Source organism: Mesoplodon bidens (genome assembly GCF_964165515.1).
Source record: "Mesoplodon bidens genome assembly, chromosome: 16".
Taxonomy (NCBI): domain Eukaryota; kingdom Metazoa; phylum Chordata; class Mammalia; order Artiodactyla; family Ziphiidae; genus Mesoplodon; species Mesoplodon bidens.
In genome coordinates, this window is record NC_138173.1 from 63,003,252 (window position 1) to 63,291,609 (window position 288,358).

Consider the following 288,358-nt stretch of genomic DNA (forward strand, 5'->3'; position numbering starts at 1 on the left):
CTGTCAAAACTCAGAAATTAACATTGGTACAATAGTATATACTAAACTACAGACTTGATTTGGTTTTCACCCATTTTCCTCTCATGTTCTCCTGTTCCAGGACCCTGTCCAGGATACCACGTTGCATTTATTTCGTCATCACTGCCGCCTTGGTCTTCACCGATCTGTGACAGTTTCTCAGTCTTTCATGACCATGACACTGAAGAGCACTAGTTGTTGATACGGTAGGATGTCCCTCAACATGGGTTGTCTGGTGTTTTATCATGATTAAACTTGAGGTTGTGCTTTATCAGGAAGGATGTAGCACAGCGGGCGTGTGCCCTTCCACGCTATATTATATCATGGGGTACATAATGGTAATAGGCATTATTGGTGATGTTCCTTCATCCACTTATCTGTTCCATTCCTATAATTTTGCTTTTCCCAGAATGTCAGACACATGGTGGAATTGTACAATTTGTAGCCTTTGAGTCTAGCCTCTTTTGCATAGCAAAATGCATTTTAAATTCATACATGTACGAATCAATAGCTCTGTTTCTATTGCTGAGTATTTAATTGTATGGATGTATCAAGGTTTGTTTATCATTTAACATTCACGTTCAGGTTTTAATACAAACAATTCATTTTGCTTGGGTAAATACCGACGAGTGGGATTGCTGAGTCACTGGTAAGTGTGTATTTAACTTTATAAAAACTGCCAAACTGTCTTCCAAAGTGAGTGACTGTGCCATTTTGCATTCCCACCAGCAATGAATGAGGGTTCTCACTGCAAAGGCATCTCATTGTAGTTGAAATAACTAATTTTCCCAGTGAAAAATGATGTTGGGCATCTTTTCATGTGCTTATTTGCCATTCATATATCTTCTTTGGTGAAGTATCTGTTCGGATTTGTTGCTCATATTTTAAAAACTAGGTGTTAACTGAGTTTTAAGAGTTCAGTAAGTATTTGAGTACAAGTCTTTTATCATATACGTGTTTTGCAGATATTTTTTTCCCAGTCTAGCTTGTCTTTTCATTCTCTTAATAGTGTCTTTTAAAGTAAAGAACAAAAGTTTTTCATTTTGACAATGTCTGGTTTCTTGGTTTTGGGTTTTTTTTTTTTTTTAATGGATTGTGCTTTTGATGCTGTTATCAAAAAACTCATCACCAGGTCTTCCCTGGTAGCGCAGTGGTTGAGAGTCCGCCTGCCGATGCAGGGGACGCAGGTTTGTGCCCCGGTCCGGGAGGATCCCACATGCCGCGGGGCGGCTGGGACCTGTGAACCATGGCCGCTGGGCCTAAGCGTCCAGAGCCTGTGCTCTGCAGTGGGAGAGGCCGCAGCGGTGAGGGGCCACGTACCACAAAAAAAACAACTCATCACCAAACCCAAGGTGCAGAGTTTTCATTTTCTTCTGAAAGTTTCATAGTTTTATGTTTAGGTCTTTGACCCATTTGAGCTAATTTTAATATGCGGTATGAGATATTTTAATATGCAGTATGAGATACATGTTTATATTTCCTTCACTGAATTGCCATTACACCTTTGTCAAAAATCAGTTGATGATCCTTTAGAGACAAAGTAGATCAGTAGTTGCCTGGGGTGGAAATGGGGGAGGGTGATTGCAAATGGGTATGAGGCATCTTCTTGGAGTGCTGGAAATGTAAAATTGGATTGAGGTGATTGATGTTGTGCAACTCTTAAGTTTACCCAAAAAAAATTGCATTGTACACTTAAATCAAGTAAATTTTATCATATGTAAATTATACTTCAATGGGGAGGGGGAAGGGTAAGCTGTGACAAAGCGAAAGAGAGGCATGGACATATATACACTACCAAACGTAAGGTAGATAGCTAGTGGGAAGCAGCCGCAGAGCACAGGGAGATCAGCTCGGTGCTTTGTGACCACCTGGAGGGGTGGGAGGGAGGGAGATGCATGGGGGAAGGGATGTGGGAACAGATGTATATGTATGACTGATTCACTGTGTTATAAAGCAGAAACTAATAAAAAAAAATAAAGTGGTTTGAAAAAATCAATTGGCATTTTTTTGTGTGGGTCTATTTCTGGGCTCTCAGTTCTGTTTCATTGATCAATGTGTCTGTCCTTTTAATACCATGCTGAAATTGGATACTGTTAGTCATCCAACTTTGTTGTTTTTAGAATTGATTTTGGCCCTTTTAGTTCCTTTGCCTTTCCATATAAATTTTAGAAACAGCTTTTCAGCATCTACACACAAGCCTGCAAAGATTTTAATCAAAATTTTATTGAATCTATAGATCAAATGGAGGAGGATTAATATCCTAACAAATATCTCTCCATTTATTTATAACTTCTTTGATTTTTGTTGTCACTGTTTTGCAGGTTTCTTTTTTTTTCTTTTTTGAAAGGTTTTGAACTACAAATTAAATTTCTTTAATAGCTCTATTCCTATTAGCTATTTCTTCTTGAGTGGGATTTGGTAGTTTGTATCTTTCAAGGAATTGGTCTGTCTCCTCTAGATTACTGAGTTTATGGGCATTTATTTTTCATAGTGTACTCCTACTGTCCTTTTATTTAGTGGGATTAGAATAGGAAGATAAAAAGATGAAGTGAGATAAATCCCAAAGAGAAAGTGGCTAAGAATGATCCAGAACAGAGGAAAGATGGGAATCCAGAGATACAGGAATCCAGTGCATAGTATGTATCAATAATGTTCATCAGTAATGAACTCAGAAAACAATTCAATTACATCATCAAAGTACTTGGAGAAAATGACTGTTGACCTAACAATTATGAATCTGGCAAAACTATTTTTCAGGAACAAATGTGAAAAAGACATTTTCAAATATAAAAAACCAAGTTTATCATTAGACCTCAAAAAAAACCCTCAAAGAAGTGTTTCCACAAGGGATGTCTGTAATATGAGAAGGAATGCTGAGCAAAGATGTTGATTAATCCTAAACTTCTTTTCTGAATGAAAATAATATGATATTTAATTTGGGAAAGTAAAGAAATAGGGCTAAAATCCTAAAAAATAAAGTCATGTGAGTCAGGAGAAGATTACATAGAGTTAAAGCACTCTAAGCTCATATTGTTCAGAGGGTGAATAATATTCTTTCATATGTACATTCAGTCAGTACTAATTGTACATTTACTATCATGTCTACTGTGGTAGACATACTATTTTAGTAAAGGGGTGGATCAGTGAATAAGACAAACTCTGGTCTTCATGGAGTTTACATTCTAGTTAGTGGAGACAGTAAGCAAAGTAAGTAAATTGTATAGCAGGTTAGAAGGTGATAATTGCTATGGGGAAAAAAATGGTGAGAAGGATGGGAACCACTAGGAATTGGAATTACACTTCATCAGTAGCTGGCCAGAGAAGACCTCAATGACATTTAAGCAGAGACTTAAAGAGAACGTGGGCCATGTAGACATCTGGGGAAGAGTATTCCAGGGAGAGGAAACAGTATGCAAAGGCTCACAGGTAGAAGCAGGCCTGGCATGTCCAAGGAACTTCAAGATTTGATGAGACTGGGGTAAAGGGAGCTGGGGTAAATTGTGTTGGATAGATAATGGTGGCAGTCTGCTTTGAAATGGTTTGTTGATTTTGTATGTTTTGCTCATGAGAAAAAAGTGTGAATGGCTTTCATTTTCCAAGCAGGCATCTGCTGAATCCCAGACAGGACGGTCAAGTCAAAACAGACCTTTAGGCCATTCCTGCCCTCCGTCTTTTGAACACCATTGAAAATCCAGAATGCCGGGGCTTCCCTGGTGGCGCAGTGGTTGAGGGTCCGCCTGCCGATGCAGGGGACGCGGGTTCGTGACCCGGTCCGGGAGGACCCCACATGCCGCGGAGCAGCTGGGCCCGTGAGCCATGGCCGCTGAGCCTGTGCGTCCGGAGCCTGTGCTCCACAACGGGAGAGGCCACAACAGTGAGAGGCCCGCGTACCGCAAAAAAAAAAATAAATAAATAAAATCCAGAATGCCAAAAGGGCACAGCTGCAGGATTAAACTTAACTTCATCTCTTAGTGTTTTTATTGCTGGTGTTTAAAAAATCACCATCCAGGTCCCTGGAGTGTTGGCATTAGGACTCAGGCAAAGCTCAGAAGTTGTGTTGAAAGCTCAAGAGTCCAGACTGCTGAGGACCTGAGTTGTTTCAGTAGCTTCTATTAATATTTGTTTGCAGGCTTTTCTCCTCCGGTGGGTGGCAGTATTTCTCTTTTGAATCCTCCTTTCTCTGAAGGAATTAACTTGCATGAGGACAGCACAGAGTAAGCACCTCTTCACCCATCACCCCCAGTCCTGTTAACTGTGGGTTGAGTTTGTTTGGAAAACTACTCGGAGAACTGGAGGACTTACTCCTCCAGGTTGATTATGAATAAATTTCCAGGGGAAAGTGTCTCACTGCAGGAGCGTCTGACTCAGCCCGGGCGTTACAGAGTGAGAACAGAAGGCTGGATTTGGGGCTTAGAGACAACAGTCAGCATGGTGGTGGCAGGGGTGTTACTGAGCCTCAAAGATGAACACTTACTCCATCATTTTAAAAATTCATTTAATAAAATGTTTCAGATGTATTTGATTTCTGTTGCTATGTATTAATTACCAAAAATGTAGTGGCTTAAAACAGCATCCATTTATTTATCCCCCCTTTTGGGGGTCTGCAGTCCTAGCATGGCGTGGCTGGGTTCTCTGCTCAAGAGTCCCAGGTGCAGAGTCAGGGTGGCAGGAATCCTTCTCTGGGGCTCCGGGCCTCCACTAAGCTCACACAGTTATGGCAGGATTCAGATCCTTGCCCTCCCTGTTTCCTTGACCATCTGCCTGCCGTCTGGAGCTACTTTCAGTGCCTGCTTTCCCAGACACAGTCCCCTTCTAGCTCTAAAGCCCTGGGGAATCTTCCCTGTGTTGAATCCTTCTCACCCTGTGACTCTCTGACTTCCCTGTCTGACCTCCAGACCGGATTGAAAGGTTCCTGTGCTTAAGTCAGGCCCCAAATCTCCTTATTTTACCTTAACTGCATCTGCAAAAAAATGTAAGCAGATAAGGTAGAGGGTCCCCAGAGAAGGAGAAACAGGCATGGCTTTCTTGACATGAGAAGCCATTTTTGGCCTAAGCCATTTTGTGATCTAAGCCTGGCCACAATGCTTATCCTTGAACAGGTGTCAGTAATAATGATCTTAAGAGAACAAAAGGGCAAACTTATCAGGCAAGAGAAGTAACAATAGCAAAGATAATAATATAACAGTGGTGAAGACTCCCAGTTCTGTTTCACTAGTAAAGATTAGCCTGAAGCCTCAACCACCAGAACTGGAACCTAAGGGATGATGTTGACCTTTTCTAACCCTCCTGACTTCAGTCAACTACAGCTTGGACTCTGTCCATCGCCCAAGCCCATTCATGAATATGCTCGTACCTTTAGCTTAAAATGTTCCCAATTTTGCTACTCTAGGAGACACTGCTTTGAGAAAGATTCTCGGTGTTTTCCTTACTTGCTGCAAATGATAAGTCCTTTCTTCTTTTGCTCTCTGGCTTGGTTGTGTCCTTTGGCTTGACACCAAGAGGCAAACCCAGTTTTCAGGTAACATTTCGACCTGCCCTGACAGTGGGCTGAGCCTACTACGGGGCTGAGGATACATTTAGGGAGAGAGACATCGGTACTTGGGGTGGGAAGGCAGCACAGTTCACAGGAGCTGAGGCTGCAGGTGGCCTTAGGGTCGGCCAAGGGAATATCACTGGTGCTTGTGACACTGGGTTTGTCTGGGGAAAAGTGTGCTGTGATTTTCACTTGGCGCTTGCACAGGGCCCCCTGGTTGGGAGCTTCGTGAGAGGGAGTGTCCTGGGCTATGTCTACAAGTTGGCTGTCTTCTTGGTCTGCCCTGGATTAAACCAAGTCATGCTTGGAGCAGCAGACCCTGTCCACAACGCATGGTCTGCCCTTCTGGTGGTCCCCTTTCTTTGCCAATGTGTTCATGGAGGCACTTGGGGAAGGGATCTTGGCATGAGTTAGCCCCTACTTCAACCCAAGGGAGTCGATCATGACTGATCTAAATTGGTTTGATCATGTCATCTCTGTCCTTTAACTGGTCTAAGAGTGGCCATGTGATCCAGTTCTGGCTGATGAAATATTAGGGAAGGTCTGCTGGGGAGGGCACCCCTCCCGAAGGACAGACAAAGCCTTGTGAGTGAGAAGATTTTTGTCCCTCCCCTTCTTCCTACCTGGAACTTGGATGTAATGTCTGGAGGTGCAGCAGCCTTCTTACGACTGTGAGTGTCAAGCATACAACAAAAACTAACAAGTAAGGATGGTAGTGCAGAACATAGAGCCAGAATCACTGGTATTATCCTTAAGCAGCTGAACCAATGTCAGCAACTTCTGGATTCTGTGTTATGTGACAAAAATTACCCCCATTTAAGTCATTCTGAATTAGATTGTTATTTGCAGTGGAAGTATTTTTTTAAAGTACAGATTAGGAAATAAAGAATTATAGCACATAAACTCTTAAAATTAAAAAAATTAAAACTTATTTTAACTTAGGTCCATCATTATTTAATTACTATAATCTAATTTAAAATATATATAATTTTAAATTATACTTGTAATTAATTATGTTAATATAGTTTAATATAAATTAAACGTATTATTCATTATTCAAGGAAATCGTCCAACCCATTACCTATTTCATACCTAGACATCAGCCTCTGGTAGAGCATTTCCAGTTCTTGGACATGGCTCTGGCTAAGTTACATTTCGAAAATCTGACAGCAGAAGCGCTATGTGGTGGGCACGAGTAGAAAACATGAGCTGAGCACTTACTATGTATAAGACGTGCGGGCAGCTCTGCAGGCATTATCTCATTTCATCCTCATGATGATCATACAGAATCAACAGTACCATGATTATCTCTATTTTGCAGGAGGCACACCCAAGTTCAGGAGTGCTACATACAGAAAGTAAGAGGTGAAGCTGGGCAATATGATATCTGTGCTCCAGGAAGAGGCCAGACCGTCTCAGGGTCCATTCTGTGACTGAAGGTCTTGTAGGAGTTTGAATAGAGAGGAGTGGTGAGAATTGAGTCATCTTATGCAAAACTCAAAGACTGGGCCAGAGCAGGCAGGACCATAGTCACAGGGTGAACGTGGTCAGTTTTCTACACAACAGCATCATTTGTCATACTGTTGATTTGAATTTTACAGATATGTTGTATTTAATTTGTATACATGTTGGCTATAAAACTCTATGAGGTTTAGAGGCATAAGAATTCGCTGCCCACATATTTAAATAACATTCTACTAAAAAATCGTTTTCATGAACAATAAGAGTCTGAAAGGCTTTCCTTTTGAAAGGGAATGTGGACGTGAATTACTAAGTGTGAGAAATGAGCTAGCGTGGCGGGGGTGGGAGGAACGTGTTAGGGAAAGGAAGAGCCAATGAAAAGCTTCAAAATAAGGGGGAACGTACATTGTTCAGAGGTCAGCCAGCGACTCGGTCAGCATTCAGTCACGGATTTTAGAGCATTCCCTCTCTGGTTCTCTTCTGGGGAATTCTTCCCTCCCTTTCCAGCAGCTTTTGTTGTTCTGAATCCTATCCTCTGATTCTCCAGTAAATATGTGGGTTTTTAAAATGGTAGCTGTGCTTTGTAGAACTTAATTGGGGCATGTCTTCAATTAAAAAGCCATGAAAATTCATCCAGTGCTTTCCCTTCTCCTAAATTTCAACCTCTCTCCACCTTCAGCCAGTTTTGGGTCACTTAGCAGTGCTCCAAGGCAGTTTCTTTCTTTCTTTTTTTTTTTTTAATTTTTATTTGTTACCTTGTTACCAAATACCTGGTTTCATTGTTTAGATACAACTGAAGTGGGTATAGTCACGATTGTTCTCTTACACTAGCCTTATTTTATGATTTTTAATATCTGAATTATTCTCCACAGACCTAGATTATCCATCAAGCATTGATTTACAATGTTTTGTTAGTTTCTGCTGTACAGCAAAGTGAATCAGCAAAATGAATACATGTATCAACTCTTTTTTTAGATCCTTTCCCCATATGGGTCATTACAGAGTATGGTGTAGAGTTCCTGTGCTGTACAGTAGGTTCTTATTTGTTATCTATTTTATGTATAGTGTGAGCAGATTGTTCTTTGAGCTCTTGGTAGGTAAGCGTGATCTCACTCATTCTAACATTGTGTAGAGTCTCACTGAGGGTCTCACTCATGATTGGTAGTCAAAATATATGTGTTGAGTTGATTTGAACACCATAGAGTGTAGTGAAAGCAAACAAGAGGATAAGCCCTGTCTCTGAAAAGGGAATATATGAAATCAGAAGTATGAGTCTCTTGGAGAAGGGAATCGCATTTAATTACAGGGAAAACGAAGTAAATCACTTGGATCTATAAGTATTTTGTTTCTTGAGGTTCTATGTTTTATGTTCTTTCTCTGGACTTTTGAGATCACTGAAGGGACCCAGGAGGGCTACAAAAAGAACATACCTTATAAATTAATCAGATTGAGACAAAGTTCTTGTAATTAAACTCAACCATGGCCTTTTTTTTTTTAAATCATTTTTCTCCTTTATGTTTCCTGACATTTTCTATAAAGAGATAAAGATTCTCTTGTCAAATTGTTTTTTTTTCAGAGTCCATCTCTTATCCCTCTGAAATGTAAACTTCTATGCTTAATGGATAATCTAGGTCTGTGGAGAATAATTCAGATAATAAAACTCGTAAAACAAGGCTAGTGTAAGAGAACAATCGTGACTATATTCTACCCGTTGTCAATCACTTCAGTTGCATCTAAACCATGAAACCGGGCATTTGGTAACAAGGTAACAATAATGGACTAGTTTTCTTTTTTTACATTTTTTTTTCTGTTTAGAGTTAAGTCATTTGTTTTTTGTGCTTAATAAAACCTCTGGTCTTCAAGAGAGTTATTTATAATTGCTGCCTCATCCTGCAGAAGTTTTCAACAAATTTAATTTATATGAAAGTGTTTTGGACAGTTTCTAAGTTTAAACATATTGCCAGTCGTCATTCATCTACAGTACTCAAAACATGCTGATTTTGTATTTGTCTGGATTCTGTCATAGGAGCTACAAGAAAGAAAATTTAAAAATCTGATGCTTGTGGTTCAACCATAGAAGGGGCTGACTGGACCGATATAAAACAGCCAGTGAAAAAGAAAGTTAGGCATTTAGTGTTTTTCTAAGCCTCATAAAGAATACAAAGCAGCAATACCAATACAGACTCAGGTTGTCCTGGTGATGATTTTGACAATTTTTTCAAATCTAAAACATAGAGAAGCCTAAGGACTGCTTCACAAGACACATGATCCAAGGACTCCAGGCTCTCTGAGGCAGTAACATTTATGTTTAGGGATTTTGGTTCAGGTGAGACACGTCTTGTTTCTGTTTGCACCACTGTCCCTGAATCTCCATGTGTTCACCCACTGGAAACCTGTCCTTTTGAGGTTTTTTTTTTTAATGGAGTTTTCATTACACAAGCATGGTTGATTAAATCCTTGCTCATTGGTGGTTAAATGCAATCTCCAGCCCCTCTTCCCTCCCAGGAGGTGTGAGGAGACTGAAAGTTCTCTAATGGCATGAATGCTTCCCCTGGCCACCAGCCCCCATCCTTAGGTGACCTAGAGGCTTTCCCAAAATTACCTCATTACAATAACAAAAGACCATGATCACTCTCATCACTTAGAAAATTCCAAGGATTTTAGGAGCTCTGTGCCAGAAAATGACTTGATCAGAATGAAGAAAGAACAGAGATAAGAATCTATAAAAGGCACCAGTTGTGCCTTAGTCCTCCTGCTTTCACATTTTTGTTTGTATTTTTATAAAAGCCCTGTTATTCTTTTCACCAAATTTAAACCAGGACCCAGGACCGTTTCTACCAGAAGACGAAATTTTACTCCCCACACATTTCTCTCCTCCTATTCTTCTTGGCAAATTCTAGAAGTAGGTTTGCCAGATTGAGCAAATAAAAATACAAGGTGTCCAGTTAGGTTTGATTTTAAATAGATAACAATTTTTTGGTAAAAGTATATGTTCCATTTATCTGAAACTCAGACATCATGTTATCCTATCCAATAAACTTTTTCTTTGCTGGCAGTGAATGACCTGATCTTGTTTGGGAATCTACCCTTTCTTAGGTGGATTTACTTCAGAAGTCAATCCTGATTGGTCTAAGTGAACCATAGTAGTTCCATTCTCCTCCACAGAGACTGGTTTAAACATGGTATATGGTTCAATTCTTGACAGTGTGATTTGAGAACAAATCTACTGGTGTAGAGATTCTGGGAAAGGCTTCTTTGCTAGTTGAATAAAACACATAAGAAGAGCTGGCCTCTCTCATTCCTCTGGATTTTGTCCTAAGTGTGACACCTGCAACCGTGGCAGCCATCTTGAGACCATGAGGGCAGCTAGAGTGTGGGACAAAGCTAACTTTTTGAAGACGGCAGAGCAGAGAATTGGGAAGAACGTGGATCTCTAATGATGTCACTGATCCACTGAATTGGTTAAGCCTGAAGATACCTGACCTTGGAACTTCTTACTTGATGAGAGAAAATTTCCTTACTGGGAGTTCCCCAGTGGTCTAGGGGTTAGGTTTCGGCACTTTCAGTGGCCCGGGTTTAATCCCTGGTGGTTGGGGAACGGAGATCCCGAAAGCTGCATGGTACAACCAAAAAAAAAAAAAATTCCTATTGCTTCAGGCTTTTTTTTTTTTTTTTTTTTTTTGGAGTACGCGGGCCTCTCACTGTTGTGGCCTCTCCCGTTGCGGAGCACAGGCTCCGGACGCTCAGGCTCAGCAGCCGTGGCTCACGGGCCCAGCCGCTCCGCGGCATGTGGGATCTTCCCGGACCGGGGCACGAGCCTGTGTCCCCTGCATCGGCAGGCGTACTCTCAACCACTGCGCCACCAGGGAAGCCCGCTTAAGGCATTTTGATTTAAGTTTTCTATTACATGTAACCCAAAGCACCCTAAATGGTAAATTATTTATTAGATCAGAAAACTGAAGCTCAAATAGGTGAGAAAAGTTATCCAATGTCTCCAAACAAGGAATTACTGGGGTTAAATTTGCCCACAGGGCTGTCCGACTTCTCTCTGTTATACCAATTCAACCATTTCTTTATAGTTTGACTTTGGACAAATTCTACCACTTCTCTGAACTTTGACTTCCTTGCCTGTAAAGTAGGGATGTACCTCTTCCCTCACCATGATGCATTAAAGATGTAAAGAAATAGTGTAAACAGAAAGGTCTGCCTGAAGATGCCTAGTAAATTTCCTCCTTTCTTGCCCGGTTTGTGCTTTTATTCTTAGGAATATTCCTTTACTCCTTACTGTAAGAGGAGATGAATAGTCTTCTCATTTTAAAAAGGGCTGGCATAATTTAAGGACTTATAAAAAATAAGTAAACTTTCCCATTCCATGGAACTACTTAGACCCTTGAGTGTCTCACTCTTCATCGGACTTAATGAAGCTCATCAACTCAGTGAGTTCTTCAGACTATGGGGATCACTCACAAATATGTCCACATGCTGAGCGTTTCCTTCCATCTTGTTACAGTTTTTCAGTCCAGCCATCACTCATCTCTAGTTTTCACACTGGATGACAATCACAGTGGGAAACAGCACCCACCAGCAGCCTAGTTGTAATGGTCCTCAGAACCAGATATATACATTTTTTTAAACAACAAAAATTTATTCTCATCATCCTGGAGGCCAGAAGTTGTAAATCAAGGTATCGTCAGGGCCATGGTCCATGCAGAGATTCTAGGGGAGAATCCTTCCTTGCCTTTTACTGTTTCGGGCGGCTCCAAGAGGTTCCTTGGCCGTAGCTGCATCACTGCAATCTGTGCCTCCATCTTCACGTGGCCTTCACCTCTGTGTGTCTCTCCCCTGTGTGTTTCCTGTAAGGACACTTGTCAGAACCATACTTTCTAAAAACAGAGGCTGGGACATCAGTTTTGAAGGTACTGGCTAAGTGACCTTGGACAGGTTGCTTAATCATTCTGAGCTTCAGTTTCCTTATCAAGAAAATGGGAATAATAAGACTTAACCTCACAGATTGACGCAAGGGTTACACAAGGTGAAGTGAGAGCTTCTGATGCCTAGAAAGTGAACAGAGCATTGTCACTTTCAGTAAGTCCTGCCAAACGTACACAGCTCGACATTGTGTCAATATCACCTCTGCAGCAGCAGCGTCAACAACCTATTCCTTTTTACAAAAAAAAAAAAAAAAAAATTCATAAAGAAGGGTTTTAGCTTTTCAGTCACACATCATTTCTCTTTAGAGATTGAGCAGTAATCAAATTTCCAGACCTTGTGTGTCCTGCAGGGGCATGAATAGGTCACAACTCAAACAGATCCTCCAGCAGCTTGCTGGCCCCTCACCAGCATCTCCAGTTTGAATAAAAACAGGAAAACCTCTGGGACTCTCCAAAAGCCCATCTTTGGCATTTGAGTTAACTCGAAACCTGGGCACGATTATATTCCCTCTGACGTAGCCCTCTAAATTAACTTACCCCAGTTGAGATCACTCAATCCATTTCAAAGGTTAAGAAAAAAGGACAAAATAAATTGTTTTCCTAGAATCGATATAAAATGTGCTTCTGGGGGCTCCCCTGGTGGCTCAGTGTTTGAGCGTCCGCCTGCCGATGCAGGGGACACGGGTTCGTGACCCGGTCCGGGAAGATCCCACATGCCACGGAGCGGCTGGGCCCGTGAGCCATGGCCGCTGAGCCTGCGCGTCCGGAGCCTGTGCTCCGCAATGGGAGAGGCCACAACAGTGAGAGGCCCGCGTACCGCAAAACAACAACAAAAACAAACAAAAAAATGTGCTTCTAATGAGACGTTACAGAAGATAGACTAAAAGAATCCTGGCTAGTAACTCAGTCTAGATTCTCTTACCCCTAAATCATTGCTCCAGCTGGGCTGTATTTATAGAATAGCCCCTCAACCCTTCCCTCTCTCTGCCCTCTTTATGAAATCAGAAGACTCAAATACAGTGTGTGTGTGTGTGATCTAAAATAAACATACGCCAAACCCCAGGAAACTCTCTTGCACTCTTTCTGAACTACTGCCCACCTCCAGAGGTAACTAGTATTCTGACCTCTATTACTTTACCTTTGTGTGTCTTTGAACTTCACATACATGGGATCATGCAGTTTGTACTCTTTTGTATTTGGTTTCTTTTGCTCATCAATATGTTTGTTAGAAATGATCCACATTTTTGCTTGTAGTCATGGTTTTTGTTTTTGTTTTGTTTTTTTAAATAGAATTGATTAGTGGTTTTAAGCTCACAGCAAAATTGAGTAGCTGGTACAGAGGAGCCCCATATACCCCCTGCCCCCCTCCCACCCCACGTAGCTTCCCCCATTATCCACATCCCCCCCACCCCAGACCGGTATTTTGTTACAATTGTCATGTAGCACAATGGTTTTCAATCAGGGCAGTACTGTTCTCTTAGGGACCACGCAGATGGAAAAGTGTGGTGCCGTCTTATTTGTGACAATCCCTGGCTCACTACTGGGCAGGCAGTGGGCAGGGGCCACGAGAGAACAACTAGCTCAAACTGTTCATTTTACAGGGAAGTTAAAGCCCAGGCGGAAAGAGGCTTGTCTGAGGTCACACAGGATGACCTGGGACAGGACACTGGCCCCAGGGTCCTCACTTCTCCAACACAAGATGCAGCAGTTAAGAGCGCGGGTTCTGGAGTCAGATAACCTGGGTTCAAATCCAGAGTACAATGTGTTCTGTTTGTGTGACACTGTGCTAATTACTCATCTAATCTTCCGTTTCTTCATCTGTAAAATGGGAATAAGCTTAGTATTTGCCTTGTAGAGTAGTTTTTTGAGGATAAAAATGAAGTAATTTACCAGCAGAGTGCTCACAACAGCACTGGTACAAGGGGAATGCTCCTTAAATGTCGGGTGTTACTATTTCTCACAATATTTGTGTGTGGTTGTTTCTGTGAAGATGGCTAATACTTTCCTTTTAAAAAAAATAGTTTTAGGGCTTCCCTGGTGGCGCAGTGGTTGAGAGTCCGCCTGCCGATGCAGGGGACACGGGTTCGTGCCCTGGTCTGGGAAGATCCCACATGCCGCAGAGCGGCTGGGCCCGTGAGCCATGGCCGGTGAGCCTGTGCGTCCGGAGCCAGTGCTCCGTAACAGGAGAGGCCACAACAGTGAGAGGCCTGCGTAGAGCAAAAAAAAAAAAAAAGTTTTAACGAGTATAATGTATTTATTAAAAAGCTCACATATCATAAGTGTGCAGATTAATGAATTTCTGCCAACTGCACCGATCCTCATAACCAGCATCCTGATTAATATATGGGACATCGCCAGTACCCACGCAGCCCTTTCTGCTCCCTGCTTGTCACGACTCCCCACAGAGTAAACCATGATTCTAACAGCATAGATTCTTTTACGCCCATTTCATACTTTATATAACAGAATCACATAACGTGTACTTTTTATGTGTCTGGCTTCATTCACTCCACGTTATATGTGTGAGTTCCATCCCTCCCTCTTTCCCCTCCCCCGTCCCTCTCTCTTTGTTGATTGGAAAGGGATAAAGTGCCAGCCCAGGGGGAAAATATATGGTTGGGTAACTTAATAGGAATCTTTAAAAAGGAAAATATGCTACTTAGATTAATTAATGGGATTTGGTGAACTTTGCTGCCTTATTAAAATCCTGACACGGAAGAATCCCAAGTGTGGTAAGAAGAGCCAATTAGTGATTTGGGCTTTGAGGAAGGGATACAAGAAAGAGAGTAATGATAAATAAAAATGTACTTAGCATCTATTCCCGGGCAATGAGTCAAAGCAGCCGTTGCTAGCTGAGATATCTGTTCAGCAGAGCCCTTTCTAGAATTTGTCTCCCAGTGATTTTATTTATCATAACTGATGTTCATTTCTTTATGTAATGAAAACACGTTCTAAGTACAAGATGTTTTCCATTCCCAGAAAAATGATCTGTGCTGCCTGCAAACATTTTGTGAGGTGGCCCCAAGTCAGCCCACTACTTCTTTCCCCAAGCACACCACCCTGCAGACTTGTTGGCATATTTGTGCAATAAATAAGTAAAAGTCTGTTGACTTGATGTTCATCTTTATTTTTATACTCCCGTAGGAGTCATAGTCTGCTTAATTGTAGGATATAGAGGTAATCATTTTTCTCTATCTTTCACCAGAGTTGCAAAACAAATTCTGAGCTAATGGTTCCACGAGGCAGGAAGTCACCAGAGAGTTGCCAGGCATTTCAAGAGAGGTGTAATAGGAAGAAATAAAGAGAATAGCCCTACAGAGAGATTCATAAGTGATTTAATCAACACTTCATACAGGGAGGGAGAGTTGCCAGCTGTTACCTGCCAGGTGAGCCTGAGTGATGCAGTTACAATTAGATCCAATTTATGGCAGAGTTGGGGATTGCTTCTAGGTGGGATTGAATGGAGTTCAGTGTGACTAAGATAGAGTAATAGGGGAGAATATTTTTCCTAAAGAAACAGTGAAGGAAGTTGCTGTTGGAGAAGGTCTGAAAGTAGAAAAAGCAAAGGTTTGGACAAGTTTCTTCTTTACTTTTACAAGAATGAATTTATTTTATTGTCAGTAGAGTTAGACATTTTTAGAATTCTTACTAATTGCCTATATAGGATCTCCCTTGTTTCCTGTACACACACCCATGGCTTTAACCATCACCTGTATCTATATATCCAGATATTGGTTGGGCATCTCCATCAGGATGTCCTGCCATCATCTCGCAGGTAGTTAAGTCCAAAGGTGAGCTCACCATTTCTATCCCTTTTCTCTCAAATCCATTTCGCGCTGTATTATTTGACTTGATAAATGGCACTCCCCAGTCCCTCAAGCTCAAGCTCCACACCTGGAAGTCAACTCACTCTCCGTTCTCTCTTTCTTCTCACTTATTGTTGACAAATCTTGCAATTCTACCTTCTAAATACCTCTTAAGTCCAACCCTTCATCCTTTCAATTCTCATTACCACTAGAGAATTTTGATTCCTTTCTATTTCTTAACCAATAGTCTTCCAAGTAAACATCTGGTCTCCAGTCTCCCTTCTCATCAATCTACCCTGAACACTGATGTCATAACAAAGAATATCAAAAGCATATCTGAGTCTAACAATGTATAGAGAAAATTATACACAATGACAAAGTGGCATTTATTCTGGGTATGCACAACTGCTTCATGAATCAAACATCAGTCTGTGTAATCCACCACATCAACAGGCTGAAGAAGAAAAACCATATGATCCTACCAAACTGATGCCAAAAAAAAAAAAAAAGAATTTGACAAAATCTAACCTCAATTCATGACAAAAACTAAGAATAGAGGGGAACATCCTCAGCTTGATATGGAACATCTACAAAAACCCTACAGTTAACTTCATCCTTAATGGTGAGAGACTGGACACTTCGCCTTAAGCCTGGCAGCAAGGCAAGGAATGTCCTCGCTCATGACTCCTGTTCAACACTACTGCAAAGCCTAGCTAGTGGAGGACAAGAAAAAAAAACATAAAAAGTATACTGTTCGGAAAGTTTTACTTCCAGTAAAATGCAGAACTATAAAGTTTCTAGAAGAAAAATCTATGTGACTTTGGCTTTGGTGATGAGTTTTTAGATATGACAAAAAAGGTGTGATATGTAAAAGAAAAATTGTTAACTGTTGAAATCATTTTCAGACCACCTTCCCTGACCCCAAGATGCTCTTCTTCATTCCTTGAAGATTTGGGTCCTGGCTCACCATCACTCTCTCCATCCCTGCTTCTCATAAGGCCTGATGATTTCACCATCCACATGGACGATTCTGCAGCATCCGACCTCTCAGGCTCCTGCCCTTTTCTCTTCCAATGATCTTGTCCTCTGCTCTACCTCAACATCCCATTCCCAGGGTCATATCCTGATTGTATCAATATCCATAATTGCATCCTCTCTGTATCTTACTCCATTCTGAAGGCTCTACCTTCAGAATGTATCCAGAAGCTAATCATGTTCCCCACCTCTGTCACTGCCATTCTGACCCAAGCCACTATTGTCACCTGTCTTAGTAGGTCTCACTGCTGTCCCCCCATGTTCTCCTCTATAATCTCGTCTCCATTCAGAATCCAGAGTGATTCTTGAAAAAGGTAGGTCAAATCATGTCTCTCTGCTTCTCAAAGTCCTCCAGTGGCTATTTCACTCAAAGTAAAAGCCAAAAATATTCAGTGTTCTACAAGACCCTCCATAGTCCAGCCCCATCAGCTCTCTGGCTCCAAATCAAGCCCCCTTTCCCTGTCTCTATGCCAACGACACTCCCCTCCTTGATCCTGCTGAATATACCAAGTAAGCGCCCACCTCTGGGCCTTTGCACATGCTGTTTCATCTTTCCAAATTATCTTCATTGCTATTTCCTAGATTTCTGTATGGCTTGCTTCCTCTCTTCCTCAGGTTTATTTATTTATTTATTTATTTATTTATTTATTTTTAATTTTTTTAGCACACAATTTTATTTGTGTAAGTACAGAATTACATATATATATATACACACACATATATATGTGTGTATATATATATATATATTTTATTTTTTGGGGGGCCATGCTGTGCATCATGTGGGATCTTAGTTCCCCAACCAGGGATTGAACCTGTGCCCCCTACAATGGAAGTGGGGAGTCTTAACCACTGGACCACCAAGGAGGTCCCAGGTTTATTTAAATATCACCTTTTCAGGACTTGCCTGGTGGCACAGTGGTTAAGAATCTGCCTACCAATGCGGGGGACCTGGGTTCGAACCCTGGTCTAGGGAGATCCCACATGCCACAGAGTAACTACTGAGCCTGCCCTCTAGAGCCCGCAAGCCTCAACTACTGAGCCTGCGTGCCACAACTACTGAAGCCTGCGCACCTAGAGCCTGTGCTCTGCAACAAGAGAAGCCACCACAATGGGAAGCCTGTGCACTGCAGTGAAGAGTAGCCCCTGCCCACAACTAGAGAAAGCCCACGTGCAGCAATGAAGACCCAATGCAGCCAAAACTCAATCAATCAATAAAAATAGAGTGTATAAATATTATTTTTTCAGATAGTCTTTCCTTAACCAACTTACGGAAAATAGCGATCCCTTCTACACTTCCACTCCATCACTCTCTATTCCCTTTACACTGATTTTTTTTTCCATAGCGCTTATCAGCAGATATAGGGATGTGGGTTTTTAAAATTTTTTTAAATTAAAATATAGTTGATGTACAGTATTGTGTTAGTTTCAGGTGTACAGCAAAGTGATTCAGTTATATATATTTATATATATATGTATTTTAAAGATTATTTTCCATTATAGGTTATTATAATAACCTTGTAAGATGTTGAATATATCTTGTGCTGTACAGTAAATCCTTGTTGCTTCTCTATTTTTTTTTTTTTTTTTTTTTTTTTTTTTTTTTTTTTTTGTGGTAAGCGGGCCTCTCACTGTTGTGGCCTCTCCCGTTGCGGAGCACAGGCTCCGGATGCGCAGGCTCAGCAGCCATGGCTCACGGGCCCAGCCGCTCCGCGGCATATGGGATCCTCCCGGACCGGGGCACGAACCCGTATCCCCTGCATCGGCAGGCGGACTCCCAACCACTGCGCCACCAGGGAGGCCCCCGCTTCTCTATTTTATGTAGAGGTCATTAATGGCAGTGACAGAGGTGGGGAACGTGATTAGCTTCTGGACACATTCTGAAGGTAGAGCCTGCAGAATGGAATAAGACACAGAGGGGATGCAATTATGGATCCTGATACAATCAGGATATGACCTTGGGGATGGGATGCTGAGGTAGAGCAGAGGACAAGATCATTGGAAGAGAAAAGGGCAGGAGCCTGAGAGGTCGGATGCTGCAGAATCGTCCATGTGGATGGTGAAATCATCAGGCCTTATGAGAAGCAGGGATGGAGAGAGTGATGGTGAGCCAGGACCCAAATCTTCAATTAATCCCAAGCTCCTAATTTATCCCTCCCCCACCTTCCCCTTTGGTAACCATAAGTTTGTTTTCTGTGTCTGTGTGTCTGTTCTGTTTTGTATATAGATTTATTTGTATTATTTTTTAGATTCCACATATAAGTGATATCATATAATATTTGTCTTTCTCTGTCTGACTTACTTCACTTAGTATGATATTCTCTAGATCTATCCATGTTGCTGCAAACAGCAGTATTCTTTTTTATGCCTGAGTTATATTCCGTATTATATATATATATTCCATATATATACATATATATATATACATATATATATATATATATATATATACATAATCACATTTTCTTAAGCCAATCGCTGCTGATGGGCACTTGGGTTGTTTCCATTTCTTGGCTATTGTAAATAGTGCTGCTGTGAACATTGAGGCACATGTATCTTTTTGAATTAGAGTTTTTGTCTTTTCGGATATGTACCCAGGAGTTGTATATACCCAGGGTCATATGGTAGCTCTGTTTTTAGTTCTTTAAGGAACCTCCATACTGTTTGCAATAGTGGCTTAAGTATGTGTTTTTGATATTTCTTCCCCAACCAGAATATAAGCTGCACGAGGGCAGGGACTTTGTCTTTTTGTTCACTGATTTACTTTGTCTTTTTGTTCACTGATTTAGCCTTAGAATCTAGAAGAGTCCTTGCTAATGTTTGTATGGACGAAAGTTCTGTGTATCCTTTAGGACTCAGATTACATGTCACTTTCTGGGGAATATTTAACCAACCCTACATCCCCTAGGACCTTAGGATAGGTTGGCCATTCCTTGCTCTCTGCTCCCAAGTGCCCTATGCTCAGGGCTTTGTAACAGCATATTGGTCTTCCTGTCCCAGCCCCTCCCAACCCGCCCCCCCAGTACTGATTTGTAAGACTTTCTTAAGTACGGACCAATTCTTCCTTCTCCTGCTCATAGCCCTGGTACCTACCACAACACTTGGCACATAGAAATGCTGACTGAGGGACAAAGTGATGTAATTTATGTGAAAGCACTTGACGTACACTCACCCAAGAGTCATGCTTTCACGTAATTTTTAATTATAGTTGATTTATTGGACTTGTCTGGAATTGCTAGCCTTCTTTTTGTTCACTGCCATGAGTTTATCCAACCTCTGTCTATTTAGCATATTTTTCCATATCTCAGTTCCTCTGTGCTCCCAAAATAGCAATATAATTTTCTCTGATTGATGCTGTTTCTCTGTATAAAATGGTGAAGGTCCTGGGTTCACACACCTGAGTTCTCTGGCTCAGGTGGGTTTCAGAAGGACTCTTGAGGGTTCAATTCAGCTGGATGTGCTTGGTATCAGATGAGATGAAGTGGGGAGAAATAGCAAAGCACTTTGGAATGGCAGGCATGATAAGGGCCATTGTCATGCTGCTGCTGTGACAGGCAGTTTCTAGACCTGCCTGTTCTGTGAGTGGGCTCACTGGTAGCCTCATCTTGTTCCAGCCTAAATTGCTCAGGATTTGAATTAGCATTTTCATAAGATTGTTCCAATGACAGAAAACTCTATCACATATTATGCAAAACATCCTCTAGCATATACATGTGAAAAAAGCCTCCTATGACTTTGTTTTCTTTACCTGTCCCTGCAAAGAAAATGAAATTACTATCTGTAGTAAGATTGATTCTTTCCTAAAAAAGTTGTTACCATTATGAAAAAGAATTACCAGACATAATAGAGGCGGACAAACTATTATTATTATTATTGTTGTTTTGCTTAAGCACATTTATCATGATAAGTATAAGAGAGAGAGAGCGAGCTCTGCATAAATCTTTTTGGTATTGTAAAGAATCTATCTAATGCTCTAATTGTTTTAACCTATTTTATTATTTTTTTAAAAAAATAAAGTGGAGGGTGTCCTTAAAGAAATCAGGTTTAGGATTGTTGACCTGTCTTGTGTCAGTTTCCCAGAGAGAGCAAGTCTTAGAATTAAAAACAGCTGGGATGTGACAAAGAGAGAGAGAGAGAGGCATGGACATATATACACTACCAAACATAGTGGGAAGCAGCCGCATAGCACAGGGAGATCAGCTCAGTGCTTTGTGACCGCCTGGAGGGGTGGGATAGGGAGGGTGGGAGGGAGGGAGACGCAAGAGGGAAGGGATATGGGAACATATGTATATGTATAACTGATTCACTTTGTTATAAAGCAGAAACTGATAAAAAAAAAAAGAAATTTTCCTAAAAAAAAAAAAGATAATAAAATAAAAAATAAAAACAGCTGGGAGAATGGGGTGTGGGGATATGGTAACATTATATGTTCCAGAAGGGGAAAGATGAAAGACAGGAAGAAGCTGGCTGTGCTGAAGACTGCTGGGAATTAGAGCAGGGGAACTTAGGGGACCCACTGGTAGCATTTTGCTCCCAAATGTGCTTTTTAACTCTTTAATGGCCAAGCATAGCTGGAGTTCCTAGAGTCAAAGTCATAAGGAGAACCTGGAGCAGTCTTTGGATGGGAATAAGTTAAATACAGGACAATCGAGCAAGACCTGGATTTCATCATTATGGCCCGAGCTTCTACCCACCACCTCCCAGAGAGCCACCATCCTCCCCTGCAATGTTTCCTGACTTCTTTTATGTATTTATTTATTTGGTTGCACCAGGTCTTAGTTGCGGCAGGCGGGCTCCTTAGCTGTGGCACGTGGGCTCCTTAGTTGTGGCATGCGTGCGGGATCTAGTTCCCCAATCGAACCCAAGCCCCTTGCACTGGGAGCGCGGACTCTTGTCCACTGCACCACCAGGGAAGTCCCAATGTTTCCTGACTTCTGTCCTTGGGACAGAGATCCTGGGAGAGGCAGGAAGTAGAAGCCACGTCTCAGGACCCCACCCTGAGTGCTTAATTCCAGGCCCTGCCCGCACTACCTACATGACTGTAAGTTTCTTCATCCATCAGGCTTATTCTGGGGATAAACAAGTTAATATTTGTGAAACATTTATTTATTTATTTATTTATTTTTTAATTTTTTTAATTAGTTTCTGCTTTATAACAAAGTGAATCAGTCATACATATACATCTGTTCCCACATCCCTTCCCTCATGCATCTCCCTCCCTCCCACCCTCCCCATCCCACCCCTCCAGGCGGTCACAAAGCACCGAGCTGATCTCCCTGTGCTCTGTGGCTGCTTCCCACTATCTATCTACCTTACGTTTGGTAGTGTATATATGTCCATGCCTCTCTTTCGCTTTGTCACAGCTTACCCTTCCCCCTCCCCATATCCTCAAGTCCATTCTCAAGTAGGTCTCTGTCTTTATTCCTGTTTTGCCCCTAGGTCCTTCATGACTTTTTTTTTTTTTAAATTCCGTATATATGTGTTAGCATACGGTATTTGTCTTTCTCTTTCTGACTTACTTCACTCTGTATGACAGACTCTAGGTCTATCCACCTCATTACAAATAGCTCAGTTTCGTTTCTTTTTATGGCTGAGTAATATTCCATTGTATATATGTGCCACATCTTCTTTATCCATTCATCCGATGATGGACACTTAGGTTGTTTCCAGCTCCGGGCTATTGTGAATAGAGCTGCAATGAACATTTTGGTACATGTCTCTTTTGGAATTATGGTTTTCTCAGGGTATATGCCTAGTAGTGGGATTGCTGGGTCACATGGTAGTTCTATTTTTAGTTTTTTAAGGAACCTCCATACTGTTCTCCATAGTGGCTGTACCAATTCACATTCCCACCAGCAGTGCAAGAGTGTTCCCTTTTTTCCACACCCTCTCCAGCATTTATTGTTTCTAGATTTCTTGATGATGGCCATTCTGACTGGTGTGAGATGATATCTCATTGTAGTTTTGATTTGCATTTCTCTAATGATTAATGATGTTGAGCATTCTTTCATGTGTTTGTTGGCAGTCTGTATATCTTCTTTGGAGAAATGCCTATTTAAGTCTTCTGCCCATTTTTGGATTGGGTTGTTTGTTTTTTTGTTATTGAGCTGCATGAGCTGTTTATAAATTTTGGAGATTAATCCTTTGTCAGTTGCTTCATTTGCAAATATTTTCTCCCATTCTGAGGGTTGTCTTTTGGTCTTCTTTATGGTTTCCTTTGCTGTGCAAAAGCTTTGAAGTTTCATTAGGTCCCATTTGTTTATCTTTGTTTTTATTTCCATTTCTCTAGGAGGTGGGTCCAAAAGGATCTTGCTGTGATTTATGTCATAGAGTGTTCTACCTATGTTTTCCTCTAAGAGTTTGATAGTTTCTGGCCTTACATTTAAGTCTTTAATCCATTTTGAGCTTATTTTTGTGTATGGTGTTAGGGAATGATCTAATCTCAAACTTTTACATGTCCCTGTCCAGTTTTCCCAGCACCACTTATTGAAGAGGCTGTCCTTTCTCCACTGTACATTCCTGCCTCCTTTATCAAAGATAAGTTGGCCATATGTGCGTGGGTTTAACTCTGGGCTTTCTATCCTGATCCACTGATCTATCTTTCTGTTTTTATGCCAGTACCACACTGTCTTGATTACTGTAGCTTTGTAGTATAGTCTGAAGTCAGGGAGCCTGATTCCTCCAGCTCCGTTTTTCGTTCTCAAGATTGCTTTGGCTATTCGGGGTCTTTTGTTTTTCCAAACAAATTTTGAAATTTTTTGTTCTAGTTCTGTGAAAAATGCCAGTGGTAGTTTGATAGGGATTGCATTGAATCTGTAGATTGCTTTGGGTAGTAGAGTCATTTTCACAATATTGATTCTTCCAATCCAGGAGCATGGTATATCTCTCCATCTATTTGTATCATCTTTAATTTCTTTCATCAGTGTCTTATAATTTTCTGCATACAGGTCTTTTGTCTCCTTAGGTAGGTTTATTCCTAGATATTTTATTCTTTTTGTTGCAATGGTAAATGGGAGTGTTTTCTTGATTTCATTTTCAGATTTTTCATCATTAGTGTACAGGAATGCCAGAGATTTCTGTACATTAATTTTGTATCCTGCTACTTTACCAAATTCATTGATTAGCTCTAGTAGTTTTTCGGTAGCATCTTTAGGATTCTCTATGTATAGTATCATGTCATCTGCAAACAGTGACAGCTTTACTTCTTCTTTTCCAATTTGGATTCCTTTTATTTCCTTTTCTTCTCTGATTGCTGTGGCTAAAACTTCCAAAACTAGGTTGAATAAGAGTGGTGAGAGTGGGCAGCCTTGTCTTGTTCCTGATCTTAGTGGAAATGGTTTCAGTTTTTCACCATTGAGGACAATGTTGGCTGTGGGTTTGTCATATATGGCCTTTATGATGTTGAGGAAAGTTCCCTCTATGCCTACTTTCTGCAGGGTTTTTATCATAAATGGGTGTTGAATTTTGTCGAAAGCTTTCTCTGCATCTATTGAGATGATCATATGGTTTTTCTCCTTCAACTTGTTAATATGGTGTATCACATTGATTGATTTCCGTATATTGAAGAATCCTTGCATTCCTGGAATAAACCCCACTTGATCATGGTGTATGATCCTTTTAATGTGCTGTTGGATTCTGTTTGCTAGTATTTTGTTGAGGATTTTTGCATCTATGTTCATCAGTGATATTGGCCTGTAGTTTTCTTTCTTTGTGACATCGTTGCCTGGTTTTGGTATCAAGGTGATGGTGGCCTCGTAGAATGAGTTTGGGAGTGTTCCTTCCTCTGATATTGTTTGGAAGAGTTTGAGAAGGATGGGTGTTAGCTCTTCTCTAAATGTTTGATAGAATTCGCCTGTGAAGCCATCTGGTCCTGGGCTTTTGTTTGATGGAAGATTTTTAATCACAGTTTCAATTTCAGTGCTTGTGATTGGTCTATTCATATTTTCTATTTCTTCCTGAGTCAGTCTTGGCAGGTTGTGCATTTCTAAGAATTTGTCCATCTCTTCCAGGTTGTCCATTTTATGGGCATAGAGTTGCTTGTAGTAATCTCTCATGATCTTTTGTATTTCTGCAGTGTCAGTTGTTACTTCTCCTTTTTCATTTCTAATTCTATTGATTTGAGTCTTCTCCCTTCTTTTCTTGATGAGTCTGGCTAATGGTTTATCAATTTTGTTTATCTTCTCAAAGAACCAGCTTTTAGTTTTATTGATCTTTGCTATCATTTCCTTCATTTCTTTTTCATTTATTTCTGATCTGATTTTTATGATTTCTTTCCTTCTGCTAACTTTGGGGTGTTTTTGTTCTTCTTTCTCTAATTGCTTTAGGTGCAAGGTTAGGTTGTTTATTCGAGATGTTTCCTGTTTCTTAAGGTGGGATTGTATTGCTATAAACTTCCCTCTTAGAACTGCTTTTGCTGCATCCCATAGGTTTTGGGTCGTCGTGTCTCCATTGTCATTTGTTTCTAGGTATTTTTTAATTTCCTCTTTGATTTCTTCAGTGATCACTTCGTTATTAAGTAGTGTATTGTTTAGCCTCCATGTGTTTGTATTTTTTACAGCTCTTTTCCTGTAATTGATATCTAGTCTCATAGCATTGTGGTCAGAAAAGACACTTGATACAATTTCAATTTTCTTAAATTTACCAAGGCTTGATTTGTGACCCAAGATATGATCTATCCTGGAGAATGTTCCATGAGCACTTGAGAAAAATGTGTATTCTGTTGTTTTTGGATGGAATGTCCTATAAATATCAATTAAGTCCATCTTGTTTAATGTATCATTTAAAGCTTGTGTTTCCTTATTTATTTTCATTTTGGAAGATCTGTCCATTGGTGAAAGTGGGGTGTTAAAGTCCCCTACTATGATTGTGTTACTGTCGATTTCTCCTTTTATGGCTGTTAGTATTTGCCTTATGTATTGAGGTGCTCCTATGTTGGGTGCATAAATATTTACAATTGTTATATCTTCTTCTTGGATTGATCCCTTGATCATTATGTAGTGTCCTTCTTTGTCTCTTCTAGTAGTCTTTATTTTAAAGTCTATTTTGTCTGATATGAGAATTGCTACTCCAGCTTTCTTTTGGTTTCCATTTGCATGGAATATCTTTTTCCATCCCCTTACTTTCAGTCTGTATGTGTCTCTAGGTCTGAAGTGGGTCTCTTGTAGACAGCATATATATGGGTCTTGTTTTTGTATCCATTCAGCCAATCTGTGTCTTTTGGTGGGAGCATTTAGTCCATTTACATTTAAGGTAATTATCGATATGTATGTTCCTATTCCCATTTTCTTAATTGTTTTGGGTTCGTTATTGTAGGTCTTTTCCTTCTGTTGTGTTTCTTGCCTAGAGAAGTTCCTTTAGCATTTGTTGTAAAGCTGGTTTGGTGGTGCTGAACTCTCTCAGCTTTTGCTTGTCTGTAAACGTTTTAATTTCTCCATCAAATCTCAATGAGATCCTTGCTGGGTAGAGTAATCTTGGTTGCAGGTTTTTCTCCTTCATCACTTTAAGTATGTCCTGCCACTCCCTTCTGGCTTGTAGAGTTTCTGCTGAGAGATCAGCTGTTATCCTGATGGGGATTCCCTTGTGTGTTATTTGTTGTTTTTGCCTTGCTGCTTTTAATATGATTTCTTTGTGTTTAATTTTTGACAGTTTGATTAATATGTGTCTTGGCGTATTTCTCCTTGGATTTATTCTGTATGGGACTCTCTGTGCTTCCTGGACTTGATTAACTATTTCCTTTCCCATATTAGGGAAGTTTTCAACTATAATCTCTTCAAATATTTTCTCAGTCCCTTTCTTTTTCTCTTCTTCTTCTGGAACCCCTATAATTCGAATGTTGGTGCGTTTAATGTTGTCCCAGAGGTCTCTGAGACTGTCCTCTGTTCTTTTCATTCTTTTTTCTTTATTTTGCTCTGCAGCAGTTATTTCCACTATTTTATCTTCCACCTCACTTATCCGTTCTTCTGCCTCAGTTATTCTGCTATTGATCCCATCTAGAGTATTTTTTATTTCATGTATTGTGTTTTTAATCGATGCTTGATTCATCTTTAGTTCTTCTAGGTCCTTGTTAACTGTTTCTTGCATTTTGTCTATTCTATTTCCAAGATTTTGGATCTGGGAAATAGAATCTTGGATCATCTTTACCATCATTATTCTGAATTCTTTTTCAGGTAGACTGCCTATTACCTCTTCATTTGTTAGGTCTGGTGGGTTTTTATCTTGCTCCTTCTCCTGCTGTGTGTTTTTCTGTCTTCTCATTTTGCTTATGTTACTGTGTTTGGGGTCTCCTTTTTGCAGGCTGCAGGTTCGTAGTTCCCATTGTTTTTGGTGTCTGTCCCCAGTGGCTAAGGTTGGTTTAGTGGGTTGTGTAGGCTTCCTGGTGGAAGGTACTAGTGCCTGTGTTCTGGTGAATGAGGCTGGATCTTGTCTTTCTGGTGGGCAGGTCCACGTCTGGTGGCGTGTTTTGGGGTGTCTGCGTACTTTTTATGATTTTAGGCCACCTCTCTGCTAATGGGTGGCGTTGTGTTTCTGTCTTGCTAGTTGTTTGGCATAGGGTGTCCAGCACTGTAGCTTGCTGGTCGTTGAGTGAAGCTGGGTGCTGGTGTTGAGATGGAGATCTCTGCAAGATTTTCGCCGTTTGATATTATGTGGAGCTGGGAGGTCTCTTGTGGACCAGTGTCCTGAAGTTGGCTCTCCCACCTCAGAGGCACAGCACTGACTCCTGGCTCCTCAATTTGGGATGATTTGTTGTCTATTCATGTATTCCACAGATGCAGGGTACATCAAGTTGATTGTGGAGCTTTAATCCGCTGCTTCTGAGGCTGCTGGGAGAGGTTTCCCTTTCTCTTCTTTGTTCTCACAGCTCCTGGGTCTCAGCTTTGGATTTGGCCCCTCCTCTGCGTGTAGGTCGCCGGAGGGCGTCTGTTCTTCGCTCAGACAGGACAGGATTAAAGAGCAGCCTCTTCAGGGACTCTGGCTCACTCAGGCCGGGCGGGAGGGAGGGGCACGGAGTGCGGGGCGAGCCTGCAGCAGCAGAGGTCGGCGTGACGTTGCACCAGCCCGAGGCGTGCCGTGCGTTCTCCCAGGGAAGCCGCCCCTGGATCCCGGGACCCCGGCAGTGGCGGGCTGCACAGGCTCCCGGAAGGGCGGTGTGGACAGTGACCTGTGCTCGCACACAGGTTTCTTGGCGGCGGCAGCAGCAGCCCCAGCGTCCCACGCCCGTCACTGGGCTCCGCGCTTTCAGTCGTGACTCGCGCCCGTCTGTGGAGCCCCTTTAAGCAGCGCTCTTAATCCCCTCTCCTCGCGCACCAGGAAGCCAAGAGGGAAGAAAAAGTCTCTTGCCTCTTCGGCAGCTCCAGAGTTTTCCCGGACTCCCTGCCGGCTAGCTGTGGCACATTAGCCCCCTTCAGGCTGAGTTCTCGCCGCCAGCCCCAGTCCTTTCCCTGCGCTCTGACCGAAGCCCGAGCCTCAGCTTCCAGCGCCGCCCGCCCTGGCGGGCGAGCAGACAAGCCTCTCGGGCGGGTGAGTGCCGCTCGGCACCGATCCTCTGTGCGTGAATCTCTCCGCTTTGCCCTACCCAGGTATGTGGGGAGTTTCTTGCCTTTTGGGAGGTCTGGGGTCTTCTGCCAGCATTCAGTAGGTGTTCTGTAGGAGTTGTTCCACGTGTAGCTGTATTTCTGGTGTATCCGTGGGGAGGAAGGTGATCTCCGCGTCTTACTCTTCCGCCATCTTACCCGGAAGTCCTGTGAAACATTTAGAATAGTGCTTGGCGCATAGCAAGAACTATGTGTATGTTAAATCAATTACTTTTTTTTTTTTGCTTTGTCCAAATACTTTTTTCCTATTTCTTTCCTATAAACGTTTACATGTAACTGTATCTGTTGTAAAAGGAAACTTTATGTTACTAATGAAAATGGAAAATGTGTTTTTAAAAAGAAAGTAACTAAAAATAAAAATGAGGAAAACAAAACAATGTTGTTAAATTCTAGCTATATTGTGTGCCCTGTGTCAGGCTCTGAGCTTGAGGCCTCCTTCTCTCTGTTAAAAAGTGAGATTTGTTGAGGCTTGGTCATTAAAGATACAATAGCACCAAAATGAGACTTTCCCTTTGTTGTAATCACAAGGATCAAGGGAGAAAGAGAGTTATAATAATTTTATTATAAGTTTCAATAATATATAATCTCACCTAAAATAATCTCAGGACCACCAGGGAAACACACACACACACACTCTCTCTCTCTCTCTCTGTCTCTCTCTCTCAAATATGTATTTGGAAAAATGGAGGTTTAACCTCATTTCTTTCCTGCGTTGGCCGCTTGTAAATTGCTTCATGGTTCCCAGCTCTGCGGGAAGCACATATTGTTGGTTGTCACTTGGGTTTCCCGGCTGCTCGCCCTCATTGGATGCTGCTTCTCCTCCGTGGGGGCCAGTGGAAGTTAAAGGCTGCTGTGGGGCAGGCTGTACTTCTCTTTATTATGCTGTCCTACCCATCACTACGTTGCCACCAAGACCAGGGGTATATCAGACTCTGCTGAAGCATATGTGAGTCTGACCTGGGTCCTTTGGCTGTCAAGGACAGCCCTGACACAACTGGTGAAAGTTCAATATGGCCTAAGGATTAGGTCATGGTAATTCCCTTTCTATCTGTCTTTTCTGTATGTCTTATACATATTAACTCATTTTCTTTTCACAACAACCCCATGAGTTAGTAAATATTAATTTACAGATAAGGCAGCTGAGGCTCAGAGAGGTTAAGTAACTTGCCCAAGATCATACAGCTAGTAGGTAGCAGAGCTGGGATTGTCCAGATTCTGGACTCTGGGATTTTCTCACTGCACTGTACTGCCTCTCAATAAACAAACAAACAATAAACAAACAAATAAGTACGTCGTGGATCAGAGACGGACCTATGCTAACGAAGAAGACCAAAGCTGGGCAGGCAGGGGGCTGGCTTTTGATTGAAATGAGGTGGTCAGGGACAACCTCACTGAGCAAGTGAGGATTTGAACAGAGGCCCGATGGGGCTGAGGGAGGAGCCTTGAAAAATCATTCATTTCACTCCTGAAATCAATCTTAGAAAAATTAACAGGATGTATTAGCTCTGGTCTTGCCCATTGCTCAGCTCAATGTAGTAATTTATGCAGGATCAAATTTACAAAGAGGGCTTCCCTGGTGGCGCAGTGGTTGAGAGTCCGCCTGCCGATGCAGGGGACACGGGTTCGTGCCCCTATCCCGGAAGATCCCACATGCCGCGCAGCGGCTGGGCCCGCGAGCCATGGCCGCGGAGCCTGTGTGTCCGGAGCCTGTGCTCCGCAACGGGAGAGGCCACAGCAGTGAGAGGCCCGCGTACAGCAAAAAAAAAAAAAAAAAAAAAAAAAAAAAAAAATTTACAAAGAACTTTATTGATGTTTGGTGCTGGGAAATAGACATGAGAAGATCAGAACAAACAGGATGAGAATAAGGATAGATTCTTAGTCTTCTCGATGCCTGGTTCAAAGTGAGGGCGGGATTACACCACACACAGTGCAGGCTCCTGGGGGTGCAGTTCACAGAGTAAGGGTTCCAGGGCCAAACAGAAAGCTGGGACGAAGTGAGAGAGTGGCATGGACGTATATACACTACCAAATGTAAAATAGATAGCTAGTGGGAAGCAGCTGCATAGCACAGGGAGAATAGCTCGGTGCTTTGTGACCACCTAGAGGGGTGGGATAGGGAGGGAGGGAGGGAGACGCAAGAGGGAGGAGATATGGGGATATATGTATACATATAGCTGATTCACTTTGTTATAAAGCAGAAACTAACACACCATTGTAAAGCAATTATGCTCCAATAAAGATGTTAAAAAAAAAAAAGGGGCTTGTTCTGGAAGCAGCAGCTCTAGAAAGAGCAAGTGCTGTCCTGGGAAGGGGGAGGCAAGGGGTGTGGGCACTGAGCATCATCCTAGGTGGTGGCAAATGAGTGAAGCCAGCCAGGGGTACCACGGAGAGCTGGGGGGCTGTGGGTAAAAAAGGGGAGCACGCTCAGCTCAAAGGCCTCAGAGTCCAGTTCTAACAACATACTCTCACCTTTGTGTGTTATTCCTTCCAAGTAGGATTTTAAGTCCTTTGCGAAGCAAAGGTACTTAGGTGTTGTATATGCTGCTAATTTGAACATCTGAGAAAGTCTGGCTTCTTTCTTACTTCTGCTCTGCAGAAAGGTAAAATCAAGCCGAACACATGGAATGTTTTTTTCATTATTGTGGTTACGTATTGTGTTATTCATGAGAACTCTGAAACTGTGCTGATTTGACTCTTCTGCAAGGAATCTGCCTTTCTGCTTTGAACCTGGAAAGATTTTTGGAAGGACGTGTCCTGGTAGTGGTTTGTAACTTTTCTTTTTTGCCTGAACAGTCACGAGTCTCTCATTTTTAAATTTCTATTTTGTTTCTTTTATCTTGATGTCTTTCCCTCCTTCCCCATTTTGCCTTTGAATACTGCTCTGATTTGTTTTTCCTTTTTAAAGACATAAATTATATTCATGGTTCTCACTGTGTAAAACAGTATCTGTATTAGGTAGAAAAGAATGGCTTTAAACACCATCTATCTGCTGATGACGAAATTTCAAGTTTATGTCTCCAATCCCAGCCATTCCCTGAGCTCTGGGGTCAAGAGAAGTTGGAAATCTTAAATGTTGTCAATGAGTTAGATAAGACAACAACCACGGTAACATCATGTGATCCAAACCTATCGGAATCTAGTCTGCAGAGGATGATTTATATAAAGATGTAGAGGGAGGAAGACGCGAGCCATGCTTGGGGGAAAAAGCACTGCTGGAAAGTATGTGGATGTGAGTGGTTGCAAGTCGGGGGCAATAAGGAACAGAGCTGGGTAGGGCTGTATCTCCCAAGACCTGAATATACTTGTAGGAGTTCAGATCTTATCCTGGGCTGTGGGGAGCCTGTGATTATGGAGATGGTTTGTTGAAAACTCTGTTTTATAAAGACTTATTTGGTTGCTTATGGAGGAAGGAATGGAAAAGGCTGTTGAGTTGAGGACAGGGGATGAGTTAGGAGGATGCTGCAGAGATCCAGGGTGAGAACTAATGAGGGTCTGAACCTAGACTGAAGGGGACTGGTGAGATATATGAACGGTCAAAAAAATATTCATGATTGGCTAAAAATAAAGGTTGCTTTCTATTTCTTCAGAGGTTGATTTAGGAAACTGAGGTCTAAGTCACAGACAGACCACTAACTAGTTTTGTGGCCCAAGGCCAATCATTCCTCTTAAACTTTAGCTTTCCTTCTGTCAAGTGGTGACAATGATAACTGTTCTGTCAACTCGGGATGCTGCAGCCATCGAGAGAAGCAGAGACCATGAAAGAGCAGCCACCACTACGAAGGACTATATCCATAGGAGTCATTTTCTGGGGGGTGTGGTGGTTAGCATGCTAATTTTATTTGAAACGAGGACAGCAAGTATGGACCATGTTGGAAAGGACAAGCTTTCTATAGAAGCAATTTTTATTGGTGTTATTGTAGCCAGCTCTGGGATTCTGCATCAGTTAGGACTTTAAAAACATAAGGAGACATGAAAAATTATTATTAAAAAAAGACAACTTTTTTTTTTTTTTTTAGATTTATGTGAAACAATAGCTGCATCTGGAGAGGAAAAATTTACTCTGTTGCTGTGAGCAGTGACAATCATGGCACACACAGTGTGGTTTACAGCCACTTCTAAGTAAAATGGACCCACCCACCACCCTAGCTGAGGGCTCAATCCAAGGCAGCCACATGTGACACCTCAAGCCATGTCTGACTCAGCAGCAGCAGATTCACCTGCTGATCAGTGGTCTAAGATGTGCTCTCATGTCAAAAAGACTCTTCCAAATGGGAATAATGGTAATTAGTTGAGCCAGGGATGTAATTTCTGTAGGGAATTTGAGGAAGTAAAGAGTAAAGCATCCGGTCTATGGCATGAGGACAATGGGATAGATGAGTAACATGGCAGACCACTAGGGAGAAGATGGTATGGTGGTAGAGGGAATATGGTAAGATGGTAGGATGGAAGAACGCTATAGGGAGAAGATCCAGGACCTTTGGCATCCAGCATTGCTGGCGTGGCTTTAGGTCAGAAACCACTCTTCAGTTGCATCCTCCACAAGGCCACGTCAGCTTTCATTACCTTGTTCAGTATAATTTCATTCAGTGGGAATACTTAAAATAATCTTCACCCTTCGCCTGAGTTAGCCAAGTCTCTTGAAACCAAAAGACTATATAAAAACACTACCCCCTGGACTTCCCTGGTGGCACAGTTGTTGAGAGTCCGCCTGCCGATGCAGGGGACACGGGTTCGTGCCCCGGCCCAGGAAGATCCCACATGCCGTGGAGCGGCTGTGCCCATGAGCCATGGCCGCTGAGCCTGTGCATCCGGAGCCTGTGCTCCGTAACGGGAGAGGCCATAACAGTGAGAGGCCCGCGTACTGCAAAAAAAAAAAAACAACCACCGAACAAAAAAAACACTACCCCTATTCACCTGAACTGAGAATAATCTTTTTTGAGGTGCTTGAGTTTAAAACAGAGGTCATCTAAAATTTGCTTAAGTGGTTAAGTGAGATGGCATATGACTGGATAGACTCAGGAGTTTAGCTTAAACATTAGAAAAATACTACATTTCAAATTCCTCATTTATAGAAGGGCCATTGCTTTAAAAAAGGAAGATATCTTAAGACTAGTCAAGTCAATGACGGTGAGGACAAAGTTGAATTAATTCATGAAGTTGATGGTGGAGTGGAATAATCCTGGACTTTAGAGTCAGAAGCCTTAACTCAAAGTCCAGGCCCTGTGACTTCCTGGTTGGGTGGGCATTGAGGTAAATCGCTCAGCCATGCAGGACCCTAGGTGTTGAAAAATGGAGGTGTGATGGTGATGGTGATGGTGACAACGATGATGATGATGATGGTGGTAGCCCAGGAGTCCATGGGATAATGTATGTGAAATACCTTATAAACAAAACTAATCTATATTGTTTGCTATTATTAAGAAACTAAAGGGACTTCCCTGGTGGTCTAGTGGTAAAGAATCCGCCTTACAATGCAGGGGACACAGGTTCGATCCCTGATCAGGGAACTAAAATCCCATATTCCGTGGGGCAACTAAGCCCATGTGCCACAACAACTGAGCTCATGCACCTCAACTAGAGAGCCTGCGTGCCACAAACTATGGAGACCGCATGCTCTGGAACCCACGTGCCACAGCTACAGAGCCCACATGCCCTGGAGCCTGTGGGCCACAACTAGAGAGAGAAAACCCACACGCCACAACTAGAGAGTAGCCCGTGCACCACAACGAAGAGCCTGCGTGCCGCAATGAAAGATCCCGCAAGCCTCGACGAAGATCCTGCATGCTGCAACTAAGACCTGACGCAGCCAAAAATAAATTAAAAAAAAAAGAAATTAAAGTGTCAAAAATTAAAATGTTTAAGGTGAAAAATTTTAAAAGCAATAGCAATTATACACAGGAGAAGGAAATTGACTAGTTTCAGACAAATCACTAGTGAAGAGTTAATATTCCTATTTGACGTCACATGACAGTGGAATGTTTTGGGGACTTAACTTTTTTAAAGAAAGGTGATACTATTAATAATGATGATGATGACAATCAGAATGTTGCTAATAATCGTCACAGCAGCCGCCACTTACTGAGCATCTCCAGTGACCCAGGCACAGTGTAGTATTTGATATTCACTCTTGAATCCTCCAATGGCCATGTTTATTCTCCCTACTTTACCCATGAGAAAACCAAGGTCCAGAAAGATTACAAAGCTTGATCAGAGTAGAACAGCTTGGGATTCAAACCCAGGTCTTTTTGGCTCTTCATTCTGTGCCCATTTCCTGTTGACCTGATTAGCTCTTCCTAGGATGCTGAAACAGAGGGACTGCAATGATCCTTGCAGATTGGCCACTCTAGGCCCTTCTTTTGAGAGAAAAGGAATCTGAGGTCCAGAGCCATGAAGTGGCCTGCCCAAGGGCACACAGCTAGTTACTGTTGAGATCAAATTCTCAAACTCAGGGCTCCGACTCTCAAAGCAGTAGCCTGTCTTCTATATTAGGCTGCATCTCTGGTATGCAGCTATTTTGAATTTCCATGCAATCCTGCAAATAGGCTATTGGTTTCATTCCAGAAAATTACAGGGCAAATTTAGCCTTCCCAAGGGAACAGCTGGCATGTGTGCTGTGCTGTGATGTCTGGAATTGCCCCACACCCTGCGTTTATGGTGGTTTGCCTCTGGCTTCTCTTGGAAGCAGAAAGCTGTGGCATAGAGTAAACAAATAAGGGAGTTCACTGAAAATCAACCCCTCGATTCTTGTGTATTAGCCACTTCTGGCATGAATGTCACATGGTACCACACCTGGATGGGAGCAGAGATAACACATTAATATGCTCACAACAGTCAGCTTTTATGGAGTTCTCATCACATACTAAGGTCTTTTAATTCTCACAATTAAGCTACAAGTTAGTGGATTAAACCGATTTAACAGATGAGGAAATTGAGACCCAGGGACGTTAAGAAACTTGTCAGTGTTAAAAAAAAAGAAGCTTAATGTGTGCTGGAGTCAGGCTGTAGCCTTCATGCCAAAGCTGACACCTGTAACCATCACACGTACCTGCGCTGTACTTAGAGCGTTCTGCACCCATGGGGATGCTGGGTGGTTAGGAAACAAAGGCAAAGTTTTGCTTTCACGAAATTGATAGTTTCACATGGGACACACATGTGTACAAGCATAATTAATTTGAACACTTGTTATCTCAGAGAGAGCTTTGACTTTTTCTGCTGGGCACTCTTTGATGAGATTTCTGGGAATCATCTTAAATTTTTTTAACGTGGCTGTACAGTGAATTTTTATCCCCATTTTACAGATGAGAAAACAGACTGAGAGGTGAAGCAAATGACCAAACTTTCCGTAGTTAATAAGTATTAGGGTCTTGATTCAGTCCAGGCTTGTAGTTACTATGTTCAAGTTTAAAAAAAACATTCAAATGCTATGGAAATCCAAAAGGAGAAGCCTATGGAGTTGAAAGCCTATTATACTAAACACTTAGAACTGACTGATGAATTTCCCTGCCAACCTCAGTGATCTGGAAGGGCAGTGCAGTGCATGGTTTTGGAGGCAGTGTGTTGTAATCAAAATAGGAAGAGGATGGGCATCAGAGCTCTGGGTTTGAGACCACTCTCTTCCTCCAAGTTCAACGGCCATGAACTTGGCGGCCGTTGTAACTTGGCTGTTGTTAAGCCAAGAACACCTTGGCTCTTTCTTCTGTGTCTTGCTTGCTGTCATGGAAAGGAGCTCATAAACCTGGTTTATCTTATTTTATTTTATTTATTTTTAAATTTTTATTTATTTGTTTGTTTTTTGGCTGTATTGGGTCTTCGTTGCTGCACGTGGGCTTTCTCTAGTTGCAGCAAGCAGGGGCTACTCTTCCTTGATGTGCGCAGGCTTCTCATTGCTGTAGCTTCTCTTGTCACGGAGCATAGCCTCTAGGCACGCAGGCTTCAATAGTTGTGGCTCGCAGGCTCCGTAGTTGTGGTTCACGGGCTGTAGAGTGCAGTCTCAGTAGTTGTGGTGCATGGGCTTAGTTTTTCCGCGGCATGTGGGACCTTCCCGGACCAGGGCTCAAACCCGTGTCCCCTGAATTGGCAGGTGGATTCTTAACCACTGCACCACCAGGGAAGTCCCTAAATTAATTTTTAAAAATATATTCAGTTGCACTAGCCACACTTCAAATGCTCAATAGTCACATGGGTTAGTGGCTACCATGTTGATCAGTGTTGATAATAAAATATTTCATCACTGAAGAAATAGCCCTTTTCTAGAAGAACTGAGTGATTTTTTTTTTTTTTTTTTGGCCTTGCTACACAGCTTATGGGATTTTAGTTCCCTGACGAGGGATCGAACCCGGGCCTTCAGCAGTGAGAGCACAGAGTCCTAACTGCTGGACCCCCGGAGAATTCCCTGAGTGATCTTTAAAAAAAAAAAATATATATATATATATATATATATATATATATATATATATATATATATATATATATATATATATATATTCATTTATTTGGTTGCACCAGGTCTTAGTTTCAGCAGGCGGGCTCCTTAGTTGTGACATGTGAACTCTTAGTTGTGGCATGCATGTGGGATCTAGTTCCCTAACCAGGGATTGAACCTGGGCCTCCTGCATTGGGAGTGTGGAGTCTTATTATCCACCGTGTCACCAGAGAAGTCCCCCTGAGTGATCTTAATAGCATGTTTTCCTTGAGATGAGGTGGTTTTATCACATAATTCTTAGAAGAATATGAGTTTGAGGCTTGAAGGCATTTAGCTTTTGATTCTGTCATTGAAGGGAATTAAGACACATGCCACTGGGTGGGAGTGGTTAAGAAGCCTGACAGATGGGTCCGCTCTTCGTGGGACAGTTTCCTTTTGCACCTTTGATTATACTGGGTAACATGTTGCTCAAGAACAGCCATGCGCATCAATGAGTGTTGATTCAGCCACACCCCCAATAGTCTCACCCACCAGATGACTCTGAAACTTAGAAACCTGTGCCCAGGAGCTGGATAAAGCCAGACACCAGGACTTTGCCAATTCCTCGCCCAGAGGAGCCACCAAGAAGAGGAAGAATGGAGAAACCATCCAAAGCCAAGTAACATATTTCCTTCTCCTAAAGTGAAGACTTCTGGGTGTGGCCAGAGCCAAAGGGCTGGGAGCTGGGGGTGAGGGTTTCTCTTCAAAAAACCCTTAAAGGTTAGCTAAGACTTAAGGCTTAGGAGGCAAAGGTCATGGGCCAGGTGGGACATTTGGGCCTGATAATGCACTTCAAGGACACATTTTTCCCATCTGATGAGAAAATATATAATTTTCATTGTGGAAAATCTGAAAATATAGAAGTCATGAGGATTTTAAAAATCACTCACAGTATCACTGGAGATAACCATTGTTAACATTTTGAACATTAAAAAATTTCCTTTAATTTTTTCAACTGGACTACAAAGGGTTAATATTAAATGCTGTTATTTTTGGAAAGCAGGACCTTTCCTTATGTAATTTCACTATCCTGTAAAGCCACCTTAAGCCTGTGGTTTCTTTTCTCCCGCTGGCCTTCTCCTCCTGCCTCAAAATCTCTTCTCTCAGTTCGTGAATAAGAGGTGGTGTCTTTTTAGTCCTATGGTCTCATTTTTGGACTTGCCAGGGGAGCTTTGCTGGGGCTCAGTCTGCACCCCTGTGGCCACAAGGGCCTTGGGGGAGATAGTCGTGTGTTCAGAACACACGACTTGGCTCTTCATTTTGCTTGAGGCTGGTTAAAAGGGATCTAAGGACATTTGTATCTTTTCATCTACAAAGCAACTTGGTAGAATTACACAGGCAGCCCTCAGCTCTGCTTGGGGACGGGATTGGGGTAACAGTACATGATTGGGCTCCTGAATCATTTTTGAAAACTCAATCATTTATTAAATATATCTGCTATGAGTACAGCACCTTACCAGGCACTGGGTCCACAAAAATGGATCACCCAGATTCTTCTCTCAAAGCACTTAAGACAAGTGATATTGATGAATAACAAAATAGATGACTATGATTTGGGTGTTGTGAGATTATGATAGGGGTAGACGCCCGGGTGGGAAGAGAAATTTCATCCATTTTGGAGGATCAAGGAAGGCTTCTTGGAAAAAGGGCATCTAAGCTGAGAAGTGGAGGGTGAATGGTAAACAACATTCTTGAATGTGGTAGTGGAGGTGAAGGTGAGAGAGAATATTCCAGGTAGAAGGCACAGCACAAGTAAAGGCTGGGAGGTAAGAAAGCATGATGTCTTTGGGAATGACAAGCTCAGTTAAGTATATATGATGTCCATTCTGTGTATTTTGCTGGTAAATGCTTGGACAATGATGTTTGCTTCCGGACTGGCTTGTGTTAATCTCTGATGGCACATTTTCCTTCCTTCCCAAGCGTAACTGCCACTGTTTCTAAAGAAGACTTGGGTCAAGGCCACCTTCCTCAGGCAGCCTTCCTAGATTTCCTCTGGTGGAAAGAAACTCTCTCCTCTGAAACCCCATAGTGCTCTTATCCTCTCTAAACTTTCCATTTATACAACAGCTACTTCCAATGTCTCTCTTGCTGCCTTCCTGGACTCTGAACAGATTGAGGTCAGGGACAGTCTGTCTTCCAGAATCTTACCTGGTGCCTAGAACAAAGCTGCACTTACACAGCACGTGTGTGTCCAGGGAGAACTGGGTTCATGGTGAGGACTGGTCTTCTGTGCTGCTGTCTTGTATTTTTTGAGATTTTAGCTCATCCTCTCCCACATTGTAATCATTCTTTCCCTCCCAGTGCCTGCCCTTATCCCCTGGCATGGTCAGGCTCAGGATAATTTTCAGGAGAGGTTAATGGCATTCGATTTCATTTATGCATGCAGATTGGATGTGTCAGGGTGAAGGTTTTAAGTGGCATTATAAATAGTGCCTGGGGTAAGGTCTGTGCTGTGAGTGGAGAGAGAGCAGAGCTTCTCACGTGGGGACCAACACTTCAGTGTTGCGGAGGGTTTTGGGCAGGGCTTCTATCCAACTGTTATGTGCTTGTATGGCTGCATTCATTGGTAAAATAATGAAATTGTTCCACACCAGTGGCTGACTAGCTCCACACCAGTGGCTGAGTGGGCTCCTGTCTTGAGCCCACTGAATGTCCTTCTGACACCCAGGACCACCTACATCCAGCAATCAATGGGTAATGCCTGACATGGCAGGAGGTCTTCAGGAACCAGTGTCATTGTGACAGGTCAATACCCATGCCACCGATATTTTGACTATCACCCCTGATTATCAAGTATATGTCTGTCAGTGATAGTGAAGAGTTTCCTCCCAAAGAAAACAGGTCTGGTGGGTGCATTTTGATAAAAGAGGGCTGATTAAGAAACCATATACAAGAATGATTCCAACCCCTGAGTTAATCATTTACTAACTGTATCACCCTAGGCATGTTGCTTCACTTCTGCTTCTCTGTTTTCTTGTCTGTCAAAGAGGGAAAAGAATTCACTCCTTTAGTATTCATCCATCCATCCATCCATCGACCCATTTGTCCAACCAACAAGCAACTGTGCCATCGCCAGCCTGGAAATGTTGCCTAGCAGTGGCTGGACAGACATTTAGGGAATTTAGTTTGGGGAATAGTCACAAATCTAGTTTTGAAGGTCAAATGAGACATTGAAGGCAAAAGCCTTTCAAAACTGTGCAGGATTTCACTGATGCTGGGGTCCTCGCCACATCAATAGCAGCATTACTACCGTGGTGTTTACTCAGGGAACGGACTAGGGCATTTTGGTGCAATATAACATCAGGAAGGCCCTTCAGCTCTTTATTTATTCACGCCATTTGTATAATCCTGCTGGTGCCGGAAGGACTATGAGTCACTTTCCATTTAACTAGTGTTTGGTAAGAGCCTTCTTGTTCCAGATACTATTTTTTTTTTCCAAAACGAAAAGAGCTTTACAAGTTTTGCTGATTGTAAACATAATACACAGCCTTTATTAAAATGTAAAACAACACAGAAAAATGTATAAAGATGAAAGTAAAATTAACCCAAATCCTACTCCCAGAGATTAATACTCATCTTTTTTGATGAAAATTTTTTTAGGCATCTTTCTATGGTTATATACATTTTTAAAAACATAGACTACATTGTATTACACATGCTGTTCTGTAACCTACTTTTCCTCTGAATATTATCAACATACACTGAAAATTCTATTATCTGGTGGGTGATTGAAAAGAAGTGTTTAATAATAAAAAGCACTGAGATTTTTATGGTTTCTTTCATCACGTCATGCCAGGATTCTGTGAGAGTTGAATTCCTTTCTTGCATTTTCTCCGTGAACTAATCAAGTATGTGCTTAGGTCTTGTATGGTGGTTCTTTTTCAATTCAATAAATACATATTGCACTGCCATTGTCAATGACTACATGGTATTCCACAGTATATACAAAATACATTTATTTAATTAGTCCCTAGCTGAGTTATTTGAGTTATTTCCCATTTTTGGCTAATGTAATCATTCCATAATAAACACCCTTGGGTATTCAACTTTGCCCATTTGTAAAGTTGTACGAGCACCTCATCAGGATAAATTTCTAGCAGTGAGAATCTGGCTGAGGTCAAAGGTTTTTAAAATTTAATTCGTATTGGTATCAGTGGCTATTATGGGACAAGAGAAGTTGTGGAAGCTTGAGGCTTAGCTGGGGTGATGGGACTTAAAACTCATGGCACAATCATAGAACAGTGCAGAAAGTGTTTAGTAAACAGCCGAAGAGTGAATGCTTTTAGGTGAAATGGTCACTGAGTGTTGGAAGCAGTTTCAGAGAAAGTGGGAGAAGTGACCTCGCTTCAGAGTCTTTAAAAATAGCTGGACCTTCATCTCTGAGGCTACCTCTTAGAGAGCCCTGCTTAAAGGCAGAGGGAGGAATAGATTCTTTTTGGTTCAACAAATACTTTGTGAGCACCCCTTCAGTGCCAGGCATGGGACAAGGCCAGGGCATCAGGGGGTTGTCAATCCGTGGGGGACGCATGGTGGCCCACAAGAGTTGCAACTCAGAGTGGATGTGCTCTGGCCAGTCCTCGCACCCGTCTGTGACTCTGCTGCTTCCTGTAAATTGGTGGCCACACTGTCTAGCCCCTGGGGGTTGTAGTCCACACCAAAACTGGGGATTCTGAGAGTAATGCTGTGCTGTCATGGAGAACGAAGACTAGACTGATTCTGTGGCTCCCAGAGTTGGGAGGAGAGGTGGTGGCATGGCGCCTCATTCACAGCGAGTCTGGGCCATCTCGTAGCAGGGCTGCTGTTGGGTAGAGGATATTCAAGCTTTGTACAGGAAGATACACTGATTGACCTTTGGGGTTTCTTCATACTCTGGGACTTCGTGATTTCATAGTAAAGTTTTGGGCAAGGTAATATTCACTCATTTACTCATTCAACAAACTCAAATGCCAGGTACTCTTCTAGGTATTGGAGACAAAAGATCAGGCTAGGTGTCTGCCACTAAGGGACTGTACTCTTAAAAATTAAAAAAATTTAAAAATTGTGACAGAAAAAGCATAGTATAAGATTTACCATCGTAACCGTTCTTAAGAGTGTTTACTGGTGTTAAGTATATGCACATTGTTGTGCAACAGACCTCCAGAACTCTTTCGTCTTTTGAAACAAACTCTGTACCATTAAACACCAGCTCCCCATTTCCCCCTCCCCCCACCATGATAACCACCATTCTGAGTTTGACTACTTTTTTTTTTTTTTTCCGGTACGCGGGCCTCTCACTGTTGTGGCCTCTTCCGTTGCGGAGCACAGGCTCCGGATGTGCAGGCTCAGCGGCCATGGCTCACGGGCCCAGCCGCTCCGCAGCATGTGGGATCTTCCCGGACCGGGGCACGAACCCATGTCCCCTGCATCGGCAGGCGGACTCTCAACCACTGCGCCACCAGGGAAGCCCAGGTGCCATTCTTATTAGTCTTGGTTTTAGCAATTTGAGAAGGGCCTCCAAAGACCGAGACGGGAGGTCCTGTCTCAATCTACCTTTGTGAGGAGGCGTGGATTGGGCTTCCTCCTGGAGGCTGGTGTGGGAAACGTTTCTCAGCTGGTGGCTGAGCAAGGCCAACACCTGGCCCCCAGCCCACTGTGGTTCTGTTGTTCTCGCCCTGCTGGTCACTCCCACTGAGGCTCCGGAGACCTTGCTGGCATTTTTTGCATCTTTTCTTAAGTCCTATGAGGAAAGTGATTTGTTAATGGGCATTTCTGAATCTGGGGGTTCATGAACCTCCTGGCAGTCTGCCCTCCTGTATAACCAGTCTTGTGTACCAAAAGCCTCACCAAAACTTTGCAGGGTCACTGGGTGAGTTTTATCCCAGCCTGGCCTCCTTCCTAAGAAAGAGGCTTGTAGGAAATCATTCCCAAGAATCAGCTCCCTTTTCATCCACTTCCTCTTCATGTGATTGAGGAGGGGTGTTTGCTGAAGGTCTGACTTGCAGTTGGCGTGTCTGGACTTCTCTTGGTTCCATTAGCATTCCCTTGCTGTGTACACACCTGGATGAGAAAGTAAATCTTCTTGGGTTACAAAGACAAAAGGCAGTTTGTAGAGCAGGATTCCAGTTAAGAACCCCTTACAAATCCTTTTGCCAACTGTCAAACCCACTGTGAGAGGCCACCATAGAAAAGGCCTGTCTGGGGAGCTGCAGAGACTTTTTTTCAAGGAAGAAATTGAACAGAACCTGGGAAGGTTCTTTCCATCCGCAAATTTCAAATGGCCTCCCCAACAATTCATTGTGTGCTATCAAATATTACTGTCTCTGTCTCCCCTTGGAGATTCTTATAATCCCAGCAGACCAGGGACTTAACACGCTAAGTATGGGCAGTTGTGAAGAGGAGGGTAGTGAACTGTTTCCCAGTTATAGACACAAGGCACATACAGCTGGGGAATAAGCAGTGATTTTAGGGGATACAGGGACAGGTTTTAGCCTCCACTGATGATTCTTAGTGATAATTAGCAATTACTCTAGGGATGGTAAAATGATGGTCTAAAATCTTATTTTCCTTTATTACCTCTGAGTATAAAAAGAGGTTTCCCCTCTCTCTTCCTCTCCCAACACTTCCCCCTTTTCAGTATCAATATGGGTTTTTGGATTATTATTTAATGTGTTATAATCCCTTCCTTTGGTTATTGATTTTGATACTCAAATTGTTCCATATTTTGCCAGAGGGAGCCCCTTCAGGTTGGCTCCTGTGTCCTTTCAACATGTCCCCACAGGTTTTTGAGCATTTCCTTACTCTCTGGAATAAGACTTTCCAGGTTATATCTAACCTCTTACGATTAAAGTGTTAGAAAAAGCAGGAAGGTGAAAATCTTTTCCCAACTTCAGCACTGGCAAACACATCCCAGAACTTTGGCAAAAAAAACAGCACGTTCTGGACTGGACTTAACTGATCACTGAAGCTCTAGAAATGGGTCATGGGAAAGTCACTGTTGTCTGGGAGAGGCTGTGGGGTGCAGACATAGATAATCTATCAGAGCTTCAAAACCTTCTGTATAACATTAATTGGATGCCTACACTGGATGGGATGCTGAGGGCAACAAAAGTGAAATAGATCTTGTCTCTGTCCTTTAACAGCTTTCAGGACGCTTGGGAAGAAATCAAGGGTGGTGGTAACCGTTCTCAAATGCACTTTCAATCTATCAGAAGTTTACAGTTACATGGAATCAAAGCCATCCCCTTTTCATTGTACAACAATAGTAGAAAGAGGATTGCCTGTTTCTCCTGGATCTTTTACAACATGATAGTACTTTCCAGAAAGAGACTTGCCCTGTAGATGGTTTTGGTGATGATTCCCCTGTGCTGTGCTGTATAAGTGTGATTTGGGGTTTTTGTTGTTGTTGCACAGAACAAAATAACATGTAAGTTACCTCCAATAACGCAACTTGTCCTATGGATACGTTGAATATGGGATAGTGAAGCAGTGAAGTGTGGAAGTTAAGAGCAAAAGTGTCAGAGACAAGAATTGGCTCTGCTACCTGCAGGATGGTTGATCCTGGGCAAATCAACTTAAGCTCTCTGGGTAGCTGTTTCCTTATCTGTAAACTAGGGAACAATAGTAGATACTTTACAGAGTCGTTTTGAGGATGAAATGGGCTAAGAATATAAAAGTGTTTGCCACCGTTCCTGGCATATCATTAATGCTCGCATTATAATTGCCATTATTATTATTATTACCATTATCATTATTATTACATGTGGAATTGATTCCAGCAGGCAGCCTTGTGGACCAGCAGAAACGTAGGCAAACCGCCCCCTCTTAGGGACGGAAGCATTGCTCAGGAACTGGTATGCTGTTCAGAGTTCACATCAGCCCCTAGACATCAGGCTTCCTTTGGCCATTTATTGCTCCATCATTATGCAGAGTCAGCTACTCCGTCTGCTTTGACTGATCGGCGCTACCGTGAACTACTTCCTCTCTTCTCCTTCTCCACCAGGGGACTTCTGCTGACTCATCGCTTTTGGAATCCTGCTGCTATTTCTCATTTCCTTGGTGGGTGATCAAAAGCAATTAGCTGGTTTACCCTTTCCTTCTTGCCAAGAACATCTTTCCATTACTGTACATCTCAGGGAGGGAGAAGAAGGAACACCAGTGGAATTCAAGAAAACTGAATCCCATGTAGACTCATTTTAGGTCTCTTGTCCCTTAAGTGACCCTAGTTTGCCCTTTCAGATGACTCTCAGCTAACTGTTTACACAGGGAACACCTCCTTGGTACATAGAAATGCCTTTTCCCACTAAGCTTCAAATGTGCTTAGCTTCTGCATCTCTGGGAAGTTTACAGAAAAGCTGTAGCCCAATTTGTATCAGTGGATTTATTCCCTTTTCATTCAATTGTTGAATCATGAAGGAGAGTTAGGTACAACCACTGACTTTCAACATTGAGGAGAAACATTTTAATATCAATTAAAGCAACAGAGTAATGCCCGTAATAATAGGTCCAGTATTAGACCTATAGACGATTTAGAATCCACTGTTTACGTTTCCTATCTTATTCAGTTCACCTGTCTCTTAAAGATGACACCTATTTTAAATAATCAAAATCAAACCATTTGCTAAAAATAGGAGCAAAGCTTTAATGTAAAGGATAATTAATTTCCTATTCTTCCAGGGAAGATGACATTGAGGGTTGCCTGGGTCCCTTGCTTTTTCAGTCTGCTTTTGGCAGTATTATTGCACATCCATTTGGGTATAGCAAGAGAAGGGAATATCAAACCATCCTTCTGAGGTTTTTTAGCAAGGCTGAGGAAAGGATAGGTGTCCACTTGTTGGAGGGTGTCTCCTTGTTAGCAGGATTTCTCAGATTGTGATCTGCGTTCCAGTCTGCCCGTCTCCAATTCAGGGGAACTGAATTAAAAAGTTGTTGCTGTCAAATCAGGTTGGGAGCCACTCGATTCTGTGGTACTTTCATGCTTTTGAGGAGTCTTATTTCATGTAAGCATACTGTTGAATCTAAGAAGCCCTGTAAAACGGGGGTAACTCCAGCATTTTCCAAATATATTTCAAAATGGAATCTCTTTATCTGTGGAAGGTCCACTTGTGAATGATAAAGTCTGGATTTAGAGTTCTGTTGGGGTGGTACCTCCAAAGAGCAGATTCCAAGATGGGATTGACGTGCTCAAGATTTATTTGGGGAAACACGTGGGAAGGACACAGAGGAAGGAGTAGGAGAAAGCAGAGAGTCTTCAGACCACGATGCGAATCTGACCCGTGATGGAGAGCAGGAAGGAAGGGAAACTGGGTAGGAAGATTCTTCTAAAACAGTTTCCTCCAGGTCAAGAGGGAGCCTTGTGGCCTAAGTTATCCGTGAGAGGTGTCCCATGTCTTGCAGGATTAGTTCACTTGCTGTGGTTAGTCATTTGTTGGGAGCAGCCCATGGGCAGCATGGCCTCGTGTGACACAGTAGTGAATCGAGAGTTATAGGAGCTGGAGCGGTCAGTCAACTATGCTTCATGCAGCCAGAGATCCGAGTGGCACTTTTTTTTTTTTTTCGGTACGTGGGCCTCTCACTGCTGTGGCCTCTCCCGTTGCGGAGCACAGGCTCCAGACGCGCAGGCTCAGTGGCCATGGCTCACGGGCCCAGCCGCTCCGCGGCACGTGGGATCCTCCCGGACTGGGGCATGAACCCGTGTCCCCTGCATCGGCAAGCGGACTCCCAACCACTGTGCCACTAGGGAAGCCCTGAGTGGCACTTTTTCATGACTGCCACAATTTCTAGCTTTGGCCCTTTTTTAGCCATGCAGACTTGAGTAAGTCATTCCAGGTTCTGGAACCTAAATGGTTAATCTACCAAGTAGCAGGGAAACCTTTCTATGTCACATAGCTGCCGTGACACATAGGGGTACATGAAAGTTGTTGTAACCTACAAAGCATTCTAGAAATAGGAACGAATATTATGATGGAGTGACTGAAGCCTTTTAAAGTGTATTAGCGGCTAGAAAGCCATCGTGCCCCTTGACCACATCACACTGTCTTTTCTCTCATTGCTCTGAACTTCCCACAGGCCCACTGCAGTGCTGGGCATCTAATAGGTAATGACTAAGTGTTTGTTGAATCATGATAACAACTGTTGTGAGTTTTCCAAAGAAACACTCCATGACTAAGACGGTATGTGGGATAAAGATTGTAGACGCTGAAATTTATTCCCTCTGGCAGAGGCCACATGGCAGGAGGCAAAGCAGGGGGGAGGGTGGAGGATGATTTCTGCTGATGTGATCTGCACTTGTATCTGGAATGGACATAGCAGCTTCGTGCAAAGGGTTATTACTCTTCCCAGAGTGCAGAAGGTTGGAGGAGAGTTTCATAACCTTCTTGCTTTGCAATATAGTCTCTCTTTTGAGAATTTCTAAAATAATTCTGAAGCTAACTGAATTGTTAAGACAATTCCCAATCTGCATTCTAGATAATTGTACAGCAACACTCCTCTGAAGTTCATTTTCCAGAGCTGTATATCAGTTACCCTATTGGCCCCTTTGAGTTTTACCAACTCATCCTTTCCCCCTTTTGGAGAAGTATCAGTTGGGGCTAAAATGGTTCAGGGGCAAGCACAGGAAAGAGGGTAAGTGGAGTAGCAGGGATGATGTGTGACTGGGTAATTTCTTAAAGAGTTGACTGTCGCTCATCTACTTGGTTCTACTTTCCTGAGAGGTGGCAGTTTTGTCTATTCCTTCTTTGTACATTTCTTTGCACCAGCTCAGCATTTTGTTCAATTAATGTTTGTGCAGGGTGCACAATTACTGCTGGGTGCAGGGAAGACAGTGGGGAATCAACTAGAGAGAGTTCTACTCTAATGGAACTTTTGGTCTAATGGACACTCGTGAAAAAAATCATGTAAAAATAAAATGACAAACTATGATAAGTGATGAAAAGAAAAAGCACAGGGAATGTGAGGACCTGCTGAGCCTGTGGGAGGGGGAGGGGGCGGGGGAGCTTCAAGGAAGGCCTTGTGATGTTTTTTATTTTATTTTATTTTATACAGCAGGTTCTTATTAGTCATCAATTTTATACACAACAGCGTCCTTGTGATGTTAAGTGACATCTTTCTAAGGGATGGGATGGAGTTAATGGGGCAAAGAGGTGTGGGAGGGCATATGGATTCTAGGCACAGAGGCGAGCATGTGCAAAGGCCCCGAGGGAAGGGCACATGCCAGTCACGTTGCTGAAGGAAGGTGGTGTGGTCGGAGCAGAGAAATAAGGCTGCGGGGTTGTGCATTTGGCTTTTCCCTATGATGAGCAATCAGCAGACATTTATGATTGAATGTGTACTGTGCATCCAGATGACTTCTGTTGTTATGATGTGTACTTGTATGTGAGCCAGACATAGCAGCCACATGGTAAGGCTGTCATTCTGCAAACAGGAGAAATAAACTTAAATCCTAGGAGGAGGGATTTGAGCTTTAGCTAGAGAACACTTGGGGCCTCCTGGGGCTGTTGAGCTCAGAAAAGAGTTGCCACAGGATCTTCTTTTGTGAAGAACAGATCAGACAAGGGGAGGAGGTTTGGTTCCCTTGAACGGCTCAGGAATCAGGAGACAAGGTTCCAGCTCTGACGGTTCCATGATTGGCTATGTGACCTCAGACCACATCATCTTTTTAGTCATCATTTTCCCCTTTTGTAACGTGTAAGGTTGGGGCTCAGTAATCTCTGACATCTTTGCTTCTGATTGGGGTCAAATCTACGATGACCAAAAACGGGAGGTGGGATGCTTCAGGAAGCCTGTGCCCCATCTGTGAACCCCTGAGCCAAGGCCCATTTCTCTGGAGACAATGAGGACTCAGTTGCGGATGCTGAACGAGGCTGCCTTGTGAGCTACTCTGTAAGCTGCTCAGTCCTCACTTGCAAAGCCTTCTCTCCACCCCCCTGCCTTCCTGCCTTGCTGTCCTGCCCCTTGGAGGCTCTTACACCACTGCCTGGCCCACAGGCGTCCACTTCCCATTCTTCCCCATGAAGGGCTCAGTGGAATGCACCCACTTTCTTTCCTTTCCTGTGGTGCCATTAAGAAGTGCAAGAGGAGGACTTCCCTGGTGGCGCAGCGGTTAAGAATCCACCTGCCAATGCAGGGGACACGGGTTCGATCCCTGGTCCGGGAAGATCCCACATGCCGCGGAGCAACTAAGCCCGCAAGTCACAACTACTGAGCCCACGTGCCACAACTACTGAAGCCCACGCACCTAGAGCCTGTGCTCCGCAGCAAGAAAAGCCACCGCAATGAGAAGCCCGCGCACCTCAACGAAGAGTAGCCCCTGCTCGCCGCCACTAGAGAAAGCCCGCACGCAGCAACGAAGACCCAACACAGCCAAAATTAATTAATTTTTAAAAAAAGTGCAAGAGGAAGTAACAAATGGCAGTGGATCAGTCCTTGGTGCTGCCATACAAATGACCACAAACTGGGAGGCTTAGAACAACAGAAATGTATCCTCTCCCAGTTCTGGAGGCCAGAAGTCTGAAACCAAGGTGCTGAGAGGACTATGCTCCCTCTGAAGGCTCTGGGAGACAATCCTTCCTTGCCTCTTCCAGCTTCTGGTGGCTCCAGGCATTTCTTGACTTGTGGTCACATCATTCTGACCTCTGCCTCTGTCTTCACATGGCCTTCTCTGTGTGTCTTCTTTTCTGTTTCTTGTAAGAACACTTGTCTTTGGGTTTAACACCCCCTCATGTAATCCAGAATGATCTCATCTTGAGATCTTTAACGTAATTACATTTGCAAAGACTCTTTTTTGCAAATAAGGGCACATTCACAGTTCTCAGAATGTGTATATTTTGGGCAGCCACCATTCAACCCACTCCAGGCAATGACTTCTGAAGCATCTGATCCACCAAAAAGCCTTCTTTTTATTTGTCTCCTTTCTAAACTTGACGTCTTTGAAATAACCTCAGACCACAAGTCCCAATGAAATGCCACAGAGAGCAGGCTGGAGGGCCTGAGAGCACAGGCTCTGAGGGCAGGTGGCCTTGGTTCAAATCCCAGCACTTACCAGCCCTTCTGTGGCTCAGTTTCACCATCTGTACATTGGGCACAATGATAGTGCCTACCTCTGAGGGCTGTTGTGGGACTTAAATAGGGTAATACTTGTAAAAGTATGTAGAACTGGCCCCAAGTAAAGTGAAAACATATTCATTATTGCAAATGAGTAGAGGATGGTGAAAATAATTAAAAATCCACCTTTGATGGCTGGATGGTGGCTAGAAAGTATCCAGGGCTTTGGCACCGTCTGGAGCTGGGGTTTCTTTGCGCCTTGACCTACCTGTGGCTACCTGAGTTGGAATAAAACACCCTGGAGGCCCCTCCTCTCAGGATCTGCTCTGAGCTGCTGTGTTTGCAGATCAGTCTTGGGCTCTGGATTTCAAACAGAGATAGGGAGCTGCCGGGCAGACACAGCAGAAAGGGCATTTCCTGGGAGACACCTGGCCCTTTGGAGGAGACAGCCTTGTGCCTGAGACCCTCTCCATTCTAGAGGGGAGACTTTCTCCTCCCAAAGACCAGTGCTGGACGCTGCACCTCCTACCCTGCTGACCTGCCTTGAGGCCAAGAAGTTAGTTGTCGTGAGTATTTCTGGACAAGGTCAGGAGCCTTCACTGGTCAAGGTGAGACTGGTTGCTCTTTGTCTTATGACTGAGCTGGACTCTGTTGCTGTCTAGGCTGCTGGGAGCCCTTGGGGATGCTGCTCTTCTGTTTGCTCTTAGAGACCTGGGTCATGATGAGTGAGGTTGCAGAGTGCAAAGAGGCTGGGCTTCAGCAACGGATGCTGTGTGGCTGTAGTCAAGTTTCCAAACCTCTCTGAACTGTGGTGTTTACCATCTGGGAAGTGAGGATTGCCCAGTACCTGACTCTGGTTAGGTGCTTGAAAAATTGTGGCTCTGATTGGTATTTGGGAGGTGGTGTGGAGTGGAGGTTGGATAGAGTTTTGTTGCAGCTTAGAGCTGTGGGATCTTAGGCAGGTTACTTAACCTCCTAGGCTTTAATTTTCCCATTTGTAAAAGAGCTTGAACCTTTCCATCAGATGGTTATTGGGATGATTAGATGAAAAAAGATGTATGCAGGACCTTAAGCCAATGCCTTGCTTATCCTACCTGCTTAATGAACAGCAGTTATTGATTGCCCCAGAGCACTTTAAATAATGATACTAAATAATAAAATGGATGGCTCTATAGAACAAATTTTCCATCCCAGCATGGTCTAGGAGGAAGAGCATTCAGCTGGCTGTGAGGAGACCGGGCTCTGTCCCCAGCTTGGCCGATTTGTAGCTGGGTGACTTTGAGCAAGTTGCTTTTGCTTTTAACAGTTGTGAAATTTCTTTCATTTGGCTTTTTTAACTATCCAGAGGAAAGTGATTAGATGATCATATTCAACCCCTTGGAGCATTTTCTGTAATGCACAGGGGGTCTGAAGTAGAGCTCTATGGAAGGAAAAAGTCCATTTTTGAATGAACGGGATTCGAGGTGTGTCTGTTATCAGAGTTCCCCCGGCCTGGGTTTGGAGAGGGAGGGCTGTGGAGGTCCATGCTTGCTGAGGTCTTAGCATTTCTGGAGGGTGAACACAGGATAAATGGGCACCCAGAAGTCCCAGCAGTTTCAATAAACAGGTATATGATCTTGATTTGGTCCCTAGTTTCTTTCTGGGTCTCAGTTTCCCTACTGGCCAAACGAGTAGGTTAGTCTTGATGAGTGGTTTTCAAACTTTACAACTTAATATATAAAACAGATAGAAATGGAACCCCTCAGATTGAAGGGATGAGGGAGTGTTCCCGGTGAATTTGAGGTCCTTGATGTCTCATCTCAGAAAGAATTTAGTGAGAGACAAAGTGATAGGTAAGAAGTGGACTTATTTAGAGAGAAAGACACTCCTCAGACAAGAGTGTGGGCCATCTCAGAAGGTGAGAGGCAAGATAGGGGGCTACTCATCACTCCAGGCTATGAGGCAAGGGCTGGCTTGACAGCTGAGAGTTTTATTTATTTTATCAAACAAATACCTCTTGCATACCTACTACATAGGTAGGCATAGCACTCACATGCACCCCACACATTGCCTAATGAGGTGGAAAGACATACACACAAGTGATTCAGGAGGGGATGACCTGCTTTACCAGCTTAGGTTACAAATAAGTCACATTGTCTTTTATCATTCAAAGTCATTGCTTAAGCAAGTTAGAAGAGTGGTCAGCTTTGCCTTCCTACTCTTAAGTTTCCCTGGAAGCATAAAGTGCAGTTTTGCTTTTAAATATTAAACAAAGAGGTAAGATCAGTCTATTCACAGTCACAGATTTTACTCCCATCACTCCGAATTGTATCCCTATTGAAAAGGAGTCCTTCTTTGGTAAAGGACGTCCCAAGGCTTCCTGAGGCTGTAACACCCTGGTTTTTACTTGGATGCTTGCTCATTTCAGACCAAGGCCATTGAGTTCGGAGGGGCTTCCAGCCTCAGCCATGCCCTGGACCAGCACCGGCCTTCCCCATGACTCTCTAGTCTTGGTATTGGGCCCCGGTCAACAATCTAGATCCTTTTACCCTCAGGATGAACACCCCTGTCTCACAATCCCCACCACCCTGGGGTTCTTTGTCTCCTTTCCAGCCTGTGAACCTCAGTCAGAGACAACCATAGACCCTCAGAATATTTCTAATAACATTGGACCTCAAAAGGGTCTCCCTCCCTTTCCTGCAGGTAACTCCCCAGGTCCCATGCAGATTTGCCTGTTCCTCCCAAGCAGCCTCTGAAATCTAAGTACACAAGAGCATGTGGAGGCAGAGTGTTGGTCGAGACACAAAAAAGAGGGACTTCCCTGGAGGTCCTGTGGTTAGGACTCCACGCTTCCACCACAGGGGGCACGGGTTCGATCCCTGGTTGGGGAACTAAGATTTCGCATGCCACATGGCGTGGCCAAAATTAAAACCCCCCAAAACAAGACACAAAAAACAGCCTCATCCCCTGAGACCTCTGATCTTATAGCTACAGAACTAAGAGGCACTGGTCAAGCCATGCATCCTAAAAGAGAATCTACTGGGTGGGGGGTGGGGGGCTTGCTGAGCCCATCTACTCAGAGAAGCAACTGGCAAAATATAACTGGCAGTTTAGTAATGATTCACTTGGCTGAGTACCCAGTCACGAGGACGAGGGAGTGGTCCAAGGCGTGAATATCGTGTGGGATTGTCCAGAGGAGAAGATCAAGTGGCCTTCCTATTGCTCTCAGGACAAAATCGGAGTCCCTTCCCCATGGCTTGAGTTCCTGCGTGATCTGCTTCCTGCCCACCTCTCTGGCCCCTTCTCTCTCCTGTCCTTTCCTTCACTCTACTCCGGGCTTGCAGGGAGGGGCACTTTTTTTTTTTTTTTTTTTTTTGCAGTACACGGCCTCTCACTGTTGTGGCCTCTCCTGTTGTGGAGCGCAGGTTCAGCGGCCATGGCTCACGGGCCCAGCCGCTCCGCGGCATGTGGGATCTTCCCGGACCGAGTCACGAACCCGTGTCCCCTGCATCGGCAGGTGGACTCTCAACCACTGCGCCACCAGGGAAGCCCGGAGGGGCCCTTTTTAACACCACATCCATGTTTGCCTCCAGGCCTTCAGACTTGCTGCTCTCTCCTCCCTCCTTGAACTCTGACAGTGTGGAAAGAGATGCTTTAAAAAGAGATGCTTTAAGGGCTTCCCTGGTGGCGCAGTGGTTGAGAGTCCACCTGCTGATGCAGGGGACACGGGTTCGTGCCCCGGTCCGGGAGGATCCCACATGCCGCAGAGTGGCTGAGCCCGTGAGCCATGGCTGCTGAGCCTGGGCGTCCAGAGCCTGTGCTCCGCAATGGGAGAGGCCACAACAGTGAGAGGCCCGCGTACTGCAAAAAAAAAAAAAAAAAAAAAGAGATGCTTTAAATGTGGACAGGAGAGCGGAATTGCTGAAGGCTCACGTGGACCTCCTGCCTGAGCGTAGGCTACGTGGCTGATACCTTCTCGAACAGAGCCGAGTGCCATTTGGAACACTGCCAACCCCAAGGCTCACAAAAGCCCCTTTCAAGCCTGTCACTCACTGCTGCTCCAAGGCTCGCTGTCCCTCTCCATCCCACTGTCAGCCTTTTGCTGAAGAAACTTCCTCTGGTTTATCCTCCTACAACTTCAGGTGGAATGCTGAAACAGAGCTTCCTGTCGGCTGAGTGTCCAACATCCAAACAAAGTTACACCTGAACCTCTAGATACTTTGAAAAGTACTGTGACTGAAATAGCTGGGTGGTTGGAAGGTGGTGGATTCCTCATCCTCAGAGATACTCAAGGAGTATAGTAGGTTGAAGATAATGGGGTTGGGTGTAAAGGAATTTAAACATCAGATCAAGAGATGGATGACTTTTAAGAGCCCTTCTAGCTCTGAGTTGCTGTGAATTTCCAGAAGATTAGGCAGAGTGCATGGATTTTTATGATGTGGTGTATCTTGTCCTGTTTTAGAATCTCGGAGAAACCGGACAGATATAGAAGAAACCACCCACTGGATTAGGGCATCTACTGCAGCCAGAGGGGTTATTTTCTCAGATCTGACTTTGTATCTCTTGATTGGAGGCTTGTTGGGATATGTTAGTTCCAGGAAAGACCTTTAAGGAAGGTCTTATATTATGAAAATAGAGAGAAGGGCTTGGAGCACTGGTTTGCAAATGGTAAATAAAAGAGAAGGTTTTGTCTGGTTTACAGAAAGGATACTATCGAATGCAGGCGTGAGATGCTACTCTGAGGAATACAGAGCTGAGAACCAGTCACAGGGACCGAAACAGAGATTGACCACGAGCCACAGCTAAAGAAGGGGGACCTCCCTGACCCTCCTCCTCCTTGTCTAGGTGTGCAGTGCAGATTCCTGGAGGCGCCTCTGTGTATACTGTTCTCCTTGCCTGGCCTGCCCAGTCTGAACCCTGCTTGTATTCACTGTTTACCACAACCTTGGGCAAGTGGCCTGTCTCAGTCAGTTCAGGCTGCTAGAACAATAATACCATAGACTGGATGGTTTAAACAATAAACATTCATTTCTCACAGTTTCGAAAGCTGGAAAGTCCAAGAACAAGGCACTGGAAGACCTGTTGTCCATGAGGGCTTGCTTTCTGACTTGTAGACAGCTGCCTTCTCACTGTGTCCTCATGTGGCCGAGACAGAGAGAGAGAAAGAGAGAGAGAGAGAGAGAGAGAGAGAGAGAGAGAGAGAGAACTCCGGTCCCTTCATCCTCATATAAGGGCAAAAATCCCATCACTCAGGCTCCATATCCATAACCTTATCCAAACCTGATTACCTCCCAAAGGCCCCACCTCCAAATACCATCACACTGGGGATAGGGCTTCAACATATGGACTTGGACATTCAATCCATAGCATGGCCTAATCACTCCCTGTCAGTTTCTCCTCTTGAAACTGAGACTAATCTCCTCTAAAGGTTGTTGTAGTCATTCAATGAATTATCACACGTGAAGGAATCTGACACCTACTAGGTGTTCAATACACATTCACCTTCTTACTCATTTCTTCTCTACTTCCTGGATCTTAGTCCTTTTTTTAAGGCCAAACTAGAGTGTCACCTCTTCCGGATGCCTTCCTTGACTCTTGGCCCATTTAAGTCATTCTTCCCTGCATTCTCCAGAAGCACTTGGTACCTACCCATGATAGCACTGCTTGTACTGTACTTAACAACAATGCAGGCATCTGCATTTCCAACCGTACTATGAGTGCCTCTAAGGCTAAGGACCCTGTTGGATTTATCTTTGTACACCAGGGCCTAGCACAGTGCTTGGGCCACAAAGAGGCTTCATATCATTTTGTTGAATCACCCCCTAAGGGACTGGTGGTAGAGAAAGAACCAACCAATAAAAGATGTTCAGACATGATAAAGAGAAAGAAAAAAGAGGATACATTCAAAAAGGGAGTGATTTTCAGAAATGGATGGAGACCAAGACTGGGTGACAGCCAAAAGTGATATACCATTTCACAGAGTACAAATGGTTTATCAGGTACTAGCATGAATAATTTCTTCTTTCTCCCCAGCTCCAAGGTGAGTGTTAGGATAAGGCTTAGCAACTGACATTTGAGATTGTTCTCTTCTCTGATTATGCGGAGGGCCTGGAGTGAGATAAGGTTCATGGACAAATGTGTGATGACTTTGGGATGAGCTGTCCCCTGGGCTGGAGTACAGAGTTCGGGAGGTCAAGTGCTAGATTGGTGGGCTGAGCCTATAGTGTGGAGAGCACAAAGGGACATTCATAGAATGTCAATCCTATTTTTTTCATTTAATTAACATGTGAAGGATACAGCACTTTAAGGTTTACAGACAGAATGTTGTATCTTTTATCTCATTTGGTCTTCATGACAGCCCTCTAAGAGAGGCACAACTTATCCTCCATTTTACAAATGAACAAACTGAGGTGCAGAAAGGTTAAGGATTTGCTCAGGGTTACATAATTAGCAGGTGGCTGAGCTGATACTTAAAGCCAGGACTTTGGATCTGAAAATCTACGCTTTTAAAAAGTGAAGCGTAGTGGGAAGCAGCCACATAACACAGGGAGATCAGCTCGGTGATTTGTGACCACCTAGAGGGGTGGGATAGGGACGGTGGGAGGGGGATGCAAGAGGGAAGAGATATGGGGATATATGTATATGTATAGCTGATTCACTTTGTCATACAGCAGAAACTAACACACCATTGTAAAGCAATTATACTCCAATAAAAAATACAAAATAAAAAATAAAATGGCATAGAACAAGTCAGGAAGAGAGGTCTCACCAGAAATCAACCCTGATATCACCTTGATCTTGGACTTCAAGTCTCCAGAAGCATAAGAAAATAAATTTCTGTTATATTAAAAAATAAAAAAAGTGAAGCGTTTTGTAGAAGCATGAGATATACACATAAAATACACACACAAATTATGAATATATGACTGAAAAATTTTCACAAGTGGGTGGAGGAAATAATAATCTCTATTACATTGGAGAGGTTTTGTATCTTTCCAATATTGCATTTTCCCATCCATGAGCATGGAATATCCCTTCATTAATCTTATTTTGTAATTTCTAGTGTAGAGGTCTTGCTCATATTTCTTAGATTCATTCCTAGGTTTTTAAATTTTTTGATGCTATTATGATATATTTTATTTACTATTTTAGTTAATACTTTGTTTTTGGTATAGAAAGGTACAATTGATTTTTGTATACTGACCTTGTTTCTAGATGATCTACTAAATTCACTTATTAATTCAACTAATCAAACTTTATTGAACTGTTACGGGAGGGCCTCAAGTACCGTGTTGAATAGAAGGGCTGATAGCAAACATCTTTGTATCATTTTTTTTTTTAATCCTAGGGGCAGCCTTTTAATATTTACCATTGATAAGATATTAACTCTAGGGTTTAGGTAGATATTCTTTATCATATTAAGGAAGTTCACTGACCTTCTAGTTTCTAGATAGCTTCAGAATGGAGACTAGTTTGCAGGATGGGGAAAGAATGGAAGCAGAAAGACCAGTTAGAGTAGAGTAGGAGCCGTGTGGATGCAAGGAGGGAATGCAGGGGAGAGATGTCCCGGGTTCTCTACTTCCTCAATGGTTCTTACTAGGAAACTGCTCGTCTCATAAAAGTTTCAAAAGAGAAAAGAACACTAAAAGGTGCCAGGGTTCTCTTTCTCTGGGTGTCCCAAATGGTGCTGTTTATTATTAGATGTTTTGTGATAAAGATGTGGTCAAATTCATTTAGAAAAATCTGAGTACTGCACCTCCCTCTTGGAGAGTCATAATGAATGTCAGCATATTAAAGGCTCTAAGAATCCTACAGCAAATTATTTAATTTAATAATTAAATTATTAACAACACCAAAAAATAAGGTTCAGAAGGAATCGTATAGATCCTCTCTACCTATTGTGGAGTTGAATGATTCTCACTTATAACAAAATTTTATATGTCAGTATATTGGTGTTCCTGAGGTTATAACTATATCCTTCTCTTTCCCCATGGAGAAACAGACTTATGCATCAAATTGGGATCAACATATCACCTTTATTGCTGGCAAAGGTAGATTGGAGGAAGCTGTACGGATCGGAGTCCAGATTGATTTTCATATACTTTGCTGTAAATCAGATGGGCTTGCTCACACAGCTGCAGGGAGAAGAAACCCTGCTCAGTGACTTACTTCCACTTGGCAGTTGGAGCAGAAAGTAGAATACAAATGTTCTGTGGGAAGGTGGACCCAAAGAAGGGAAGACCACATGGGAATAGGAGTCTTGGACGTTAACCCTACCCGAGAGTCATGTTAACCCATGGACGCCATATCCAGTGGATGTCTTTTCATTCTGCCAAAAGATAATCAAGGAATATATGGGGAAAGGAAGTTTTGGAGAGTAAACAAAAACAGAAAGCCTATAAAGCGTGGAAGTTTGAAGACCCATTTATGCTGGGACACAGGGAGAGAGTGCTGCTTGTTCCAAATAAGTCTATTTCTGGCTTAGAGGTTGATCCTCTTATCTTTAGGAGAACAGAGACCAGGGCTCTGAGTAGCCTGGATATAAAGAGGATGAAATAAGAGAAATGAACATTTTCTTAGGGACCCAGGAAAGAGAAAGTTTGGGGCTGGGGGATCCAGCAGCCCTAACTATCCTGAGTCAATGACATGACCTGCCGATATTTGTTTCTCTATTTTCTTGCTTTCCAGCCAACCTGGTCATGTGCTGATCTCAGCTCTAGAGGAGGAGAAGCAGGAGAGGATGGAGGCCAGTGGCCACAGGTTGAAAAGTCTCCTCCAACCCTTGGGGGATGGCATCAGTAGTGGGCACTTTTGGTGTGCTGCAGGATGGGTGAGATGCATGCGAGGCAAAAGTCTCCATTTTCCTGGAACAGTCCTACAGCAGCACCCTCCTACCACCTTGCCCTTGAATTTTTGGATGGATCTCTGAATGGCTGTCAGAGGCTGGCTTCACCTGGGCTGGCTCTATACGATGTGACTCCACCCTTGTCTCAGAAAAACCACAGGAAGTGGGATTCATTAGCATCCTTGGAGGTGCATTTCCTAGACTCTTGCAGGTGAAATATCAAGGTTTTCGGTGACAGTCTTTGAGTTGGTGATATTTGAATCTCATTATCATGACTGATGGGGCTGGAATGTACAAAAGAGGACCTACCAGAGAAACATCCATTTACCTCAATGAGGTGGGAGAGTCCATATTACAGTAGGCAAGAATGAAGTGGTTCCCACAAGACTGGGGGTCAGTACTCCGTCTACTCAGGTCATTGCCTGGGATGCTTTGGACCCAATAGAGGACTGATCCTTCTCTCTTAAACTGAAGGACTCAGTTCCATCAAGACTGAGCTGATCCCATGCAGAATTAGAGAAGGCAGGCCAATTCCATGGGCTAATTGCTGGGATGAGGGTTGAGTGGAAGAGGGGTTGAAGTTGGACAATAAAATTCATCCAGCCTACCCAAATATATTCACCAATAACTCTGAATTTCCTAAATTTTATTGTTCCTCTGGTTAAAAAATTATCTTTGAACTTCCTTTAAAAAATATGAACCTTGGGCTTCCTTGGTGGCGCAGTGGTTGAGCGTCTGCCTGTCGATGCAGGGGACACAGGTTCGTGCCCCGGTCCGGGAAGATCCCACATGCCGCGGAGCAGCTAGGCCCGTGAGCCATGGCCACTGGGCCTGCGCGTCCGGAGCCTGTGCTCCCCAACGGGAGAAGCCACAACAGTGAAAGGACCGCGTACCGCAAAAAAAAAAAAAAAAAAAGAACCTTGTCTTTGAGAACACAGCTCATTGGCACTGACTACTTAGCCACAGGGGTTTGCAACCCTGCTGCACTTTAGAATCACCTGGGCAACTTAAAAAACTACTGAAGCTCGGCCCCAGTGCTGACCAATGAAATCAGACTCTCTGGGATGGGATCTGGCCATAGTGTGGGAGATAGTTTTAGAATGCTCCCTCAGATGTATCTGATGTACAGCCAAAGTTGACCATCATTGCCCTAAGTAAATAGGATATGATCAGGAGAGCAGTAAGGGGAAGATCACGGGCAGAGAGGAAAAAATGTTTCGGAGTCTTGACAAGGCAAGATGTCACATAGATTCATATTTTAACAATCTTCTGTCAAAGCCCACATTATGGCTGTTTCTATGTTTGCTGGTTTGTCTTTAATAAATATATGCCAGTCCTAGAAGTAAGATGAGTACACAGATAGCATATACCCAAGAAGGTATTTCCTAGCAGGCAATGGGAAATTTACCGAAGGCTCTCTGGATAACCTCAAAATGGTGATAAAGCTTGATTTTGTTTTGTTTTTTAAGATAGACTTGATCACCTGCAAATCCATTCTTCTGATAAAGGAATTTTATTAAATATAATATATTTTTTAAAGTTTTAAAGAGTTCCCGTATAAAGAAATTCACAAATCAAAGTGGTTGGGTTTTTTTAATATAAATTTATTTTATTCATCTATCTATTTTGGCTGCGTTGGGTCTTTGTTGCTGCGTGCGGGCTTTCTCTAGTTGTGGTGAGCAGGGGCTACTCTTTGTTGCAGCGCACGGGCTTCTCATTGCGGTGGCTTCTCCTGTGGCGGAGCACGGGCTCTAGGCGCGTGGGCTCAGTAGTTGTGGCTCACGGGCTCTAGAGCGCAGGCTCAGTAGTTGTGGCGCACGGGCTTAGTTGCTCCGCAACATGTGGGATCTTCCTGGACTGGGGCTCGAACCTGTGTCCCCTGCATTGGCAGGTGGATTCTTAACCACTGTGCCACCAGCGAAGCCCCTAAGTGTTATTTTTTTCCACACTGGATGTTATGAGTGGATCTGGAGGGTGAGGTGCAGAGGTGACATGAGTCTTCTTATCTGGGATGGAGAGTAGCAGGGGCCGGTACTGGTCACACCCATTGATGCAATTAACTTAGTGTCTGGCCTCTTGGCCTGAGCTGCTTCTCTTCTGCACTGAAGGTAGAAACGGTGATTCCAGAAGGGGAATCTGGTGACACGAGTGGAAAACCACAAGGTGACCATGGTCGCGAGCGATTTCCTGATCTCGGCTCCCCTGAGCCGTGGACATGACAGTAAAGTTGCTATTTGTAGAGCTTAGAGCGGTTCAGCATGAGGGTTCAGTGAGGTGACATACACAGTATCCCAGCGAGAAAAGCACTGTTAACTGTACCACCACTTCCTGCCGAAGAGCAGCCTGGAGCTCCGAGAATTCCTGTGGCCAGCTGCACTGACATAGTTAGAACGTGTCATAGAAGAGACCCAAACTCCAGTTGCCGGGCTCCCCCTTCTGTGTGCCAGGCTGGCTGCCTCCCTGGCAATGCAAGCCCTGGGCTCAACGGGGAGCAACGCCACCTTGAACAGATGTGTGGAAGCAAGTTAAACACGCGCACCGTTTAATGCTCTCGCTGTTTGGATGTAGATATCGGAGTCGTGGTAGCTTTCACCCTGAGGAGACCAAGGTGGTATGGGGGTTGCTGTGTGTCTCTTGAGTTATGTTGCGGTGGCCCTGGGAGGAGATTCAGTAGACGCTAAACTGGAGAGTTCCACCCTTTATTTTTAAAATTTTTTTTATTTTTTATTTATTATTATTATTATTTTTTTTTGCGGTACGCGGGCCTCTCACTGTTGTGGCCTCTCCCGCTGCGGAGCACAGGCTCCGGACGTGCAGGCTCAGAGGCCATGGCTCACAGGCCCAGCCGCTCCGCGGCATGTGGGATCCTCCCGGACCGGGGCACGAACCCGTGTCCCCTGCATCTGCAGGCGGACTCTCAACCACTGCGCCACCAGGGAAGCCCCATCCTTTTTTTGAAGGGGGGCAGGAGGTTCCCATGCCGGAATCCTCGGCAAACTGGAGAGGGGGGCCGGTATGATGGCAACTGCCTTGAAGACTTACCAGGTAAGTCTTCCTGCTTTACTGGTTGATCCCAAAATATTGGCTGGAAACCCTGACAAACTCTTGTTTGTAAAAGTGGATAATAATAACATCCTCCTCGTGGTACGTGGTGGGGATCCTAGGAGCTTATGTATGTAACATGGTATTCTTGGTACCTGGTGAGTGTCAAAGCATGTTTAAAAACTTCAAAACTCACTCGGGAATATTGTAGCATGTTTTCTTGTCATCAACATTGTAATACTTTATAGCATGTTTTACATTGTATAAGCATTGTTTCCTTTTTCAACATCACCCTGTGGATTTGATAAGAAATATTGTGTCATGTGAGAATGAAACATGTTCATCTGATTTAAGCATCCAGCCCCAAATTCTAGAGCTAACAGGTGGATTCAAGCAGGGCCCTGAGCTGAGTCTTGTGTCTCCAATTTACCCTGGGCTGCGCAATCTGCCAGTGGCAAGATCTTTCAGGGCTGGCGAGCTGTGCCCTCTCTCTACTGTGGATGTCACGGGGCTGAGGAGAAGGAATCAATTTTCATCAAGAAACCTTTTCACGCTGGGAGTCATGCTGGGAGTGCCCTTGATAACTGACTCAGGGTTTCAGGCAAACAACCTTGGGTGTTTGTGAAACAACACATCAATCCACCCCAGAGGGCAGAGCTGGTTGCAAATTCTTTGGGCCTTACTGGAAGGTTTCTGGCTTCCTCTGTAGGGGGTCTGAGCTGTGTCTAGAGCAGACCTCCTGAGAACTGGTTCTTCTCCCAAATCAATTAAAAATCTCTGAAGGTGGTTCCGGACATTGGTATATTTTGAACTCCTTAGGTGGGTTTAATGGACAGCAGGGTTAGGAGCTCTTGGTTTTGGAGGGGCAGGGGTGCCTGACCCTGAGAGGTGACACATCTCTCCCTCCTCCCGTGCTCACAACAGTAGCCTGTGGCATGCTCCATGCCTCAGTCACTGCCCTGTGGGAGGGCTCGGAATGCTGAGGCCATCCGTGATGAACTGTCAGCTTCCTAAAGGAGTGTTAAGTCTCCCTCCGGTAGCTACTGTCATTTATTGGTAGCGACTTCCTGTTTCCAGATGGAAGTTACTCAGTCTTCTCAAGTACTCTGTCGAGCCTGCTTGCCAATTTCCCAGGAACATCGGATTCTGCCTCTGTGAAATGATCACGGCAGGGAGCCCTTGGGGACCACAGTGGCAATTCAGGGTCTGGACGGGACTGGCCTTGGAGACTCTGCATGGTAACTCTCCTTTGAAAACAGGAAAGCAAAAACTATTATTGGAAATTTCCTTTCAGAAATTTCAGAAAAAAAGGGAATTTGAGATTTCTGGAAGACTTAGAAGCATGTTCTTATCACAGCTTTGCTTTGTCCTAGGCACTTTGCTTACTTACCTCATTATATTCTTACAACAATCCTGTAAAGTATGTACTGTGTCATTTATCTCCATTGTACTCAGGGGAAACTGGCTCAGAGAAGTGCTGTGACTTACCCAATCCAACCATGTCTGGGTGGTTCTAGAACCCATTCTTTCCATCATTCTACTGTATTTCAGGATCTCAAAGGACCCCCGGAGTCCCCTAGGCCAGTGCCCCCTGCTTTTGATGTGTGTCCTCTCTACAACATCTTTTACCAGTGGCCCTGAGGTCTCTGCTTGCACATCTCCAGGAACTGGGAACTCACTTCCACCCAGTGCAGTGCATTCCACTGTTCAGGTAGCCCCAATGAGGAGGGCTCCTTAATTCCTTATCTGGGTCAAGGCAGGACATGAAAAGAATAACTAAACAAATAAGGAAATAAATAAGTAAGTGAATGGAGGGGACATGTGTCTCCTAGTAGCTTCCTCTCATTAGTTCTAACCTTATCCCTTCAAATAATAACAAGAATAGCTAACATTTATTGAGCAACTAGTATGTTCCAGGTACTGGGCTAAATGCTTTACATTTGTTATCTCATTTACACATGAGGACCCTGGAGTTTTGAGAGGTTACGTGACCTGTTCAAGGTTGCAAAGATGGTGCTGGGATTAGCACCCAGGCAGTCTGGCTGTGGAGGCCCTGATCTTGGCCACTGCAGTCCACCCACCCTTGAGTCCTAAATATGTAGCAAAATGGAAAACTCCAGTGGCTCTGCCACTGTCCTCACATTATGCTCCCTGAGAGGGTCCGAGCCTTTGCTGCTCTCGTCTCCCTTCTCCTCCATTCCGTCCCTGTTCCTCTTCTTCCCGTCTCCAAAGGCCACCCCATCAGCCTGCCTGACTCAAAGTCAGGACTTTTTCTGACCTTCCATCCTTCCGCCCAGCTCCAGAAAGGGATGCTCTCAGCAGGCTGGCGGAGGGTCAGGATACTCCTGGTGTCAGTTAGAAACAACAGACTGGGCCCCTTCCCAGGGCTGAGAGGGAGGCCCCCAAACAGCTTCCTGTTCATGGCTCATAATCACAATAATAATAATAGCTGACATTCTGGGCATATACTACATGTCAGCTGAGCTGTGCACTTGTGGAATGACCTTAGTAAATCCCAGAGCCTCTTGACCTTAGAAATGGCCTGGGGCTCAGCTGTGGAGAGGGTGTTCATTCTGCTCAGGTGACCCAGTGGTTAGAGCTTGGGCTCTAAAATCAGACAGGCCTGGTTCCAGGGGTAGCTCTGACACTTAAGAGCTGTGTGACCCTGGAAACTTTACTCACCCTCTCTGGGCCTTGGCCCCTCATCTGTAAGATGGATAGGAGAGGGTTTCTGTGATGATTAAATGATATGATTTGTTTTGAGTGCCTGGCACAGCTGAGTAAAGAGAAATGGAGAACAGAACAGCTAGTGTTATTAGTATTTGTATTATGCCTAATTTAAGTGTGGTTCTAGGTGGACCTCATGATTTCTGTTTAGGAGGGGTTTTGTGGTTTCTGTAAGAGTCTGGAGAGCATGTTGGATCATCCTGATGCTTGTCTTTTGATGCCCATCCTGGGTGGTTGAGGAGGATGGTCGGCTTCCAGAAGAAGAGCTCAATGTGTGTGTGTGTGTGTGTGTGTGTGTGTGTGTGTATTTTCTCTTAACATGTCTGAATGAGTCAAAGCTATTATCACTGTATTTTTTAGTTTTTCTTCTTTTTTTCAGAAAGGAGATGTTTGGGCTGAAGAAGAAGAAGAAGAAAGCAGAGAAGGGGTTAATCCTAGCCAACAAGGGTGCCCAAGGTGAGTCTTTTGAGGGGTGGGGAGGGACCACCACCCTGGGGCCTGCAGGTCTCCAGGGTTGACCCCTCCTTGGCTGAGAATGGGATTCATTCTCCGAGGAGTGAGGTGGGAACTGTGCTGCCTTCTGGGTCTTCAGACCCTGCCAACCCCAAGTGTGGGCCCAAAGTGATCCCCCCCACCACCGTGCCACTGGTCATCTGGTCTCCTGGCCACACAAGGGTGGGTGGACACCTGCTGGACCCCGGAAGGATTCCCCCCAAGGAGGCAGTGACAGGGTTCAAGCTCCCATTTCTGTTCTGATTTGCTCTGTGGCCCAGGATAAGTCACCCAGCAGCTCCAAGTCCCAGCTTCTCCCTTTGTTAAGCGGGCATGACGTGGGCTACTGAGCTGACCGCGTGGTCATGGGGAGAAGCAAGTGAGATTTTGAAAATGAGAGGGAGGGTAGCAGCTGCTCTGGGGGAGGCTTTACATAGACTGTCTCACTTAACCCCTCCGTCGTCCTACCAGAAGGTGTGGCTATCCCAGTTTCACAAATGAGGTTACAGAGATGCAGAGAGAGTAAGTAAAGTGTGGAAAAGACCAGCTGCAGAATTGCAGGGCTCAGTGAAAAATGAAAATGCAAAGCCATTGTTAAGAACTTATTAAGAACATCTGGATGGTGACTGCAGAGCATTAGGCCAAGGGCAATGAGTTCCTTCTGATCACAGGACCCTACAGGGCTGCACAGACCCATGAAGGCAGCCTTGAGGATGGGAGATGCAGAGCCAGGAAGCAGTGGCATTGGGATATATTGATAAATCCGGGCTCTCAGACTTTCTGCGCTTAGAATGGGCAATTCCTTCTCCAGGAGAGCAAAGCTCCAAGTTACAGTGTGACTTGTGCCAGTGGAGGCCAGGCCCCGTATCAGGGAGACACTCGTGTATTGAATCAAATATGATCAACTGATTCCAATGGACAGGTCTGGGGTGGTGTCTGGAAACTTATGTTGGGTGGTCCTGACAGCAACTGGTTCAAGGCTAGCTTTCTGGACCATTTCTAAACCAAAATGGAACAGTGAGTCTGCTTTATTTTCACCCCTCTCGTCTCCTTGGAGGGGTGGGTCCTTCATCCTTCACCCTGCAGGTGCCCTGTAGCCTGTCCTCCATCCACTCCTCACCCTCAGGGAAAACCTAATCTTACGATGGGAAAATACAGAGACTCATTCACATTAAAGTGTTGATAGTAATGATTAAGTCATTCTTGGATGGGACAGGAGAGGCATTACAGTTTAGGTGGAGACAAGGCTGAAAGCTTAATAGAAGTACTTGTCTATTCACTCAAGTTGAAGGTACCAGGGATTGGGTAGAAAAGACTCTGGGATCTTTCCTGGTGTCCTTGAAATTATGACCCTGCAGTAGGTCCTGGAGACACAAGGTTGAATAAGACACAGTTCCTTCCTTCAAGGACCTTATGAAAAATAGTATCTATGACACATTGAATAAGCCCCTGCTGTTTTTTACTTTACATACATCATTCATGACTCTGAAATGTAGTTTCCTTTGCCCCTGTTTTATAAGAGGTTCAGAGAAGATAAGTGTTTGCTCAAAGTCACGCAACCAGGGCTTCTCCGGTGGTGCAGTGGTTGAGAGTCCGCCTGCCGATGCAGAGGATACGGGTTCGTGCCCCAGTCTGGGAAGATCCCACATGCCGCGGAGCGGCTGGGCCCGTGAGCCGTGGCTGCTGAGCCTGCGCGTCTGGAGCCTGTGCTCCGCAATGGGAGAGGCCACAGCAGTGAGAGGCCTGCGTACCGCAAAAAAAAATAAATTAAAAAAAAAAAAAAAGTCACACAACCAATAGGTGCAGAAGCTGGCTCCTGAGGCTGCGTCAGTCTTACACCAGAGCCCAGGCTCTCCTACCCCATGGGTCAGCCTCCAGTTAGGAGCCCTTACTGACTGCGCAGCGGAGAAAGAACAAGCTGGTGGAGATTTAGGGCAGCCGACCACAGCGTTTCAGAGGAGCTGGCTCCCCGGGGCTCATTTTAATTAGAGTCTTCAGCCCACAGAGCAAACAGGGCGGAGAGGAGTCAGGCCCCTCCTAAAAGGAAACAGCATCCATCCCGCTGGCCAGGGGCTGACCCTGTGGGAGACGGCGAAAACAAGGTCTACAGAACTTAGTGCAAACTGGTCTTTCCTTCTTGGCCTGACTGGGGAAGTTAGGACTTTTCTGGGTGAAATGTTTAGAGATTCTCAAAGTCCGTGGCTCTTACATCTGTGTATTTTGAGACATAATGGCTATGCCTTAATTTCATAAAATTCCAATGACCCTGACCCATCCATTAATTAGCTACCCAGCAAGTAGTTGTTGGGTACCTCTCATGATCATCATTCATTCATTTATTTAACAAATATTAATAGAATGTCTGCTGAGCGTAGGGTCCTGTGCTCGGTTCTGGGTATGTAGTGGTGACATTGGATAGTTTAGAGGGAAGACAGCCCTGTGGAGGATTCTTCCGTTTGCCCCTCCAGATCTATTTTCCACCCTTGTCCACCTGTTCTCTGTCCCAGGAGGCTGACCTCTAGGGATGCACAACCCAGGTCCCTTCCCCAAGGGGGTGCCCCAGCAGGAGGTCTGGGGGAGGAAGGAGTGTGAGGTCAGGACCCAGTGGCTGGATGTGTCCCTCAACTGGAGGATGGGTGCCCCTCGTCCTAGGAAAGCCGACTAGACCCGACTTCCTCTCCTTCCACGTTCTGGTAACTGTTCTCTCTCCTCATGTTGGGGGCCTCCACATGGTGTCAGCTTGGCTGCCATAGCCAAAGATAGCTGTACGACCCTTTGTGGTTCTCCTACACCCACGCCTTTGTAAAAAGTCCTCAAGTCATCCTGCTCTGGATGGGCCATCTGTTATCCATGGGGACCCTGATGCAGTAACTGCATTACAAGTGGAGAAAAGTGCTGTAAAGAAAATAGACAATGTGCTTACATGGAGACTATTGGGGGATCTCTTTTAGTGTGGTCTGGGAGGGGCTCCCAGAGCAGGGGGGTAATAGTTAAGTTACAGCATCGAGGGTGAGCCCCCGAGGGGTGGGCAGGCAGAGCAGCTCAGGTGGAGGGCTGCCTGTGAAGAAAGACTCCAAGCAGGAGAGAGCTTGTTAGAAGGGATGGAAGTCACCTGTGTGACCAGAAAGCACTGAGGGTAGGGCCGGGGGGCAGGTAGGCCAGGAGGAGGAGACGGCAGTCAGGTAGGACAGGGAATTAGAGTTGCGTGTGGACTTTGGATTTATTCTAAGTGCAGTGGAAAGCTATGGAGGGTTTTCAAAAGAGAAACATGATTTTTTTTTTTTTTTAAAGAAGGTTGCAGTGGAGCTCCTTGGTGAGTAGATCGGAGAGAACAGAATGAATGAATCAATCAATGAATGAGTTAGCTATGGATGACGCTTTAGCTGACTGCCCTCCTGCCTGCAGGCCAGTCTCACCCTCCAGCACGTAAACCCCTAGAGGGAGGGGTCCACGTTTTGTTAATTCCTCCGTCCTGAACATCTAACCTAGCCCAGTTTCTGGCATGTATAAGGTACCTAAGGATGTTCACTGTAAACCTGATTCTCTAACAGTTGCTTCTCATTTTTTTAAAAAAATTTATTTTATTTTTGGCTGTGTTGGGTCTTCGTTTCTGTGCGAAGGCTTTCTCTAGTTGTGGCGAGCAGGGGCCACTCTTCACTGCAGGACGCGGGCCTCTCACTATCGCGGCCTCTCTTGTTGCGGAGCACAGGCTTCAGACGCGCAGGCTCAGTAATTGTGGCTCACGGGCCCAGTTGCTCCGTGGCATCTGGGATCTTCCCAGACCAGGGCTCGAACCCGTGTCCCCTGCATTGGCAGGCAGACTCTCAACCACTGCGCCACCAGGGAAGCCCTGCTCCTCATTCTTGAGGGCCTTGTGGTCAAGGCTGGGAGCAAGGCTTCAGTTCCTCTTCATGCTTCAGGGCGTGCAGTCAGGCACTGGCATTCTTTCTGGGCTCTTTGCAAGCTGGCCTTTTCTTTTGTTTCCCGAGTGAGAGAAGGGTCAGAGCAGGCTGCACGCATTCAGTCATCCTTTCTGTGACTACTGAACACCTATGAGCCCCATGTCCACGAGCTCCTGTGGCATCATGGGCTGCGTTATTCCACCTGTCTTCTGACTCGGTTCTGTTTAGCTTGGTTCACTGATAAATATCAGAGAACCAAAAGATATCAAAGCTGGAAGGGGTTTAGAGCTTATTAAATTGACAAGTTTACCAGTTGAGTCCCATGGATCCCAGGGTTCTAAGAAATGGCTTTAGGGGTGCCCGAAGAGGGTGGTGGTGAGGTTGGCAGGAGGTCCCCAGCCCTGCATTCCACATACTTGTGTCAGCACACTTGTGTTGTATATTGAAGTTCAGTATAAAATTAGATTTATGAAAAGAGATTAGGATCTGATCTCTTTGGGGAACATTATTCAACCTATGACACCTTGCTACTCAAAACTAGCCCTCAGACAGCCAAAATGGCCTCACCTGGGACCTTGCTTTTAGAAATGCAGGATCTTGGGCCCCACCCCAGACCTACTGAATCAGAATCTGCATTTTAACAGCTTCTCAGGTGATTCACACTACATTTTGCTAATGAGGTTTAGAGGGAATAAATTAGTTGTGTAAAGTCAGTGTGACAAGGTCATGACTTGAAACCATATCTTTAAATTCATAATCCATAATTCCAAATACCAGGCATACAAATCTACTCCTCTCTTTTTTTTTTTTTTTTTCCGGTACGCGGGCCTCTCACTGCTGTGGCCTCTCCCGTTGCGGAGCACAGGCTCCGGATGCGCAGGCTCAGTGGCCATGGCTCACGGGCCCAGCCGCTCCGCGGCATGTGGGATCCTCCCGGACCGGGGCACGAACCCGTGCCCCCTGCATCGGCAGGCGGACTCTCAACCACTGCGCCACCAGGGAAGCCCCTTCTCTCTCTTTTATGGAAACAGAAGATACATAGTGTGTGTCTGGCTTTTCTGCCAATAAGATGTTAAGGTCCATGCGGTCAAGGACTGTCTTTGACCAGTCCTTGCATGCCTTACGGTGGTGACTGGCGTAGCCTGGACACAGAGTTGAGGCTCATATTGCCACGGTGTGTCATATTTAATAGATCTGTCCCTTTTGTTTGCTTTTCTAGATGGTCAAGGTGAAGCAGAAGCACCACAGGAGGGGCTTTCTCACCAGGAAGGCCTGGGAGGAGATCTGATTTCTGACGATGCTTCCATCTCTCCTGTCCCCTCAGATCCTCCAAAGAGAAGGTACAGTATTGATACAGGCAATCAGCACACATTTGCTAGCACCTCCCCTCTGCCAGGTACTCCTGCAGGCTCTGGGAGAACAGAGAGTAACACCTAGTCACCGTCTGCAGGAGCTGAAGGTCTGAGGCAGGAAGACTGAGGGTTTTGTCTCCTCTACTTTCTCTATGGCAGTGCTGGCCAGGGTCCCGGCTCTACCAACGTCTAGTCTTAAATTTCCTGAGTTAAGGTATTCATGTCCCTCATTGCTCAGGAATGACAGCAGCAACAGGAGACAGAACCAGGTGCTGTCCCTCACCTGCTCTTTAATTCATCAAGATGCTAGATGTCTTGGCTTTGTGTTTGTCCCAAATGAGAAAGTGGTTCTTATACTACCCAACAAAAAGTCAGAACAAGCTGGCCTTCTGCATGCAATTTGTTGTATCAGTTAGCTATAGGTGTGTAACAAATAACCCCTAAGCTCAGTGGCTTAATATAAGCACTTATCATTGTTCATGAGTCTGTGGGTTAGTGTGGGTAGTTTTACTGGTTCCAGATAGTCACAGGTATATGACTGATGTGTCTGTTGTCATTTGGCAGTTCTGCTGATTTTAGTTTGACTGTTGGTTGCTGGTGGGGTGGTCCAGTATTGCTTTACCTGGGACCACTGGCCTCTCCTCCATACAGTATTAGATCCTCCAGCAGGCTATTCCAAGCTTATTCCAATGGTGGTGATGGCAGGGTTCCAGGAGAGAAAGTGGAAGTACACAAGATCTCTTGAGCCCAGGCTTGGAATTGGCAAAAGTCATTTCTGCTGCATTCTGTCGGCCAGTGCAAGTCACAAGTCTAGCCCATGTCACAGCAAGAGGAGATTACGAGTTACAGGGTAAAAGTCCTGGATACAAGGAAGCCATTAACTGGGGCTATCAATACTTTCAGTCTACCATATTTGTTTATGTCAATTTCTTACTAATGATAATTCCTCATGCCATCCCTTCCTTTTCCACTCAGAGCTGTTATTATCAGTAGGGCAAATTAGTGCTTCCTTGTGTGGCACATCCTGAGGTGGTATTACTGGGCTGTGACAGGATGGTACACAGTGTATGTATGTAAGGGGAGGGGGGCAGGGGGCGGGAGACAGACGGAAATCAGAAAAGGTGATAGCTCAGAGCTTGACCCTTAAAAGAAGGTGTGAAGTTTGTACACTCATACTCACTGCAGTGTCTCCTTCCCCCTATACGGCACCATGACAACTACCACCCCCAAACCCCAAAATCAGGACTTCAGTTATTTTTTAATATCCTTTAATGGATCCTTTGCCATTTATTCCACTAAGATAATAGCATAGAATTAGTGGAGGAAGGCAAGAGAAAGAGAAGGAAGAAGTACTAGCCTTTTTCTTTCTCCTGGCCAGTGCATCCTCCATCAATTAAAATTCCACCCACCTACCAATGTTCAATTCAAATCTGACCTCTGTAGTGATGTCTTTGTTGCTTACTTCGGCTCTCACAAATTTCTCTCTTCTCTGAAGTTCTATCACATTTTTTTCTACGACATGTCTTACACTTAATAGTTCTCCCTTTATCTGCTTTGGTCCTCTCTCCCTTGGATAGCTTGCTAGCTCTGCAAGGACCAAAATGATGGCTTGTTCATGTTTGTTTTTCCTCTGAGACTAGCACAGAGCTTTCACATGGTAAATGCTCAGTACAGGTTTGCCATTTTATTGATGAACAGATACCCTTTGATATCTACCCTTTCCTACATGCAATATTTCTTTTAATCCTAAAAGCAACCCTATGTGGTAGAAATTATTATTTCTATTTTTAGATGAAGAAATTAAGGCTAATAGCACAAAATTGGGGAAAACAAATATTCTAATTCAGATCGGCCTGACTCCAAAGCCTTGAGACTTTTACTAGTTTCCTCTGTTCTCTACTGGACTCAATTATAATCAGCAGAAATGGAATGAAGTCAAATGCAGCGGTATTGCTAGAAGGCAAGAGAATAAAATTCAATAGGAACTCAAGCTCAGTTTACATCCCACCCATTGCTGCTTCTGTGGCAACAGGGATTCTTCACCTCTTTATGTTATTATCCAATTTCTAGATGCCCAGGTGTTGCACATCTGTTTTCAATTACTCATGACAGTCCAGATCAATGAAATCCCCTGGAATGTGAAACCTCGCTGAGATGATGACATCTTGGTCAGTCTTTGCAATTTTCTTTTTTACCAATTTTCTTTTTTTTTTCAAAAGCAATCACGAAACTCAGAATTGCTACATTTACCAGACAGAAATGGCAAACTGGTCCTCTGGATAGGATCAGACAGCAGGTTAGGGAGATCCTTATTTAGACCCAGCTCTGCCACTGATTTGCTGAGGCATCTCAGTTTCTCATTCTGTGTAATAAAAAATAAATGATACTGATAATCATGCTCACAATAAGAATTGACATGTGGTCTTGCCAGGGACTGGGTTAAACCTTTCTATGGCTTACATCTTTTACTTGTAGCAATCGCTGCTTGTGGTAAGGGCTATTATTAGTGCCCTTTTTTTTTTTTTTTTTTTTTGCGGTACGCGGGCCTCTCTCTACCGCGGCCTCTCCCGTTGCGGAGCACAGGCTCCGGACGCGCAGGCTCAGCGACCATGGCTCACGGGCCCAGCCGCTCCGCGGCATGTGGGATCTTCCCGGACCGGGGCACGAACCCGTGTCCCCTGCATCGGCAGGCGGACTCTCAACCACGGCGCCACCAGGGAAGCCCCTAGTGCCATTTTTTAGGATGGGAAAACTGAGTCATAGAGAGGTTAAGTCATGTGTCCATCTATACTTATCTCCTCCAGAGATGGAGAGAGAATATGTGATATAAATAAAAGCATGTGGAAATACCTGGGAAAATATTATCACAGCTTATGGATCTAAGGTAGGTTCTTACTTAATGAAACAAATATGTTAAACTTTCTTTCAATAGATCAAAACTGTTGACTAAGATCCACGATGGGGAGGTCAGATCCCAAAATTACCAAGTAAGTGATGAGCTCTTCCTACCAAGCCTCCCCCAGCTCTTCTTGTGTGAATGAACAGTCAGACCCAGAGTGTGTACATGCTGCTTTGTGTTGTAGATTGCCATAAACATCACTGAGGCCCACCAGCTGGTGGGTGAGAACATCAACCCAGTTGTGATCATTGAAATTGGGGATGAGAAGAAGCAAAGCACAGTGAAGGAAGGAACCAACAGCCCATTTTACAATGAAGTAAGTCACAGAGGTCCCCAGCTTCCTCTCCACCAGCACACTCTTCACCACCACTCTGCAGCATTCTTCAGTCAAATAGAAAAGCCGACGCAGAGCCACCTTACAAAATTTAACAGACAGTGGAAAGGAGAGGCAAGGAATTCCTCCTGATATTGAATTCATTGCTGTGTTTTCAATAGATCCATTTTCTTATTTCTTTAAAAAAATATTTACTGGAGTATAACTGACTTACAATATCATATTAGTTTTAGGTGTACAACATAGTAATGCAATTTTTTAATACATTATGAAATGATCACCGCAGTAAGTCTGATTACCATCTGTCACCATACAAAGTTATTACAATATTATTGACTATATTTTCTGTGCTGTGCTTTACATCCCTGTGACTTATTTACTTTATAGCTGGTAGTTTATACCTCTTAGTCCCCTTCACCTATTTCACACATCCCCCCAACACCCCTGCCCTCTGGCAAACACCAATTTGTTCTTTGTATTTGTGAGTCTGTTTCTGTTTTGTACGTTGTTCCTTTGTTTTGTTTTTTAGATTCCACATATAAGTGAAATCATATGGTATTTCTCTTTCTCCATCTGACTTATTTCACTTAGCATACTACCCACCAGTTCCACCCATGCTATCGCAAATGGCAAGATTTCAGTATTTTCTATGATTGAGAAATATTCTATTGTGTATATGTACCCCATTTTCTTTATCCATTCATCTGTTGATGGACACTTAGGTTGCTTCCATATCTTGGCTATTGTAAATAATGCTGCAATGAACATAGGGATGCATATACATTTTCAAATTAGTGTATTTGTTTTATTCAGATACTCAGAAGTAGAATTGCTGGATCCTATGGTAGTTCTGTTTTTAATTTTTTAAGGAACCTCCATACTGTTTTCCATAGTGCTTGTACCAATTTCTTATAAACTCATCTTCATCTGTCATAAGCTCTGAGCTTATATCCAATAACTGTGCTGGTTAGGGAGAAGATATACATTCTTTTGCATAGCAGAAACATTGAAAATTTAATTATTAATTTTGAAATAGGCAAGCTGTGTTGGAAGGTACAACGGTGGTATTTTTCTAAGCAGCGCAAAAATTGTAAAGGAAAGCATCAAAGAGAGACACAAAGCTTCTAAATTTATACACACTAAATTCTTGTTTTTAAATAAAAAGATTCAACAGTTTTTAAAAATGGTCAGAGATACAGAGTTTAAAATGATATATGTGAAAATATATATGATATATGTGTTTCCCCCTGATCTTTGATCTCTATCTAATCCCTTAGTGCCCCTCCCTGGAGACAGCCATTCTCCCCAGGCATTTGTGTATCCCTTGCAGAGATATTCGAGGCCTGCATAAGAATACAAACAGATACTGTAGCCAAATGGTAGCATTCTATACACACTGTCCTGGACCTCGGTCTTTTCACAAAACAATGTATCTTGGAGATTAGTCTGTATCTAGACATATAGTTCAGGGCTTGCCTGGTGGTGCAGTGGTTGAGAATCCTCCTGCCAATGCAGGGGACACAGGTTCGAGCCCTGGTTCGGGAAGATCCCACATGCTGCGGAGCAACTAAGCCCGTGTGCCACAGCTACTAAGCCTGTGCTCTAGAGACCACGAGCCACAACTACTGAAGCCTGCATGCCTAGAGCCCGTGTTCCACAATAAGAGAAGCCACCACAATGAAAAGCCCATGCACCACAACGAAGAGAAGCCCCCGCTCGCTGCAACTAGAGGAAGCCCATGGGCAGCAACAAAGACCCAACACAGCCAAAAAAAAAAAAAAAAGTAAATAAATAAATTTATATATATATATATATATATATATATATATATATATATATATATAAAAGACATATAGTTCAATCTCATTTTTCCTTCTTTGCTGTAGAGTTTTCTATTGCATTGATATATTATAATTTACTACACCGATCTCTCATTGATGGATATTAAAATTTTTTTCAGCCTTTGGATACTACTTATAATGATATTTAAATGGCATAACTAGGGTGAAGAGTATATGCATTTAAAATTGGATATGAGCACATTGCCCTCCAAAAAGGTAACAATTTGTACTCCAACTAACAGTGTGCAAGAGTACTTGTTCAACCCGAGGCACTTCAACACCATGAATTGTCAAAAAATGCAGTAAACTCTTAATTAATTTTTTTTTTTTTTTTTTTTTTTTGCGGTGCACGGGCCTCTCACTGTTGTGGCCTCTCCCATTCCAGAGCACAGGCTCCGGACGCGCAGGCTCAGCGGCCATGGCTCACAGGCCCAGCCGCTCCGTGGCATGTGGGATCCTCCCGGACCGGGGCACGAACCCGTGTTCCCTGCATAGGCAGGCGGACTCTCAACCACTGCGCCACCAGGGAAGCCCTTTAATTAATTTTTTAATGAGAGTGGTAATTGAAAAGGCAGGCAGAGAGAGTATGCATAATAAAATATATAGAAAATTCCCCAATCAACTTTGAGCTGTTAACTCCTTTCCTCTTTATCATTTTCGCCTCTGAGACTTTTACGATGTGTTTAAGTGACAGTTTTCTCCTTTCTGTTCTATGCTTCACCTCCATAACATCTTTCGGCCTGAATGTGATATGAAATAACGTGCATGAAAATGCTTTAAAACTGCAAAGCTCTACAGATTTGTTGACGATTATATTAATGTTTGCTTTGTGCATACAAGTCCTGGATCTAAATGACATTCAACTAGGCTAAGTGTAATCATTGGGAAATCAAGTAAAAAACAAAGAAGTGGAATTAAGAATCTTTGTTACAGATTTGGACTCTAATTTTTCAAGCCCAAAGGTCATCAGATGTTGAAGGAACCAGTTAGTAGAGGCTGGGGAATATTTACCAGCTACAAAAATGTGTGTGGGTTCAGAGGTCCAGGGAACATATGTGAGGCAGCTAAATCTGAAATACTGTATGTGAAACTCAGTGGAAGGCAATAAACATTAGAACTAATTTATTGGTCCAAAGGAACCCCCGCATCTCATACACTAGAGAATGAAGAACTTCATGCAAGTGTTTTGGACATAAAAGAAATTCTGAACACCGAAGCTCTTAAAAAGTTTGAATATATATATGAAAAAACTTCCTGAAATGTAATACATAGTTTCCTGTTCTCTTAAACAGGAGACACTGAACATAACGTAACTTTTCATTGATATTGAAGAACGGCCATTTTGAACGTCTCTTATTATGGTATATGATGACATCTTTCAGCTTTCACGTTTTGGTTTTTCTGTGTTGCCTTTAACAGCAGGCTGTTAGTGATCACTTCTCCCTTTCCTACTGCTGTCATTTTCGTCTTTAATGTCCTTGTGTCATTCCTCCATCTTGCAGCTCAAACACAAAACAATCCATGAGACAACTTCCTACCAGCCTCCCCCAACCCTATCAGTCCTCAAAACACACAACCCACAGCAAAGCACTACACCAGTTTTCTACATGAGGAGCCTCCTACCTCACATTTGGGAGGCACTAAATAAAGTTCCAATGGTGAAACATCTAGCACTTGAATTCCTTTTATAGTAACTTCAGGAGAACTCAGCTTTGGCCCCCAGCCCAGCGATAACTAGCTATATGACTCCAGACATGTCTTTTAAATTCTTTCATCTCCAGTCTCTTTAACTGTAGAATATGGAGAGCAGTCTATATATTTTCTTCAACTCTAGAATTCAATTGCTTTCCTCAAATTAGAAATCTCCCTTATGCATAATTTCTTTTCATTCTTTCCCTGGTCAGTCTTGGGAATTTCACAGGGATGTTTGAAGCTGAAAAATCCTGAGAAAATCAGATTTTAATCAAGTTCACTCCAAATTAAAACCACACTGTAATATACTTTCACTCATCATTATATATAGGCAACAGATAAATAGATAGATAGGTAGATAGATAGATAGATAAATGTAAAAGAATTGAAAGTTCAAGGGTTGGCAAGGGAATGGCTATTTTCATATGCTGCCAGTGGGAATGTAAAATGGCTTAGCTCCTTTGGAAAAAAGTTTTATGCTAGCTACTAAAAATTTACAGGCACACAAGCCATGACCCAACAATTCCAATTCTCATGTCCATTTTAGAGGAAAACTTACAAATATGTTGTATAAAGATGTAATTGGTGATACTTTCTTTTTCTATTTGAAAAAAAATGAAAACAAATTAAATGACTTTCAGTAGGGGAGGGCCAATCAATTGATGATACAGTTATGTCATTGACAACTTTGCAGCAATTTGTTAGAAAAATGCAGATCTAAATCTATTCCAAGAACAGAGTTCTTACATGCAAGCCAGGAATTTATGGTCAGAATGAACTTTATGTTTTCCAGTACTTTGTCTTCGACTTCATTGGGCCCCAGTTGCATCTTTTTGACAAGATCATCAAAATCTCAGTAAGTATATCATTGCTGGTGGGGGTGAGGGGAGGTGGAAGAGATTCTAGGCTTTGGGAACTCTCTAGGGCAGCTCAGTTGTTTAGGAATGAATAGATTCAGGAGTGTGAGTGTGGGTTGTTGAGCTTGAAACCAACAGAATAGAACTTGAAATAATCAGTGCAGAGGCATCTGGGAAGGAAAACAGACTCAAGAAAGGTTCTATACTTGCTGGAAGCAAGTTGTAAGCTACCATCAAGCCATTGTGTAGCTGACTAATGTGGGAATGTGAAATATATATGTGAAGTATAAATGACATCTTAATAGATTGGCATTTTGAGTTGATTTCTTTCTTTTTATCAAGCAAATGTTAGTATTTCTCTCTTGGGGTGATAGCCACACTAATAATAATTAGTCACAACCCCCATTCCCCTCCTATTTGGTAATAAATAGAGAAATAGGAACAAGAAGCAGGAAGCAACCCAATATATCCATAATGCTGAGCCGGAAAATGTGATTCGGAGCAAGTGGTTGCCATTTGGAGTCTTAATAGTTGTCTCTGAGTGTAAACATCAGGACCTGCCCACGGCGGGTCGGGTCTGCTACAAAGAGCCTTCCTCAGCCCTGCGGGTGATTTCCTGTCTCCACAGATCAAGTCTGAGGAGTAGAGATGGAGAGAGCTTCCTGGTCCACACAGGTGCCTTACTAGCTTGGCCCACCCTGTAGAGGGCAGGAATGAGAAGGAAAGTGCCCGTGTTGAAGCCGTATTAGTCCAAATGAGGGTAGGGCAGGCCAACCAGGATCACTGCCAACTTCACATCACACCACTCAGTAAAGGAACAGAGAGCTGTGGATGGCTCATTGCATCCATCTCACCAGTCTGAGAAATCTCTGCTTCTCCCATGAAGCGCACAGTGGGGGTGTGTATGCCTTAGTGTGGTGGGGATGGGCAGGGGGGTTGAAGAGTAGGTGCTCTCTCCCCAATAAATTCTGAAAGAACAGAATTCCTACTGTATGTGACAACGTAAGATGTGTGGAGAATGAGGAAATGTTTTGAACAGTGACACCAACCCTGAGCAGAGTTATGAAGATGGCAAAACTTGTCTTGAAGACTTCCTTACCTATCATTATCACCCACTCAATCTCTATTATATAAATTATACTATATTATACTACATTACATTATATGTATGCATATTATATATAAGTCGTACATTAAGGCTTAGGTAATAGTGGAATCATGATATTCTCTTTCCCGGGGGTACTTGAAGAATGTGACTCTTGAGGAATAAAAAGTCACTAGGACCCAAACATTCTTCACACATGAATTTCAGGCGTGATGACAGGTGGTGAGAAGATATTTCAGGACCTGGAACATTGCCCAGGATGTCTCATTGCATCACGCAGGCAACCACCTGTTTGTGGGATTGGCTTTATAACAGGCTCCTAGGGAACTGTCTAGAGTGCAGATGAATAGTTAATAGCTAGGGTTCTTTTTTAATTAATTACTTTTTGGCTGCATTGGGTCTTTGTTGCTGCGTGTGGGCTTTCTCTAGTTGCAGCGAGCGGTGGCTACTCTTCGTTGAGGTGAGGAGCTTCTCACTGTGGTGGCTTCTCTTGCTGCGGAGCACAGGCTCTAGGTGCGTGTGCTTCGGTAGTTGTGGCACGTGGGCTCAGTAGTTGTGGCTCGCGGGCTCTGGAGTGCAGGCTCAGTAGCTGTGGAATATGGGATTAGTTGCTCTGCGGCATGTGGGATCTTCCTGGACCAGGGATGGAATCCACGTCCCCTGCATTGGCAGGAGGATTCTTAACCACTGCGCCACCAGGGAAGTCCAATAGCTAGGTTTTATATGGCATCATAGACAAGGGTCATGACTCGCTGCGGGGCAAGTGGATTTTTAGCAGAGGATCAAAGCTGGTATTGCCTATCTCTGTTCTCCTCACTTGGAAGAAAAGAATACTTTGGTCTCCCTAAAAGACACTTGGGGATAGAGACTGAAGATTTTAAAGGGAAAACTACCCTTGAAAAGGGAGTGTTTAATATGTTTTCTGTTAGTCCATGAACCAAAAGTTAGCATGTCCAGAAAAAATTCCATGTGAGAGAAGTGGGCCAGTGCTGTAAGCAAATGCTGTTGGGACAGCCAGGCTGTAGCAGACCCTGGTGGTGCCAAAGACCACCTTCCCTTGACAGTGGCCCCAGGCATGCAGGGCCCCCTTCTCTCTGTGTGTGAGATGCCCTTGTCCTTGTAACCTAATGCTTGACCACACCAGCATTGCCTGGTGCTCACACTGGGTGGATGATTTGAGGAGGCCTCCTGTTATTTAAAAATCCGTCTGGGGCTTCCCTGGTGGCTCAGTGGTTGAGAGTCCACCTGCCGATGCAGGGGACACGGGTTTGTGCCCCGGTCCGGGAAGATCCCACATGCTGCGGAGTGGCTGGGCCTGTGAGCCATGGCCGCTGAGCCTACGCGTCCGGAGCCTGTGCTCCACAACAGGAGTGGCCACAACAGTGAGAGGCCCGCGTACCGCACAAAATAAATAAATAAATAAATAAATAAATAAATATCCGTCTGGGGCTCTGGCTCATTATGCCCACAGGGACCAAGAAGCCTTTGATCTGAGAAGAGAGCTTGAGTAAAGCTCGTGTTCTTGCTCAGGGCTTTGGGAAGCTGCAGTAGCAGCTCTAAGCATGAGGGGTTTGAGGTGAGTTTTGTGCCTGTGGACTTAAATAGCTCCTCAACTGAAGCCAAACTGTCCTTACTTCCCCTTTGTTCTCTAACACCCTTGCAAACTTTGGACAAGGGAGGAAGAGCGGGAAGGGAGCTGGGAAGGGCTCTCATTTTCTTCATTTTTGGAAATCAATTGAATGTGTTGTTTCTTACTGCCTCTTTCAAAAGGATCTGTTCAGAAGCTATGAAACTCTCTCACTCATCCATCATTCAATTAGTCAATCACTCATTAACTCACTGAACGTGTATTGAGTGTTTATTACGAACAAGGCCATGTGGTGGGTAGAAGAAGGTAGGCAACTGTACTTGAATCAAGGAACGCATAGAATCTTACAGTTACAAGGAAGCCTCAGAGACCATCTAGTCCAACTTCCAGCTGGCGTAGGAATCCCTCTCCACCACCTCCATGACACATGACATGGGGTTCTTGGGCACTACTTGATTATATCCAGAGATGGGGAGGTCACTACTTCTAGAGTAGCCCATTCCATTGCTGGGAAGTTCTGTTATAAAAATTGCCTTTATAGTGAGCTGAAATCTCTCTTCCTGTAGCTTGGGAACCACACAGGGATCCTACTCCCTCTTCTAGATGGCAGTATTTTCAAGTGTTGAAGACACTTGAGTTACCATTGCTCTTCTTCCACACTCTCAGTTTTCTCTTTTCTGGGTTAAAAATTAAACTACTGGGGGTTTCCCTGGTGGCACAGTGGTTGAGAGTCCGCCTGCCGATGCAGGGGACACAGGTTCGTGCACCGGTCCGGGAAGATCCCACATGCCGCGGAGCGGCTGGGCCCATGAGCCATGGCCGCTGAGCCTGTGCATCTGGAGCCTGTGCTCCGCAACGGGAGAGGCCTCAACAGTGAGAGGCCCGCGTACCACAAAAAAAAAAAAAAAAAAAGTTAAACTACTCCTGATTCTTCAGCAATTTTTCATGCAGTGTGACTTCTGGACTCAGGCCCAGCTCTGCCAGCTTCCTTTAGAACTTCCTAATCTTAATGGTATTAACATAAAAATGTGCTGCTGTAACCAGCCAGGCACGCTGCTGACTTCTAATCAGACAAAATATTGAGGACGACAGCCTCCTTTGTTCTGACTATTGTACATGTCCAAAACTTCTCAAGGCAATAAGCATGAGTTCTCTGAGAAAGTTGTGAGCAAAGTGTTGTGGGATTTTAGGAGAGAAAGGGAATACTTTCATCTGCAGAGGATCAGGGAGGGCTGCTCAGAGGAGGCAACATTTGCTCTAGGCATTTAAAGATGGATAACATTTCAAAAGGCAGAGATGGGTTTGAAGAGTGGGCTGCCCTAGAGTTCATTTTGGCTACAAACAAACAAACAAACAAACAAGCAAAAAACACGTTTTAGGCAGTGAGATTTGATAGGTGTCCTTCAATAGAAAATTAGCTAAAATCCTGCTAGGAGATGAGGTACAGCTGCAATACTTTGGACGCCCTGTACAGCCAGCCCTGAGGTTTGATAACCAAATGTCACTGTGCTCCAGATAAGTGTGAAGGCCAGACAAGGTTCAAGGCCTAGAATCCGCTTTGAATGGGTTTGTCATGAACCCATTTCACAGATTTATCCTCAAAGAGAAATCTAGTGTTGTCGGACTCACCACTCCATCTCTCTCCAGGTCTTTCACCACAAGCTGATAGGAGGTGTATTGATCGGCTCCTTCAAAGTGGACCTGGGGACTGTGTACAACCAACCTGGTGAGAAAGCATTGCCTCCCAATCTCTCTCTGTTACTCTTCTCTTACTGTGACACCTGAAGGTCAGTTAGTTTATGCGTTCTTCCATGTATCCATTTATTCAATAACACTGAGCACCAGTTTTACAAAGTGGAGCAAGACATGGCTCTTTTACTCAAAGTTCACAATCTAATGATACAAATATCTTATATGTTCATACATCTGAGCAGTTAAAAATTTTTTTTTCACAAATTCTGTCCAATTTACTGCTGCGAGACACAAGAAGGAAAGTTGGAAGGGTGTAGAAGTTAAGAATATGGACTCTGGGGCCAGATTGCCTGGCTTCAAATTCCACTCTACTCTTTCCTAGCTGTGCAACCTTGGGTAATAACTTGACTTCTCTGTGCTGCCGTTTCCTCATCTGTAAAAATGGGGATAAAATAGCACCTCCTTTATAGGGTTGTTGGAGGATTAAGTGAATATATACGTAAGTGAATATATGCATAAGAATGTATACATAAGCACTTTATAGGATCTAGCACAGAATAATGACTGTGACGTGCCATACGTGGGTTTGCTGTAATTATTATTATTAACCCTGATTTGTCAGAGGAGCTAGGTAGTTTGTCCAAGGTCAAGAGCTAATAAGTAACAGAACCAACAGCACACATAGACCTTCTCATGAAAGGCCCCTTCTCTTCAACAGTGATTCCAACTCACATGACCCCAAGGGGGCCAGGCAGTGAGCATCGCTGAGTGCAGTGGGCTGGGTTTAATGCAGTCAGGGGTGACAGAGGCTATGGGAAATGGGGGGCGGGGCTCACAACCCCTGTGGAAGGAGTAGCATCTACTCAACTCCTTACCACCTACAGTCGTGTGGAAATGTGGGCTCCGTGTGGCCAGATCTAACAGTCTTTAAAAAGATAAGCCTGAAGTCTAGATTTTGTAAGAGTTTTGAAGTTTGGGCTCACCGTGTAGGTCAAACAAAAAGATCCATGAGCAGCGTTTATGGCCTGTGAAATCATGTGTGGCTTCTACACTGCATTAAGGTCCTCCTCTCCGGTCAAAGCTAGACTGCCGTCCAGGCAATTTCCACTACATTGAAGGCTTCCCAACCCCCTGTGGCAGTTTGGAGAAAAAGATGGAGACGTGGGTAGGAAGAGAGAGAGGCAGCACGAGACTTGGAAATAACTGTGATGAGCTGGCCCCTCCTGGGGAGTAAAGGGTGGGGAGGCTTCGGGTAGGAAGAGAACTGGATGGAGCGTCGGGGTGCATCCGTGCAGGATATCTGAGCTGTCAGGACGTTTTGCAGGTCATCAGTTCTCCGACAAGTGGGCCCTGCTAATGGACCCCGGCAACATCAGGACTGGCACGAAAGGGTACCTGAGGTGTGACATCAGCGTGACTGGGAAAGGAGATGTCTTAAAGAGCCATCCCAAAGCCTCTGATGCCAAGGAGCACATAGAAAAGTGAGACAGGTCCATCGAGGACCATGCGAGAGAAATGATACGTCCCAGTTTCCATGTCTCTTTCTTCTCTCTTTCCTTACGGGTTCATGAGAACTTCCAAGTTCAAGGCCTGTCCAGTGGGGATTCTGCTCTGTCAGAGGCACCACGTTGTGTCTTATCAAAGGCATCACTGTCCTTTGGGAGGTCAGCTTCTAGGACAAGAACAGCCTGTCTTCCTATAATAACCCATAAGAGATAAACTATTCCTAAGCCTATCCTATTGCTCTGAATTTAGTTGATTTTTCTTTGAAGGAAGAATAATTTCAGCCACTAGCTTGTAAAATGGGAAGACTTTATGCACCTCTCTTAAGTGTTTATTCTTTAATTCCAGGACCTGAACGAGTTTGCATTCACTCTATTTTTGTTGTTGTTGTTGTTGTTGCGGTACGTGGGCCTCTCACTCTTGTGGCCTCTCCCGTTGCGGAGCACAGGCTCCAGACGTGCAGGCTCAGCGGCCATGGCTCACGGGCCCAGCCGCTCCGTGGCACGTGGGATCTTCCCGGACCGGGGCACGAACCCGTGTCCCCTGCATTGGCAGGCGGACTCTCAACCACTGCGCCACCAGGGAAGCCCGCTCTATTTTTTTTAAATTAATTTTTATTGGAGTACTGCATTCACTCTATTCACACCTTGTGCTGTCATTTACACTAGAAAGCAAACTCATTTTAGCGATGAATCCTATTTTTTCAGATTTTTCTCCTGTATCAGAATTCTTCTTTCTGCCTCCAAATTGCCTCTACCTTTTCTCTACTCTTTCAAGTGAGAAAGCTTTTTTATGTCTTATTTTTGTCCCCCCCAAGGAACCTTTTGATCCCACAAGGGTTTCCATCAGAGAGACCCTGGGCCAGATTCTACGTGAGACTCTACAAAGCTGAAGGGTTGCCCAAAATGAACTCCAGCATCATGGCGAACATCACCAAATCATTTGTGGGTGACAGTAAGGACCTCGTGGATCCCTTTGTGGAGGTCTCCTTTGCTGGGCAGACGGTGAGGAAGGGTCATCACCAATCCTGGCAGACCTGGACTGGAATCCTGCTCTTTACCCAGGACACTGCTGGTCAAATGACATTAAGTTAAAATCTAAATTAGGAAGTGCCCAGAGAGAGGAAGCTTGTCACAAAAAGGCTTTACATCACATGGCAGGAAAGTAGTGGAGGGTCACCCACTCCCTCACCATTGGAGCTCGTGGAGAGAAGTGAGGGGAGGATGGCAGTTCAGCACCCAGGCAGGCAGGCCTCCTTCCTCACCTCTGGCTGCTTCTCTGAGCTGTTGCCCAGTACCCGGTCCCCAGAGGATTACCACCTCCCTTTCAATCTGCTCTACAATCTACCCAGCTAGTCCTTGTCCTGCGTAAGCCTGGACATCCCTGTTCCCAGCTGTTCCCTGCTCAAGAGCCATTGGAAGTGCTAGGGCCTGGGCACATGGTCAGAGCTTAATCCTGGTTGGCCGGACTTGGAAGCTTCAGCTGACACACATATTGTTTCCACCTGGCCCCTCCCCTTGGCAGGGTGAACCTTGGACTATTTCTATCTTGGACCCCATTGACATATATAGGACATATATAACCCCCATATAGGACACCACCTCCATTGTATGACGAGGAAACTGAGGTCCAGACTAGGGACGGGATTTGCACCAGGTCCAACTTTTATAAAACATGAAGTCAGGCTCTAACTATATCTGCTGCAATCCTGGAGATGTATGCCACTCCTTCATACACAGGTGTCAAGTTCACCCCAACCCAGTGGATGATGAGAACTTCCTGAGGGCAGGACCTGTGACAACTCACCTTTGTCCCAGATGCCCAGCACAGTGTCTGGCACAGAATAGGACACCAGTAATGTTCATGGGGTGTAACTGATTTCCATGGGTGTTGGTGGAATCAGGTTCATTATTTTTGACAACTCACTTTATATTTCCAGCTGGTGTAAAGAGTTTTCTTTAGTCGGTCAAGGGCCCCTTTCATTTCCTTCTGTGGCTCACATTTTCCTGGCTTTGTTTTTTAGGGGCGAACCACAGTGCAGAAGAACTGTGCCAATCCTGTGTGGCACGAACAGGTGGTTTTCAAGGAAATGTTCCCTCCCTTGTGTCGGAGGGTGAAAATCCAGGTATGGGATGAAGGCAGCATGAATAATATAGTGCTGGCAACCCACTTCATCGACTTGAAGAAAATCTCCAATGAACAGGATGGAGATAAAGGTAAGGGCCTCACGTGTCTGACTTGGAGATAGGGTCTCCAAATGATTGATTTAGAGCCTTCATCTTCAAAAAGAGAGGGTTGGAGCAGGCAATGTCTTAGGCACCTTCCATCCTCTGTGTGGCCTGTAGCTTGGGTTGGTTCAGGGTGGTGAACAGAGCCAGACTCTGGGAACCACGAGGCTTGTTCCCTGTCCCACATCTCCCAGGAACATTGCTGTGTGTCCTTGAGGAAGTCACTCCCTCTCTCTGGGCCTTAGGTTTCTTAATTGAAAAATGAAGAGTTTAGATTAGATAAGAGGTTGGCAAACTGTGATCCATGGACCAAATCTGGACTACCACGTATTTTTGTATGGCTCACAAGCTAAGAATGGTTTTTACATGTTTATTTATTTCTTTTTAAAAATTTAATTAATTAATTAATTTTTACTTTTGGCTGCGTTGGGTCTTTGTTGCTGGTCACGGTCTTTCTCTGGTTGCGGCGAGCAGAGGTTACTCTTCGTTGTGGTGCATGGGCTTCTCATTGCGGTGGCTTCTCTTGCTGTGGAGCACGGGCTCTAGGCGTGCGGGCTTCAGTAGTTGTGACACGTGGGCTCAGTAGTTGTGGTTCGCGGGCTCTAGAGCGCAGGCTCTGTAGTTGTGGCGCACAGGCTTACTTGCTCCATGGCATGTGGGATGTTCCCAGACCAGGGCTCGAACCTGTGTCTCCTGCGCTGGCAGGCAGATTCTTGACCCCTGTGCCATCAGGGAAGTCCCGGTTTGTACGTGTTTAAATGGTCCAAAAAATATGGTGCCCTCAACTCACAATGGGAGCTCAAGAGCATGAGTATTTCAGGGAGGTCCTGCTGACTGCACTCAGAAAGCCAGGGCAAGAATGGAGAGTCCCAGCTAATCCACTGAGTCAGGCAAAGGAGTTTTCACCCAAGATAAAGCTCTTTATTTATAAAACCTAAATTAATAGCTGTTAATTCTCTAAATACCCCGATCTACCTTCCCTTTTTAAAATTCCAATGCAGTCTTCCTCTGCACTACAAATTTGCATTGATCAATGTATATATTTGTGTATATGTGTGTATATATATATATATATATATATACACACACACACACACACACATACACATTATACTGAAGGCTTGGCTTAAGCAGAGAATGAGATTTACATATTTTTGTGCCCTGCACAGAGTGACACCATAGAAAGGCCTTAATAAATATCTACTGTTTATATATTCATGATGTAGGAGGATTTACCACAAGATTTCTTTATGCAGAAAGCATGCTCTGTCCACCTACAGGATTTCTCAACCAGACATAAACATGTTACCCACAGACTTTCCTGGTGGCGCAGTGGTTAAGTATCCACCTGCCAACGCAGGGGACACGGGTGCGAGCCCTGTTCCGGGTAGATTCACATGTCTCGGAGCAACTAAGCCCGCGAGCCACAACTACTGAGCCTGTGTGCTGCAACTGCTGAAGCCCACGCACCTAGAGCCTGTGCTCTGCAGCAAGAGAAGCCATTGCAATGAGAAGCCCACGCACTGCAACTAGAGGAAGCCCACGCACAGCAACGAAGAACCAACGCAGCCAAAAATAAATAAATTAAAAAACAAACAAACATGTTACCCACAACTTTTCAGAAACATCTTGATGGGTTCAGGGAGATGCATAACAATGGTTTAAAAAGTAGACATCGGGGGCCGTGGGAGGGGGACGGGGGGGAATGGAGAGAGGAAGTTTTCAGGCATAAAACTATTGATAACAATAAAGCATATGGAAACTTTTCCTCATCAAAAAGCGGGGGGATTGTTAAGCAAATTATGATATATATACTTATTAAGAGTAATGGCTAATATTCTACACATCTCTTAAAGACCTGTGTGAAGCACTTAATATTATCTCTTTTAATCCTGATAGGTGAGATAGATACTATTAGCACCCCCATTTTACAGTTGAGGAAACCATGGCATTAGGAAGTTAAAAAACTTCCACAGCTTGAAAATGGCAGACCTGAGAGTTGAGATTTGAGCCCAGGCAGTCAAGCTCAGGACCACCATGCTATATACTGCCTGTCAAAATGGAATATTCTGTTGTCAAAGAGATGTTTGCATAGACACCGTATATTTTCCCAGATGCTCTGTATTAAGAAGGGAAACTACTTATGCTAAGAGTAAGTTAAGGTCACCAGGTCTTTTCAGTTCTACATTTAGAATATATCTCAGAATATTTACTTCTCTCAATCTCCACTACCATCGCCCTGGTCCAAGCCACCCCTGTCTTCAGGTTTTTTTTAATATAAATTTTTAAAAATTTTATTTATTTATTTATTTATTTATGGCTGTGTTGGGTCCTCGTTGCTGTGCGCGGGCTTTCTCTAGTTGCGGTGAGCAGGGGCTACTCTTCATTGCAGTGCAGGGGCTTCTCGTTGCGGTGGCTTCTCTTTTTGCCAAGCACGGGCTCCAGGCGCAGGGGCTTCAGTAGTTGAGGCACGTGGGCTTCAGTGGTTGTGGCACAAGGGCTCAGTAGCTGTGGCTCACGGGCTCTAGAGCACAGGCTCAGTAGTTGTGGCACATGGGCTTAGTTGCTCCGTGGCATGTGGGATCTTCCCAGACCAGGGATCAAACCACTGTGTGACCAGGGATCAAACCACTGTGCCACGAGAGAAGTCTGGGATATTCTTTTTTGTTTTGTTTTGTTTTGTTTTTTGGCCTCACCAAAAATTTGTGGGATCTCAGTTTCCCAACCAGGGATCGAACCTGGGCCATGGCAGTGAAGGCCCAGAATCCTAACCACTAGGCCACCAGGGAACTCCCCATGACAGGATATTCTGTAAATATTTTATCTTGTCTTTTCTTTATATTTTACATTTCTAAATGAATGTGCACAATTTTCATAAAGCAAAAAAAAAAATAGCCAGCTTGAAAGCATAACTAGACAACTAAAGCTTGGTATCTTTACAGGCTTTCTACCCACATTTGGACCTGCCTGGATTAACCTGTATGGCTCACCCAGGAACCAAAGTCTGATGGATGGCTACCAGGAATTGAATGAAGGTTTCAGAGAAGGCGTGTCATTCAGGGGCAGACTTTTGGTGGAGATTGCTGTGGAGATCCTCTCGGGAGGGACACAGGAGGTTAAATTCTCCAAGGCACTCAAGGAGCACAAGCTGTCTTCAAAGGACAAAGACTCCAAATCTTCCAAAGGCTCAAGTAAAGGCAAGGGTGACAAACCTGATGATGGAAGAGCCCAGCAGGCTTCAGACAAAACCAACTCAACAGAGGTCGAGGTGGAGCCTTTTGATGCGCCCCTGGAGGTAGGTCTGAGCACTGCTCCACCGTGTCTGTGATTTGAGCCCAGAGCAGGGACAGCACCTGCCACAGGCTTCCAAAGACCCGCAGAGGGGACACTGCCCCTGCAAAACATGTGTTGGCTCAGCCCTGGATTCCGGGGCTGCCTCTTCCTGCTCACATCACAGCCATCTGCTCATTATACATTCCATCCGCGTCCCCCCCAAATACGGATTCCCATGGCAACCAAAGTAAAAGAGAAATAAATAAAAGGGCTCTGGGGGAGCTGGTGGGAGTGGGTGGTGGGGTGATGGACTGAAGTCTATCTGTGTCCTGATTTTGTTTAGTTTTGTGAGCTTAGCGTACACTCTGGATGTGAGATAATGTGGGATGAGGGATAAAGAGGAAGGAGAGTGGGTGACAAGCTGTGGGATGAAAGAAATTGAGAAACCTATTCTCCAGCCCCCCCCACCCCCGCCACGGCTGCGGGGAAATCACAATTGGAAGGAGTGGTTATCTTTGCTTGTGATTCAACATAATGCACAGCAGCATCTTTTAGCCCAGTTCTGTGTTATGGTAGAGAGATCTGGGGCTCCAAGAGGAATACAAACCATGAATATCCTCTCAATTGTTTAGCAATAGTACTTTGTAGTTGCAAACGAAGGAAGTTTATGTTTTGGTGGGTAGATTACAGCTTGGATGATTCTACCTCTGGGAGTGTGTTTCTCAGGTCATCCAGGCAATAATTTTAGATGGGGAAGGGAGGCAATGGCCAGTCTTCCTGAGCTGTCCATTCCTAGTAGAGACTAGACACATGGAAGGATTTTTAGTATGTCGGTCACCTTAGCTTTGGAAGAGCCGCTTAATTTTACTGCTGGGAGCTAATAAATCTTAAGAAACAGTGCCGGGGAGAGGTTGTAGCTCAGGGTTGGAAATCTTGGGGATTGGTCCTATTCATGGCTCTGATACTAACATCTCTCCGTGTTTCAGTTTACTCATCAACAAAATGGGGTGGTAATGGTCCCTCTGTCGTAGGCACCTCCTGGAGTGAATGAGGGAATAGTTGTAAAATGGTCTGCAGAGTTCTTAGCACATCCATGGTGAGCAGGCAATACCTTTGCTATTGCTGTGGTTACTAGTGTGTTTCTATGGTTTACTCTCACCACCAGGGGAAGGTTATTCAGAGCTCTCCACTCTGCTTGACTGTTTTTGGACTTTGCCAAAAATTGTGGGTAGCTTAGTGGCCACCTAAACTGATATTCCCTGTATCTGTCCCTGTTGAGACCAACCGTTCTTTTCTAAACAGAGATTGCAAAGTGGAAAGGGGTGGGTTGAAGATTTCTTTAACCTAAGTCAATATCTTCAAGATATTTTGCTGAGGTCATCTGAAAAAGTAAAGTCTAGCAGAAAGCCAGGGTGACTGGGAACTTATGTGGGGTAGAACATCCATTTTTCTACAAGGCCAGGGGGCCATCTTGGCTATTGCGTGGTCTGAGAGGGGAATATTCAGACCCTTATTTCATTCAAACTTTTATTTCATTCAAACCCTTATTTCTCCTTCCCCCCGCTTTTTTTTTTTTTTTTTTGCGGTACGCGGGCCTCTCACTGCCGCGACCTCTCCCATCGCGGAGCACAGGCTCTGGACGCACAGGCCCAGTGGCCATGGCTCACGGGCCTAGCTGCTCCGCGGCATGTGAGATCTTCCTGATCCGGGACATGAACCCGCGTCCCCTGCATCGACAGGCGGACTCTCAACCACTGCGCCACCAGGGAAGCCCTCTCCCTCCTCTCTTAATCTTGGCTTTCTGGTTTGTGGTCAGTTTCTTGCTGTGTTTATTAGTTATCTATTGCTGTATAACAAATTACCCCCAACTAGCAGCACAAAATAAACAAATGTTTATTTCCTCTGTGGGTGAGGAACTTGGAAATACCTTAGCTTGGTGGGTCTGGCTCAGAATCTCTCATGAGGTTCCCATTTAGCTGTTGGCAGGGGCAGCAGTTATCTGAAGGCTCGACTCAAGCTGTAGGATCTGATTCCAACATGGCGCACTCACATGGCTGTGGGCAGGAGGCCTCAGTTCCTCACTACATGGACCTTTCCATAGGCTGCTTGAGTGTCGTCATGGAAGATGACTTCCCCCAGAGTGGGTGATCCAAGAGAGAGCAAGGCAGAAACTGCGGTGTCTTTTATGACCAAATCCATGGAAGTCACACCCTGACATTTAGGCCACATTCTAATTGTTAGAAATGAGCAGCAAGTCCAGGCCATGCTGAAAGGGGTGGGGCGGGAAATTAGCCTTCACCTTTTAAGGGGAAGATTTTCCAAGAATTTGTGGACATATTTTAAAACCACCACACTGGGCTTCTACCTTTCCCAGAGCCTCAACAGCTCAGAGCTCGCCCTTACCAACATGGTAACATCCCTTTTTTGCAGCATCTTCTTCTTTTTTAGCTCTCCAGGGTCCTCCAGCTCTAATCTCCCTTGCTGCAGCCTTACTCGCATTGCGTATCTGGACAAATGAAATCCCACGTTGCTGGCTTTCAAAACTCACCCTCATCACCACCATCAAAGCTTTTCTCCCTTAGGTCAAACTTTGTATTCATTTTTAAATCCTCAACATTGGAAGGAATAAAAATAGAGTCTGACTCCATGAAATTTATGGAGATAAGACATACAAAATAAATATACAGGAAGTGGAAAGTGATAAGTGCGATAAGTAGGGACAGAGAAAGTGCTATTATTTCCTGGAGTGAGTGCAGTATAATGATTAAAATGTTGGGCTCCCAAGTAAGACAGCTGGGTTTAAGATGTGGCAGTATGGTGCAGTGGTTACTGCCCCAGCCTCTGGACAAATATTCCCTCTGTTTGAATCTTTGAGCAAGTGACATAAGCTCCTTAGGTTTATTTCCAATAATAACCTCTACTTCATTGGCTCACAGTGAGGATTTAATGAATTAATACAACAAAGTGCTTATTAGAACAGAGCCTGGCACATAGTAAGTGCTCAATAAATATTAGTCATGTTTAGTAACTTTGGACAGATATCTTAATCTTTCATGGAATTGCAGTGTCTTCATCTTTAAATGGGTATAATAGAAAGATTCCCCTCCTAGGATAGTTATGAGAATTACATGAGGTAATGTAGGTAAAATTCTTAATACCACATCTGACACATAGTAAGAGTTCTGTAAACATTACCATCATCATTTTTCTAACTCAGGGAGTCAGTGGATGCTTCCAGAAGAAGAGGCATTTGGGTTGGACCTTGAAGGGTGGGTGGGATTAAGACATGAATTATAGTCGAAATAGTTATGGTGACTGCCACTTGCAGCATTGATATGAGTAGGCTTTATAATAGGTATTGCACATGGATGATCTCATTTCTTCCCCGTGTAGGTCCTACTATGATGTTTATTTCACAGACAAGGAAAATGACACCCAGACAATGGACATGGCTTGCCCAAAGTCAACAGCTAGGAAGTAGCAGAGTTGGGATTTGAAAAGGGGATTGCCTGGCCTTGGAACCTGCTGTCCCTCTTCCAGGCTCTATGGCCTCCATTCCCTTCAGGTCTCTGAGTGGTTTTTAACCTCCTCCCAGATAGTAAACTTGGCCCCATGAAGGTGCGATAAGGGGCTGGCTTACAGCCAAGGGACACAGTGGGGCAGGTGGGAGTGGTGTGTGCTCTGTGACTAAGAGCAAGCACTGGGTCCCCACCCTGTCCCACATTTTCTGGTCAATAGAAACATTTCCTGCTGATGCCAACAGCACAGGAGGCTCGTGTGTGAAGGAAGGGTCTCAAAAAAGAGAGAGGAACAGAGGTCAGGGCTCTTGATTGAAGGGAGCTCTTAATCTATGAAGCCACGACTGCTTTATTTCCTTAAATGAACCGTGTTGCTTTTTCTGTTGAGCTTAATAAGTCCAAGGGTAAAACCAGAAAGAACAGACTATAAATCCAGCTCATTCAGCTTCTTCGCTCAGAAATGTGATGCTGTGTCATGTGGTGTCCCAGCTACACATGCTCCTTGAACAATCAACCTCTTAGAAAGATACGTATACCAAGCTTACCTTTAAAATAAAAGGAGGGCTTCCCTGGTGGCGCAGTGGTTGAGAGTCTGCCTGCCGATGCAGGGGACACCGGTTCGTGCCCTGGTCTGGAAAGATCCCACATGCCGCGGAGCGGCTGGGCCCGTGAGCCATGGCCGCTGAGCCTGCGCGTCTGGAGCCTGTGCTCCGCAGCAGCAGAGGCCACAACAGTGAGAGGCCCGCGTACCGCAAAAAAAATAAAAAATAAAATAAAAGGAAATTTGATTGTAAGGTTAAAGCTCAGAAGGTGGAGATGACATCATTCTAGATAAATGGCTGAGTTTGGATTTGCAGTTTGTAGGTCCTGGTTTCTGCCAGTCTGATTAGAGGGGAAATTATGTGCCATTTCAGGCTGACACCAAGACTCAAGTTTCTATAAATTACCTTGGACCGGGTTGGCATCACTAATTCAGCTTCCTCCTGCTAAAAAAAGAGCCAGCCCTGTCTAATGAATTTTTTTCTTTCTATAGCTTGTACCAGAAAAACAAGAGGAATTTTTACTCTTTGGAGCATTTTTTGAAGCTACCATGATTGACCGGAGGATTGGAGATAAACCCATTAGCTTTGAAGTTTCTATTGGTAAGTGCAGACAAGCACGGTGCCTGGCACATGGCATGAACTTTATACCTACCTCTTAAATAAATGAATTAGTGTGTTACGTGAAGATGGTAACACTGTGCTGGAGGTTTGCACCTCAGGAAGATATGAATAAATCCTTGTCCCCTCTGGTGTCAATATGTAAGGGATAGATTTATTTTCATACTTAAAAGAAAGGATTAATAGTATAATTTGCATTCAGACAGACTTGAACTACTAATTCTGGTTCCCTTACCCTAGGCTCACTTAATTTCTCTGGGTCTCAGTTTCTTCGTCTATAAAATGGGGATAATGATAATTCCTCATGGAGCTGTTGCAAGGGTTTAATGAGTTAATGCATGCAACATGCCACACATATAATAGGTGCTGTTATTATAACTCCCAGCAATCTTCCTGGACTGATGTACATCTGGGAAAACCACTCCAAGAAAGAGCATTCCATCAGGGAAGGTCTTGATTTATATTTGGGAAGTTCTCCATCAGTGGAGCAGAAGGAAATGGAGATGGAATCCAGTTAATTTGTAACTTAAGCAATTTTTACAAAAAAGAACCTAAGACGTATGTTGATGATGGCTTAGTATCATTGTCAATCTTATTTCTTTGGTCTGCCCATCACTCTACCTTCATACTGAGAGTTTATTTCCCTGCCCTGGGAAGACATAAACTTGGATCCTTTCTGCCAAGCAGCCTGATTCTGCTTATTGACACCTGGCTCTTCTCCCCTTGCTACTGGCTCTTCAGGTAACGTTGGGAACTTAATTGATGGGGGATTGCATCATGGGAATAGGAAGAAGTCACTTGACCCAGCTGAAGAAGATGCCCTTCCACTGCTGCCTGAAGGAGAAGGAGACGCAGCCATGCCCATGGTCTCCACCACTCACCCCGAGAAGCCACTCGTGACAGAAGGGAACAGGTAGGAGACACAGCAGGTGAGAGTAGCCGGGGTTTCTGACAGTAGAAGCTTGACCAATTTCTGGGACTGTTTGATTCAGTTCTTCCCTAAAACTGGAAACATTCTTTATCTTATTTATAAGGACAAGGTGCAAACAAAGGCAACATGGTAAGTGCCACTCTCCTGAATTCTTAGTAACATGTTGACAACTCTCCAAACGACACATCCAGGGAATTCATTTAAGGGCAGAGCAATGATGATGGTTATTATGATCATATCTGAAGCTCCATTCATTCTATAACTTTGGAGCATAACAAGGTAGGAAGGTCAGATGTTAAAATTTCAATGCAAAATCCTATTAACAGTTGTTATAGTCATCTGAATATAATGTAAACACAGGTTGGTGGAATTATTAGATACATGATTTATTATCTTATTTTTGCCCACCATCAAACTGAAGAACTCAAAAATGAGTGTCAGCCACCAGAAAAGACCGTTTCAGAAAACTGCTGGGGCACCTACATGTACCCTCACTGATCGTTAATCCAAGTAACATTTCAACATGCAAAGAGAAGTGAAATTATAGAACTGTCTTAAGAAAGTGATGTCAACCAAATGGTTTATGAGAAGGGAAAGCCACACGTAGAGAGATTCTTCTGTGTTCTGAGCTTTATGCTATGAGTAAAAAAATATGATCTCGCTGGATTGTCATAAGAGAACATTGCTTTCCCTGTTCACATGTGAGGGGATTGGAACCACATCATTAGTTCTCTTCAATCTTTGCCCTTCTCTCTCTGGGCATGAACCCATGGCTTACTGACCACTGTTAGAATAATGACTCTCACATCTATTTCCCCAGACGGGCTTCCTTCCTGAGGAACAGGTCCAAACCCCTCCATTTGGGTGTCCCTGGATTATTCACCAGACTCATTGTCTTCACAGACAACTTTGCCCCTTTTCCTATCTTTCCCATCTCAGAGACCTGTCATACCATTGTCTGCATCCTCCAAGCCACAGATCAGAAAGTTGGCAATTGTTCTCTTTTCCTTTCCTACCCGTATCCAATTAGTGATGTAGTCTGGTCAATTCGAGTTCTCAAGTGTGTTCTCTATTGCCATTTCTTGAATCTGGCCTGTCAGAACCTTTGGCCTCGATTATTTTAAACACCTCTTACCTGGCTTGGATCTGTTTCAAGAAATTCACCAAACTATCTGTCTGAACTCCCCAGTCCCCTGATTGACATTATACATTCGCTATCTGTGGCTTTCAGAATTAATTTCAGAAGACATTTTTTTTTTTTTTTGGCGGTACACTGGCCTCTCACTGCTGTGGCCTCTCCCATTGCGGAGCACAGGCTCCGGACGCGCAGGCCCAGTGGCCGTGGCTCACGGGCCCAGCCGCTCCGCAGCATGTGGGATCTTCCCGGACCGGGGCACGAACCCGCGTCCCCTGCATCGGCAGGCAGACTCCCAACCACTGCGCCACCAGGGAAGCCCAGAGGGCATATTTTGTTGATTTGACCCCTACCCACTTCTCTATGATAACCTCTGGGTATTCCCCAAACCCCAGCGTTCCCGCAGAGCCATTCCCCAGATGGGTCCTGTGGTTTTTGCTGTGTCTGGGCCTTTGAACACTCTCTTCTTTCTGCCAGAGGCAACAAGCGCCCTCCTCAGAACTGCTCGCTTCCGTTACCTTTCAAGGCTAAGTTCAAGTTCCCTTCCCTGAATCCCAAGTCTTATTTGGACTTCTTACCTCCATCAAACACTAATCACACTGCATTAAGATATTTTTACTAGTCTGTCTCCCTATTAGACTGTGAGCACCCTGAGGGCAAAGGACTGTGTCTCGTTCGCCTTTGGATCTGCTCATCTCCATGCCAGGCACGTAGTAGACGCTCATAACTGTTTCTGAATGAGTTAAGGACATGCTATAACCGGGTTGGGCACAGGGTACTATGTGGGTAGAGAGGGGAAGTGGAGGAGGTGAAGAGATGGGAAAAGTCATAACAAAGGTGACACCCTAAAGGGCGAGAATGAGCTTAAGGGATAGAAAGCGATTGTCTGGGACAAAGTAGGAAGCAGTAAGTGAAAATAACCCTAGCTGCTTGTCCTCTCATTTTTGAGCATGGCCTACATTTTCTAAATCCTGTCTCTCCCATGGACCACACTCCCCCTCCCACGGACCACCTTCTTTGGGGCCTTTTTTAAGGGTCCCTGGCAGCCACACTCGGCCACCCTCCTTTACACGCACCAAAAAGGACCCCAAACTTCCCAGCCCTTTAATGGCTTCTCTGTCCAGTCTCGAAACTGAGGCCATCAATGAACAGGATGGGCAGCTCTGGGAGGCTTTTATGAGACGCTCAGTGGTACAGTCTCGAAACTGAGGCCATCAATGAACAGGATGGGCAGCTCTGGGAGGCTTTTATGAGACGCTCAGTGGTACTCTGCATCCTTTCACCTGGATCCTTTTGGCAGTGAAAACATCCCCACCTTGTTAGACTAGCCCGGTGTTGACTGTTGGCGGGGACGTCAGGGGATGTAGTGTGGGAAGGGTTTGAGAGGAAATGAAAGCTCTACGGAGCCCTCAGATGGGCCTCACATTAGTCCTGACGGGCTGGCTCGAAGAGACCTAAACGTCATGCTGCTGTTCTGGGGCTTTCTATTCCTGTCACTATATCGAGGCTCTGTCCACATCGTGGCAAGCCAGGGTGGCAGGAGCTGAACCGGAAGATTCTCTAATAGACCCACCACACACACGCATGCACGCACGTGCACACACAACATACACACACATGCACACACACACACAATTTGTCTGTTGCCTCCACTGAAATACCACCGTATAAGGGGCGGTTTAGGAGGACACTTGAAACGTCACCCTGCATTTGTTCTGGGCTTTCCAGTTTCACAAAGCACGTGCCTTCCCATACAGCTCAGATATGGGGCCGGAGCTCAAGAATGAGATTGGAGCACAAGACATCCAGAGTCGGGTCATCATTTGCTTCTTAGGGTTCCAGGCCCACGCTTGCCCAAAGTCACAAGGCCGGTCGTACGTCAGGGCAGCCATTCAAACTGGCAGGCTTCTCTTCCCACTGGCAACGTGGTGCCCTCCCATCTGCTGTCCTCCATCTGCATTGTCATTTGCCTGAAAGACCACCGCATCCCGGACCATGCTGACCCAGTAAGACCCGGAGGACCCTGGGCACCAAAGACAGAGGCTCTGAACAACATTAGCACAAAATCATCCAAACCAAAGAAACCTTGGAACAAAGTACAACAATGAGTGGGCATTTATTTAGGTGCAGGATTCTCAGTGCCATAATTTTTCACAAGATAAAGGAAAGAGCAGTTTCGGAACTTCTTTATTTTTAATTTGTATTTTGTTCTCCTGCTGGAATAATAACCTCAGTTTCTGCCAAGAATGTATTTGGCTTCTCTTCTGAATGGACGCCTGCTGGTTTATTTTCTGCAGAACAGACCATGGGGCACCTTTGCTAACTTTATGGCCTCTAGAAGAAATCTGGAGGTTGGAGAGCTAAAAAGAACAACCATGCATTCTTTCAGGCTGAAGTTCCCTGTAGCTTTTTGGAATGGAAACAAAGCTCTCTCTTTCACCTCACCACGCCAGCCCAGCCTCTATAAGCACGCGTGACTCCAAACACTGTCCACATTTATTAGGGCCACCTGTCCAACCACGCCCATGACAAGAAATGTGCCTCTGGCCTGCCTTCCACGTTTCTCTGCACACAGACCCAGGTGTTTGTGGGACAATTACAGGCGGCTGGGGGCAAACCTAGTTAAGAATATAGCTGTCTTGGGCTTCCCTGGTGGCGCAGTGGTTGAGAGTCCGCCTGCAGATGCAGGGGACACGGGTTCGTGCCCCGGTCCGGGAAGATCCCACATGCCATGGAGCAGCTGGACCCATGAACCATGGCCGCTGAGCCTGCGCGTCTGGACCCTGTGCTCCGCAACGGGGAGAGGCCACAACAGTGAGAGGCCCGCGTACCGCAAAAAAAAAAAAAAAAAAGACTATAGCTGTCTTTAGGCAGGGAACTTCAGCTTTTTGCTACACCTCTCCCATCTTCCCTGCTTTGACATCCATCCCTTTCCTCCTTGGGAACTGAATTCTACCAGTTAGCTCCTTCTTTTCTGTCTTCAGTCTCATCCTCTTAACTTTTTTTCTTATCATCATTTAAGCATATCCAACCATCACCATCAGCCATTCTCTTTGGCTCCACAGCTCCCCTTCCAGCTACTTTGCCATCCCTCTCGTCCCTTCTTACTCAAGCAGGTCATCTGCATTACTGGCACCAATGCCCAGCAACAATAAATTTTGTATGGATGGATGAATGGACGGCGAGCCATGGAATGCTGAAGTTTAGTTTGAAGCTCATGACTTCATCTTCACTCATATTATTACCCTCTTAGATTTCTCTAGCGATTTCAGTTTATAAAATACATTCACATCTGTTATCTCAGTTGATCCTTACACAGTCAGGGCCCAGCATATAGACATTAAAAGGAAAAATATGTTAGTTTTTCTCCTTTCTCTCTCCTCTCAACTGGAAAGAGAATTTCTCCTTGAAGAGGGCTTGCCTTCCCTCTGGTGATCATTTCTAAACTTTGCCCTGGGTCAGAGGGTGGTAGCTATTATTACCTCACCACTGTAGCCATATAACAGTTCGTTGCTTATTGTCCATGGATCCCCAAGTAAAGGCTAAGGATGGAATTAATAGTTTGACTATTTTGTCATCACCCTTCCCCCAACCCACCCAGAACATACAAACATGAACAGGTTACTGGGATTGTCTGAAAAACACTGATCACCAACTAACTTCCAGACCTAATGTGTTTTCCCAGGAATTACAACTATTTGCCATTCGAGGCCAAGAAGCCTTGTGTCTATTTCATCAGTTCTTGGGGAGACCAGACGTTTAGGCTGCATTGGTCCAACATGCTGGAGAAAATGGCGGTCCTTCTGGTAGGTGACTCTGACAGGTGATGGATTTGAATATTGGGAAGCTGGAGGCAAAGGGGATTGTTTTCCACCCAGTAGAGGGTCTTGACCTCAGGTGAATTGAGGCTGCTGCATTTGGAGGACACCTGGCTCCTACCACACGGACCCAGGGGAATGAGAATACATTTTGCAAAACCCCGTGACTTTAAATCAAATTATCCAAATTCAAATCCCTGCTCTGTTTCTAACTGTTACAGGACCTAGGGATAGGCCACTTTCCCAATCTCCAAAGGCAGGGGATGGACAGCTTTCTCACAAAATGGATAGATCTTAGCTTCAACTAATATACAATCCTAAGTCCTTAACACGGTGGACAATTCCTCCAAGTTCAAGCCCTGACACCTCTCCAGTCCTACATCTCACGTGCTCTTCCTCCTTACTGTGTTCCAAGCATGCTGGTCTCCTTTCAGGTGTCTCAAAGAAACCAAGCTCCTCTGTGCCTCCTAGCCACCTCCATGCTGTTCCCTCTGCCAGGGCTGCTTTTCCCCTTCACGCTTCTCCTGTGAAGCCCAGTCAACCTCTAGGGCTCATATTTAAGCACTTCCTCAGAGAAACCTTCTTACTTGCTCCCTTTTACCCTCTTCCATCATATCCTGTTCTTTTCCTTCAGAATTATTTGAGGAATTGAATGTGTGAAAGTATTTAAAACAGCACCTATATGTGAAAAATACTAGGCTGTCCCACCCAACCCCTGCGGGGTAGAGGCGGGGAAGAAAACCTGGGGACACTGCTTCTTCGGTATCTCCTTCCCTTTGTGATTCCTTCTCGTTTACTCCGCCTTTCTCTTTCCAGCCCACACATCTCATGGGCAGTGTCCTCTCCTCTCTGGCCCATTGTGCCTCACCACGGGACCCTGGTCTGATCCCTCTCATTCATTGAAAACCCACACGAAGAAAAGCACACGTTTCTCTCTCCCGTTTGCTTTATAATTCTGTCTCCAATTGTGTAAAACACGGTATTGGGGGCTCCCCTGGTGGCACAGCGGTTGAGAATCCGCCTGCCAATGCAGGGGGCACGGGTTCGAGCCCTGGTCTGGGAAGATCCCACATGCCGCAGAGCAACTAAGCCCATGCGCCACAACTACTGAGCCTGCACTCTAGAGCCCATGCTACGCAAATAAGAGAAGCCACTGCAATGAAAAGGCCATGCACCACAACGAAGAGTAGCCCCCGCTCACCACAACTAGAGAAAGCCCGCGTGCAGCAACGAAGACCCAACACAGCCAAAAATAAAATTAATTAATTAAAACAAAACAAACAAACAAAAAAACAGTATTGCCTCTGGCCATGGGGATTCCAGGCATCATGGAGATGGAGCCTGAAAGTGGTCATGGAGGCCGGGTTTGGAGTCATGCCATGGGGAGGCCATGGACTCGTTTTTTACGGCTGGTCTTGCTTCTCCTTCAGACAAAGTAGTTTATTTCTAAAAGGCTTGACCAAACAAATCAGAATTTTTTTATCCCTAGAGGCCGTAGTAGCCTTGAGCACTTGTTTCTAATTCTTTCTCAGAGCCAGGATCCCTGCCATGCGTGGCACATCATGGCTAACCTGACTGAATGTTTACTAAGCACCAAGCACGGTTTGAAGAAGTTCACATCTCCCTATGGGGCTAGAGGTGGGTACCATTATTACCAGGTTTTACAGATGAGGAAACTGGGCAGAAGTGGGTGAGGTCACCTGATAAAGCCTGGATTTGGATGTTGTAGGTAGTCTGACTCCCAAGCCTAAACCTTTTTTTTTTTTTTTTTTTTTTTTTGCGGTACGCGGGCCTCTCACTGCTGTGGCCTCTCCCGTTGCGGAGCACAGGCTCCGGACGCGCAGACTCAGCGGCCATGGCTCACGGGCCCAGCCGCTCCGCGGCATGTGGGATCTTCCCGGACCGGGGCACGAACCCGTGTCCCCTGCATCGGCAGGCGGACTCTCAACCTCTGCGCCACCAGGGAAGCCCCCAAGCCTAAAACTTTAACCGCTCCACAGTGTTGCCTGTACTTATAGTGAAGGGGGAAAGAGGGAAGTATATGTCCCTAGGCATGTGATGGAGGATGTCGTTTCTGTAAATTCTAGCAAAGCAGTGGTGACATCTACATTGCCCCTTGGGTGCCATTTTCCTCCAAGCCATGAAATGGAATCCTAGAATTTAGGATCCAAAGGAAAAGTACAATGATTAAGTACACAAGCATATAGCCATTGTCATATACAACCTGTCTCCTTTTCCCTCAACATCCCACCCCTGACAAAAACTCCCATAATCAGAAGAATTGATAGCTTGTTAGTTTCAGGGATTATTCAGTGTGGTTATACTCCTATATAACAAACTGGCATGAACATTGCTTTTGAAGTTTTTGATAATTCTATCTAATTTACTCTACTTTGTTAGGTATTTCCCATGACATTAGGTTTCCCTCACAAAGTAGATTCTAAATAAATGGAACTCAGTTCAGGAATAAATCTTGGACAGAAACAATGAGTTTGAGCAACACAGGAGAAGACTTGAATCTGGACCAATTCCAGTTAAGAACGGAAGGTTCGAAGTTAGAATGCAGTAGCATTTCCCTGTTCAGACATACAAGAAAAAACAAGAGATATGTTCCTTCATTTTCAAAACAAAATATTAGCTCAGTATTATTTCTGTGGGTGTTAGAATCAGTATCTCCACTATGGTGTCTCATTCCCACCTCTCATCCCCCCACCTCTGTGGTTTGTTTTCAGGAAGAAGGTATTGAGGAAGTGAAAGAACTGATTAAGATTTCAGAGGAAGCCCCGGAAGAGAAAATGAAGATGGTACTCACTGACTTCATCAGTCAAAGCAGGTACTGCAGAGACAGCTGTCATCTGGGTAGCTCAGCAGATATGGAATCAGCTTTTAATTACCTTAGAAAATGGTCGATTTTACATGCATTCATATGGGCATTGAATAGTGTTATATCCATCTTAATTTTGTTCAGTAATTTAGCTGCAACTGTGGGCTCACTACTGCTTCCTGACACTTAACTAAAACATAAAGCAAAAGGGGAAAAAAAAAAAAGGAAAAGAGAAGAAAAGAAAGACTGCAGAGACATTTTATGAAACAAGAAAAATGCTGGTAGTGTTAGTGTCCAGCATGGCTCTTTGCATCTGGTAGGTACTCAACAACTATTTGGCAATTAGATGGATAAATTATATCAAATGCTATTTAATAGAATTTTTTATATACCACATTAATAAGCACCACTTAATGACTCTTATTCCAGGAGGTAGACAATATAATAAAAGATGAAAAAATAGGGTGTATTAGTTATCTATTACAGAGTAACGATAACCCTCAAATTTAGTGGCTTACACATATTTATTATTTCACAGTTTCTTGGGTCATGAATGCAGGTGTGGCCTAGCTGGGTCCTTTGCTCAGGACCTCTCCCAGGCTGCAGTCAAGGCATTGACTAAGGCTACAGTTACCTCAGGGCTCAACTGGGAAGGACTCACTTCCAAGATCACTCATACGGACATTTGCAGAATTCAGTTCTTCATGAACTGTTGGATTGAGGATGATTAAGGACTTCAGTTCCCTGCTAGCTGTTGTTTGGAGGTCATTCTCAATTCCTTGCCACGTGAGCCTCTCCAAGCTACCTCTCACAACATGGCAGCTGACTGCATCAGAGTAAGCAAGAAAGAAGAGTCAGAGAGAACATGCCAATAAGATGGACGTCACGGTCTTTTATAACCTAATCTTGGACATGACATCCCATCAGTCTTGATGTCTTCTGTTAGAAGCAAGTCACTAGGACCAGTGCACATTCAAAGGGGATGAATTGCACAATGGCAAGAAAAGCAGGAGGTGGGGATCACTGGGGCCATCTTAGAGGCTGCTTCCCCATAAGGAAGCAACCTGATGAATTAGGTCAAGACTTGAGCAATAAGGAGAATTCGTGATAAGAGAATCAATAGAAAAGGAGTGCCTATTCATGTGATGCAAAGAAAAAAATTAATAGATTCTCGTGTTCAGCTTTGTAAGTTTTGTCTTTCCTAATCTCTCAACTACCCAAGCCTTTTTTACTTAAAAAAAAGAAAGCACAGAAATATGTAGTTTTTTCTCTCTTTATTTCTTTTTTGTTTTTCATATAGAAGCAATATATATCAGTGCTACTCCTGCTGTGAGCTAAGTGTCACCTGCAAATCCCTTGAAGCATCTTTAAAAGCTTCCTGGTCATATTTTTAGAAATAGTGGGCAAATTTATAGCTCAATAACTTTTCTCTATTAGGGGGTTACTTGGAAGTGATAATTATTCCCTTTTCTCTTCAAGTTTAAAGCCAACTGAAAAAAATATTCATGAGGGTCAGACAGAGATCAAACGTTCATTTTATATTTGGTAAACCTGGATTTGAGAAAAAAGTTTGTACCTGAGGTCAAGGAGATTTTGTGGTCCCCCCACCTGTTTGAGGTTGAGCAGCTGGACTCTGGGGCTCCCCCCGGAAGGGACAGACCACCTGCTGTGTATAGGTGAGGAGGCTGCCCACGGCTGGCATTGGGCCGGGTCTGAAAGAGGAGGAGTGAACAGAATCATGTGCCAAAGTCATCTATCCCCATTCCGATGGGGAAATAAGTTACTTCTCCCCCTGTGAGGAAGGGAGAGAGATTAGAAGCATCCATAATGTTTCCTAGAGCTGACCATCCTGGGAGTGGAATGGATTCCTTCTGCCTCTAGGAAAGAAGGGTAGACAGGTGGTACCAAGACTCCCTCCTCAAAATAGACTCCTTTTTATTCTTTTTAAACGTGAAGAGAAAATGCAATGACTAGTATGTCCAAAGAGAATTTCTGATTGAAGTTTCCAATTACCAGCAGGCAGAGCTCTGGGGTGGGACCCCTCCCTGGGAGGTATGGCATCTTAGATCCCCCTTTTGTTCTTTTGTAATTGATTCTTTTCATCACAGAAATACTACATGCTCATCTTCAACAACGACAAAATGCAGGATGTATAAAGGAAAAGTGTTTCAACTCTCTCTCCAATCCCGCTCAGAGAGAAGAGTTTGATTTGTCTTCCTTTTTTTCTGTGCATTTGCAAACACACACATTCATAAAAATACTCTATATTTCTTCATAAACATCACACACTTTGTTCAGCAGATTGCTTTTTCACTCAGCAATGTATCACTGGTATCTTTCTACAGTAGTACCTAATAGTCATCCCCAATGTTCAACCACGTGATATGTATCATGTAGTATTTAACTAGTCCCTTATTTTTAAGTTGTTCTGATTTATTTTGCTACTATAAACAATGCTACAATAAACATTAATATGTAAACATATTTTTGCAAGAATTTTCAGTTATTTTTGAAGGATAGAATTCTAGTATAATTTTTGGATCAAATTATATGGACATTTAAATTTTGATAGATGCTGTCAAATAACCTCTTAAACATTATAATAATTAACACTCTCCTATCATAATAGAGGAGAGTGACTATTTCCCTTTGAATATTATCAACCTTGAATATTATCTGGTTTTTAGTAAGTGAAAATGGTATCGATTTTAATTTAACTTATTGCTGATGAGGGAATATCTTATTTCCCCAAATTTAAAGTCATTTCTGTTTCTTCTTCAGTTGCATTCATAACCATTACCATTTTCCTATTGAACACATTTTGAACTTCATCCCTCAAGACATTACTATTCAGTCCTTTGTATGGTTTTAAAGATGTGAAGACGTTGCCCAGTTTTGAGTCAAAAATATTGGCTCTACATACAATTTTCAGGAACATTTTGGTGTGTGTTAAATTTGTAAGATAAAGGAAAACTGCATTATTTTGGGTTTGCTGTTATGAACTTGGATAGGAATCACAATAGGTATATACTGAAAGAAAGTAGAAAAACAAACATCCCCGAAACTAATGTGAGGCCTGGAACTATTTCCCATTCTCATAGAAAAGTTAGTGACTTACTGCTTAATCCAAAATGAAGAATCTTGGTTCTGTGGCTTCATCAACTTTCCCATTGTATTGCAGAAAGTATACTTGCAAATCTCTGGAATTATATAAATGAATTTTCACTAAGTAGGTTTCAAAACTGTTATTCTCTTATAGTGCCTTTATCTCTGAAGTGGAAAAGAAACCCAAGATGTTGAACCAAACCAATTTAGATAAGAAACGACTTACGCTCTGTTGGCAGGAGCTGGTATGTGAAAATCTATTTATACTTTTGCAAAGAACTAAAACGTGTGCTTTAAAAATAAACCTCATGGATGAAGCATAGGTCATAGAGCACATGAGGATAAAGTTCTAAAAGTTATACAGTTGTGTGATATAGAAGAATGAGAAGGGAATAAATAGATGAGTGAGTTGGAGAGGAACTAGCATTTACTGAAGGTTTACAAGAATGAGCTAGAAGCCCACCAGCCCTATATTCTATTCTGATGTAGGATTGTTCATTTTCTTGACGCTTGTATTTTGTCAAAGGCTGTGGACTCTTTCACTTAACCTTCTGCCTCCTAAGCTGAGAGACGAAAAGAAATAACTACCTCTCCTTGGTGTCCTCCCATTATGAATTGTGTGAAAAGCTGTGAGCACTACCTGAGGGCACGGCAGTGGCTGGTACCTCTCTGTGCCCTGGAGACCCTGCACAGTGCTGAGTGCCTTAGAGATGTTCAGTCCCTATTGAATGAGTGACGACTGAGAAACGCCAGACCGAGTCAGACCCTGATTATCTCTCCTTGAAACTTCAGTTCCAGCAATGGCACCAAGGGACGTCTTGTATGAGGCCATGATAATTCTGCAAAATAAAATTACTCAGTGTTTGGCCAGGGACATTTTAAAGATGTGAATGAGGCCCACAGAGGTTAAATGATTTTATTTAAGGGTCACAGCTGGTTAATCATACTCCAGAGACTAAAGCCCGAGTCTCTGAACACTTGACTCATCCGGCTTTCCAGAACAATAAATGAAGTTTTGTGTCCTCTACGCCAAGGAGGCCAGATTCCCACCCTACGTAAGATCTGCTTCCTACTGCACGTCTTCCTCAGCACCTCTGACTGTCTCTGCGGTGCCCGTCCTCCACAGACAGCCCGCACAGCTCTCTCGTTTCCTGTGTCCGACAGTCCTTGTCCTGAACAAGCCCAAGACTTCAGTGCTTTGCAGTGGCCCAGCTTTCTCTCCGCATTTCCAGCCTTTGGGTGGACACGTCCGCTGCTTGCCTCATGGCACCTCTGACTCAATGTATCCCACTCAGCCCATCATCTGCCCACCAAAGCTCATTCCCTGTCCTGTATTGGTACCACCAGCCTCACTTGTTGCTCCAATCAGAAGCTTAAGAATCAACTTTGAATCCTGTAGCTCAGCGGTCACCAACCTTTTTGGCTCCAGGGACCACTTTCATGGAGACGATTTTTCCACGGATGGGGGCGGGAGAGGGGGGCAGTGGGAATGGTTCAGGTGGTAATGGGAGCGATGCGGAGTGATGGGGAGCGACGGGGAGCGATGGGGAGCGATGGGGAGTGGCAGATGCAGCTTCACTCGTTGGCCCGCCGCCCACCTCCTGCTGTGCATCCTGGTTCCTAACAGGCCGCGGACCGCTACCGGTCCACAGCCTGGGGGTTGGGGACCCCTGCTATACCTCACACTGAACAGTCATTTTGACCCCAGGCCAGGTTGAGACCCCGGCCCTTAAAGACTCTGGCACTCACTCTATTCTTCATCCCCAGGACCACTGCCTAACCCGAGTGCTTTAGCGTCTCTGGCCAGGGCTATCACAGTCATCTTCTTCCAGTCCACCTTCCATACCACAGCCAGAATGGTCTCCAAAACACAAATCTGCTTAGGTCTCTCTTGATTAAAAAAATCACTGGAGGGCTTCCCTGGTGGCGCAGTGGTTAAGAATCCGCCTGCCAATGCAGGAGACACGGGTTCGTGCCCTGGTCTGGGAAGATCCCACATGCCGCGGAGCAACTAAGCCCGTGCGCCACAACTACTGGGCCTGTGCCCTAGAGCCCGCGAGCCACAACTACTGAGCCTGCGTGCCACAACTACTGAAGCCCACGCACCTAGAGCCCGTGCTCTGCAGTGAGAAGCCCACGCACCGCAACAAAGAGTAGCCCCCGCTTGCCGCACCCAGAGAAAGCCTGTGCACAGCAACAAAGACCCAACACAGCCATAAACAAATAAATTTATTAAAAACAAAAGCAAAAACCTGGAGTCTCCCAATTGTTCATAAGGTAAAGGCCAAATTCCTTTGTGCATGATATACAGGGCTGTTCACCGTCTTGTCCCAGCCTAGTCTCCCAGCCTCGTCTCTCGTTGCTCCCTTTCCACGTATCTACGTGCCAATGATTCTGAACCCTCACTGATTACGTGCCTTCATATGTCATTGTTCCTTCCACCTGGACTGGACTTTTTCTTCTTATCATCTGATGAATTCGATGCATTTTTTGCTCAGCACAAATATGTTATCCATGAAACCTGGCTTTGGCCCCTTTGGTCCCATGATGCATTACACATTTCAGTTATTTGCATATATCGCTTTCACCTCAACAACTGTCAAAGTCTCAAGGAAAAGAAGCTTGAGTCCTCCTCTTGTCCCAGGCCTTGGCTCCTAGGATAGTGCCTGGTCCATAGCAGGTATTCAGGTCCTCTAATCAGAGGGCTTCCTTGGTGCCAGGCCCTGTGCTGGGTGCTGGAAACACAAGGCTGTCAGTATTGGGCGCTTGTTCTTGAGGAATTTATTGACTGGTCTATTCATTTCACAAACATTTATTTAACACCTGCTATGTGCCAGGAACTCTGCCAGACTCTCAGTATTCAAGGTGAGAATAAGACCGAGGGGGCCCCTGTCCTTGCAAAGTTAACATTTGAGTGGGGAAGACAGAAGATAGATAACAAAAAATAAAAACGATTACAGGTTATGATTATGAAGGGTTTTTTTTTTTTTTTCAATGAAGGGCATTTTAATAGGCCACGGTGATTGGGAAAATGTGGGAGAATGTATGACAGTGGTCTCATGGCAGTGGAGGCGTGAGGAGAAACCAGCCATGCAGAGTCTAGGGAGAACATGTGGTCAAGAGGAACCTTAAGCATCCCAGTCTTGAGGAGGGAGCTGGGCGTGTTTTAAGACCTCCTGAGGACCAGTGTGCCTGAGGCCCAGTGAGTGGAGGACTCCAAGATGAAGCAGCCAGTGGGCAGGACCCACTCGCTTGCATGGAACTTACAAGCACTTTCAGGAATCTCCAGCAACAGGACTGTGCTCACTAACCAGATTTCTAGAAAGATCTACACCGACTCTTGTTTTGTTTTAGGAGGCCATAGCCAAGGAGGCCAAGGGGCTCACTCAGCAGCAGAAGAAAAAGTTCTCTCTTGATGAAATGATCCAGGCAGCCCAAAACTTTGTGGAAAAAATCCGCTTTCTTGTGGATGAGGTAATCAACTATAAAGGCAAAGGTCATTTGAAAGATTAGACCGAATATCTTCCCAGTGGGGCTTGAATGTTTGATAAGAATGAAAGATGAGCAGTGTTTTCTCTCAAGCCCTGCTGAGCTGAGCAGGTACCATTCGTTTGAAGGGTGAAGGAGGGGGTTTTAAATTAAGCCAAACATGTACGGCTTTATCGATTTTTTCACGAAGCCTGAGTATTCAGCCAAAATAAAAAGCACATTTCTAAATAATAATAATAATAGTAATAATAATAATAATAAAGCACACTCCTTAATAGGCTCAAGAAAAGTCAAAATAAACATGGGATCTTTGATAGGTTTTTAACTGCAAGGAAATTGAAACTCATGTCCAGTAAAAGTTCAAACAGCTTCTCATTTTAAAGTTAATTGTAAGCAATATCTTCTGGTGACTACTAGAATGATCTAAAAAAAGTCCTCATATTTGCTTCTGTTAAATACTAGGTTTTGTGGCGGAAGTTTTCAGGGAGAGGTACAGATTTACTGCTTCTGTTGTTCTTGAAATTTTTTTTCCTGTTGCAAATTCATCATTCCCTGGAGGCATAACAAGCCGTGAGATAGTCACTTTGGAATGCAGGAATTTTAATAAGCACCCAGAAGGTTCAAACCAGGTCTGTGACTGACTGACCGCGTGGCCAGAAAACCTCCACAGGGATGTCTCTGTTTCCATGTCAAGAGAGAAGGGATGCCTTCTTAGGGTACCAATTACACTAGAGGATTACGGGGTTAGAAAAAGTATCTGCTTCCAGTCCAAGAATGTCAAAGCCTAGTTTATGACAGTATGCCTCCCTTTTGTTTTGGAAGCTAGACTGGCTCAGCAATGTGCATTTCAAACACTCACAACATAATGGGCCTCTTGGCAAGGAATTCTGCAATTCTTATCTTGATTAGCTCAACTTTAAAGTCTAATTTTCTGTGCAATTTAGTGCAGTTTCTCCTGAATAAAGACCTATAATGGAGCGAAAATACTTAGCAATTATATTTTAGGTACAAAATCCCTTGTAAAATTGTTTTTCCTTCCTAAAGAGCAGATGGAAAGACATCCAAAGACATTCATGGATTTTTGTTTTTGGCGTTTCATTTGAATGTTCTGGAAATGTTACCTGGCTCTTAGGAGGTCCAATGCTGGAAGCTAAATCATGGTTACAAGATTGCAAAGAAAAAATCCATGGGAAGGTGGAGCAAACATTTGTTCTGCAGACGGAGAAAAATAGGCCACCCAAGATGCCAAGTCACGGGTCCGACTTGCATATTGTCAAAGCACGATAAGCAGTTTGGAGTATGGGGCTTCCGTGACCTAAGACTTTCTTAAAGAAGCCACGCTTAACTTGCTTGGCTGCACAGGTGTTTCAGTACCCAGAAAGTTTAAGTCACAGAACTTGTTGTGCAGAAGGGGTGCTGTTGCAGGATAGGAGAACCCTGGAGGTGCCGTGTAAACACCCACCTATCAAATCCATCCCCTCTGCCTCCACAGCCACAGCACACCATACCTGACATCTTCATCTGGATGCTGAGCAACAACAAGAGGGTGGCATATGCCCGCATCGCCGCCAAGGACTTGCTCTATTCCCCCATCAGGAAGCAGATGGGTCAACACTGCGGGAAGATCAAAACTCACTTCCTCAAAGTAAGCCTGTACTATTTTTGCCTCAAAGATGGGAATCTCTGTTTTTCCTGGGTTGCACGGCATTCCTAGTGTGTGCCCAGATCTCTGACTTGATGCTGAGACTTTCAAAAGTCTGAGGACAACTAGAACATCTTGCCCCCTCTTGATTCAAGCTGTGTTTTAGGAGACCATCCTGGGGCTGAATATTTTCCAATTTTCCAATAACTATGTCACCAGAGACATATAAGGTGTTTTTTTTTAAAAATCTAGTGCAGGTATCTTAAGGTTATTTTAATTTTTACTGCTTTGATTACTAAGAAGAATGAACATTTTTCTATTAGTTTCCTCTCTACTTTTCTCTTGAGTAATTTATCTATGGCATCATTTTATACGAGTTCATCTATATTTTAAAAATAGACTTCAAAGAAAATTGAAGTTTAAGAAACAAGAGAAAAGAAGAGGTCATTTGGAAGATTAGACCAAAGAAAACAAGAGGAGAGGTTGCTATTCCACAGAACTTCTAGTTTAGGATGTAAAAAAATGATAGTCTTTCCATCTTGGGTCCCTGCACCATTCATGAACACGGGGTCATAGGCACAATCTCTGGATAGATCCTACTGTCTTTAAATCAAGATTTGAGCCTTTCCTGGAGACCCTGGGTATTTTACCTCTACTACAAAGACATTTCTATCCCAGGAGTGAATTTGAGCAAACATGGAGAAAGACTGGTCCAAAAGCTTAACACTCACCAATGGCTGGCAACAAGAGTGTGTGATCTGACTGATGAACTTTGCCAACTCACAGTGGGATGTCCTGCCAATCTGAGTTCTGATTATTTGCTATGACATAATTATTCTTCCACTGCCTTAGAAGGAGGATGAGAAGGCTCAGAACCATGCCATGTGAAGAATAGGGGAGGATATGACGATGTTTACCTAGAAGAGATATTTGACAGCATGATAGAGATTTTGTGTTTGCAGGGCTTCCATGTGGATGGTGGGATGATTGTGTGTGTGTGCGCGCGCACGTGTGTGTTTCCAGAGGCCAGAACTGGGCCCCCCAAGAGCCATGACAGGGAAATAGTTCCCTAAATGGAGGTCCACAATGTGCTCTTTGTCCCCTTGATATGAATATGGCAGTGGGCAACTAGATTAGATAGCCTCAAAGCGCATCCAATGGCTAGAATCTACTGTTGATGTGATTGCTATGGGGGGCAGACAGAAGAGGCATCACAGGGTACTTACTGGTCTAATACTTGAGCTTTGAAATAAGGTGAATCTGGGTTGGAATCTGTATTAGTTTACTAGGGCTGTTGTAACAAAGTGCTACCGTGTGGCTTAAACCACAGAAGTTTATTATCGCCCAGTTATGAAGGCTGGAAAGCCGACACAAAGGGATTGGCAGGGCTGTGCTCCCTCTGCAGGTGCTAGGGAAGCAACGCTTCTAGTTTCTGGTAGCTCCTTGGCTTGTGGGAGCATAACTCCAATCTTTATATCATGTTCTCCCTGTGTGCATGTCTCTTTTCCTGTGATGTCCTTTGTGTAAAAATCCTACTCCAGGTTGAGCTCATGTTAACTCTGTCTGTAATGACCCTATTTCCAGATAAGGTCATATTCTAAGGTACTAGAGGTTGGGACTTCAACATATGCATTTGTGGGGAATACAATTTTACCTCTTAGTGAATTCCAGGGCTAGTATTTAGGAGCTGTATGATTTGGGGAATGTTACTTAACATCTCTGTGTCTCCTGTTCTTCATCCTTCAAATGGGGATGATGTTGAGGATTAAGTGGATAACTGCACGTAAAAGAACACAGAGTGTACGTCCCCTGGGGTCATCACGCAATAAATGTTGGCGTTCAAACAAATGGAAGTCCAACATCTAGGGGACATTTCTGGAATTGTGTGCCCCCTTCACATCCAGGGAAGTGTTTGTGGTTCTGTATGTTAGATGTTATGGAAAAAACCCGAACGAACTTTTTGGCCAACCCAATATTTTCTGTCATGTGTACAAAAGGATTTTTAAACCCACCTCTGTAGAACCGTAACTGAAAAAGAAAAATTCACCCCAGTTATTCACCACAAATATTTCTTCAGCTTTCTCATTCCAAGGAATTCTGGGGTTGAAAGAAATACCTGTCTTAAAAATAGCAAATCATTTCAGAAAGCCCTCTGCTAAAAATAAGAGAAAACCAGCGTAAAGTGATTCCTTCCTAAATATTTTGATGTACCCCAGAATTATTTAAAATTAGAACAGAGCACAACTGTCAACTAACGCCACACAATAGACCTAACTGGGAATTCTGGACCTTTGCCCTGTGGCCTTGGCTTACTTCTTTATCTGGATTTTCCTTTTGTCGTTGGGATTGCTTTGGGTGATAGCTTTGTAAATGTTGAACAGGTTGTTCGATTGTCCTGACGTGATGAAACATCTTGATAAGATGAAAACTATTTTCATTCCTGTTTTGATTGTTACCCCTGCTTTTAACTCCCTCCCACCGCCTCCCTTTAGGCTCTGTTTCTCTTCACTGAATTGGTAAATCTGAACAAAGCAAGAGCTGCTCCAGGGAGACAAAGGATTCACCCACCTGCTGCTCACTCTGGTTTCTTAACTGGGAATTAGAAAGTGCAGTGAGACAAAGCATAGAATGTAAATCTCTCAGATCTCTAGATTTTTTCCAGAGTCGCCTCAAAGTTTGTTCCACGGAACAGCTGTCCTTTGAGCGGCGCCATAAACACCCCGTGTTCAAACACATTTAGAGGTTGCGGTTGTGTCCCCCTCTTGGAGTTTCACAGTGCCCGTCAACCAGTAGAAAAGTCAACGTCCTGCAGTCGGGAATCATCTTTTACAACCCATGCTTGTCAACCTTATTCATCTAGAATAGCTATTTACAAATTTTAGGGAACTGCTATGCCTAGGAGGCCCAGGTTGAGGGAATATTAATCTAAAGGAAACAAAGCTGCTTCACCTGAAGTCTCATGGCTAGGTAATAGTCAATCTGGAACGGCAATCAGGTTTTCATGGTCCCTGTTCCATGATCTTTCTTTCTCTCTAATCTAAATATATTCATAATGTCACTAAAAATGCTGCCACAGAATTTGCTGAGCTCAGCCTAACCCACCGTCCAGGAAAGCAGAGTTCTCCCCCTTCAGTCTCAGGGGAGGACATTCATTCCAGAAGGAAACTCTTCCTGTGGGAGGAGATGGACGCAGCGGCCCAATCTTCTTTTTTCTCGAGTCACCTCTTAGCGCCGAGTCCGCCACTCCTCAGTCTCGTTTCCACCTCTATCCTGGCTTCTGCTCCACAGCCCTGCATCCAGACTCTTGCTCCCAGGCCTCCAGGTTTCCATCCAGCTTTCCCTAGGATGCAGCAGAAAGTGGAAGCTGCAGACACCCTTCCAGGTTCTGCCTCAAAGTGAAGTCACTACAAGGCAAACACACCTTTCTCACACTAATGTTGATGGACCAACTTCAACACAGTTTGTGGGACCATCTTTCTCTCCTTTTTCTGACTGGCCAAGATTTCCCTTGTTTTGTAAGACAGCTGGCATTTCACCAGGACCCAGGAGGGGAGGTGGGTGGGTTACAGGAGAGGCTAAGACTTTAGCATTCTGTCTCGTGCAATTTTTACACATTGGTGATCATAGTTTTTTTGACGCAATTTTGCATTCTTTAATTATTTTTCTTTTTGTTTTTTCTCTTTCCCTCCCTGCCTTGCCATGCGATTCTTAAAAGGAGAGAAGTTGCTCTGGTTGGTCAGGCTTCAGGAGCACATGTGAGAAAGGAGAGTGGGGGAGGGGAAGGCAGGGAAGACAGCTGAGTCTGGAAATGCACGTGAAGTGAAACGTGGGCTGTTGTTTCTGCAAGCACCTAGGAAGGTGCTCAGTGATGGTGTGTGAGTTCCAACTTGGATTCCTAAATGAGAGACTGCATTGTCTTGCAAACAAGTTCAAGGTGTGTATTTTTAAAAAGATGTATAAACGGCAAACTTTAGGCACGCAGCCATGGTCCTTGTATAACATTTTCACAAGATGTTAGCTGAGTTTTGGTTTCTAGCCATGAATTCCCATACACAGGTTGTTTTCATAGCAGTAGAGATGAAGGATGTTTTGTGTGTTTGTTTTACTTTAAGAAGCAAAGGATATCAGACCTGCTTGGGGGCACCACAGCATGGTTAAGAGTCTTGCTACTCAAACACTTAAAACTGTGGTCCATAGACCAGCAGGATAAACATCAACAGGGAGAAATCTCAAATCCTACCCCACACCTACTGAGTCAGAATTTATATTTTAACCAGATGCCCCAGCAATTCACATGCACGGGTACACGTACCAGTGTATGAGGAGCCTGGGCCAAGAGGATGGGCTCTGGAGCCAGGTACAGCCGGGTTGAGTCTTGACTCTATCCCTGCCTCGCTCTGTGACATTGGACAATTGTCTTAACCTCTCTGAGCCTCCACTTCTTCATCTTTAAAATACACATAATGGAAGAATTTATTTTACAGTCGTCATGAAGATGAATGATAACTTATTGCTTGTTAATAGTATGCAAGTAATAGGGCGCTCTCTGTGTAGGGAGGAACATTAGACCAGGGCCTGGGACAATGTAAGTGCTCAGCACATGTAAAATATTATTATTAGAAAAAGAAATAAATAATTCAACAAATATTTTCCGAGTGCTTCCTGAGTGCCAAGTACTCTTTTAGGCCCTGGGGACATCACTGAGATATGACAGTGAAAAATCCTGCCTTTGTGAATTGATGTCCTAGGGCTGTATACAGATGGCAGAGGGATTGCTTTTATTACAACAAAATAACCTTAGGCTCTCAATAGCTATTTGTTTGATTGAACAAGTGCACAATGCATTTTAGCTATTATTATTGTAGAAGTGATGAATTGAGGGTTATTTGTCTTATTATAATTTTTAAAATTATGAGTTACAGACTGGTTGTCTTTACTAACAGCAAAATGACCTTAGTTGTTTCTTTTTTTAAAATTTTTTGGAAGTATCACTTTTTTTTTTTTTTTGGCTGCATTGGGTCTTCGTTGCTGCGCACGGGCTTTCCTAGTTGTGGCGAGCTGGGGCTACTCTTCATTGAGGTGGGCGGGCTTATCATTGCGGTGGCTTCTCTTGTTGTGGAGCACAGGCCCTAGGCGTACGGGCTTCAGTAGTTGTGGCACGTGGGCCCAGTAGTTGTGGCTCATGGGCTTAGTAGCTCTGCAGCATGTGGGATCTTCCCGGACCAGGGCTCGAACCCGTGTCCCCTGCATTGGCAGGCGGATTCTTAACCACTGAGCCAGCAGGGAAGCCCCCTTAGTTGTTTTTTTAAAGCTGAATAAATAATGGCATCCCATTCCCTAAAGAATAAAATCTAAACTCCTCCTTATACTCAGCAGGATTCTGCAGCCTCATCTGTGTCATTCTCTGTTCCAGCTCTTTCTTTGCTGAAAGCTCTTAGCAAATCTGTCCCTGGCACCAAGTAAGCACTCACTAGACGTCAGCCCTAATCACCACAGTTAGCTCCTGCCCCTGTATCTCTGTTCAGGCCCTTCCCTCTTCCTGGGATGCCTTCTCTATGAGTCCAACTCCAAAGTACTTATTAAAGCCTACTGGAACATGTGAGTATTCAAGAAAGGATGGATATACCTGCTTCTTCTCCTCTGGTCCTATGGCATCTTCTCTCTTACACTTGACTTTGCATCTGAGTAAGTGAATGCAAGTCGACCTCCCTGTCTAGATGTGAGCTCTTGGAGGGGAAGCCCAGGACTGTGTCACAGTCATTGTGATGCCCTTCTGGCCCCACTCCCTCAGCAAGGTCTGGTGGCACTTGGTAGTAGTTGCTGAACTGACTTGCTCACAATCCTCTCAGGGACCACACAGAGCAAGACAGGAAGGCAGGCAAACAACCAGGCACAATTTGGGGTTCTGGGGCTTTCCACGGGTACCTGGGAAATTGTTAGAGCAAGTGGTAGCCTCTCCTAGTGGGATTTTGTGATTCTCCATGGAAAAGAAGTGATGCAGAAGAAAGGGGAATTGTGCATTGATGGGAAATCCTAGGAAACACTAAGAAGAGGCACTTAGAAGAGTCAACAAGATCTGGAGAGGTGGCCACTTTCAGGGCGAAAGCCTTGCCAGAAATCCTGCACCCAGCCGAGTCTGGGGCCTGAGGTTCCTTAGATGGGGGTGAGGAGTCCCCTAATCCCGGTGACGGAGAAATAAAGGAGCTGCTCTGCATTGAGTTGTGTCCTTCACATGTTGAGAACGCACGCACCCACACACCACACACACACTACTACACACATAAACACAAATTCAAACAAACATAAATATAAATACAAATCCAAGTACATTCAAAGGAGGGAAAGCAGGGTAGCAAGGGAATTTGAAACCACACTGCATGAGGGAGGGGTGAAGGGATGAGAGGTGTCTAGCAGGAAGAAACAACGTGGTAGGGCAGGTAGATGCCTTCAAGCCCACGGGGGCCTGACCTATGGAAGAATTCCAGTTCTTCTGAGCAAAGCAAAGAGGCAGAGGCTGTGGTTGGAACTCAAGGCAATTGGAAGTTCTGGGAAGGGGAATTTCAACTCAGTGTGGGGAGAAGCAGGCTGTGGGCGCTCAGAGTCCAGAGCCCAGATCTGGTATCATCTCCCCTGGTTCGAGTCCTGGCTCCGTCACTTAAAAGCTGAGTGATCTTAGGAACTTATTTAGCCTCTCTGAGCCTGAGTTTTCTCATCTATAAAACAGGGGTAATAACCATACCTACCTGTTAGGTTTAAATGATCGCACAGGGCCTGCTTGAGCTTCAGGCCCCATTAAACCTGGATCCTCCTCTAAAACTGTGCATCGTGGCAACGGGGGTCGTTGGTCTCATTTTAATAGGAGCCCCAGGGAAGGACCTCTTTTCTCAGAGAGTGAGGCCCACAATGGCTCCTACTAATGAGGTGGTCTTCCTTGTAACCTTTCCCCAGCTTCCTAGAAAACAGCCGGCTGGTTGGTCGATACAAGCGAAAATTGACGTGTACATGTGGCTGGGCTCCACCAGACACTCTAGTGCCATTTTGAACAACTTACCAGCAGGCTATGAAGCAGAAACGTCCTCCAAAGGGGCTGGCACCAGTAAACCCCCAGCTAACCTGCTCTACCAAGGTATGGTACCCACTGGGCCAAGAGGGTCATAAGATGTCTCTGGTGGGCTTCTGAGGGGTGGCATTCATGAGCTGTTTGCATACTATTTTAGGATCAACTTATTTGCCTCTTTTTTTTTTTTTGCGGTATGCGGGCCTCTCACTGTTATGGCCTCTCCCGTTGCAGAGCACAGGCTCCGGACGCGCAGGCTCAGTGGCCATGGCTCACGGGCCCAGCTGCTCCGTGGCATGTGGGATCTTCCCAGACCGGGGCACGAACCCGTGTTGCCTGCATCGGCAGGCGGACTCTCAACCACTGCGCCACCAGGGAAGCCCTATTTGCCTCTTTTAATACAGTTTCTAAATTTTCTTTCTGACCTTCCAATGTCCCATCTAAAGAATAAAGTGAAGTTATTAAACATATCTGGAATAAATATTTATATTTTTCTGTTAATGGAGAGAATGCAATATGAGTTTCTTTGTAAGCAGACTATATAGATTGAGTTTGCATTTAAAGCAAAAGATGTCTTTTTTGGAGCTTCCCTGGTGGTGCAGTGGTTAAGAATCCGTCTGCCAATGTAGTGGACACGGGTTCTATCCCTGGTCTGGGAAGATCCCACATGCCGCAGAGCAACTAAGCCCGTGCGCCACAACTACTGAGCCTGTGCTCCAGAGCCCATGAGCCACAACTACTTAGCCCACGTACCACAATTACTGAAGCCCGCGTGCCTAGATCCTGTGCTCTGCAACAAGAGAAGCCACCATGATGAGAAGCCCGCGCACCACAACAAAGAGTAGCCCCCGCTCGCCACAACTAGAGAAAGCCCGCGCACAGCAACGAAGACCCAATGCAGCCAAAAATAAATACAATTTTAAAAATAATAAAGCAAAAGATGTCTTTTAAAGAGACATCAGTAAGTTCTTGTGCTCATAGGACCTGTGGAATTAAAGCAGATTTCCTTTTACATGGCACTGGGGTTTGGACCCATAAACAGCAGCCATCTACATTTCCCATTAATGACTCAGTAGAAACTGGTATCATTGGGGTCACTCATGTTTCTCTAACTTGGTTCTTGGGTTGGCTACTTTTAGCAGTTCAGCATGGTTTATATAATCCTCTCTTCTATGTAGGTACTTTCTATGAGCGCCATCATATTTACATTTCCATATAATTTTGAACTTTATTCTAAGCATTAATGCCTTACAGTTGCATTTTGCTTTCTGTTTCCAAATTGCTTCAATTTGCACAATCCTTGCTGCTGAATTCAGATAGGGTAGAACACAGTTTTACCTTCCACTGAAGTTGAGTTTTGAATTGAGCCAGTGTCTGAAACACTGGAGGACTGTCTACAAATCCAGGTTTCCTGTGTTGCACAAGGCTCCTCTGATGTTGACTGAACTTGACTGCCAGTGGAACCTAAATGGCTCAATAGTTAGAGAAGACAGAGTTCTAGAGAGATTTATCCAGTGGTTCAGCTCGTGGTTTCCATGCCCAATATCAATGCGTAAGGGCAAGGAAAGCTCAGCTCTGTCTTTTTGAAAAATGCACAACCCCTGCCATATACACTTTACACATAGGATTTGATTTATTTCTCACACCAACCTTGGGTGGTTTCTTCATTCTACAGGTGGAGAAAGGATGTATTGGAAATGTTTAGAAATTGCCCAAGATCACACAGCTAGTAAATGATGGACCAAACTGTCTCCAAACCCTTCTTTATTTCCACTGCTTTCCATCCTGTCTTTAGAGTTTTCATCTTTGGGTGAAAACACCCACATCAAGTTACCTTTTTATTTCTATAGACACTATCTCTAGAGACCCAAGGTACCTGGACATATTTGCTGTCCCAGCTACTAACGATTCAGAGGAGAGAAAAGGCTTTTTCCAAAGCTTTCTGATCCTCTGCAGCATGTTCTTTTCATGGAATGACCTAATAAACTTTCTCGGCTGTGCCCTGACATTAATGGCCTTGGCTGCCTTCCACACCTCCTGGAGAATTTCCTTTCTTCATTCATTTTATGCTTCAGAACATATCCATTCAACCAATAATTAGTTTGCACCTGCATATGGAAGGTACGGTGGGAAAACTAGTGGGGAATGAGGAGTGGAGGGAGAGGTGATCCTGGCCCTCCACTGGGGGCAATCAGACATGTCTCTAATAACCACATGTGGAAAGTGAGCCGCAGCACAGAGATGGGCCAAAGTATGAGAGCAAAGAGGAAGCTGACTTTACTAGTCTAAGGAACAGAGCTGGTAAGACTCAAGGTTTCAGAAAAACAAAAACCTAGACTAGGTCAATGGCGACCCCTGGAGGTGTGCAGTGTCCTGCCTATGTGGTTGTATTGGGAGCTCTGCTAAAATTCTGGGGTGACCCACTTCAGGGACAGCTTGTGGATGATCTCAGGGAATGAGCTGTTCTCAAGTTCACTCCCAGCTGAGAAATTTGCCCATTTATGTAGCGTGTTAAGGAATGCTTAGAGGGCGTGGGCTCTCTCTTGACCTACCCTGGTCAGGAAATTCCTCAACCCTCTGCTGAGTGTGCCTTTGTTAACTGTCACCCTTTTAAGGAGCTCTCTTGGGTAAGAGGGTAAAAGGGAAAAACACTTTTAACAGTTTTTGTTAAGGTGTTTATCTCCCTTTATTCTACATGATATGTTTATATCACTATTTCTTGATTTTACATTTAACACATAGCTACTCATTGTGAAAGATGAGGATTTACCTCTGTAACTTATCCAAGTTTTTATCTCCTTGTTCCAATTTTAAATAGATAGTTCTGCTGCTTAGTGTTTTTCTTGATTCAATGTGATCTCAATTAAAATCCCAGCAAGTTGTTTTCTGGATATCAACAAACTGATTCTAAAGTTCATGTGGAGAGGCAGAAACCCGGAAGAGTCAACACAGTATTAAGAAGAACAAAGTTGGAAGACTGACACTACCCGACATCATGACTTACTATAAAGCTACAGTCATCAAGACAGTGCAGTATTAGCAAAAGGATAGACAAATATGTCAGTGGAACACAATAGAGAGCCCAGAAATAAACCTACATAAATATATTCAGTTGATCTTTGACAAACAAGCGAAGGCAATACAATGGAGCAAGCATAGTCTTTTCAACAAATGATGCTGGAACAACTGGACATCCACATGCAAAAATATAAATCTAGACATCGAACTTACGGCATTTGCAAAAGTTAACTCAAAATGGATCATAAACCTAAATACAAAACTATAAGACTCCTAGAAGATAATGTAGGAGAAAACCAAGATGATTTTAAGTATGGCAATGATTTTTTAGATACAACACCAAAGGCATGATCCATGAATGAAATATTTTTTTTTAAAAGAGGGTAAAAGGGAACAGATGAATATAAAAAGCAAGAGGGGCCAGGCAAGGGCCAAGGATCATAAAGTCCATGAAACAAGGAATATGATTAACTCAACTCTTCCTTGGGGTTCCCCCACTGAACCCTGGTCTGCCCCACCTGCAGCCCTCTCTCTGCCTCCCATCCCGTCAACCAGGTGTGCTCACTCCTGCCTTTAACCTCCCATGCCCTCTGCCTGTATCTCCTGCAGGACACTTAGCTCTGGCTCCTGCCACTGGGATTGGGGCACTTGCTTATCTTCTGCCCCGTCCCTGGAGCTCCCCAAGGTCAGGGGCTGTCTTAGCTGCTTCAGAATCCTCAGAGGCGAGAACTGTGCCTGGTATACTGTAGGTGCTCAAAATGACATTGGCTGCCTGAATGGCAGAATGGATGGATGGATGACTCAAGACTTTACTGAGTTTATGGAAGCAAAAATGAAGAAATATCCCCCTTTCTTATACACACACACCATTGGAAAGAGCAGGTTTTACTAAGAGGTGAAATGTGGTATTTTTAAAATTTTATTGAAGTATCATTGACTTACAATATGATATCATTTTCAGGTGTACAGCACAGTGATTCAGCATTTTTGCAGATTATACTCCATTATAAGTTATTACAAAATAATGGCTATAATTCCTTGTGCTGTACAGTATATCCTGTTGCTTATCTATTTCATACATAGTAGTCTGTATCCGTTCATCACATACCCCTAATTTATCCCTCCCCCCATCCCTCTCCCCTTGGTAACCACAAGTTTGTTTTCTATGTCTGTGAGTCTGTTGCTGTTTTGCATATAGATTTTAAAAATGTGGTATTTTAGGAAGAGATTTGGATTTTGGAATCTGACGGAAATGAAATCCAGGCTCTGGAATTAGTTAGCGCTGAAAACTTGGAAATGTATTTTAGCCTTTTTATGAACCATTTCCCTCATCTGTAAAATGAAGATAATGATATATATTTCACGGGGTTATTTTGTTATGAAGATTAAATCCCACAATGTGGTGAATGCACCAAGGAGAATGCCTGGCTCCAAAGTACCCATGAACTCTTCCCCCATCTTCCCTGTGTCCATTTTGGTCTAAGAGGCCTTCAGTGCCCGTGGTCTCCTTTGTCTGTCTCCGGAAACACCCACAGGTGAGCATCACACACAAACACCCACTCGCACTCACTGTTCCTCAGAAGCCCGCTAATGCCACCCCTTCCCGTTATTTGTCCACAGACCGGCATGTCTTCCAGCTGAGAGCTCACATGTACCAAGCCCGGGGCCTCATTGCAGCCGATAGCACCGGACTTTCAGACCCTTTTGCCAAGGTCACGTTCCTTTCCCACTGCCAGACCACGAAGGTAACCAGGGGAGCCCACTTACTTTCTTCCCGCAGCCCACAGCTGAGCCACAGCAGAACCCCAGGAAAGAAAAAAACAGGGGCACATTGCAAATACTTGTGTCTCTGGGTGTGTAGGTGTTTCAGTGTTTCAGACTCAAAAGCATGGGCACAAGGCAGGCCAGACATTGCGAAGGTCTACTGATCCAATGCGATCTGTTGTCGTGAAGCCAAGAGGGCAAGTAACAGAGTTGAAGGAAGGGAGGGAGGAAAAGAGGGGTGAGGAAGAACGGGATCTGGCACCCAGAGCACCTGCTGGAGAGATGGGCACAATGCCAAGCTCAGTGGGATGAACAAACAGCGCAGACAACTTGCATGAGGCTTCTGGTGCAGTCTTTGCTGAGGGGTCTTGGTGGGGAGGAAAGCTTTCCTGCTCTGCAGTCAGGAAGCCCTAGACTCTGTACTCCTAGCTGGGGGACTTTGCACACTTTTTTTTTTTTTTTTTTTTTACATCTTTATTGGAGTATAATTGCTTTACAATGGTGTGTTAGTTTCTGCTTTATAACAAAGTGAATCAGTTATACATATACATATGTTCCCATATCTCTTCCCTCTTGCGTCTCCCTCCCTCCCACCCTCCCTATCCCACTCCTCTAGGTGGTCACAAAGCACCGAGCTGATCTCCCTGTGCTATGCAGCTGCTTCCCACTAGCTATCTAGTTTACGTTTGGTAGTGTATATATGTCCATGCCACTCTCTCGCTTCATCCCAGCTTCCCCTTCCCCCTCCCCATGTCCTCAAGTCCATTCTCTAGTAGGTCTGCGTCTTTATTCCTGTCTTACCCCTAGGTTCTTCATGACATTTTTTTTCTTAAATTCCATATATGTGTGTTAGCATACGGTATTTGTCTTTCTCTTTCTGACTTACTTCACTCTGTATGACAGACTCTAGCACTTTTAACACCTGTGTGATTCAGTGTCTCTCTCTGGAAAATACTACTTCCAGACAGACGCTGTGAGGATTAAAGGAGATGGATCTATACCTGTTTCCTTGGCTTTCTCCCTTTCCTGTACACTGAGTGCGGATATGTGAAAAGGGGCCCTAATGAGCGCACATCCAATAGGCTGCTTTTCTCATTAGATCGTATTCTCTAAGGATTTACTTTATTCTCTGAGGATTCACTGTTCTCAGGGAGGGAAGCTCCGTAAAGGATTTGCCCACCTCTGGGAGTTAGGACAGAGTTAAGACACAGAGACCTGACCTCACGTTCTACCTCATCTACTCTCTAGCTGCCTTTACTCACTAAACCTCAGTTCGTCTTCTTAAAATAGGGCTGTTGAGAAGAAGCAAAAAATTAAGTGTACAAAGAGATTGATGAGTAGTGGCCATTACATTAGCTCATGTTAAGAGGGCTGACATTTCTCCCCAAAGTGAGCCCGTGACCTGGGAGATAGTGTTTTGATTGATGACACTCAGGTTGAGAGCATAACGTGAGCTAGCATCTTGTCAATTTCACCAGCTCACGTGGAGCGCTTGCTCTGTGCCAGGTCCCATGCTGGGCTCGGGGGACCCGGGGGACCAGACTCTGCTCTTTTTTTTTTTTTTTAATAGAACTTTACCCTCCTCTTTTTTTTTTTTAAATAGAACTTTACTGGAGTATAATTGCTTCACAATACCATGTTAGTTTCTGTTGCACAACAAAGTGAATCAGCCATATGCACACACATGTCCCCATATCTCCTCCCTCTTGAGCCTCCCTCCCACCCTCCCTATCCCACCCCTTTTGTGTCATCGCAAAACACCGAGCTGATCTCGCTGTGCTATGCGGCTGCTTCCCACCAGCCAACTGTTTTACATCGGGTCGTGTATACATGTCGATGCCATGCTCACTTCGCCCCAGCTTCGCCCTCCCACCCTATGTCCTCAAGTCCGTTCTCTATGTCTGCCTCTTTATTCCTGCCCTGCAACTAGGTTCATCAGTACCATTTTTCTTTTTAGATTCCATATAAATGTGTTAGCATGCGGTATTTGTTTTTCTCTTTCTGACTTAACTTCACTCTGTATGACAGACTCTAGATCCATCCACTTCACTACAAATAACTCAATTTCGTTTCTTTTTATGGCTGAGTAATATTCCATTGTATATGGCTGAGTAATATTCCATTGTATAAATGTGCCACATCTTCTTTATCCATTCATCTGTCAGTGGACATTTAGGTTGGTTCCATGTCCTGGTTATTGTAAATAGTGCTGCAGTGAACATTGTGGTGCATGTCTCTTTATGGTTTTCTCAGGGTATATGCCCAGTATTGGGACTGCTGGGTCATATGTTCTATTTTCAGTTTTTTAAGGAACCTCCATAGTGGCTGTATCAATTTACATTCCCACCAACAGTGCAGGAGGGTTCCATTTTCACCACATCCTTTCCAGCATTTATTGTTTCTAGCTTTTTTGATAATAGCCATTCTGACTGGTGTGAGGTGATACCTCCCTGTAGTTTTGATTTGCATTTCTCTAATAATTAGTGATGTTGAGCAGCTTTTCATGTGCCTCTTGGCCATCTGTATGTCTTCCTTGGTGAAATGTCTATTTAGGTCTTCTGCCCATTTCTTTTTTTTTTTTTTTTTTTTTTTTTTAAGTTTATTTATTCATTTTTTTAATTAGTTTCTGCTTTATAACAAAGTGAATCAGTCATACATATACATCTGTTCCCACATCCCTTCCCTCATGCATCTCCCTCCCTCCCACCCTCCCCATCCCACCCCTCCAGGCGGTCACAAAGCACCGAGCTGATCTCCCTGTGCTCTGCGGCTGCTTCCCACTATCTATCTACCTGACGTTTGGTAGTGTATACACGTCCATGCCTCTCTTTCGCCTTGTCACAGCCCACCCTTCCCCCTCCCCATATCCTCAAGTCCATTCTCAAGTAGGTCTGCGTCTTCATTCCCGTTTTGCCCCTAGGTTCTTCATGACATTTTTTTTTTAAATTCCGTATATATGTGTTAGCATACGGTATTTGTCTTTCTCTTTCTGACTAACTTCACTCTGTATGACAGACTCTAGGTCTATCCACCTCATTACAAATAGCTCAGTTTCGTTTCTTTTTATGGCTGAGTAATATTCCATTGTATATATGTGCCACATCTTCTTTATCCATTCATCCGATGATGGACACTTAGGTTGTTTCCAGCTCCGGGCTATTGTGAATAGAGCTGCAATGAACATTTTGGTACATGTCTCTTTTTGAATTATGGTTTTCTCAGGGTATATGCCCAGTAGTGGGATTGCTGGGTCATATGGTAGTTCTATTTGTAGTTTTTTAAGGAACCTCCATACCGTTCTCCATAGTGGCTGTACCAATTCACATTCCCACCAGCAGTGCAAGAGTGTTCCCTTTTCTCCACACCCTCTCCAGCATTTATTGTTTCTAGATTTCTCTTTTTTTTTTTTTAATTAGTTTCTGCTTTATAACAAAGTGAATCAGTCATACATATACATCTGTTCCCACATCCCTTCCCTCATGCATCTCCCTCCCTCCCACCCTTCCCATCCCACCCCTCCAGGCGGTCACAAAGCACCGAGCTGATCTCCCTGTGCTCTGCGGCTGCTTCCCACTATCTATCTACCTTACGTTTGGTAGTGTATATATGTCCATGCCTCTCTTTCGCTTTGTCACAGCTTACCCTTCCCCCTCCCCATATCCTCAAGTCCATTCTCAAGTAGGTCTGTGTCTTTATTCTCGTTTTGCCCCTAGGTTCTTCATGACATTTTTTTTTAAAATTCCGTATATATGTGTTAGCATACGGTATTTGTCTTTCTCTTTCTGACTAACTTCACTCTGTATGACAGACTCTAGGTCTATCCACCTCATTACAAATAGCTCAGTTTCGTTTCTTTTTATGGCTGAGTAATATTCCATTGTATATATGTGCCACATCTTCTTTATCCATTCATCCGATGATGGACACTTAGGTTGTTTCCAGCTCCGGGCTATTGTGAATAGAGCTGCAATGAACATTTTGGTACATGTCTCTTTTGGAATTATGGTTTTCTCAGGGTATATGCCCAGTAGTGGGATTGCTGGGTCATATGGTAGTTCTATTTGTAGTTTTTTAAGGAACCTCCATACCGTTCTCCATAGTGGCTGTACCAATTCACATTCCCACCAGCAGTGCAAGAGTGTTCCCTTTTCTCCACACCCTCTCCAGCATTTATTGTTTCTAGATTCCTTGATGATGGCCATTCTGACTGGTGTGAGATGATATCTCATTGTAGTTTTGATTTGCATTTCTCTAATGATTAATGATGTTGAGCATTCTTTCATGTGTTTGTTGGCAGTCTGTATATCTTCTTTGGAGAAATGCCTATTTAAGTCTTCTGCCCATTTTTGGATTGGGTTGTCTGTTTTTTTGCTATTGAGCTGCATGAGCTGTTTATAAATTTTGGAGATTAATCCTTTGTCAGTTGCTTCATTTGCAAATATTTTCTCCCATTCTGAGGGTTGTCTTTTGGTCTTCTTTATGGTTTCCTTTGCTGTGCAAAAGCTTTGAAGTTTCATTAGGTCCCATTTGTTTATCTTTGTTTTTATTTCCATTTCTCTAGGAGGTGGGTCCAAAAGGATCTTGCTGTGATTTATGTCATAGAGTGTTCTACCTATGTTTTCCTCTAAGAGTTTGATAGTTTCTGGCCTTACATTTAAGTCTTTAATCCATTTTGAGCTTATTTTTTTGTATGGTGCTAGGGAATGATCTAATCTCAAACTTTTACATGTCCCTGTCCAGTTTTCCCAGCACCACTTATTGAAGAGGCTGTCCTTTCTCCACTGTACATTCCTGCCTCCTTTATCAAAGATAAGTTGGCCATATGTGCGTGGGTTTATCTCTGGGCTTTCTATCCTGATCCACTGATCTATCTTTCTGTTTTTATGCCAGTACCAGACTGTCTTAATTACTGTAGCTTTGTAGTATAGTCTGAAGTCAGGGAGCCTGATTCCTCCAGCTCCGTTTTTCGTTCTCAAGATTGCTTTAGCTATTCGGGGCCTTTTGTTTTTCCAAACAAATTTTGAAATTTTTTGTTCTAGTTCTGTGAAAAATGCCATTGGTAGTTTGATAGGGATTGCATTGAATCTGTAGATTGCTTTCGGTAGTAGAGTCATTTTCACAATATTGATTCTTCCAATCCAGGAGCATGGTATATCTCTCCATCTATTTGTATCATCTTTAATTTCTTTCATCAGTGTCTTATAGTTTTCTGCATACAGGTCTTTTGTCTCCTTAGGTAGGTTTATTCCTAGATATTTTATTCTTTTTGTTGCGATGGTAAATGGGAGTGTTTTCTTGATTTCATTTTCAGATTTTTCATCATTAGTGTATAGGAATGCCAGAGATTTCTGTACATTAATTTTATATCCTGCTACTTTACCAAATTCATTGATTAGCTCTAGTAGTTTTTCGGTAGCATCTTTAGGATTCTCTATGTATAGTATCATGTCATCTGCAAACAGTGACAGCTTTACTTCTTCTTTTCCAATTTGGATTCCTTTTATTTCCTTTTCTTCTCTGATTGCTGTGGCTAAAACTTCCAAAACTATGTTGAATAAGAGTGGTGAGAGTGGGCAGCCTTGTCTTGTTCCTGATCTTAGTGGAAATGGTTTCAGTTTTTCACCATTGAGGACAATGTTGGCTGTGGGTTTGTCATATATGGCCTTTATTATGTTGAGGAAAGATCCCTCTATACCTACTTTCTGCAGGGTTTTTATCATAAATGGGTGTTGAATTTTGTCGAAAGCTTTCTCTGCATCTATTGAGATGATCATATGGTTTTTCTCCTTCAACTTGTTAATATGGTGTATTACATTGATTGATTTGCGTATATTGAAGAATCCTTGCATTCCTGGGATAAACCCCACTTGATCATGGTGTATGATCCTTTTAATGTGCTCTTGGATTCTGTTTGCTAGTATTTTGTTGAGGATTTTTGCATCTATGTTCATCAGTGATATTGGCCTGTAGTTTTCTTTCTTTGTGACATCCTTGCCTGGTTTTGGTATCAAGGTGATGTCGGCCTCGTAGAATGAGTTTGGGAGTGTTCCTCCCTCTGCTATATTTTGGAAGAGTTTGAGAAGGATAGGTGTTAGCTCTTCTCTAAATGTTTGATAGAATTCACCTGTGAAGCCATCTGGTCCTGGGCTTTTGTTTGATGGAAGATTTTTAATCACAGTTTCAATTTCAGTGCTTGTGATTGGTCTATTCATATTTTCTATTTCTTCCTGAGTCAGTCTTGGCAGGTTGTGCATTTCTAAGAATGTGTCCATTTCTTCCAGGTTGTCCATTTTATTGGAATAGAGTTGCTTATAGTAATCTCTCATAATCTTTTGTATTTCTGCAGTGTCAGTTGTTACTTCTCCTTTTTCATTTCTAATTCTATTGATTTGAGTCTTCTCCCTTTTTTTCTTGATGAGTCTGGCTAATGGTTTGTCAATTTTGTTTATCTTCTCAAAGAACCAGCTTTTAGTTTGGTTGATCTTTGCTATCGTTTCCTTCATTTCTTTTTCATTTATTTCTGATCTGATCTTTATGATTTCTTTCCTTCTGCTAGCTTTGGGGTATTTTTGTTCTTCTTTCTCTAATTGCTTTAGGTGCAGGGTCAGGTTGTTTACTCGAAATGCTTCCTGTTTCTTAAGGTGGGATTGTATTGCTATAAACTTCCCCCTTAGAACTGCTTTTGCTGCGTCCCATAGGTTTTGGGTCGTCGTGTCTCCATTGTCATTTGTTTCTAGGTATTTTTTAATTTCCTCTTTGATTTCTTCAGTGATCACTTCGTTATTGAGTAGTGTATTGTTTAGCCTCCATGTGTTTGTATTTTTTACACATCTTTTCCTGTAATTGATGTCTAGTCTCATAGCATTGTGGTCGGAGAAGATACTTGATACAATTTCAATTTTCTTAAAATTACCGAGGCTTGATTTGTGACCCAAGATATGATCTATCCTGGAGAATGTTCCATGAGCACTTGAGAAAAATGTGTATTCTGTTGTTTTTGGATGGAATGTCCTATAAATATCAACTAAGTCCATCTCGTTTAATGTATCATTTAAAGCTTGTGTTTCCTTATTTATTTTCATTTTGGATGATCTGTCCATTGGTGAAAGTGGGGTGTTAAAGTCCCCTACTATGAGTGTGTTACTGTCGATTTCCCCTTTTATGGCTGTTAGTATTTGCCTTATGTATTGAGGTGCTCCTATGTTGGGTGCATAAATATTTACAATTGTTATATCTTCTTCTTGGATCGATCCCTTTATCGTTATGTAGTGTCCTTCCTTGTCTCTTCTAATAGTCTTTATTTTAAAGTCTATTTTGTCTGATATAAGAATTGCTACTCCAGCTTTCTTTTGATTTCCATTTGCATGGAATATCTTTTTCCATCCCTTTACTTTCAATCTGTATGTGTCTCTAGGTCTGAAGTGGGTCTCTTGTAGACAGCATATATATGGGTCTTGTTTTTGTATCCATTCAGCCACTCTGTGTCTTTTGGTGGGAGCATTTAGTCCATTTACATTTAAGGTAATTATTGATATGTATGTTCCTATTCCCATTTCCTTAATTGCTTTGGGTTCGTTATTGTAGGTATATTCCTTCTGTTGTGTTTCTTGCCTAGAGAAGTTCCTTTAGCATTTGTTGTAAAGCTGGTTTGGTGGTGCTGAACTCTCTCAGCTTTTGCTTGTCTGTAAAGGTTTTAATTTCTCCATCAAATCTGAATGAGATCCTTGCTGGGTAGAGTAATCTAGGTTGCAGGTTTCTCTCCTTCATCACTTTAATTATGTCCTGCCACTCCCTTCTGGCTTGTAGGGTTTCTGCTGAGAGATCAGCTGTTAACCTTATGGGGATTCCCTTGTGTGTTATTTGTTGTTTTTGCCTTGCTGCTTTTAATATGATTTCTTTGTGTTTAATTTTTGACAGTTTGATTAATATGTGTCTTGGTGTATTTCTCCTTGGATTTATTCTGTATGGGACTCTCTGTGCCTCCTGGACTTGATTAACTATTTCCTTTCCCAAATTAGGGAAGTTTTCAACTATAATCTCTTCAAATATTTTCTCAGTCCCTTTCTTTTTCTCTTCTTCTTCTGGAACCCCTATAATTCGAATGTTGGTGCGTTTAATGTTGTCCCAGAGATCTCTGAGACTCTCCTCTGTTCTTTTCATTCTTTTTTCTTTATTTTGCTCTGCATCAGTTATTTCCACTATTTTATCTTCCACCTCACTTATCCGTTCTTCTGCCTCAGTTATTCTGCTATTGATCCCATCTAGAGTATTTTTCATTTCATTTATTGTGTTTTTAATCGATGCTTGATTCATCTTTAGTTCTTCTAGGTCCTTGTTAACTGTTTCTTGCATGTTGTCTATTCTATTTCCAAGATTATGGATCATGGAAATAGAATCTTGGATCAGCTTTACTATCATTATTCTGAATTCTTTTTCAGGTAGACTGCCTATTACCTCTTCATTTGTTAGGTCTGGTAGGTGTTTATCTTGCTCCTTCACCTGCTGTGTGTTTTTCTGCCTTCTCATTTTGCTTATGTTACTGTGTTTGGGGTCTCCTTTTTGCCGGCTGCAGATTCGTAGTTCCCGTTGTTTTTGGTGTCTGACCCCAGTGGCTAAGGTTGTTTCAGTAGGTTGGGTAGGCTTCCTGGTGGGGGGGACTAATTCCTGTGCTCTGGTGGTTGAGGCTCGATCTTGTCTTTCTGGTGGACAGGTCCACGTCTGGTGGTGTGTTTTGGGGTGCCTATGGCCTTATTATGTTTTTAGGTAGCCTCTCTGCTAATGGGTGGGGTTGTGTTCCTGCCTTGCTAGTTGCTTGGCATAGGGTGACCTGCACTGTAGCTTGCTGGTCGTTGACTGAAGCTGGGTGCTGGTGTTGGGATGGAGATCTCTGGGAGATTTTCGCTGCTTGATATTATGTGGAGCTGGGAGGTCTGTTGTGGACCCGTGTCCTGAAGTTGGCTCTCCCACTTCAGAGGCACAGCACTGGCTCCTGGCTGCAGCACCAAGAGCCTTTCATCCACCCGGCTCAGAGTAACAGGGAGAAAAAGTAGAAAGAAAGAATTAGTAGAAGAAAGAAAGAGAGAGGGAAAGAAAGGAAGAAGGGAAGAAAGGAAGGAAGGAAGGAAGGAAGAAAGAAAGGAGGGAGGGAGGGAGGGAGGAAGGATGGAAAGAAAGGAGGGAGGGAGGGAGAAAGGAAAGGAAGAAAGACAGGAGGGAGGGAGGAAGGAAAGAAAAAGAAAGTGGAAAGAAGAAGGGTGGGAGGGAGGAAAGAAAAAGAAAGAAGGAAAGGAGGAGCGGAGGGAGGGAGGGAGGAAGGGAGAGTAGGAAAAAAAGAAAGAGCAGGTAAAGTAAAATAGAATAAAGTATGAAATATAGTAGCGTTATTAAAATTAGAAAGTAATTATTGAAAAAAAAAAAAAAACCGGACCGATAGAACCCTGAGACATATGGTGGAAGCAAAGCTATACAGAGAGAATCTTACACAGAAGATTACACATACACATTCACAAAAAGAGAGCAGGGGGAAAAATCAAAAATCTTGCTCTCCAAGTCCACCTCCTCAATTTGGGATAATTCGTTGTAAAAAGAGGAAAAGGGCGAGAAGTCTGAAATCTTGCTCTCTAAGTCCACCTCCTTAATTTGGAATAATTCGTTGTAAAAAGAGGAAAAGGGGGGAAAGTCTTAAATCTTGTCCTCAAAGTCCACTTCCTCAATTTGGGATGATTCGCTGTCCATTCATGCACTCCACAGACGCAGGGCACATCAAATGGACCGTGGAGCTTTAATCCGCTGCCTCCGAGGCTGCACAGAGAGATTTCCCTGCCTCTGCTCTCACAGCTCCCGGGTCTCAGCCTTGGACCTGGCCCCGCCTCTGCGCGTAGGTCGCCGGAGGGCGTCCGTTCTTCGCTCAGACAGGACGGGTTTAAAGGAGCCGCTGATTCGGGGGCTCTGGCTCACTCAGGCAGAGGGGAGGGAGGGGCGCGCAGTGTGGGGCGGGCCTGCGGCGGCAGAGGCCGGCGTGACGTTGCAGCAGCCCGTGGCGCTCCGTGCGCTTTCCCGGGAAAGCCGTCCCCGGGTCTCGGGGACCCCAGCAGTGGCGGGGTGCACAGGCCCCCCGGAAGGCGGGGCGGACAGTGACCCGCGCTCGCACACAGGCCCCGCGGCGGCGGCGGCGGCGGCGGCGGCGGCGGGCCGCGGCGGGCGGGCGGCGGCGGCGGCGGCCCACGCCCGTCTCCGAGGTCCGTGCCTTACCCGCGGCTCGTGCCTGTCTCCGGCGCTTCCCCAAGCAGCCCTCTTAATGCCCTCTCCTCGCGCACCAGGAAACAAAAGGGAAAAAAGTCTCTTGCCTCTTCAGCAGCTCCAGACCCTTTCCCCGGACTCCCTCCGGGCTAGCCGTGGTGCACTAACTCCTTCAGGCTCTCTTCCTGCCGCCAGCCCCAGTCCTCTCCCTGCGCTCCGACTGAAAGCCGATACCCGAGCCTCAGCTCCCAGCCCCGCCCGCCACGGCGGCCGAGCAGACAAGCCTCTCGGGCTGGTGTGTGCCTGAGGGCACCGCTCCTCTGTGCCAGAATCTCTCCGCTTTGCCCTCCGCACCCCTGTTGCTGTGCTCTCCTCCGCTACTCCGAAGCTTTCCCCCTCCGCCACCTGCAGTCTCCGCCCGCGAAGGGGCTTGTAGTGTGTAGAAACCTTCCCCCCTTCACGGCTCCCTCCCACTGGTGCAGGTCCCGTCCCTATCCTATTGTCTCTGTTTATTCTTTTTTTCTTTTGCCCTACCCAGGTATGTGGGGAGCTTCTTGCCTTTTGGGGGGTCTGAGGTCTTCTGTCAGCGTTCAGTAGGTGTTCTGTAGGAGTTGTTCCACGTGTAGATGAATTTCTGATGTATCTGTGGGGAGGAAGGTGATCTCCGCGTCTTACTCTTCCGCCATCTTCCTCCGGGGTCCTGAAGCATGTCCTTGCCTCCTATCACACTGGAATCCCATCAAGCCTTCAGGCTTCCTACCAGCTTACAGGATGGAATCTGCTGGCGTCTCCCCGCTTTTCCCCTCCATTAATGGCAGGGTCCCAATGTGTACTTGCGACCCATGCTTTTCTCAAACCAGTGCTTCTCCCGTTTAGCGCGCTGCCCATTTCTTAACTGGACTGTTTGGTTTTTTGATATTGAGCTCCATGAGTTGTTTGTATATTTTGGAGATTAATCCTTTGTCTGTTTCATTTGAAAATATTTTCTCCCATTCTGAGGGTTGTCTTTTTGTCTTATTTATGGTTTCCTTTGCTGTTCAAAAGGTTTTAAGTTTAATTAAGTCCCATTTGTTTATTTCTGTTTTTATTTCTGTTACTCTAGGAGGTGGGTCAAAAAAGATCTTGCTGTGGTTTATGTCAAAGAGTATTTTTCCTATGTTTTCCTCTAAAAGTTTTATAGTGTCTGGTCTTACATTTAAGTCTTTAATCCATTTGGAGTTTATTTTTGTGTATGGTGTAGGGAGTGTTCTAATTTCATTCTTTTATGTGTAGTTGTCCAGTTTTTCCAGTATCACTTATTGAAGAGGCTGTCTTTTCTGCATTGTATGTTCTTGCCTCCTTTGTCATAAATTAGGTGCCCATATGTGCGTGGGTTTATCTCTGGGCATTCTATCCTGTACCATTGATCTATATTCTTATTTTTGTGCCAGTACCATACTGTCTTGATTACTGTAGCTTTGAGGTATAGTTTGAAGTTGGGGAGCCTGATTCCTCCAACTCTGTTTCTCTTTCTCAAGATTGCTTTGGCTATTTGGGTTCTTTTGTGCTTCCATATGAATTGTAAGATTTTTTGTTCTAATTCTGTGAAGAATTCCATTGGTAGTTTGATAGGGATAGCAATGAATCTGTAGATTGCTTTGGGTAGTATAGTCATTTTCACAATATTGATTCTTCCAACCCAAGAACATGGTATATTTCTCCATCTGTTTATGTCATCTTTGATTTCTTTCATCAGTGTTTTATAGTTTTCTGAGTACAAGTCTTTTGCCTCCTTAGGCAGGTTTATTCCTAGGTATTTCATTCTTTTTGTTACAGTGGGAAATGGGACTGTTTCCTTAATTTCTCTTTCTGATTTTTCATTGTTGGTGTATAAGAATGCCAGAGATTTCTGTGCATTAATTTTGTATCCTGCAACCTTACAAAATTCATTGACTAGTTCTAGTAGTTTTCTAGAAACCTTAGGATGGCATCTTTAGGATTTCCTATGTAGAATATCAGGTCATTGGCAAATAGTGACAGGTTTACTTCTTCTTTTTCAATTTGTATTCCTTTTATTTCTTTTTCTTCTCTGATTGCTGTGAATAGGACTTCCAAAACTATGTTGAATAAGAGTGGTGAGAGTGGACATCCTTGTCTTGTTCCTGATCCTAGTGGAAATGCTTTCAGTTTTTCAACATTGAGTATGATGCTTGCTGTGGGTTTGTCATATATGGCCTTTATTATCTTGAGATAGGTTCCCTCTATGCCCATTTTCTGGAGAGTTTTTATTATAAATCGGTGTTGAATTTTGTCAAAAGCTTTTTCTGCATCTATTGAGATGATCATATTGTTTTTATTCCTTAATTTGTTAATGTGGTGTATCACATTGATTGACTTGTGTATATTGGAGAATCCTTGCATCCCTGGGATAAGTCCCACTTGATCATGGTGTATGATCCTTTTAATGTGCTGCTGGATTCTGTTTGCTAGTATTTTGTTCAGGATTTTTGCATCTATGTTCATCAGTGATATTGGTCTATAATTTCTTTTTTTGTAATATCTTTTTCTGGTTTTGGTATCAGGATGATGGTGGCTTCATAGAACAAATTTGGGAATGTTTCTCCCTCTGCAATTTTTTGGAAGAGTTTGAGAAGGATGGGTGTTAGCTCTTCTCTAAATGTTTGATAGAATTCACCTGTGAAGCCATCTGGTCCTGGACTTTTGTTTGTTGGAAGATTTTAAATTATGGTTTCAATTTCATTGCTTGGATAGGTCTGTTTATATTTTCTAATTCTTCCTGGTTCAGTCTTGCAAAATTGTACATTTCCAAGAATTTGTCCATTTCTTCATGGTTGTCCATTTTACTGGCATATAGTTGTTTGTAGTAGTCTCTTATAATCCTTTGTATTTCTGCAGTGTCAGTTGTGATTACTCCTTTTTCATTTCTAATTTTATCGATTTGAGTCCTCTCCCTCTTTTTCTTTATGAGTCTGGCTAAGAGTTTATCAATTTTGTTTATCTTCTCAAAGAACCACCTTTTAATTTTATTGATCTTTGTTATTATCTTCTTCATTTCTATTTCATTTATTTCTGCTCTGATATTTATGATTTCTTTCCTTCGACTGACTGGGTTTTCTTTGTTCTTCTTTCTCTAGCTGTTTTAAGTGTAGGTTTAGATTGTTTATTTGAGATTTTTCTTGTTGCTTGAGGTGAGATTGTATTGCTATAAACTTCCCTCTTAGAACTGCTTTTGCTGCGTCCCATAGGTTTTGGGTTGTTGTGTTTTCATTGTCATTTGTTTCTATGTATTTTTTTATTTATTCTTTGATTTCTTCAGTGATCTCTTGGTTATTTAGTAGCACACTGTTTAGTCCATGTATTTGTGTTTTTTACAATTTTTTTCCTGTAGTTGCTTTCCAATCTCATAGCGTTGTGGTCAGAAAAGATGCTTGATATGATTTCAATTTTCTTAAATTTTCCAAGGCTTGATTGTGACCCAAGATGTGATCTATCCTGGAGAATGTGCCATGTGCACTTGAGAAGAAAGTGTATTCTGCCACTTTTGGGTGGAATGTTCTATAAATATCAATTAGATCTATCTGGTCTATTGTGTCATTTAAAGCTTGTGTTTCCTTATTAATTTTCTGTTTGGATGATCTGTCCATTGGTGTAAGTGGGGTGTTAAATTCCCCTACTATTATTGTGTTACTGTCAATTTCTCCTTTCATGGTTGTTAGCATTTGCCTTATGTATTGAGGTGCTCCTATGTTGGGTGCATAAACATTTATAATTGTTATATCTTCTTCTTGGATTGATCCTTTGATCATGTAGTGTCCCTCCTTATCTCTTGTAACAGTCTTTATTTTAAAGTCTGTTTTATCTGATATGAGTATTACTACTCCAACTTTCTTTTGTTTTCCATTTGCATGGAATATCTTTTTCCATCCCTTCACTTTCAGTATATATGTATCCCTAGGTCTGAAGTGGGTCTCTTGTAGATAGCATATATATGGGTCTTGTTTTTGTATCCATTCAGCCAGTCTGTGTCTTTTGGTTGGGACATTTAATCCATTTACATTCAAGGTTATTATCAATATGTATGTTCCTATTACCATTTTCTTAATTGTTTTGGGTTTGTTTTTGTAGGTCCTTTTCTTCTCTTGTGTATCCCACTTAGAGAAGTTTCTTTAGCATTTGTTATAAAGCTGGTTTGGTGGTGCTGAATTCTCTTAGCTTTTGTTTGTCTGAAAAGCTTTTGACTTCTCCATTGAATCTGAATGAGATCCTTGCTGGGTAGAGTAAATCTTGGTTGGAGGTCTTTCTCTTTCATTACTTTAAGTATATCCTACCACTCCTTTCTGGCCCACAGAATTTCCACTGAAAAATCAGCTGATAACCTTATGGAGATTCCTTTGTATGTTATTTTTTTTTCCCTTGATGCTTTTTATATTTTTTCTTTGAATTTAATTTTTGTTAGTTTGATTAATATGTGTCTTGGTGTGTTTATCCTGTATGGGACTCTCTGTGCTTCCTGGACTTGGGTGAATATTTCCTTTCCCATGTTAGGGAAGTTTTCCACTATAATCCCTTCAAATATTTTTCTCAGACCCTTTCTTTTTCTCTTCTTCTCTGGGACCCCTATAATTCAAATGTTGGTGTGTTTAGTGTTGTCCCAGAGGTCTCTGAGATTGTCTTCAATTCTTTTTTTTCTTTATTCTGCTCTTTGGCAGTTATTTCCACCATTTTGTCTTCCAGCTCACTTATTCATTCTTCTTCCTCCATTATTCTGTTATTGATTCCTTCTAGTGTATTTTTCATTTCAGTTATTGTGTTTTTCATCTCTGTTTGTTCTTTAGTTCTTCTAGATCTTTGTTAAACATTTCTTGTATTTTCTCAATCCATGATTCCATTCTATTTCTGACATTCTGGATCATCTTTACTATCATTACTCTGAATTCTTTTTCAGGTAGATTGCCTATTTCTTTTTCATTTATTTGGTCTTAATAAAAACCTTTATTAGGTTTTTACCTTGCTCCTTCATCTGTGACATATTTTTTTGCCATCTCATTTTTTTTTTTTTTATGAGTCAGATTGTGTTCCTGTTTTACTGGTTGTTTGGCCTGAGGCTTCCAACACTGGAATTTGTAGGCTATTGGGTAGAGCTGGGGCTTTTTGCTGAGATGAGGAACTCAGTGAGACCTTACTTCAATGAATATTCCCTGGGGTCTGAGGTTCTCTGTGAGTCCAGTGGTTTGGACTCGGAGATCCCACCACAGGAGATTCCGCCTGACCCTGGGCTCGCAAATCAAGATCCCGCAAGCCACGTGGAGTGGCAAAAAAAAAAAAAAGAGAGAGAGAGATTGGTTCAAGATGGTGGAGTAGAAGGGTGTGCGCTCACTCCCTCTTGCGAGAGCACTGGAATCACAACTAACTGCTGAACAATCATTGAAAGGAAGACACTGGAAATCACCAAAAAGGATATCCCACAACCAAAGACAAAGGAGAAGCCACAATGAGATGGTAGGAGGGGCACAACCACAATAAAATCAAATCCCATAACTGCTCAGTGGGTGATTCACAAACTGGAGAACACTTATACCACAGAAGTCCACCCACTGGAGTGAAGGTTCTGAGCCCCACATCAGGCTTCCCAACCTGGGGGTCTGGCAACAGGAGGAGGAATTCCTAGAGAATCAGACTTTGAAGGCTAGTGGGATTTGATTGTGACTTTGACAGGACTGGGAGAAACAGAGACTACACTCTTGGAGGGCATACACAAAGTAGTGTGTTCATCAGGACCCAGGGGAAGGAGCAGTGACCCTATAAGAGACTGAACCAGACCTACCTGCTAGTGTTGGAGGGTCTCCTGCAGAGGCGGGGGGTGGCTGTGTCTCACCATGAGGACAAGGACACTGGCAGCAGAAGTTCTGGGAAGTACTCCCTGGCGTGAGCCCTCCCAGAGTCCGCCATTAGCCCCACCAAAGAGCTGGGTAGGCTCCAGTGCTTGATCCCCTCAGGCCAAACAATCAGCAGGGAGGGAACCCAGCCCCACCCATCCGCAGACAAGCAGATTAAAGTTTTACTGAGCTCCGTGCACCAGAGCAACACCCAGCTCTATCCACCACCAGCCCCTCCCATCAAGAAACTTACACAAGCCTCTTAGATAGCCTCATCCACCAGAGGGCAGACAGCAGAAGCAAGAAAAACTACAATCCTGCAGCCTGTGGAACAAAAACCACATTCACAGAAAGATAGACAAGATGAAAAGGCAGAGGGCTATGTACCAGTTGAAGGAACAAGATAAAACCCCAGAAAAACAACTAAATGAAGTGGAGATAGGCAACCTTCCAGAAAAAGAATTCAGAATAATGACAGTGAACGTGATCCAGGACCTCAGAAAGAGAATGGAGGCAAAGATAGAGAAGATGCAAGAAATGTTTAACAAAAATCTAGAAGAATTAAAGAACAAACAAATAGAGATGAACAATACAATAACTGAAATGAAAACTACACTAGAAGGAATCAATAGCAGAATAACTGAGGCAGAAGAATGGGTAAGTGACCTGGAAGACAGAATGGTGGAATTCACTGCCGTGGAACAGAATAAAGAAAAAAGAATGAAAAAAAATGAAGACAGCCTAAGAGACCTCTGGGACAACATTAAATGCAACAACATTTGCATTATAGGAGTCCCAGAAGAAGAGAGAGAGAAAGGACCTGAGAAAATATTTGAAGAGATTATAGTCAAAAACTTCCCTAACATGGGAAAGGAAATAGCCACCCAAGTCCAGGGAGCGCAGAGAGTCCCAGGCAGGATAAACCCAAGGAGAAACATGCCAAGACACATAGTAATCAAACTGGCAAAAATTAAAGACAAAGAAAAATTATTGAAAGCAACAAGGGAAAAAATGACAAATAACATACAAGGGAACTCCCATAAGGTTAACAGCTGATTTCTCAGCAGAAACTCTACAAGCCACAAGGGAGTGGCATGACATATTTAAAGTGATGAAAGGGAAGAACCTACAACCAAGATGACTCTACCCGGCAAGGATCTCATTCAGATTCAATGGAGAAATGAAAAGCTTTACAGACAAGCAAAAGCTAAGAGAGTTCAGCACCACCAAACCAGCTCTACAACAGATGCCAAAGTAACTTCTCTAAGCAGGAAACACAAGAGAAGAAAAGGACCTACAAAAACAAACCCATAACAATTAAGAAAATGGTAATAGGAATATACATATTGATAAGTACCTTAAACGTGAATGGATTAAATGCTCCAACCAAAAGACACAGACTGGCTGAATGGATACAAAAACAAGACCCATATATATGCTGTCTACAAGAGACCCACTTCAGACCTAGGGACACGTACAGATTGAAAGTGAAGGGATGGAAAAAGATATTCCATGCAAATGGAAATCAAAAAAAAGCTGGAGTAGCAATACTCATATCAGATAAAATAGACTTTAAAAAAAGAATGTTACAAGAGACAAGGAAGGACACTACATAATGATCAAGGGATCAATCCAAGAAGATATAACAATTATATATGCACCCAACACAGGAGCACCTCAATACATAAGGCAACTGCTAACAGCTATAAAGGAGGAAATTGACAGTAACACAATAATAGTGGGGACTTTAACACCTCACTTACACCAATGGACAGATCATCCAGACAGAAAATTAATAAGGAAACACAAGCTTTAAATGACACAATAGACCAGATAGATTTAATTGATATTTATAAGATATTCCATCCCCAAACAGCAGATTACACTTTCTTCTCAAGTGCACATGGAACATTCTCTAGGATAGATCACATCTTGGGTCACAAATCAAGCCTCAATAAATTTAAGAAAATAGAAATCATATCAAACATCTTTTCTGACCACAATGCTAGGAGATTAGAAATCAATTACAGGGGAAAAAAACCCAAAGACATGGAGGATAAAAAATACGTTACTAAATAACCAAGAGATCAATGAAGAAATCAAAGAGGAAATCAAAAAATACCTAGAGACAAATGACAATGAAAACATGACAATCCAAAACCTATGGGATGCAGCAAAAGTAGTTCTAAGAGGGAAGTTTATAGCAATACAATCCTACCTCAAGAAACAACAAACATCTCAAATAAACAATCTAACCTTACACCTTAAAGAACTAGAGAAAGAAGAACAAACAAAACCCAAAGTTAGTCGAAGGAAAGAAATCATAAAGATCAGAGCAGAAATAAATGAAATAGAAACAAAGAAAACAATAGCAAAGATCAATAAAATTAAAAGCTGGTTCTTTGAGAAGATTAACAAAATTGATAAACTTTAACCAGACTATCAAGAAAAAGAGGGAGAGGACTCAAATCAATAAAATTAGAAATGAAAAAGGAGAAGTTACAACAGACACTGCAGAAATACAAAGGATTATAAGAGACTACTACAAGCAACTCTATGCCAATAAAATGGACAACTTGGAAGAAATGGACAAATTCTTAGAAAGGTATAATCTTCCAAGACTCAACCAGGAAGAAACAGAAAATATGAACAGACCAATCACAAGTAATGAAGTTGAAACTGTGATTTAAAAATCTTCCGGGGCTTCCCTGGTGGCGCAGTGGTTGAGAATCTGCCTGCTAATGCAGGGGACACGGGTTCGAGCCCTGATCTGGGAAGGTCCCACATGCCGCAGAGTGACTGGGCCCGTGAGCCACAGCTACTGAGCCTGCGCGTCTGGAGCCTGTGCTCCGCAACAAGAGAGGCCGCGATAGTGAAAGGCCCGCGCACCGCGATGAAGAGTGGCCCCCACTTGCCACAACTAGAGAAAGCCCTCGCACAGAAACGAAGACCCAACACAGCAAAAATAAATAAATTAATTAAAAAAAAATCTTCCAACAAACAAAAGTCCAGGACCAGATGGCTTCACAGATGAATTCTATCAAACATGTAGAGAAGCGCTAACACCCATCCTTCTCAAACTCTTCCAAAAATTGCAGAGGAAGGAACACTCCCAAACTCATTCTATGAGGCCACCATCACCCTGATACCAAAACCAGACAAAGATACTACAATAAAAGAAAATTATAGACCAATATCACTGATGAATATAGATGCAAAATCCTCAACCAAACACTAGTAATCAGAATCCAACACATTAAAAGGATCATACACCATGATCAAGTGGGACTTATCCCAGGGATGCAAGGATTCTCCAATATACACAAATCAATCAATGTGATACACCACATTAACAAATTAAAGAATAAAAACAATATGATCATCTCAATAGATGCAGAGAAAGCTTTCGACAAAATTCAACACCCATTTATGATAAAAACTCTCCAGAAAGTGTGCAAAGAGGGAACCTACCTCAACATAATAAAGGCCATATACGACAAACCCACAGCCAACATCATTCTCAATGGTGAAAAACTGAAAGCATTTCCTCTACGATCAGGAACAAGACAAGGATGTCCACTCTCACCACTCTTATTCAACATAGTTTTGGAAGTCCTGTTCACAGCAACCAGAGAAGAAAAAGAAATAAAAGCAATTCAAATTGGAAAAGAAGAAGTAAAACTGTCACTGTTTGCAGATGACATGATACTATACATAGAGAATCCTAAAGATGCCACCAGAAAACTACTAGAGCTAATCAATGAATTTAGTAAAGTTGCAGGATACAAAATAAATGCACAGAAATTTCTTGCATTCCTATACACTAATGATGAAAAATCTGAAAGAGAAATTAAGGAAACACTCCTATTTACCCTTGCAACAAAAAGAATAAAATACCTAGGAATAAACCTACCTAGGGAGACAAAAGACCTGTATGCAGAAAACTATAAGACACTGATGAAAGAAATTAAAGATGATACCAACAGATGGAGAGATATACCATGTTCTTGGATTGGAAGAATCAATATTATGAAAATGACAATACTACCCAAAGCAATCTACAGATTCAATGCAATCCCTATCAAGTTACCAATGGCATTTTTTACAGAACTAGAACAAAAAAATCTTAAAATTTGTATGGAGACACAAAAGACCCCAAATAGCCAAAGCAGTCTTGAGGGAAAAAAAACAGCCGGAGGAATCAGACTCCCTGACTTCAGACTATACTATAAAGCTACAGTAATCAAGACAATATGGTACTGCCACAAAAACAGAAATATAGATCAATGGAACAGGATAAAAAGCCCAGAGGTAAACCCATGCACCTATGGTCAATAATCTATGACAAAGGAGGCAAGGATATACAATGGAGAAAAAACAGTCTCTGTAATAAGTGGTGCTGGGAAAACTGGACAGCTACATGTAAAAGAATGAAATTAGAACACTCCCTAACACCATACACAAAAAGAAACTCAAAATGGATTAGAGACCTAAATGTAAGACCGGACACTATAAAACTCTTAGAGGAAAACATAGCAAGAACACTCTTTGACATAAATTACCACAAGATCTTTTCTGATCCACCTCCTAGAGTAATGGAAATAAAAACAAAAATAAACAAATGGGACCTAATGAAACTTAAAAGCTTTTGCACAGCAAAGGAAACCATAAACAAGACCAAAAGACAACCCTCAGAATGGGAGAAAATATTTGCAAATGAATCAACAGACAAAGGATTAATCTCCAAAATATATAAACAGCTCATGAAGCTCAATATTAAAGAAACAAACAACCCAATCCAAAAACGGGCAGAAGACCTAAATAGACATTTCTCCAAAGAAGACATACAGATGGCCAAGAAGCACATGAAAAGTTGCTCAACATCACTAATTATTAGAGAAATCAAAACTACAATGAGGTATCACCTCACACCAGTTAGAATGGGCATCATGAGAAAATCTACAAACAACAAATGCTGGAGAGGGTGTGGAGAAAAGGGAACCCTCTTGCACTGTTGGTGCGAATGTGAACTGATACAGCCACTATAGAGGACAGTATGGAGGTTCCTTTAAAAATGAAAAGTAGAATTACCATATGACCCAGCAATCCCACTACTGGGCATATACCCAGAGAAAACCATAATTCAAAAAGACCCATGCACCCCACTGTTCATTGCAGCACTATTTACAATAGCCAGGTCATGGAAGCAACCTAAATGCCCATCGACAGATGAATGGATGAAGAAGGTGTGGTACATATATACAACGGAATATTACTCAGCCATAAAAAGGAACAAAGGGCTTCCCTGGTGGCGCAATGGTTGAGAGTCCGCCTGCTGATGCAGCGGACACGGGTTCGTGCCCCGGTCCGGGAAGGTCCCACATGCCGCGGAGAGGCTGGGCCCGTGAGCCATGGCCGCTGAGCCTGTGTGTCTGGAGCCTGTGCTCTGCAACGGGAGAGGCCACAACAGTGAGAGGCCCGCGTACCGCAAAATAAAGAAAAAAACAAAGAGTATAGACTCTAGAGCCGTGGTGCCTGGGTTCAGGTCTGAGCCCTTCCACTTATTGGCTGTGTGACCGCAAAATCCTCTTTGTCCTCAATTTCTTTATCTGTAAAATAAGGATGGTGATATTGTATGTACCTCCCAGAGGATGAGACACCCAGTACAGTGCCTTTTTTATAACAGCTCCCGTGTGACTGCGTTATTATAGCCATTGAGGCTTCCCACCAAAAACCAAGGGGATTCTCAAAAGGGGAATCCCTGGGACTTCCCTGGTGCTCCAGTGGTTAAGACCTCGAGCTTCCAGTTCAGGGGGCACAGGTTTGAGCCCTGGTTGTGGAACGAAGATCCTGCATGCCACACAGTGTGGTTAAAAAGAAAGGGGTGGGGTGGGGGGCGGGCGGAATCCCTGGAGGCCTCCTCTGCCTGCACAGCTGTGGAGTTCCAAGCCTTCAGAGGTGATCTCAGGGCTCTGGGTGGGGTAGGGGGTTTGAGTGAGCTCCCTTGGCTGCTATGTAGTTCTCCTTCTATTTTGCATCTCCATACAGTATATTCATTTGATTTAGATGCATATCTCAAAGGAACAGATGACATTTGTTTATCAAATAATCATTTGAAAGGGAAAACAAGTTCTGTTGAACCCTGGACTTTGCCTCCATACTTTTGAACCAAGTACCTAATTTTTGCTAATAATAATAGCTGTCATTTATTTAAAAACTCCCTCTGTGACAGGCATGATGCTAAGCATTCTATATGCATTTTTGGTTACGTCTAACTGCAGCCCCAAAGTGGGTATTATTAGTGTCCTCATTCTGCAGATGAGGAAGGTACGGCTTGGAGACTGTTTATGTAGAAGATGGTAGAGCCAAGATGGATACCCAGGTTGGTCCAATTCCCAAGTCATTTTGCTTAACCACTCTGCTTCCGTTTTGGTAAGAAAGGGTTCTGGTTTCTCTCTCCTGTTTCAGTGTGTGCGGCCTCAGTGGGACTGATCTGTGTGTGACATGCCCCACTCGTGCATTCTTCAAGGTGGGGAAGGCGGAGCCCGGGGGCCCTGCAGTCATAGCTGAGCTGGTCCACTGTACACCTGGTAGCACTTCTCTGAATGGACCACGTGATGCTCAAGGAGAGCTAGCTCTGAAGGGAGGGTCCTGCAGCCAATCCTTTATAAGTGACTTAATGGTACGAAATCTTTCAGGAGGGGAATCCGGCTATTCCAGATGCCACTGAGGAGGTGGAACTTGGAAATCTTGTGATGATAGGATAAAGAGGAAGGGAGACAGCTCCCAAAGAGAAAGGTTTTGGGGATAGAAAGGGAGAAGGACTATGCGGTAAGAGGGAGGCTTAGAAGAGAAGGACAGGGGATCTTAGAGGGTGGGGGGCGTGGAAGCTGAGATTTCAAGCAGTCAGACTGCCGCTGAGTCCTGAGGACACTGGTGGTCTCTTGTTAGATATGAGTTACCCTGGTGACCAATGCTGGCACGTGGTAGGTATTCAGTAAATGTTTACTCATTTATACATGAGTGTGGCTGGGGTGGAGGAGGGTGGACAACGAGCACTTACTGAGCACCTACTGTATGCCAGGCACTTAATACGCTTTACCCTAGACAGTGGTCATAACAACTTTACAAGTTGGGTGCTAACCCCACTGAAGTGAGTAAGACTAAGTATCAGAGAGTTTACATCACCTGCCCAAGCTGGACATAGGCAGGTGATGAAACTAGGGTTCCGTTACAGGGGGTCTCTGATTCTAAAGCCACGCTCCATCCATGGTATCTCAGTCCTTCTTCAAAGTGTTAAATTTAAGTGTTACCATCATCTCTCCAACAATGTCACCGAACAAGTTTATAAAGCACAACTCCTTAAGAAAGCCCCGAGGAAATGAGGTGAGCTGTGCTCACATTGCCAGAGAAGTGGGAGAATGTATTTTGTTTGGGTGAGCCTTTCAGTACCTCTCGAAGGTGGCCACATGGTCCTTTTAATCATGGGACAGGCCGAAATCCACTCATTTATTCATGCAAATAGCTGTTGAATACCTGCTAACCACAGGATGCTGTGTTAATGCCTAATACTGAGCCTAGCACTTTGAAGGAATAAATATATGATGAATAAAAGAATGAACGCTGGCCTCTGGAATCTTATCAAGTGGCAGTTATAGCCCAAAGTGCCAAGGAAGCCATCAGAATATTTCTGTAGGAAAGATGCTGTGAGAATCATAAATTGCTTTGGTGTCACACTGTTGGATGCAGGTTGCAAAAAAGATCACATTTCTATTTTCAAAAGCAACATAAAAACACATAGTTCTTTGTGATGTCAGTCACCGACACAGGGGAACTTTGCATTGCAATGCCTTAACTGCTGTTCATAGGTTGGCTGAAGCCATTCTTTTCCTGTCCCCAAAATTAAGATTTTCTCTGAAACGTTATGTTCAAAACCTCACTGTGTCTGAGGCATAAAATACTCTAAAGGCAAAAAGCAAGGAAGGAAGGAAATTGTGGAATGCATATTTTTATGGCTCATAAAAAAGAGCAATACAAATATTCTTGTGCAACCACAGTGCAAATGATTTAACGCCATTTCTAGAAATGGCTCTTGATGTAAAGCTCTGAGATGACAGTTTTATTTGGGCTTTGGAATCTAAGCAGTATTTAGTTCAGGCCAGATCTCTCTCCAGTCCCTCCTGGAGAGAATGGTGAGAGTGAGAGTGGAGTGCAGAGGTGGTGTGGAAATTTCCTCAGGACCCAGCAGGCGCTGTGCAGTCTGTGTTAACCTGAGAAATCACCCATTTGCCTGCACAGGAGACTGTGACTATGGCCTCTTTCCAGGACTGGCCTCACATATGAATGCGGCAGTTTCTGCCTAGGTACAGGCACTATCCTGAAAGCAACCTTAGCCTTTAGCTCTATGAAACTGGCATGTTTCCAAACATCCAATTAAATAGAGGATGCAAGCTCATTACACCCTACCTTCTGAAGGTACCACGTGAGTGGCCTGGCAGGGGGCTCTGAGTCACTCCTAGGTGAGACACTCATGGTTCTGAACCAGTTATGCGGGTTGTTGTCCTTCTTTGTCCTTTGGTTTCTCCATCTGCATAATGGGTGCAGCCAACTTCCAATGTCACAATTTGCTATGCAAGAAAACAATGATGTCATGCAAAATGGTGAAGGTTATTTTGAAGACCCTGGTCAGTTCAATGCAGGCAAATAAATATCCACAAAACAGTAGAATTCCATGTAAGGAATATTAGATGGGAAATCCACTTTCGAGTATTTGATGACAAAATTTTATTTGTTCACCGTGAAGAATCACTAGACCTTCCCCATCCTCAGTTTGCCCTTTCATAAAATGGAGATAATGTGAACATCTACTTGGTGAGGATGGTTGAAGTTAGCAGCCTGGGCTTTGGTGCCAGATGATCTGGGTTGAATCCCAGTTCTGCCATGTGCCGGCTCTTGGGCAACTGAGCCTTGGTTTACATTTCTATCTCCCAGAATTGTTGGGAAGTTTCTGCAAGACAGTGTATGTGAAGTACTGCAGCCTGTACACAGTACGTGCTCAATAAAGGGTAGCTGGTGTTATTATCACAGCACTACTGTGAGGGTTGAGTTGGAATTATGCTTGCAAATAGGGTGGTAATCAGGTGGGAGTTCTACTCATGAAGCTTATATAAGCTCCTCCAGCGTAGGGAATCTGCATCCCTAGCATCTGATACTCAGTAGTACATCAGTTTCCATCATTGCTTGAATGTTGAATAAGTGAGCAATGATGATGAGGATGCGTCCTCTTTACCCTTCACGGAGCCCCCTCCAACCCAGTCGAGTGATGTTTTGCTTTTCTTTTGGCCCCAACTTGCAGGTCATTTCCCAGACCCTCTCCCCAACCTGGAACCAGATGCTGCTGTTCAATGACCTGGTGCTGCACGGAGACCAGAAGGAACTGGCAGAATCCCCGCCATTAGTGGTGGTGGAGCTGTATGACAGTGACGCAGTGGTGAGTGTCCCATGTCTGCGCTAACTGTGCCTTGCTAAAAACTCCCTGTTCAACTAACTTCCTTCATTTAACCAGCATGTGACTATGCCCAGAGGCAGTCCTCACCTGGGAAAACACTGATGTACAGAATCTGGGAAATTGATGATGATCATTTGCTTTACTAAAGGGTTTTTTTTGCTTAGATTTCCCTTTGGATTGCAATTAAAATAGAATCTGCTTCACAAAAGTTCAGTCCACATATACTTCTTCAGGAATATAATTTTTATACCCATCCCCCAGCTAGTTCTATACTCTATTGTTGCTTAATAAAAATGTCCATGCCTTTTGAAAATAGGTCTTTACTGATTTCGCCTGGTTGGAAGGAATGGATATATTGTCACTGATTCAGCATTTGTAACTGGGCTTTTTTTTTTTTTTCCTTTGGTGGTTGCTTCTGAGCCCTGAAACAATGCATTCAGCTCTATCTCATTTCTGTTATGATGTTAGCCAAACCTCTTTCTCTCCAAAGATGTCTGTGTACTGAAACAGCAGATTCAAAAGCTTACTGGAGGGTTTTTTTAAAAATTAAATTTATTTATTTATTTTTGGCTGTGTTGGGTCTTCTTTGCTGCACGCAGGCTTTCTCTAGTTGCAGCGAGCGAGGGCTACTCTTCGTTGTGGTGCGTGGGCTTCTCATTGCGGTGGCTTCTCTTGTTGCGGAGCACGGGCTCTAGGCGCGTGGGCTTCAGTACTTACGGCTCGCGGGCTCTAGAGCGCGGGCTCAGTAGTTATGGTGCACGGGCTTAGTTGCTCCCTAGCATGTGGGATCTTCCCGGACCAGGGCTCGAACCTGTGTCCCCCACATTGGCAGGCGGGTTCTTAACCACTGCGCCACCAGGGAAGCTCCGCTTTGTTAGTTTTTAAGTGTGACTGAGCTAAACCCATTTCCACCTCAGCCAAGCTTCCTTCTACAGCCGGGAATGCAAATGCTTGTTCGTGAGTCCAAAGGCAATGAAGTAGTGCAGGTACTAAAACCCAGCCTCAGGCAAAGAAAATGTGGGCACTGCCCTTGGACTTGGAGGTCATTTATCCAAGAGTTTTCACTCGATGAATATGTAATGAGTGCCTGCCCTGTGCCAGGGGATACAGCAGTTCCTGAGATAAATAGCAAAGCAGCCCCACGCTCCAGCCCCATGCTGCTCGTGGGGGAATGTGGACTGAGGCTCCTGGGAGCAGGGATGAGGAAGAGGCAGGAGGTGACCCCATCAAATAGTTCTTAGAGAAACTTACCTCCTACACTTACATACGAAGCTATTCTCAGACCCTCTTTTACTACCGAGAACAACAGGGCAGAATTGCTCTATTACCTAAACAGGCTGACCTTAGTCACCATCACCATCATCACCATCATCACCACCATCTTCATCACAGTACTATGGACTGAGCACTTATTGTATACCAGTCACTGTGGAAAGCACATACATCATTACATTGATCGTCATGGCCCTGTGAACAAGGCCCTATGCTCTTTGTAATGCATGAGGTTGAAAAAAGGTTGAGTAGGGCTTCCCTGGTGGCACAGTGGTTGAGAGTCCGCCTGCCGACGCAGGGGACACGGGTTCGTGCCCCGGTCCGGGAAGGTCCCACATGCCGCGGAGCGGCTGGGCCCGTGAGCCATGGCCGCTGAGCCTGCGCGTCCGGAGCCTGTGCTCCGCAACGGGAGAGGCCACAACAGTGAGAGGCCTGCGTACCGCAAAAAAAAAAAAAAAAAAAAAAAAAAAAAAGGTTGAGTAACTGGCCCAAGACCATAGATCTCCAAAGCAATAGATTTGGGAACTCCAACTCACGTTTGCCTGGACTCCAAACTTGTGTTCCCAGCCACAACGGTTCCCTGCTCTGGAGATCTTTTGGAATATTTGGTGCCACCTTATTTCTCCTTTTCCCTTTCAAGTCTACCCTGGGTGATTATTTTTACTTTATTCCACTGAACTCAATACACTGAGGAAAAGGATAACCCCTAAGATAGCATTGAGCCAGGAAGCCCCTAAGATGACCCTCTTAGAGTTTTCCCTGAGAGCCCAGATGGATTCTGCTGCTCCCCAAGGCTGTGGGAAGAGGTGAGAGGGGCTTAGCAGAAGAAGAGAGTGAGACAGTAGCAGGAGGGAGACACTGAGGCTGACGGTTTTGTGAAGATGAATTACAAAATCACACTGACGCAGGTCAGAACCAGGTAGATGACCACCAGGGACAAAAATTCATTTCTTTTCTGCCCTAGGGGAAGCCAGAATATTTGGGTGCCACCGTGGCTGCTCCTGTTGTGAAGCTAGCTGACCAGGACTATGAGCCCCCCAGGCTGTGTTACCACCCCATCTTTTGCGGGAACCTTTCTGGAGGGGACCTCCTTGCTGTATTTGAACTGCTGCAGGTAAGTGAACCAGAAGTGGTATCTGCACTAGCCGTCTATCTAGTCTACCTGGCCAGAGAAGCAGCCTCATGGGAAGTGTATGTCCATCACGTTATGCCTGGTCCCTCCCTGCTGCCCTGTGTCTGGAGATGGCTCCTTCTGGGGACCTGGGAGATGCCATTTAAGAACTCAGGTGACAGTTTATTCCCAGAGCCTCTATGCTGCAAGTCAGAGTCCCAGGAAGAAAGGTCCGTATGGATTTGGCCAGCAATGCTTGAGCAGCCCTATGCATCAGACCCTGAGCTCCATACAGACCACAGGAGGATATAAAAGGGGAAGGGAGCAAACGTCTATGGACACTCCCATGTGCCCTGTGTTGTGTTTGCTGCCTCACACACCTCTCATCACACTGAAACCTCCCTCAATCCTACTGAGGGAGGGATTATGATTCCCAAAACTATCAGTTTACTCAGATAGTAAACCGAGGATTAATGTAATTGACTGACTTACCTTGTCATGCTGCTCGTTGGTGGTTGAGCTGAGAGCTGAACTTAGACCTTTAAAGCCTTCTGCTCCTTACACTATCACAAAGCTTCTCAAAGACATCGAGTTCTTAGTCCCACTAAGACATCAGGGAATTTATGAACATATGTCTAGGAGGACTTTTTCAGAAAGCAAAGGCAGGATACTTACGGAGGGAAGCTGAGCCTCTCAAGTCTGGCTGTCCAGTCAAGGACCAAATAGGACAGAATGGTGACCTGGAAAGAAATGACCAGGTGGGCCTGTATCAGAGAGATTTCTCTCCCTGACCATCCCACTCACTGAGGGCAGGTGGCACTTACCCTTTGGGTCAGGTCACTCCCTCTCTAGGAAAGCACATTTTCCAGAAATCCCAATTTTAAAAAATCTCTAGTAGAGAAACTACAAGACAAACATTCCCAAGACATACCAAATGAGGAAGAGGGAAGGTGCTGGAGTTGGATCCCATGAATATGGATCTCATTCCCACACTTACTAGTGTGTGACTGTGGGTAAGCTACTTTATCTCTCTCTGTTTGACCTGCAAAATGGAGATGATAATTAACCTGCCTAAAGTGCCTGGCATGGAATCAACACTCAACAAATGCTACCTATTTTATTATTATTAATATTATTATACCATGGAATATTAAAGCAAAATATCTAGTCCCATCTATTTATTCTGGTGAAGAAATTGAGCTGGAGAGAACGGTAATGGCTTGCTGGATATGGCAGGTCGGAGCCTAGAATCCAGTATACACACTCCCCCAAGAGCTGAAGAGACTGAAGAGCATTAGAGGACGGGAACAGCTAGCTACGGGGTTAGACACACTTGTACTCAAATCCAAACTGCCCAGGTGTGCAGCGTGGGAGCTGCATACGACTGCAGAGATGAATTCTGAAGTGCACCCGATCAGCCTCTGACTGTCCTCTGGTTTTTGCTCCACTTAAGGAAGACCTTTTTAAGGCTGGAGTGGCTGCCTTGGAGAAAGAGCAACCTCTCTCAGGGGAACTGAAGCTGGATGAGCTCTTAAAGGGACAGAGTAGTAGGATCATAGGCATCAGCTCCTGCTCTATGATGGCTGTAGTCTAGGAGGGGAGGAGAGAAGGAGTGAAATCTTTGTCTTACAAATCTTAGCTTCTAAGATTCCAGGATGATCAACCAAGTGAGAGTCTGATAGAACCAGCTCTCACCAGGTGGATGTGTGTTGCACAGAAACATGGGCTGTCAGCACTGAAAGGGATCTTCAAAATCAGCTGGTCCAGTCTTTCCTTAATTGAGAGTCCAGGTGATTTTAGGCTGTCAATGAGTCAAAATCTTAGGCTGAAAAATCTTAGCTTGTCAAAATCTTAGGTTGAAACCAGGTAAAGCATTAAATCACAGTGAATAAATGTCGAGGGAGTGTCGCCTTTTTTTCCTCAGGTTTATTGAGATATAATTGACATGTAACGTGTAAGTTTAAGGTGGGCAACATGAGAATTTGATATATGTATAAAATGCAAAATGATTACCACAATATGGTTAATGAACACATCCATCCATCACCTCACATAGCTAACCTTTTGTGTGTGTGTGTGTGGTGTGAGAACTTTTAAGATCTACTTTCATAGCAACTTTTAAGTGTACAATACAGTATTGTACCTGTAGTCACCATGCTATGCATTAGATCCCCAAAATGTATTCATCTTCTAACTGGAAGTTTATACCCTTTGACCACCTTCACCCACTTTCCTCACCTCCCTACCCCTGGCAGCCACCAATCTACTCTCTGTTTCTGTGTTTGTTTTCTTTTTTTTAGATTCCACATATAACTGAGATCATACAGTATTGTCTTTCTCTTTGACTTATCTCACTTAGCATAATGCCCTCAAGGCCCAACCATATTGTTGTAAATGGAATTTTGCCTTTTTGGATCCTTCTAACTACTTTTAGAAGAAAGTTTCACGCCCATCTGTGTATAACAAGTTTCTTAACCTACAACCTTTCTTTTTAAGAAAGCATAAAAAAAAAAAAAAAAAAAAAAAAAAAGAAAGCATAGGCTTCAGCTTCAATGCCTCTAAAGAAACATCAATGTTATCTACAAGAACATTTCTCAGAGTCTGCTTCTTGGAACACTGGCCCCTCCAAACACAGTGAAAAGAAATTTTAAGAAATGCTACACATGACATATTCCAATAACATTATTTTGTTTTCGTTGGTTTTCTTTTTAAAGTTACTTTCCATTGATGGCCAGTGGTACTTGTTTTACTTAGCAACATGAAGTTTCCTTTCTAAAAATGAAATTATATCTAATGAAAGTGTTTACTAGATAATAACACAGGTGGTAAAAGTGGTAGGAGAATGACTGATTTGGGAAAACCAGCTTGAGTACAATGATTTCATTTTACATGTCAGAAAGCTGAGACTCCAGGTTAACTGGATGGGATTCAGTCAACTGCTCTTTTCATTGCATGAAGCTTCCTGAAGGGAGTCCCCTAATCCATCAATGAGGGGCTGGACCAGCTGATCTGAAGAGGCCCTCTGAGGTCCTGGCTTTCTCCCAGTTCCACGGTACCACCTCTGGTCCTCCCTCCCTCCCTCCACAATCAGCTGGGCAGACTAGTTTGAGATAAAGCTGCTTCCTGACAGTGGGATGTCAGAGGCAAGCAACCTAAGAGACACAATTCATTAGGGTTTCTTTAGGACTTCCTCTCAGTTGATTACGTGTGCAAAAATTAATTTGATCATCAACGCCACTGTCTCAGCATGTGGATCTCCTTCACTCCGGGAAGGCGGGAGCTGGAAAACGCCTTCATTTGTCACCAGCGGCTCTCAGTTTCCGTCTGTGGGTGGTTTACCTTCAGCCCATCTGTCTCCATTACTGAAAGGCTTCCCTGTCTCAGAAGAAGGGTGTAGTACCTGGGTTCTTCAGTGCCCCACACTGAATTCCTTACCTCCATTTTCCTCCTCTACCCAGCTAGCTGACCCTGTTTTCCCAGTCCTGGCCCACTGTCCCCCTGTTCTCCTAGACTCTCTGCCTTGAGAATTCACACTCAGCTGTAATTCTTCACTCTGGGGTGACTGTCCCTTGTTCCCGTAGACCCTCGTTCTCATCAGGATTGTTCCACTGGCCTCTTTCCTGGTCTCCTAGCTTCCTCCTCTTTCTTGTTTGCTCCATCCTCTGCATTCCTTCCAGAACACAAGTCCACCATACCACTCTCCTCTTTAGACATCATCAATGGCTGTCTGTTTCTTATCTCCAGGAACATTTCCTGAAATCTGTATCTTTGGAACACGAGTCCCTCTAAAGACAGTAAAAACAAAGTTTGGGAAATTCTTCATATTATGTCCCTCTTGGGACTTTGAAATGTCCATTACCATAGTAAAGACTCTGAGAAGTCAGCTATAAAGAAACTTCTGAGATTTCTTTCTTTTTTGAAATTCAGCATTTCCCAAATGTTTGTGAGAACAAATATTTTCTTTTTGCATGCATGGTAACTCTTAATATTTCATGAAAAGAAAATCTAGCCCATAGGAGGATGTCAGATTTCCATAGCTTAGCATTTACGCTCTCCCCAGATTAATTTGTCTTCAAACTGCCTTTTCAGGCTCACATTTCAGCACAATTACTCTGCACATACTGTGGCCTCTTTACAGCAGACTCCTGAGTTCTCAGACCTCACTGCACAGACGTGCTCCTCTGCTTTTGGCCATGCTGTCATCCTATTTTGAAATGTCTCCCTGCTCTGCTGACTCCACCCCCTGCACTCTATTTACCTATTTAGGAAACTGATCATCCTCACAGTTCACGACAAGAGTTGCCTCCTCCAGGCAGCTTCCCCTCCCCCACCTCAGTCAAATGTTTTCTCCTCTTCCATCCTACATCACTTTGCCTCTTTTTCTATTTAATCCAGGCTTTTTTTTTTTTTTTTTTTTAGGATTTATTTATTTATTTATTTTTATTTTTAGCTGCATTGGGTCTTAGTTGCAGCACGCAGGATCTTCGTTGTGGTGCCTGGGCTTCTCTTTAGTTGTGGCGTGTGGGTTTTTGCTTCTCTAGTTGAGGTGCACGAGCTCAGTAGTTGTGGCATGCAGGCTTAGTTGCCCCGCGGCATGTAGGATCTTTCTTCCCTGACCAGGGATCAAACAAACGTCCCCTGCATTGTAAGGCAGATTCTTTGCCACTGGACCACCAGGGAAGTCCCAAATCTAGGCTTTGTTAAAGGCAATTGTTTACAGCTTGTCTCCCTTAATCTGTAAATTTTTTGAAGGCAAAGGCCCCAAGACGAGCAAAACGTATGGTACTTTTTTTTTTTTTTTTTTTTTGTGGCATGCGGGCCTCTCACTGCTGTGGCCTCTCCCGTTGCGGAGCACAGGCTCCGGACGCGCAGGCTCAGCGACCATGGCTCACGGGCCCAGCCGCTCCGCGGCATGTGGGATCTTCCCGGACCGGGGCATGAACCTGTGTCCCCTGCATCGGCAGGCAGACTCTCAACCACTGCGCCACCAGGGAAGCCCATGTATGGTACTTTTAAAAGCACATCCAGAGGCACCATCCCATCCTGTGCCACCATCACAGCTGTTTTTGTGGCTTTACGTTTGGAGCCACAGGAGCAATTAGGTTTCTCAGGGAGGTGATGTTTTGCAGCCTGGATCGCTCACCTCCTCACCACCAGGCAGTGTTCACCTCACCTTTTCCCAACTCCTTTATCTGGTTTGGTTCCTTCTGCAGCTTCATTATCTTGAGCCTACTTGGCGTTCGCAGTGCCTGCTGTCTTCTTTTTCTGGGCTTTCTTATAATTAACTGAACCACATCTGCTGATGCCAGCTAGAATATGTCTGTGAAAAAGAAATGGTGATATGTTTGTGCTTTGCAGGTTTTGATGAGCAAATAGGCTTTTTTGAGCATACAGAGCTAATGTGTGTCAGCCAATAAACATATATCAAGAACTCACTGGTTTTGGAGCATTACTTGAGAGTCTGAGAATAATGAAGTAAACAAAGGCTTCCTCTTGGCCAAGCCAGGCAAACTCCCCCAGCGAGGAAAACCTCCTGCTCCAAAGCAATGTTTAATAGAACATGTGGCTCCTGAGGGACTTGAAGGGTCAGCTGGCCCAATATCTGAGGTCCAGAGAGGGAAAGGGACTCATGCAGGGTCACACAGCAGAACCTGGTTTCCGGGCTCAGTCCACTAGTTTCTGCACTCAGCCTCCAAAGAGGACACACTGTGTTCCAAGGACTGAAGATTAGGAGAATGGCCACAGTGGCTGGGACCAAATCAGGGGTGGCTTCTTGAAAGACGTACGTGTTGAGCCAGGTCTTGAAGGTAATGTGGGGTGGCCCACAAATGAGAAAGGCCCTTTCCTTAGGAGACTTTCTAAGTCCTTTGTGTGAGATTTCAATAAAGCATAGCAATTGTCCTCTTGCGGTTTTGTTAACTCCAAATGCACAGGAAATAACACCTTTTCCTGGAGGTCTGCCTTCAAAAGACTTCATTTTCTGTTTTACTGATTATGACTAGTCTCTATGTGATTAAATCAATCTCTTGTAGTGCACAGTGGGAGGATAGTTAAGTCTCAGAGATTTGGAATCTGATCAGAGCCCCTTCTCTATTCTACGGCTCTAATTCCCCTGTCATTTTTTTTTGACTGAATATGTATATTTTAATGACAGAAAAAAATTAGATTTCAGCCATTTGTAAAATACTTGCATCTATCCTACATACTCAAAACATTCAACCATTACTTTACCACTCATAATTTTTCATTTGTTATTTAATGTCTATAGGTTTACTTATTTCCTATTTCTATAATATCTGCAAACATTTAGATACCAGAGATATTTTTTAAATGTTTATTCCTATATATTTACTGCTTATATTCTTTAATGAATAAATCATCTGCAAAGGTGTTACTAGAATTTTTTGCTTCCAATAATGTCAGATAACATTCAAAACACTTCAGAGGTTTAAAATCCTACAGAGTATATTGTTCTGACCACTCTGTAAATTACGCAATACTTCTACAACAACACCATAAATTCAGAAATTAAGGAGACTACTTCTAAATTACCCACAGGGTAAAGAATAAGTATGAAGGATATTAGAAAATATTATGAATTGAAAACTTGCTTTTCCAAAATTTTAATATGAAGCTTTAAAATTAATTTATTGTTCTTTTTAAACTTTACATAAGTGTTTATGTAATTAATTTTCAAGAAAAAATGAAAAGAATGAAATACAATGAGGTTATGAGGATCTGTCTTTTTTTCCTCTCCTCTATGCTGTGAGCTCGCTGAAAGCTTATGAAACTATTAATTTGTGACCCATTGTGAGTGCTCACTAAATGTTGATTACCCTTGTGAATGAATGCATTTGTCAATTAAGAAATTATTCACTGTGATAAAATGCATCTTCTTGATTTACATTTTAAGCTGGAAACATTCCTTTGGTTAAAACAGTGACAGTCTTTCCAATGAGGCCATTGTGTGGCAGCGTTCATTTTCCTTACCCCTCCCAACGTCTAACCAGCTCTTGATCTGTGTGGTAGGTCCCTGCGTCTGGGCTGCAAGGGCTCCCTCCCCTCGACCCACCCGATGTCACCCAGATCTACCGTGTTCCTGCCAGCATCCGGCCAGTGCTGAGTAAATACCAAGTGGAGGTATGGGGCCTGGAAGGACGGGGTTGTCCTTTAGGACTGAAGGGCACTGGTGCATTGCAATCATGCCTGCACTGTGTCAGGGGGCTTGAGGGGTGGGAAGGAGATGTAACTGATCAGATGGAGCCACAAGGAGCTGCCCCATCCTTTCCTGGAAGAACATCCTGTGGTTCTCAGGCTGGCACGGCTGACTTGCCCACACCTGAGCCACACCTGCTGGCTCCTCCCTGGGCCTTTGTGTGACAGCCCCGCCATCCTCTCTTCAGGTTCTCTTCTGGGGAGTCCGAGAAATGAAGAAGGTGCACCTCCTCTCGGTGGATCGTCCCCAGGTCCTCATCGAGTGTGGGGGGCATGGAGTCAAGTCCTGTGTGATCCAGAGCTACCAGAACAACCCAAACTTCAGCGTCCAGGCAGATGCTTTCGAAGTGGTGCGGGTCTCTCCCCTCCCCTCCCCCACCCGCTCATTCCCTTCATCTCCATAGATGCGACCCACTCCTTCCTGAACCTGACTTGGGGAGACGTTTCAGCGTTTCAGGTGCCCCACTACTCACAAGAAAGAACAGTTTAATTCAGTAAAAAGCCAGAATTTCAGAATGGGATAAAACAGACTTTTGTTGTTGTTTTGTTTTTAAAGGTTCTGGGTGTAGATCATATAGTAAATCAAAGAAGGTTGAGAGTGGTTCCCAAAGTGTGGCCCCCAGTTTATCAGCATCACCTGGGAACTTATTAGAAATGCAGATTCTCAGGCCCTGCCCCAGAACTACTGAACCAGAGACTGTTGGGACTTGGGGGTAGGGCCCAGACACCTCTGGTTTGACAAGTCCTGCAGGTGACTCTGATACACACTGGAGTTTGGGAAACACTGGCCTGGAAGATACTGTCACGGAACTTACTACTACAATGGTTAGAGTTTTAAAAAATTATTTGTACATAGCGTGTCAAAAGCAATGTTTGACACCTGCGCTTTTGTTTATTTCAACACTTTTTTGTGCTCTGATTTGGAGCCAACTGTGAAGTCAAAGTTTGCTTTGTCTAACCCAGTCAGCTCCAATGGACACGGATTCTGAATCGAGAAAGACTGGAATTAAAGAATGCGTACTGTGTTTGCAAACCTTCCACATCAGACTTTGTTGAGCCTCGGGGTTCACCAGGGTAAAGAAATGGATGGGGCGCTGGCCCCTCATGCTCAGCGCCATCTTAAATGGCTCAATTCTCATCTGCTTTATATCTTGGGTCTGGATTAATGTTCATCTGAGATGAAAGTTCAGATAAATACAGTAATGACAAAGTGAGAGGATTGAAGACTACTGCCATAGAGAATTTGGGAGTGTGTGATTTTTGCAATTTGCACCTGGGGTGAATTGTTAGTGCCATCCCTCATATGTTGGGTAATGACTCCCTGGCTTGAGAAGGCATTGCTCCAGACTCTGGCAAGCTGCAGGGGTGACCTGTAGGGAAAGGACAGGCAGGGACAGAGGAAGGATGGGTGCCTGGCTTGCTTTGGTCCTACGCCCAGACAGGTCAGCCCAGGCAGTGCCCCACTTCACCCCAGCCTCTCCCTGCAGGAGCTGCCTGAGGACGAGCTTCTGCACCCACCCCTGAGCATCTGCGTGGTGGACTGGAGAGCCTTTGGGAGGAGCACCCTCGTGGGCACCTACACCATCAACTGCTTGAAACAGTTTTTGTGTAAATCCAGGGAGCCCCTTGCCCTCACCTCACAGGTGGATGGAGCCCAAGTTGTGCAAGGTAGGAAGCTCCTTCTAGATTCTAGCCCGTGGGCTACAAAACCGTGGTGCCTGCAGGATCTTTCTGAAGAATTTCCTGTGGTCCCCTCTACTTCTCAGCTGCCTCGTTCTGACTTTAAGCTTGACATCAGGGTCAACTCCTCTAAGAAGGCTTCTTTGAATGTGACTTAAGCTCCCTCCTGCCCCTATACCCTGACATTTTTCTTTGCTTGATGTTACTGTAATTTCTTCTGTTTTGGATTTCAGGTGCAGAGTCGAGTTAATTACGCTTCTCACTTCACGCTGTACAATCATCACTCATCTGTGCAAGGCTTCTGTCTCATTATATCCACTGCCCCCCATGCCTTAGTCCCAGTCTCCTCCCCACTGCAGGCCCCGCCTCTGCTGATGCTTGTAAAATTTAAATCTATTTAATTAACATATTGGTATGTGATATGATACGATAATCTTCATTTGGTTTTCTGCTACGCAAAGCTATGTTTTAAGATCTATCCATGTTGCCGTGGGTACTTTCCCTTCTTACCATGACCTGCTGCATCTACCCTACTTTGCTTTTGTTTTCCCCTCATACTGGACCACTGGGCTGTCTCCAACTCTCCACTTCCACAAAAAATGTTGTGATGGACATGCTATGTGTGTTTGCTGAGGGAGAATCCTGTGTGGGATTTTCTTTGGAATATACACCCAGGAGTGAGATTACTGGCTTGCAGGGAATGCGTACATGTAATTTCATTAAGTACTTCCCTTGGGTGCTCCAGAGAGCTGTACTGGTTCGCACCAGTCTACACCAGTCTATAACAGACTATACCAGTCTACACCAGTCTATATCGGTCTACACCGGTCTATACCAGTCTACACCGGTCTACACCAGTCTATACCAGTCTACACCAGTCTACATCAGTCTACACCAGTCTACACCAGTCTACACCACTCTACACCAGTCTGTATTCCCGCCTTTACTGCTCTAAAATCCCATTTCCCTCCTCCTCAACAGCACCTGCTATTATCCAACTTTCTGAGTTTTTGATTCATTTTGTTTGGTGTTTGGTGTTTGCCACTCAGATGGATATAAAGTAGTATCTAATTTTAATTTTAGCTTGGATTTCTCTGAGTACTACTGAGTTTGCACATTTCTTCATATGCTTGCTGCCATCTTGATTTTCCCTACTGTGATTTGCCTGCTCATACACTTTGCCCATGTTTTATGTGTTTCCTTTAATTTTCTTTTTTATATATTTTAGATGTTAATATCCTGTAGATTATTGATATTGGTCATATCTTTTTCCCCTAATCTGATAACTGCTAATCTTGTCTATACTCCTCATCTTTGAGCAGAAATTCTTAATTTTGATGTAATCATATCCATCTGAATTTTAAACTTTATGGTTTATTCTTTTAGACTCTTGTTTAAGAAACCCTCTCTCACCCCCTTGGTCACAAAGATCTTATATTTTCATGTGTCAGTGTTATGTTTTTATATTTTACACTTAGATCTTTAATCGAAGTAAAGATCTTTAAAGGGTTTAAGGTAGGGATCCAGCTACATTTATCTCCATAGAGTACATCATTTTCTTTCCCCCAGAGTCTACTACTTTCCCCATTGATTTGTCCTGTCATCTTTTTCATAAATCAAATTGGCATATGCCCCAAGTCCATTTCTAAGCTTTCTATTCTGTCCCACTGATCTCTCCATCTCTGTGCCCAGGACAGAGTAGGTGCCTATTAAGTGTTTGTTGCTATTGAAAAGTCAGCAGTAGCATGAAGGTCATGGCAGAAGTGGAAGCTCCTGATTGGGCAGTGTTCCTAAGTACTGAATTCTACAGCGCAAATGGAGAAAAGAGGACCCGTGACGCGGACCAGCTGTTCAGTTAAAAAAATCATAAAGTCCAGGGACATAGCCTTGCTCCCTATCATGCACATGGACTCAGGTGCCCAGAGTTCTGCCAGTGTTTGGGGAGTTCACAGACCTCTGCAACCTCCAAGGTTTCCCCTGGTTAACACACTGGGGGAAGGCAATCAACACAGAGGACCTGTGTCCTAAACCTTGATAAACACGATTCCTATGACCACAGTTATTTAAAATGACTCTGAGGGATCAATAATAAGTACAGTCATTTGTTGAGTACCTATTATGCCCCAGACACCCTACGTCATGAGCTCTTTTATCTCCCAATGACATGGGTATTTTTACTCTCATTTTATAAATATGGAAAGTGAGGTTTCCAGATGTTAGGAACTTGTCATATTTGAATCCAGATCTGTCTGATTCCCAGTATGAGGTCCCTGAAATGATCACCCTGTATTGTAGACCAGTTGCCTGACCCAATGTACTTTCTTTTTTTAAGAAAGAAATATTTATTTATTTTTGGCTGCGTTGGGTCTTTGTTGCTGCGCACGGGCTTTCTCTACTTGCGGTGAGTGGGGGCTACTCTTCTTTGCAGTGAGCAGGCTTCTCATTGCGGTGGCTTCTCTTGTTGCAGAGCACGGGCTGTAGCTGCATGGGCTTCAGTAGTTGTGGCACACCGTCTTAGTTGCTCTGTGGCATGTGGGATCTTCCTGGACCAGAGCTCGAACCCGTGTCCCCTGCACTGGCAGGTGGATTCTTAACCACTGTACCACCAAGGAAGTCCTGACCCAATGTACTTTCATTTTGCCTATTTCAGATGCATTAATTTCCACTGAGCCTTCTGAGACCCCCAGCTCTGCTCAGGAGCTCCCAACAGATCAAATCTTTGTGGATACTGGGCCGCCTCCCACAGTGGTACCCGACTTGGCCCAGGTTCAGGCAGACAGCCTGGTTGATATCCCTGACCCATCCCCTATGCTGGAGACGGAACACAAACCTGCAGCCCAGGAGCCACCAAAAGACGGAAAAGCTAAGGTCGGAATGTCATCCCTCTTCATATTTACAAGGCACATTAGAGTTTGCTCAGAGGTTTTAGATACTAATCCTCCCACCTACTAGCTTTGTGACCATGGCAAGCAGCTTCACATTTCTGAGCATTAGTTTCTTCATCTGTAAAATCGGGACACCGATACCCACTTCACAGCATTGTCATAGAATCAGATAAGTCAGTGTATGTGACATTAAAGTGCTAGTCAAATGTGACAGGAGTATTTAATTGAACAGAAACTCTTAATTCATTAGCTGGGAAAACAGTGGTTTCCTCATCAAGGCTTATTCCACAAATATTGTGAACCTACTTTGTACAACATCACGTGGGACCAAAAAGATGCGTATTCGGGTCTAAATAAAAGTGAGACTTATCCTCAGTTAGCTGAGATTCTGGGAGGGGAGATGGATAAGTACACAAGACCATAAAATGGGGACATGAGTAATCTTTTAAGTCATAGTTTTAAGTGCAAACTCCTGATGTACCTAGCAACTGACTTAAAGAAGAAAGAAGGTTTAAGAAAGTCCTAAGAGATGACCTGCCCAGCAAATTGTAAAAGCTGAAATAAAAGGCACAGTAAGGTAGATGAATGGCTATTTTCTCAGGCTCTTCCCATCTCATCCAGGCTCAGCGTGACGCTTTGACAGCCCACGGGGTTCTCTCCATCCCACCAGCATTGTACCTGCCACTTTATGTTGCAAATTTCAGTTTGTTTGTTGCCGCCATAAAACTGTGGGCTTCACCAGGTCAAAGATGATTTTTGAAAATATCTCTGTATCCCCTGCACTTGATAGAGTGGCTGGCACACCGTAGATACCCGAGAGATGTCTGAGAGCTAATGGATGATAAGTACACGATAAATTTGGCATGACACAACTTTCTCCCCAAATGCTTCCCTTCTTCCACGTATGCATCACACTGCTTCTCCTATCCCCCCATCACTTATGTTGTAGGTGTCATTTATTTGCACCTGTTCAAATCAGAAGTGATGCTAAAGGGGGATTGTCTACCTATGTCACTAAATCCTCATGTCAGTGAAGTGAGCAGGTATTATTGTTCCTAGTTGAGGAAACTGAGAATCATAAAATTTCTATTTTTGTTTATATTACGTCTAGAAGCTAATTCCTTTTCTACTATATCACATTGTATCATGTAGCCTTCTTGTCTCCTCCACTGAATTCGAAGCTTCCCAAAAGTAGGGATGATGTCTACCCCTTACATCCCCAATGTCAACCACAAAATCTCATACCTGCTTGATAAATGTCAAATAAACTCCTTAATGGATGACAGATTATTAAACTTTTATTTATTTAAGAGGGACAGAGAGCTGCAATCACAAAACCTGCTGACACCTCCATCCACTCCCCCGAGGGTACCTACCTGTCCTCTTCCTTAGTAAACCACTTAGCCACCAGCATGCAGATCCTTGACACCTAACAATCCATCCTTCATCCCTTGCCAGGATGCCAGGAAACCTTCTCAGAGGTCTACTAGAAGGAGAAAGAGGACCATAGCGGATGAATCTGCTGAAAACGTCATTGACTGGTGGTCGAAATATTATGCCTCCCTGAAGAAAGCACAGAAGGTAGATTCTCTCCTGGCCGTGACAGTCAAGGCTTCGATAAGAGCACAGCACCATTTACCACCCTCCCCCACCCCAAATCCTGCATTGTCTCCCCTTTTAAATTCCGCTATAGGTAGGCCCTACTTGGGTGTGGTTCTGTTAATTGCTGAAGGGTTCAAAGCCTGAAAGGACCAAGGGTCCAGAACTGCCAAATCCTTATTGTCTGGCTGGAGCTGGCCCTAGGACACAGGCTCTGCTGTAAATGCTGGCAGAATGTGGAGTCTATCATGGCATCCAGGGAACTGCCCACCTCAGGGAGGTCTAGCCAAGAGAAATGGGGCTCTGGACAGGTGGGCATCAGCGAAGGGGGCTTCAGGTTCACCTGGAGATTCCAGGTCAAAGGGCTCCAGGTCTCCAGCAGATTTCTAAGTTCATATGGGAAATTATCAAAGTAAAGGCAGAGGTCTTGGCCTTAGCAAATGGGAATAATCAGCAGGGCCTCATGCACATGGAATAAGACAGGGATTGAGTTATAAAGCCAGAGAACCAGTGGGGAGTGGGTCTGGAGACTCAGGCGAAAGCTCGGTGGCTGAATCTGGTAAGACTTCTCATCCTTGAGTAAAAATGGAAAGGAAAGTTATTCAGATGTTCTCATCATATTTTATTGAGTAGGAACTCTTCTGATTCTTTATTTGGAAAGATCATCATTTCTTCATCTAGGACTATCCACAAATATTGACCTATAGTTAAATAAACAAACTAAATGTTAATCCCTGCTTCCAAACACCCTCGTTTTACTACAATGGACACTACCACTTCTGGTGAGTGTTCAGCCCTTTCCTCTTTCTCTGCTAACCTCCCCAGTCCCAGGACAAACCCAACAACCCAACATGCCAGCCCATAAAACTCATAGTTGCAGATTGAGGTGATGCTCCAGGGATGTGGAAGAACAGTGGGGAGAGGGGTTGCTTTCCCAGCAGCTGAGAGGAGGCTGCACATAGAGGACGAGGACATCTACAGTTTGGTGGCTCTGTTTTTGGAGGTGTGGGCGCCTCTTCTTTAGTGCAGGGCATCTCCCTGCACTTAAGTCCTAGGTCTTTACAGTGAGGCTTCATCTGGGGGCTACTGAGGACTGTTTGCATATTCTTTTAAAATGCAGAGGGCTGAGATAATTGAATTAGAACTGTTAGCAGTCAGGGTTAATAAATGAGACAAGACAGTGTCCATCATCTCGTCTCCCTCTTTTCTCAAAGGAAAAGGAGAGCAATTCCAAGGAGCAAAAAGGCAACACAGGTAAGTGGCTGTTCTGGGGACATTTGAACATGCATTAAGGCCATGTGAGTGAGAAAATGATAAAATGGGAGCCATGGGAGCAACACTAGAGCCCAAAGCCCTCATTTCCCTAGTGAGGAAATAATCCCAGGAAGATGACAACACTTTAAAGAGGTCACATAGCTGATTTGAGCTGGATGGAGACCAGATCCCAGGTCTCCTGAGTTCATTTGAGTGCTGAAATCGACCCTTTGGCTCAAGTCCCTACGTTGACAGTCTTAATGCAGAAAGAGCAGAGTAAAAATAGGAGCAAGCTGGGATGGCAGGCCAAAACCAGCATGATAAACTTTAATACAGGTGACCTGGATTTAGCTTCCAAAACTCAGTTGACAAGGTTTGGGTAGATCTGGTTTGGCAGAAGCTCAAATGAAGAGCCCTGGGATTTGAAATGACCACAAACTTGATGTAAGCCAATGGTAAGTCTTGGCCTAAAAACAACAGTAACACCAAGTACTGTTTCAGGTGGCACAAAAAGTGAGAAAACCAGAGCCAAGCTCAGTTCCTCAGGCCACTCCTATTAGCCTATTTAATTCTAAGACCAACCCCATGACATAAGCAATAGTATCTTGATTTGCAGATAGTAAAACAGAAGTACAAAGAGGCTGAGTAACTTGCCCAGGTTTATACAGCTAGAAAATAGTGGAGCTTGGATGATTTTTCTCCAGCATCTGCTCCTAAAAAGTTACTGAATAATCTAAGTACATTTGTGACATTGTGTTAGACCCTTAGCATATTTGAGCCTGAGGTTGTTGAAGTAGATGATTCTCAAGTTCCTAAACAGATCTGAGAGGGAATGTATCTAAAGCTTTGGTGTCACTCCATCCTGGGTCTGTTCTTTGCTAGCTGGGTGACTGGGCAAATTACTTATGCTCTTCCTGCCTAGCTTCATGAATTCTTGCATATGGCGGGGAAGGCCAACACACTGCCAGCCCCAGGGCATCCACTGACACTGCACTGCTGCATGAGTGGTATCTCCCCTGCTCCTTCAGTGCACGGTCTGCAGGGCTATGTGCAGAGATCCTACAGTGAAATGTTACTATTTCTTTCTTAAAAGGAGGGTCATGACACATGCCAGAGCAAAGGGAAAGAGGGAGCTTGACTTTGTTTCTTCTCATCTCAACAGCATAAGAAGTCTAACCATTTTCACTAAATATCCACAGAGGCAAAACCAGACGAGGTAGTGATAAATATAGATGGCCCGAAGAAGAAGAAAGACAAAATACTCAAGAAGAAACTCAAAGAAAAAGAAATCCCCAACCTGGCTGTCTTGCAGGTGTGTGGACACAGCCATCTTGGCCATGGTTAGGGTGGGAAACTCAGAAGGTGGGCGTTCTTTTAGTGCTTCAGTCAACTCCAGCATACCTTTGTCTGAATAACTTACTTTGTCTTTGTTATAATCATCGATGCAGAGTAACAAACTAACAAGCATGCAAGCCAAGACCGTGGAGCTTGCTATTTTTCTATTTTCTACATCCTCCTATTGAGAAGGGGCATAACTTAACTTGGTTAGCCTGGATGCAACAGTGTAATTTACAGTGTGTGAGTTCCCCTGGGTTCACCTCTTGGGGCTTGACATCATCATGCAGATATGTACAGACTCGAAATAGCAGGAGTTTTAACTCTTACAAAAGTCAGTTTTAGACTTCCGGGTAAGATGGCGGAAGAGTAAGACGCGGAGATCACCTTCCTCCCCACGGATACACCAGAAATACAGCTACACGTGGAACAACTCCTACAGAACACCTACTGAACGCTGGCAGAAGACCCCAGACCTCCCAAAAGGCAAGAAACTCCCCACATACCTGGGTAGGGCAAAGCGGAGAGATTCCCGCACAGAGGATCGGTGCCGAGCGGCACTCACCAGACTGAGAGGCTTGTCTGCTCGCCCGCCGGGGCGGGCGGCGCTGGAAGCTGAGGCTCGGGCTTCGGTCAGAGCGCAGGGAGAGGACTGGGGCTGGCGGCGAGAACTCAGCCTGAAGGGGGCTAATGTGCCACAGCTAGCCGGAAGGGAGTCCGGAAAAACTCTGGAGCTGCCGAAGAGGCAAGAGAGTTTTTCTTCCCTCTTGGTTTCCTGGTGCGCGAGGAGAGGGGATTAAGAGCGCTGCTTAAAGGGGCTCCACAGACGGGCGCGAGTCACGACTGAAAGCGCGGAGCCCAGTGACGGGCGTGGGGCGCTGGGGCTGCTGCTGCCGCCGCCAAGAAGCCTGTGTGCGAGCGCAGGTCACTGTCCACACCGCCCTTCCGGGAGCCTGTGCAGCCCGCCACTGTCCCGGGATCCAGGGGTGGCTTCCCTGGGAGAACGCAGGGCGCGCCTTGGGCTGGTGCAACGTCACGCCGACCTCTGCCACTGCAGGCTCGCCCCGCACTCCGTGCCCCTCCCTCCCGCCCGGCCTGAGTGAGCCAGAGTCCCCGAAGAGGCTGCTCCTTTAACCCTGTCCTGTCTGAGTGAAGAACAGATGCGCTCCGGCGACCTACATGCAGAGGCGGGGCCAAATCCAAAGCTGAGACCCAGGAGCTGTGAGAACAAAGAAGAGAAAGGGAAACCTCTCCCAGCAGCCTCAGAAGCAGCGGATTAAAGCTCCATAATCAACTTGATGTACCCTGCATCTGTGGAATACATGAATAGACAACAAATCATCCCAAATTGAGGAGCCAGGAGTCAGTGTTGTGCCTCTGAGGTGGGAGAGCCAACTTCAGGACACTGGTCCACAAGAGACCTCCCAGCTCCACATAATATCAAACGGCGAAAATCTTCCAGAGATCTCCATCTCAACACCAGCACCCAGCTTCACTCAACGACCAGCAAGCTACAGTGCTGGACACCCTATGCCAAACAACTAGCAAGACAGGAACACAACGCCACCCATTAGCAGAGAGGTGGCCTAAAATCATAAAAAGTCCGCAGACACCCCAAAACACACCACCAGACGTGGACCTGCCCACCAGGAAGACAAGATCCAGCCTCATCCACCAGAACACAGGCACTAGTCCCCTCCACCAGGAAGCCTACACAACCCACTAAACCAACCTTAGCCACTGGGGACAGACACCAAAAACAACGGGAACTACGAACCTGCAGCCTGCAAAAAGGAGACCCCAAACACAGTAACATAAGCAAAATGAGAAGACAGAAAAACACACAGCAGGAGAAGGAGCAAGATAAAAACCCACCAGACCTAACAAATGAAGAGGTAATAGGCAGTCTACCTGAAAAAGAATTCAGAATAATGATGGTAAAGATGATCCAAGATTCTATTTCCCAGATCCAAAATCTTGGAAATAGAATAGACAAAATGCAAGAAACAGTTAACAAGGACCTAGAAGAACTAAAGATGAATCAAGCATCGATTAAAAACACAATAAATGAAATAAAAAATACTCTAGATGGGATCAATAGCAGAATAACTGAGGCAGAAGAACGGATAAGTGAGGTGGAAGATAAAATAGTGGAAATAACTGCTGCAGAGCAAAATAAAGAAAAAAGAATGAAAAGAGCAGAGGACAGTCTCAGAGACCTCTGGGACAACATTAAACACACCAACATTCGAATTATAGGGGTTCCAGAAGAAGAAGAGAAAAAGAAAGGGACTGAGAAAATATTTGAAGAGATTATAGTTGAAAACTTCCCTAATATGGGAAAGGAAATAGTTAATCAAGTCCAGGAGGCACAGAGAGTCCCATACAGAATAAATCCAAGGAGAAATACGCCAAGACACATATTAATCAAACTGTCAAAAATTAAACACAAAGAAATCATATTAAAAGCAGCAAGGCAAAAACAACAAATAACACACAAGGGAATCCCCATCAGGATAACAGCTGATCTCTCAGCAGAAACTCTACAAGCCAGAAGGGAGTGGCAGGACATAATTAAAGTGATGAAGGAGAAAAACCTGCAACCAAGATTACTCTACCCAGCAAGGATCTCATTCAGATTTGATGGAGAAATTAAAACGTTTACAGACAAGCAAAAGCTGAGAGAGTTCAGCACCACCAAACCAGCTTTACAACAAATGCTAAAGGAACTTCTCTAGGCAAGAAACACAACAGAAGGAAAAGACCTACAATAACGAACCCAAAACAATTAAGAAAATGGGAATAGGAACATACATATCGATAATTACCTTAAATGTAAATGGACTAAATGCTCCCACCAAAAGACACAGATTGGCTGAATGGATACAAAAACAAGACCCATATATATGCTGTCTACAAGAGACCCACTTCAGACCTAGAGACACATACAGACTGAAAGTAAGGGGATGGAAAAAGATATTCCATGCAAATGGAAACCAAAAGAAAGCTGGAGTAGCAATTCTCATATCAGACAAAATAGACTTTAAAATAAAGACTACTAGAAGAGACAAAGAAGGACACTACATAATGATCAAGGGATCGATCCAAGAAGAAGATATAACAATTGTAAATATTTATGCACCCAACCTAGGAGCACCTCAATACATAAGGCAAATACTAACAGCCATAAAAGGAGAAATCGACAGTAACACAATCATAGTAGGGGACTTTAACACCCCACTTTCACCAATGGACAGATCATCCAAAATGAAAATAAATAAGGAAACAGAAGCTTTAAATGATACATTAAACAAGATGGACTTAATTGATATTTATAGGACATTCCATCCAAAAACAACAGAATACACATTTTACTCAAGTGCTCATGGAACATTCTCCAGGATAGATCATATCTTGGGTCACAAATCAAGCCTTGGTAAATTTAAGAAAATTGAAATTGTATCAAGTATCTTTTCCAACCACAATGCTATGAGACTAGATATCAATTACAGGAAAAGAGCTGTAAAAAATACAAACACATGGAGGCTAAACAATACACTACTTAATAACGAAGTGATCACTGAAGAAATCAAAGAGGAAATTAAAAAATACTTAGAAACAAATGACAATGGAGACACGACGACCCAAAACCTATGGGATGCAGCAAAAGCAGTTCTAAGAGGGAAGTTTATAGCAATACAATCCCACCTTAAGAAACAGGAAACATCTCGAATAAACAACCTAACCTTGCACCTAAAGCAATTAGAGAAAGAAGAACAAAAACATCCCAAAGTTAGCAGAAGGAAAGAAATCATAAAAATCAGATCAGAAATAAATGAAAAAGAAATGACGGAAACGATAGCAAAGATCAATAAAACTAAAAGCTGGTTCTTTGAGAAGATAAACAAAATTGATAAACCATTAGCCAGACTCATCAAGAAAAAAAGGGAGAAGACTCAAATCAATAGAATTAGAAATGAAAAAGGAGAAGTAACAACTGACACTGCAGAAATACAAAAGATCATGAGAGATTACTATAAGCAACTCTATGCCCATAAAATGGACAACCTGGAAGAAATGGACAAATTCTTAGAAATGCACAACCTGCCAAGACTGAATCAGGAAGAAATAGAAAATATGAACAGACCAATCACAAGCACTGAAATTGAAACTGTGATAAAAAATCTTCCAACAAACAAAAGCCCAGGACCAGATGGCTTCACAGGCGAATTCTATCAAGCATTTAGAGAAGAGCTAACACCTATCCTTCTCAAACTCTTCCAAAATATAGCAGAGGGAGGAACACTCCCAAACTCATTCTACGAGGCCACCATCACCTTGATACCAAAACCAGACAACGATGTCACAAAGAAAGAAAACTACAGGCCAATATCACTGATGAACATAGATGCAAAAATCCTCAACAAAATACTAGCAAACAGAATCCAACAGCACATTAAAAGGATCATACACCATAATCAACTGGGGTTTATTCCAGGAATGCAAGGATTCTTCAATATATGCAAATCAATCAACGTGATACACCATATTAACAAATTGAAGGAGAAAAACCATATGATCATCTCAATAGATGCAGAGCAAGCTTTCGACAAAATTCAACACCCATTTATGATAAAAAACCCTGCAGAAAGTAGGCATAGAGGGAACTTTCCTCAACATAATAAAGGCCATATATGACAACCCACAGCCAGCATCGTCCTCAATGGTGAAAAACTGAAACCATTTCCACTAAGATCAGGAACAAGACAAGGTTGCCCACTCTCACCACTCTTATTCAACATAGTTTTGGAAGTTGTAGCCACAGCAATCAGAGAAGAAAAGGAAATAAAAGGAATCCAAATCGGAAAAGAAGAAGTAAAGCTGTCACTGTTTGCAGATGACATGATACTATACATAGAGAATCCTAAAGATGCTACCAGAAAACTACTAGAGCTAATCAATGAATCTGGTAAAGTTGCAGGATACAAAATTAATGCACAGAAATCTCTGGCATTCCTATATACTAATGATGAAAAATCTGAAAGTGAAATCAAGGAAACACTCCCATTTACCATTGCAACAAAAAGAATAAAATATCTAGGAATAAACCTACCTAAGGAGACAAAAGACCTGTATGCAGAAAATTATAAGACACTGATGAAAGAAATTAAAGATGATACAAATAGATGGAGAGATGTACCATGTTCTTGGATTGGAAGAATCAACATTGTGAAAATGACTCTACTACCCAAAGCAACCTACAGATTCAATGCAATCCCTATCAAACTACTACTGGCATTTTTCACAGAACTAGAGCAAAAAATTTCACAATTTGTATGGAAACACAAAAGACCCCGAATAGCCAAAGCAATCTTGAGAACGAAAAATGGAGCTGGAGGAATCAGGCTCCCTGACTTCAGACTATACTACAAAGCTACAGTAATCAAGACAGTATGGTACTGGCACAAAAACAGAAAGATAGATCAATGGAACAGGATAGAAAGCCCAGAGATAAACCCACGCACATATGGTCACCTTATCTTTGATAAAGGAGGCAGGAATGTACAGTGGAGAAAGGACAGTCTCTTCAATAAGTGGTGCTGGGAAAACTGGATAGGGACATGTAAAAGTATGAGATTAGATCACTCCCTAACACCATACACAAAAATAAGCTCAAAATGGATTAAAGACCTAAATGTAAGGCCAGACACTATCAAACTCTTAGAGGAAAACATAGGCAGAACACTCTATGACATAAATCACAGCAAGGTCCTTTTTGACCCACCTCCTAGAGAAATGGAAATAAAGACAAAAATAAACACATGGGACCTAATGAAACTTAAAAGCTTTTGCACAGCAAAGGAAACCATAAACAAGACCAAAAGACCACCCTCAGAATGGGAGAAAATATTTGCAAATGAAGCAACTGACAAAGGATTAATCTCCAAAATTTATAAGCAGCTCATGCAGCTCAATAACAAAAAAACAAACAACCCAATCCAAAAATGGGCAGAAGACCTAAATAGACATTTCTCCACAGAAGATATACAGACTGCCAACAAACACATGAAAGGATGCTCAACATCTTTACTCATTAGAGAAATGCAAATCAAAACTACAATGAGATATCATCTCACACCAGTCAGAATGGCCATCATCAAAAAATCTAGAAACAATAAATGCTGGAGAGGGTGTGGAAAAAAGGGAACACTCTTGCACTGCTGGTGGGAATGTGAATTGGTACAGCCACTATGGAGAACGGTATGGAGGTTCCTTAAAAAACTACAAATAGAGCTACCATATGACCCAGCAATCCCACTACTGGGCATATACCCTGAGAAAACCATAATTCAAAAAGAGACATGTACCAAAATGTTCATAGCAGCCCTATTTACAATAGCCCGGAGATGGAAACAACCTAAGTGTCCATCATCGGATGAATGGGTAAAGAAGATGTGGCACATATATACAATGGAATATTACTCAGCCATAAAAAGAAATGAAATTGAGCTATTTGTAATGAGGTGGTTGGACCTAGAGTCTGTCATACAGAGTGAAGTAAGTCAGAAAAAGAAAGACAAATACTGTATGCTGACACATATATATGGAATTTAAGAAAAAAAAATGTCATGAAGAACCTAGGGGTAAGACAGGAATAAAGACACAGACCTACTAGAGAATGGACTTGAGGATATGGGGAGGGGGAAGGGTAAGCTGTGACAAAGTGAAAGAGCGGCATGGACATATATACACTACCAAACGTAAGGTAGATAGCTAGTGGGAAGCAGCCGCACAGCACAGGGAGATCGGCTCGGTACTTTGTGACCTCCTGGAGGGGTGGGATAGGGAGGGTGGGAGGGAGACGCAAAAGGGAGGGGATATGGGAACATATGTATATGTATAACTGATTAAATTTGTTATAAAGCAAAAAAAATAAAATAAAATAAAATTTAAAAAAGTCAGTTTTATCAGACCAGTCCTAACATTAGCCAGAGGCTATTAGCTAGAGGCATATTGATGGATATGAAAATTGGCATTATGAAAATTATGTACCTAGATAATGAATTTAGATAAGTAATTTTGATGGGAAATTTGAATAAGTGATTTAATTATATTACTCAATCAAAAACTCAATTCAATTTTCCATTTCTAAAATATATATATGTAATTTTCTGCTTGGAAAATTCATGTCTACATGCATTATAATAAAAACAAATATTCCATCATTTTTTATGTGTTAAGAATGAAATGTTCAATGAATAGTTTTTAATTTGAATGTCCTCAAAATATTGTAGTCTGTGTCCAACAATCAATGACATCAATTAGCTATAAAAAGCTTTGTCACATTTATACTTATATATTATATTTAAAATATTGTTGGTTTAGCTATACTTCTTGGAATTTCAAAGTTTATCAAAAAAGTTTTATAAATTTCAGAGTGGTACTTAGTTCTAGGAATGCCAAGTTAATCATATTCCTTATTTTGCTGAAGATAAATTAACAGCGCCTCTTAGATTTTTCCAAGGGGCATATACGAAGGCTGGTTTTGGAGAATCTTGGCAGTTTTCATTAAATCAATCCTGGGCTTTCCTTCCTCTGAGTACACTCTTCTCCCTTTTTCCTAAAGATATACGATGGGGATCTGGAGAGTGAATTCGACAATTTTGAAGACTGGGTGAAAACCTTTGAGTTGCTCAGAGGCAAGTCTACGGAGGATGACCATGGCCTTGACAGAGACCGAATCATAGGAAAGTTTAAGGCAGGTTCCAAGGTTAACCCTTTTATCTGGCTCTCCTGTCCATAAATGTCGGATATGACTCAATTCTGTTGGACTGTGGTATGCGATGTCTGTAAGGAAAATCCTTAATCTCTCTGCAGGCCCCTCCCTCTCTAGAACCCCACAAGACCTAGCCCCAGTCTTTCAAGGTATTTGATTTGCGGCCAGTAAAGTGGATCAGAGCTCAGTCTGTGGAATATGAGGAGGCAGAGTCCTTGCCTAAAGGGATCACTTAAGGTTACTCTGCTTTTCCCACTCCCTGCCCTACCAAACATATGATTTACACAAGCCTATCAGCTGAATGATTAAATTAACCAAACAACACAAACCCTTCATCTGGCAGACTTATGGTGTCAGCACCACAAAGCAGTAGCTGACACTTACTAAGAACCTACTGCATGCCTGGGCCCTTTATACGAAGGTGATGTGTTGGAAATCACATGGGCATTGCAGCTTGACAGTCTGGGTTTAAATCCTCATTTAGGATTTAAATCCTAACTAGCTTGTGATCTTGAGCAGTACTTGACCTCTCTGAGCCTCGGCTGCAGCATCTGAAAATAGAAATACTGGAGCCAAGATTGAATGAGATAATGGGAGAAAACACTAGCTCAGCACCCTGCATGTAAAAGGCACTCAGGATTCCATCTGATGCTCCTATTCATTTCTCACATAACAGCCCCGTGAGGAGGGTGGTACTGTACCAACACTGATTCACTGACGTACCATGAAGAAGCACAGATGCAGGAGGGTTATGTGAATGGCCTGAGGACATCCAGGGGACAAGAGTAGCACCACCCCACGTCCTGTTGGGTCTCAGGCTGTGCTCCTTTTCCCAGTGCTATGCCCTAGACATTTTGTTGGTTTTTTTTTAATTTTAAAAAACCCTCTTTATTTTGAATAATTAAGATTCACAGAAAGTTGCAAAGATGGTAGACAGAGTTCTAGTGGACCCTTCACCCAGTTTCCTCCATTGTTTACATCTTATGTAAATATCAAAGCCAGGATATCCACATTGATAGAGTGTGTATATAGTTTTATGTAATTTTTATCACATATGTAGCTTTGTGTAACCACTACCGCAAACAAGATACAGAGCTATTCCATCACCACAAAGATCTCCATCATGCTACCCCTTTATAATTATGCCCTGCTTGTGACCATCTCTATCCTCTGGCAATCACTGACTTATCCTCTATCTTTATAATTTTGTAATTGCAAGAAAGTTATATAAATGGAATCCTCCAGTATGAGACTTTTGAGATTGGCTCTTTTCACTTATATAACGTCCTTGAGATCCATCCAAGTTGTTGCATGTATCAATAATTTATTCCTCTTCATGGTTGGTTTTCAGCGGGGCATATGACTATCTTGTTTCAATGGGTAGTGCTTTGTGGTTCCAGGGCTCCTTCTGCATCTACAAAAGCCCCGAGGATTCCGGCATCAAGGACAGCAAGCAGCTGAGAATCCAGCAAGGGATTCCATCCAACCACCCCATCAAAGTCCTGATCAGGGTGTACATTGTTGCGGTGAGGCATCCTTGTTTACTCTGAGGGGTCGTCTTAATCTCCTAGAGCTGCCATAACAAAATACCTTAGACTGGGTGACATAAACAACAGATACTCATTTTCTCCAGTTCTGGAGGCTGAAAGTCCATGATCAAGGTACCATCAGAGTTGGTTTCTGGCGAGACCTTTTTTCCTGGCTTATAGATGGCCACCTTCTTGCTGTGTCCTCAAATGGCCTTTCCTGTGTGTGTGTGTGTGTGAGAGAGAGAGAGAGAGAGAGAGAGAGAGAGAGAGAGAGAAGAGGAAATCTGTTGTCTCTTTCTCTTCTTGTAAGGCCACCAGTTCTATCGGATTAGGACACCACCCTTATGACCTCATTTAACCTTAATTAGCTCCCTAAAGGCCCTATCTCCAAATACAGTCACATTAGGGGTTAGGGCTTTGACATAGGAATTTTGAGAAAACACAATTCAGTCCATAACAGAGGGTATGAAGTTTGGTTGGTAACATGGACCTTTGCTGGCTTTTCACTGAGCGAAAATATTTCCTAGGCTGAGAGGACTGCTCTGTGTAGCTTTATTTGTTCCCTGTGGTTGCCTGCTAGCTGGGCAGGAAACCAAGTAGCACTGAAGCAGGAAGCTCACAGGCAAGACAGAGGGGAGAGCCAGGGCAGAACAGGGCAGCTGCCACTGTGCAATCCCCGCCCCCCCCCCCACCTCCGGGGCTCTGCCTCTGTTCGGCTGCAGTCAGAAATTCCATTTCCAGGGTATTTCCAAGAAAAATATTATCTGCCCTAGGCTTCCCCCTTTCCAATAATGAGAGCACTAAACACTAATTGTGAAACTTTTGGCCTGATTGCCAGGAAGCTTGAGGCCAAATTTGGTGCTCAAAGCAACTGTGTGCTAGACGTTTATGGTTCATGTATTTGTTTTCATCTCCTGACCTTGGAGTTGATTTTCATAATCTTACTTGATTGTAGTCATCTTATTTTATATAAACTCTTTGCTTAAATTGCCTAAAATCTTTTTTAGAAACCGAAATGAAACATAAAACAAAGATGATTTATTCTTTAATGCCAGGGGACAACTAAACATCCCCTTTCCATCATGCAGTTCTCATGTTTCCTTTGTTATTAGCAGCAATGTCATCATGGCCATGACCACCACGTGCCAGGCATGTTCTAATCACTAAGGATATCGTGACGGAAAAAAACACAGTGCCTGCCCTCGAGGAAGTCACAGTCTAGTTGGAAAGATGAGAAGTAACTTGTAAAGTTATCCAATAAAGGATAAAGGATCCAATAAAGGATACTACAAATATCCAATAAAGGATACTTGTAGTATCCTTTATTCATTCATTCAACAAATATTGGGAAGACCCTGTCCTAAGTCCTGGAGTTAATGTAATGAACAAGACAGACAGTACAATAACTTGTAAAGCGTTATTGGCAATGCCAATAGTCTATATTAAACACCCACCCACAGGATAGTTTAGACTAATCTTTTCAAAATTTTGTTCAGGAAATCACTCATGTCTTGGGAGAGATAATTAATATGGATTCCTCTGGAAATAGATCATGTATTCAAATAAATTCTAGAAATGGTGCATATAGTAATTCATTTCCCTTCTCCAACACCTGAGATTCACAAAGCTCATTAACATATTCAAGGCTCTGAGAACTCCAGAAGCAAAGAAACCTATTTAACTGTTGAATCTTTAACAGCATTTTCAAAACTTACTGCCCACACCTACTTTTCCTCCCTACAGGAAACAGTGCAGAACTCAGGTTCTACGGGACATATTTTGGGGAACCCAGAAATAAGAGTCTGAATAGTAGGAAGGAGAGGGAGAAATCTTTTTGGCCTACAAAGACTGGAGAAGGATTATGATTATTTATTCATTTAGCAAATATCTACAGCACACTTTTATATGTATATATATGTATATGTATATATCTATATCTATACCTATATTTCTATATAGATATAGGTATAGATATAGATATTTATATACAGGTACCCTCTAGACAAAGACCAAGAATGCAGATCAGGTTCCTGCTCAGGAAACAGTGTGGAAGAAGGAGAACAGGGGCTGGAACTTGAGGACCAGCAGGTCTTGAACAAATGAAGAGTCAGAGGGTGGAAGCCCTGGGTTGTAGGTAGTAGGATAAATTATGGACAGTGTTTTTCATTGACATTTCTAGTAATGGTGATTATGTGTGGTTTGCTCTCTTACACTAAGATTTAATTAACTAAATAATAAGTTAATTTAAAAATCTCTTAATTTAATAAAGCACCAAAGAAGTAGAAAGTAATACTACTTAAATTTTGCATGGAGAAAGAAATCAAATCCCCCCACCTCTGCAATTCCATCCCCAGAAACTTACCCTTCTTATGTATATATACTCTTCTTATGCAAACACATCTCTATCTATTTACACCTGTCTACAACTACACCCAGGTATTTACTTAACGGAGTCCAGCTTCATGTATTACATGTTGATCTTCTATTTTCTTTCTTTACTTAGTAATGTACCTTGGACATTTTTCTAGATCAGTACGTATAGGTCTTTCTCATTCCTATTAGTAGCCACCTAGTGTTTTCTTGAATTAATGTAGTATCCTTTATTCATTCACTCAACAAATATTGGGAAGACCCTGTCCGAAGTCCTGGAGTTAATGTAATGAACAAGACAGACGGTATCCTTGCTCTCATGGAGATTATAACTAATTGGGGGTGGTGTGGGCATTAGGAGCGTATGAAAATAAACAACAGACAGATAAATAAGCAAGATGAATATCAGAGATAACTGCTAAATAAAGAATTAAAATTAGGGGATGTAATCAACTATACTTCAGTAAAAAAAAAAAAAAATTGGGCAACGTGGTGACAAGAGTAAATGGGGAAGGGACAATTTTGGATGGAAACCAGGATCTTGACCACTAGACCATGGGGCCAGCAGGGGAGGGACAATTTTGGATGGAGTTTCTCCCTAAGTAATTGACATATAGGTTGTTCACAATTTTTAGCTATTAAACAACGTTCCAATGAACAACTTTGAAAACATAGCTTTGTGTGCTTATACCCTTCTGTCTGTAGGACAGAGTCCTAAAAATGAGATTGTTTCTTATCCAGCTCTCATCTCCGCAGTTTCTCCATCTTCTCCATGTCCTTCCTCACCAGCTCCCTACCCTGGTCCTCCCTGACGGAAACAGATCGTTACTCAGCTGACCAACGCTAAATGCAAGACTGACGGGGTCATGGATTCAGAGTCCACTATTTCTGGGAGGAGGCTTTAGGTCTACCCCATAATTTTACGTATTAATCTCAGAGAGATGACATGTTTTGCCCAAGATCACATGACTACCTAGAACTGGAACTCAAAATTCATGCCTTCTGCTTCCTGGTCCAGCAGATTCCTCATTACTCTGTGCCAAGGGCTGCTTTCCACTGGGGAGACAACTCCAGAGAAAGTAGGACTTGGGCAAAGCTGATAACTTTTCTTTTAACAGCAGAGTAGAGAGGCTAAAACAGTGGTTCTTAACTTTAGCTGCACACTAGAATCATCTAGGGAGCTTCTAAAGATCCCCAAGTCCAGGGCCAATTTAATCAGAATATCTGGGAATAGACCTCAGGCATCAGAATTTTTTAAAACTCCCAGGTGATCCCGGTGCCAGCCAGTGTTGAGAACCACTGGACCAAAGGGATTTTTTTCTCTTCTCCAGGCATTTAATCTTAGTCCAGCGGATCCAGATGGCAAATCGGATCCCTACATTGTGGTCAAGCTTGGCACAACTGAAATCAAAGACCGGGACAAATACATCCCTAAACAACTGAACCCAGTATTTGGAAGGTCAGTGGCCATCTGGGTCTCATTGCATTGTCCTCTCTGCATTTGTTCTTATGGTGCTTCTGTAGGGTGTTTGGTGTGGATACGTGTGTGGGTCTGAGTAAACAGTGCAGGAGATTAAATGCCGACTCCTGCCCAGGATAACAGCCAATCAAGCCTCTCTTCGTGGAGAAGGGCTGAATTCTTTCCTTGGTCCCTTCAGCAGCTTGGTTCTGCATGGTCTTCATGGCCATGGTTTTCCAATAATGATTTTCCCAGATCTCAAATTTAAGACACCACTTGAACAGTCACCAGATTCAGCCTCCTGCCTTGGAGAGAGTTCCTTTTTACAAACAAGATAACCAAGGCCCAGAGAGGTTTAGAAACTTGTTCAAGTTCACACGGCTCATAAGTAGAAGAGAAGGGGCCAGATGTTTGGTCTTTTGTCTTCTCCCAAAGAGATTTTTCCATCATATCATCTTGCAGTTCATTTGAGGTGACCCCTGCAGTCAAAAAGTGGAACTGCACCCCGCCTGCGTTTTGTTTTCCTGCAAAGTGTTTACAATGCATCGCACCTGTGTTATGTTTAGGTGAAACAGGCATTCTCCAGTTCACAGCACCCCTACCACCCCATTTATCTTCTAAAAGGGGATGTCACACATTTATGTGCCCTGCTTGGGTTTGTGCTCTTGACTGCCAGTAACTCTGGAGTCAAGCAGACCTGGGTTTCACTCTGCCACATACAGGCTGAGTAACTTTATGCAGACAGCTTAACCTCTCTGGTCCTAGTTTTTCTCATCTGTAAAGCAATAGCAGTGATACTTGACTCTCAGATGCCTTTAGAAGATTAAATATGACAAGCACCTAGCATGTTGTCTATGATAGTGCATGGTAGCTACTCAAAACTCATTCGCTTCCTTCCGCTCCCCCTTGAAAATCATTTTAGCAATGCACACATCTTACGTGTATTTAATGTCTTTTTTTCCGGAGTAACAAGGAGCATGGGATGAAATCTTTATCCACCTCATTTAAATTCATTTACACACTTGTGATCGCTTTGGACCCTCTGACATTTGATCAGCACCAGCCTCTTACATTTTATTGCTCCCAAGGAAATCAGGCAATAAACAATCTTGCCTGTTCAGATGAAAGAGATGGATTAAAAAGACATGCTGGGGAAACTTACCCTTGCTTCCCTGATAGGGAGATGACCTTTATCATTACCTGCTGTTTACGTAACCGGCACTTCATTTTGTCAAGTGCTTTGCAGTCACGGTTTATGAGCTGCTCTCACCACAGTGCCATGAATTAGACTGGTTTTATAACCTCCGTTTATGGCTGTGGTAAACAAAAGAAGAGGATGGTGGAATAGTCCCTCCTGCCTATGGCATTTCAGAGCCTCTTCCAGAAGCCCTCCAGGTGTGGATGCTTTGTTGGATGTATATTTAATTGTTACTCAGGGGCAGACATTGTTGGCTCAATCTGTGTTCCAGCAGGGAGAGTGGAGGGCTCTCATCCCCGACCTGGGGTCTGGGGAATTCCCCTTTGAGACCTCCCCATAGGAGGATGTCACAGGCTCCACCCCTGATGCCCTGGCCCCTGGTCTGCTTTACTTTTCTTCATAACCTGTGACATGAATTGGTGTGTTTATGTGTTTATGTCTGTCTCCCATCTCCCTGCTAGAATGTAAGCTCCATTTGTGCAGGGACTTGGTCTAGTCTGTTCAATGCTGCATCCCCAGCACCTAGGACAGGGTGTGGCACAGAGCAGATGCTCTTTAAATATTTGTAGAATGAACAAATGAACAAACAGATTGACAAACAACCCTTCAGGCAGTTTTCAGTGGGATTTCATGGAACCCCATCATCCTGAGGGGCTACATATCTGAAGAGTTGGTCGTTCCTCATTTTCTTAATAACCACAGTGCCTGGCACATAATGGATATCTCATAAATGTCAAATGAACAAGTGATCAATAAAAGAATGAATGAATGGGCAAAGAAACAGTGAGATATCTTTGCTCTGAAGCTTTCGGTACTGAATGTTTCTCCAAGGCTCAGTTTTCACCCATTTCAGGATGCATTCTCTTTTCTCACACCAATGCTGTTTCTAGGGATCCTATCTCAATGACACACACACGTTGGTATAAGCCTAGTTTATCCCCGAATGACTGGAAGCCCAACCATGGTGAGCTGTTTTTGGTAGTTTTTCTAAGGCAGCGCTAATGACAATTCAGGAGAGGTGACCCCGTGAGCACATAGCACACAACTGTGGGAGATGGACCAGAACAGTTGAGCCTTCTGTCCTCTGTCATGGTTGCCAGGGGCAGTGAAGCACTTAATAAGTCCTTCCTTGGCGGCAGCAGCTTGGTGATGGCCAAGCTCAGAGGTGGCTGGGGGCTTTCAGTTACAGGCACTGGAGCTGTCCAGCATCTCTGCTTTTTACTCTCTGGGAGGGCTAATTGGCTCCAGGCTGTGCTGTGATTGCTGTCTCTACCAACCTGGAGAGTGAGAGTCAGGGCTAAGTGGACCTGACCATGACGGCAGCAGCCCAGACAGGAGTGAGGACAGGCAGGAAAATAATGGGTCCTCTATTCTCCCCTCCTCTGCACATCCTCTCTGTCCCTTGTTCCCAGACCAGCCTCCCCACCTTGTCCCAGGGCAGACAGAAACAGGAACAACTGGAGAAACACTGGTGTATCCTTGATTTTGTTTTCAAGAACACATTTCCCTAAAATGCAGGCTTTCACTCCCAATTTAATTCTTAATTATCTTCTCTAACGCTTAGTAGCACGGATAATGCATTGTCACGGGAAATCCGACAGCATTGCTATTCCTTTCAACACTGCATTGGGGTGAGATTGTGGAAAGAGGACGGTACCAGGAGTTAGGAAACTGGTACTTATCCCAGTTTGACCTGATTTATGATCCTAGGCAAGTCCCTTGTGTTCTCTGGATTTCAGTTTCCTTATCTGTAAAATGAAGCGATTGGATATGGTGATTTCTGAGATCCCTTACAGTTCAAGGAAACATTTATTGTGTCTCCTCTCTGCAGGTGAAGTGCAGCCTCCAGTAATGTGGAGATGAAGAGGGCAGGTCTCTGTTCTCAAGGGGCTCAGAATAATCTTGTAGAGACAGCATTCCAGTCCTGCAAGTCTATGTTCTAATGATTTTCCATTGTCAATAGGATTTTCATTTCAAATAAACCCAGCTGGTATTCCCTGATGAAGCAACAATGGAGGAGAAAGGGAATGGTAAATTATTGGGTACCAGGTTGAATGCCTGGAAGTAAAATCTGTGTTTATACAAACACTATCACATTTAACCACTCTGCTATATTATAAAGAAGACATATTTATCCCCATTTACACATGAAGAGGCTGAGAGGGATGAAATAACTTTCCCAACGTATTACAACCGGGAAGTGGCTGATTCAAAATCCAGATTAGAAATCAGTCCTGTTTGAGACCAAAATCTAAGACTTTCCTCTCCCTCTTGCTGTCACCCTAGTTGAAGACTGCAAGGCATGGCCCACAAAAGAGGAGATGATCGGCTACTGGAAAACTGACAAAAGAGTTGGAAATTGGTTGCATCTCAATGAAAAATTAAACCACATAAACACCCATTAAGTAGTAACTGGGTTGCTGAGTGTTTAGTGAGTTCATATGGACTGTATGTAGGTGGGCTAAAGGTGAAGCAGGGAAAAGTTCTCTGTATCACCAAATGCTGTTGATTCCTAAACCCTCCGCTTGGATGGCAGGTCATTTGAGATCCAGGCCACATTCCCAAAGGAGTCCTTGCTGTCTGTGCTGATCTATGACCACGACATGATCGGGATGGATGACCTCATTGGTGAGACGAGGATTGACCTGGAGAACCGCTTCTACAGCAAACACCGAGCCATCTGTGGCTTGCAGAATCAATATGAGATGTAAGTTATTCCTCCCATGGAGACACTCTTGGTGTTCTGAGGCTGCTGCCCATGCGCTGGGAAGGCCAGCCAAGGCCCAGATTTAATATCTCAGATGTGCTCCATGTCAGCAGGGCTGGTTCGGGGAAACTGCTCACTGCACTTGAGGGTACTTGGGGCTGGGGAAGCAAAACTGATTTAGAACCCAGGGCAGGTTCTTCAGGAGTCAAGAGCTGAATTGTATTTGTTCATTCGATCAGCTGGGCCTGGTGGACAAAGTTCCCAGTGGAGAATGATGCTAGAAGAATGACTAACATAATACAAATGCCAATATCCTAGTTAATTACAACAAACACTCAGGAGTGCTTACAATATACCACGCGCTTCACATGGAGTATCTCATTCAATTCTCTCAAAACCCATTAAAGTGTTATCCCCATCTTACACATGTGGGAAAAGTGGGTCCAACTCTCACGCTTTACAAAGATTTTTGAATTCTGATTAATTTTAAAATATAAATTATCAGCTTTATTTTTACTTTTATTAAGGCTTTTAAAATAACATTTATTTCTTAAAAGCTAACGTGCACAATAGGAAACCAAAAACACAAGAAGCAAAAAACAAGGTCATGCATAATCACAAGCAGTTTACCATTTGATGTGTCCTTCTAGGTCTTGTTTTTGTATCTACACAACCAAGCGTCCATTTTTATGTAATTAAGATCATACAGTTATGTATCATGCTTTTTCACACACCATGAATATTTACTATTTCAAAGTCCCAAAGCTATGAGTATTTTAATAACCAATAATACACTACACCAACTCAACCTGGAAGGAAAAAATGTAATCCTGCCTTTCTTGGTGACAAAAATTTCATAAAAGACAAAAATAGCAGCAGGCCTCTAAATAAAGATATTGGCTGAGTTACGATCAAAATACTACATTCCCTTAATGTTCAATTAAAAATGAGACATAGAGCAACAGAGACCAGCTTTATTTTTTAAAGTATGATATATTTAATATCTTAAAAAGAAAACTCTTACAAATATCAGCTAGGAAAATATAAAAACATCCATTAGATTTCCATGGTATAATTTAGAAATATTTCTTCTGAATATAAAGTAATATATAGTCCCTGTAGAAAATTTAGGACATATGGAAAGTATAAAATGATGCTCAAGTTATTTTATCCAGAGATAAAATTTACATTAAAACATTTGTATGTATTTCCTTTTAGTATTTTTTTCTATGCTATTTCCCCCAAAGTTGGACTCATACTATCCATGCAATTTTGTAAGCTTCTTGTTGGACTTATACCCTTATAAGCATTTTATGATGTCATTAAATATTCTTCAAAGTCATTATTTTAATAGTGGTGTTCCATTATATAAATTTGCTATAAAATGATATATAACCAATTTCCCTTCCTGAATTTCAGGGCATTTATATTTTTCTTTCTTATTCCATTAGAAATATTGCTGCCATGCACATTCCCATACAAAAGCCATTGCAAACCTTTCTGATAATTCATTCAGTGTTCATCCATAGATATGGATTTATTCCATTAAAAGGAATGCACACTTTAAAGACTTTTAATATATATGTCCAAATGGCTCTCCAGAAGGGTTGGACCAATTTACACTCTCATTAACACAGTCTGAGCATCTATTTCCTCCATGGCATGATTTTTCAGACAAGTCTCTACTGCTGGCCTGTTCTTCTCTGAGCCTAGAAGGCCGGTTCAGTTTTGGGACTGTAGTGAATTTATAAGCCTCCTGCTGTATTTACATCATTCTCAAGTACCTGAGAGGGTACCATTCAGATAGTGATTAGCTGTGCTCACTCTGAAGTCGGTAAAGGAAGCCACAAGCAAACATGGTGGATCTTTTGTTCAGGAGAATTTCCTGACAGTGGAACTAGCAGGGACCAGAATAATTTAGTCAGGGAAGTTGTTCTCTGAAGTTTTAAAAATAAACAAGAGCACTTATTTCTGGGGAGGCCTATGTATGGCTCTGGGGGTGGCTTGGAATCTTTTCAGGATCCTCATATCTCTGGCCCAGTGTAGGAAAACTGCGTTATAGCCATGTTTTGGTTTATTTCAATGCTTAAACAAGTTAAATTCTGATGAATCCCGCATCCCAGGGAGCAAAGAAATCCAAGCTTATCTTGGTCACGGTTCCTAGGGAGCATCTCATTACAAGTTAATAATTTTTAACCAAACAGCTAGTTTTTAAGGGAAGAAGGGGTTGAAAAGATTTAGAAACTCACCACTAGGAAATAACTGATTAGAGAAATGGCACATCAAGACTTCCTGCCTGTGACACGAGTCTACAATATGATTTTGGCGGAGGAGGAGAAGGGAGGAAAGAAGCAGAGAAATTGGAAGGATGAGCTAGGCTTTCCTCTTAGAATAAGTAGCAGCCAAATAGCTATTCTGCTAGGGACAGAACAAACTAAACAAAAATTACCTGCAAAGAAATCCACAGAGACAGAAAGCAGATTGGTGACTGCCAGAGGCTGGGTGGGGTAGGGGCAGTGAGGCGTAATTGCTTAATGGGTAGAGGGTTTTCTTTCGGGGTGATGACAATTTTTTTGAACTAGATAGAGGTGGTGGTTGCACAACATTGTGAAAGTACTAAATGCCACCAAATTGGTCAACTTTATAATGGTCAATTTTGTTATGTGAATTTCACTTCAGATTTTTTTTTAAGGATGCATTTCTTTAAAGAAAGTATCCAAAACTACCTGGAAAGAATGTTTATGTCAAGCTGCTCAGAAGTTCTGCCTTTTGTACAAGCATACATATGCAGAGGTATTGACCAGAAAAGAGAGAAGATGATAAAACGAAAACACTAGCCCCAAGCATGTAGAAGGTCAAGTTAAATCTGAAGGATTAACACAGATCATACTTAGGTGGTCCTTTTTACCGGCACCTCAGATGTGGCTCCCGGGGAGGCTGGACCTCACCCTCCATCACTCCTCCACTTTTCAGAGAAGGATACAATGCCTGGAGAGACACATCCAAACCCACCGAAATCCTCACCAAGCTCTGCAAAGACAACAAGCTGGATGGCCCCTACTTTTGCCCTGGGAAAATACAGATAGGAAACCAGGTCTTTTCTGGAAAAACAGTCTTCACCGAGGAGGACACAGGTAACTCCCCCAATGTATCCCGCTGACATGGCTCTTCTTTTGAAAAGCCTGCTTTCAGTGGTATTGGTGACTGAAGATAATGCTCATTTATTGTAAAATTAATGCATGCTCACAGTAGAAAATATGGAAAAGTAAGGAGGAGGATGAAAATCACTCTTAATCCCCAAATTCAGAGATAACCATGGTGCGTGCTGGTATATTTCTTTACAGAAATATAAATTTTGCACAGTGTGTGTGCAAAATGGCACATTTTTACATAATTTTAAATGTACCATATCTGTAGTTTTATACTCTGCCTTTTCTATTTCCAATAGATTATGACAATTCTCTTCTTTGAAACAATCCTTGATAGTATTCTATTGTATGGCTGTGACATTTATTTCCATTGTGTCCATTTTTGTAGTGACACTTAATGCTACCACAAACATCCTTATACATATTTTTGCGTATTTCTGATGTGTCTACAGTATATATCATATAAGTAGAATTGTGTCAGAAGATAAATACCTTAAAATTAATATTACATAAAATAAATAATTGGACACAAGTCAAATTACCCCCATAAGTGTTATACCAACATATCTCCTGTTTCAACACCAAGAAACAGATTTTTCCATATGAGCAACATAGGACATACCAGGAAGATCCCAGAGAGCCTTTCATAAATTTAGGATAAGAAAAAAAAGCCACCTTTACTTTAAGGATATAGAACAATTTCTGTACTGTCACACCTGTCCACTGATGCTTAAACATTACCTATATAGGGCTTCCCTGGTGGCACAGTGGTTGAGAGTCCGCCTGCCGATGCAGGGGACACGGGTTCGTGCCCCGGTCCGGGAAGATCCCACATGCCGCAGAGCGGCTGGGCCCATGAGCCGTGGCCACTGAGCCTGTGCGTCCGGAGCCTGTGCTCCGCAACGGGAGAGGCCACAACAGTGAGAGGCCCGCGTACCGCAAAAAAAAAAAAAAAAAATTACCTATATATGGTGCAGTGCTCCTGATGCAAAAAGCCCGATTAAGTACACGCTACAAGGTGTTTTGACACTATGTTGATCCCACCACTTCAATGCCAAGATTTCTTTTTACCTTGTTGTTTTGGCCCCAAGAACTTCTTAGAGGTTCATGCATGCAGAGTTATTGACATTTAGTGTATTAATGATATTGATGAATTTCTGTGAGAAAAATACTTTTTCATAATATACTCTATTAAGTCACTTTAGTCCCTTGGTCACTATTCTACATTTCATGATTAAACAATTTACTTGCCCACCAAAACTCTGAAATTATATTCATTAAGATCAGTTCTTGACTGAGTAAACTTTTTGACAAAGATTTAATTCATTGATTACTTGTTCATCCCTATTGACTTTTACTGATTGTAATGACTGCTGTTGGGAGATGTTTTTGGTTAAACTTGGTTCAACTTTCCTATGTCGAATTTGGCCATTCTAAACTTTGTTCAAGAAGATTTTATTCTTTCAACAATTTTTGTCTTATTTTGTGAGTATTATTTCTACTGGCAGTTTTTGTCATGAATTACCTTTTTTGGTAAAACGATAGATCAGAGAATCTTTTCTGGAGTAAGTGTTGGTAGACGAGAGATCCCAAGCAATAATGAGAAAAGTCAAAAGACATCCATGAGCACATATTGTGCCTCTTTCACCACATTGCGTAGGGTCACACTGGTTCTCCAAGCCCTCTCCCACTATGGTGTTAGCAAACAGTTTTATGTCTCCAGGAAACATACCCTCTCTAGTCCCTTGAAGCCACGTTTGTGATTCATAGACTCTGAAGGAGTCTGATTCAAGGGGTGAAGGGAGTCCTGTACTCCAAGACTCTGACTGTGCTCTGGACCTTTTGGTCAGCCCATCTCATTTCCCACTCTCTTAACTTTCTTTTAATGAATTTTTTTTAAACTGAAGCATCGTTGATTTACAATGATGAGCAAATCTCTGCTGTACAGCAAAGTGACTCAGTTATACACATATATACAATCTTTTTTAAAAAAATATTCTTTTCCACTATGGTTTGTCCCAGGAGATCGGCTATAGTTCCCTGTGCTATACAGTAGGACCTTGTTGTTTATCCATTCTAAATGTAATAGTCTGCATCTACCAGCCCCAAACTCCCAGTCCCTCCCTCTCCCTCCCCCCTCCCCCTTGGCAACCACAAGTCTGATCTCTAGGCCTGTGAGTCTGTTTCTGTTTTGTAGATAGGTTGGCTCTCTTAACTTTCAATCTCTTTCCCCTTCCCACCACTCTACTCCTACCTCTTTCCATTCTCTCGTCCTTTTTCTCTTTCACTGTCTTTTCTCTCTCCCTGTTCCTTGGTATATTTAAATGAACCTTTAAGGGAGTGTTTGAAAATGCATCTGACAGCCCCTGACTATCCCCTTACAAGAACACATCTGACAAGTCTCTTTATTTTTCTCTCTTCCATGCAGATGAGATGGTGGAGTCGTACGAGCACTTGGCCCTCAGCGTTTTACGCTCTTGGGAGGATATCCCGGAGGTTGGGTGTAGGCTGGTTCCTGAGCACGTAGAAACTCGGCCACTGTACCACAAGGATAAGCCAGGAATGGAGCAGGTAGTGGCCAAGACAGTTCTGGTCCCAATAAGAGTGTTCATCCCCGAAGAGAATGACTTTTCCCCTACAAGTTAATCTTGTGTGCCGTATAATAATGGTTCTCAACCAGGGACAATTTTGCCCCTCCTGCCCCGGACGTTTAGCAGTGTCTCAAATACTTTTGCTTGTCTCACGTGGGTGGGGGTGATATTGGCATCTAATGGGAAGGGACAGTGATGCTGCTAAACATCCTATTCTGTACTGGGCAGCCCTCCACAACAAAGAATTATTCAGCCCCAAACGAATGTTGAGGTTGAGAAACTCTGCCCTAAAGTCAGAGTAGGATTTAGTGCTCTTTCCCTTTTATGATTTGAGTTATCAAGTTCTTTCTGAAGAATCCTGACATTTGAGAAACTTCAAAACTCATCTGATGTGCCCAAGACCTTGTCCAAAAACCTATCAGTAACCACACAGCCCACTAGTTTTCCCAAAGAAGCAATAGATGGAGGTTTACCTTGAAGAACTGGCAAAACAAGATATGTGGAAAAGATAACTAGAGATCTGGCTTCTGAGTTAGAAGGGAAGAGAAGACAACTTTATTAAGGGGCTTTTATGTCCTCGGCCCTTTACAGAAATTATCTAACCTAATTAGGATGGCCATAGATTTATTTATCCAAATTACGGCCATTTTGAGAGGGAAAGAAGGCACTATGAATAATTAAGCTGGGGGCTTCCCTGGTGGCGCAGTGGTTGAGAGTCCGCCTGCCGATGCAGAGGACACGGGTTCGTGCCCCAGTCCAGGAGGATCCCACATGCCGCGGAGCGGCTGGGCCCGTGAGCCATGGCCTCTGGGCCTGCGCGTCCGGAGCCTGTGCTCCACAACGGGAGAGGCCACAACAGTGAGAGGCCCGTGTACCGCAAAAAAAAAAAAAAGCTGATACAAGGGGCACACACCACGATTTTCCTAGACAAACCAGTGTGTGTGTCACCTCACGCTTATTTCTTAATACAGCCTCACGATGAAATTATTATAATCCTTACTTTTAAGATGAAGAAATTGAGGTTCAGAGAGTTTAAGTAACTTGCTCAAAGTTACTCAGCTGGTGATAAGCAGAGGCGGGATGTAACCCAGGCAGCGTGAGTCCCTAGCTCTGTCCCAGCTCTGGACTCACTCGCTGTGTAGTCTGGGCAAAGCACGTGGGCTTGACTATAATGGGGCAGGAACTCCCACACTGCTCTCCCAGCAATGCTGGGGTATAAACCTCGTGATAGCATGTGTGAGGGCGTGTCTTGAAAGGATAAACTTTTATCAGATGTAGAAACTTATGACTATTTCCTAAGATTTACTACCAGATGTTTGACATCTTTTGGTTACTGGTATCCTTCATTTTACCTGTCAGATGTAGCTTCTTGGTTAACGGTGAATGTTAATGTCTTTTTAGAGACCTAGGAATATAATCCTCCATTGAATTGGTTCTTCTCTTCCCGAATGCTAACTCTTTGCTTACATTGCCCCTTCCCCTGGAAATCCTCTTTTTTTTTTTCCTAGCCAAAGCCCCTCGTTCACCCAAATCCTACAAATCCTTCCCACTCTGTTGGAAGCCCCACTTACTTCATATAAAATCTCCCCTGACCATCCCAGCCCTTGTTGATCACTCACCTTCTTGCCTGAGCTGACGGAGCAATTAGCATGCATACAACAGAGCTGAATATGGAATCCACTGGACTTTCTCCCCACCTGGGCTCTCACATCCCGTGCAACAGGGTACATTTTGATGTATGGAGTCCAAAGCAATGGATGGAAGGCCCTGTTCTGCCACTGATTAGCCATGGGACTTCAGATAATTTCTTTGACTTCTCTGAACCTTAGTTTTTTTATGTGTAGCACAGAAACATGGCTGGGGGGTGAGCACTGATGGAGATAATGGATGTTAAGGTACATTGGAAGCAATGAAGCATGATTCTTCTGACATAGTATTATCTTTGTAATCCTTAGGGGTTGGTAAGAAGAGCAGGGTCTCTAGAGTCAGCAGACAAGGGTTGAATCCAGACTCTGCTACATGTTGCCTGTGTAAACATGGGCAGGACATTTTCTCATCTGCCAAGTAGGAATAATAACATCTACCTAGTGGGGATATTGGAAGAATTAATGAGACAATGCTTTTCAAGTACATAGCACTGTGTCTACCACATAGTAGGTGCGCAGTAAGGTTTTGCTTCCCCTTCCCCTTCTCTTGATGTACGCTCCTCTTGATATATGTTCTAATTTTTAACAAAAATATAAGTTCTGTCTTTGTCAACAAATATTCTGAATATAATATGGATAATATCCTTATTATATTACATTACATTATATTATATTATATGTACCTAATATCCATTACTAGTAAAGGGATCTGTTAAAACCGTGAATGGTCAGTGTCCATGTGATAATGCCCCCCCCCCCAAAATATCTAAAGGATGTCTTCTTAACAAGGGCCGCCTGCAGATGTGGGTGGACATGTTTCCCAAAGATATGCCTCAGCCTGGACCTCCTGTTGACATTTCGCCAAGGAAACCCAAAGGGTAAGTAACCTGCAGCCCCACCTTCAAGGAAAGAGACCAAGGTCTCAGACTAAAGGATCATGTCATTTGATCTGGTGTCTGATACATTACATTAATCAGCTGACACCTGATAATCATGCCTCACTTTCCACCCGGCCAAGTACAGCAGGGGGTGAGTGGTGGTGATAATAGTAGTGGTGGGGGTTGAAATGGTGGCCCCTGTTTTATGGTAGGAGCCCCTGAGTTTCAACATTCTGAAAAATGTCGGTTAATGGAAGGAGGATCTGCTCAGAGAAATTCATGTTCTTGGTGATTCCAGCTGGGACACTTGGTTTTGATGGAACGAAGACCTTAAGTCTTGACATTTTTGAACTTGGTAAAATTGAGGAAGCTTATAGACTCAAAGCAGTACCAGAATCACATAGACACCAATTGACTCAGCTTCCAAGGTCTTCAACCTAAGGCTGCCTTCCCTTATCCCAGGTATGAATTGAGAGTGACCATCTGGAACACGGAAGATGTCATTTTAGAGGATGAGAATATCTTCACAGGACAAAAATCAAGTGATATTTATGTTAAAGGGTAAGATCACCAGCAAACTCCATACCCCCTTTCCTTCTCCTCTTCACCTCTTTAACCCCTAACCAAACTATGCCTTGTGGAAGATATTCTATGCACATCTCACAAAAGGAGTCCATCTTACTCACCTTGTTAGATAAGGTCACTTTCTTTGTCAAATATTTGCCTTATTTGGTCATTTTGCTAAGAATGATTATCCCATGAAATATTTTTGTGAGGAAGTCTTATTATATAAACGTCTCTTTCAGTTAAATATTGGATGCCTAAACTTTTTGAATGACATTCAAAATACCTTTACACCAGAAGGAAGTAGAGAGCTGTAGTGCTATTGATGAAAGATTAAGTGTTAAGAAGATTATAAGCCTAATACAAAAGCTAAACTTTATACCTTCCCATTTGCTAGTTTTAGCAACCTAGGACTCAGGAAACTAAATATTTTGTATCTCTCTCTTACATCTTGGCTATAACACAAATGTCTTTGTAGGTTTCCTTTTCACCCCTAATCAGGGAGGGAGATGAAGTTGTAGAGGATCAGAAACAATGTGACTTAAACATGTACCCTCAGATAAAACTCATGTCAGAAACAGTAAATTCATCTCAGCCTTGTTTTGGTATCTCTTTGTCTTCCCCCAACAAGAAACCCCCTTCCTCATTGACACTCCCATTTCTAGTACACTATTAAGTCTTGTTCATTTTACTCCCCAAATAGCTGTCAGCACTGTCCATTCTCTTCATCTCACCACATCACCATCATCATCTTTTCCTCCATCATTTCCTGCCTGGGTCACTGAAATACCAATACTATCTGAATTGGTCTCTCCCTATTCAGTCTTGCCTCCAATAATCTGTTGTCTATCGTTGAAACATGAGTTATCTTTTCAAAGCACAATCTGAGCACATCAGTCCTGTACTTAAAACCCTTTAATGACATCCTATGTTCTCTTGACAAAGATCCAAATCCCTCATATGTCCTAAAATATCACACATGACTAGACTTTGCCTATGTCTCCAGACTCATCTCACTGGATCAATACTCCCCCTTACCTTCTGCTCTCTAGTCACACTGAGCTTCTTCCCCTTTTTAGAATGCGTCCTCACCTCTTCTTCCACAGGGCCTTTGCACATCCCTCACTGGTGACTTTTGCCATCCCACCCATCTCCCTCTATCCTCTTCCCTCCATGACTGTAGCTCCGTGAAGGCAAGACCCGTCCCTGTTTGCTCCCTATCACTCCCCTAGCATCTAGCTCACTCCTTGCATCATAAGAGATACCACACATATACTGGTTGACTGAGCACCATCTTTAGCTAAATAATTGTGCCCATACCCCAGTGGTACCACTCCTCTGGGAATAGAATGGTATTTACCCTCCCCTGCCCCAGGGTGGGTTGAGGTGGAGAGAGGGATGTCTGCTTTCAGAAAGCAAGTGGTTTGGCATTATCAATTAGTTTGAATTAAAAGTACCTTTTTTCTCAAGAATTAATTAGCTGTGGATAAAGTACTAGGGGAAAATGTATTCATTGTAGCTTACTTTATACTTGGCATGGAGGAGAAAGACCAGATAATCCTAAGAGGAAATAACATAATAGATCATTTGGAGTACACAAAGCACTGTACATATACTATCTCATATAAGTCCTCTGAATTTCTATGAACTAGATATTGTCATTGCTTCCATTTTCCAGATGAAACAAAGGCACAGAGAGGTTAGATAATTTACCTATGTAATGTAGCAATGTAATGTAGTGGGTGCAGAAATGGTACATGTTATAAAGAGGTCACCCAAGGCGAGAGGAAACTCAGATTACACTTTCATTTTACATTTCCTGACTTCTCCCTTTTTACTGAGTGTGACTTCAGATCTACCCAAGAACTGAAGACAATTCCCCAACCTGACTTAGACCGAGAGTCTTGTTTCAGTTTCCGACCCTTTGATCCCTATTTATCTCTTTCGGATTCAATGGAAACTTTCATCTAAATCTAACTATATCATAATTTTAAAACCATGGATCTGTGACCACAATGAAACTAGTTAAATCACTCTTGATTATACTGATGCCTAAATAATGGGCTCTGAGTGTTTAATTCTTTTTCTGTCTTTATTCAGGTGGTTAAAGGGTTTGGAAGATGACAAGCAGGAAACAGACGTGCATTACAACTCTCTGACTGGAGAGGGGAACTTCAACTGGCGCTTTCTATTTCCATTTCAGTATCTCCCAGCGGAGAAGCAAATGGTCATTACCAAGAGGGAGAACATCTTTTCCTTAGAGAAGATGGAGTGTAAGACGCCAGCTGTGTTGGTGCTTCAGGTTTGGGATTTTGAAAGGCTATCTTCAGATGATTTTCTGGGTAAGCCAGTGGCTTCATCAAGTTCATATTAATGTTGAGGGTTTTGTCCTAGCTTTTGGAGAACTTAGTCTGAGTTAGCTCCAGGGATAGTAATTTCAATGCTGTTTAATAATTTTGATAGCAAAATTTTGAAACACTCCAAATAGCCCTTAATAGGGGATTGACTCAATAAGTTACAGTGCATCCCTATGGTGGAAGATACATATTCAAACAGACTAAAATTGACCTTTGCTTTACTACCAAGAAGCTATTAAGTTTTGAGCTAATTACTGGTTTCCTCTGTACTTCAGTTTTCCTCAGTTGTAAAATGGGGATAATAATATTACAACCTCAGAGGGGAGCTGTAAATGTAATAATATAATTTAAAAATGAAGTACAGTGCTTCATACATAGTAAGCATTCAATAAGTGATACCCCTGCAGCCATTAAAATATTAGAATATTTAATGAGTTGGATAGTTGTGCAGGGTGCATTAAGTGAAAAAAAAGTGTATAGGAAAAAATCCCCTTTCAGTAAAAAATATGTTTATTTTTATAGGAGAAAGAGATAGTCAGAGATAGCCAAAGAGACAGAAAGACTGATATAAGGATATGAACTAATAAGTAGGACAGTCGTCAACTTTTGGGAGGTGGAAAAATAATAGAAAAAAAGATTTCTATTTTTTGCTAATGTGCACGCTCTAAATGTTCACAGTTAACATATATCACTTTCGAAATAAGGAAAGGTTATTAAGGAGAGAGAAATATAACATTTTCGTGGCATTATCTTACTCTGGCTTATATTCACTCATTGAAAATACATTGTTGAAAACTAGTGAATACAACAGAAAAGAAGCAGACTCACAGGTGACAGAGAACAAACTAGTGGTTACCAGTGGGGAGAAGGACGGGGAGAGAGGCAAGATAGGGGTGGGGAGAGGGAGGTACAAACTACTGGGTGTCAGATAGGCTCAAGGAGGTATTGTACAACACAGGGAATACAGCCACTATTTTGTAATAACTGTAAATGGAAAGTAACATTTAAAATGTATAAAACATTTTTAAAAAGAGAAAACATTGTTGAGAGCCCACAAAGGTACTGGAGAGTAGCTACCAAGACAGTAAGACTTAGTCCCCAACCTGCAGATTAGTGGGCTCAGAGACAGAGGTATGGTCGGGGGAGGAGGTTCTTACAGGCTATCTGTGCTAAGGCAGGGAACAGCTCAAAGGATAGACACGTAATCCAGATCACGCTCAGGGAGCAGAGAAGCAGTCCAACAGATGACACCGGAAACTAAGGCTTGAAAGTTACATATGGTAGCTCTGCCCTGGTCTTCTACCTGCTGCCATATTACTAATGCTTTAAATGCACCAAACACGTGTTGGCCATATTTGTGCTCTCAATATCTGGCACATGCTGTGGATCCCTTGTGGTCCTGACTGAATGACCAGCGAGTGGATGGATGAATGAGTGGGTGAATGAGGATGATGAAGGATTTTCAAGCCCTTCTATAACTGTTAAGGGCATCTCTTCACAGGCTCCCTGGAAATGAACCTCAATAGTTTTCCCCGAGCAGCTAAGTCTGCCAAAGACTGCGATCTCACCAGGTTTGAAAATGCAAGTGAGGAGAGCAAGATTTCCATATTCCAGCAAAAGCGTGTGCGGGGCTGGTGGCCTTTCACTAAAAGCAAAGAACTCGCGGTAAGTGACAGCTGTAGGAGACGGGGTGAGGGTGGGGCAGGCAGGGGACCTCCTATTATTTAAATGAGTCATTTTGTAAACTTCAAGTCAAGTGCCCTAAAATGACATGGAGCCCTTTAGGGCAAAGTTTCTGTTGAGAAGCGAGAATTTTGAAAAACTTATAAATGCATTGTGCCTTCCATAGTTCAGCATGCTTGATTTACTAGTGATCTATGTCAAGCTGGGTTTCTATCTTCTTGCCTTGAGCATATGCCCCGGCATTAGTTTTTTTTCAACATTTCTTGAAATTATGCATAAAGTCCTGACTAATGTACAATTTTAATACAACTGCTTCATCCCTTCACCCTCAAAACGTGAAACTCCATTTAAAAAGTGATCCATCCTTTTAAAACTTGCTCGAGAGGATGCTGGCAGAAAGGAGAGCCATTTACCCCTGTCCTTGCCTAGGCAACTTGGTCCATACGGTGTGACACATGCTGTAGGAACTCGGACCTTTCACAAATAGTAGGAAGAAAGCTTCTCTTGCCCTTTCTTTCAGCCCCCTCATCACTCCCCTGTAAGGGAGGGTGGAGGACTTAAGCGCTCAGTGAAGGTGAGAAAAGGGACCGGGCCAGCATAGGGGGCCTATTTGCACTGCTGTCCTCCTCTTGGGGCGAGCGTGTTCTCCCCTCTGTTCCTAGTGCCCAGCGGCAAAAGCAAACGCAAGTCAGGACCTTTCAGGTATCAGGTCTGCATAGAGACCGATTGCTCACTCTCTCTTTGTGCTATGGGCTCAATGGGTACAAGACAAGGATTTCTTTGAACTTAACTGGGAGGTGCTGACCTGACTCCATGGTGTCTAGTTTTAGTATGTTTTCTAGGAGCTTTCTCTTCCCTCCATTCTCAATTCAGTCCCATCTGGTGAGACTGGATCAAAAGAACAAGGATCCAAGCAGGCTCCTTCCTTCCAGTCTCCTCAAGTATGCGTTGAGGTTTTACTACGTGGCAGCCTCTGTACTCCGTTCCAGGTTTCACGGCTTAGCACATAGTAGATGCTCAATCAGTGACTTGATTGATGAACGGATGAGTTCAGAAATGAAGTAAGCATGGCCTGTACTGTCAACCAGCTCAGAGTCCAGTGGGGACAGATGTATCAACAGTACAGTCTGCATGAAATAGTCAAAGTGAAAATGACACAGGGAAGGAAGAGGGGAGGGGAGGAGCTAATCCCCTCTGAGGACGTTGAGGGGTCAAGCAGGGCAGAGCACGAATTTTTCAAGAACAAGGAATGATGAAAGCCCTTTTCTAGATGAAGAAAAGGAGGATGTCTACTCCAAGTAGAGGAACCATGATGAGTGCAGCCTGGAGTCATGAAATAGCCCCATGGGGACAGCTAACTGCTCACTGGTCAGAGTTGTCAGAATGTAATATGAGGTCAGGAAATGGGGAATGCTAAGTCCTGAAATCCAAATTCTTATCTTTTGACATAATTCCTTTTCCTATGAAACAAACGGCAGTGATTATGTGTGTATTACATAATGGCCGTCATCTATTATATTTTTATAGCCCTGCAGAGTTTGCCAAATATGTTCAGATCCCTTCTGTTATTTCATTTGATCCTAATCGACTCTTTATTTTCCGTGTAATTTATTTCTTCATTTCATTCAACAAATATTTATTGAGCATCTATTAAAGGATAGGTCCTGAGAATAATATAGTCCAATGTCAAAGACAGACACACAAGGGTAAATAGATGAACACACAAATGCACAGTGAGTCACCCACAGGCACACCAAGAAAGCAAATTCTTCTCTTTTTTTTTTAAGAGAAAAAAGTGAATTTTATTTGAGCCAAACTGAGGATTACAGTGTGAGAAACAGACCTCAGCTCAGGAAGCTCTGAGAATTGCTCTGCCTAGCAAATTCTTAAAACAAGGGCTGGGAAGTGCTGAGTTAAGGCATATCCAAGGCAGATATTTCCACTCCATACAGCGGTTAGAGACCTTTCTGTGACTGTGAACCTTTATAGTTGAGACCTAAAGAATGAGAAGTAGTGAGCCATAGGGAAAAATATGGAAGTGCATTTGTCACCAAGCAAACACCACAGGCAAAGGCCCTGAGGTGAGAATGAGTTCAGTGCATAGGAGGAACTAAAATACAAACAAGCAAAAACCTCACACAATTGGAGCAGGGTGAAGAGAGGTGATGCCAGTGAAGTGGAGAGGAAACCAGAGCTGGATCATGCAGCTCTCAGATGTGAAGAGTTTATGGATTTCGGTCTCAGATCAACAGGAAGCCAACAAATGGTTTCCATCAGGGAGGTGAGGGGATCTGATTCACACAGGAAACAGTCCCTCACTGCAATGGGGACAATGGGTGGGAGAGGGTCACAAGTGGAGAAAGAGAAGTAGGCAGAGATGTAGGAAGAAAATGAGGAAAATGTGCTGAGACATAAACCCAGAGAGGAGAGAGTCTTTTGCGGACAGTTAGGTCTTTGTGTCAAATGCTCCTGGGTGGTTGCATAAGAAGCAGAGAAGTGTCGATTGGGTTTAACAGCGTGGAGGTCACTGGCGACCTTTTATTTATTTATTAATTAAAATTAATTAATTTCTAACTGAAGTACAGTTGATATACAATATTATATGTTACAGGTGTACAATATAGTGATTCACAGTTCTTAAAGGTTATATTCCATTTACAGTTATTATAAAATATTGGCTATATTCCCCATGTTGTACAATATATCCTTGTAGCTTATTTCATACATAATAATTTGTACCTCTCCTGGTGACCTTTTTAAAAAGCAGTGTTGTGAAAGTTCATAGCAACATTATTCATAATAGCCCCAAAGTGGAACCATCCAGATGTCCATCAACTGATGAATGGATAAACAAAATGTGGTATGTTAACCGAAATTTCAGAAACAGAGACCTTATTGAAGTAAAGAGGTGCTTATTTGAGGTTTGTTAGGACCATAGCCCGGGAGACACAGATTCAAGAAGCATTTGAATTGTGTTCTGTTGGACTACAAAATGGGGGATGCTTATAAAGCAAAACGGGGCAAGGTTACACAGGTTGTTTGTCAAGAACTAGGATTGGAGCTGGCAAGAAGTAAGGGCGCTTATTAAACAAGAACTGGTTGGGGTTCAAAATGATTACATTGTTGCAAAAGGGTTGGTAAAACTTTGAAACTACAAGGTTTCAGGGAGCAGCTGCTAGCAGATACTGTTTTGAAGATGGCCAGGAGTGTCCTAGAATTTGATACAGTTCAGAAAATTCAAGTTCCCAATGATTTAGGAACATGTCTGCAACTGCATCCACAATAGTCACCTGGCTCCATTTTGTTATTTATTTATTTATTTAGCTGCACTGTGCAACACGTGGGGGATCTTTGCTCTCCGACCAGGGATCAAAGCCGGGTTCCCTGCATTGGAAACACCGAGTCTTAACCATTGGACCACCAGGGAGGTCCCACCTGGCTCCATTTTGAATGCCTGAACCGTAGTTACTCCATTTTGATTTTTTTTTTTTCTGGTACGCGGGCCTCTCACTGTTGTGGCCTCTCCCGTTGCAGAGCACAGGCTCCAGACGCGCAGGCTCAGCAGCCATGGCTCACGGGCCCAGCCGCTCCGCGGCATGTGAGATCCTCCTGAACCGGGGCATGAACCCGTGTCCCCTGCATCGGCAGGCAGACTCTCAACCACTGCGCCACCAGGGAAGCCCTCCATTTTGATTTTTAAATGGCTTTAATTATGTCATCAGGTATATCCATACAGTGGAATAGAATTCAGCCATAAAAAAGAATAAAGTGCTGATAGATGCTCCAACAATAGACTGCTAGTTATTTCTCCTGCAAAAACTGGGTTATTTGGGGTTAACAAAGAATTGCAATTTGAGGTCTGCAACCATGGCTAGCCATGTGCGAGTCCCCAGCAAAATTGGAAAGAACTCTTTTATAGAGGGGGAAAGGAAGTTGGGAGTGCTATAGTTAACGGAGTCCATGGCTTTTCACTGACTGAGCCATGACTGTCTCTCATTGGCTGAGCTCTTGCCAGGTGAGAAGAGAAAGTCTTTCTTCTTCCTATTAGGCTCTGCTATCAGCATAGGGCATGAGAGCTCCCCTTTCTGGTCTCTCAACTCTATTTTAATTGAGGTTTCTGTTTATTAATTTTCACAGTTTCCATGTCTATAAAATGAGTAGTTTGGACTGGGTGCCTCCAAGGTGCATTTCCAGCAAAGACATTCTCTAATTCCAACTCTGCATGAATTCCCCTCCCGTGCCTTGAAGCCAGCAGTCAGAACATCATAGTCCTCTTATTCCAATTATCAGCAGCCAGGAGGGATTTGTTTATGGGCACTGCCACCTGCCAGGCTTATTTTTAAAGCTTCTTATCTGTACCCCCAAGCAGTGTAATTTAGACATTTGGATCACACAGCTCCTAGTGTGGAATATGGATAGTAAGTGAAAAACAGCTCCAAGTGGAATTGCAAAAGAATGGGTACCCTTTGGAGAAGGAAAGGGAATATGTATTGAACATGTGCTTCATGAAACACATTGCATTATGCATTTTATATGCATTATCCTACTAAAGGCAACCTTCAAAGAAATCACTCCTTTAGAAGATGGAGATCAGGAAGTTTCTTTTACAGGTTAATCTCACAAGTCTACAGTTAGGTAGCCCAGGTAAGTCCCAAGAGCATAACAACTAAAACTACCTCCAGTTTAGTGTGAAAAAGAGTTGTCAGCATTTACTATGGCCGCGTACACTAGCAGCTAAAGGTTCAATGATCAGTAAGACACATTTCTGCCATCCAGAATTTCACAGCTTAGCTGAGGCAGCTGGTAGACAAGACAAATCATCTAAATAGTATGTGGCAAATTCAGATTCTCCAGGAGCGGAGGAGGGGAGGTATTTTCACGTGAAGATCATTTTTAAGACAAAGTATATTATATGCATTTATAGGAAATTTGAAAGACACAAAAATGTGGAAAGGAAGAAATAGCACCCATATGCACGTCACCCAAAGAAAACCATTGCTAACATTTTGGTTATTCCCAATATGCATACATTTTGGTTAATTTTATATAATAGTGATCATTCTATGTTAAAAATAATGCCTTGTTCATTTTGCTCTATTCAGTGTTACAATGAGCACTCCCCTACATTTTATTATGAATATTATTAATTCTTTGTATTCTCAAAATAGAAATGCTACAGTTAAATCATGTGTTTTTTCCTCAGCATACATGCATTAAAAAAATTTAAGCATGCAGGAAGTTGAAAGAATAGGACAATGATCAGCCATATACCCACCACCTAGATTTAATATTTGTAGACATTTTGATATATTTATTTTGTCTGTCTATGTGAATATATGGATATAGTATATGCTCACACACACACACACACACACACACACACACACACACTGGCTGAACCATTTAAGAGTAAGTTGTAGACATTCTGACACTTTACCCCTAAAGACTTCCTATGCATCTCCTGAGAATATGGATATCCTCCTACACAACATCTCATTGTGAAAAATAGGACAATTTGAACATCCAAAAGAATAATGACTATGCTTTGTGCATTAAAGGTTTATCTGAGTTTTGAATTATTTCCTTAATTAGCTACCCAGAAATGGAATTCACAGGTCCAGAGTATGACTATATACTGTAATGCACATACACTCACACATACATATATATGTGTGCAGATACATATATGTGTGTGTGTATATATATATATGTATATGTATGTATGTATGTATATGTGTATATTCCTCTTCCTAAAGGATTTACCAGTACACATTCCAACCATTAATGTATGCGAATGCCTCATCTCATATGAGTGACAGTTGTGTTTAATAAGCAATAATTATTGCTGAAGAAGGCATGTCCAACCTGAACACAATCACTTCTCAGCCTCCCCCAGCGCTCACCCTCCAGGCCCAGTGAAGTTTGAAGCCCATAAACAATGGATGTGATACAACAAATCTAGTCTTTTTAGGACCTTTCCTTGTCATTTTCTTCCATCCATAGATGTCATTAGGTTAATAGATAGTCTCTCACTGTCCATTTTTTCTAGCTCTGATTTAAAATTACATTTGGAGGATATTATTAGCTTAAGACCTCTACCTGGTACTTGGTTGAATACGGATGATTGAAGTAGGACGTGGAACCCTCTGTGTGGAGAGACATGGAAGGAGGAGCAGCGTTTATCGGACGATGTCCCCTGCTGCCTCTGCGATGCCAGAGAAATGCTTTGTGACCACCCAGGCAGGGCAGTGAAGCGGGGACAAGGCTCTTCATGATATTTACTGACAACTGCTATGCCTAGGGCAGAATTAATTTCATATTCTCTGCCTCCTTTTTTTTCTTTGCATTTTTTTCCTGTATGAATATGCATCCTTGGGACTTCTCTGGGAGTTTTCTGAATGCGCAGAATATATTTCTCGTGAAATTATGCATTTATGTCCATAAAATAGTGTTGAAGTTAACAACTATGATTTTTTAAGTGTTTACTATTCACCAGGCACTGGGTTGAGCACTTTATAAGTGTTGTATCATTTATTTTTCAAAGCAATCTGATGGAGTACATGCTATTAACGTCCCAGATCAGTGAGACTCAAAGAGGGCACGTAACTCACTCAAGGTCACACAGCTAGTAACTGGTAGAGCACGATTTCAGATGCCAATTTGTCTGCACCAAATCGTACCCACTCAATTCCTGTGCTATGCTATGCTATACTATTCCTTAAGCTACCCAAGGCAATTCGTTAGATGAAAGTCAAAAACAGGTTCTTTTTAAAGCCAATTTATTAAAATATAATATACTTACATACAGAAACGGGTAATATACATTACAGAAGAGTGTGCCAATCATGAATTTTCACGCACTGAACACTCCTGTCGGCACCTAGATGAAGAAGCAGAACCTCTCCAGTGACCCAGACCCCTCCTGCCCCTGTCCTGACCACTCTCCTGACCTCTAACCTCATCATTTGATCATGTCTATTTCCTTCTTTAGCTAAATGAAATCACACATCCTGTATTCTTTTGTGTTTGGCTTCTTTTGTGCAGCAATGTTTCTATATAGCAAGTGTGTTTTCCAACATTTTATTTGAAACATCAAAAATACATTCTAATGCTGGAGCCATGGCAATGACTGTAAGGCCCCTCTTGAACATTTCAGAAAAGGTATATTGACTCACTGTTAAATAAATAGGCTGCTTCTTTTTTTTCCACAAAAAGGGGCCACTTGGACACATAAAATAGCAGAGGATGGGACTTGGTATCAGAGGACCTGGGTACAAATCTTAGTTTTATAACACAAGTTAGCAAACATCATCAAGCCTTCGTTTCCTGGGCTGTAAAATGGGAATAAAAATGTCATTTGTTTTGCCAGGCTGTCAGATAGTTTAAATGGAATAATGTCTTCACATACCACCATGCAAGTTATACAGCACGATGGCTGAGCTTATTGTTAGGCAATGAAGACACCGATGATCCTTTCACTCTCGTCCTAACTTGTTCTCTGTTGATTTTTGTCCTCTCTTCCAAACATTTTGGAGCCCAGCAATTGGTTAATGACTCTTAAACTCTACCAAGTATAGAGGAGTTGGATGAGGCTCCCAGCGTATAAATATATTGCTCAGGGGCGCTCAGATCATCTCTGAAAAACATCCGGAAATAAACCCTTTTGGCAGATTGGAAGCCCCTCTGCCATGAGTTCTGGGCTGGCTTCTTGGGTTTCTTCCAGCCATGAAATCTTGCAGGGGCACCGTGGGCTCTAACTCTGCCTTTCATGAAACCTAGAAGTTAGAGCCAAGTTGCTTTAAAGAGCCTCTGGCCATGTGATAGATGAGCAAACTAAGACCCAAGAAGACAAATGCTTTTAGGTGGCAATGATGAAGACAGTCATAGAATCATCTCATGTTAGAGCTGGGAAGGTCCTCATAAAACTTCTAGTCCAATTATCTGGCATTTGGGAGGCAGCCTGCTATAATGGAAAGAGCATGGTTTTGGAATCTTACAGACCTTGGTTCAAATTCCAGTTGGTTAACTTATTGCCTGTGTGACCTTGGGAAAGTTATTTGACTTTTACGGCGTCATTTCTCTATCAGTATAAAGGAGACCTACTTTGTTAGTCACTGTAATAAATAGATGATAGATAGATAGATAGATAGATAGATGATAGATGATAGATAAAAAGAACAAAGCTGGGACAAAACAGGCATTCAATAAAGCATTGCAATTACAGTTAGAGTTATATTACTATTGCTCTACTGTTGATAGATGTGATAAAATGGATAGAAGCTTTATAGTCTTTCTTTCCTGGCTTTCAAATACTTCCCGAGTGCCTTATGTGCAAGTCATTGCTGATGGAGCCAAAATTTCTCAATAGGATCGAGAGAGTACATATACACATATTTTAAAGGAGTATTTCTGGATCATAGGAATTTAATGCCTTCTGAGTTGGGTCATGGTACTAGTCTAAAGAATGGATGAGACCACCTAGATTTGAACTCATGGCTTCACTTGTAATAAAAGCCCACTGTGCTTCTTTACTAATTCAGACAGCCATGACTCCGCCTCTCTTCTCCAGCTTCAAACTCACCCCAAATACTCTACTTTTCGCTAATTTCTCCCACGATTACATTTTCATGGCTGCCAGCAACTAAACTTGCTTGTTAAGAAACCTTGGCATGGGATACCCTGGTGGCACAGTGGTTGAGAGTCCGCCTGCCAATGCAGGGGACACGGGTTCGTGCCCCGGTCCGGGAAGACCCCACATGCTGCTGAGCGGCTGGGCCCGTGAGCCATGGCCACTGAGCCTGCACATCCAGAGCCTGTGCTCTGCAACGGGAGAGGCCACAACAATGAGAGGCCTGCGTACTGCAAAAAAAGAAAAAAGAAAAAAGCCCTGGCTTTTTCAGAGAGTATAGGTAAATTAACACAAGACCATTGGTTCATCAGAATTTTAGACCTTTCTACTGGGGTAGGAAATCAACCATGCCTCTGAAGTCAGGTAATGCCCCATCCACATGGGATTCAGAAAGACAAGCTTTAACAGCAATCATAGGGGCTAAAATACTTTGGTGATGCTGCAGTCTCCAGCCACGTCTGTGTCCCTCCTATCACCTTGAATCTTGATCCACAAAACCAAAAGAGTCAGGAGAGAGGGTCCCCTCCACCAAGAATGGGAGCTCCAGGAGATCAAGGGTCCTATTTTTCTTAATCATTAAGTCCCCAGGGCCTAGAACAGTGCCTGGCATACAGAGGGTCCCCAAAAGTAATGAATGAACAAGAAAGAATGACTCCTACCTTTTGCAGACATCCTGTCTCATCCTCTGATAACCCAGGACTTAGATCTCTGCCACTATCTTTGGCACAATGCTCTGGAGTAGCATATGACTCATAATTTTCAAACCAAAAAGGGAAGAGAAGGGGAGACAGAGTGCTAGAATAAAAGGATAATTCTAAAACACTTAGAGGGGACAACAAAAACAAGGAAGGGTGACAGAAAAGCCTTTTGGCAAATGTAGGTCCATACCCTCCCATCTCCTCTTGAGAGTCATTGACAGAGAAGAAAGAGGGTAGCAGATTCAAAAGGGTTCTGCCACTCAAGTAATTAGTCCCCCTTTTAATTCTTCCTTTCTGTAATTCATATTACTTCTGCAGATATTAAATGATTACAAGTGAAATAGTCCATGTGACTGAGCCTATGTGTGTCCATGCGTACATGTGGGACCCCCTCTTCTCACAAAACTCAAGAGTAACGTCGTTCCAGGGCTTTTATAGTCCGTCATAAAAATGGCTTCTCCCAGGATCGAAAAGATAATATTTCCTCAAATTAAAGCAGCAGGAGAGTCAAAATCCTTCCTGACATTCTCCCACATGATAACACTTCTTCTAGAAGGTCGGTGTTGCCCCCAAAAGTTCTTTGTGACTAGAAACTGAGAGTTTGTCTTTGTGCAGGGCAAGCTTGAAGCTGAGTTCCACCTCGTTACGGCAGAAGAAGCTGAGAAAAATCCTGTTGGAAAAGCCCGAAAGGAGCCAGAGCCCCTGGCCAAGCCCAAGTGAGTGAAGTCATGGGGTGGGGATGGGGACATCAGAAATGGGAAAGACCCTCTGAGGTCCCCATATCAGAGGATGAAAACATTTCTCCAGAGCATCCTGCTGGGAGAAGTGAGAAGGAGTTAATAAGTACCATCCAATCAGTGTAGCTTTTTGTTTCTATAATTGAAAAATATTCCAAAAACATTATAGAGTGTTTGGCAAATGGACAGGACACTTTTCCATAGAACTACCACATAAGCACTTCCAGAATAATTTCATATATTTTTTTCTACTATTTTTTTCATGGGAATATAAGTTTCACATGAATTTTTTCTACGATTTCTCTAATTATGCATACAAAATTATCTTCAGATTTCATTTATCTTTTGCTGAAAAATTTTGCTTTGTTGCCATAGTTGTCATAATTGGGATTTTTAATTGGCTGTGGAATAGTCCATAGACTTGATACCCATAATTGAGTTGGTTGCCACCCCATAACTGGATGTTTAATTTACTTCTACCTTTTTTCCATTATTATAATATGATAAAAATGTTTCCCCTTTATAAATTATTACCTTAAAATAAATTTCCAGAAGTAGAATTACTAGCAGCAAGTGTTACCCTATTCAATTGAAACCATGGTTATATATCAATTAAAAAGTAAACATATATAGATATGAAATGTGTACACAAAATACTCTTTCAAATTGTATTTGTCCTACCCCTCCCTGGACTCCAAGTGTCTCACGATGAGTAGGTGGTCCCTTCTCTGTACCTATCTTTCATCTATCATAGTGTTAGGAACATAACTGGTGCTTCATTAATTCAAAATTATTTATTAAACTCCTACAGTGTACACCTAGTAAAAAAAAAAACACTTTGAAGAACACCAAAGAAATATAAGATATAAACTCTGCCTTCCAGAAGCTTTCAGTCTGTTTAGAGAGAACACACAGGTTCATAAAACAGTCATCAGAGTGTGGAAGACATATGTTAGGTTCAAAAAGTGGGTAAGTCAAGCCATGAGTGAGGTAGGAATTCAGAATGAGGGGAATTATTGTGGACTGGGGTAGTCAGGAAGGGCTTCATGGAAGAGGTAGGGCTTGAGCTGGTCAGGGTGGGACAGACAGAGGGCCCTCAGTTCTCTGGCTGGGTCCTAACCAAACTATTGCCCTCCTCCAGACCAACTTTTAAAATGATGAGGAATCATAATCACCCAAAATGTTAGCTTGCTTCTGCTTCAAGGCGACATGGTCTTCTCCCATTCTCGGGCCTCTCTTTGTGGGTCCCTGGAAATTGGGAGTCAGAAATCCTTCCTGAGGTCTTGAGACTCCTATGTGTTGACAACATGGCCCCTTCCCTGATCTTCTCTTGCTTCCTTCTCAGCCGCCCAGACACCTCCTTCTCCTGGTTTGTGACCCCCTTCAAGTGCCTGTACCACCTCATCTGGAGGAATTACAAGAAGTACATCATCATCGGTTTCATTCTGATCATCCTCATCGTCTTCCTGGTCCTCTTCATCTATACCTTGCCGGGAGCCATCAGCCAAAGGATCGTTATGGGCTCGTCGTAGGGGGTCATGGAGGACCCAGACCTTCCCTTTCTACTACTCCTCTCTTCTTCCTCATCTGTAAATATATAAGAATGTATGCTCTGTGCAGGCACTGTGCCGGCTGCTAAGAGGATAAACCCAGAGGGCCCAAGAGCCACTCCCTCTGTCTAAGGACAGATCAGCTCTTCTTGGAGGAGATGGGAGAGGAATAGTCCTGCCCTACCCCAACCCTTGCCACTACCTCTCCAATTTAAAAACCTTAAGTCATGGTTTTGTCCATGGGCAGGATGAAATAATGGGTCCTTTACCCCATAGTAATCAATGGAGACCTCAGATTGACTTAGGAAAATCTTTTCTAGAGCACTAAGTAAGGAATGTGTTTCATGGATGATGTTTAGGAGAAAGCACAACATACATGTATGGTGACGTTGAAAAGGAAAAGAACAGCATTACTTTAGGACAGATTTGGAAGGAAGGTATTATACTTTCTTCTGGATTCTGGACAGTAAAACGACAAGTCAGGTCAACAAAACAATGCACAATGTTCAAATCCACAATAAATACAAGCTAAAAATGGAAAATTCTTCTAAGTTGAATAGAGCTCATCAAATTTACTTTTATGTCAAACAATGCTGGAATGCTGAAAAGCCTTTAGCAAAAGTGTTTGAAACACTTTCAGATCAGATGGTGTCATAAGAAATGTGCAAGAAGAAGGGGTAAGCAAGAATAATTGAGGAATCAGCTCTGTCTGGTGTTCTACACAGAGGTTATCACTCGTGGCCTGTCCTGTGTATAAAAAATACATTAAAATAATGTTCTGGGCCTAATTGTGCAGCCCTGACCCTAAAGATATTCCGCTTAAGAATTAACAAGATTTTGAAGCAGAAAACCCATTTCCCAAGAAGTTGTCATGAGTCCCTACTTGTGTTCTTAAATGGGATTAATTTAAATCTATTCATTTGCCTGATTAGAGTTGTTCTTGCTGCTTAAATTTGATTCAGAGTAGTTTTGTTTTGTTTTGTTTTGTTTGCGGTATGCGGGCCTCTCACTGTTGTGGCCTCTCCCATTGCGGAGCACAGGCTCCAGACGCGCAGGCTCAGCGGCCATGGCTCATGGGCCCAGCCGCTCCGCGGCATGTGGGATCCTCCCGGACCGGGGCACGAACCCGTGTTCCCTGCATCGGCAGGCGGACTCTCAACCACTGCGCCACCAGGGAAGCCCCTGTTTTGTTTTTTTAACAACATTTGAATCTTTCCTCCCAAACCAACTAAGCAAAACATAATTAATACCAGCAACAACACCAAGCAACTCACAGGATATGATATCCAATTCTGTGTCTCCAGTAGTTGAAACAGTTGGTGCCTTCTTGCTCTTTTCCCTCAAAAATACACATAAATGGAAATTGGGATTGACTTCACAGCTGGGGAATTTATTCATTCAATAGCTAATTATTGAGTTCCATCCTTGTTCCAATTGCTGTGATTAACTCTAGGGACTCAAAAGTACACAGATAAACTAAATCTTTGCTCTAAAGGAGCATAGGGTTTGATAGAAGATATTAATCAAATAATAACACAGATAAATACAGACTGATGGATCAAATAGGGGCAAAGTACTGGGAGCAGAAAGACCATCTTAAGGAGGACCCGTAGCCAGTCTGGCAGTCAGGAAGGCTTTCTAGGGAAGTAATGACTGAAGAGAGATAAAAGATAAGGAAGAAAGATGGAGAGGAAGAAGGGCACTCTAAACAGAGAAAAATAGCATGTGCAAAGGCCCTGAGGCAGGAGGGAGTGAGGCACATGAAGGGGTCTAAAAGACGGTGGGTACCAAGTGAGAGGCAAAGGACATTGAGATGGGGCTGGAAAGTCATCTAAGGGCCCCACACCCTTAAGGGCTTCTGTCTTCATTTTAAGGGCAGTGGATAGCAAAGGATTTTTAAGCAGTAGAAAAGAATGACTAGATTTTTATTCCACGTGGAGAACAGATTGTAGGTACTGCAGTCCTTCCCACAAGAGAGGATGATTATTTTCACTCAGTAATTGTGGCAGAGGAGGGATCAGAGATGATCTCTCTAAGGCTCCAGGGTGGTCTAATGGGGAATTGGGGGTCTAGTATTGACTCTACTCTATACAAGCTGTGTGACCTAAGGCAGCTAACTTCACATCCCTAATCTATACTTTCCTTGTCTATCACATAAGGAAATTCATATATACTGTGATGAAAAGACCATGGCATATTCTGGGGCAAAGTGAGCCTTGATGGGTCTGTAGCATGGAGTGGGATGGACTGTACTCAGAGTCAGATTATGAATGGCTTTGAATGCCAAGCCAAGAAGGTTGGACTTTATGCAGCAGAAAGTGGGGGCCCCTGGAAGAATTTAAACAGAGAAGTGGCAAGAACCAGTCTAGGTATTGGAGAAGTTGCTCTGCCTGCAGTGCATGATGGATTGATGAAGATGAGATCCAGAGGCCAGGGACATTTTAGGAAGCAGTCGTCAAAACCCTGGTGGGAGATGAGGACCTGTGTCAGGGCCACAGCCATGGAGATGGAGAGGAAGAGCAGATTCTGGAACATTGGTGAGGTTCCCCAACCTTCACCTCCATCTTTGGCACCCAAGATGCCTGCCAGAGAGGACAGGGAAATTTGAATCCTGGCTGTGTCATTTCTACCTGGGCAGGTCACAATCTCTGAGTCTTAATTTTTTCATCTGAAAAAAAGGAATTATTACCTACTTGGCAAGAGTCGTGTAGATCGTAGAAAAAGTATGTAAAATGTGTAGCTTGTGCCTGGCATGAAGCCAGTCCTCAAAGGATAGTAGCTACTGTCATAAGTATCATTTCTACAGGTGGAATCGGCAGTATGTGGAGTCTAGTTGTATCTAGAAGTGAGGCAAGATGATCAGACGTATGTTTTAGAAATGTTCTGGCACATGGACTAAGAAACTTTCAACCAATAATACTCCCAAGTGTATTTACTTTGTATTGATTCTGTAACAGACTACAACGAGCCCAGTGGATTAAAACAACACAAATTTATCATACAGTTCTGCATACCTTCCCTCCTGGAAGCCCTAGGGGAGGATCTGTTTCTTTGCCTTTTCCAGTTTCTAGAGGCTGCCTGCATTCCTTGGCTTGTGGCCCCTTCCTCCATCTTCAAAGCCAGCAAGTTTACATCCCTCTGTGCCTTTCTTTTGTAGTCACACTCTGACTATAGCCAGAAATGTTCTTGCTTTCAAGGACCCAAGTGAGTACATTGGACCCACCCAGATAATCCTGGATAATCTCCCTACCTCAAGTTCCTTAACTTAATCACATCTGCAAAAACCCTACTGCCATGTAAAGTAACATATGCACAGGTTCTGGGGATTAGGACATGGAATTTTTTAGCAGAGGGAAGCATTACTCTGTCTACTACATCGAATATCACCCCAGCATTTTAATTCAGCCCAATTTGAAAGCCACTTCAGCAGAGCTTTGAAAGTCGGTGGGATGATTATGGTGTATGAAGTAAGGAAGCTCCACAGACGCTTTTCTCTCTGGAACAAGATGTTTCCATTTGTTGTTCAGCCTCTCAAGCAACAATTGACTCAGGAAAAAAAGGAAGGATCCTTCAGTCCTTCCCTGACTCATTAAAATCCTCTCAAGCATAATGGATGAGGTGTGTTCGGAGCTGGTTATGAAAGGACTCTGCCACTTCCTCTCACATTTCTGCCTCAGGAGTTTCCAAATAAGCCTCTTAAATTCAGCTTTCCTTTAACACAGCAGTAGTTCCTTCCAATTCAGGAGAAAACCTGTGTCTCTCCTCTCCCTAGTTTATAAAGGGCAATCTGAGAAAAGAGCACACTCTATTTTTCACTGAATTGTTGTACTACTGGAAAGAAAAATGGGCTTTGGAGACTGAGATAAAAGCACTGAAACTTGGGTGTAGACACTAGCTGTGTGATCTTGAGCAAGTTACTCAACAACTGTGAATCCTATCTTTCTGATGTAAAATGAAGCTAATACCCATCTTATTAGGATTGTCTGTGTTTGGGCATTTGTGGTTGTGGGTAGTGGACCTCTACTAGGGATAGAGGTCGAGGATTATAAAATGTCTAATATACTGTCTTCTATGTCATAGTATCCAAATTAGTGAGAGCTTATTATTTAAGTAACAAATAACTAATGTTTGCTGTGTGCTGTTATAGATTACAAAGTAATACATGTATCTTCTCACTGATTCTCTCAACAGCCTCACATTGTAGACACGGAAACAGCTGCAGGGACTTCCAAGCTCGCCCAGCTCATTTGTAACAGATATAAGATCCAAGCCCAGACTCCTCCCTCCTGCCGCATGCCCTGCCCCTGCCCTCCTGCTCTCTCCTTTATAAGTGGCTGCCTAATGATTGATTTAAAGTGGGTGGGGCCGCCTACAGTCAGAAAATTCCTCAGAGATTTTTTAAGGTCCATCCATGTCATAGGGGTTCATCCAGGTCCCCTAAAACCTTTCAAGTATCTTATACACAACAGTGTGGATGCATGTTTGAGCCTCTCTTTTTACTTGAACCACTGCGTTTGATGGTTAGAGAATGTAGTTGGCATCTCTCATCCATGCTCTCCCCAGATCTTTTCAATTTTCTTTTCTCATTTTGCCACTTCTTATAGTAGAAATCCCCCCACCCTAGTGCAGAAAACAACTTTTGGAGTGCAAACATTTAACTGAGCTCTTTATAAATGAGGCATAGAACTCATAGAACTTAGATTTGGAAATTATGTGAAGAAACAGGCAGGGTAGAGGCACTCAACCATCCCAGAAACTGCTTGCTACTTACCAAATATGTATTTTCTCTTTCCTGCTTGGTAACAGAAGGTAAATACTTTACCAGAGATGTGATTTGCAAATATTTTCTCTGTGTGGCTTGCTTTTTCACTCCGTTGATAGTGTCTTTTGACACACAAATTTTTAAAACTTTGATGAAGTCCCATTTGTCTATCATTTCTTTTGTTGCCTGTGCCTTTGATGTTATATTCAAGAAATCATTATCAATGTCATGAAGCTTTTATCTTACATTTTCTTCTAAGAGTTTTACAATTTTAGTTCTTATGTTTAGGACTCTGAAACATTCTGAATTAATTTTTGTATATGGTGTTAGGTAAGGGTCCAACTTCATTCTTTTGCATGTGGATAGTCAGTTTTCCCAGGACCATTTGTTGAAAACCTCACTTTTTAAGTGTTTCTCTGTGCTTCATTAATACATAGTACTAACAGTAGCAGCTTTTTATTGCAGCTGGAATGCTAGATATTTTCATAGATAATCCATATGATGGATTCTTCTTTAATCCATGTTAAAGAATGAAGTGAGTACATTGAAAGAATGAAGTGAGTACATTGGGCCCACCCAGATAATCCAGGATAATCTCCCACCTCAAGGTCCTTAACTTAATCACATCTGCAAAGACCCTATTGCCATGTAAAGTAACATATGCACAGGTTCTTTAATCCATATGATGACCCTATGAAGAGTCTATGATCAAGATAGCCTAGGATATATTATAGTAGCAAACAACCTCCCACATCTCTGAGGTTGATCTTAATTTTTCTCACTCACAGATTTGGCTTTGGGTCTGAACAACCCTCCACATGTTGCCCAGGATCCTAGGCTACTTTGGTCATATGGACCCTCCATATCAACACTAACTCCACAATATGCGGCCAGGAAAACAGGGCAATGAGACTCCAACACTGCCTTCCATAAGAAGTAACACATGACACTGCCACTCACACCTCATTGGCCAAAATGAGTCACGTGGACATGCCCAACTTCAAAGGAGCAGGGAACTATAATCCCCCCACCCTGTACTCAGAGGCAGAGGAGAACCAGATGTTGGTGAATAGTAGTAATGCTTTCCACATTTGGGTATGATTATTTGCAATTTACAGATCAAAAAATTAGGACCCCATAGCTACTTACAATGAAATTCTATTTAGTTTTAAACAATCTTCTCTCCTTATTCCCAGGTTTTTTTTTTTTTTTTTTAACCTGCAATAGAGATGTCAACACATATGTAGGACACAGGGACTTTGCTGGGGAGTCTGGTGCTATTTTATTCTAAACCAGGTGTCTGCCTGGGAAATCTTAACCATGGCTTTAGAAATTCGGCAGATTTCTATAGCACTAGAATTACAAATGTGGATGATGTCATGAGTAACTACTAGAAGGTCAACACATGTGGTGGTGTTTTTGACGTTGTTTTCACTCCTTCTAATACACAGAAGAGAGAATTTCTGCTGGCTGCATAATTACATTATAATATACTGGATATAGACTATGTTCTCCCTAAAGAATTATCTAATTTTCTGCCTGTACCAGTCTTTGTGACATTTATGATGATTTAATGAAACTGTTTGCTAACTGTAAGCCAAGTGATTTTCAATAAAACAACACGATTCAGATTGTGGTGAATCATTTTTATGGCTTTCCTGAGCTCCTTCACCAGAACAATTACAGCTCCTAAGATTCCACCTGGGGCTCTTAGGAAACACCCAGGTGGCCCTCTACTTCCTTTGACTCAGGAAGCTCAGCTGGAGTTTTAGCAGTTAGGATCCAGGCATGTAGAGGCAGCAACGGTGGCCACAAAGTAGAAGTCAATTTGCATTAGTGTCAGTTTACAATGGGCTCAGAAGGACATGATGCTCTGCTCATGTTGGTCCTCCCCACCTTTCGGTGTACTTTGTTTGGACCTCTCCTATGATCCAGACACATTTTATCTGGCCCTGGAATCAATATGTACTTGTCATCGTGCCTTATTCACCTCTGCATACTGAGTTTTCTCAGGTCCTATTGACTGATGTGTAGAAATGTGATGACGGTAACAGTAATAACCCCAAAGTCGGGATTCTCTTGACCCAGTTTGATTTATAGAAACTCAGCCTCCTAAAAAGTCTAATTCGATTACTCAGACCCAGAAGCTTTTAAATAAAACCTTAAACCAGGCTTAGGACAGTTTACCCATCATCATTTCACCTCCAGCAGGGCAGGAACGGACATACGGACAGAAGCAGAGATTAGGGTGGCCATGGGACAAATGTTGGCCAGTGACAGACATTAAGAAGTCCACTGGCTGGAGGTTTTGAACTGTTCTGGTTCACCTGACAAAAGGGGGACACAGTTCTTTTCTTTTATCCAGTCCCCTGATTCCTTTCTGGAATGTAGGAGTGATGCTTGCAGTTGCAGCAGCCATCTTTCCACACGAGGATGGAAGCCAAGATCAATGATAGTGCATCACAAAGCATGAAGGAGCCTTTAGCTCTGCACTGGTGCCCTTCAGACTTCCCATTACATGGGGAAAAAATGACCCCTAACCTGATAGTTAGATTTTCTGTGGCTTACAGTCAATAGCAATCCTTAATGATGCAGAATGGCAAGGCACGTGTCTTCAAAATTACAGATGCTATTAAATTGCTTTTAAGGAAAAATGCACCCATTTGAGTAAAAATTGGTAGAGGAAAGGCAGAGCAAGAGGAAGGGTCTGGCCAGATTTGGGAGCAGAGGCAGAAGTTCACATCCAAATATGTATGATGGTAACTCACATATAAGAACATCCCTCTCCCCTCCATCAGCACCAATCACACACAAGCAGAGGCCAGGGCAGGGGCAGGAGCAAGGGTGAAGCTAAAGCTTTGTAAAAACTCAATAATTCAGGGAAAGTCCCTGACAGCCCAGTGGTTAGGACTCTGCACTTTCACTGCCAAGGGCCCGGGTTCGATCCCTGGTCGGGGAACTAAGATCCCACAAGCTGTGCACGCAGCCAATAAATAAATAAACAACAGGCATTTTTTTAAAGTGAAAAAAAACCCTCAATAATTCAGTGACTTGGTCAGTTGGTGAATTGGCTTTTAGAAAATTAGCTTTCAGCGAATTAATTTTCACAGAGCCTGTGTTTTCAGCTGAAACCACTGCCATTTCCCTGGGCCACCACATCTTCTACAATAGCTGCGCGCTCCTCTGTGCCAGAGCTGCGCTGTGGCTGGGCTCAGAGGGGACAGTGCCCCTCTCCCCGCTCACCATCAACCCCAAGAGGACTGCGTGGTCCCTGACCCCTACACAGAGCTCAGCTGAGCAGATCTCTCCCATTCCCACTCTCTCTGGAGGATTCAGCCGTCAGCAACAGCTAATACTGAGTAGGCCACACACTTTGCTAGGGGGTATTAACACAGTATGTAATTTAATCTTCTTAACCCTGTGAGGAAGGCATTTTCCCCAGTTTACAGGTAAGAGGCTTAGTAACTGGCCAACGTTACTCAGCTTGGCCAGAATTTGAATCCTGAGCTGCTGGGCTTTAAAACTGATGCTTTCTCATCTGTATCACCCTCTTCCCCACAAGGCTGACCTTACGGTCCCTCTCACAGGGCTGTGTTGTGAACATGGGGACGTGGGTGTGAAACTGCTTTCTGCTTTGTAGGAAGGCAAAGAAAATGTCAGCTGTTATTTGATCTCATGTGCTGGCTCCACACCTGGCCTCCTTTGGGACCCACCTCTCAACCCACAGCATCCCCCGTGGGAGGAAAGAGCTGGCAGACCTACTGCTCTGTCCCACGACAGCTCCCTTCTCTGGACCTGGAGAGGGTAGCCTTGGGAACTAAGCAGCTTCCTTGCTGTCTGCTCTGAGGACAGGCAGGCTGAGAAGCCTGCCAGAGACTGGCTTTGCTGGCTCCTCTGGTGCCAGGGGCTGTTGGCTTTGGTGGTCCAGGACACTTGCAGCATGCTGTGTGGGCAGAAACCAGGAGGGGTGGGGTGGGAGAAAAAAATGATTCATAGAAATCTGGGTAGACAAACGTAAGGTAGATAGCTAGTGGGAAGCAGCCGCATAGCACAGGGAGATCAGCTCGGTGCTTTGTGACCGCCTGGAGGGGTGGAATAGGGAGGGTGGGAGGGAGACGCAAAAGGGAGGGGATATGGGAACATATGTATATGTATAACTGATTAAATTTGTTATAAAGCAAAAAAAAAAAAAAAATCTGGGTAGAGACCAAAACCAAAGTCAGGAAGACCATCCATCTGGACCTGAGTCTGCAGGGATCCTGGACAGGGAAGGAGACAAGAGGATGGAATACAGGGAGACCAGAAAGAGGAAGAGGGCCAAAGTGTAGGTTGGGAGTCAGAACCTGTAGAAACTCCTACTCAGAAAGTGTCAGAGTCGAGTCTCTTGGGGACAGTGGGAACCTTGTGTACAGGCAGAAGGAGCTGTCAAGACACTGAGCCTCCCCATGTGGCAGGTTCAATCCCTCCTTGCCTTTTGTCCCACACTCCTGAGGGAAGGGACCACTGGACATCAGTTTTTTTGTTTTTTTGGGGTTTTTTGCGGTACGCGGGCCTCTCACTGTTGTGGCCTCTCCCGTTGTGGATCACAGGCTCCAGATGCGCAGGCTCAGCGGCCATGGCTCACGGGCCCAGCTGCTCTGCGGCATGTGGGATCTTCCCAGACCGGGGCACGAACCCGTGTCACTCGCATTGGCAGGCGGACTCTCGACCACAGTGCCACCAGGGAAGCCTGACAGGTCAGTTTTGTTTGTTTTTTATAGACGTTACTTTTTAGAGCAGTTTAAGGCTCTCAGTACACCTGAGTGGGAAGTACAGAGAGTTCCCATATACCCTCTGCCCCACATGTGTACAGCCTTCCCCACTTCAACATCCCACACCGCATTTATTACAACCGATGAACTCACCTTGACACATCATTACTACTCAAAGTCCATGGTGTACGTTAGGGTTCATTCTTGGGGCTGAACATTCTATGGGTTTGGACAAACATATAATGACACATATCCATCATTATAGTATCATCCAGACTAGTTTCACTGCCCTAAAAATCCTCTGTGTGTCTCCTATTCATCCCTTACTCCCTCCTAACCCCTGGGAACCACTGCTCTTTTTTTTTTTTTTTTTTTTTTGCGGTACGCGGGCTTCTCACTGTTGTGGCCTCTCCCGTTGCGGCGCACAGGCTCCGGACGCGCAGGCTCAGCGGCCATGGCTCACGGGCGCAGCCGCTCCGCGGCATGTGGGATCCTCCCAGACTGGGGCACGAACCCGTGTCCCCTGCATCGGCAGGCGGACTCTCAACCACTTGCGCCACCAGGGAAGCCCCCACTGCTCTTTTTAATGTCTCCAGAGTTTTGCCTTTTCCAGAATGTCATATAGCAGGCATCATACAGTATGTAGCCTTTTCAGACTGACTTCCTCCACTTAGTAACATGAATTTAAGTTTCCTCTGTCTTTTCATGGCTTGATAGCTCACTTCTTTTCAGCAGTGAATAATATTCCATTATCTGGATGTACCACAGTCTATTTATCCACTCACCTACTGAGGGACATCTTGGTTGCTTCCAAGTTTGGGCAATTACAAATAAAGCGTGTATAAACTTCTGTGTGTGGGGTTTTGCGTGGACATAAGTTTTCCACTTCTGGGGATAAATACCAAGGAACATGATTGCTGGATCATATAGTAAGAGTATGTTTAGTTTTGTAAGAAACTGCCAAGGTTGCATCAACTTTGATGAGAAGAGCTGTTCAAACATGAGAGAGCTCCTGAAAAATGGTATTTGGTGTCTAAGGAGTGGGGTAAGAGGGGAATGGGGGAGCCAACAATGCCAAAGGAGGGCAAGTAGTTGAAGAGAGTACAGACTGACACACCTGTCTCACAATTGCCGAGGCTGGGTGTAGTTAGAGACCTCATCTTTGAACTTGATTCATCCTTCACTGAACAAGAGCCGCCAACTCCAGTCACACCCTGCCTGCCCTTAGAAAATTCACCAGCTGGTTGTAAAAATCACAAGTCATTAACTCAATGCACTCATTTTCCAACTGGCTTCTCCTGCAAAGAAAAATCTTTCTCATATTTCCCATTTTCCATTGTACAAAGCACTCAGTTCATGCTCAGAAATACTAGCTGTAGGTCATAATACAATAAGCCAAATTATCCTGAAGCCCAACCTAGCATCCACACCCAAAACCTTCGTCTTCTCATTACTTTCGAGGGGTGTGTCCGTCAGGGCACTATTGTGCTGGAGGTTGGGACCACATGTTACTCATTCGCCTTCCCTCTGGGCTGTAACCAGTTGACAATAGACACAGGAGCCAAACAGGGACAAGAGAATCAGTTTTATCAATAACAGCAAGGTCCCCATCACTTGCTTACAGTCATGGTTTTCCAGTATATCATCCCCCTGCCCTGCCCTGCCCTGCATGGAAGGTAGATGGGCCAGTGTGGTAGGATGAAGTTATTAACCAATCTACCTCTTGCTTTTTTACTTTAGGTGCTGCTAAGGAAGCCAGAGAATGGTGAGATCATGAGGCCCTCTGTGCCTGGGCACAGACCCAACAAGAGGCAGGAGCCCTGCCATGGACGAGCTCATGTGTGGCTGCTGAATGCCCAGCCTCTCACCAGCCCTCCAATGGATGAGTCCATGCACTTCCTTTCTGCTGATGGGGTGGGAGGAGGAGACAGAGAAAAACCCACCATCCCAGTTTGCCTGGGCTGAAGCCTTCTTGAGATGTGGGGCTTTCAAGACTAACACCAGAAAGTCCTTGGTGAGTCAGAACACAAGTTGGTCACCTTACACTTTCCTCAAGCCTTAGCAGATATGTTCTCTCTAAAGAGGGAACTACAATGTGGAGAGAAGAAAAGACGGGTTTCTTCCTACAGTGGCTCCAGGGCTCCCCCTAGGCTGATGAGAACTGGGGCAGTTAGTGGATGGAGTGTGGGTGAGAGGATAAAACTTGGGAGGTAGATACAACACCACCTTAACAGTGTTACCGAACTAGATTCATTTGCCCAGACGTGCAGCAAGACAAACGCTGAGACACCAAGCTCTGCAGCAGAGAAAAGGATTTATTCACGAGGCAGCTGAGCCAGGAGATGGGAGAACTAGTCTCAGACCCACCTCCCGGAAGGTGAGGGGTTTGGGACATTTATGGTTAAATCTGAGGCATGGGGAGCAAGGGGAACAGTGATTGGAGACAAGGAAAAGGTGAGGTAATCGCCATTCTGTGCAGGTGCAGCTAAGTTACATGCTTTTTCATCGGACTCGCGTTCGGCAAATGGATGCATTAACATGTTCTGAGGGTAGAGTTTTTGGTCTTCTGAGGTCAAAAGGTCACCAAGTGGACACTCATGCATGCCCAGCTGGAGGATCAGTGGTCCTAACCAATCTTACCAGCTCAAGCTCCAACGGACTACAAGTTCCTGAAAAGCCACTAGGGCAAACATCGTACGGTTTAGGCTACGTGACACTTGGAGGGCACGCAGGTTTTTGCCGCAGTAGTAAAAGCGCGCTTGAGCAGTGATGGCAGGTTACAAGTTTAATGGATCTAACTAATGGTTACCCTCAATTTCAAAAGTACTCCTCTCAGAACTATTACATTTAGAATGGATAAACAATAAGATCCTACTGTACAGCACAATGAACTATATCCAGTCTCTGGGATAAACCATAATAGAAAAGAATATTAAAAAAAGAATGCATTTATGTGTATAACTGAATCACTTTGCTGTACAGCAGAGATTGGCACAACATTGTAAATCAACTATACTTCAGTAAAATAAAATAAAATAAAATAAATACCTAAAAATAGAATTACAACAAAAAAAAAATACTGCTCTCCACGGTGGGACTACTGGTGATCTTTATGTTCTTTAACGCTTTTCTATTTTTTCCCCAACTTTCTAAAATAAACATCTGTAAATGGTAATCAGAAAAACCCCCCACTAAATTATAGTTAAACAAAAAGAATAAGAAAAGATCAGTAATTTATATAATAAACCCTCCCTTTTTTTTTTTTTTTTTTTTTTTGCTGTCGGTACGCGGGCCTCTCACTGTTGTGGCCTCTCCCGTTGTGGAGCACAGGCTCCAGACACGCAGGCTCAGCGGCCGTAGCTCAGGGGCCCAGCTGCTCTGCGACATGTGGGATCTTCCCGGACCGGGGCACGAGCCCGTGTCCCCTGCATCGGCAGGTGGACTCTCAACCACTGCACCACCAGGGAAGCCCCCATTTTAAAAGTGAGATCATTTTCTCCTGTACGCTAGATGGGGTGTATACTCTGGAAGTATTTATCAATTGATGTGGAAAGATGAGTAAGGAAAATGAAAATCATGTTCTAAGTTTACCCTGGATGACCTCTGGATTATGGTAGTATTGCAAATTTTAAGAAGTATCTGTTCCACAACTCTCCCCTTCTCAATTGTAATCAACTTAAGTACTTTTCTGGATTCTCTCAAAGCACAGACTATATCATCCTATTCCTTCCCTACCCTGTTCCCAAATATCTTCGCTGACTTGAAAGTGTGATTTAATGTTATGCTCTCCATTTCAGTAGCATTTGATACGTTTTGAGCAAGCATGGTTGAAGATACAATTTGCTCTATTACTCATCTAGCTGATGGGAGACTCTACAGAGATGGATTTTTGGTTTTGATTCAGCTGCTTTCTGAATATATGTCCTTAAATGTCCCCAAGACTCAGGCTCTTCAACCAGAGTGGAGCTGGGAGGCGCTTTTCCCCCAAGCTTCAGAGTGCCCCCAGGGACCTCTATCACAAACAGTGAGTGTGGGAGTGCCCTGTATACTGTAGGATACTGTCTACGTATTTGCAACTAGGGACCAAGGGACTGACTTTTTGCCGTAGGTGTCAGGATACATAGAAACCAATCCAACTAGAAAATTTTAAATATATTCTTTCATTCATTCATCCATTCTTGTATCCAAAAGGCATTTTCTGGTCAGCACCATCATCCCTGTGCTCGGGGCTGGAGACCCAAAGATGAATAAGGTAGTTTCTAACCCGAGACTGAGTCTGAGAGGTATCAGTGATACTGCGGGCTCCCAGACCACCTTTTACCCAGCCCTCTTAGTTCTGGGCTCTGGGACTATAATGGGACAAGTCTTGCTAGGACTGAATAGCAAAACTTACAGCTACTTCTCTACTGGTGACTGATAGAAACTTGCATTTTTCTTTCCTTTTACCCAAAGGGAAAAATAAACACTTTATAACTGACAAAAGTCCTTCAGTCAGGAAACTGGACTCAGACCTAGAGAAAACAGACAATCAACACTTGAATTAGCAGGAAGAAAAGATCTTTAAAGAGCTTCTGTGGGGCAACCACTGAAGAGACTAAAAATAAACCCTTTGAAAAACAGAGCAGGTGGGTCTCATTCCCTTCATATAAGTTTATGGCAAATTCCATTTCAAGCTTTGTCTTGGAGCAAAGAAATAATTAAACACGTATAGGCAGACACCCTCAGATAGAGGAGCCTCCACTCCTTGAGGACTGAGGCTGAGGGAAGATAAGGATGACTCACATTCCCATGGACCAGATCTGATTCACAAGTAGGCAACACCCCATCGAATGAGGTAGCTGCTGGAAGCCACCCAGCTCCCCCAATACCACATCTTAGCTCAGCCCCTCGTGTCCCCCACACACCTGCCTTATGGGTATCTGAAACTCAGCCCCATTGTAATTTCATTCTTTTAGGTTAAGACATTGTCCCTGGTACATAACCCACTCCAGGTGTTGGCAAAAGTGGGAAAGATTAGGTGAGTCAAATTCCAAATATTTGCAGGAAGGAAGGAGTTAAGAGTGAATCGTTCAGAAAGGAGAAGCCCTCCCAGGATGTCTACCAAGAGAATGCTCAAGCCTGGTTCTCAAACTTCAGTGTGCCTGAGAATCACCTGGAAGGCTTGTGGAAATAGAGCGCTCCTTCACCCTTGCTTACAGTTGGCTAGATAAGGAATTTCAGCTTCAAAAGTACGTATCCTCTAATTGCTTTCTTTTTATTTTTTAATATACACTGAATTCCTTGAAACTGCCGATCAAGTATATCAACAGATTTCTTCAGTAAAGAGCTTGGTTTTATGTTAGATAGCCAATGTATTTTGGAAATCTTCCCAAGAATATTCTGAAGTCATGTACCTTAACACCCTATGATTTATTATCCTTGTTGCACAATTATCTGATGTAAGGAAGAGCCTGTTAGTTTTCATATTTGTATAAAATAAGCCATAACATCATTTTATCATTGAAAACAAACCAAAGGTACATATGCTCAACACTTGGAGGCTGATTCTCCAGTGTCTCCTGGTATCTGATGTGGCTGAGATCTCTTTACCTTACTTTAATATGCTATTACATAATTTTACTCTTTTTTTTCAATTTTACCTTCTTACTTTTTAAAAAAAAATTATTTATTTTAAAAACTGAAGTATAGTTGATTTACCATCTTGTGTTATTTTCTGGTGTACAGCAAAGTGATTCAGTTATACATATAATTTTACCTTTTAATTTTAATGTTCATTAATTATATGTGAATATTTTAAAATGTTTTTATTATTTCTATGTGTTTTTGAAATGAGGGCATCTCCCCCATGCTCAGTCTATCATCTTGAGTGAGAAGTATGACCATGTGCTCTCAACCCTTTTCAGTTCCCAGCAGACTCTAGGAAGTCCATCTCAGGACATCCCCAAAAGCCCAGAGATCAATTTGCAAAACTCCCTTGGCTGTCTTTTAGAGAAATCTCAGAGTTACCATTTCTGTTACTGTTCTTTATTCAGGAAGCATGGTGTGCCCATGGTTTGTCTAAATGTTTCTTTATTCCCTTGGTTCAATTAAATACAGAGAGAAGAAAAGGAGGGGAAATGAAGACATTTTTTCAGGTTCTGATCTGAGGTGAATAACAGTATATATTGATATTTCCCACTTTTCAACACCACACTGTAGCATATTTACCCCAGGAAAATCAAATCCATAGCTTAAAAACTGTTCTGTATGCTCCATGGGAGCAGGTTGTCAGTGTCATTCATGGCTGTATCCCTTGTACTTAGCAAGGTGCCTAATGCATAGGGCTATGTATAATCTGTCTACCAACTGAATGGGCACCCCTAAGGAGTAAGCAAGATATACTTGATTAAATCTATTTCCCATTTGAGGAAACTGAGTGTCAGAGTCACAGCCAGGCACCACAGGTAGGACTAGAAGCCTGAATTTCTAACATTGACCCAATTCAACACATTCTAGGAGAAACAATACAATGTTGTTGATGATTTAGTGGCTAAGTTGTCTTATTCATCTACATGTTCATATGAATACATAAAAGATAGTCAATAAGTTGCTTGTTAGATTATTATAATGAAATGAATTAGTATGATTACATTAATTATCCATTTGTTTCTTGATATTTTTGCGCTCATGGAACATCTTAGAATTGAGTAACAGCATTAAGAACCCTCTCCCCAGAAAAATGCACATCTGTACAAATGCACTCAAACACATAAAATTGTGCATCAATTTTATAAGGTACCCAGAGCTTCTAAAGCTGAGTTAAACCTTAAAAAAATCTCTTTCAAAATCTTGAAATTTTAGGGTCTAGAAAGGGCTCTAAAGATGATTGATTTCAATGTCCTTACTTCTATAAATATAAAATTGAAGATTAGAGATAGGAAGTCACTGGTAGATTGATTTTAGAGTGCGCACACTCAGTAGCCATGGGATACCTACTGGGAACATAGCAGAGAGCTCTCGTTTGGGAGTCCTCCTCAGAGTTAACTGGGGAAAGAGATACTCCACCTCCCTGGGATACCAGTCTTCTGGAGAACTGTTCTCCTCCCTACTCTCACCATCCTGAGCTTCCTATTGGCAGAAATGATCTGCCCAAAGCTTCAGAGATGTTTAGGAGAAGCCCAGAGATTAGAATTCAGGTCTCCTAACTTCCAAACCATTGCCTTTTCCATGACAAATTTTGTCTCTTTTTTGTTTTGCTTTGTTTTATTTTTCTCTTCTTTCTTTTTTTTTAAAAAACTGAGGTATATTACTTTCAGATATACAACATAATGATTTGATATTTGTATATATTGCAAAATGATCACCACAGTAAGCCTAGTTAACACCCATCACCTCACACAGGTACAGGATATTTTTTTCTTGTGACGAGAACTTTTAAGATTTCCTCTCTTAGCATCCTCAAAGTCTCTTCAAACCTTTTCCTCCGCCCTCCCAGCCAGCCGCTCTCCTCCCATTCTGCTTCTGGGCTCCATTTTCACTGACTGCTTTCTTATATAATACACTCCCCCACACTTTTTAATTAAAAAGGAACAAAAATTTCAGTCCATAACGTGATAAATATTTAGATTAGGATGATTGAAACCAAAAATTACTTAATTACTCATACATTTCCATTGTAAGTCTCCTTAAATCACTCTCATACATCAGTCAATAATGACACGTAACTCCTTCCAACTCTGAGAAAACAACATAAATATCACAAGCTGATGAGATAATAGGTGACATTTTAAATTATGTCCTGAAAATGCCACTAGAGGTTTGGGCAAATCTTTATTATGCTAAAATAAATTAAAATTAAAACTAATAATATTTGTGGAGAGATATGGGTACAGAACAGAATTAAGTTTTGCTATTCCTAACACGCTGTGATTAAATCAAATGGACACTTCCAGATAATTAAAATTTTTAACTGCTTCAGAAACTTAATTACATAATGACTGACGAAGCAGTTTCATTCCACAGAAAGGAAAAAAATATTAAACACCAATTCCTTTTCAAGGTGAACCCCTGTAAGGCCCCCCAAAACACACGAAGGACAGATATTTCTGAGTGTTTGGCCAGTAGTGGAACCCAGATTTCAGGGCAGGGCAATGACTTACCCAAATTATAGAGCAGTAAATTACACAGCCTAGATTTCCAGATAAGGCCTTGACATTTCTGAGTGGGTTTCTCTATAAATATTAATGGTGAGTTTTGCTATCATCAATGACTAGGACCAACTATCCCACTGAAGACCACAAGAAAACCTACACAAAATAATGCCTATTTGAATGCATCAGAAAGCTACCAAGGCAAAGAGAATTTACAGGACCAAGGTCTGGCACAGCCAGGGGAAGTGACACCAGAAAATGGAGCTCCTTTTCTATTCAATTCAACTGTTGATTCCAAAACCAAAGCTGAGCTTGAGAGTAGAGCTTTTTGGGATTCTCATAGAAATAGAGGGAAATAAAGTGGGTTCACCATCCTCCACAGAGGAGGGGCCTTGAAAAATATGCAAGGCTTTTAGTTGGACAACAGGAAGGCCACTTAGGAATAACAGTAAATGGGAAATGGAATATCCCTTCCAAGGACCAAGACTTCTAATAATTTCAATCCCTGATTTGATAAAGTGATCTGCCCTTAGTTTAACTTAGTTTAGGAAAGTTCCAAAAGAAGAACAACAACTAAAAAAATGTGACAAAGAGAAAACAAATAGCAATAAGTCAGACTTAAGTCCAGCCATATAAATAATTAAATTAAAATGGACTGAACACTCCAATTAAAAGGCAGGTATTGTCAAACTGGATTAAAAAAGCAAGATCCAACTGTATGCTGTCTGTAAGAGATGTATTTTAAATACAGAGGCATAGATAACTTGAAAGCAAAAGGACAGAAAAAGATATACCATGAAAAAACTAAGCATAAGAGAGCTAGTGTGGTTATACTGATAACAAAGTAGATGTCAAGATAAAGAATTATTGCCAGAGATAAAAGGGGACGCTTCTAAATAATGAAAGTATCAATTAATTAACACATAACAATCCCAAATGAGTATGTACCTAATCACAAAGGCTTAAAATACTTGAAGCAAAAACTGATCACAACTAAAAGAAAAAAGAGAGAAATACACAATCATAGTTGGATATTTTAACACAATTTTAATGTTTTTTTAACTCTCACTATTTGATAGAATTATCAACTACCATCATCACTATACGCTATACATTATACAACTCAATGACAACAAAAAATTTGTAGTTGAATCTACAACTATATCAAAATAAATTTTAATTTTTAAAAATCTGATTAAAAATGGGCCTAAATAGACATTTTCCAAAGAAGACATCCAAAGGGCCAACAGGTACATGAAAAGATACTTGACATTACTAGTCATTAGCAAGATGCAAATCAAAACTCATTGACATCATCTCATTGATAAATGTCTTTTATCAGGAAGACAAGAGACTACAAGTGTTAGCAAAAATGTAGAGAAAAGGGAACACTAATTCACTGTTGGTGGGAATGAACATAGGTTCAGCCATTATGGAAAACAGTATGGAATTTCCTCAAAAAATTAACAATAGAACTACCATATGATCCAGCAATCTCACTTCTAGTATATATCCAAAGGAAATGAAAACAGGATATTGGAAAGATATCTGCACTATTATATGCAATATAATATTATATTAATGCAATTATATATAATAGCCAAGATAGGAAAGCAACCTAAGTGTCTGTCAACAGATGAATGGATAAAGAAAGTGTGATGTATATACACAATGGGATATTTTGCAACCACAAAAAAGAAAGAAATCCTACCATTTGAGACGACATGGATGGACCTTGAGGGCATTATGCTGAGTGAGATAAGTCAGACAGAGAAAGACAAATACTGTATGTATTACTTAAAAGTGAAACACTGAAAAACTGAACTTGTAAAAACAGAGTAGGCTGAGGGGTGAGAACTGGGGAGATGCTGTTTAAGGCAACTAGTGGATAAATAAGTCCTGGAGATCTAATCCACAGCATAGTTATTATAGTTAACAATAATGTATTATAAACTTCGAAGCTGCTAAGAGACTAGATCTTAATTGTTCACACCAAAAACAGAAATAATAATTATGTGTTGTGATAGACGTGTTAGCTAATGCTACAGTGATATCATATTGCAGTATAGAAAGCGTATCAAATCAACATGTTGTACACCTTCAACTTCCATAACGTTATATGACAATCATATCTCAGTAAGTAAAGGAGAAGAGTTTGAAATAGATTATCTACTTTCTTAATGATCTAAATTACCTTAAAAAGTTAGAAAAAGATAAGCAATTAAACCCCATGTGCAAGGAAGGAAAATAACAAAGAAAAGATCAGATATCAACGAAATAGTTAACAGCAACGGAAAACAAACAAGAGAAATGTTAACAAAGCCCAAAATATCAATAATAAAGAAAAAACAGAGATGTATAGCACAGGGAACTATACTCAATATTTTGTAATAACCTATAAGGGAAAAGAATCTGAAAAAGAATATATATATGTGTGTATATATATATGTATATACATATACATATATAACTGAATCACTGTGTTGTACACCTGAAACTAACACGACATTGTAAATCAACTATACTTCAATTAAAAAAAACAGAAGCAGAAAGAACAAAATTGCTAATATTAGGAATTAAAGACGGGATATAACCTACAGACACTAGGAGGATAATAAGGCAATGTTATAAACAACTTTATGTCAATAACCAGCACCTGGACCAATTCTTTGGAAAACACAATTTACCAAAACTAACAAGAGAAAAATGAATGGCTGAAATACTGCTATGTCTATTAACGAAATTGAATTCATAGTACAGAATGTCCCCACAATGCCAGATGGTGTCACTGGTAAAGTCCATCAAATATTTAAAGAAGGAACAACAGCAGCGTGTGTCAGATGGTTGAGGGGACTCAACAGCATGTCACTGGCCTTCACTGTCGTTGCTTCCAGGCACCCTCCAAAAAAATCACAAAAGCTCAGAGAACTTCCAGGTTGGTGAACACATCCACACACCGGAAAGGTGGCAGACCTCTACTCAACAGGGATAGCAGCTTCTTTAATAAGCTGATAAACATAAGTGTTTCCCTGAGTTCTGTGAGCCACCGCAGCAAATTAATTGAATCTGAGGAGGGGGTTGTGGGAACCTCTGATTTGTATCCAAGTCGAACAGAAGTCGCAGGTAACCCGGGGACCTACTACTTGAGATTGGTATCTGAGGTCAGGTGAGAGCAGTCTTGTGGGACTCAGCCCTCAACCTGTGGGATTTGACACTTTCTCTGGGTAAACAGTATCCAAACTGAATTAAATTGTAGGACACTCAACTGGTGTCCTGGAGAATTGCTTGATGTGGGGAGAAAACTTCACACATTTGGTGACCAGAAGCATCAGAAGTGAAGTGTTCTGTTTGAGTGGTAAAGAAAAATTCACAGGAGGAAAAGCTGTAGGTTTTCCCCTATACAAGTGGTTATTATTGTTAGTATGGCTGAGCCCCACTCGTCATCCCTATGACATCCATCCATCCATCCGGAGATAGTCATCAATGGGAAGTTGTGTAAAATAGATTCTAGAGACACCCTGAAGTTCTGGAATTTGATCGGTTCCTGAAGTCTTTCTTACTTCCTAAATTGTGTAAATCAGATGAAATTCAAAATGTACTTGGTGTCCTTGCTATTTGTAAATAGATAAAGAAAACCCACAGTGAATTATTTTACAGAGCAAAGACTCGGCTCTTCAAATATCTGATTTATAAGTTCAGGTTTTCACACAGAACAAGAGACCCTCAAGATGGAAAGGGAACCAGGGCTCTATGCTCTCCTGGGTGGCTGTGGATGCAGAAGAAAAAATACACGCATGTGCGGTTCACTCAGATTAGAATGAAACAAAATACCCCTAGCTTAAAAAAAATCACTTCTACCTTTTTAATAGTGAACTATTAGTGAACTATTAGTATGCATATCTAATATTATATCATGATGTCTTTTTAACATTTTTGATAGTGGCAAGGCATTCCACTGTGTGTATGTACCATAATTTAAATGATCTTATATTGGTGGATTTTTCTATCATTTATAATAGAAAATTGTAAATATAATTTTATATTAATATAATCACTGTTATAAATACTATGGTCAACATCTTTACATATATAAATTTGTTCACTTGGCTGAATACTTCCATAAGATAGATCATTCAGAATTAGCGAGTCAAAACATACCATGAACTACCTTTAAGGTTTTGGCTTTAATTGCAAAATCGCTTTCCAGTAAGCCAGTAGCACGGTCTTCTCTCATAGTGTATAAGACTCTCTGTCTGTCTCTCTAGCCTTCTACTGCTAGATATTATTCTTTTAATCTTTGCCAATCTGATGAGCCAAAGAAGAAAATTTATCTGATTTTTTGGTGAGCTTTTGATTACCAAACAAGGGGCACTCACGAATCATCTTGGTGAGTGCCTACTGTATAGCACAGGGGAAAAAAAAGAGAAGATACAGTCTGTTTGCAGGACATGTATTAAGTTAACCTTAAAAATGCATTCCAATATACACTAGGTGCAGACAAATACTGTTTGATTCCATTTATATGAGGTACGTACAATAGTCAAAATCATGGAGTCAGTACACTGGTAGATGCTGGGGGCTGGGGTGCGGGGGAGGGGGAATGGGGAGTTAGTGTTTAAAGGGGGCAGAGTTTCAGTTTAGGAAGGTGGAAAATTTGGGAGGTGGATGATGGTGAGAGTTGCACAACAATGCGAATGTGCTTAGTGCCACTGAAGTGTACAGTTAAACATGGTCAAAATAGCATGTTTTATTTATATGACTTTTACCGCAATAAAAAAACATTTTTAAAAAAGGGGGAGGGGGACAGGACGGCTTCTTGTTGAATGCGTGGCTATCACAGAGCACAGGAAATTTCCTGTCTATTTTACTCAAACCCAGGCTTGCGAGGCCCCTGAGCACCTGGAATGACAGACAACAGCCCCACTCTTTCTCCCCGGCTGATTAACTGACCTCATACATCAGTGCAGTAACTTCCCCTCCTGGCCTGCTTCAGCGATAGCCCATTACGCAAGCAGCACGGGAGCTCACATTTGAACCGTCTGCCCAATCCCAGCTCCTGGTGGGACATAACAACTTGTCTTCAGTTGGTTATTTTCAACCCCGGCTGCACATCAGAATCACCTAGGGTGTTTTTTAATCTTTAATTTAAATCTTATTTTCTTTCATGTGTTGGTAACGTATGAGTCACAAACAAAAAAATGCAAAGGGACATTCAGTTAAAAATCTCCCTCCATGGCCCCCAACCAGTCAATTCTCCTCCCTGGAAGCAAATGATGTCACTAATTTCTCTTGGATCTTTCCAGAGATATGAGTAGATTTTAAGAAGTGCCCTTTCTTGGACTCCATGCCTAGACTTTCTGTATCAGAATTTCCAGGATGGAGATTCTGAAAACTTGGATTTTTTTTAAAGCCCACAGTATTGTTGAATTATAGTCAGGGGTTAAAACAACTTCTTTAGTATGTCACTCATTCCTTCCTTCCTCCCTTCCTCCATTCAACTTATATTTATTGAGCTTGGGCTTTTCTTTTTTCTTGGCCGTGCCACACGGTATGTGGGATCTTAGTTCCCCAACCAGGGATCAAACCCACGCCCCCTGCAGTGAAAGCGTGGAGTCTTAACTACTGGACTGCCAGGGAAGTCCCTGATCTTGGGCTTCTATGTGCCAGACATTGTGCTTGGTACCTGGGAGACAGCAATGAGCCAATCACTACTCTCATGGAGCTTAGATTGCAGTGTGGGGGGAAAGCAGAAAACCTATAATTATCAGGAAGTGAGAAGCTCCAGGACAAAACTAGAGCAGGATGATGGTAAGTCTTCCAGCTGCTTTTGTATCAACTTGAGCCTCCTCCTTCCTCCCCCTCTAGACTTTCGTGGCCCCTCCACTGAAAGGCAGGTGGAGGAGAGAGAGAAAAAAGGAGGCAAAATTTATCAGGTAACTGGGTTACTGCCAGAGTCCAAATTTTAAAATGAGTTTGAAGCTCAAGCCCAAAGTCATTCCCAGGTGATGTTCATGTCTCTTCATTAGCACAGATCATTGAGTTCTTCTTAATGGCTTAGAAATAAGTCTGAGAAATGTTGATTTGACTGTTAACTCTAAATAGAAAGTCTGATTCCTCCTTTCTCTCCTGCAATCCAGTAAGACTTATGCTGAAGCATCACAGGGGCTCCTGAATACCCAGCTGATAGATGAGAACTGGAGAGGTAACACCAGTGTCTCTCAAAGAGAACGGTGGCTTGTTGTTCCCTTGCCACTGACACACACAATGTTCAGTCCTATTCAACACAACACTGTTATCGACATGTTCCAGGCACTGTCGTCAGTACCATTTTTATCCCATTTAAAAAACTGAGTAGGTCAAAAAGGATCTTGCTGTGATTTATGTCATGGAGTGTTCTGCCTATGTTTTCCTCTAAGAGTTTAATAGTGTCTGGCCTTACATTTAGGTCTTTAATCCATTTTGAGTTTATTTTTGTGTATGGTGTTAGGGAGTGTTCTAATTTCATTCTTTTACATGTAGCTGTCCAGTTTTCCCAGCACCACTATTGAAGAGGCTGTCCTTTCTCCACTGTATATTCTTGCCTCCTTTATCAAAGATAAGGTGACCATATGTGCATGGGTTTATCTCTGGGCTTTCTGTCCTGTTCCATTGATCTATATTTCTGTTTTTGTGGCAGTACCATACTGTCTTGATTACTGTAGCTTTGTAGTATAGTGTGAAGTCAGGGAGCCTGATTCTTCCAGCTCCGTTTTTCTTTCTCAAGATTGCTTTGGCTATTCGGGGTCTTTTGTGTTTCCATACAAATTGTGAAATGTTTTGTTCTAGTTCTGTGAAAAATGCCAGTGGTAGTATGATAGGGATTGCATTGAGTCTGTAGATTGCTTTGGGTAGTATAGTCATTTTCACAATGCTGATTCTTCCAATCCAAGAACATGGTATATCTCTCCATCTATTTGTATCATCATTAATTTCTTTCATCATTGTCTTATAATTTTCTGCATACAGGTCTTTTTTGACCCACCTCCTAGAGAAATGGAAATAAAAACAAAGATAAACAAATGGGACCTAATGAAACTTAAAAGCTTTTGCACAGCAAAGGAAACCATAAACAAGACAAAAAGACAACCCTCAGAATGGGAGAAAATATTTGCAAATGAAGCAACTGACAAAGGATTAATCTCCAAAATTTACAAGCAGCTCAATATCAAAAAAACAAACCACCCAATCCAAAACTGGGCAGAAGACCTAAATAGACATTTCTCCAAAGAAGATATACAGATTGCCAACAAACACATGAAAGAATGCTCAACATCTTTACTCATTAGAGAAATGCAAATCAAAACTACAATGAGATATCATCTCACACCAGTCAGAATGGCCATCATCATAAAATCTACAAACAATAAATGCTGGAGAGGGTGTGGAGAAAAGGGAACCCTCTTGTACTGTTGGTGGGAATGTAATTGATACAGCCACTATGGAGAACGGTATGGAGGTTCCTTAAAAAATTAAAAATAGAACTACCATATGACCCAGCAATCCCTCTACTGGGCATATACCCTGAGAAAACCATAATTCAAAAAGAGTCATGTACCACAATGTTCACTGCAGCTCTAGTTACAATATCCAGGACATGGAAGCAACCTAAGTGTCCATCGACAGATGAATGGATAAAGAAGATGTGGCACATATAAACAATGGAATATTACTCAACCTTAAAATGAAATGAAATTGAGTTATTTGTAGTGAGGTGGATGGACTTAGAGTCTGTCATACCGAGTGAAGTAAGTCAGAAAGAGAAAAAAAAATACTGTGTGCTAACACATATATATGGAATCTAAAAAAAAAAAAAAAGGTCATGAAGAACCTAGGGGCAAGACGGGAATAAAGTCGGAGACCTACTAGAGAATGGACTTCGGGATATGGGGAGGGGGAAGGGGAAGCTGGGATGAAGCGAGAGAGTGGCATGGACATATATACACTACCAAACGTAAAACAGATAGCTAGTGGGAAGCAGCCGCATAGCACAGAGAGATCAGCTCGGTGCTTTGTGACCACTTAGAGGGGTGGGATAGGGAGGGTGGGAGGGAGGGAGACGCAAGAGGGAAGAGATATGGGGATATATGTATATGTATAGCTGATTCACTTTGTTATACAGCAGAAACTGACACACCATTATAAAGCAATTATACTCCAATAAAGACGTTAAAAAAAGAGAAATGAGTAGGAAACAGACGTGGAGAGGTTAAGTAACTCATCCAAATCACCCAGACTTCAGACCTAGGTTTGCTGTTGCCAGAGCTTGGTATAAGCCTCAAAGGCTTTGCCTCAAAAGTTGAATGGGATAATCCATGCATCGTGTTTACAGTAACATCTGATAAATGATTAAGTTGGCTTTCATTCTATGACAGCTGCCTGCTGGTCACTGCTGTTGTTTTTAATCAGTTAGACTCTAAGATCTGGCAGCTACAGGCTCACAGCCATCAGTTTTTGGAACCAAACTAATGAGAAGAAATGAGGTGGGGAAGCGTGAAACCACACAGTGGGGGCCAGAGTTAGCGTGCCTGCTGCAAGCCGGGTGGGGATTGGGAGGCCCCTTCCGGTACCCGCCATACACAGCGTGAGAAGTTCCTGATTCAGCCTGTGTTGTTGGTGCCTCAACATCTGCCTCACTTTCTCCTCCCTTTGACTGGGAACCACTGGAGGACTTACTCCTCTTTGTATCCCAGTGCCTAGGATAGGGTCTAGAACATCGTAGGTACCAAAGGCTGAATGAATGAAGAAATGACTGAATGAGCTACCCCACCTGCCAAGCTTCCTCTTCTCCAAGGGTGGGCCCAGTCACTCTTCCTTTTGCATTTTTCCCTGAAGATGCTGTACTAGACTCTTTAGGCATGTTTTCACCCTTAATTCTCACAGCAGTCACCAAGGTAAGAGGTATTCACTCCACTTTACCCCCGAGGACAGTGAGGTCAGAGTATTACGTGGAGGTCCCGTGGTTTGGAAGCAGCGGGGGTAGTTCTAGCAGTCCCCAACCCGGCCCCTCCTCTTCTTCGTCCATCAGCCTCCCCTAAGACCCCAGCAAGACTTCCACCCAAATCCACCCGTTATCTTTGGCTCCTTGCCACTGTTAGAGTTGCTGGTATGGAGCAGTTTCTTTGGGAGACGGCTGCTGTTCAGGATCTTAATTCCCAATAGCACACAGCTTCAAATCCGGCCACGTAAACATGGTTTTGTACGTCCAAGGGACCACGCACGTGCTGTCAGCTAGTGCATTGTTTCTCACAACTTAATGTGCAAACCTGTCACCTGGGGATAGTGTTGAAACATAGCTTCTGATGCATTGGTCTGGAGTGGTGTCCCAGATTCTGCATTTCCAACAAGGTCCAGGTGATGCTGAAACTGCTGGTCTGCGTGCCACACTTGTGTTGTGGCGACGCACGAATTCTCATTAGGTCCTGACTCAGGAACAAGTTTGTTCTGTTCTTTGTTATGAGGTGAATTGTGTCCTCCAAAAAAGATATGTTGAAGTTTTAAACCTCCGATACCTCAGAATGTGACCTTAATTAGCTAAACTGAGATGAAATCACACTGCAATAAGGTGGGCCCCTCATTTAATATGACTGGTGTCCTTCATAGAAAACAGCCCTGTGAAGACAGAGAGACAGAGGCAGAGGCCATGTGAAGATGGAGGAAGAGATTGGAGGGATGCACCTGCAAGCCAAGGATTGCCAGCAACCACCAGGAACTAGGAGAGAGGCAGGGAACAGTATCCTCAGAACCCACCAGCCCTGCCAACCTCCTGATCCTGGACCTCTAGCCTCTAGAACTATGAAAGAAAATTTTTCTATTGTTTTAAGCCACCTAATTTACGGCACTTGTTACAGCAGTCACAAGAAGCTAATACACTCACAAACCCTGAGAAAATTAAAATTAGCCCAGAATAAGAAAGTAAAAATCTGCCTGGCTGTTCATCAGACTAGACACAAATAAGATAGATAGGACAGATAATGGCTATAGATACAGATAAGACACAGATAAAATAATAAGGTAACAGGGGCTTCCCTCATGGCACAGTGGTTGAGAGTCTGCCTGCCGATGCAGGGGACGCGGGTTCGTGCCCCAGTCCGGGAAGATCCCACATGCCGCGGAGCGGCTGGGCCTGTGAACCATGGCCGCTGAGCCTGCACGTCCGGAGCCTGTGCTCCACAACGGGAGAGGCCACAACAGTGAGAGGCCTGAGTACCGCAAAAATAATAATAATAATAATAATAATAATAATAAGGTAACAGACACAGATGAAGTCAACTGCTGAGTGCTAGGAGACAATATTTCTGCCCAGAACAGGCTACTGCTGAGATAACCCCCAAAGTGTCCTAACATCCCCCTTCTTTGTGACTGCTACTTTCTTACACTGAGAGACTCTGGGCTCTAAAATCATACACTATCAGAAACTTGGTTGTTTGAAGTTATATCAGCAAGAATGAAATGCCTCACCCTTGCCTGGAGAATCTAAGTTACTTTGACACACAGAAACAGACTCCATTTCCAGCCCAGGTACAGCGTCCAATAAGGCTTTTCTAGACTCAACTGTCCATACCTACCCTCACTTTGTAGTGAAGGAGTCCTCATCCACTTTGCATCCAGAGCTGACGTTGATCCTACATCCACAGATCTGGTTTGTTTTGAGCTTATTAAAACTGTTTCTTTTAAAGTTGACCCTTGAACAACATCAGGGTTAAGGATGCCAACTCCACACCGTCAAAATTCTGTGCAAAACTTTACAGTCAGCCCTCCATTTTCACGATTCCACATCCATGGATTCAACCAACCATGGATCTTGCAGTATTGTGTGCATTTACTGAAAAAACCCCACAAATCAGTGGACCCGTGAAGTTCAAACCCATGTTGTTCAAGGGTCAACTGTAAATTTTACCTACACTCCACACTTGCCCCAATCATATAATAGCTCTATCCTTCCTTTGTTTGGTGAGACACCCCATGGGTCCTCTGGTGTGTGACCTCCCTCATCCCAATGGGTCAATAACGCTGACTCTATCGGGCAATAAGTTTGTCTCGGTGGTCTTGGGCTGATTGGACTGGGACACCCCAATTTTCTTTCCAGGGCTTATTACACAGTAAGGGACCCTTTAGTTGAGAACATCAGGACAAGAGGTTCATGTGCCTCTGGCTCCTCTCTTCTCACCCTACCCCATCTCTCCCCTTCACCCCACCTGCTCCTTTCTACTTCTTCAGTTCATTCTCTCCCCCAGAATCACTGCTACCCACATGCCTCCATTCTGGAAAAAGTCATGGGATCATTGAATTTAAGATCTGCCACTCACTAGCAGCTTGAGCAAATTACTTAACTTTTCTAACCCTCATGATCTGTGAAAGGGGGATGATAGTCCCCAACTCACTGGGTGGTTGTAAAGATGAAAGGAGACCATCCACACACAGCATTTAGCATGGGCTCTAATACGTCATACGTGTTCCATGATATTCGTTATTATTATTATCGTGTCATGGTGGTTGTTAACATCAGGACAAGCCAGCAGGAACGGCCTATGCCCTCCTTTATGCTCTCTTCTTCTCTCCCTTCAGTTCCGTAGCCCATGGTCAGACATTTGCCCCACTTCCCACATGGAAGACAAGCCCCGACCCCCTAGGTCTGCCTGAAAGGGGCCCAGCAGAATTTCTCAAAGGGAGATCCATGCATCACCTCCATCAGCACTGACTGACAGAACTTGTCAAAACTGCAGATTTCTGGGGCACTGCCTCAGGTCGTCAGGCCCAGGAAGAAAGGGAGTAGAAAGGGGGCCTCGGGCATGAGGCTGGAAGAGACTCTGAGACTGAACCACCAGGCTAGTTGGCAGGTGGCACTCAAGCCCACCTTTGTGCATTCATGCACTCAGACAATTTGAAACAAGTGCAGACTGAGCACAGCGCCATGCAAGGCTCAGGTACACGGGGAGGTCACGACCCACGGGCTGTTGTCCTTGTGGGGTTTATGGCCCCGTGGCGAGCAGAGAGATGTGAGCAGTTAAAATGCAGGGTGCTGAGTGCAGAGTGCAAGGAGGAGAAACACGCAGGGACCGTGGGGGACAGGAGGCACCCAACTCACTGGGGGTCGTGAGGAAGTGGCATCCCAGCAGAGCCCTGAAATAAGGGTGCTCTAGGAGCTACCCAGATGGAGGAGGGAGCATCCCCAACCGAGGGAACAATATCTGCAAAAGGCCAGGGACTTTGGATGGGGGATCAAGACGTGCTGGGGGGAGAGGAAGTGAGCAACACAGCTGCCAAATAATCAGGGCCGGATAGCAAAGGGGCTTGCAGACCAGGATATATAAAGATTGGGGGCTTTAATCTGTAGAGGAGCTTACATTGGGGGTGGGGTGATGTCATCTGATTTGCGTTTTCAAAAGATCACCCTGGATCCTGTGTAGACAATGAATGGAGCGAAATAGGGTGAAAGCTGAAACCAGGGACTCAAATGCCCTCAGCTGCCCACCTCTCTCTCTCTCTGTCATTCTCTCCCTCTGTGTGTGTGTGTGTGTGTGTGTGTGTGTGTACCTTATCTCTGCTTCTCCCTGTCTATCACTTTTATTCTCTCAACTGCCAGCCTTTTGGAAGCAGGAAACTTGTCTGTGCAGCACAAGACACCCCATCACAGCTCTACTTCCAGAGAGAAAAGTGCTTCTTTCTCTGAGTTCCAGTTAGAGAAATGCCAGGGAAGGACTCTGATTGTCCTGACTTGAGTCACGTGCATGTTCCCCGGACTATCACCAGCGTTCAGAGAGAGGGAGACATACACTCTTATTCAGACTATGACAGGCTCGGGGACAATAACCCCCAAAGGAGGGGGATACATTGCCAAGGAAGAGTGGAAGAGTTCCAGGCGGACAGAACACTGGATGTCCGCCGTGAGAAACACTGTAGAATACAAAGCAGTGTATGTCACGACAAAGCGATCATTACAACTTCCTCTCTAAGCTATTTATGTGTCTTTCTCCCTGGTTAAATTCTGGCATCCTGGAAACAGAGATGATACCTTAATTATGATTGTTTCCCCTGCACCTAGCACAGTCAGGTGTACACGAGGCAATGAAGAAGTGTTTGTTGCCTGGAGAAATGAATGAGCAGTGTAAGCACCAAAGCTTTCTTTCATCTCTGGCCATGTTTCTCAGATGCAAACTGCTTCTGTGATCCTAGTCTGGGGAAACAGTTACATAATGGCCCTCAAAGCGTCTTCAGGAAATCTGGCTCCTCTCTTATTTGTTATTTACATCTTAGAATGGTCTTGCTGAGACCTGCCCACTCTCCTTTGCCTTGCTTGGCTTCTTCCGTGAGTTTCCACGTTCCTATTTATAAATCTCACTTGAGCCCAGTTCTTTGGGCCCAATTTCTCCTCCCTCCCTCCCTTCCTCCTAGGGGCAGAATGCTTTGGTTAACCTGAAATGGTTTTCGGAGGAGGTACAGCTGTTCATACCAATGTGTGTGGCTCCATCCGGCTCCCCGTCAACAGGCAGCAGCCTTTCTTGATGGCCCGTTTAGCCCCTGCCTCAAGGACAGAAGGGTCACTGAGCAGCTTCCCCATTTCATGCGTGGAAAAGTCAAGAGGCTGTGAGAGGAAGTGACTGGGCCAGAGTCCCAGAGTTCCAGATGAACTCATTTCTGGGCTTTGCAAGTCCTAAGCCCTAGCCACGGCGAAGCCTGCGACACCTGTCCTCAACCCCTAGAGATGTAGCCAGCCACCATGGGCTGAGCACCCAGGCCCTGTGTGGGGTGCTGGGACACTGTGATGATTCAGACTAATTCCTGCCCTTGCTAAACACATGTCCACAGCAGGCAGCAGAGAAGAAAACCCGTTACTACAATGGAGTGTGACGTACCAAGGTCTCAGGCCATGAGTTGCACAACATGGAAGAGATTAGAATGCTATAAATGGCTTTTGCACTTGGAAAGACCTTGGTTTGACTCGAGGAAATCCTCCAGGGCTCATTTACCAAGTACCAGCTCATAGAAACAACTAAAGAAAAATCCTTTAAAGTTATTTATTTACAGTCATAGCAATTTTAAATCTGGAGGAATCTTGGTGGTAATCTTGTCCCAAACCCTGAGTTCACAAGGGAACAAACCAGATCTACAAGTATACAGTGAAATCATTGCCGTGGTGTGCAAATGGCTCCCAAGGAGGTCATCTTAATAATGAATATAATTTTCTGTTGGAAAAAGGAGAGAAATCAAACATTTATACATGAGGCCCTGAGCTACACATACCATTGTCACATTTAATTCTCCCAGTAATAACATGGGTGCCTTTATTCCATTAACAAAGGAGGAAAGCAAAGCACAGAGATGTTAAGTGACATGCCCAAAGTCACGCAGCTGGTAAATGATGGGTTAGGGATTTGAACTCAGGCTTATCTATTGATATTTCCAAAGCCTCTCTTCCTGTGCAAATAGAAAAGTATAGAATTAACGTTAAAAACCTGGGTCCTCTTCTTAAATCCACCACTAACAAGTTACATGAACTGGGGAAGGTCCTTCCATTTCATCAGGACTTAGTCTCCTGTCCCATAAATGAAGAGAACTGAGCTGGGTCAGTGATGGCAACATATATCCACAAATGGCCACCCTCCCATCCTCTGCCCAAGACAGACGTGACTATAGATCAGGGCAAGCATTTCCCCCTGGGCTCAAATTGGGCTTCTAATGCAGAGTGTCAGGCAGCCACCCTCACTCAGTTGCAACTGGCATGAAATAAAATTTATTTGCCACCCTTTGGCCTGATGAGCTCTCAGATCTCTTCCAACTCTACTTTGTACAAACTCTGGTCCTGGATTTTGTCATTTCTCTGCAGCATTGGAAGAAAAATGGGAAGAGCTTATCTGTGATTCTGCAGAACAGACTCCTGCCAGATGCAGAGCCCTCCTGTTCTCCTGTGCCCAGGATGCCAGGGGGGTCTGCCACAGATGTGAGGGGGGCACAACCCTGCTCCACATGACGGAAATCTTTCCTCGTGCCTGGCATTTACTGGAGTGTCACAACGTTCTCTCATGAGAGGAATCTGTACTGCTGAAATGGCTTAATATCCACAATAAGGCAGCCAAAGAGGTATATGGAAAAATACCACAATCCTCACGTGCTGATGGACATACAGGCCAGAGTGATGGGGTTGGGGGGGCATCGTGGGGGACACTGAGTCAGAGTTACCTGTGTGGAAAAGACCCAAGAGCGCCAAGCTACGTCAGGCAGTGGAGCCTGGGACAGGACGGGACAGAGGAATGGAAAATCAGAACAACGTTGACAACTGACATTGAGCTGACAAGTGCCATCAAATGCCATTCACGGTGGGGGGTGGGGGTGGGTAGGCAGATACAAGGGAACTGAGCACCTGGCAACATCACCAGGCTGCTTCCGTCCTAACTTCATCAGTGCCCTTTCACGCAGCAGGCACAGGTCATCCCGTCCTGCCAACAGGCACTGTGGGAAAAGATGTGGTCCATTCTTCAAGGGGTCTATTTGAGTCCAGGGTCCAGTTACCCCAGATTGTCAGTGATTGCCCGTAGCCCTGGCTCTGCTCTATGAAGTGAGTCAGCCCAACTCAGAAGAAAGCCCTGCCTGGCCCCAGGAGGGTGACATGCTCTGGTGCGGCAGGCAGGCAGGGACAGCTCTGAAGCTGAGTGAACAAGGAGCCTACTTCCTGAGGGGCCCCAGGCCCCCTACCTTGCTTCACTCCAGGCAGGGCCTTGTTTCAGAGGCTGTCTCATACCCCACTCTCAAGGCAGCCTGCTCAGCAGTCATACTTAGTAGCACAGCCAACGATGATTCATTAGGTGACTCAGAGAAGACAAACAAACAAAAACACTCTCTCCAAGAAAGAGAAATTCGTCGGTGGCAGCATCCAGCTCCGTCCACCCCATTTCTTTAAATCAGTGATTCTCCAACTGTGGTCTTCAAACCGGTAGCATCAATATCTTTCGGCCAACACATCACTTCAGTAAGGTGCATTTAATATCCTTTCAAATTGGTAAGAGTCAACATAGCTTAGTGAGAAGAGCAAAAGCTCTGGAACTTGTTAGAAATGCAAATTCTCTGGCCCCAGCCCAGGTCTCCTGAATGGGAAACGCTGGAGCGGGGCCCAGCCATGTGGCCTAACCAGGCTGTCAGGTGGTTCCCACGGCTGCTGAAGTTTGGGAACCGTGTCTGCATCTCTCGGGAGCAGAGGGAATTCCTCCTCCCCTACCCTCCGCCCAATTCTACTTTGTTATGGAAACCTCCCATCTGGTCCAAAGCCCCTGTTGCAGGAGCGAAAGGGTCTGGCTTTAGGACTTCGTCATCCCCAGTATTGTGAGGATAGGCCATTGCAGCCTGGGGCACAGTCCTGGGCTTAAAGTGATAAATAAAACTGATACTTGGGAGGGGGGATGGCAAGGACTGAAGGGCAAGGAAAAATAAGCCTCCTCTTCATCTCCTTAATGTTCTCCTTCTAGAATCCCATAATTACATTAAAGTGGTGAGTACTTTACATGTATCATCTCTCAGCAAATGTTGAGGGAATACGGCTTTATCTGAAAAAAGAAGATGCTGAGGGAGATTACACATCTTGTTGGAGGGTATTCAGCTCTTTATAAGCGTCAGAGTTGGGACCTGGCTCCATGTCTACCTGACTCTAAGTCTTGGTCATAAATTGACTTAACCCGATAACCATTGTCCCTCACTACTTGCCAACATGGTGGATCACCATGGTCTTCATCATGGTCGACGACTAAGACCAGGAACTTGAACTTTGTGGCACACAGTTGGTGCTTAATGGATGGTAGCGCTCTCCCGAGGCTTTTCATACACTCATCCTCTGCTGCCTGGTCCTCGAGAGGGTGCCCCTGTATTACATTGACTCTCTTTGTTATTGTAGAAACCCACTCCTATTTGTGCACAGTCCAAGGGAAAACCAGAGGTTTTGCCCCAAACTGGCTGTGTTGCAAGTCCCATTATGACACCATCCCAGGGGGGTGCTCACGCTAACAGAGACAGTGGGACACAAAGGCATGTCCCTTCACCAGTTTCCCATTATCACTGTAGCATCTCTGGACTCTTACCTCCTTCCCCTGAGGGAAACCGAGGCCCTGCGATATTGCATGATCTCCTGTGGCTGCCAGGGCAACAGCAGAGCAAGAACCAGATTCCAGGTTTCCTGATTCCCAGCTACCCCTCATACAGCACTGTCTCTCTGGGACAAGAGCCTGGGAATCCTGCCACTGCCTGGTGGAGGGCACAGCTAAAGGTCAGAACTGTCTCTCTGCCAGCCAGGAATGCTCACAGGCTGCTGAGTATTGTTCCAGCTGCTTCCTAATGAAAAGCAGCTAAGGGTTGCGACGAAAGCAGCTAATGGTTACAACGGTTGGACATGCTGTCTCTAGAGCCAGACAGCCTTGGCTCCAATCTCAGCTCTCCTACTTATGAGTGCTGTATCTTTGGCCAAGTTATGTAGCTTCTTTGTGCCTCAATTTCCTCACCTGTAAAATGGGGGTAATATCTTCATGAGGTTGTCATGAGCACCACACGTGTCATACTTGGCCCTTTACATACGTTCTCCCATTTGATGTTACAAAAACACTTTGAAGTCGATATTATTATCCCCACTTGCCTGTGAAGAAACAGAGGCACAGAGCCAAGAAGTGTCCTGCCCAAAGTTCCACAGATGGTAGCGATTTTAATAACAATATCAAACATTTAGTAGACTCTTACGATGTCCCAGGCACAACAAAACCAGGTAGCTACAGTTGTTCCTACTTTACAAACAGTAAAAGCTGAGGCACAGAGAGATTGACTAACCGGCCAAGATCACAGAGTTAGCAATGGTAGAGCCACACTATCGACCCGGGCGGCACGGCTTCAGAACCTGTGTTACTGATGGCTGTTTCCTCCCCTGAATCCCCAGCCCTTGCTCTATCTACCACACCCTGCTACTTACGAATGAGCTGTGGAATCGATCATTTCATGAAAAAAATAGCTCTTCTTTACCTTTAACAACTTTTTTCCCCCAAGGAAGAGTTACAAGCTAAGCCGCAATGATCATCAAATAGAGGCAGTTCTAATTTCCCAAGAGCTGACTGTCCGCTGAGAGCCGTGGCTGTGCGGTTGGCATTTCGGGTGATACAGTGCTTCGCTGCCTCGTGGTGAGTGAGTTCCCTGCACACTGGAGGATGATCAGCCTCCCCGCCCAGGGACGCCAGGCCACTGTAATACCCCAAAATGCCCTGCACGACGCTCTCAGGTTCTCCGGGGGTGGGGGATGATTCTGCCTCAGGTGAGAACCATTGAATAGAGGATTCCCTACTCCTCTTTTTTCTTTTCATTAATTCAGTTACACCCATGGAATTAGGAGAAATCAGCATCAAACACGGGACAGCCAACAGCGTGAGACTGAGTGAAATAAAGCACCAAGTGCTTTATCGGACTGGTCGCCAGGCGTCAGAGCCCTGGGGTGAATGGACCCTACCCAGGTGTGTGTGGTCAGGAAGTCCTCTGTGGCAACACCCCCTGTTGGAGGTAGGAGCAGGCGGGGGGCAAACCAGAGAAGGAGATGAGACTTAAATGAGGCCGCCCACTCCCCGTCCCACCTTCTGTTGGCAGAGAGGAGACGAAGGCAAAAGGGCATGGAGAGAAGCTGGGATCCAGGCTCTGAGACGCTGTGTCACTGCGGCCAAGTCACTTACCCTCCAGCCCTCAGTTTCCCCAGTGGCCGCGTGGTGGTGGCTCCCATCCCCCCTTCCCCAAATTAGGAGGCTCAAGTGACATCGGGAATGTGAGGGCACCTGGAACAGTAAACATCACTGCAGGTTTCGTCTGTGTCCAGAGCAAGTCTCCGGGCTCTGAGCGCTGTTTCCTCTTGGATAACTGTCGTCATTCTTAGAAGAATGAACCGTTTGCCAGGTCCACGCTGAGTGATTCATTTGTCCCCCTGGGGACACCAGAAGAGCACTTCCTTCCCAGGACAATCACTGCCAAGTGCCAGGAACATGGAGGGTGGTGTGCGTAGGTGGCCCAGAAGGCAGGGAAGGACCACGTGACCCGGGCGCAAGGCAGCCCCTGAGCCTCTGCTGTCCCCTCCGTTAGGAAGGCCAGGACGTCGCTGTCAGCATCATTTAAGGACATTATGGTTCAGGATATAGGCTTTGGAGTTCTACATTGTGTACTTTATTTTTGAGAAAGGAAAGAGAACGTGACAAAGACTGATCATTTATTATGCACACGGTACCGTGCTAAGTACTTGACGCGTATCTATCTCATTTAATCCTTACAGCACCTCAGCAACATGTGGGTAATTATTCCTACTTTACAAATGAGGAAACGGAGGATTAAAGACTTAAGTAACTTGCCTAAGGTAGTACACCTATTTGGTGGGTGTGAAAAAATAATGCCTCCCCCTCAAATGTCCATGTCCTAATCCCCAGAATCTATGAGTATGGATTACATAGGTTCCCTGGCAAAGGGGCATTAAGACTGTTTGAAGGAATTAAAGATTCTTTAAAAAAAGAAAAAAAAGATTCTAAGTAGCTGACTTTAAAATCAGATTATTCTAGACAATCTGAGCGGGTGGGCCCAATGTAATCACGAGGGTCCTTAAAAGAACCTGAGAAGTTCTCCCCTCTCAGAAGTAGAGAGGGGGAATGGGAGGACCTGAAGGGGAAGTGAAAATAAGGCTCCCCCTTATCTCCTTAATGTTCAGCCCCTAGAAGCCCATAATTACAGCTAATAATAGCTACCATTTAGCTAGAAGTTGTTATGAGCCAGGCGCTAGGTAAGTATGTTATCATCCTTCAGCAAATTAGAGAGATGTGGCTTTATTTTACAAAAGAAGAAACTGAGGCACCATGGGGTTAGACACCTTGTGGATTCAAGTTCAGACTGTTAGGGCCAGCACCTGTGCAAGGCCGCTTACTCTGACTGTACGGCCACTGCCTCTGGTGTCTGAGTGCAGCCATATGACCACTGCCCCCCAGATCCTCAGGGAAATCAAGAAGGCCCTTCAACTGCAGTGCCTTCTATCACCAGCCCTGGTCGTCACAAATAGCACCTCAAGCATTTTTCAAAGATACTAGTTGTTTCTTCACCAACATATTACCTGAGGCTTGGTGAAAGGAGTTTCTTTTGGGTTCTCTCGGACAATAGGTTTAGTGAGGTCGTTTTTATGTCATAATTGTACTCCAACATTTTTTAAGTCTATGATTTTTAATTTCTTTCTCCAAATTATACCAAGAGATTTCTGGCATCTGAACATCATTTTGTACTGGCCACGTTTGAGACAGGGTTCAGTCAATCAACCAGCCAGCCAATTAGAATCCATTCGAGATGCTCCAGCGAGCACATCGAATCAGGGGCTGCTGCCCTTGCTTCTTTCTTTCTGCCTTGTGTCCGGACAAGCGCGCTCTTATGGTTACAGAATCGTTCTCAGATGGAGTATAAGTAGTGGTTTCCCATCGTTAAGCAGAGGAGCTGAGCTAAGAAATTAAATTCTTCTCTGACTTTCTAAGCTCAGGGTCTGAATCAGCCACTGCCATCTGCCTTCAGAGCCTTCAGGAAACAAGGAACAGGAAAAGGGGAAACAACAGAATCCATGGACCCGGGTTGCAGTTCCATCTCTGCCTCTAAGAGTCTCAGAATCGTTACTATCTCTTTAAGTTTCAGGATCCTCTCTGGCACGGTGAGGAGGTGGAATGAGACGGTCCCTGTGGTCCCCTGCAGCCCCTGCATCTGAGCCTCTGCCCTGATTCTCCTGCCCGGAGACCCCATCTGCTTTCCTTCTACCCACTGCTTATTTGGAATCTAAGGATTCTTTCCCGGGCGTAGTATCTCAGCTCTTGAGCCATCGCCCGTCCCATCGCATGGGTTTACAGTTGTCCATCTAGAATATTCAGGCACAGATACTCACATCAGAACCTCTTTTTGCCTGGAGAATCTAAGGTAACCCAGAATATGGTGACTTTTTATCAGAAAGAGAAAAGAAATTATACTAGGGCAATACTCTTCCTAGGAATCTATATTAACATTTTCTATCGTTTGTTGAGCATCAATTACGTGCTGGCTCATTAGACACTGTATATATTTTATCTCATCCATTTCTCACTAAGACTCTGGAGATAAGTATTATCCTCCGTTTCAGGGATGGGCAAACTGAGACTTGGAGAGGTTAGGCTGATTTGTCCAAGGTGAAGACAGTGGTGGGTGGTATATGCACGATTCCTAACATAGTCTATTTGGCCCCAAATTTGATGTTCTTTACACTGCACTATAAATCATACAAACTGTTGGCTTCCTTCTCTGTTTTCAGAGCCCTTTGTTTACTCCAATTATTCAAGGTTTGACCACACCCACCCCTGTATTGTATCCGTTTCTCCAAACCTGCCTCACCCAGTGGTCCATCAATTGAACAACTGACCTTTTGCAGGGCGCTTACTACAACTTTCTCATCTCTCTATTCCTTCCCCCTCCCCCAGACCTAGCTCCCAGGAGGTGTACAATATACGCTGGTTAGCTAGCATACATCACTATTCCAAAAATTGTCTCTGCAATGAATACCATGCTGATGAATTTTGATGACAGAAACCTTTTAAAAATATCATCTTAAGACAGAAAGATCAGCATTTGTCATACCGTCCATTATAAGCATCATCAGCTAAGCTTTTTTTTTCCCTGCCCCAATTTTAAAAGTTAATTCTGATCTGTTGGGCTCGCCCACATATTTGAAGCTATCACTATTGCTAGAGCTGTGATCATATTCCTCTCTGGGCACAGACTCAAGCACAGGAAGGTGAAATGTGATTGGTACCCAGATTCGCCTGCGATCTACCTGCTTGTTAGTGTCCGAATCCATCGTGATAATGAGTGCAGTCACCACTAACGTGTACCTGGGGTTCATTGCATAGGCTCTGGAGTCATGCTGATTCAAATCTTGATTCCGCCAGTTTCCTAAGGAGTTCTGAAATACTGGCAAAAACAAAGGGCCAAACAGCAAAGTGAATCCTTGACTGTCATACCCTTCCTTGTCCAGAGACCTGTCACTTTGTCTTCTGGACACTTTTACCTGATTAATATTAGAATATGAGAATAAAACTATTTTGGTTGGTGGACAACCAAATCATCTATTACTCAGTAGCCTCTGTTATATTTCTGTGTCCCCTACCAACATCTAGTTCTCCATGTCCCTGTGGGGTTATCAAAAAACTCAATAAATATCGCTTGACAGAAGGATGAGCCACTCCCCAGGGAAAATGGGTGCTATTCTGCAGAAATGCCTGTTATTTTTCAATGGCCACTGCCAGTTAGCCCTTCAGTAGGTTGAAGAATGTCACTTTGGGGATATTTTGGCTTAAAATTCAGCACATACCTGGTGATTTATCAAAAATAACCCAAAAAAGTGTTTTAAATTTACATATCTAATTGCACAACAGTATATGTTTCTTTTTGGATATTTTCAAGTGCCCCTGACACATCTTTATTGTACATGCAAGGGTAACATTGTAGTTTAATCATAGTGTTTATTTTGCACGGTATGGGGCAATACACGGACTGTGGATTCGTATTGGAATTCCAGTTCTGTCATTTTACTAGTTATATTGGGCAAACCAACTGACATACATTCTATGACTTCAGTTTCTTCATCTGACAAAATGTGAGAAATAATGCTTTTGAGTTGTTTCAAAAATTAAATTAAACACATGTGTGAAGCACCTGGCATACCAAGGTGCTCAGTAAGTGTTGAGCCCTCTACCTGTAGTTTAGTTCCTTGTAAGTACTGGGAGCTGTGGGCTATAGGAAAAGATCAAGTTTCTCTCAATTGTCTTTAGTTATAAGAAAGAATTATGGCTGGAGTCCTCAGCCCGTTTCTGCTGCTCTAAGGCAACAACTCCTTCATCCCAAATAATTACATGCAAATGCCTAGATTCCAGCGCATCCCAGCCCTCTCTGCTCCCAATACCACTGGCATGGTGTTAGCAAAGCTCTGGAACCTCACAAAGCTCATCCTGCCCAGGTTGTCCCGAAGCACTTTGAATCGAGCTCGGTGTAGGAGAGAGCTCTGCTTGACTTTCCCCCTTCCTGTGAGCTGGCATTAATTAGCTCCTTGAGCTGAGTTTATAGACCAGAGCCAGGTATGTAAGATCAAAGGGAAACTGGACCTCAGAAAAGGAAGTGAAAATTGCCTCCAAGTGCCTTCAGGTGACATGAATGGCAATGACATGACAAGCAGGCTCCTCACAGGGGGCTTCGCCAGGATCTAGGCAGCCTCTCTTTGGCCTCCTCTAAGAAGACAGAGGACACTCCACACTGACATCAGGCAATAACGTTCACTCTGCGTGAAATATGTGCTTCCTGGCTGCCTTACCAATCAAGGCAGAAGGTATGGGGAGTGAGAGCCACCATGAAGACAGTCTTTGGCTCTAAATAGTGACCAAGAGGATTTCTGAACCCCAGGACTCCCTCCCACCTCCACACAGACCACAGACCTGCCAAGCCCTGCCCTTCCCCGGGCAGGGTTTGAGGGTGGCTCATGTGGCAGTTGCTGAAGTGCCCCTGGGAATCCTGGCCCTCTCTCTGCTCAGCCGCTGGTGCTCCCCTGCTCTGTTCTCTTTTCCCTGACTCTCCCACCCAACGGAATGGGCTGTGCCTGCAGTAATTTGGGAGGTTACTGATGATACGCAACAGAAAGGGTCAGACAGACCTTGGGTCTAATCTCAGCTCCTCCACTTACTAGCCCTGTAACCCAGTTCTTCAAGTCTCATCCTCCTCTGAAAATTCTGGATGACATCGACACCTGTCTAAGGAAGTCATCACGCAGTTAATTGAGATGATGCCTTAAAGTGCTTAGTGCGGTGTTTGGCAAAGAGTGGCTATTCGATAAATACTAGCTCTTATTCTTGTTGTCGTTTTTATTTATTAACAAGCAGCTGATATGCCTGTTCCCACACCATCAAAGGTATACTAGTTTCCTAGGACTGCTGTAACAAATTACCATAAACTGGATGGCTTAATACTATAGAAATTTATTCTATCACAGGTCTGGAGTCCAGAAATCTGAAACCAAGATGTCAGCAGGGCCTCACCCCCTCTGAAGGCTCCAGGAAAGAATCTCTTCCTTTTCTCTTCCACCTTCTGGTGGCTATTGGCATTCCTCGGCATTCCTTGGCTTAATGCCACATGACTCCAATCTCTGTCCTCACATTGCTTTCTGTGTGTCTCTTTATTGTAAAGACACTTGAAGAGGCATTTAAGACCCACCTGGATAATCTCAGATAATTTCCTCAACTCAAGGTCCTTAACTTAATAACATCTATTGTCATATAATGTAATACTCACTCTTTTGCCATATGAGGTAATATTCACAGGTTCTGGGGATTAGGACATGGACATACCTTTTTGGAGGCCACCATTTAACTCACTACAAAAGACATTTCCTGGGAAAATGGATTTGGGAAGGAGAGCATGTGCTTGATTCTTATTTTAATAGTCTTAAATCCTGACACTATTTGATTATCAACTGCAAAACCCTCTTTGCTGTCTTTCCAGGAACCCACTCATGGCCCATCCTGCCAGACACTAACAGGCAGAGACTTCATGGTCACTTTATCGCTGGAACTGCGATATATACACAGCCTGGTGGTGAGTATATGGGATGGAATAGGCTATAGTGACTAGAGATATGTAGTTGGGACAAAGGAACTCTTAAGAGAGAAAGAACATCAAATTTTGGTGCACATTATACACAAACAGTGGGGATGCTGTAACCCCAAGCTGTGGGTCATCTGGTCTTACCTTATGTATCTGGACATGAACTAAATGATGATTAACTTCACTTTTAACATTAAGTGACTTTGATGCCCTCAAAACTGTTGAATAGAGTGTTACTCTCAATCCCTGATCACTGAGGAAGGAGAGACACTGTGTTGCACAATTCAAGACGGCATCATGCGTATTGTATTCTATGGATTTGTGGAATATGAAGTCATCAGTATCTTGGATTTGTGTGTGCAGTGGCAGTTCTGTGAGCAGGGTACAAGGGTTAGGAGAAATGGCCCTGCCTGTGAGATCAGGGTCTCAAGCAGACTTTCCGAACCATGAGTTGGTAAGAGTGGAGGTAGAGAGCCTCACCTATCCTGACCCCAGATCATCCCCCTGTCGTTCTCTGCAAATATCCTTATCTCTCATGGGACTCAGTGTTCTCATTGTCAAATTAGAGGGTGTAGGAGGCTAAATAAAGCCTCCAAAGACATGTAACTATTGGGAGGCTGTCCAGGGTCACATTACCAGATATCAGAGTTTCAGAATTCTAATTTTCACTTGAAAGTGTGAATTTTATCACTGCAACAAATTTTGCCAGGAAGTTGCCTTGAAGTGACAGATCTACTTCATTCTTTTTTTTTTTTTTTTTTTTTTTTGCGGTACGCGGGCCTCTCACTGCTGTGGCCTCTCCCCCTGCAGAGCACAGGCTCCGGACGCGCAGGCTCAGCAGCCATGGCTCACGGGCCCAGCCGCTCCGCGGCATGTGGGATCTTCCCGGACCGGGGCACGAACCCGTGTCCCCTGCATTGGCAGGCGGACTCCCAACCACTGCGCCACCAGGGAAGCCCTACTTCATTCATTTTTGAGAAACTATTTGCCACATACCCAGGTCTAAATAACCATAGATTGAGAGTCACTTTTTTTTAAAGCAAAAATGGAGTTCCTTGAAAAAAACTGGCTAGTTCAGCTCATAGCTCAACAACAGCACAATTGCTTTCTCCTAGACAACCACTGTGCTTTAGTATACAGCAGAAGTGGTTAGTGTGCACTGTGCTTTCCACTTTATTGAACAGAATATTAAGAAGAGGTGTATTCAGAGGTCAAGACTTAATAAAATTAATGCTTTTCACTGCTTTATCAAGGACGTTCTTATGTAAAAGAGGTATTATTTTTATGATGAGTACACGACGGTAAAGAATACACCGACTACCAGAGCAGTTGGGCCCACTGCCTGGATTTGCACAAAGGTGCCAGCAGTTTTATCTACATCGTTTTTGCCTCTTTGGTGGAAGTGTCAACATCACAAAAATAAATAAATAAAAATGGCGGAGGGCAAGTAACATCTTAGCGTTACTGTGAAAATAGGTTTGACATCACATACTTCCTGAAAGGGTTTCAGACCCCGCCATGGGTCCATGGACCACACTTTGAGAACCTCTGTTCTCACATACCTTTTCGTTCTAAGAATCCATGACCCTTCCCTAACACTAGATCTCCTAGATGACTTTATCTAAACCTGTCATTATAACTGGTGCCATAGAAGAGATAGGAGTAGCCCCAATATTCCTGTTACCACTCATGCCACTTAGATTCTGAATCAAGGGATGTAAGGTATGGCTGGGAGTGGGCAGGAGGGTGTTATTCAAATGTGAGCAGCCAGCTGAGTGTATCTGACAGCATCCTGCATTAACACTGCGTGTTAGAGTACAGAGGTAGTGATCGTTTCTGGGTTCCCACAGAGCAGCAGTCCCCAGACTTTTTGGCACCAGGGACCGGTTTTGTGGAAGACAATTTTTCCACGGACGGGGGCGGGGTCGGGGGAAGGTTCGGGCAGTCATGCGAGCGATGGGGAGCGACGGGGAGCGACGGGGAGCGGCAGAGGAAGCTTCGCTCGCTCACCTGCTGCTCACCTCCTGCTGTGCAGCCGGGTTCCTAACAGGCTGTGGACTGCTACTGGTCCACGGCCCGGGGCGTTGGGGACCCCTACCATAGACTGTCTCAGGCCCTTCCAAGTCCTTTCTGGGCAGAGTTTTCAGGAACATCATCCTTTCTGCAGGGCTGTTTATCTCTTTCTCCAATTAATTCCTCCTGACATCTAACACTGGCCACGTAAGCCGTGATTTCTGGTCTAGGTCAGCCACTCTACTACTATTTATAATCCTGCAGGAAGTCATTACTCTTTTCATTTGAAGAACACTGATTAAAAAAAAAACTAATTAGGGCAGTTCACAGAAACAGAACTTCAAAGGGTGGTGTGGTGACAGAGTGACCTTGGAAATCATTATGTTCTCTTGTACTTAGCTCTCTAACCACACAGAAGCCTTTATCACCTTCTTTCTGATTAGTAGCTTTTTTTTTTTTACAGTTATTACTTCCTCTTTCACTTGATTCTTTTTTTTTTACGTCTTTATTGGAGTATAATTGCTTTACAATGGTGTGTTAGTTTCTGCTTTATAACAAAGTGCATCAGTTATACATATACATATGTTCCCATATCTCTTCCCTCTTGCGTCTCCCTCCCTCCCACCCTCCCTATCCCACCCCTCTAGGTGGTCACAAAGCACCGAGCTGATCTCCCTGTGCTATGCGGCTGCTTCCCACTAGCTATCTATTTTACGTCTGGTGGTGTATATATGTCCATGCCTCTCTCTCGCTTTGTAGCTTTTAAGAATTAGCTAAGATTCAGAGAATTGGGGAAGCAGGATGGGGATGAGATTTGCATCAAAGCACAAGGTTTTCAGAGTAGTAATAAATCTAAAGGTGTCCTGCAGCGCACCGGCTGTTATTTAGAAGTCTGTAAAGAGTCTCTGAAACTAATGTCAGTGTAGAGACTATTCGGGGTTTGGTAGCAGGTTGAAACTGGTAAGATTTCACCACAGTAAAAATAGGTAAATACAATCAATGTCAGCCCTCCTCCTCCGGAGCCATCAGGGGGCATTCTCTGTAACCTTGAGGATTTAATCAAATGGGTACAAAGGAGGTTAAAAAGTTCTCCCAATTCCCTGGCGGTCCAGTGGTTAGGACTCTGTGCTTCCATTGCAGGGGGCACAGGTTCGATCTCTGGTCAGGGAACTAAGATCCCGCAAGCTCTGTGGCGCAGCCAAAAATTTTTTAAATTTAAAAATTTTTTTAATAAAAAAAGTCTTTAAAAAATTTCTACCAAAGAGAGCCATGTAGCTGTCACCGTGCTAGCTGAGAATTTCTATATTCCCATGCTTCCTGTCAATTAGTCTCTTATCTATTTAACAAATATCATTGTTTCAGCATCTACCCTGTGCCTATCTCTGAGTTGGGAACTGGAAAGGATATAAAAATTACTAATATAAAACCATTTATCTCAAGAAGTTTCCAGCTTTTGAGGGAGATAACAGTGATGCACAAACAATTATAAAGACAATATATGCAGTGATTAAAAGCATGGATCTTCCACTTCTTAACTGTGTGACAGTTGGCAAGCTTTATAAACTTTCCAAACTTCAGCTTTCTCATCTGCAAGGTGAGGATAAGCCTAGTACATCCCTCACAGGGTTGTTTTGGACACTAAATGAAATAACATATGTAGAGAGCCTTGTACAGAGCTTGTACTTAGCATTCAAGACATCTGAGTCAATTATAATAACTAGCATTTTTGAGTGCCTACATGACAACTTTCCCTCTTAATGATAAGCAGGGGAGCATTATTCCCAATTTATAATTGTGGAAACTGAGTCTCAGAAAAGTACAATAACTCACTGAACCATGATGCCCCTCAGATGAGAATTATTGCAAAAGAGCAAAGAAAAGGACAGGAATAAAAAGATATGGGGCCCATTCATCATCGTGGCAGCCCATCTCCAAGATGGGCCCCCAGTGAACCATAGTATTGGTGCCCACATGTAGTCTTCTCACATGGTGAATGGAGCTGACCCTGGAATGGCAGAAATGATGTTGCATGACATCAGAGGTAGGCAAAAGATGCCTAGCAGCTTTCACCTGGGTTCTTTGGGATGCTTGCTCTTTAGATGCTCCATCTTGGAGCTGAGCCGCCATGCTGTGAGAAGCCCAAGCCACTGCCCAGTGGAGATCCCAGACAACAACCAGCACCAGATAGCCTTGTGTGTTGCATCATCTTGGACTTCTATCCAGGCCAAGCCTCAAGATGACTACAGCCCAGCTCACATTTTACTGCAACTACTTTTGAGAAATCTAAACGACAACTGCGTAGCTGAGGTCCCATTTCACTTAGGATGTAGAAAGATGCAAAGAGAATCTTTCTCTCAACCTAACGATAAGAAGTAACTAGATAACCTAAACAATCATAACGTTTCTGGAGCCCATCAGAGAGATAAAGTCACAAGGTAACTAGGTTAACTTAATTCCAACGGGCAACAATTGCCTCCAGAAGAGCCGGAACACCTGACCTGTCACCTTTCACAGAGCATGGGAGGCAGAGGCAGCCTCCATAAAAGCAGGTACTAGGGAGGGGCCCACTCTTCATTAGTTCGCTTTTTGTAAGCTCAAACTATTTTATAATCTTAAAGGGGCCTGGACTGAGAAGCAGATGACCTGTGACCAAGCTCTGTGACCTTGAGAAGTACCCTGCACTCTGGCCCCTGTCTCTTCCCTCTGGCTGGGGCTGTCAGCTGCCTGCTGCAGGGATCACAGTGACGACCATGAGTGCACCCTTCAGAGAGCCACACGTGAGTGGAGCAGGAAGACCACTGAGACAGGGAGGCCAGGACACTCAAGGACGGGCAGTGACCGACTTCGACAAACCCCACAGCTGGGAGGCCAGCAAATGTTCCGAACGCCTCCTGCCTCTCCCGCTTATTGATTAATGTGCACAGCTTTAAACACATGACAGCTCTCCCCCCATGCCTCGGTACAGATACACTCACTGTGCACGTACCCACTACATACACATACACACACACACACACACACACACACACACACCATGGTGAGAAAGAGCCAGGCAAAGAGACCGAGAACCACTTTACCAGCAAAGTGATCACTGATGCCAAATGACTTAAGTTCAATGAGGTAGGGACACTAAATTCCCTTAATGAATGTCTAAGAGGCCAAAAGAAACGGAGCACAAAAGCCCTGAGAAAAGCAAGGCTGTTTTTTGCAAAATACCATCTATCAATGTTCTACTAAATGCCAGATACTTTTAATATCTTTTTTAGCATTCTTTATCTCCCATTCATACAAAACTAAACGTTAGATGTTACTGTGCCAGCTGGCAGGTGGGAAAGCCAAGTACAGAGGAGTGCTTATGACATCGGCTCTGGAGTCGAACGACTGGGGTTTGGTTCTCAGCTTCACTATTTACTTGCTACGTGACCGTGGGCGAGTCTTCTCTGCGCTTCAGTCATCTCTTCTACAAGATGGGATAATAATGGTACCTGCTCTTAATAAATGAGACAGCGTATGTAAGATGCTTGGCAATGTGCCTGGCATACTGTGAGCCCTTAATGAATGAGAGCCGTCATTATTAAGCCGTTATTATTTACCCAAACCACAGAGTGAGGAAGAGTCTGACTCCAACGTCACACTCTTTCCAAAGAAATATTGTCTGTGGCTGTGAAAACGGTTGTTGTGAAATGTTAATAAGTTTAAATAATGAGTTAAACAGCTAGAATGAACTCAGAGAGACCTACCATGATCTCAAGGCAGCAGAGCCATGGATGAGCAGATGTTTACTGAATGGTTTTCTTAGGTTCTCTCTCTCTCTCTCTTTTCTTGGTAGTCCCAGATAATTGAGACTCCCTCTCTGATGTAATCTCACTCCATTATGTTAAACTGAGTAACTGAGGATCTTCAAAGCATAATCTATATTGTATTTGCTCGGTAAATTTAAGAATATCAAAACAAAACAAGACTCCTGAGTAAGACAGGATCATAAGCCTCTCTTTCAACCCTCTGTGTAATATAGGTTGTCAAAGAGGTTAAAAGACATCAATCAACAGGTGAACAAATAAACAAAATGAAATGTGAATGAAACTAAGACATTATAATAAGAATAGAACAAAATATTTCTGAGTTTCTTGTTCTAAGCCAGGCTTGGAAAGGATTGTGGATGAGTCGGCCTGGGGGATGCTAAGAGATCAATAAATTCTAAGTTCCTTCACGCTTTTTATTTCTCCGCAATGCTAAGAGCCATAGCTATTGTGGGATCAACTCCAGGACTTATTACACCTGTCAATGAGGGCTGGGAAAGAAACTGGGTAATTAGCTGCCGAGGATATTATAAACAGTGATTTCTAAGGGAGTACGTCTTAGCAAAATCTAAGGTTGCTAACTAGAGAAGACAGGCAGGGAGGGGTCAGATTCAATCAGCCATCCGTTTAAGACCTCTGTGTGCCTAGCACTGAACTAGGCACCATTAGGGAACAAAACTATAAGGTAGAGCTCTGAACGGAAGGAGCTACCATCAGGTCAGAAGACATGATGATATAATCGGGACCCAATTCATTGCTGAGTTGTGTGGACTTGCAAATTTCATAAGTGATCAGAATGTGTGGAGGTTTTGTATTGTGCCAACTTGGCTAGACTAGAATATGTTTCCCAGAATTCTCTTCCCTGAGTGGTTCTGAGTTAACGTTGGTCACAAGTGAAATCTGCAATATTTGGAAGCAGCCATGATGATCTGAAGGTCTTGGTGGACCAGCACCATAGGCCGGTGCATCTCATGCATGCTGTCACAGATCTGCTGGCTCTTGTTGTTGGCGGGGGTAGCAGCTCCTCCAGGTCCCACTGGATCTCCTCCTCCAGCATCTCTGAGTCCCGCGATGGAAGCCTGTGCAGCTCTGTGACAAAGAACGCCCACTTTTCTGGAGGTCACCCACATCATCAAAGTTAGAGGCGGCAAGAGAAAGATGCAATTTCCAACTTGTCCTCATGGCTCCAATTTGCCTTCCTGGATTCTACTCTGTCTTTGTAGGTTCCAAATGTCCTCACTCTGCTCCGCTTCACATCATCTTTTCTTCCCAACTGCTGGCCTTGCTGACCTAGAGCAACTTCAAGTCCAGCACCAGCAGTAGGAGCAAGTCCTTCTTACATAAATTTCTCCACCACTTGCTGCGAGTGTGTAAAGTCTAATGTCTGTGATGCATCCCTTATTCCCCATCACTCATGGTTGCCCGGATAAGACCATAACTGATAGAGCATGGAACAGGACAGTCAGGTAAAAGAAGTTTCCATGTGAGCTCAGCTTTAAAAGCTTAGATTTTTAAATCATCAATATACTAACCACTTTCTAATACTACTTTCCAAACATCACTCATCCATGCCTGTGGAATGGACTTTGTTCCATTACAGGCCAATGTTATTTCCATCTTAATTCATACCAACCCCTAAGATACATTCCTGAGCCAGTCCCAGGTAAACTTTTTTACCATCTGCCTGATGCCCATAGCTTTATGATTGAGAAACACCAGCAAAGGCTATAAAACCCACCAGAAAAAAAGGGGAAAGTTTAAAGCAATTATATTCATATAGTTTAGTGCCATCATCAGAATGGTATTTGGTCTTTGGAGTTACAATTGAAAATGAATCCTGGCTCTACACTATCTAATCACTAGGCTTTAGCCACGTTGCTTAGTTTTTCCAAGCCTTAGTTTCCTCGTCTATAAAATGGGAGGATAATCTCTTCATCATCAGGTTTCTGTGAAGATAAAATAAGAAAATATGTGTAAATTACTTACTTTAGTGGTTTTTAAGTGCTCAGCAATATACTAAATATGTGTGTGTACACACACACACACACACACACACACACACACACACATCTCTCCATTAGTGCTACAATGGGGAGTTCCATTATTTTGGTCACTGTGTCTTATCTCCAGTAACTGGGATGTTTATTATATAATGAATAAGTGGATGGATGGATGGATGGATGGTGATTTTTGCTTTGCTCAGCATCTCCAGAATAGAAAGGTTAATGGGAAAGAAATGGACCTGAAAATCATGACTTTGAAACAGAAGTTAGGTCAAGGATATACCTACAGAGAACTCACTCAAAATTGCTACAGCATAGGCTCTGCCAGGTTTTTGTCCTTGGTCCCCCAGGGTTTGTTCTTCAAGCACTGCTGTTCTGTGTTTCCTTCTCAGACTTTTATAGTCTTCAAATTCTCTTCATAAACATATGTGATTAGATCTTTGCAACGGGCCACTAAGGCAGGAACCATGAATATTAGTGCCCCCACATTACAATCAAGGAAGGGAGTTTCAGAGAGGCTGAGCAGTCTGTTCTGATAACTAACCAAGGGCTGGTTCCGTCACGAGACAGGGCCTGACCAAGGGCACTCAGCAGATATGCAAAGAAAAACCACGTTGGTCACGTGAAAAGCTGCTTTTCCGTTATAGCAAAATTAGGGAGACCACCTCTTGGTCTTGTGTAACAAGCACGATGCTTCCAAAAGGGGAGCCAGGTTTCTAATTGCGGGCCTGCTTTTATTAGCTTCCATTTGGTGTAAAGAAGGGGAAATATACAGACTCCACAGCCAAACAGATCTGAGTTTGAATCCCAACTCTGCGACCAACTATCTGTGTAACCTTCAGCAAGTTACTTAATCTTTTTGAGTCACAATTTTTCAATTTATAAAATTGGGATAATATCCAATTTTGAAACTTAATTGAGATGACCTAGTAGAGTACCTGGAACCTGGTAGGGGTTCAATAAATGATAACCTTCTCTCCTTCCTTTGTTACCCATTTCCTCCTGAATGGACTGAAGAGGAACATTATAGCATGACAGTTACGGACTTTGGAGCCAGCCTGCCTGGGTTTAAATTCTAGCCCTGCCATTTATTGGCTGTGTGACCTTGAGCAAATTACTTAACCTCTCTGTACAATGGGAATAATAGTACCTACTTCACAGGGTTGTTATGAAGGTTAAATGAGTTAACATTTGTAAAATGCTTGCACTACCTACTTAAGTGTATATGCTACTGGCATATAGTAGGTGCTACATGTTTTCTTTAAAAAAAAAAAGCAGCTTCACAGAATTTTTGTGGAGAAAACATCTGTGAAAATATTTTTGAATTTAGAAGAATCAGACAAAGAGAGGGAAATTCTAAAGCATCTCCGTGAAGCATTGAAATGTATTGAGCCCTTACAATTTCATAGGCAGTAAATAAGGTACAAAGCGATTAGGTCAGAGTCATTCATTCAGGAAACATGTGTTGTATGCCTACAAAGTGCACATGCCAGGCACTTTGCATAGCACCATAGTGGGCAACCCAACCAAGGCCATTGTCTTTGTGGAACTACCACGGGGGGAAGGGAGATGGAAAATTTAGGAAAAGGAAAAAATAAATTAATGAGTAATTTTTTTTTTCTTTTTTTCGGTACGCGGGCCTCTCACTGTTGTGGCCTCTCCCGTTGTGGAGCACTGACTCTGGACGCGCAGGCTCAGCGGCCATGGCTCACGGGCCCCGCCGCTCCGCGGCATGTGGGATCTTCCCAGACCGGGGCACGAACCCGTGTCCCCTGCCTCGGCAGGCGGACTCTCAACCACTGCGCCACCAGGGAAGCCCCTTGATGAGTAATTTTATCTTGTAATAAGTGTTTGGAAGGAAAGATGTGGGGTGCTGTGATGGAGGCCAGTGGCAGGAGGGGATGCTTTCTATATTTATTTATTTTGGCTGCACCGCGCAGCTTGCGGGATCTCAGTTTCCTGACCAGGGATTGAACCCGGGCCATGGCAGTGAAAGTGCCGAGTCCTAACCACTGGACCGCCAGGGAATTCCCAGGAAGGGGATGCTTTAGACGAGGGGCGGGGGTGGTTAGGGAAGGCTCCTCCTAGGAGGTGACATGTGAACTGAGTCCTAAAGGTTATGAAGGTTCTTCTCACAGAGCTTAAAACAAGCCAGTCTAGTGGGGTTGGGAGGATTCGGCTCGAGCATAACTACAGAGATTCTAATGGAATCTACCTCACAGGACTGTTCTGAGGAATAAATAAAATGAGCGATGAGAAACACTTGGAGCACCGCCTGGTACAAAGTAAATGCTAAATATCGTTATTGTCTCCCTGGGAAGGGCCTCCCTTCAGAGGAGCACCCACTGTTTCCACGTGCTCACAGGGAATGCTACTCTGGGCCCATCTCTGCCTTGCAAAGCAGCATCCACTCAGGAATTCACTCAAATCAACGCACAGGTCAGTGAATTTATGAGCCATATAAAAGATACAGATGTGATAAAAGATACAAATACAACCTCAACCCTGGTCTCTAGGGGCTTAAAGCTCAACAGATACCTACAAACTCACAAGAGGACAGCCCAGTGCCAGAGGGGGTAACACAGTTTGCTGCAGAACAAAGGAGGGGGCGGCCCGCAGGTCCTCACGAGAGAAGAAAGGGGATGAAGAGTCAGGAAAGTCTGGCTACCTGGGGAGGAGGTCTCCAGGCATCAGATGAGCTTTCAGTTGGCCAGCACGCTGGATCAGTGAATGGAAACACCTGCTGGCTCCTGACACAAGGCCCACGGGCGATTTCTGGGGCATAGAGGAGGTGCGGGTGTGAGCTGAAGGAAGAGGGGTCCAGACACTGATGATGCGCAATAGTGCCGAAAGCAGGGTAACAAAAGATGCCAACACTCTCGCCCTGCCCAGGAGGAAACCTCAATCCAAAGGCCCCAAATGCGTTCCAGCCTCCAACCCTCTGCTGACTCCAGTCCCTGCCTGGAATTCCCTTTCTGCTCCCACTTCCACACTCAGGGTCCAGCTCCAGAGTTCCATTCTGTTTCCCTGAATATTAAAGCCCACAGTCACCATCAAACCCCAAACTGTTACATTTGTCTGCAAGACTTGGATGCTTCTTCAATCAGCCCATAATGTATTAAGGGCCCACTGCATGCAGAACTTGGTGCCAAGTGCTGGAGGAATCATGCAGCATTCTGTCCAGGGTGCTAGGAGATACAGGAGAACATTATCCTCTCAGCACAAGGTAGATTTGGGTTAGAGCTCAAAGAGATGCAAATAAAAAAGAACAGGACCATGGGAAAAGAAAAGATTACACTCTTAACCACATGTCCTATTTTCCCACACTACATTGCAAAGTCCCTCCTTCATTCATTCATCTGTTCATTGAAGACATATTTCCTGAGTGCACTGTTCCAGCTGATTAAGATACTTCAGTGAACAAAACAGACAAAATTCCATCAGTGAGGTGATATTTTCGTGAAGGCATGAAACAGGTAAGGAAATGATCACACGGACTATTACAGCTTGTAGTAAGTGCATGGAAGAACAATTCAGAGCAAAGACCCTGATGTGAGTGTGTACCTGGGCCTGTGGGGAGGCCAGAGAGGCTGGAGCACAGTGAGCCTGGGAGAGTAGGAGGGGGAGAGGACTGAGATAAGAGATGGACCAGGGAGAGGACATGAGCTTTTACTCTGAGTCAAGTGGGGAGCCACTGGGAGATTTTGTGTTGGAAAGGAACATGGTGTAAACTACAGGGGAGAGATGATGATGGCTTCCACCAGATGGAAGCAGAGAAATAGCTTTCAATTTCACTTCTCTCCTTAGTGCTTAGGACAATCCCTGACATCTGGTGGATGTGAGGTTTTTTTTTTTTTTTAATGATTGATTGGATTGAAATAAAACAAAAATCTAAAAAGCCCTTTGGCTCTGAGCTCCAGCCTAGTGCCAGGTCCCACTGCACTACTGAGGACAGATACTAAGTGAGGCCATGCCAACTGTCCTTATCAGGCAGGCTTGGGGTGGTGCTGACCAAAGTGCAGCTTTTGTTTTTAATTGTGATTAACTATATGTAACATACAATTTATAATTTTTACCATTTTACTTAGTTTTTTAACTGAAGTATAGTTGACTTACAATATTATATTAGTTTTAGGTATGCGACATAATGATTTGATACTTTTATAGATTAAGACCCATGCCATCCAAGGTTATTGTAATATTGTTAAGTACATTCCCTGTGCTGTACATTACATCCCTGTGGCTTATCTATTTTATAATTAGTAGTTTGTATCTCTTAATCCCCTTCACTTATTTGTCCCTCCCCGCCTGTAACCACTAGTTTGTTCTCTGTATCTGTTTGTTTCTGTTTTGTTATATTTGTTCATTTGTTTTGTTTTTAATTCCACATATAAGTAAAAACCTGCAGTATTTGTCTTTCTTTTGTCTGACTTATTTCACTTAGCATAATACCCTCCAGGTCCATCCATTTTGTCTCAAATGACAAGATTTCATTCTTTTTTTATGGATGAGTAATATTCTGTGGCATGTATATACCATGTCTTCTTTATCCATTCATCTATTCATGGGCACTTAGGTTGCTTCCATATCTTGGCTATTGTAAATAATGCAGCAATGAACACTGGGGTGCATTTATCTTTTCAAATTAATGTTTTCATTTTCTTCAGATAAATATCCAGGAGTGGAATTGCTGGATCATATAATAGTTTTAGTTTTAATTTTTTGAGGAAACTCCATACTGTTTTCTGTAGTGACTGTACCAATTTACATTCCCACCAACAGTGCACAAGCGTTTCCCTTTTACCACATCCACACTAATACTTATTTCTTATCTGTTTTATGATAGCTGTTCTGACAGGTATGACGTGATATCTCGTGATTTGATTTGCATTTCCCTGATGACTAGTGATGTTGAGTACACGTGCCTGTTGGCCATCTGTATATCTTCTTCGGAAAAATGCCTATTCAGGTCCTCCACTCATTTTTTAAGCAGATTGTTTTGTTTTTTGATATTGAGTTGTATGCATTCTTTTGTCATAAAGAGCTGAATGGGCAGTGCTGACAGCAGTGAGCATGAGCCCGAGGTCTCATTGGCCAGAGCTGAGAGTGGCAAGAAAGAAACCTGCGTGCCAGGTAAAGCACTAAGAATGGAAATATCCCTGTGCTTCCATTATGTCAGGAATTTTTTTTTTTTTTTTTTTTTCGGTACGCAGGCCTCTCCCGTTGCGGAGCACAGGCTCCGGATGCGCAGGCTCAGCGGCCGTGGCTCACGGGCCCAGACACTCCGCGGCATGTGGGATCTTCCCGGACCGGGGCACGAACCCGTGTCCCCTGCATCGGCAGGCGGACTCTCAACCACTGCGCCACCAGGGAAGCCCAGGAATTTTTAATGTATCAAATGATTTCAAAATTAAAAGAGCCTTAAAACAAACAAACAAACAACAACAAAAAAAATTCAAAGAGCCTTCCAAAATCCCATCCTCCACCTCAGTTTGCCATCCTCAGAAGGGCTGCCCTGGACTGCAGTCCAGAAGCCTGGTAAAAAGATGTTCACAGAACTCAGAGGGACAAAACAATGATGATTAGGGACCAGGCCAGCTTATTAGATTCCGTGTGCACTGGGATGCGAAAGGAGATGAGATGAGTGCATAGTGAGAGAAAAATCAATGTACCACAGACCGCATCGCCTCATCCTGCCCGAGCTCTGCTACGCCACTCCCCACAGATTGTATGGGGTCATCCAACCAAAGTATTCTGTGCCATCACTGGTTGGAGAGCCAGGGAAGAAAAGAAAGGAACAGCAGTCCTTATGATTATTCCAACTACTCCATGTGAGACACCAGCTCAGTAAACAACTCCTTCTGCAGAATTTTGCAGATGTTAGTCCAGGTGAGAAACTGCAGGAGAAAAATTCAGGATCTTAGCGAGTTTCATTGCCCTGACCAGTCTACCTAAAGGAGTCACCCCCGACACTCACTATTACATCAGCCTGTGTCTAAGTCCATTCTGGCTGTTATAAGAAAATACCACAGACTGGATGGCTTAGAAACAACAGAAATGTATTTCTGAGTGAGTGAATAAATATTTCACCATCTTGAGACAGCCTGTACATGGGAAGAGCCCTGGACCCCCATCCAGAGAGTCCATTTCTAGTCAAAGAAAAAACTTAACAACCTCTACTAGTCTCATACTTTACAGTTTTCACGGCACTATATATGCGTTCCCTGATTTGAGCCTCACAGAAAATCTGAGATAACTATTATCATTTCAGTTTTGCAGGTGAGAAAACTGAGCCTCGGGCACATTCAATGAGATCCTCAAGATCATACAACTGATAATAAATAGCAGAACTAGAATTAAATGGCCAAGCTCAAGTTTAGTGTTTATTCTATGCTTGAGGAATACTTTATTATTATTTATTTATTTTACTTATTTATTTTTGGCTGTGTTGGGTCTTTGTTGCTGCACGTGGGCTTTCTCTAGTTGCAGTGAGCAGGGTCTCTTCGTTGCGGTTCACGGGCTTCTCATTGTGGTGTCTTCTCTTGTTGCAGAGCATGGGCTCTAGGCACGCGGGCTTCAGTAGTTGTGGCATGAGAGCTCAGTAGTTGTGGCTCGCGGGCTCTAGAGTGCCGGCTCAGTAGTTGTGGCACACGGGCTTAGTTACTCCACGGCCTGTGGGATCTTCCCGGACCAGGGATAGAACCCCCATCCCCTGCATTGGCAGGGGCATTCTTAACCACTGTGCCACCAGGGAAGTCCCTTGAGGAATACTTTAAAAGAAAGGTGCTTACTTCTACCTAGACCCTTTTCTAATTTACGTATCTACGTCCCCTAAGATAAGGTCCGACATAATCTCTTTACTCTGGAAAAAAATGTGGCCCATTGGAAAGAGCTTGGGCTGGAGTCCAGACCAGAACTGCAGGAAGCAGTTATACAACCCTGGACAAGCCTTGGTACCTCTCAGCAAGCCTCTGTTTTTTCTTCTCTCAAGTGGATATAATAACCTGACTTGTCTGCCTCATAGTGTGCCATGATGCTCTAATAAAAAAAAAATACGAAAAGTGCCACAGAGACATAGCTCAACATTACAACAGGATGTCAGGGCTCTTGTATCTTGACCTCCCTGCTTGGAGATCTGATAGTGAAGGGGTCCCACTCCCTGTCCCCCCCAACCCCTACCTATTTCCTTCTTATTCCAGTGACTTTACCTTTTCCCATATCGGACCCTCCCATTAGAGCTCAGATCTAGGAATAGATAGGGATGATGGAAACCTTATGAATATACTAAAACCCCTGAATTTTAACATTTAAATATAGTATGTGAATTATATCTCTCTCTTCCTTTTTTTTTTTTTTTTTTTTTGCGGTACGCGGGCCTCTCACTGTTGTGGCCTCTCCCGTTGCGGAGCACAGGCTCCGGACCCGCAGGCTCAGCGACCATGGCTCACGGGCCCAGCCGCTCCACGGCACATGGGATCGTCCCGGACCGGGGCGTGAACCTGTGTCCCCTGCATCGGCAGGTGGATTCTCAACCACTGCGCCACCAGGGAAGCCCTATATCTCATTTTTTTAAAATAAAAAGAGGCAATTGCTAGTCCTAGTAAGAGAGGCACAAAGACCTACTTAAGACTGTAGCTGTGGTAAATACGGAGGAGAGAAATTAATTGCAGGAGATTCTGAGGGAGGAGAAGAAGCCAAATGTGATTGTACTTTTAGGCCTGGGAATGAAGGAGGATGGTGGTGCCTTTAACAAAAAGAAGGGCAAGCCAGTCTGGGAGAGACAATGAGCAGCTCAGTGTAGAGTGTATTGAGTTTGAGATTTCAGTGGGACACACAGGTACACGTGTGTATCAGGAAGCTGGAAAATCAGCCCTGAATTTCTGGGAATGGTGAGGACTTGGGAACAAGCTACACAAAAGCCATGGTTAAAGACTAGAGACTGGGAGGGCTTCCACAAGCTTTGAAAAAGAAGAAAAAAGAGCCAGCAGAGATTTTATACTTCCAGTACCCCAAGTCTTCTCTAAATTGGTGGTCTCCAGTCCTCGTCAATCTATGAATTCTTTGTGTTTAGTTCTTTCTGATTATGGGTGTCCCATCCCATTTTTTAAGGACTTCTATGGTTCATCCCAATTTATAGCTTACTATACATTCCATATGAAATCTATGGCAATATACTTCTAAGTAAATTGCAAATATGGGTTTCTGTGTCAAATATTCTACATGAGAAGCTGATGGACTTTAAGTACAACAATTGACTGCAGTTATATTTTGTATTTTCTTGGGAAAAAGATTTGTTGGTGTGAAATTTCCAAAGAAGGATCATTTTAAAAGTCTTTGGCAAGACTTGAGCTCCATCCTCTATTCCCCCAGCCCTATTCAGTTGCTGGAATCTCTTCTCAGTGCTTTAGCATCCCTGGTGCTATATTCTTCTGGTTATCCTGGAATCTCACTCCATGCATGTGCAACTTAGGAGTCATCTAATGACTCCAGGGAATTTGTTTGCATATTTGGGGCCTCACTTATCTGTGGTTCCCTCCTCTCTGGCAACCCGAAGTGCTGAGGAGACCTCTGTCTACTCAACACAGTGAGGTATGCTTTCCACTAGGGCTCTATTCCCCTTCCTGGGAAATAGGAAGTAGACTTGGGGAATAATCTGAGGTGAACGGGGGGCTCATCTGATTTGCTGCGCCTCTCTCAAGGACCATGGTACCTCCACTTCCTGCCTATCAGTTGTTCCCCAAAGCTTTCAAAGGTATTTTAAATATTTTGCCCAGATTTCATAATTGTTTTTAGTGAGCAGGTTAATATAACATGTTACTCCACCAAAACCAGAAACTGTCATCAAGAAAATAAAAAGATAAATAAGAACTGGCACTTGGTAACCTATTTTGGGGGGCAGATGGGGGGCAATCACAGAGAGGAGGAAACGAGAGAAAAGGAAAATCAGAATATGCCATCTTATGAAGAAAAAAAGAGAAAAGTGCCATGGAGTCAGTATTATGAAAAAGAAAAACATAATCATAAAAGGAGGGCTATAATAAGGACCCCATCCCTGATGAGGAGCTGAAGGTCATGAGCGTAAATAGCATTTACTGATTGTCCCATGGGTTTATCTTCACCAAACGGTAAGCTTTTCGGGGTGGGCAACCGGTTTTACGGCTGCACGTTACAGCTGCGCTGATCTTCACAGAACAGGTTCTAGGCATTAAGCATAGAGTTGTTCATAAATTACATGATAAGGCGAAGTTTCAAATACTTGAAAGGTATGTGTTTGGGAGAGGCTGGTGTAAAGCCAATAGAGAGTCTGGGTTTGTGTGTCCCTAGCTGAAGGGTTGGGAGACGTTAATTTAGCAGAAGCCTCCCTGCCAGACTATTTCTACCCACCAGCAAATGTGCCAGGTGCATGGCATTCAGTTCATGACTCAGGAAGACATAAAATGAATTTAATTTCAAGGATCCCAACTCAATATGTGGAGAAAAGAAGTCTGGCTTATACTTTTCCTCTTACCCTCTTGATACCCACACAAAGAACAGCCTTAAAGTTAAACAGACACCTGTGAGCAGAGAGCCCAAGGGACCAGACTTTGGATCTCTAGGAAATAGTTTCCTCTGCTTCATCTGTCAAAACATTTTCCCTTTGCATTTGTTGAAGAGAATATCACTGTGTCCACATCAACCAGTTTAACAAATGGAAATGCTAAGTGTTGCAGGCTCACATCCTCATGGTTTCTTTCACCAGAGAGGAAAGAGCTCCCCTCACCCCACCTCATCTCACCTCACCCCCACTCCAGATAGAAGGATGCCCATTCTCACCATGACCTCTTCCTTCCTGTAAGTATCTAGTCAGTTTCCAGTTTGTATAGACAAGTCTACACAATGGTCTAACCCAACAGAGCATTACACAGACCAACAAAGTCACAGGCAAGTGGAGCTAGAAGTGTCCACATGGGACCCCCTGACACAACAAAGGGTAGTGTGGTTTAGCGGTTAAGTGTGTTAACTCCTGGAGCTGGACTGCCTGAGTTCAAACCCTAGCTTTGTCACTTCTTACCTTTGTGACCTTGAGTAAACCATAGTCTCTCTGTTTCAGTTCCCTCCTGGGTAACACAGGGATGATAAGAACACTTCCCCTGTAGCGCTGTTGTGAGGACAATACAGTACCTTGCCACCCTTATGAAGGCATGCGAAAGCTCAGCATAAAACATAAAACACAATGTAAACGTACAGCGTGATCACCTTTATTCCTCTTACTGACACATCTGGTTTTTAGTCAGTCCTCACCTGTGTGGATTTTAGGAGACAGAACGCTGTTGAACTGTTCAGCGCCAAGTGAGTCAGCATTTGTACTGTGCTGGGTCAGACGTACACCTGTGCAGCTTGGAGGGTGCTCGCTGGCCCTGGGCTGAGCAGCAGCTCTGCGGAGGAAATGAAGCCTTAGGGTCTCAGAACCGCTTGGAGGGAGGCTGCCCCAGAAGCAGCCAGCATTAGAGAAGGGCCCTGGTTAGGATGCCAGGCAGTCAGAAACACGGGGCAGATGCAGACAGACTCTCTGAGATACTTATCACCACTCCACACAGCAGGAGAGAAGCAACTGCCACCTCCACCTTCCTGCTCCGTGTAGAGTGGATGATCACTGACTCATCGCAAAGGGAATGTTTCTTTGTAAGGATGCGATACATCTGCATTAGGCTGATTAAAAATTGTTCCTTGTCAACTTAACAGGTGTGGTACTCGAGAGTCTGGAATGCAAATGCAGAAAGAGCTTCAGAGTCTGACCTACCTGCTCTGCGACTTACCAGCTCTGTGACTCTGGGAAAGTTGCTTAGCGTCTCTGGTTCGCCTGCCTTCTCTATAAAATGGGAAATCAGACTTTTCACTCCACAGGGTTACTGCTTAGTATCAAAACAGATGGCATATGTGAAGTGCTGTGCACATACCGTGCCAGGCTCAGAGGAAGCAAGGAAGACAATGACCATATATCTCTTCCCTTCCTAAGTGAATCATTATGCTTAAGTGTGCATACATAGAGCGTTCAATTGCTTGTCAGCCTGTCCACCACATGGTATCTCAGGTGTCGCCTGAGTTCCTAGAACTGAACTGCAGTTGCTCATAACATAACTCAGGGTGTCTTGCTCTATAACGTTTACAGTTGTATTGCTTTCATTGCCTTAATTCCATTGTTTTGAATTTACTGATTTAGCCATAAAAAGGGTGTGTATTACTTTAAAAAATATAGACTGGGCTTCCCTGGTGGCGCAGTGGTTGAGAGTCCGCCTGCCGATGCAGGGGACACGGGTTCGTGCCCCAGTCCGGGAAGATCCCACATGCCGCGGAGCGGCTGGGCCCGTGAGCCATGGCCGCTGAGCCTGCACGTCCGGAGCCTGTGCTCCGCAACGGGAGAGGCCACATCAGTGAGAGACCTGCGTACCGCACGCGCGCACACACACACACACACACACACACACACACACACACACATATATATATATATATATATATATATATATATATATATATACAGTTCCAGAAAACAAGTCCATGGTGAAGACTTCACATAACTGCCTTCTGTAAGCAAAACTGAGCTAAATCTTATTTTCTTTATATTTTCCTGTTGAAGTGTATCCTTTCTTTTCTTATGAGCCTCAGATAGAGCTCCCTCCTGCAAAAAATTAAAATATCTTCAAAAGTATCTAAGATCCAAGTCATAATTTTCCCATCCTCAAGTGGAAAGGCTAATGTCCACCTCCTAGGGCCCTTGTGAGAAATAGTTGAGAGAACTCACCCGTACATTCAATAAATGTTTACTGAATGCCTATGCTGTGCCAGCAGTGTTGAAGCTGCTGGGGTTGGAGCACTGAACAAAACAGATTTTTTAAAAATCCCCATCCTTCTAGTGGGCGAGGAAAGGTAACATATCTGGGTAAAATATATAGTATGTCAGATGGTAAAATGCATGCAAAGCATTTAGCACAATGACTTGTGATAAATGCTCAGTATTTACGGTGATAGAGATAATGATTAGCACCAAGAGTAATTGACCAGAAAGAGTCAGCTTCCTCAAGGTCAGGCTCAAAGGCATGTAATGGGTTAAAGGTACAGGAGGGTCTCAGATTCCACAATCACTCAACAGCAGGCCATCCATTTGAAGAAAGGAAGGCGATCATCCCTGGAGATATCAGTGCTACAGTAAATTCCCATCTACTTGAGAACAACAATGGAAACAATTTTCACGCTCAGTCACTCTTAATTCGAATTCACTCTCAGCTCTAATTCACTCTCTCATTTGACTCAGTGATCCAAATATCTCCAAAGACTTTCTCATATGAAACATGAAATTACGATGGCAAAATATATAAATTCTGTGGCCCTTTGCTTCCTAAATCCACTTAAGTGTTGGTCCCTGTCACTGGGACAGAGTTCCGTATTGTAAACACTCAGAGATGGCTGACCACAGCCAGAACATCTACCCCGGAGCAAGGTAACTGACTTTAATTCTACATCCAAAAAAGCAAAGAGCTGCGTACAGTTGTTATAAACATCTTCCAGTGAAAAAGCCTCACCCAGGGAAAAAAGGCTGCTTAATGAGCTCCATCCAATAGTAAGATGAAAAGCATGAAGAAGTGGACATACTTTCCCCCCTCTCTACCCCCAATCACCAGCATCCTAGGAACCACTGAGGGAGCAGGGAGTTGGGGGGGTCCCTTTAGGTAATTATGCAGCAAATTTCTGAGTTCCCTGGGGCTGAGACCATGTCTTGTTACTCTTTGGAGCCTTAACACCCAGCAGAGGGTCAAGTATGCTGTAGATGTGCTGTTGACCATGGATTTGCCATTCTTAACCCACCCTACACCCTGCTCCAGCCAGCTCTGTGCCCTGTGAGGCTGACCTTTGTGTTCTGCATCAAAGTGCTCCTTTGCCCTCTAGCTTCCGGTTGGGCCTGATCAATAGTGATGTCGAGGTGTTAGTTCCCTAACTCTCTCCTTGCTGGGTGGCTATGGGTTGATGGTGTCCCAGTGGAGGCCGTTTCTCCTGTCAGGGTACCTTCTCCACATACCTCACTCTCTCTGGGGTCCAGCGACTGCTCTCTTCCCTTGCACTTCAGACCTACAAGTAGTAACAGCTCCCTGTGGGAACTTCCTTAGTGGTCCAGTGGCTAAGACTCCACACTGCCAACGCAGGGGGCCCAGGCTCGATCCCTGGTCAGGGAACTAGATCCCACATGCCGCAACTAAGAAAAAGATCCTGCATGCCCCAGTGAAGATCCCCCAACTAAGACCCAGCACAGCCAAATAAAAAAAAATAAAAAAATAAAGAACTCCCTGTGGGTCCTTGGTTGAGCCACTGCACTATCCCTTCGTTGGTTTTCTTAAACTCTACCCTCAATTTCAAAAACAACTAATTTATTAAATGCTCCTCAAAATATCCAGTAGGAACTTGCCATTAGTTCCCTTCTAGGATCCTGATGTACAGGGAATGTGATAATAAATATTTTCAGAATGAGTTGATTAACAGACTTCAATAAGATTATCCTATTCCTATATCTATATACCATTATAATCTAGACCAGAGATTCAAAACCTGTCTGATGACTAAAATTATCTGGGGAAATTTTAATTTTTTATTGAAAAAATTTTTATTTTATATTGGAGTATAGTCGATTATCAATGATGTGTTAGTTATGGGTATACAGCAAAGCGATTCAGTTATACCCATACAAGTATCCATTCTTCTTCAAATTCCTTTCCCATTTAGGTTATTACAGAATACCGAGCCGAGCTCTTTGTGCTGTACAGTAGATCCTTGTTGGTTACCTATTTCAAACAAACATTCTCAGGCACATCTCAGAGAAGTCTAGAGATGGCGTCTTGGAAATGTCTGTATATAGCTTTAAGGCTTCCCAGGTAAATCTGATGATTAGAAATGGCGTAAGCACTGATCTAGATGGCTCCCTCAGAAGCCCTGACAATCCTGGCCTAGAAGTGAAGGCTGTTAAAGACTCTCACCATCCACACTGCTCATGGGTGGCTCCCAGAATAACAGGGTCTGGGGGAAAAAAAAAGGACTTGTCATCTCTTATATTCTTCTTTCTTCAGTTAAGAAAATGGGGAGAAGGAAGAGGGAAGAACCTTCTCCCCTCATGAGTAGCTGTAAGCTGTTGAATGAAGTGCTGGAATGAAAGATTACTTTAGCTCTTAGTTGAACAAGCTCTACCTAGCAAGTACCCACAATGAGGAACAGTCTAGTGTAATCACTAAGAGCATGGTCTTGGGAATCTGCTCATTTGAGTCCCAGCTCTACAACACAGCAACTGGGTAACTGTGGGCCAGGCACTAAGCCTTTCTGAACCCCACTTTCCTCACCTGTAATATTCATCTACCCATTCATTCATCTTCCAATCCATCAATCCATCCTTCTACTCATCCACCCATCTACACAGCCACCCACCTACCCACCCACCCATCTACCACCTATCCATCCATCCACCCATCTACTTACCTTTCCATTTAACTATCCATCTGTCTGTTCATTCATCTATCCATCTAAATCATCCAGAAATGGTCTATGATGTCTAAGGGCACCATGAGAATGGTTTATCTTTATGGTCCTTTACAGTCTGAGATTCTGCGATTCCACAAAAATTGATAGATGGGGAATCACCATATACAAAATGAACTACAGTCTCAGCAAGCCCTAAAAGAGCTCTCATCAGTGGAGAAGGTCAAAAGATAAATACACATATAACTAGAGAGGGAGGCAGAAGATAAAAAGAGCCTGAGTGAGGTATGAACAGCAGCATGAAGGGTGGAGCTGGTTGAGAGTAAAATGGCCTGATCCCCACAGAGAAAGGTGGTCTTAACTGTTTTTGAAGCATGTGGCAATCAGCATTGTGAGTTTGAGGGGCACCAAAAGCCAGAATTTACCTCTTCCAGTAGCCTGTACGATGCCTCCCATTCCCACCCTCTTTTGCACAAGGGCATCTCCTTCCAGGTGGTCCTTATTTATGGCACAAATTGGTTGGGAAACATATCAATCAGTACCTATCTACAACATTAGCAATCACACCATCTGTGATTCAGGATTTTATTTTCTGAAGCTGAAATCAGGGCATGTGACAAACACACATGGAGACAAATAAAAGGTCTACTGGAATCTGAGTTGCCTTGGAAAAATCTGCCTCATAGAGATGCTGTGGTTGTAAAAACTGGTCTCCCTGCCTGGCCTCTCGGCCTCCGGTCTCACCCAAAGAAATTCCTCTTGATAATAATCAGTAGATTATTATTAAATACAAATCTAATCAAGTCACTCCCTTATTTCTTATCTGAATCTACACGGGCTTCAAGGTCTTTAACTGTCTCAAATTTAAGTTCTTGCCAATATTTCCACCACCCACCGCCCTCATTCTGCTTTCGCTGCACTGGGGTATTTGCTGCTTCCTAAATAAGCCCTGTGCTTTCTGCTTCCCTGCCATTACTCATAGGATCTCACTGCCTGGAATCACTTAATTCTCTCTCTCTCTCTCCCCCTCCTCCCCCAACCTTTTTCTGTTCATTTCTTTTTAAACACTTTTATTGAGGAATAAATGATATACAAAAGACTGCACATATTTAATGTATATAATTTGATGAGTTTGCACATAGGCATATACTCGTGAAATTATCACCACAATCAAGGTAATAGACATACCCAGTACCTCTGAAAGTTTCCTTGTGCCTCTTTGTTTTGTTGTTGCCTTGCTGTTGCTGCCCTTTGACAAATCGTTAAGGGCACTACACAGTATTGTTCACTACATACATTGTGTAGTATGGCAGACTCTAGAACTGCATTCCTCTTGCATAACTGAAACTTTGTACCCATTGAACAACTTCCCATTTCCCCCTCCCCCAGCCCCTGGCAACCACCATTCTACTCTCTGTTTCCACGAATTAGACTATTTTAGATACTTTTCATTCTCTAAGGCCAACCTCCTGAGTCAGCTTCTCCATTCTTACAAGTCATATGCTGCCACTCATTCCTCCATGGGTCCTACAACACTTGATTCTTCCCTCTAATTTGGCACTTAATAAATTTTCCATATGTTATTTTCTTATGTATATGAATCTCTCCCTCCTCTCTCCAACTTTATTGCAAAGAAGAAAAGAGTAGGATCCCCTCTACACTGTGCTAGTTAACATAGTTTCTCAGTAAGTATTCCTATAATAATTGTGGTTTTGGTTGTCAAAGCATCAGGCTTTGAAATGTCTTAGATTATCATTAACAAGTAGACAATATAGAAAGCTGTGCTTTTCTAAGTTCTTCAAGGTTCATATATCTATTTTACGAATATAACATATAAGGCCAAGTGGATCAGAAATACCTTGGTAAAATTTGAATTTCTGTTCTCATCTTAAAGCCAAACCATTGAACTGAACTAAGTCGAACTGAAAGGACCTCAAAAATCATCCAGTTTAGTGTTGCCATTTACAGATAAGATTGCATCGTTTCACCTTATTCACCTTTCCAGTTAGGACTGTTACCTAGCTACAAGTATAGTGACAGTTCTGGACCCCCTCTCTCCTACCCTTGGCCCAGCAAGGCTCAGTCAGTGGATCCCAGGGCACACACAGGACGTAGCAGCATACCACAGTTCTCATCAAACCCAGGAGATGGGTGATCATTCCTCCTCTCCCCTCCACTCCTCCAGGGAGAAGACTGGGCAAGTGCTCCTTCAACTCTTACATACTTGGATTTTTTTTTTCTTCTTCTTGTCCAAATCAGTTATTTTAAGAAAAGGGGAAAGGAAACCACTTGTCACTTCTGAGATTAATTACACACACAAGCTCATTGTCAAATCAAATCACAATCGACACCCAGCTAAAGACTTCATTCTTTGCAGGAGGGATGGGAAGGGAGAGTTTGTGAGTGTCCATCCTAGAAGAACTCAGCAGGCAAGTAATCAGGGAGAAAGCAGAGCTACCCACCCAGCAGGTCACCCTGAAGCTGGGTGACTGTTTTGAAAGGTTAAAACCAGTAACAGACACTCTGGGTGGGGATGGACACAGGGGAGACATGGGGAAAACAGAATTATTACTGCAGCAAATATGGCCAAAGTCACATGTGAAAGTCCAGGCCAACCTTGGATGCTAAGACACACTTGTCTCAATTCCAAGAGCAAATATTTTCAATCCTGGCACTGTCACTGATGGGTGAAAGAGCCAATCTTCTTTTCTGTTTGTTCATAGAATGAAACCCAGGATGTCTGAGAAAGCCTTGATTTGCAAGTATATTGATCTGCACTGTCTTTACTCATTCTCTATTGTTTTCTTAGATTCTCATGACTGGGGAATAGGACAGGGGTTATGACACCCATTTAAGAGCTGGGATCCTGAAGCACAGAGGAGTGTAGTGCCTTTCCCAAGTTTAGGCAGGTTCTTAGGGCAGATTGGGGATTCAGACCCAGGCCTTCTGCCTCCATAGTTTAGAAATCTTCCCGGACACTGAGAAACAAGGTGTTGCAAAGATGGTGGGTCCTTCCAAAGAGCAGAGGGACTTCCGCCTGCCAATATCCCTAGCACAGCAACAGAAGTCCTGCAAACACACGCACAATCTCAGCCGAGAAGAGGTGCAAGATGCCCCCAGGGTCTTACCTTTCTCCTGCTCAGCTCCATGGCCAACCCAATAGTAGACCCTACAGTTATCCTCCTTTCACTTAAAACTCTAGCCCAAGCTGGATCAATATGTCCTTATCTTTTTTCCCCAAAGCAGAGCTGAGACAGCCAGACATTTCTGCAAAGGACAGCTATGAATAGTAACCAGAGAACTGTGACCAACAATAAAAACAGTATCATTACTCCCACATTTCCAAAGGAAAAGTTTCTGATGCTGAGAGAACTACAGGCTTTCCCCCAGAAGGCCAGAGCCTCCTTCTAGGCTCCTGGTTTCCAGGGAGTTTGTCTCCAGTTAAGTCATTGGTGCCCAACTGCTGATGCAATCAATTTCTGCACCTTTGAAGTGAGAACATTAACCTCTACCAATCTCCTGGGATCCCTGTGAAACTAAACGAAAAGGTATCAGATGAGATACAACTGAGACACCTTCAATACTGATTAAATATCAGGCTGTTTCTTTTTTTTTTGGTTTGTATTTGTTTTTCACCTTGATCTGTTGCTCCTGGACACAACTCATCATATGGATCAGGGGAAAGTTGTGTCAGAACCCCAACAGACACCTTCCAAAAGAGGAAGAACTTAATGATGGTGCAAAGGAGAGGCTGAGGGCTTCCCTGGTGGCACAGTGGTTAAGAATCTGCCTGCCAATTCAGGGGACCTGGGTTCGAGCCCTGGTCCGGGAAGACCCCACATGCCGCGGAGCAGCTAAGCCTGTGAGCCACAACTACTGAGCCTGAACTCTAGAGCCTGTGAGCTACAACTACTGAGCCCATGTGCCACAATTACTGAAGTCCATGTGCCTAGAGACCATGCTCTGCAACAAGAGAAGCCACTGCAATGAGAAGTCCCTGCACCACAACGAAGAGTAGCCCCCTCTCACTGCAACTAGAGAAAAGCCCCCGCAGAGCAACAAAGACCCAGTGCAGACATAAATAAATAAATAATTTTTAAAAATAAATAAAAATAATTTTTTTTAAAAAAGTGTTTGAGGAAACTTGATGAGTGGTTGGTCCTATGAATCCTTCTCTGTCTACAATCCTCTGTTTAGAAAAATCATCCACGTGGGTGTAAAAACCTATGACCACTGTTTAATCAACCAACAAGTACGAATTAAACTTCACTACGTGCCAAGCACAGGGACTGTGGGAGATACTTCCAAGACATCTTAGACCTTAGGTGTTGTACAGAGGGCCAAGCTGGTGAGAAAAAAATAACACACATAAGAACAGACTGCTATAATAAGAAGACAGCATTTCATTACTTGCCACATCACAAATCCTGGGATGCCTTCAGTGTCTGGGCCACGCTCATTTGCATATACTCATTGCTGACAAAGCATGCACTGACTGCTGATTAGAATATCAAAAATTGCTAGACATTATTCAGAGCCAAATTAGGGGAATACAGACATTAAAGAAATGAAGTAAATCCAATTTTGATCAAAGAGCAAGGCAATGATTAATCTATGAAGTTTTTTTAATTAATATAGTTCTAGGCAATTCTGAAAGAATCCCCACCGAGTCTTGAGCACCTACAACATCACTACAACACAGGACTTCATTCTCAAATGGATTTATTTGAAGAGAGAAATATTCACTTGGATTTATAAATTCTGGGGTGTTAAAAAAAAAGAAAATCGTGCTACTTTATCATTGAATCAGGGTAATTTTTAACTTAAATCCATAAGAAGTTATGTAGAAAACAGACGATGTGTCTGGAATGTATTATTTCTGTATTTGGGAAAAAAAGAGGCTGTTAAGACACTGGTCAATTAGTGCTCAAAGTTAGGGAATTTTTTCTAAACTTGGCAAAGATTTCCTTTCCCTTCTGGCTTGTAGAAATGCCAGCTTCCATGTTGGTGGAGGGCTTTGGGGACTGGATGAGGTTTATTTTTGTACGTGTTTGACTGCAGAAGATTACATTATGAAGGGTCTAAAAATCAAAGCCAAACCTGCATGTCCCCAGGTACTTAACTGCCTCCCAAGCTCTATTTGAGCCTATGCCAGAGTTTCTCAATTTGGGCTGCTATTGGAGTCATCTTGAGAGTTTTCAAAACTCCCAGTGCCCAGCCCACACCTCAGTGCAGTTATATTAGAATCTCTAGGGAGGGGCTCAGGCATTAGTATTTGTTTAAAGCTTCCCAGGCAATCCCTGTGTGCAAGCCAAGTCGAGACCACTGCTGTGTCAATTGTCCCCCTGAAGCCCAGGTTGTACCAGGATGTTGGGTCATCAAAATTCAGCAGCTGGTGCTACCAGAAAACTACTAGAGTTAATCAATGAATTTGGTAAAGTTGCAGGATACAAAATTAATGCACAGAAATCTTTGGCATTCCTATATACTAATGATGAAAAATCTGAAAGTGAAATCAAGGAAACACTCCCATTTACCATTGCAACAAAAAGAATAAAATATCTAGGAATAGGGCTTCCCTGGTGGCGCAGTGGTTGAGAGTCTGCCTGCTAATGCAGGGAACACGGGTTCGAGCCCTGGTCTGGGAGGATCCCACATGCCACGGAGCAACTGGGCCCGTGGGCCACAGCTACTGAGCCTGCGCGTCTGGAGCCTGTGCTCCGCAACAAGAGAGGCCGCGATAGTGAAAGGCCCGCGCACCGCGATGAAGAGTGGCCCCCGCTTGCCACAACTAGAGAAAGCCCTCGCACAGAAACGAAGACCCAACACAGCAAAAATAAATAAAAATAAATTACTAAAAAAAATAAAGAGCCCTTTAAAAAAAAAAAAAATCTAGGAATAAACCTACCTAAGGAGACAAAAGACCTGTATGCAGAAAATTATAAGACACTGATGAAAGAAATTAAAGATGATACAAATAGATGGAGAGATGTACCATGTTCTTGGATTGGAAGAATCAACATTGTGAAAATGACTCTACTACCCAAAGCAATCTACAGATTCAATGCAATCCCTATCAAACTACCACTGGCATTTTTCACAGAACTAGAACAAAAAATTTCACAATTTGTATGGAAACACAAAAGACCCCGAACAGCCAAAGCAATCTTGAGAACGAAAAATGGAGCTGGAGGAATCAGGCTCCCTGACTTCAGACTATACTACAAAGCTACAGTAATCAAGACAGTATGGTACTGGCACAAAAACAGAAAGATAGATCAATGGAACAGGATAGAAAGCCCAGAGTTAAACCCACGGACATATGGTCACCTTATCTTTGATAAAGGAGGCAGGAATGTACAGTGGAGAAAGGACAGTCTCTTCAATAAGTGGTGCTGGGAAAACTGGATAGGGACATGTAAAAATATGAGATTAGATCACTCCCTAACACCATACACAAAAATAAGCTCAAAATGGATTAAAGACCTAAATGTAAGGCCAGACACTATCAAACTCTTAGAGGAAAACATAGGCAGAACACTCTGTGACATAAATCACAGCAAGATCCTTTTTGACCCACCTCCTAGAGAAATGGAAATAAAGACAAAAATAAACACATGGGACCTAATGAAACTTAAAAGCTTTTGCACAGCAAAGGAAACCATAAACAAGACCAAAAGACAACCCTCAGAATGGGAGAAAATATTTGCAAATGAAGCAACTGACAAAGGATTAATCTCCAAAATTTATAAGCAGCTCATGCAGCTCAATAACAAAAAAACAAACAACCCAATCCAAAAATGGGCAGAAGACCTAAATAGACATTTCTCCACAGAAGATATACAGACTGCCAACAAACACATGAAAGGATGCTCAACATCTTTACTCATTAGAGAAATGCAAATCAAAACTACAATGAGATATCATCTCACACCAGTCAGAATGGCCATCATCAAAAAATCTAGAAACAATAAATGCTGGAGAGGGTGTGGAAAAAAGGGAACACTCTTGCACTGCTGGTGGGAATGTGAATTGGTACAGCCACTATGGAGAACGGTATGGAGGTTCCTTAAAAAACTACAAATAGAGCTACCATATGACCCAGCAATCCCACTACTGGGCATATACCCTGAGAAAACCATAATTCAAAAAGAGACATGTACCAAAATGTTCATAGCAGCCCTATTTACAATAGCCCGGAGATGGAAACAACCTAAGTGTCCATCATCGGATGAATGGATAAAGAAGATGTGGCACATATATACAATGGAATATTACTCAGCCATAAAAAGAAATGAAATTGAGCTATTTGTAATGAGGTGGATAGACCTAGAGTCTGTCATACAGAGTGAAGTAAGTCAGAAAGAGAAAGACAAATACTGTATGCTAACACACATATATGGAATTTAAGAAAAAAAAAATGTCATGAAGAACATAGGGGTAAGACAGGAATAAAGACACAGACCTACTAGAGAATGGACTTGAGGATATGGGGAGGGGGAAGGGTAAGCTGGGACAAAGTCAAAGAGCGGCATGGACATATATACACTACCAAACGTAAGGTAGATAGCTAGTGGGAAGCAGCCGCATAGCACAGGGAGATCAGCTCGGTGCTTTGTGACCGCCTGGAGGGGTGGGATAGGGAGGGTGGGAGGGAGACGCAAAAGGGAGGGGATATGGAAACATATGTATATGTATAACTGATTAAATTTGTTATAAAGCAAAAAATTAAAAAAAAAAATTCAGCAGCTGGGCTTCCCTGGTGGCGCAGTGGTTGAGAGTCCGCCTGCCGATGCAGGGGACACGGGTTCGTGCCCCGGTCCGGGAAGATCCCACATGCCGCGGAGCGGCTGGGCCCGTGAGCCATGGCCGCTGAGCCTGCGCGTCCGGAGCCTGTGCTCCGCAGCGGGAGAGGCCACAGCAGTGAGAGGCCCGCGTACCGCAAAAAAAAAAACAAATTCAGCAGCTGCCAGCATCACACCATAGCCTGGGGCGTGGTATCCCAGGCTCTGCAGTCCATCCCCAGCGTGTGAATCCTGCCTCCATGACAATTCTAGTTATGGGCTGAAAGGCATGAGCAGAATGATGAGTATTTCTGTGCCTCACTTTCCTCATCTGTAAAATGGGGATTAAACCTTCTTTGGGGATCATTGTGAGAATTAATAATGTAATGTGTGTAAGGCACTGAGTGTACCGTCTGGCACACAGTGAGCCCTGAAATAGTCATGATTTCCGAAATCTCACTATCCCACGCTGAGTTGAGAGGAGAAGACGACACAAGATGAACAGTGCTCGGTGATCAGGGAGGAATTTGCTATCATCTACCTTTCTTCTCTCTTCCCTCCAATAAACCTTCCCCTCAGCGTTTGGGGTGGAGCACGAAAAGCTTATCTATATTCCCTGGCTGCAAACTGGCCTTTTACAGACAGCCCCAGAGGGCAGAGGGCAGCGTCTCTGGGGGGCGGAGAAGGAGTAGCTCGCTGCCCTGGGAGACATGCCCAGAGTCCTGGACTTCTTAGGAGATTTTATGAGTCTCCAGTGGGGAGGACGTCAGACTCTGGACCCAGGAGATTTTCTGGACCTGAGGGGCTGTGAGGAAGGAGAGGGTTTCTCTGTCTTCCCACACTTATGTGTGCAGAAGTCACCACTAGCAGAATTCAAATGACAGAAAGGACAGATACTCATGACCCCAGCTTCCTCTGTTCTGAGAAGCATAGACTCTGAATCACAGTAAAAGCTCTGTGATTCAGATTTTATATTGAGATAAGACAGGTCACACTAAAGCAATAATCTTTAGGTTGTAACAGAAGTCACTTCTTTTTGAACACATATTGTAACTCCAGCTACCAGCTAACAAATCGTAGTTCACTGAAAAGCGGGTTTTATTGGAAGAGAGTCGATTCGGCATCCCTGACGCATGCCAGATGTTTGGCATGCATTAGCTCATCCTGTTAGACTGAAGCTCGTGGAAAAGAACCATGGTATAAACTCGGCTGGCAAATGCTGGATTCGGAGACTAGACTTTCCTGCGGCTCTCAGCACACATCAGAATCACCCAGAAGGCTTGTAAAGAGATTGTGAGGCCTCAGCTCCCCCTTCCCCCACAGTTTCTAATTTGGGAGGTCTGGGATAATGCCCAAGAGTTTGCATTTCTAACAAGTTGCCAGGTGAAGCTGATGCTTCTGGTCCAGGGGCCACAGTTTGAGAACACCTGCTTTATGGCCACAGCATCAATTACATAAACCTCAGCCCTAAAGAATAGGGGAGGAGTACTCTGATGCTTTTGCAAAAATGTTCCTATAAAAGGGTTTCATCTTCAAGGAATTCATGGAAAAGACGCTGACAAGTACAGGTTTCTGGTAACTGACTATACTGCTGAACTGAATGAATAAGCATTTTCAGAACTCTAATGGAAAACAGATGAACTCATAAAAGTGCTAATAAAAGATCAAGATAAAAAAATTAATTACATGGGACTGAGTGAACTGATGAGGATGATTATAATTTTTGTGACTTTCTGTTTGAATAAAAAAAAAATCCCACAAGGACTCAGAGGCAAAAAATATACGAATCAATTTTCACTGCAGAGTAAAGGAGCTGTTACAGTGGAGGATTCCTGGGCTGAATGTCAACATCATGACATAGTATTGAGTGTGTTTCGTGTTTGGTAATTGCAATCATTGTTGCTTTTGTTGTGGTCTTCCATTTACAATGCTTGCTGTCAGTCTATTTATCTCTTGTAAATATAAAATACAGTGTGTGTGTGAAAAAAAAAAAAAGAATAGGGGAGGAGTCCGTGAGAATAACTCTCAAAGAGGTTGTTGGGTTTCCCTACCCACCCACATATGTGCAGCACCATTATTTGCCGAGAAGATGTATTCTTCAGAGATGGCAGAAAGTTTCTGCTTGGCCCAGATCCAAGCATACTCTCCATAGCAGCAGAGAATGGAGGACCAAGGCTTCACTGGCCTCCCAGATTTGATGACTTAGTTCCCTAAGGGCCTCTCCTTGGGCCAGGTAAGAAAAAGTCAAGGAAAAGGAAAATAAACCAGCCTTGCAATGCAGACACAGCACCCTTAACTCGACCTCTTCAGGAAAACTTGGCAACCGCTGAAGCTTGATTGCAATTTGTGGCCATTAACACAAGCTGGGTCTCAGGTGACCTCAGAAAGCCCTTTCTCTGATGTTTGTTTGGTTTCCTGGAAACCTCAGCATTTAAGAAGCAGAGGTGAAAACAAGTTTCTAAGAGATCACCCCCTGCTGTCTGACCCCACCAGGTACTGGAAGCAATATCTGCAGAATTAGAAAAGTTTTGGCTGCCAGCATGAATAAGGTCTTTGAACTCAATCCACAGGTGAAACGGAAAACCACAGGCTGATTACTGCAGTTCTCCCTCACAATTAAAGCTGCACAAAAGCACAACTGTGAACGAGGCAGTGTAGCTGGGAGCTGCTGGCAGAAAGACCGGCTCGTGGGCAATGAGCTGAAATAAAACCAGTGTTTGAAAGCTTAGGGCTTTGAGAAATATATGTCATGGCATTTTTTAGAAGACAATATTGTGAAGTAATTACCACCTACCCAATAGCATGAAATGGACCAAAATGGTAAGAAATGCTATCCCAGTGAGATTTTAGTCCATTAGATGATGTTGGAAATTGTGATATTTGGAGAGAAAGTGAGAGTATGGGCTTTGGAGTCAGCCCTGTGCTCAAGTCCCAGCTCTGCCATTTATCAGCAGAGTGACTTTGGGCATATGGCCTAATTCCCACATCCAAACCATCAGCAAGCCCTCTCGGCTCCACCACCAAAAGATGTCCTAAATCTGGCCACTTCTCCCATCTCCATTGCTATCCACTACATGTAAGCCCCCATCATCTCTAGTCTAGATTACTGCAATAACCTGCTAACCAGTTTCTCTGCTTCTATAGCTGTCACCCAACAGTTCCTTCTCCACTCAACAGCCAGGGTGAGCTGATCTTTTTTTTAAATTGTGGTAAAACATGCATAGCAAAATTTTCCATCTTAGCCACTTTTAAATAGTGTTAAGTATATTCACATTGTTGAGCAATCAATCTCTAGAACATTTTCATCTTGCAAAACTATAACTCTGTGCCTGTTAAACAACTCTCCACTTCCTACCCACTCCCAGCCCCTAGCAACCACCATTCTACTTTCTGTTCCTATGAGTTTAATTACACTAAGTACCTCATATAAGTGGAATCATGCAGTATTTGTCTTCTTGTAACTGGCTTATTTCACTGAGCATAATTACTCAAGGTCCATCCACGTTGTAGCATGTGTCAATATAGTCTTCCTTTTTTTTTTTTTTTTTTTTTGCGGTACGCGGGCCTCTCACTGTTGTGGCCTCTCCCGTTGCGGAGCACAGGCTCCGGACGCGCAGGCTCAGCGGCCATGGCTCACGGGCCCAGCCGCTCCGCGGCATTTGGGATCTTCCCGGACCGGGGCACGAACCCGTGTCCCCTGCATTGGCAGGCGGACTCTCAACCACTGCGCCACCAGGGAAGCCCTATTCTTCCTTTTTAAGGCTGAATAATATTCCATTGTATGTATAGACCACACTTAGTTTATTTATCTGTCAATGGACATTTGGGTTGCTTCGACCTCTCGACTATGAGATTAATGGTGCTATAACTGTGAGTGTATGAATATCTCTTTGAGATCCTGTTTTCAATTCTTTTGAATAAATACCCAGAAGTGGTAATGCTGGATCATATGGTAATAGTATTTTTAATTTTTTGAGGAACTGCTACACTGTTTTCCACAATGGCCGCACCATTTCACATTCCCACCAACAGTGCAAAATGATCTTTTAAAAACCTCAGCACTGCTGACATTTTGGGCTGAATAACTATTTGTTATGTGAGGGGAGTCGGGTTTCTGTCTTGTGTGATGTAGGATGTTAAGCAGCTTCCCTGGCCTCTACCCACTAAATACCAGTAACACCCAACCCCATCCCCAATTGTGACAACAAAATGTCTCCAGACGTTGCCACATGTTTCCTGGTTGAGAACCACTGAATTAGATTCTGGCTGTCCTCAGCTTAAACCTTTCTGAAGCCTTCCCATTGTGCTTAGGATAAAATCCAAACTGTCCCCGACAAAGCTCCCAAGACCTGCCCTACCCACTTCTTTGACCTTATCTCCTCCCATCTCCCAGGTGCTCACTGGGCGTTATCTTCGGTCCCTCAGCACGACAGGATTATTGCTGACTCAGGGTCTTTGCATTTACTGTTCCCATTGCCTGGTGTCCCAGGTCTCTGCCATTCACATCTGCCTTCATGTGTCACCTCCTCAGGGACGTGTTCCTTGACCACCCAATTCAAGAATCCAAAAGCCATGCTAAAAATGACAGGTATTCCTGATCCCAGACAAATGAGGAACTTTTGGTAGCCCTAATTATCCATCTCCTAGACTAGGACATGAGCTCCGTGAGAGCAGGGACTTGGTCTCTTTTGTTCAGCATGTGTCCCCAGCACCTACAACAGTACCTGACACACAGTATATGTTCAGTAAACATTGTTCAGTAAACATTGCTGAGTGAATGTCAAAACTTTCTGACCTCAGTAGCTTCAACCATGAAAATGGGCATGATAGCTATGACAGCCTAGAGACTATTACAAGGAATAAGTATCACAAATGTGCCATCAGATCCACAGTGAAATGCTTATTTCCTTCTTGCCATTTCCATAGAAAAGTAAAGTTTTAGAACTAAAGAGATCTTAATCCTCAAAAGTGGAATCCCAGAACTGGAGGTGGAGGTGATGGTCTAATGCAGTGTTTCTCAATCCTGGATGAACAGGAGAATAACCCGGGTATGTTTATAAAACACCAATGCCCAGGCCCCATCCAAACCAAGTGCAATGAATGGTCTAGAGTAAGCCTCAGGCAGGTGAGATATCACCTCATGCCTGTTAGAATGGCTATTGTCAAAAAGATGAGATAACACATGCTGGCATGGATGCGGAGAAAACAGCACACGTGCGCTGATGGTGGGAATGTTAGTTGGTACAATCTCTATGGAAAACAGTATGGAGGATCCTCAAAAAGTTAAAAAGAGAGCTACCAGAAGATCCAGCAATTCCACTTCTGGGAATATATTCAAAAGTAATGAAAGCACTAACTCAAAAAGATATCTGCACCCCCATAGCACTATTATTTACAATAGGCAAGACATGGAAACTTAAACAGATGCCCATAAATGGATGAATGGATAAAGATGTTTTATATATATTATATATAATTATATAAATTAAATTATATATATTATATAAATTATATTATAGTATATATATTATATAAATTATATATAATTATTATGTTATATAATATATAAAATATATTATATAATTATATATAAATATATATATGTATTTATATATATAGTGTGTGTGTATATATATATATATATATATATATATACACACACACACACACAATGGAATATTAATCAGCCATTTACAAAAAAACAAGGAAATCATACCATTTGAGGCAACATGAATGGACCCTGAAGGCAGTATGCTGAGTGAAATAAGTCAGACAGAGACAGAAAAATGTCTCACTAATGATCTCACTAATATGTGGAATTTAAAAAACAAACAAACGCATAGAAAAAGAGCAGACTTGTGGTTACCAGAGGCAGAAGGTGGAGGGAGGGAGAATTGGAGGAAGGTGATCAAGAGCTACAAACTTCCATGGGGCTTCCCTGGTGGCGCAGTGGTTGAGAGTCCGCCTGCCAATGCAGGGGACACGGGTTCGTGCCCCGGTCCGGGAGGATCCCACATGCCGCGGAGCGGCTGGGCCCGTGAGCCATGGCTGCTGAGCCTGCGCGTCCGGAGCCTGTGCTCCGCAAGGGGAGAGGCCACAACAGTGAGAGGCCCGCCTACCGCAAAAAAAAAAAAAAAAAAAAAAAAAAAAAGAGCTACAAACTTCCAGTTATAAGATAAGTAAGTACTAGGGATGCAGTGTACAACATGACGACTACAGCTAACACTGCCGTGAGATACATAGGAAAGTTATTAAGAAGGTAAATCCTAAGAGTCCCCAGCACACGGAGATTTTTTTTCCATTTTTTTCTTTTCTTCTTTCTTTTCTTTTTATTGTATCTGTATGAGAAGATGCATGTTAACTGAACCTTTAGTGATAATCGTTTCACAATAGATGTAAATTAAACCATCATGTTGTATGCCTTAAACTTATAAATGATATATGTCAATTATTTCTCAATAAAACTGGGGTGGGGGGAAGAAAAGAAATAAAAATCTTTAAAAAGTATATATTTATTTATTTTCATTTTGGCTGCCCTGGGTCTTAGATGCAGCATGCAGGGTCTTTTTTAGTTGTGGCACACAGGCTCATAGTTGTGGCATGCATATGGGATCTAGTTCCCCAACCAAGGATCGAACCCGGGCCCGCTGCATTGGGAGCGTGGGGTCTTACTCACTGGACCACCAGGGAAGTCCCCAAAAGTAAACATCTTTAATTAAAAAAGAATAACAGGGCTTCCCTGGTGGCACAGTGGTTAAGAACCCACCTGCCACTGCGGGGGACATGGGTTTGAGCCTTGGTCCGGAAAGATCCCACATGCCACAGAGCAACTAAGCCCGTGCGCCACAACTACTGAGCCTGTACCCTACAGCCCGTGAGCCACAACTACTGAGCCCACGTGCCACAACTACTGAAGCCTGCGTGCCTAGAGCCCATGCTCTACAGCAAGAGAAGCCACTGCAATGAGAGGCCTGCACACTGCAATGAAGAGTAGCCCTCGCTCACCGCAACTAGAGCAAAACCCACGAGCAGCAATGAAGACCCAACGCAGCCAAAAATAAATAAAATAAAATAAATAAATTTATTTAAAAACATAAGAAGAAGGAAAAGGAGACCTGCCCATGGTTACACACACTACATGGCAGAAACTGCACTGGACCCCAGGTCTCCTGGCTCCTAGTTGGTCCCCTGTCCACTCTATTAAATGGCTTCTTGCCAGCAGGTATAGCTTTCTAGGCTTGGAAAGATCCTGAGGACGTTCTATGAGAGGACCTGGGCTTGCTTATGAGCCCTAGTCCTCTGCAGGATCATGAGCCAAGTTCAAAGCCAGGTTAAGTTCCTTGTTGGATCACTGTGATCATCATGCCCACCTCCAGGCAGTCAGCATGGGCGCTGTGATGTGCAGTCTCCACTTGCCCCTCCAGATTCACTCTCCACCCTCAAAACCTCCTCAATGCCCAAGGAGGCTGAACTTTAAAGGTTGAGTCAGCCAGGTTCCTCTGGCTCCTGATTCAGTCCAGCTAGTGGATGGAACCAGTGGGGGATCAGATGACAAGAGGAGAGTCTGAAAATGAAGCTAACCTCACTGGACTGGGTGAAGATGACCTGAACAGATGAATCCAACACCGCTAGCGGACTATTTCACATAGTACATAATAAATATCTTTCCTTTCTGCCATACAACAAGCCATGGGCAAAAATCTGTCCAGTGTTTGGGGGAGGAAAGGAAGATTAGCCTATGTTTATAGCAAAGGATTGACACAAAAGAATCATTTAGTTAAGCAGAACAA

At 43.4% G+C, this 288,358-nt stretch overlaps 1 protein-coding gene across 1 annotated transcript; it reads left to right on the forward strand.

The window, feature by feature from the left end:
• Positions 1–37,429: 37,429 nt before the first annotated feature.
• Positions 37,430–208,177, forward strand: FER1L6 (fer-1 like family member 6; the record flags this gene model as incomplete). The annotated part of the gene is made up of 42 exons (XM_081214331.1): positions 37,430–37,452; positions 61,243–61,285; positions 64,827–64,899; positions 70,057–70,177; positions 73,122–73,176; positions 73,273–73,404; positions 77,749–77,811; positions 82,153–82,231; positions 83,522–83,678; positions 84,518–84,704; positions 85,724–85,916; positions 88,871–89,223; positions 93,753–93,861; positions 94,621–94,792; positions 99,631–99,751; positions 102,496–102,596; positions 105,847–105,937; positions 109,047–109,166; positions 110,674–110,826; positions 117,772–117,949; positions 122,519–122,643; positions 148,133–148,267; positions 150,522–150,671; positions 157,698–157,808; positions 158,072–158,233; positions 159,371–159,551; positions 162,214–162,431; positions 163,907–164,029; positions 165,262–165,301; positions 166,501–166,613; positions 174,264–174,395; positions 175,814–175,939; positions 179,644–179,771; positions 183,506–183,676; positions 186,650–186,810; positions 189,254–189,396; positions 191,852–191,940; positions 192,403–192,501; positions 194,605–194,846; positions 196,363–196,526; positions 206,487–206,587; positions 207,954–208,177. 42 exons carry the CDS (start codon positions 37,430–37,432, stop codon positions 208,138–208,140), a joined length of 5,625 nt encoding a protein of 1,874 aa, XP_081070457.1. The 3' UTR covers positions 208,141–208,177.
• Positions 208,178–288,358: the final 80,181 nt, after the last annotated feature.